The sequence below is a fragment of the Salvelinus namaycush genome, chromosome 35, assembly GCF_016432855.1.
Source record: "Salvelinus namaycush isolate Seneca chromosome 35, SaNama_1.0, whole genome shotgun sequence".
NCBI lineage: Eukaryota > Metazoa > Chordata > Actinopteri > Salmoniformes > Salmonidae > Salvelinus > Salvelinus namaycush.
This window is the reverse complement of record NC_052341.1, coordinates 9,787,380-10,046,908: the sequence shown is the minus strand read 5'-3', so window position 1 is coordinate 10,046,908 and position 259,529 is coordinate 9,787,380. Positions and strand designations below refer to the sequence as shown.

At 41.8% G+C, this 259,529-nt stretch overlaps 1 protein-coding gene and 1 non-coding gene across 3 annotated transcripts; one reads left to right on the top strand and one right to left on the bottom strand.

Moving 5' to 3' along the window:
* Positions 1–84,765: 84,765 nt before the first annotated feature.
* On the top strand, positions 84,766–201,896 carry LOC120029476 (KH domain-containing, RNA-binding, signal transduction-associated protein 2-like). Of its 2 annotated transcripts, none has more exons than XM_038974708.1 (9): positions 84,766–84,856; positions 104,846–104,973; positions 141,651–141,767; positions 168,398–168,544; positions 178,657–178,787; positions 184,001–184,199; positions 198,058–198,140; positions 199,567–199,631; positions 201,805–201,896. In XM_038974708.1, exons 1-9 carry the CDS (start codon positions 84,766–84,768, stop codon positions 201,894–201,896), a joined length of 1,053 nt encoding a protein of 350 aa, XP_038830636.1. The 2 variants fall into 2 exon arrangements, with proteins under 2 accessions (XP_038830636.1, XP_038830635.1); XM_038974707.1 differs by having other exon boundaries at positions 184,001–184,203; positions 198,026–198,140.
* trnav-uac lies at positions 89,188–89,257 on the bottom strand. Its single transcript has one exon. It is a non-coding gene; the product is annotated as a tRNA-Val (tRNA).
* Positions 201,897–259,529: the final 57,633 nt, after the last annotated feature.

Sequence of the window (259,529 nt, the reverse complement as noted above, 5' to 3'; positions counted from 1 at the left end):
TTCAATTATAACGTTTTTGCATTCAAAAGTTAGGGTCACATGTCACAACCGCATATCGTAACTGCGGTAAAAATGATTTTTTTGTCTCTCAAGAGTTTCTCTTGTGACCCCATTTTCAAGTCAGACCCCTGGTTTTGGGAAACACTGAAATAGAATAGTAAACAAGTATTTTTGCATCATACTCGTCATATACAGTACCAGTCAAAAGTCGATAAAAACCTACTCATTCAATTGTTATTCTTTATTTTTACTATTTAATACATTGTAGAATAATAGTGAAGATATTAAAACAAAGAAATAACACATATGGAATCATGTAGTAACCAAAAAAGTGATAAACAAATGAAAATATATTTTATATTTTCAATTCTTTAAAGTAGCCACCCCTTGACTTTATGACAGCTTTGCACACTCTTGGCATTCTCTCAACCAGCTTCATGAGGTAGTCACCTGGAATGCATTTAAATTAACAGGTGTGCATTGTTAAAAGTAAATTTGTGGAATTTCTTTCCTTCTTAATGTGTTTGAGACAATCAGTTGTGTTGTGACAAGATAGGCTTGATATACAGAAGATGGTCTTTTACCAAATAGGGCTAAGTCCATATGATGGCAAGAACAGCTCAAATAAGCAAAGAGAAACGTCAGTCCATCGTTACTTTTAGACATGAAGGTCAGTCAATCCGGAAAATTTCAAGAGCCTACGAAAGTTTCTTCAAGTGCAGTCGCAAAAACCATCAAGCGCTATGATGAAACTGGCTCTCATGAGGACCGCCACAGGAAAGGAAGACCCAGGGTTACCTCTGCTGCAGAGAATACCTATATTAGAGATAACTGCACCTCAGATTGCAGCCCAAATAAATGCTTCACAGAGTTCAAATAACAGACACATCTCAACGTCAACTGTTCAGAGGAGACTGCGTGAATCAGGCCTTCATGGTCAAATTGCTGCAAAGAAACCACTACTAAAGGACACCAATAATAAGAAGAGACTTACTTGGGCCAAGAAACACAAGCAATGGACATTCGACTGGTGGATATCTGTCATTTGGTCTGATGAGTCCAAATGTGTGATTTTTAGTTCCAACCGCCGTGAGACACAGAGCAGGTGAACGGATGATGTCCGCATTTGTGATTCCCATCGTGAAACATGGAGGAGGAGGTATGATGGTGTGGGGGTGCTTTGCTGGCGACACTGTCTGTGATTTAATTACAATTCAAGGCACACTTAACCAGCATGGCTACCACATAGTTTGATGTTTTCACTATTATTCTATAACTTGAATGGGTAGGTGTGTCCAAACTTTTGACTGGTCATGTATGTAAGTGATAATCAACTAGGGACTATGCATTCTATGGAAAATAATGAACGACATAGAAGGTGTGTTTGACCTTCCACGGAGTTGCGTTATTTTCCAAAGAACGCATTGAGCCGAGTTGATTATCCCTTTTATACCGTGTCTATAATTTAACACATTTGCCACTAGAAATGTGTTCATTTGCTGGAAGAAATGTGTTCAACATCCACTGAAGTAGCTAGCAAGTTTAGTAGATAGCTACAGTAGTTGCCGTGGTAACCAAACAAACAGACTTGCTAGTTTAGCTAACCAAACCATCAGTCCTAACAATACCAATACTGTTTTCTATTCAACTTTTGCTTTCAAAAGCAGCTCAAACAAAACATGTAAAAATTAAACATTGAATTCAACCGTGCAAATATACTGTGCATTATAGGGAAATAATGCACACTTTAGAATGCCCTTCAAGCCAATCAGAAAAGAGTATTCAACAATGCCATAGTATAATGTCTGATATATACACACGTCTGATCAAATGCAGACCTGTGCAACTCCTAGTTTGGGAAACTCTGATTTAAGCAATAACGCCCAAAGGGGTGTGGCATGTTGGCCATATACCACAAACCCCTTAGGTATACCACGAACCCTGAGGTGTCTTGTTACTATTATAAAGTGGTTAGTTACAAACAAAAATAGAACAGTAAACAAGTATTTTTGCATCAAACCCGACATATATTGTCTGATATACACTAATCAAATCCAGTTTCAGCCAATCAGCATCCAGGACCCAAACTACCCAGTTTATAATAGTTTATGACTACCATATACTGTATGTACTTTCCCTTGCTCTTAGATCAATCATCCAGAACATCCAACATATCTTTATAATCACCCCTGCCATTCCTATCAAATAAACCGACAATATCCCTTAAAGCTGTGCCTCCTCTCCTCCTGTGTTATTTTCGATACACCACCACAATAGCCCACTCCCAAACCACCTGCAAATTCACCACCAGATTATTTTAACTGCAGTCAATACAAGTCACCACAACCCTGATTAGTTTTTACACCTGTGTTATTTCATACATGCAGCTAACTTTTCTCTTTCATTCAGTTTCTTTCGCACTGTTTTTGGTTGCTTTATGTGATGCAATAGATTGAAAATGAACTGCTTTTCTGAACTTATAAAGTAGGCCTACTTCAATGACAGTATCTGGCCATTGGAGGGCATCATATGCAAAGAAATTGTATTGGTGAAACAAAGCGCTTACCATCATTGGATTCAGTACCATAACAAAATACAAACAAATAACCCAATATAGAGACAATCTAAATGCAATGCAATTTCCTGGCGCAGCAGCTGGGTAATTCTGAGGTGGGTGTATGTTTAATTTCCTCTTTCAATCTATCTACCAGTAGCTATGAATTTTACACTGAGTGACAGGTTGAATATTGAATATTCATCATGTCGTTTACCATTAACATGTTGGATGCTTCATTTACAGCAAATGTAATAACATGGCATTAGCAAGAGTTTGAAGGGAATTCCTCATGAGATATACTAAACTCAATCAAATGTTGTAGGCCTACTTTGCACATTAAAGTGTGGCCTATTTGAATTGTGTTTCAAATAACATGAGAACATGAAATCCCAAGTTCATCCATATCTGAGAAACATAAGACTATCATTTGATAGATATTGATGTGGCAGTGAATGTTTAGGCCTGGTCATTTCCACGTAAAAAGACCTGTGAGCACCAACATGTAAATTTCATAGGAGTATGTCAATTTGGGTGTCACATGCAAGCAAAGAGTCTATTTAAAAAAAAAAAAGTGGAATATCCAAAGGCATTTATTTCCTGTCAAACAGGAAAACGTCTACCAGGAAAAAGTCTTAAAAGTTACTCGAAATACATCAAAACACAATGTTGAAGTCAAGACCCCTGCCAACTAACATCAACACTTATATGTCGTTTTTTGATAAAATGTTCTGCCTTCTGTAAACATTGCCTTGTGCCTTGAAATTCCGTTAGTGTTTTTACTGATATCAATTTCGTTTTTGAATTATGAAAGGATTAAAACTAGAAATTCCATTACTGAATTTCCTCCCAAAAAACAGTAACAGAATTTCTTCAATTGAATTGGCTTCAATGGGAAATCATAGTAGTCACACACCACAGTTGGATTTACTGTAGAGTTCAGTGCAGTACACAGAGCACACCAGAGTTGAGTACACTATAATTTACTGTATTGTACTGTACTATATTCTACTTTACTGTACTCTCCTGAACTCTAATCTAGGTGTTCTGTGCTATGCTGTACTGTACTCTACTGAGATATACTGTGCTTTACTTTGACGACCAAACTTGTGAAACATATACGTCTATGACTGGTTCAGATTTAGTCCGGTCCAGACCAACCAAATTGGGTCTTGTTTGGGGGCAGAGAGCATTCAAATAATAGCCCATGTGTAGAATAATACTCAAATATGCAAAGGAGGATATTGAATATTTATACCTTTGCGTACATAATTAGGATATACCACCATGAAGGGAATAACATTTCATATGCATAATTAGGCACTTACGTATGTGTAGTGCAGATGAGGGACCAGTGATGAAATTCCGTTACCGGGTGTAAATCAACTTCACTTACTGTAGTTCAATAACCAAAATGGATCAAAAAGTCAATGTGTCATGTCATAGCTGACACCCCGTTCCTTCTGCAGACATCGTTGAATTTTAATTCGGAGCAGATATTTAATAATTTCACACCACCCTTGATAAGAAAGACATGGGGCAAGGACCACAAAGCCCCAACTATCAATGTTCCAATTATGGTTAGCCCAAGCTACAATCTAGTGGGTTTTCTGATAATCTCCCTCTCGGAAGACATGAAAAGATAAGGTTTCCCTGGGAAGAACCCTCCCTAGACGCAAAGGATTCTACAAATATTTAAGAGTTTGGGGAAAATGTCGACACATAAAAAACTGAGGGCGATTTTACAAAAATTCTGTTACCAAACTTAGCATCTGCACAGTTCTTCCAGTAAATGTGTTTTGTAGACTGTTCAATGTAAATTGTTAAACTTAGTCCTTGTGCATAGAGTTCCACGGTTTGTTAAAGTTTGAAATCAATGGTTTTTATTTGGCATACATTCTCAGCGCAATTCCGTTACCATAGAGTTGTGCACCTACAGAACAAAGACTATAAGAAAAAATACCACATTGACAAATTATTCTCTGTGATTTTCGGTTGGGTCGAATGTGGAAAACGGCCTAGAAAGACAGAATAGTGTACAACTCTTTCTAACATAAAAATGGTGTTGTTTTTGACCCACTTATGAATCCCGCAGTGTAATCTCGTTATTCTTTCTGAAATAATGTACAGTAAGTTTATCTCTGACTTTGCTTTTGCTTTGATCCATATTCCCTATCAGATGTGTTCTTAGAAGATGTTCTCAAGTTTACACTAGTCTGACTCCATGCCTCCGGATCAACCAGGACAAAATACGAATTGAGGCAACACTCAATGGGGCGGTGGTTCATTATAAAACATTAAGACACCATGGAGACAGAGATTTGTTTACAAAGGAATACAAAATAATTGATTGTGTGTTGTGCGTCTATGCTAAAATGAAGATTTTTATTTAAAACATTTACATTCACCTAGACACAGCCTACTTATGGGGTACCAAAGTAATACATGCTTATCACAGTTCCTGTCACTTTTGGCCAATAGAAGACATCCAAGGTAGGACAAAAATAAACATATTTGGGTGATTGAATGATCCCATTAAAAAAACGTTTCCTTGAGAGTTGTCTAAGTATGATACAAGCAGAATAGTTCTGCTGCAGGACTTATGTTTATTTCCAGAAGATGTGGCCGTAATCTATTCACATTTTCTGGCAATACGGCTGCAATTACAGTCCAATATAATTGTTGGACAGTGCTTTAGGGCATTTCAATTTCAATCTCTTACTAGCCAAGATCAAATGTAAAATTATGGATCTGAGATTCATGTATATTTGATCAAAAGCTGTATGAGCTGACAAGTCTTAAAAATCCTGCCTCTAAGCGTTTATCACACTGCAGAAAAAAATCCTTGTGAATGTTTTTTATGCTATAAAAAGATACCTTTTAATGAAACAATGAATAAGAATTATCTAAAGGACCTTTTGTTTCAAATCCAGCATTTCTTCTTTACTTCTGATCAAAACAGATACATTTTATTTCAAATCTTATCAATATGATGAAACGTGTGCAGCAGAACATCAACGAATGCAGTACACATTCAAAACAAAATTTGCATATTACTTTCAACTTCCCAATTATATCACCATACACAGAAAATGCAAACATGAATGCATAATGCACATGCTGCCAATCCATTGTAATAGTTGTTCTGACTGAGTAACCTACAGTTAAACAGTTTCAAGTTGGGAGATAAACAGTGACTCACAAAAGTTCTCAGCCTTCCCTGGCAAGACATCAGACTGTAATTTAAACAGTAACTCAAAGAGATGATGGTTATGATATGGCAGCCCCTGAAGGGATAGAGGTAGGTACGTTATCACAAAAACACTGTGCTTAGCTCTTCCACCACCGCAGGCCATGCTTTCAGTGAGATTACTGATAACCTACAGCAGTCTGGGGCCCGCTCTCTCTGCTTACATATGCACCTTTATTTTCCCCATGATCTGGCCAGGTGGAACAACAATGAAAGCCTTTATTTATTTATATTCTTTATTTTGGCTCTGCACAGCTGCCATGACCTGGGGACCAGTAACAGCAGTGGTTGATATCACAGTCTGGAGAACGGGTGCCAAGTGCCTTGAAGACCGTAGCTAGGGAGAGATAGGCATCAGTTATTAGGGGGGTGCCGATGGGTGGCTGACAGGAGAGAGACAGGAGCAGACATCAGTCACCAAGGCTGTGGGGATGGGTGGCCAAGAGGGGAGACATACAGCAGTAGACATCAGTCACCAAGGCTGTGGGGATGGGTGACCAAGAGGGGAGACATACAGCAGCAGACATCAGTCACCAAGGCTGTGGGGATGGGTGGCCAAGAGGGGAGACATACAGCAGCAGACATCAGTCACCAAGGCTGTGGGGATGGGTGACCAAGAGGGGAGACATACAGCAGCAGACATCAGTCACCAAGGCTGTGGGGATGGGGGGCCAAGAGGGGAGACATACAGCAGCAGACATCAGTCACCAAGGCTGTGGGGATGGGTGACCAAGAGGGGAGACATACAGCAGCAGACATCAGTCACCAAGGCTGTGGGGATGGGTGACCAAGAGGGGAGACATACAGCAGCAGACATCAGTCACCAAGGCTGTGGGGATGGGTGACCAAGAGGGGAGACATACAGCAGCAGACATCAGTCACCAAGGCTGTGGGGATGGGTGACCAAGAGGGGAGACATACAGCAGCAGACATCAGTCACCAAGGCTGTGGGGATGGGTGGCCAAGAGGGGAGACATACAGGAGCAGACATCAGTCACCAAGGCTGTGGGGATGGGTGACCAAGAGGGGAGACATACAGCAGTAGACATCAGTCACCAAGGCTGTGGGGATGGGTGGCCAAGAGGGGAGACATACAGCAGCAGACATCAGTCACCAAGGCTGTGGGGATGGGTGGCCAAGAGGGGAGACATACAGCAGTAGACATCAGTCACCAAGGCTGTGGGGATGGGTGACCAAGAGGGGAGACATACAGCAGCAGACATCAGTCACCAAGGCTGTGGGGATGGGTGACCAAGAGGGGAGACATACAGCAGCAGACATCAGTCACCAAGGCTGTGGGGATGGGTGACCAAGAGGGGAGACATACAGCAGCAGACATCAGTCACCAAGGCTGTGGGGATGGGTGACCAAGAGGGGAGACATACAGCAGCAGACATCAGTCACCAAGGCTGTGGGGATGGGTGACCAAGAGGGGAGACATACAGCAGCAGACATCAGTCACCAACACACAAAGTTTGTTGTAGGCCTATTTTATTTTCCCTCTACATTTGGTCCTTGAAGTGAATGGGTATAGAATAATAATTGCAATGTCAGAACAGTTGATGAAAGCAGCTTTGTTCAGAGTATGCTGGCTGTCTTTACTAACCTTTAGGTGAAACCTTACAAATGCTCCCAAAGCTGGGTCTTTCAAGTGCCCATTTCCAGAGGTGACACTTTTTGCACGGAATATAAATGCCATCTGACATACAATATTTTCATTATTCAAATAAAAATCAAATAATTGTATTTTTCAAATGCTCTGAATACAACAGGTGTAGACTTTACCATGAAATGCTTACTTTCAAGCCCTTTCCCAACAATGCAGAGTTAAAAAGTAATAAAAGTTTACAAAATAAAGGAAATAGTAACACAATAAAATAACAATAACGAGGCTATATACAAGGAGTACCAATACCGAGTTAATGTGCAGGGGTACGAGGTAGTTGAAGTGATTGAGGTACTTTATGTAATAGGTACAGGTTGGGTTAAAAGTGACTAGGCAATCAGGATAGATAATAAATAGAGTAGCAGCCACGTATGTGAAGAGTGTGAAAGTGCGTCTGTGTGTGTGTGGCGTCAATACGCATGTGTGTGTGCATTGTGTGTGTGAGCATATGTAGTGTGTGTGTGTGTGTGTGTGTGTGTGTGTGTGGGTAGAGTCCAGTGAGTGTGCAGAACCAGTGCAAGAGAGTCAGTTAAAAAAAGGGGTCAATGTAAATATTCCAGGTAGCTACTGTTCAGTAGTCTTATGGCTTGGGGTTATAAGCTGTTCAGGAGCCTTTTGGTCCCAGACTTGGTCCCGCTAGCCATGCGGGATCAGAGAGAACAGTCTATGACTTGGGTGGCTGGAGTCTTTGACAATTTTTAGGGCCTTCCTCTGACACCGCCTGGTATAGAGGTCCTGGATGGCAGGGAGCTCGGCCCCAGTGATGTACTGGTCCAGTACGCACTACCCTCTGTAGCGTCTTGCGGTCCAATGCCAAGCAGTTGTCACACCAAGTGGAGATGCATCCAGTCAAGATGCTCTCAGTGGTGCAGCTGTAGAACCTTTTGAGGATCTGAGATCCCATGCCAAATATTTTCAGTCTCCTGAGGGGGAAGATGCGTTGTTGTGCCCTCTTCACTGTGTTGGTGTGTTTGGACCATGATAGGTTCTTAGTGATGTGGACACCGAGGAACTTAAAGCTCTCGACCTGCTCCACTACAGCCCTGTCGATGTGAATTTACATTTACTGTAGTCCACGATCAGCTCCTTTGTTTTGCTGACGTTGAGGGGGAGGTTGTTGTCCTGGCACCACACTGCCAGGTCCCTGACCTCCTTCCTATAGGCTTTCTCATCGTCATCGGTGACCAGACCTACCCCCGTTGTGTCATCTAAAACGTAATGGTGTTTGGAGTTAGTTATTAGTGTCCCGCTCCTTGAAAGTGGCAGCTCTAGACTTGTGCTCAGTGCGGATGTTGCCTGTAATCCATGTTTTCTGGTTGGGATATGTATGTACGGTCACTGTGGGGACGAAATATTAATGAAGCCAGTGACTGATGTGTTAAATTCCTCAAAGCCATCGGATGAATCCCAGAACATTTTCCAGTCTGTGCTAGCGAAACAGTCCTGTAGCTTAGCATCCGCTTCATCTGACCACTTCCATACTGAGCACTTCACTGGTACTTCCTGTTTTGAGTTTATGATTGTAAGCAGGAATCAGGAGAATAGAGTTATGGTCAGATTTGCCAAATGGAGGGCGAGGGAGAGCTTTGTATGAGTTTGTGTGTGTGGAGTAAAAGTGATCAAGTTTTTTTGCCTCTAGTTGCACAGGTGACATTCTGGCAGAAATGAGGTAAAACAGATTTCAGTGTTCATGCATTAAAATCACCGGCCAGTAGGAGCGTCGCCTCTGGGTGAGCATTTTCTAGTTTGCTTATGGCCCTATACAGCTCGTTGAGTAAGGTCTTAGTGCCAGCATTGGTTTTTGGTGGTAAATAGCCATTTACGAAATATAGATGAAAATTATCTTGGTAAATAGTATGGTCTACAGCTTATCATGAGGTATTCTAACTCAGGCGAGCAGAACCTCGAGACTTCCTTAATATTAGAGATTGTGCACCAGCTGTTGTTGACAAAGTGACACACACCACCCTCCTTCAGTTTCCCCCGACACTGCCTTTCTGTCCTGCTGATGTATAGAAAAAACTGCTAGATATGCAGTGTATTTATATTTCTCCTGTCCTTATTCAGCCATGTCCCGGAGAAACATTACAGTTCTTTAGATCACGTTGATATGATAGTCTTTAACGAAGCTCGTCCAGTTTATTCTCCAGTGATTGCACATTCGCCATTAGAACAGAGGGTAGAGGCAGTATATCAACTTGCAGACGGAATTTTGTCAAGTATCCCGCATGCCGGCCTCTATAACGGCGCCTCTTCCTTCTTCGAGTGTCAGTGATTTGGGCCGGGTCCAGGATGAGCAGTACAGTATGTCCTTCGCTGCTGACTCATTGAAGTATAAATCCTCATCCAAGTTGAAGTTAGTGATTGTTGTTCTGATGTCCAGAAGCTGTTTTCGGTCATAGGAAACGATGGCAGAAACATTATGTATCCAAAAAGTTAAGATCAGCACAAAAAAACAGGCAAAATAGAGTTGGTTAGGAGCCCGTAAAACGGCTGCTATTCCCTCCAGCTCCATTCTCCCACTTATGAATCAAGTCTGAAGCAATGTCACACTCCCATGTGATTTTTTTTGGCAAAATATAGAGTGCAAAGCTTTTTTTCTGCAAAAGAGACACTATTTCCACTCCATCGCCACAAAATATACCCAGCTTCAGCTGATTAAAGATTGACTGAGTAGAGTTTTGTGCAAATGTGTGGAGAAACAAGAATAGCAGTCAGCAAGACGATATGCAGTGATGGTGATGCAAACTAGGTCAGTCTACTGTACTTACAAATAATATGATAATTTAAGGGATACTTCCATTCAAACCAACGTGCATATGGCTTATCCAGGAATCAAACCCGGATGTTTGATGTTAGTTTGATGTAGTAAAACAACAGATATAAGAACTACCTCATATGATGCGTAAAAGAGCAGGTACTGGTCCACAAAAAATACACTAAAGCGGTGAAGAGCCAAAGGTTGTTGGCTACTGAAAGTGAAATGTGTTGCCTTGCCAACAACAAACCATCCAAATGGCCACCTGAGTAACTGTAGAATTGCTCATTATTTAAGTTTAGCACTACCTTCCTCAAAACAAAATAGGCTGTCATTGGCTATAGACAGGATCAATGAAAACAGAGAGAACAGCAATGGCTTTGAGAGAGAACACAGTCTATAGATCTGACCCATCTGGTTGCCGTAGAGCAATGTCATCCAATTAGTCATAAAAGAGAGTGAGACAACAATCTCCAAAAGAAGAAAACAACGCTTAACAAGGGCAGACATTAGCATAAACCCAATGTGAACCTAATCCCAAACTGATTAAGGAAATAAAATCCTGGAGCAAGTGTGTTATCATTCTGATGGATTTGCTCTTGTGGAATAAAGTTCCCCTTTCCTGGTGGACCTTAAGTGGAATGGTGTTTATATAGTGCTTCAGTTGACACCTGGAGTACAGTATGGATAGACATTGTGATATGTGACAGGGATAGAAATTTGTAACTTCATTTGTGTGAAGTTTCTGCCACTGTTCAACTAGGGATGAAAACTATGGATTCATAAATTATGTTAATGTAACCTTCCAAATATGAGTTTGAAAATACGCTGTGTACAAAACATTACGAACACCTGCTCTTTCCATGACATAGACTGACCAGGTGAATCCAGGTGAAAGCTATAATCCCTTATTGATGTCACTCATGTTAAATCCACTTCAATCAGTGTAGATGAAGGGGAGGAGACAGGTTAAAGAAGGATGTTTAAACTGTGAGACAATTGAGACATGGATTGTGTATGTGTGCCATTCAGAGGGTGAATGGGCCTTTGAATGGGGTATGGTAGTAGGTGCCAGACACACCGCTTTGTGTGTCAAGAACTGCAACGCTGCTTGGTTTTTCATGCTCAACGGTTTCCCATGTGTATCAAGAATGGTCCACCAACCAAAGGACATCCAGCCAACTTGACACAGCTATGTAGTCGACATGGGCCAGCATCCCTGTGGAACGCTTTCGACACGTTATAGAGTCCATGCCCCAATGAATTGAGGCTGTTCTGAGGGCAAAAGGGGGTGCAAGTCAAATGAAATGTTATTAGTCACATGCGCCGAATACAACAGGTGTTACAGTGAAATGCTTACTAATCAACAGTGCAGTTTAAAAAAAATACGGATAAAAATTAGAGATAAAAGTAACAAGTAAGTCAATATTAGAAAGGTGTTCCCAATGTTTTGTACACTGAGTGGATACTCAAAATTATCACTATGCTTTGTTGTGATTAATCTTTATCTGTTCTATTACAGTCAATGAAGGAGGTCAGGTCAAGGGAGAAACACAAACACACAATTCAGTATAACCATGTTTGCCAGAAAGTAGAAATGAGTACTGAATCAGTCATGAAACCAGTTATATAGCGAGACTACATATCCAAGGCTACGTATCCAAGGCTACATATCCAAAAGGCAGGCCTTTCTTCTAACTGATAAATGGACATGTTAACCTACCACACACCTTAATTATTGGACACACAGGAATACAGAGGCCAACTTGATATTGATTTCATGTTTTATGTCTCCTTCCTTATAGTCTCTTCTACATTAACCCCTCCCATTGGAGAAACCTCCTTGGGCTGATGTTAAACACCTTCCTCTTGGAGAAATCCCCTTGCGCTGATGTTAAACCAATGAACAGTATTTAAGGCTACCGCAGAGACCGCAAGAAGTCTGATTGAATGATTGAAATTAAATAGTTACAGACCATCGGTTACACATTTTGCTTCAGACATGGATTAAGCTGCCATGAGGGGAACTAAGGGTAATGACTGGCCTGTGCACCTGACATGAAGGAATGATGAGGCTGTCTGGGCTCATGTGTAGGATTTGTTTCCTTTGCTCCCAGAGTTATTGTAATAACTCAATCATTAGCTAGATATAGACACAGATACATTTGTGTCATTCAGCAGATGCTCTTATCCAGAGCAACTTACAGGAGCAATTAGAGTTAGGTGCCTTGCTCAAGGGCACATCGACAGATGTTTCACCTAGTCAGCTCGAGGATTCGAACAAGCGACCTTTCGCTTAAAAGCTCTTAACCGCTAGGATACCTTTGATGTTTGTTTTCAATTAACAACCTGATATACTGTATCAGTTATTAATTACTGACATGTATTGTTCAATCATTTAGAAGATGGATGAAAGGACTGATGGGAGGAGCTGATTTATTTAAAGTTGCTTTATTGAGGTTCATTTTTTTTCTGCAGGTTGTTATTATTACAAAAACCATATTAATCATGACATTTACATAAAACAATAAACAAGTTGAGCACTTCCGGGTTGGAGTGAGCACTTCCAGGTTGGAGCGAGTAGTCGCATTTCGCTTCGCTCCACAGGTAGTATTACATTTCATTTCATTTCATTACAGTACAACGGTTTGATTTGTCTGATCTTAGCTAGCTACATAGCCGTCTTTGTATCAAAGATAATTGTGTAGTTTAGAGTAATTATCGAGGTTAGCTAGCCAGCTATTTTCGCACTTCTAACGTAGTCAACACTGCTAGCTAGCCAGCTAGCCAACTTCTACCGAAGTTGCTATTCTACTGAATAGCAGCACTGTAGAAACTATTACATTACAACGGAACGACTTGATTAGTGTAGTGTTAGCTAGCTACATAGTTGTCTTTGCTGTCTTTGTATCTAAGATAATTGTGTAGTTTAGAGTAACTATCGAGGTTAGCTAGCCAGCTATTCTCGTCCGCCGCGCCACCGTTCTCCTACCTAGTCAACACTGCTAGCTAGCCAGCTAGCCAACTTCTACCGAATAGCAGCACTGTAGAAACTATTACACTACAACGGAACGACTTGATTAGTGTAGTGTTAGCTAAGTACATAGTTGTCTTTGCTGTCTTTGTATCTAAGATAATTGTGTAGTTTAGAGTAATTATCGAGGTTACCTAGCCAGTTATCAAGGTTACCTAGCCAGCTACACTTTCAAACAAAGTCAACAACGCAGCCACTGCTAGCTAGCCTACTTCACCAGTCAGCAGTACTGTATCATTTTAATCATTTTAGTCAATAAGATTTTTGCAACGTAAGCTTAACTTTCTGAACATTCGAGACGTGTAGTCCACTTGTCATTCCAATCTCCTTTGCATTAGCGTAGCCTCTTCTGTAGCCTGTCAACTATGTGTCTGTCTATCCCTGTTCTCTCCTCTCTGCATAGACCATACAAACGCTTCACACCGCGTGGCCGCGGCCACCCTAACCTGGTGGTCCCAGCGCGCACGACCCACGTGGAGTTCCAGGTCTCCGGCAGCCTCTGGAACTGCCGATCTGCGGCCAACAAGGCAGAGTTCATCTCAGCCTATGCTTCCCTCCAGTCCCTCGACTTCTTGGCACTGACGGAAACATGGATTACCACAGATAACACTGCTACTCCTACTGCTCTCTCCTCGTCTGCCCACGTGTTCTCGCACACCCCGAGAGCTTCTGGTCAGCGGGGTGGTGGCACTGGGATCCTCATCTCTCCCAAGTGGTCATTCTCTCTTTCTCCCCTTACCCATCTGTCTATCGCCTCCTTTGAATTCCATGCTGTCACAGTTACCAGCCCTTTCAAGCTTAACATCCTTATCATTTATCGCCCTCCAGGTTCCCTTGGAGAGTTCATCAATGAGCTTGATGCCTTGATAAGCTCCTTTCCTGAGGACGGCTCACCTCTCACAGTTCTGGGTGACTTTAACCTCCCCACGTCTACCTTTGACTCATTCCTCTCTGCCTCCTTCTTTCCACTCCTCTCCTCTTTTGACCTCACCCTCTCACCTTCCCCCCCTACTCACAAGGCAGGCAATACGCTTGACCTCATCTTTACTAGATGCTGTTCTTCCACTAACCTCATTGCAACTCCCCTCCTAGTCTCCGACCACTACCTTGTATCCTTTTCCCTCTCGCTCTCATCCAACACTTCCCACACTGCCCCTACTCGGATGGTATCGCGCCGTCCCAACCTTCGCTCTCTCTCCCCCGCTACTCTCTCCTCTTCCATCCTATCATCTCTTCCCTCTGCTCAAACCTTCTCCAACCTATCTCCTGATTCTGCCTCCTCAACCCTCCTCTCCTCCCTTTCTGCATACTTTGACTCTCTATGTCCCCTATCCTCCAGGCCGGCTCGGTCCTCCCCTCCTGCTCCGTGGCTCGACGACTCATTGCGAGCTCACAGAACAGGGCTCCGGGCAGCCGAGCGGAAATGGAGGAAAACTCGCCTCCCTGCGGACCTGGCATCCTTTCACTCCCTCCTCTCTACATTTTCCTCTTCTGTCTCTGCTGCTAAAGCCACTTTTTACCACTCTAAATTCCAAGCATCTGCCTCTAACACTAGGAAGCTCTTTGCCACCTTCTCCTCCCTCCTGAATCCTCCTCCCCCTCCCCCCCCCCCCTCCTCCCTCTCTGCAGATGACTTCGTCAACCATTTTGAAAAGAAGGTCGACGACATCCGATCCTCGTTTGCTAAGTCAAACGACACCGCTGGTTCTGCTCACACTGCCCTACCCTGTGCTCTGACCTCTTTCTCCCCTCTCTCTCCAGATGAAATCTCGCGTCTTGTGACGGCCGGCCGCCCAACAACCTGCCCGCTTGACCCCATCCCCTCCTCTCTTCTCCAGACCATTTCCGGAGACCTTCTCCCTTACCTCACCTCGCTCATCAACTCATCCTTGACCGCTGGCTACGTCCCTTCCGTCTTCAAGAGAGCGAGAGTTGCACCCCTCCTGAAAAACCTACACTCGATCCCTCCGATGTCAACAACTACAGACCAGTATCCCTTCTTTCTTTTCTCTCCAAAACTCTTGAACGTGCCGTCCTTGGCCAGCTCTCCTGCTATCTCTCTCAGAATGACCTTCTTGATCCAAATCAGTCAGGTTTCAAGACTAGTCATTCAACTGAGACTGCTCTTCTCTGTGTCACGGAGGCGCTCCGCACTGCTAAAGCTAACTCTCTCTCCTCTGCTCTCATCCTTCTAGACCTATCGGCTGCCTTTGATACTGTGAACCATCAGATCCTCCTCTCCACCCTCTCCGAGTTGGGCATCTCCGGCGCGGCCCACGCTTGGATTGCGTCCTACCTGACAGGTCGCTCCTACCAGGTGGCGTGGCGAGAATCTGTCTCCGCACCACGTGCTCTCACCACTGGTGTCCCCCAGGGCTCTGTTCTAGGCCCTCTCCTATTCTCGCTATACACCAAGTCACTTGACTCTGTCATATCCTCACATGGTCTCTCCTATCATTGCTATGCAGACGACACACAATTAATCTTCTCCTTTCCCCCTTCTGATAACCAGGTGGCGAATCGCATCTCTGCATGTCTGGCAGACATATCAGTGTGGATGACGGATCACCACCTCAAGCTGAACCTCGGCAAGACGGAGCTGCTCTTCCTCCCGGGGAAGGACTGCTCGTTCCATGATCTCACCATCACGGTTGACAACTCCATTGTGTCCTCCTCCCAGAGCGCTAAGAACCTTGGCGTGATCCTGGACAACACCCTGTCGTTCTCAACTAACATCAAGGCGGTGACCCGTTCCTGTAGGTTCATGCTCTACAACATTCGCAGAGTACGACCCTGCCTCACACAGGAAGCGGCGCAGGTCCTAATCCAGGCACTTGTCATCTCCCGTCTGGATTACTGCAACTCGCTGTTGGCTGGGCTCCCTGCCTGTGCCATTAAACCCCTACAACTCATCCAGAACGCCGCAGCCCGTCTGGTGTTCAACCTTCCCAAGTTCTCTCACGTCACCCCGCTCCTCCGCTCTCTCCACTGGCTTCCAGTTGAAGCTCGCATCCGCTACAAGACCATGGTGCTTGCCTACGGAGCTGCGAGGGGAACGGCACCTCCGTACCTTCAGGCTCTGATCAGGCCCTACACCCAAACAAGGGCACTGCGTTCATCCACCTCTGGCCTGCTCGCCTCCCTACCTCTGAGGAAGTACAGTTCCCGCTCAGCCCAGTCAAAACTGTTCGCTGCTCTGGCACCCCAATGGTGGAACAAACTCCCTCACGACGCCAGGTCAGCGGAGTCAATCACCACCTTCCGGAGACACCTGAAACCCCACCTCTTTAAGGAATACCTAGGATAGGATAAAGTAATCCTTCTAACCCCCCCCCCCCCTTAAAAGAGTTAGATGCACTATTGTAAAGTGGTTGTTCCACTGGATATCATAAGGTGAATGCACCAATTTGTAAGTCGCTCTGGATAAGAGCGTCTGCTAAATGACTTAAATGTAAATGTAAATGTAAGTTTAAAACTCTTGTTCTCTCAAACTGACCAAGATATTATCAAATATATTTATGATAAAATGCCTCAAATGTTGGAAAACACTAACAGATAAATATTTCTCTGGTCCTTTGAATTCTCTTGTCAACAAATGACAGAAATTGTGCTCCATTTGTCAATCTGACACTGTGTTTCACAATAAGACTTAATAAGATTGTGCCGTAATGGATGGCGGCCATTTTGCGAGCTCCTATAGAACGTTTATCTGAACTTTATTTTCATCAAATGTATCCGCTATAATTTCTTATAACCGACAACAACTTTTAAACATCAGATCGGCAGTTACTTACCTCAATTCCAAATTCCACTCATCTGTCCTGGGCATTTTATGGAATTCCGACCCAAAGTTTGGGATATTCAAGAGAAAAAGCCGTCGTTACAGAGGCAGGAGAGGAGGAGGCCTGGCGAGATTAAGGCGAAGAGAAAACCGGCCACCTCTTCCCTCCATTCTATTGGTCAATGGTCACTTGATAATAAGATGGATGACCTCCGATTACGGATTTGCTCCAAAGGGGCCCTTTTAACTGCAATATTCTCTGGTTGTCTGAAACATGGCTTTCAGACAAGATACCCCCATGGCTATCCAACTTGACTGTTGTATACATTTCATCTCAGGACAAGAAATATAACAAGCTGGCACTTAACGAACTTCATGAGGATATAAACAAGCAGAAAACGTACACCGGGAGACTGACTTTGTCACGCCCTGATCTGTTTCACCTGTCTTTGTGATTGTCTCCACCCCCCTCCAGGTGTTGCCCATCTTCCCCATCATCCCCTGTGTATTTATAACTGTGGTTTCGGTCTGTCTGTTGCCAGTTCGTCTTGTTTATTCAAGCCTACCAGTGTTTTGTGTCTCAGCTCCTGCTTTTTCCAGTTTCTCTTTTCTCGTCCTCCTGGGCTTCTGACCCTGTACCCGCCGCCTGACCACTCTGCCTGAGCCTGCCTGTCGTTCTGTACCTTTGCACCACCTCTGGATTACTGACCTCTGCCTGACCTGAGCCTGGCTGCCGTCCTGTACCTTGGCCTCTACTCTGTATTATCGACCCCTGCCTGCCTTGACTTGTCGTTTGCCTGCCCCTGTTGTTACAATAAACATTGTTACTTCACACAGTCTGCACTTGGGTCTTACCTTGGTACCTGATAGACTTACTTGTTACCGGCGATTTTAAGACACGTGATGCCCAACTGCTATCAACACGTCTCCTTTGACACTAAGGGCAATACATTTCTAGACCACCCATCAAACAAACAAAAGGGCAATATAGGAATAAGGTGGAATCATACTACACAGGCTCCGACGTGGCGCTACAGAGGGTGGTGCGGACAGCCCAGCACGCTGGGCCGAGCTCCCTGCCATCCAGGACTTCTATATCAGGACCCGAAAATCGGTAGACTCCAGCTATCCAAGCCATAGACTCTTTTCTCTGCTTCCGCACGGCAAGCGGTACCGACCCATCAAGTCTGACACCTACAGGATCCTGAACGGCTTCTGTCCCCAAGCCATAAGACTGCTAAATAGCTAACAGAATGGCTACACAGACTATCTGAGTTGACCCTTGTTTTTCATTTGTATTTTTGCACTGTCTCTATTCACACTAACAGGACTCTACACACTCACAGGACTCTACAGTACACACTCACGCACACTGACACTACAAAACACACATAACATGCTCAAACATTTATTTTGACTCTACACACATGCAGACACACTCACATACAATCATAATATAAACTTCTGCTACTCTGATTATCTTATCTATCTTGATGCCTAGTCACCTAATCCCTATACATACAGGACATTTGGAAAGTATTCAGACCACTTGACTTTTTCCACATTTCGTCTACAATGGATAGAAAAAAACAAATCCTGATCAATTCACACACAATACCCCATAATGACATCCCAATACCCCATAATGACAAAGCAAAAACAGGTTTAGAGAAATTTTAGCAAATGTATTATGAGTAAAAAACTGAAATATCACATTTACATAAGTATTCAGACCCTTTACTCTGGCAGCGATTACAGCCTCAAGTCTTCTTGGGTACAAGCTTGGCACACATGTATTTAGGGAATTTCTCCCATTCTTCTCAGCAGATCCTACTGTATCAAGCTCTGTCAGGTTGGATGGGGAGCGGGGCTGCACAGCTATTTTCAGGTCTCAATAGAGATGCTCGATCCGGTTCAAGTCCGGGCTCTAGCTGGGCCACTCAAGGGCATTCAGAGACTTGTCCCGAAGCCACTCCTGTGTTTTCTTGGCTGTGTGTTTAGGGTCGTTGTCCTGTTGGAAGGTGAACCTTTGCCCCAGTCTGAGGTCCTGAGCCATCTGGAGCAGGTTTTCATTGAGGATCTCTCTGTACTTTGCTCAGTTCATCTTTCCCTCAATCCTGACTATCTCCCAGTCCATGCTGCTGAAAGATATCCCCACAGCATGATGCTGCCACCACCATGCGTCACAGTAGGGATTGTGACAGGTTTCTTCCAGATGAGATGCTTGGCATTCAGGCTAAAGAGTTCAATGTTGGTTTCATCAGACCAGAGAATCTTGTTTCTCATGGTCTGAGTCTTTAGGTGCCTTTTGGCAAACTCCAAGGGGGCTGTTATGCACCTTTTACTGAGGAGTGGCTTCCATCTGGGCACTCTACCATAAAGGCCTGATTTGTGGAGTGCTGCAGAGATGGTTGTCCATCTGGAAGTTTCTCCAATCTTCACAGAGGAACTCTGGAGCTCTGTCAGAGTGACCATCAGGTTCTTGGTCACCTCCCTGACCAAGACCCTTCTCCCCTGATTGCTCAGTTTGGCCGTGAGGCTAGCTCTAGGAAGAGTCTTGGTGATTCCATGCTTCTTCCATTTAAGAATGATGGAGGCCACTGTTTTCTTGGGGACTTTTAATGCTGTAGAAATGTTTTAGTACCCGTACCCAGATCTGTGCCTCAACACAATCCATTCTCAGAGCTCTACAGACAATTCCTTTGACCATGGCTTGGTTTTTGACATGAACTGTCAACTGTGGGACCTTATATAGACAGGTGGGTGCCTTTCCAAATCATGTCCAATCAATTGAATTTACCACATGTGGACTCCAATCAAGTTGTAGAAACATCTCAAGGATGATCAATGGAAACAGGATGCACTTGATCTCAATTTCGAGTCTCATAGCAAAGGGTCTGACTACTTATGGAACAGCGCTATTTCTGTATTTCTGTTTTTTATTTTTAAAACATTTGCAAAAATTTCTAACAAACTGTTTTTGTTTTGTCATTATTTGTATTTTTGTATTTGTGTTTATTATGGATCCCCATTAGATGCTGCCAAAGCAGCAGCTACTCTTCCTGGGGTCCAGCAAAATTAAGGCAGATTATACAATTTAAAAACATTACAATATACTCACAGATTTCATCACACAATGTGTGCCCTCAGGCCCCTACTCCACCACTACCACATATCTACAGTAATAAATCGATGTGTATAGAGTGTATGTTACCGTGTGTGTGTGTATGCATGCGTCTGTGCCTATATTTGTGTTGCTTCACGGTCCCCGATGTTCCATAAGGTGTTTTTTTCTTCTGTTTTTTAAATCAAATTTTACTGCATCAGTTAGTTGATGTGGAATACAGTTCCATGTAGTCATGGCTCTATGTAGTACTGTGTGCCTCCCGAAGTCTGTTCTGGACTTGGGGACTGTGAAGAGACCTCTTGTGGCATGTCTTGTGGGGTATGCATGGGTGTCCGAGCTTTGTGCCAGTAGTTTAGACAGACAGCTAGGTGCATTCAACATGTCATACCTCTCATAAATAAAAGTAGTCATGAAGTCAATCTCTCCTACACTTTCAGCCAGGAGAGATTGACATGCATATGTTTAATATTAGCTCTCTATGTACATCCAAGGGCCAGCCGTGCTGCCCTGTTCTGAGCTAATTGCAATTTTCCTAAGTCCTTTTTTGTGGCACCTGACCACACGACTGAACAGTAGTCAAGGTGGGACCTGCCTTGTTGATAGTGTTGTTAAAAAGGCAGAGCATCACTTTATTATAGACAGACTTCTCCCCATTTTAGCTAGTTCTGCATCGATATGTTTTGACCATGACAGTTTACAATCTAGGGTTACTCCAAGCAGTTTAGTCATCTCAACTTGCTCTATTTCCACATTGTTTATTACAATATTTAGTTGAGGTTTAGCGTATAGTGAGTGTTTTGTTCCAAATACAATGCTTTTAGTTGTAGAAATATTTAGGGCTAACTTATTCCTTGCCACACACTCTGAAACTAACTTCAGCTCTTTGTTGAGTGTTGCAGTCATTTCAGTCGCTGTAGTAGCTGACATGTATAGTGTTGAGTCATCTGCAAACATAGACACTCTGGCTTTACTCAAAGTCGTTAGTAAAAATTGAAAAAAGCAACGGGCCTAAACAGCTATCCTGGGGAATTCCAGATTCTAATTGGATTATATTTGAATGGCTTCCATTAAAGAACACACTCTGTGTTCTGTTAGACAAGTAACTCTTTATCCACATTATAGCAGGGGGGGGAAAGCGATAACACATCCATTTTTCCAGCAGCAGATTATGATCGATAATGTCAAAAGCTGCACTGAAGTCTAACAAGACAGCCCCCACAATCATTTTATCAATTTCTCTCAGCCAATCATCAGTCATTTGTGTAAGTGCTGTGCTTGTTGAGTGTACTTCCCTATAAGCATGCTGAAATTCTGTTGTCAATTTGTTTACTGTGAAATAGCATTGTATCTGGTCAAACACCGTTTTTGCAGAAGTTTACAAAGGGCTGGTAACAGGCTGGTTGGTCAGCCTTTTGAGCCAGTAAAGGGGGCTTTACTATTCTTGGGTAGCGGAATGACTTTAGCTTCCCTCCAGGCCTGAGGGCACACGCTCTTCAGTAGGCTTAAATTGAAGATGTGGCAAATAGGAGTGGCAATATCGTCTGCTATTATCCTCAGTAATTTTCCATCCAGATTGTCAGACCCTGGTGGCTTGTCATTGTTGATAGAAAACACATTTTTTATCACCTCTTCAACACTGACTTTACGGAATTCAAAAGTACAATTCTTGTCTTTCATAATTTGGTCCGATATACTTGGATGTATAGTGTCAGCTTTTGTTGCTGGCACGTCATCCCTAAGTTTGCTTATCTTGCCAATGAAAAAGTCATTAAAGTAGTTTTCAATATTTTGTGATGAATGAGTCATCTGATTCAATGAATGAAGAAGCCTAGTTGGCTTTTTTCCCCAAAATTTCATTTAACGTGCCCCAAAGTTTTTTACTATCATTCTTCATATAATTTATCTATTTTTCATAGTGTAGTTTATTTTGTATTTTTATTTAGTTTATTCTCATGATTTCGTAATTTGCAGTACATTTGCCAATCAGTTGGGCTGCCAGACTTAATTGCCATACCTTTTGCCTCATCCCTCTCAACCATACACTTTTTTTCAATTCCTCATCAATCCAAGGAGATTTAACAGTTTTTACAGTCATTTTCTTAATGGGTACGTGCTTATTAGTAACTGGAATAAGTAGTTTCATAAATGCATCAAGTGCAGCGTCTGGTTGCTCCTCATTACACACCACAGACTAGAAAATATTCTTTACATTATCAACATATGAATCACAACAAAACGTATTGTATGACCTCTTATATACTATATTAGGCCCAACATTTGGAACTTTGGTTTTCCTAGATATGGCTATTATATTGTGATCACTACATCCTATGGATTTGGATACTGCTTTAAAGCAAATATCTGCAGCGTTAGTAAAGATGTGGTCAATACATGTTGATGATTTAATTCATGTGCTGTTTGTAACTACCCTGGTAGGTTGGCTGACAACCTGATCCAGGTTGCAGGCACTGGTTACAGTTAGAAGTTTTTTCCTGAGTGGGCAGCTTGATAATTGCCAGACAATATTTAAATCACCCAGAAAATATACTTCTCTGTTGATATCACATACATTATCAAGCATTTCACACATATTATCCAGATACTGACTGTTAGCACTTGGTGGTCTATAGCAGCTTCCCACAAGAATGGGCTTTAGGAGAGGCAGATGAACCTGTAGCCATAATACTTCAACAGTATTTAACATTAGATCGTCTCTAAGCTTTACAGGAATGTGGTTCTGAATATAGACCGCAACACCGCCTCTGTTGGCGTTTCTGTCTTTTTGGTAGATGTTATAACCATGTATTGCTACCACTGTATCAAAGGTATTATCTAAGTGAGTTTCAGAGATAGTCAGAATTTGAATGTAATCTGTTACAAGCAAATAATTGACTTCATGGACCTTGTTTCTTAGGCTATATGTTAATATGGGTTATTTTTAGCACTTTTCTGGGTTGGTTGATTGTTTTAATTCTTTACTGGGAAGCTTATCAGAGGTAGACTTACTCATGTTATTTACATTGAAGCTGATAGTGCAGGGTGAGCTGCATAAAGTGGTCTTCCTACTATTGCACACCACCTCAGTGCTAACAGTGTAACTCTGGTTTATAGGCTCATGATTGCTGCTTACAATAGCTGTAGGATAAACAGATGTATTCAGTGCAATTAAGGGTACATAAATTAAATTACTTACATTGTGTTTGCCAATGCCCCTAAGATCATGTACATTTGATGTAGCATTATGACAACTCATTGTCACAATGGTAGGGATCAACTGAGCTGGTCTAGGATCATTTACCAGTCATTGTTTCAACACAGCCTTGAAATGTGTGGACAGAGTCCAGGAGCCAAGATGATTTGGATGGACTCCGTCATTCCTGTAGAGTATCTTCTGTTTCCAGAAGGTGTCAAAGTTATCAATAAAAGTGACTCCAGCAGAGCTACAGTAGTCTTTTAGCCAGATGTGTAATGCAAGCAGTCTGCCGAATCTTTCACACCCGCGGCCCAACGTTGGTACTGGACCTGAAATTATTGGCTGTTTTTTGGAGTCTTTTAATGCCAAAATCAGTTATTTAAAATCCATTTTCAAATGTTCCGAGCTAGCCCTCCTGACGTCATTCGATCCCACAAGGACTACGACAGTGTCAGCTCCTGGCATCTGTGGTAGAACAGTCGGAAGCAGCCTTATTATGTCCTGTACTCGTGCTCCTGGGTAGCACAGGGTTTTTGCCTTGGGGGCTGAGATGTTTCTCACCATAGAGCTGCCTATGATGACAGCTGGTGATGTTGAATGGGCCGGTCTCTCAGGCAGCCTCACGGTCTGGTGAGGCTGGGAGCTCCGAGGATCTGAACCCGAGGTAGATGCCACCGGAGAGGGAAACAGAGCCGAGGATGTAGATGCAGGTACCTCCAGATCCGATCTTGATTAGGAAGCCACCAAGGACGAAGGCGCCGGAACCTCTGGATCCAGGGCGGCAAAGCTGTTTCTGGTCTGTGTCAGTTCCGGGCTCAACATCTCCATGGAGACCACCGTTGCAAGAGGACGCCTTCTTCAACTTCCACGGCAAGTGATGTACCTCCATGGCTGGTTGGTTGGGTCGAGATGAGCTCCATTCTCCAGAGAAGGGAGAGACCCCTTCAGGGATGGAACCCTGCCTTGCACCGGCCAGTCAGCTGTGGAGAGCCGACACGGCGGCGACACTTCCACCAGACCAGAGCGGCGTCTGGCTACTGGGGTGGAAGAAAAATAAAAAGTAGGTGGGCGTGGATTCCCCAGTAGGTTATGTAGGTTTGCTACTTGCTTCCTAAGAGTAGCTATTTCGCTCCTGTAGTCCTCCGCAAGCAAGCAGTTGCTACATTGAAAGTCAGTGCGGTCCACATTGTCCCGGAACAAAGAAAAGTAAACACAGCTCCTGCAACGCTGGAAACGTTCAATAGCGGCCTCTATTTGAGACGGCCGAGCCAGCTAGGCTACCTGGGCTTTCGCGTCTCTCCCACTATACGGAATCTGTCAGGATCTCGGGACAGATAGCAGCGCTCACAGCAATTTAGCCGAACAAAGACGCAGGATTCAAAATAAAATAAAAGTATATAAAAACACTGTCAGCTTTAGTTCAGGTTTCAGCGTTCGACAGGTTTCAGCGTTCGACAGGTTTCAGTTTCGGCGTTCGACAGCGTTCAACAACAACGCTGGGGTATTGTGTGTAGATTGATGAGGAAAAACATTTATTTAATCCATTTAAGAATAAGGCTGCAATGTAACAACATTTGGAAAAAGTCAAAGGGTGTGAATACTTTCCGAAGGCACTATGTCTACCTTTATCACTTCTGAATCCCTGCAGATTATAAATATGGGATTGGAACTGACCCTGTATATAGCTTCTTACTTCTCGTGTTTTTCTTATTTCTTTATTTCTTGTGTTTTTGTTCTACCTTATGTTATTTTTAGTGCTACATTGGTATTGATTACTGCATTGTTGGATTTGAAGCTTGCAAGAAAGGCATTTCACTGTATTTGTGCACATGACATTATAACTTGAAACTTGAAACTTATTTAAAGTCTATGTCCCCCCCACACTAACAAATATAGATTAAGCTGTTATTGTGTTAGTGTCTACCACAGAACCTCTCTTCACTGCTGCCCACGCCATTCACTCTGTGGTGAACTTCTGGTGCAGAGAGACCTCTGCAGACTCAGGGAAACCTTTACCTTAAAGTGGAAAGAAAGTGAGGGTTGGTCACACATGCAAACAGATTTGATTCTTACTGTAGGGTTCCGTATGGCGTACCGTTGCAGGCCTATTCAGATATAACATTCACTTCCATTGAAGTGAAACATAAGCCAGCCTGACACTATTGTCGAAACACATTGTTATGGAAGTTAAAAACAACCTACTGCACTGATAATAAGGGTGCGAGATCATTTTGCCCATGGGGAGAAATACTTTAGGAGCTAGGCTACTTCTAAAGCAACCATAAAAACATTTCCTAATTCAAAGCCTGGAGAAAGGAACGGCACTGTAGCTGTGGACAGTGAAAGCATTTGACGAAGAAGAAAAAACATCTCAGAAAGCGCAGACAGAGCAGACGTTCTTCCCATTTCCCAGAGGACACAGTAACAAACACTGGCCCCGCTGAACCTTTTATAGACATTATCTCATTATCAGCCCACTGCAGCCCCATTCTGCTCAGTCACCTCTGTCTACCGCGCGCCAATTAAAAATGATTGGCAATGGCAATGTCAAAACGTCACAGTGTTTGCATTCTTTTAACATGGTCACGCACAAGCTGTTTGTGTTAACGTGCAACTCCATGTAAAAAAAAAAGATCCAATGTAACGTTGCTGTGGCGATGCACAACAACAGGTGTCTTAAGGTAGTTGGGATGAAATAATGAGCACTGCTTGAAAACAGCACACCATGAAGAATATATTAGCTGGATTCATCTCCTGTCTCTGTGTCCGAGGTTCCATTGCTACATAAGAAAATTGGTGTAAAAGTCCAAGACTATAAGTGACATTTTGAGGACAGGGGAAAAAACAGCAGTGTTGCCACAACAAAATGCATTACTTGCAGGATGCATGATCCAACAACGATGGGACTCTGCTGTCGTGTGAGACAGATTCTTATTCAATTTTAGCATAGATTCGATACTGTTAGTCTTTCTCAGAGATCCTATGTTAAATAGAGCTTTGTCAGGTAGAAGTAGGAACCAGACATACAATGGTACATCAATTTGTCTCTTGTATCAGTAGATGATCTATTTGTTCTCCAGTTTCCCAGAGCCTCCAGACATTCTGTTCCTCCAAGACGAGCTGCTAATTAACTATTTAAATGACAAAATTGCTTTAATTAATGGAAGCTATTAAAGAGAGGAGAATGTAACCCAGCCTCATTAACTATTCATTTAACTATTCCTATTGTGACATGTCTGTAATTGACAGCGCATTAGTTTCAAATGCCTCTCAATATCAAATCTGACACTGAACTGTGTTCGCATATGAGTTTTTGGTTATAGAATAATTCGATGTCCTAATGCAAAGACCTGCCACATCCATCACGTCACACTGTCTGGCAAGAGGAGGAGTACCAGAGTGTCTGGCACTTTGCTAATTAAATTGCCAAGAGTAAAGTGGGCCCAATTATGTGGTAGGGAAAACTTTCAGCTCATAATCGATCTGATCCACCATTCATTAACCAGACCCAGCAATTAAGAAGTTAATAGTCCAGTCTCAGGATTATCCTTAATTGGCAATCAAAACGATCATCAATAGCAGCAATTTATCAAAGCCTACTTTCACATATCAAAGCATAGAAATATTCCATTCAATATTAAGATAATTGTGACTATGATAACCATGTGGCTTTGTGAATGATTACAAAGTGCTTCCGATTAGGCTTACATTACCTTGCTCCACGTGGAAGAGGATGAGTCTGTCCGGGGTTACTTTCAGGGTGGACTCTTCATGGCCAATAAAGGATAGCGCACCACTCAGGTTGTCTGCATACCCACCAGACCCTTTTTTACCAGAGACAAGAGAAGACAAATGAAACTTCGATCAACATTAACTTTTTAGATTAATTTAGTTCAATTATGGCATGAAAGAGGATAGGTTAGAGGAACTCTAACATGATATGTAAAACAGAGCTAACAAGATCAAGGTGTATAACTTCGTAGTCAAACAGTTTTTTTTATTATTATTATTTTTTATTTCACCTCTATTTAACCAGGTAAGCTAGTTGAGAACAAGTTCTCATTTACAACTGCGACCCGGCCAAGATAAAGCAAAGCAGTGCGACAGAAACAACAACACAGAGTTACATGGAATAAACAAGCGTACAGTCAACACAATAGAAAAAAAGGAAAGTCTATATACAGTGTGTGCAAATGGCATGAGGAGGTAAGGCAATAAATTGGCCATAGTAGCAAAGTAATCAAATCAAATCAAATGTATTTATATAGCCCTTCTTACATCAGCTGATATCTCAAAGTGCTGTACAGAAACCCAGCCTAAAACCCCAAACAGCAAGCAATGCAGGTGTAGAAGCACGGAGCACGGAGAAGCAATTACAATTTAGCAGATTAACACTGGAGTGATAGATGAGCAGATGATGATGAGCAGATGATGGTGTGTAAGTAGTGATACTGGTGTGTAAAAGAGCAGCAAAGTAAATAACAACAATATGGGGATGAGGTAGGTAGATTGGGTGGGCTATTTCCAGATGGACTATGTAAAGCTGCAACGATCGGTTAGCTGCTCAGATAGCTGATGTTTAAAGTTAGTGAGGGAAATGTAAGTCTCCAGCTTCAGCGATTTTTGCAATTTGTTCAAGTCAATGGCAGCAGAGAACTGGAAGGAAAGGAGACCAAAGAGGTGTTGGCTTTGGGGATGACCAGTGAGATATACTGGCTGGAGCGCATGCTACAGGTGGGTGTTGTTATCGTGACCAGTGAGCTGAGATAAGGCGGAGCTTTACCTAGTATAGACTTGTAGAAGACCTGGAGCCAGTGGGTCTGGCGATGAATATGTAGCGAGGGCCAGCCGACTAGAGCATACAGGTCGCAGTGGTGGGTGGTATAAGGCGCTTTGGTAACAAAACGGATGGCATTGTGATAGACTACATCCAATTTGCTGAGTAGAGTATTGGAAGCTATTTTGTAGATGACATCGCCGAAGTCGAGGATTGGTAGGATAGTCAGTTTTACTCGGGTAAGTTTGGTGGCGTGAGTGAAGGATGCTTTGTTGCGAAATAGAATGCCGATTCTTGATTTGAATTTGAATTGGAGATGTTTGATATGAGTCTGGAAGGAGAGTTTACAGTCTAGCCAGACACCTAGGTATTTGTAGTTGTCCACATATTCTAGGTCAGAACCGTCCAGAGTAGTGATGCTAGTCGGGCGGGCGGGTGCGGGCAGCGAACGGTTGAAAAGCATGCATTTGGTTTTGATAGCGTTTAAGAGCAGTTGGAGGCCACGGAAGGAGTATTGTATGGCATTGAAGCTCGTTTGCAGGTTAGTTAACACAGTGTCCAAAGAAGGGCCAGATGTATACAGAATGGTGTCGTCTGCGTAGAGGTGGATCAGGGAATAACCCGCAGCAAGAGCGACATCGTTGATATATACAGAGAAAAGAGTTGGCCCGAGAATTGAACCCTGTGGTACCCCCATAGAGACTGCAAGAAATCCGAACAACAGGCCCTCCGATTTTACACACTGAACTCTATCTGCGAAGTAGTTGGTGAACCAGGAGAGGCAGTCATTTGAGAAACCAAGGCTATTGAGTCTGCCAATAAGAATACGGTGATTGACAGAGTCAAAAGCCTTGGCCAGGTTGATGAAGACGGCTGCACAGTACTGTCTTTTATCGATGGCAGTTATGATATCGTTTAGTACCTTGAGCGTGGCTGAGGTGCATCCGTTACCAGCTCGGAAACCGGATTGCATAGCGGGAAAGGTACGGTAGAATTCGAAATGGTCAGTGATCTGTTAATTAACTTGGCTTTCAAAGACTTTAGAAAGGCAGGGCAGGATGGATATAGGTCTGTAACAGTTTGGGTCTAGAGTGTCACCCCCTTTGAAGAGGGGGATGAACGCGGCAGCTTTCCAATCTTTAGGGATCTTGGACGAAATGAAAGAGAGGTTGAACAGACTGGTAATAGGGGTTGCAACAATTGCAGCGGATAATTTCAGAAAGAGAGGGTCCAGATTGTCTAGCCCAGCTGATTTGTACGGGTCCAGGTTTTGCATCTCTTTCAGACCATCTGCGATCTGGATTTGGTTGAAGGAGAAGCTGGGAGGCTCGGGCAAGTAGCTGCGAGGGGTGCGGAGCTGTTGGCCGGGGTTGGGGTAGCCAGGAGGAAAGCATGGCCAGCCGTAGAGAAATGCTTATTGAAATGTTCGATTATCATGGATTTATCGGTGGTGACCGTGTCGCCTAGCCTCAGTGCAGTGGGCAGCTGGGAGGAGGTGCTCTTGTTCTCCATGGACTTTAGAGTGTCCCAACTTTTTGGGGAGTTAGAGCTACAGGAGGTACAAACTTGAACAAACTTTTTTTTGACTGTCCATACAGTATATGCATTTGAACAGTTGGGATAAAGAAAGTGAGCCAAACCCAACTGTCAAATTAAATCAATTAGTAAAGTAGAGCTCTCACACCAAATAATAGGCCTTATTACTGAGTGTTCGCCAATACAATAAACAGCTACTTACTGATGATTGGAGAATCTCCTGCTCTGCCCACCATTTTGTTTCTTATTCCTCCAGTGGAAGTTGCACATCAAACATTACCAGAACAGTCTACAGCAAAGGGCTCCAACAGTATCAACATTACCAGAACAGTCTACAGCAACGGCTCCAACAGTATCAACATTACCAGAACAGTCTACAGCAACGGCTCCAACAGTATCAACATTACCAGAACAGTCTACAGCAACGGCTCCAACAGTATCAACATTACCAGAACCGTCTACAGCAACGGCTCCAACAGTATCAACATTACCAGAACAGTCTACAGCAACGGCTCCAACAGTATCAACATTACCAGAACAGTCTACAGCAACGGCTCCAACAGTATCAACAATACCAGAACAGTCTACAGCAACGGCTCCAACAGTATCAACATTACCAGAACAGTCTACAGCAACGGCTCCAACAGTATCAACATTACCAGAACAGTCTACAGCAACGGCTCCAACAGTATCAACATTACTAGAACAGTCTACAGCAACGGCTCCAACAGTATCAACATTACCATAACAGTCTACAGCAACGGCTCCAACAGTATCAACATTACCATAACAGTCTACAGCAACGGCTCCAACAGTATCAACATTACTAGAACAGTCTACAGCAACGGCTCCAACAGTATCAACATTACTAGAACAGTCTACAGCAACGGCTCCAACAGTATCAACATTACCAGAACAGTCTACAGCAACGGCTCCAACAGTATCAACATTACCAGAACAGTCTACAGCAACGGCTCCAACAGTATCAACATTACCAGAACAGTCTACAGCAACGGCTCCAACAGTATCAACATTACCATAACAGTCTACAGCAACGGCTCCAACAGTATCAACATTACCAGAACAGTCTACAGCAAGGGCTCCAACAGTATCAACATTACCAGAACAGTCTACAGCAACGGCTCCAACAGTATCAACATTACCAGAACAGTCTACAGCAACGGCTCCAACAGTATCAACATTACCAGAACAGTCTACAGCAACGGCTCCAACAGTATCAACATTACCAGAACAGTCTACAGCAAAGGGCTCCAACAGTATCAACATTACCAGAACAGTCTACAGCAACGGCTCCAACAGTATCAACATTACCAGAACAGTCTACAGCAACGGCTCCAACAGTATCAACATTACCTTAACAGTCTACAGCAATGGCTCCAACAGTATCAACATTACCAGAAGAGTCTACAGCAACGGCTCCAACAGTATCAACATTACCAGAACAGTCTACAGCAACGGCTCCAACAGTATCAACAATACCAGAACAGTCTACAGCAACGGCTCCAACAGTATCAACATTACCAGAACAGTTTACAGCAACGGCTCCAACAGTATCAACATTACCATAACAGTCTACAGCAACGGCTCCAACAGTATCAACATTACCAGAACAGTCTACAGCAACGGCTCCAACAGTATCAACATTACCAGAACAGTTTACAGCAACGGCTCCAACAGTATCAACATTACCATAACAGTCTACAGCAACGGCTCCAACAGTATCAACATTACCAGAACAGTCTACAGCAACGGCTCCAACAGTATCAACATTACCAGAACAGTCTACAGCAAAGGGCTCCAACAGTATCAACATTACCAGAACAGTCTACAGCAACGGCTCCAACAGTATCAACATTACCATAACAGTCTACAGCAACGGCTCCAACAGTATCAACATTACCAGAACAGTCTACAGCAACGGCTCCAACAGTATCAACATTACTAGAACAGTCTACAGCAACGGCTCCAACAGTATCAACATTACCAGAAGAGTCTACAGCAACGGCTCCAACAGTATCAACATTACCAGAAGAGTCTACAGCAACGGCTCCAACAGTATCAACATTACCAGAACAGTCTACAGCAACGGCTCCAACAGTATCAACATTACCATAACAGTCTACAGCAACGGCTCCAACAGTATCAACATTACCAGAACAGTCTACAGCAAAGGGCTCCAACAGTATCAACATTACCAGAACAGTCTACAGCAACGGCTCCAACAGTATCAACAATACCAGAACAGTCTACAGCAACGGCTCCAACAGTATCAACATTACCAGAACAGTCTACAGCAATGGCTCCAACAGTATCAACATTACCATAACAGTCTACAGCAACGGCTCCAACAGTATCAACATTATCATAACAGTCTACAGCAACGGCTCCAACAGTATCAACATTACCTTAACAGTCTACAGCAATGGCTCCAACAGTATCAACATTACTAGAACAGTCTACAGCAACGGCTCCAACAGTATCAACATTACCAGAACAGTCTACAGCAACGGCTCCAACAGTATCAACATTACCAGAACAGTCTACAGCAACGGCTCCAACAGTATCAACATTACCAGAACAGTCTACAGCAACGGCTCCAACAGTATCAACATTACCATAACAGTCTACAGCAACGGCTCCAACAGTATCAACATTACCAGAACAGTCTACAGCAACGGCTCCAACAGTATCAACATTACCAGAACAGTCTACAGCAACGGCTCCAACAGTATCAACATTACTAGAACAGTCTACAGCAACGGCTCCAACAGTATCAACATTACCAGAACAGTCTACAGCAACGGCTCCAACAGTATCAACATTACCAGAACAGTCTACAGCAACGGCTCCAACAGTATCAACATTACCAGAACAGTCTACAGCAACGGCTCCAACAGTATCAACATTACCAGAACAGTCTACAGCAACGGCTCCAACAGTATCAACATTACCAGAACAGTCTACAGCAACGGCTCCAACAGTATCAACATTATCAGAACAGTCTACAGCAACGGCTCCAACAGTATCAACATTACTAGAACAGTCTACAGCAAAGGGCTCCAACAGTATCAACATTACCATAACAGTCTACAGCAACGGCTCCAACAGTATCAACATTACCAGAACAGTCTACAGCAACGGCTCCAACAGTATCAACATTACCAGAACAGTCTACAGCAACGGCTCCAACAGTATCAACATTACCAGAACAGTCTACAGCAATGGCTCCAACAGTATCAACATTACCAGAACAGTCTACAGCAACGGCTCCAACAGTATCAACATTACCAGAACAGTCTACAGCAAAGGGCTCCAACAGTATCAACATTACCAGAACAGTCTACAGCAAAGGGCTCCAACAGTATCAACATTACCAGAACAGTCTACAGCAACGGCTCCAACAGTATCAACATTACCAGAACAGTCTACAGCAACGGCTCCAACAGTATCAACATTACCAGAACAGTCTACAGCAATGGCTCCAACAGTATCAACATTACCAGAACAGTCTACAGCAATGGATCCAACAGTATCAACATTACCAGAACAGTCTACAGCAACAGCTCCAACAGTATCATGGCCCCTACATGGAGAAGGAGTAATATGCTTAGGTGCTAATACAACACATAGTGTAAATCTATTTGTGGAAACCCTGTGGGGAAAAAAATTATCAACACAAAGAAAGAATGTGGTTGACACTATCGTACATTTTGTTAGCACCTCAATTTCTCCAAACTTAACATTGTCCTTTCACAAAAAGATAAATAACATTGACTATTCTGGTTCTGTACAGGCACAGGGAACGGCAATACTTCGTTGTTTCCAACAAATATGCAATGGAATTTCAGTTCTGACAAGAAAAATGTTTGCTATAAGTGAGCATTTCCAGAAATACTGCCTTACCAAAACTGCAATTCAGAAAGCCTTCCTTTATAAGTCCTATCATCATCTGCATCTTACATCCCTTCTAGTGAGAATTTCTCCTTTGCCAAGATAATCCATCCACCTGAAATGTGTGGCATATCAAGAAGCTGATTAAACATCATGATCATTACACAGGTGCATCTTGTGCTGGGGACAATAAAAGGCCACTTTAAAATGTGCAGTTTTGTCACACAACACAATGCCACAGTTGTCTTAAGTTTTGAGGGAGTTTGTAATTGGCAAACTGTCCACCAGAGCTGTTGCCAGACAATTTGAAATTAATGTTTTTCTCTCTACCATAAGCCACCTCCAATGCAGCTGATGAAACTGTGGGTTTGCACAACCAAAGATTTTCTGCAAAAACTGTCAGAAACCATCTCAGTGAAGCTCATCTGCATGCTGGTCATCCTCACCAAGGTCTTGACATGACTGCAGTTTGGTGTCGTAACCGACCAGTGGGCAAATGCTCACCTTCGATAGCCACTGGCACGCTGGAGAAGTGTCCTGTTGATGGCATTGTGTGGGCGAGCCGTTTGCTGATGTCAACGTTTTTAACAGAGTGCCACATGGTGGTGGTGGGCTTATGGTATGGGCAGGCATAAGCTACGGACAACGAACACAATTGCATTTTATCGATGGCAATTTGAATGCACAGAGATACCGTGATGAGATCCTGAGGCCCATTGTCGTGCCATTCATCCGGTGCCATTCATCAGCTGCCATCACCTCATTTCAGGATGATAATGCACGGCCCCAAGGATCTGTACACAATTTCTGGAAGCTGAAAATGTCCCAGTTCTTCCATGGCCTGCATACTCACCAGTGATGTCACCCATTGAGCATATTTGGGAGACGTGTATGACAGCGAGTTCCAGTGTCCGGCAACTTCGCACAGACTTGTTCTCAACTCACAGAACTTGATCTCAACTGGCCAACCTGGTTAAGTAAAGGTGAAAATAAAAAAACAGACATTGAAGAGGAGTGGGACAACATTCCACAGGCCACAATCAACAGCCTGATCAACTCTATGCGAAGGGGATGTGCCGCGCTGCATGAGGCAAACGGTGGTCACACTAGATACTGACTAGTTTTCTGATCCACGCCTCTAAAAATAGTTATCTGTGACCAACCGATGCATATCTGTGTTCCCAGTGATGTGAAATCCATAGATTAGGGCCTAATTCATTTTCTTATATGATCTGTAACTGTTCTCCACCAGTCAGTGGAGAAGGTGGAAAGTTTTAAGTTCCTGGGTATGCTCATCAATGACAAACTGAAATGGTCCACCCACACGGACACTGTAGTGAAGAAGGCTCAATAGCGCCTCTTCAACCTCAGGAGGCTGAAGAAATTTGGCTTGTCACCCAAAACCCTGACAAACTTTTACAGATGCACAATCGAGAACATCCTGTCGGGCTGTATCACAGCCTGGTATGGCAACTGCACCTCCCTCAACCGCAAGGCAGTCCAGAGGGTGGTGTGGTCACAACGCATCACAACGCATCAACTACCTGCCGTCCATGACACCTACACCACCCGATGTCACAGGAAGGCCATAAAGATCATCAAGGACAACAACCACCCGAGCCACTGCCTATTCACACCGCTATCATCCAGAAGGCGAGGTCAGTACAGGTGCATCAAAGCTGGGATTGAGAGATTGAGAAACAGCTTCTATCTCAAGGTCATCAGACTGCTAAACAGCAATCACTAACTCAGAGAGGCTGCTGCCTACATTGAGACCCAATCACTGGACATTTTAATAAATGGATCACTAGTCACTTTAAACAATGGCACTTTAAATAATGCCACTTTAATAATGTTTACATATCTTACATTACTCATATCACATGTATATTCTGTATTCTATACCATCTACTGCACCTTGCCTATGCCGCTCGGCCATCGCTCATCCATATACTTATATGTACATATTCTCCTTCACTCCTTTAGATTTGTGTGGTAGTTGTTGGGGAATTGTTAGATTACTTGTTAGATATTACTGCACTGTTGGAACTAGAAGCACAAGCATTTCGCTACACTCACATTAACATCTGCTAACCATGTGTATGTGACCAACAACATTTGAATAGATTTGATGTTGCGTTTATATTTTTGTTCAGTGTTGTTTCCTCTGGTTTTAACGGTCCTATCACTCCTCTATCTTAGACATATAGGCTGTGAGACCTGGTTAGAACCTGTTCTCATTAATATTATTTTTCTCAGGAAGTGGAGCCAATTACCCCTTATCTATTTTGTCTGTAAACAGCTCTTTGAGTAGACAAAGTATATAAAGAATGTTTGATTGTAAAATCTTTAAGATCCTTTCCAGTATATCCTGGAGATTATTCTGCAGATTCATCCTGAGAGTGATTTTCCTTTCAATTGCTCAAATAAATATTTTATTGCTGATAAATGAGTGGCATCAAGTCTATTGTCTATACAAAATTGGCAAAATGTAGCAAAAAAAGAAACGGCCCTTTTTCAGGACCCTGTCTTTCAAAGATAATTCGTAAAACTCCAAATAACTTCACAGACCTTCATTGTAAAGGGTTTAAACACTGTTTCCCATGCTTTTTCAATGAACCATAAACAATGAATGAACATGCACCTGTGGAACGGTCATTAAGACACTAACAGCTTACTGTTCTTTTCCTATGTTGTTGCCTTACAACCTGGAATTAAAATAGAATTAAAATGGAATTAAAATAGATTAGGCAATTAAGGTCACAGTTATGAAATCTTAGGACATTAAAGAGGACTTCTACTGACTGAGGGCTTGTAGGCCTGTTGTAAGGCAGGTCCTCACCAGACATCACCGGCAACAGCGCCGCCTATGGGCACAAACCCACCGTCGCTGGACCAGACAGGACTGGCAAAAAGTGCTCTTCACTGAAAAGTGTGCTATACACCGGCAGGAAACCATCCAACTTGAAGGAGCTGGAGCAGTTTTGCCTTGAAGAATGGGCAAAAAAATCCCAGTGGCTAGATGTGCCAAGTTTATAGAGACATACCCCAAGAGACTTGCAGCTGCAATTGCTGCAAAAGGTGGCTCTACAAAGTACTGAATGTGGTGGGGTGAACAGTTATGCACGGTCAAGTTTTCTGTTTTTTTTGTCTTATTTCTTGTTTTTTCACAAGAAAAAATATTTTGCATCTTCAAAGTGGTAGGCATGTTGTGTAAATCAAATGATACAAACCCCCCAAAAATCTATTTTAATTCCAGGTTGTAAGGCAACAAAATAGGAAAAGTGCCAAGTGGGTTGAATACTTTCGTAAGGCACTGAAGCACCATAAGGAAATGCTCTGACTTTGATCAGTGTAGTTGACCCTGGCAAAACCAACACCTGCCACTACTTTAGGGTTTTCTCTTTCTTTGTTCCAATGAACCTTAAATACTCAAGACAGACGGTATTGTATGTATGACATTGCAAATGTACGGGAAAGTGATATAGGTCAAGCGCGAAACAAAACAAATAACATCCAAACAAATGTCAGGATCAAACAAATGTGAAGTGGGTTACAACCACTTTGAAAGGAATATTTGTTAGGACCAGTTGGGGGAGAATCACTTGTCAGTGTCCTGATGGCAGACATCAATCAAATGTGACAGATGGCTGATTGCTCCATTAAATCACTACTGATGGCTGGATCTGGCTCATCGGCTCAGGTGAAAACAACATCTCAGAAAGTGTTTGGTGGGCTCTATTCTCAAACTCCTGTAACTGAAGAGGAGTTCTGTGGTAAATCTTTAAATATATATTAACAATCTGATGGAGCATGCAGACACTGGGACCCTCGGGGAAGATTGATGTCTTTATCTGACATGGTACTCTATGAATCAATACTACTTTTGAATCCCCACCAAGCCATTATTCTGGTTTTATTTGAGTATATATACAATTTGAATAATCTAATGTCTGGGGATCTTAGTAGCGACCTCTGCATTCTTAGAATGTTCTTTGAACATTACTAATGTTTCCTTGTGGTTTTAAATAAAGTTTTCTTAAAGTTAGACTCAGCGATATGACGTAGATGCAGAAAGTAAACAGCATAGTGGGTAAATTGCAGCAACAACTAAGAGCGTTGAAGCGTGAGGCTCAACTTCTCCACTGTTTTTGTGCCGAGGCTACCACGCAGTGAACAGCGTGAAGCAAACCTGTGCACGTGTGCTGATACTGTGTGTGAATGGGTGAGAGTGAATTCGTGCATCTCGCTCGTCTCAATATCTGCGGTGCTGCTCGTAGCAATGTAATTTCTCAGAGAATATGACTTCAAATAGAACCATGAGGAAACCTGCAGAAAATATTATGCTAAAGTACTGAAATTCTCACCAAAGAATGTTGATTATTTTTTTCTTTCTTTTCTTGAAGGGGTAGATCAGCTTTAATATTGCAGATTGATTTCATCAATGTAATTGTCTTCATCATTTCCAATCTCCCATATATTTTTGGGATAAATATATGTATTTATATACACTACTTCAAAAGTTTGGGGTCACTTAGAAATGTCCTTGTTTTTGAGGAATGGAGAGTAAGGTGGGAGGAAACGTGACACCATCCTGGGATGGGCTGAAAACCACTCTGTGACTGCACGGGAGTGGTGAAATGCCACGTTGTCCCATACAATTACAAACGTTGGCCGATTTTGCCTCACTGCAACCCTTTCCTCACCTGGCACAACCCTTTCCTCACCTGGCACAACCCTTTCCTCACCTGGCACAACCCTTCCATAGAGGTCATCCAGGAATGAATTGAGACACTCGGTGTTGTATGGCCCAATTAGCGGTTTGTGTAACAGCAATCCATCAGAGGATATTGCTGCACACATTGTGAAGTGGGCACCCCTCTGGCCCGGGACATCCACTGTGGCTCTTTTCCCAATCACATTCCTTCCTCGCCGCCGTGTTTTGGCCAAGTTGAAATCAGCCTCAACCACAAAGATGAATATGTGGGGTGTTTGCCTTGCTTCAATCTCCATGACTCTCTAAAATAAATACACAAGGCAACAGAAGAGTTAGGCTATTACAGTAGTTTACATTATACCTAAAAGCATGCCATTGTGTGCCTCAGCCCTGTTTGGTTTTGTTCAAAACCAGTTCTGTATTTTATAGTCATCTTACCTGGACATATTGATCCTGAGTTGCTTGACTCGTTCAGAGTTCCTCTCAAAAGGGACAGTGGACAACTGCTTCATCCTGACTTGATGTTGTTTCAGGACTCTAGAAATAGTTGTTATGCTTACATTGTGAATATTTCCAAATGTAATATTGTCTGCCAACACTCTGTCCTGAATCTCTGTGAGTTTTATGCCATTGTTTCTGGTGACCACATCAACACTTGCAGTTTCCTGCACAGCAGTGAACATCTTACCTCTCCCGCCTGTGGGAGGTAACCGTTGGGTCCTAAGCAGAAATGCAAAAACAATTACACACAAGTGGGTTTGGAGGCTTTGCTCAATTTACTTCTGTAATGTGCAGTTCAGTCAGATGCCCTTGCAGAATGCACATCTTACTGTTGTTTTCCGGAAATTTCTCACAATAGATACCACTGTTGAGCGTTGCAGATCTGGCTGCACTCTCAGACCAGCCTCTCTCGTTGATAGACCATGATTTATTACATGATCAATTATAGTAGCCCTAATCTCATCTGAGACTACAGCTCTTGATCTTCTTCTCAGTCTTCTTCCATCACGCGTACGTACTCCTCTCCCTCTCCCAGCCACTCTTCTTCCTCTGTCAGCCACTTCTCTATCTCTGGCTGGGTCCAAGTTTACATTACAGTACAGCATTATTCCTAAAATGTCCCCTTTTGTATAGATGGTAATGAAATTGAAAGACTAACACCTGGGTAGGTGTTCAGCTACAATGGGGAATCAGCTGTGGTTGGTCTGATTGTTTTGATAGTATTTAATTTTTTAGATTTGGAATATATTTCAATACGGATTTACTGTAGAAATGTAGCAAATTGCTGTCTTATTCAATTTTGTGTTATGTTAGATTTTGAACTTAAGTTTAACAGTTTTGAAAAGAGTATGTAAACATGTACAAATTTGCCTGTAGGTACATAGAGATTTCGTGGTGGTTGTGTCTGAGTGAGAAAATAATTCATGAAATTTGAAAGATATAGTCATTGTGATGTAGTCATTTTGTGCCAAAGCAATGAAAAATTACCCCCAGTTTAGCCCAATTATCCCCAGTTTAGAGTTTTGAAAAAGTGACCTAAGTATTGAGAAATGGGTCCTAACGATTGTAAAAAAACTGCAATATTTAATCATTTCTGCTCTCTGAATTCATATTCATTATATAAATAGGCCCTTTTAATTTTGTCTGGCTTGCCATTCAGGTCGCTAGGTGTATGCAAAACCAAAAGCAAATAGGTAAACTGTGATATGACTAAAGAGTTAATCAGGATGGTTTTTCCACAAATAGACAGTTATTTTCCTTTCCATGGTAGCAAGATCTTATCTATTTATGCTAACTTTCTATAAAAATGTATTGGAGCGAGATCATTTATTTCTTTTGGGATATGTATACCGAGTATGTCCACATCCCTGTCAGACCATTTTATTGGTAAACTACACAATAATGTAAAAGTACACTTAGCATAATTTGGTTGTAATCCAGAGAGGTTAGAAAAAGTATCTCGATCCACTATGTGGCTGTAGAGGGATTCTAATTGTGGATTTAAAATAAATCAGGAACCATCAGCGTACAATAAGACCTGGATTTCTAATCCCTTAATAATATTGTTGGATCTGATTTTAACAGCTAACATTTCAATGGCAATAATAAATAGATGTGCCGATAGTGGACAACCTTGTTTTACTCCTCTTGACAGTTTAAAATGTTCTTGAGATGTAGCCATTATACACCTAGGGTTACTATACATAACTTTAACCAATTTTATAAGAGATTCAGTCATACTTTATCAAAGGCCTTTTCAAAGTCAGCTATGAATACCTGGCCTGGTTTCCCAGATATTTCATAGTGTTCTATTGTTTCCAGTACTTATATTATCTCCAATGTATCGTCCATGTGAAAAACATGTCTGATTAGGATGAATAATTTCCAACAAAACATTTTAAATTCTATGTTGCTTCTTAATGTTCTCTGAACATTCTGGGAATGTGACTTTAATTAAAACCATGTGTAAACCTGTAGGAAACCTTATTCTGAAGTAAAGAAATTCCCACAGAAAGACGTTGTTTCAGGCATCAGCATGCTTTAGTTCGGCTGTCGTCCAGGTAGTCGAACCGAAGGAGTGTGCTCGCATGCTCCATAAAAAGAGGTTCGCTTGAAAAACAAAAAAAGTGTGGGAAAGTGGCAATATTACCCCGGTACAGTAGAGGGCGATGAGCTGGTATTAGCCATCTACGGCCAAACAAGGAAGTGACGACACACCCAAACAAGGAAGACGCGCGGGAGAATAAAAGTGTACAGAGAGACACTTGACTGAAATGCAAAGGATATGCGTGAAGAATTGGATAAAGTGGTTGGTGCACAATGACTGACTCGCATGGTAGATGGAGTGTGGAAGCCCACTCAATCCATTCTATTGGAAGAGTCTCTCCCTTCTCACGTTATATAAGATTCCCTTTAAGAGCCTTCGTGCTCAAACACATGCAGTGTGATGAATGTAAAGTATTTGTTCATGTGTCAAGTGTGTGTAGACGGGAGGAGTATTATATGCCAGCTGAGCCTAAATGCTGCAATTGTGGTGGTGAACATGCACCTGAATTTCTGAAGTGTCCTGTTAGGATGAAGGAGACGGAGGTGGTAATAGTAAGGCCTGTCCAGAATGTCTGCTATCCGGAGCCGTTGAGGAGAGTGAAGTTGAAGAAGAAATAAATGGTATTAAAAGTAGAGACACCAGATGATGTTACTTGTCAACAGATGGATCCTGACATGTTGCATGTTAAGAAGGTGGATTTTGTAGAGATTATTACTTGTCAACAGAGGATCCTGACATGTTACATGTTATGAAGGTGGACTTTGTAGAGATTATTCCTTGTCAACAGAGGATCCTGACATGTTGCATGTTAAGAAGGTGGACTTTGTAGAGATTATTACTTGTCAACAGAGGATCCTGACATGTTACATGTTAAGAAGGTGGACTTTGTAGAGATTATTCCTTGTCAACAGAGGATCCTGACATGTTACATGTTAAGAAGGTAGACTTTGTAGAGATTATTACTTGTCAACAGAGGATCCTGACATGTTACATGTTAAGAAGGTGGACTTTGTAGAGATTATTCCTTGTCAACAGAGGATCCTGACATGTTACATGTTAAGAAGGTGGACTTTGTAGAGATTATTCCTTGTCAGAGGATCCTGACATGTTACATGTTAAGAAGGTGGACTTTGTAGAGATTATTACTTGTCAACAGAGGATCCTGACATGTTACATGTTAAGAAGGTGGACTTTGTAGAGATTATTCCTTGTCAACAGAGGATCCTGACATGTTACATGTTAAGAAGGTGGACTTTGTAGAGATTATTACTTGTCAACAGAGGATCCTGACATGTTACATGTTAAGGTGGACTTTGTAGAGATTATTACTTTGGTTATCAACTGAACAGCGCAAACGGAGAGGACATCTGAAAAATAATCATAATTGTGAGTGCGGCTGAGCGCTTTTTGGGACTCTGGGACTTTTCTGCAGATGCATTACAAGGAATCCTGTCGATGAATGGCCTGTGTAGGGATTTGATTTGAATGTGACTGAACGAGTGGGATGGTTGTTTGATTTAATTAAATATTTTGTATTATCTTGCCCCCCCCCCCTTCCCGCAATGGAATATATTATTTTTGTTTCAATATCCTGTACAGTAGGTGGCGGCAATACACCAATAGGTGTAGTCTTCCAATAAAACTTTAAAAAGATGAAGAAGACACTTGACTGGCGAGAACATTTTATTTGTGAGAATTGCCCGGGACCAACTAGATTTGATGTGCCTAGTAACACATACAATTGGCGAAATACGGAGACAGAGAAGATGCCTGTTACAGGTTCACAATGGTGGATGAAGGGGCATACGGCCGAGAGAGCTATGGTGGAGTGTTTCTAGAGAGTTTTTTTAGGTCCAAATTGCTGCAGAAGAACCTGGATGTAACACCACCAGCTGTACTGCCACAACGCCAAGTCCTTCTGTTTTCTGGGAGATGCAGCTTTCCCCCTATATGAGAACCTCATGTGCCCTTATCCAGGTATGTTGATAATAGAATGTTGGAATCAATTTCACTTTTTCTGTTTCTAATTTCCCTTGTTAATGCGTACATGTGTGCACCTCTATATGAGAAGTGCCATTTTATCTAGGCTTTTGGAATATGGTTCCTGGAAAATTGTATGTTTTTGTTTCGCAAATATATATATATATATGACATTCTCTTGCTACCTCTCATTCACAGGTGTCCATCTGAATGAACCTGGGCGTACCTGGAACTACCACCACTCTCATTATCACAGTCAGAATGCATTCAGCATCATGGTTGCAAGGATGAGGATTCTTGATGGACACAGACTCAATTCTTTGTGTGCATTGTGAACCAGTAGAGTTTTAATCTTGTTAATACAATGAAACCTGATTCTATGATGTCTCAGTGTGCAGTAATTTACATTAGATTGAACTACAACACAAGTAGAAGAAAGCCCGTAGATTATGTGACACACAGCTGTTCTGTACGTTGTCAGCACTTGATATTCAAATAGAATGAATTGAAACACTTTGTATTGAGATGAAGAAATGCCAACAGAGCTTTCAGCACACAGCAATAAACATTTATTCTTCTGGGCTCTGAAATTAAACCACAATAGAAAAGTGTCTGCTGAGGACAGACGTAAACAAGTGACTATGGAATAAAATCTAAGTGTCAGAGTGTATTTACAAATATTTCTGAACAATATAAATATTTCTGACTAAAATCATTCTAAACAATAGTACAACAGATTCTGCCATGAACAGACATGTAAAATACAAAAGTGTTAAATATAAAGTGTCAACAGTGTAGACACAATTATTTATGAGCAATATAAATATTTTGGAACAATAGTAAAACAGTGTCTAATGTAAATAACAAAATTGTCTATGGAATATAATGAAAGTGTCTGACTTAATTTCACTGTGGTCCCAGGCGTTCGGTCCATGTACTCTTCTTGAAGTCATTTACGAACTCATGCAGCTGGTGATCGAAATCCTCCCAGAGTTTTGGCAGGAGTTCATCCAGGAAATCAGCTAGAGGTGCCAGGACCCTGTGGAGAGGATGAGAAGAGGGGGGGAATTAGGAGTGTCTGGAGAGCAGTGTGCATGGTGAGGAGGAATAAGGACAACAGAAGAGAGGAAAGGGGATCAGAGTAAAGTCTGGAATTATTTTTATTTATTTACCTCTGGGATGAGCTGGTGGCTTGGTGCCTGACATTCTCCAGATGTTGAGATATGTCTTCAATCATTTGCAAGGCCTTTGTGAGCACTGACAAACTGAAATGGTCCACTTACACAGACAGTGTGTCAGGAGACTGAAGAAATTTGGCTTGGCACCTAAAACCCTCAAACTTTTACAGATGCACAATTGAGAGCATCCTGTCGGGCTGCATCACAGCCTGGTACGGCAACTGCACCACCTACAACCACAGGGCTCTCCAGAGGGTGGTGCAGTCTGCCCAACGCATCATCGGGGGCAAACTACTTGCCCTCCAGGACACCTACAGCACCCAATGTCACAGGAAGGCCAAAAAGATCATCAAGGACAACAACCACCCGAGCCACTGCCTGTTCATCCCGGTATCATCCAGAAGGCGAGGTCAGTACAGGTGCATCAAAGCTGGGATAGAGAGACTGAAAACAGCTTCTACTGTATCTCAAGGCCATCAGATTGTTAAATAGCCATCACTAACACATTAGAGGCTGCTGCCCTATACATAGACTTGAAATCACTGGCCACTTTAATAACTGTAACACGAGTCACTTTAATAATAATGTTTACATATTTTGCACTACTCATCTCATATGTATATATTGTATTATGTACTATTTTACTGTATCTTAGTTTATGCCGCTCTGACATTGCTCGTCCAAATATTTACATATTCACAATTCCATTCCTTACTTTAGATTGTGTGTATTGTTAGATATTACTTGTTAGATATTACTGCACTGTTGGAGCTAGAAACACAAGCATTTCTCTACATCCGCAATAACATCTGCTACAAATTTGTATGTGACAAATAACATTTTATTTTGATTTGATGTGTCAAGGGCTGAGTCTGCAGCTCTTTTCTCCCGTCTTCTCACACCATTGCTACTACTGCTGCAGCTCTGTGGCATTGGTGAGGAACAAGCCAGTGGAGTAGGTCTTGGAGGTGGGCCCAGGATAGAGCTCCCAGGTCTTGCACGGAGATTGTTTTTAATTCTGCACTGCAGCTCAGTGCTGGAGATGGGCTGGGGTCCGATCACCAGTCAGAACTGGGGACAGAGGTAGTGCTTTGAGCCGGTGTACAGGTCATTTTTGGGTACAGAGAACAAAACCAGGTACTGTCTCCATTCATTGGTGTTTATGCCCTGAAAATAAAAAAGTAGAGGGCTATTTAGTACAGATCCAAAACATCAATGAACATCAAATATCATTAACTGAGACTATAAGAGATGATATAATGTTGTAAACATTTGAGTGGAGTTGAGTAGGCTTGGCCTGGCCTAGCTACTCAACTCTGTTCAATTGTTTGCAACATTTTGACTAGCTGGACCTTTCTACTAAACTTTGACTTTGGTGTTACCAATGTGGGAAGCTTATGATTTTCTTTCTATTACTAAATTAAATTTGATCAAAAGTTGTAAAGATCTTGAGTTTGTTGGCTTGCTTTCCCTGCGCGATTATGCTGCTGGGCCAGCTAACCACTTGCCAGCCAAGTAGCTAGCGCTAGCTATTGTTAGCAAAACATGGCTGCTCTTTTCAATGACTACAATAAAAAATACAACAATGTACCCCATCCTTTAGTGAAGATGGCATGTTGCTTTCAGTTCTTGAAGAACTTGTTGCGAACCCTACCCCACTTTTTCGATCAAGTGGTTGGGTCAGACTCCAGCATCTCCGCAATCTCCCTCCATGAATTGGCATTTACATGCTGGTCTTTATATAATGCATGGCTAGAATCGTACTGGTGAAGGTACTTTTATACCTCATCGGTCAATCGACGCTCTAAGCTGCCGTTCGCCATGTTGAATCCACACTGAGTTTCGGGCTGAATTGACAAGAAGCAGAAACTAGAGTCACCCCTACAGTTGACCAATCATGTATGAAGGGTGTTGACTTCAGCTTCCGAACTTCGGCTGGCCCTTGAGAGAAATGGTGTTACCGAACACCTGACAAAACCCTAACCGAACTTCAAAACGAATATATGCACAAATTGTACCGACCTGTTTCGTTTGGGAAGCATGCAGCCGCCTTTAACGTTCTTAGAACTATTTGAGAACATTCCCAATGTCAAACCAGTTGGAGAACATTCCTAGAGCATTACCACGAATGAAATTAAATGTAACCATGTTTAATATTTTAGGAAATGTACTGTTTAAGTAAAGAAATACCAAGAATATTATGTTTTTTGTCAAGTTCCTTAAATGTGCTGAAAGTGTTCCAAAGTCAAGCAACTATCCTGCACCATTCCCAAAAAGTTTTGGCAATGTTGTATGCAAAAGAACCAAAGGACAACAATGCTTTCACCAAGCTCTAAGAAACATATGGTTCTCAGAACGTTAATGTGCTAGCTGGGTGAGGTCCAAATGTTACTGATACAATTTCCCTGAAAGAAAGATTGCTTAATGGGCCCTGAAAGCCACAGCTAATTACCATTGTAGTTTAATACAGCCACGGAGCATTCTAATGGCCTTGCCGACTTCTGTCAGCAGCACACACCTCGCTGTGTGCTGTCATCTCCACTCTACCGATGTTATATATGGACCAGGGTCAATTCGTCTGGGCAAAGGGTCTCTGCATAATCGCCCTAAATGAAGGCAGAGAGTAATTGAGTTTCAAGGACTCTGTATTAAAACACATAGAGAGCCAATGCCATGGACTTGAACACCAGGACACCATTAATAACGAAGCAGAGGGTGAGGCAGCGAGAAAGGAAAGGCTGTAGCTCAGCCAACTGTCACTTAGCACCTCCAGACAGTGCACTATTTTTACTGCTTCTTCCCACCAGGCTTTGGGTTGTTGGAGTTAATCCCCGCCATGGCTCCAGTTCCTCTTCCCTTCAGCTCTGCTCATTGGGAGTAAATGTGACAACTAGGGGTTTCTGAGGTGTTAGCCATGTCCTGGCTCTGCTAATAAGAGAGCCTCTCATCCAATCACAGGCCCAGTCTGAGACTGATGGTGGCTGTTGTCTTGCAAGCCCCAGAAGCTCATGTTGGTCACCCAATCAGTTATAAGACCTCACTGTTACAGTCTGGCTGATGTTAACAATTAGTTGTAAGACCTCACTGTTACAGTCTGGCTGAATAACAAGCAGTTATAACACCCCACTGTTACAGTCTGGCTGAATAACAAGTAGTTATTACACCCCACTGTTACAGTCTGGCTGAATAACAAGTAGTTATTACACCTCACTGTTACAGTCTGGCTGAATAACAAGTAGTTATAACACCCCACAGTTACAGTCTGGCTGAATAACAAGTAGTTATAACACCCCACTGTTACAGTCTGGCTGAATAACAAGTAGTTATTACACCCCACTGTTACAGTCTGGCTAAATAACAAGTAGTTATAACACCCCACAGTTACAGTCTGGCTGAATAACAAGTAGTTATTACACCCCACAGTTACAGTCTGGCTGAATAACAAGTAGTTATAACACCCCACAGTTACAGTCTGGCTGAATAACAAGTAGTTATTACACCCCACTGTTACAGTCTGGCTGAAAAACAAGTAGTTATTACACCCCACAGTTACAGTCTGGCTGAATAACAAGTAGTTATAACACCCCACAGTTACAGTCTGGCTGAATAACAATCAGTTATAACACCCCACAGTTACAGTCTGGCTGAATAACAAGTAGTTATTACACCCCACTGTTACAGTCTGGCTGAATAACAAGTAGTTATTACACCCCACTGTTACAGTCTGGCTGAATAACAAGTAGTTATTACACCCCACTGTTACAGTCTGGCTGAAAAACAAGTAGTTATTACACCCCACAGTTACAGTCTGGCTGAATAACAAGTAGTTATAACACCCCACAGTTACAGTCTGGCTGAATAACAAGTAGTTATTACACCCCACTGTTACAGTCTGGCTGAATAACAAGTAGTTATTACACCCCACTGTTACAGTCTGGCTGAATAACAAGTAGTTATTACACCCCACTGTTACAGTCTGGCTGAAAAACAAGTAGTTATTACACCCCACAGTTACAGTCTGGCTGAATAACAAGTAGTTATAACACCCCACAGTTACAGTCTGGCTGAATAACAAGTAGTTATTACACCCCACTGTTACAGTCTGGCTAAATAACAAGTAGTTATAACACCCCACTGTTACAGTCTGGCTGAATAACAAGTAGTTATTACACCCCACAGTTACAGTCTGGCTGAATAACAAGTAGTTATAACACCCCACTATTACAGTCTGGCTGAATAACAAGTAGTTATTACACCCCACTGTTACAGTCTGGCTGAATAACAAGTAGTTATAACACCCCACTGTTACAGTCTGGCTGAATAACAAGTAGTTATTACACCCCACTGTTACAGTCTGGCTGAATAACAAGTAGTTATTACACCCCACTGTTACAGTCTGGCTGAATAATAATCAGTTCTTCAGTTCTCACATGGTGAAGATCATGAGAATAAAGCTGAATTAGGAGGAAAACATCAATACATGTCAATTGATTATCAATAAATCTTTGCCTTAGTATTATATCTGCTGAATCAATAATGTCAATCTGCAGCACCCCCAGTGGACTGAGTTTTTTCATATATATTCTCCTCAATGTTAGTTTATAAACCCCAGGCTATGTATATCTCCAACCTCTCAACACACTCACAATTTCCCAATAGAGTCTAGTGCTTCCACCGTGTCATGCTGCCAGAATGACTTTACAGATAACTGCAGACCCTGAGAAATGGTGAGAAAGGGAAAAGGAAAATTGCAAGGTAGTGAGTCTCTGACCAGACAATTCTAACATCAAACTTTACAACCAGGCTCTTCCGATCTCCTTTGGGGAGGAAGATATTAATTCAGCATTAAACTAAGGCTTTGACTGGGTTGTGTTGCAGGTGTATTCCTATCCTACTGTTTAGACACATTTACACACTCACACACAAGACCAAAAACATTGCACAACCACTTTATCTCATATTGTCAGCTTAGAATTCAGGAACATCTCGGATTTCTACTGTACTTGCAGATTTGCTTAAGACCGTTACATTCCCAGCTTCATCTTTCTCCCCCCCTTCTCTGTTCTCCCATTTCTCATGCACTAAAAAGCGTATCATTCATTGTCTAATGTCAATGGAGTTGTTTAACAATGACTCCATTTTGCAGCGAGTGTTGCTGAATTTCTTGGCGCTGACATGTCACTCAGTGAGAGTGTGGTAATCCTTCTCCAGGATTACCACACCGTAACTGTCAGATAATCTATCACAGAGTCCACTGCTGCGTCGTTCGCATTCAGCTTGCCTCACAGATTGCTTATCCTACTGTGTCAACTGGTCTTGTCCCTTGGCAGTGTGCAGTGACGGAGCAGCTGTCTCCATAGGGGGGAGTTCATTTAAAAGGATTTCTGGGTGGTTGTTACACATTTCTTCAGCGATCAGCTGCATGGCAGGAATAATACCTCAGTGATGTTGTTTTGAGTTACCGCTGTTACTTTGTCATCTTTAGAAGGGTGAAAAGCCTAAATTAAGGTGAGTACAACTCATCAGAAAGGCTATATCTGGTCTGGCTTTCTTTACAAAACATGAGGAACACCTGCTCTTTTCATGACATAGACTGACCAGGTGAATCTAGTTGAAAGCTATGATCCCTTATTGATGTCACTTGTTAAATCCAATCAGTGTAGATGAAGGGGAGAAGACAGGTGTCACGCCCTGACCGTAGATTGCTTTGTATGTTTCTATTTTTAGTTTGGTCAGGGTGTGATGTGGGTGGGTATTCTATGTTGTAGGTCTAGGTTTTCTGTTTCTATGTGTTTGGCCTGGTATGGTTCTCAATCAGAGGCAGCTGTCTATCCTAAGCCATACTTAGGTAGCCTGTTTTCCCACTTGTGTTTGTGGGTGGTTATTTTCTGGTTAGTGTTTGTTGCACCTGTCAGAACTGTTCGTTGGTCGTTTTGTTGTTTTTGTTTGTGTATTCATTTTGATTAAAAGTATTATGGATACGTACCACGCTGGTCCTCCTCTCCTTCTCCCGACGACTTTCGTTACAACAGGTTAAATAAGGATTTTAAGCTTTGAGACAATTGAGACATGGATTGTATATTTGTGCCATTCAGAGGGTGAATGGGAAAGACAAAACATGTAAGTGCCTTTGAACAGGGTACAGTAGTAGTTACGGTAGTAGGTGCGTGTAGAGTACATGCCCCAACGAATTGAGGTGGTTCTAAGGGCAAAAGTGGGTGAACTCAATATTAGGAAGGTGTTCCTAATGTTTTGTTCACTCAGTGTATATGTCAAAGCCAAGGTATTAAAAAATGAATGGAGATTCTTCTTACCATTGAGAGTTGAAGAGCTCCTTCACTCCAACAGCATACTGCATGGCCTTCTCCCATTCTTTTCTCTCCCTTTCTGTCACCAGGGTCAAACTGGGCACAGACATCATTTCAATGTCTACTTTTAATTTACACTGAACAAAATATAAACGCAACATGCAGCAATTCTAAAGCTTTAACTGAGTCACAGTTCATATAAGGAAATCAGTCAATTGAAATAAATTATATAGGCCCTAATCATTGGATTTCACATGACTGGGAATACAGATATGCATCTGTTAGTCACAGATACTGTACCTTAAAAAAAAGGTAGGGGCGTGGATTAAAAAAACAGTCAGTATCTGGTGTGACCACCATTTCCCTCATGCAGCGCAACACAGTATTGTCCCACTCCTCTTCAATGGCTATGCAAAGTTGCTGGATATTGGCGGGAACAGGAACACAATGTCGTACACGTCAATCCAGAGCATCCCAATGCTCAGTGGGTGACATATCTGGTGAGTATGCAGGCCATGGAAGAACTGGTACATTTTCAGCTTCCAGGAATTGTGTACAGATCCTTGCGACATGGGGCTGTGCATTATGCTGAAACATGAGGTGATGGCGGCGGATGTATGGCACGACAATGGGCCTCAGGATCTCATCATGGTGCCTCTGTGCATTCAAATTGCCATCGATAAAATGCAATTGTATTCGTGGTCCGTAGCTCATGCCTGCCCATAGCATAACCCCACTGTGACCATGGGGCAGTCTGTTCACAACATTTTATTTTTCATTTAACCTTTATTTAACTAGGCAAGTCAGTCTTATTTACAATGACGGCCTACCAAAAGGCAAAAGGACTCCTGCGGGGACGGGACTGGGATTACAAAATAAAAATATAAGACAAAACACACGTCACGACAAGCGAGATACCACAACACTACATTAAGAGAGACCTAAGACAACACAGGATGGTAGCAACACAACATGGCAGCAGCACAACATGGTAGCAGCACAAAATATGGTACAAACATTATTGGGCACAGACAACAGCACAAAGGGCAAGAAGGTAGAGACAACAATACATCATGCGAAGCAGCCACAACTGTCAGTAAGAGTGCCCATGATTGAGTCTTTGAATGAAGAAACTGTCCAGTTTGAGTGTTTGTTGCAGCTCGTTCCAGTCGCTAGCTGCAGCGAACTGAAAAGAGGAGCAACCCAGGGATGTGTGTGCTTTGGGGACCTTCAACAGAATGTGACTGGCAGAACAGGTGTTGTAAGTGGAGGATGAGAGCTGTTGACATCAGCAAACCGCTCGCCCACACAAAGCCATACACGCTGTCTGCCATCTGCCCGGTACAGTGGAAACCGGGATTCATCCATGAAGAGCACATTTCTCCAGCGTGCCAGTGGCCATCTAAGGTGAGCATTTGCCCAATGAAGTCGGTTTCGACGCCGAACTGCAGTCAGGTCAAGACCCTGGTGAGGGAGACGAGCATGCAGATAAGCTTTACTGAAACTGTTTCTGACAGTTTGTGCAGAAATTCTTCAGTTGTGCAAACCCATAGTTTCATCAGCTGTTCAGGCGGCTGGTATCAGACAATCCCGCAGGTCAAGAAGACAGATGTGGAGGTCCTGGACTGGCATGGTTACACGTGGTCTTCGGTTGTGAGGCTGGTTGGATATACCCCCAAATTCTCTAAAACGACTTTGGAGGCGGCTTATGGTAGAGAAATTAAAATTTAATTATTCTCTGACAAAATCTCTGGTGGACATTCCTGCAGTCAGCATGCCAATTGCACACTCCCTCAAAACTTGAGATATCTGTGGCTTTGGGTTGTATGACAAAACTGCGCATTTTAGAGTGGCCTTTTATTATCCCCAGCACAAGGTGCAACTGTGTATTGACCATGCTGTTTAATTAGCTTCTTGATATGCCACACCTGTCAGGTGGATGGATTATATTGGCAAATTTGAGAGAAATAAGCTTTTTGTGTGTATGGAAAATGTATTTTATTTCAGCACATGAAACATGGGACCAACACTTAACATGTTGTGTTTATATTTTTGTTAAGTATAATTTTGGTTGAGTTGACAACTAACGTCAATTCAACAAAACATTTCAACATGACATTGGATTTAAGGTAAAAGAAATCCAATCAGTTTTCAACATTGATTCAACGTCATCACATACAGTATACATTTTTGGTTGCAATGACATGGAAACAATGTTGGTTCAATCAGTTTTGCCCAGTGGGGTGTAGTTGGGACTGACATCTTTCAGCAAAGATGTTTACACCTCTGTCTGTCAACATGATGTGGTCGGTCTGAGTAAATTCCCATGGCAACAAGCACAGAGGATAAGCTAGAAACATTTTAAATGACCGTTTAGGTTTTTTAAGCATTAGACATGTTACATGTGTTAGCATTATTCAATTATTGGAGCACGCCCCCATCCACATCGACAGGGCCACAGTGGAGAAGGTGAAAAGCTTTAAGTTCCTCGGTGTACACATCCCTGACAATCTGAAATGGTCCTCCCACACAGACAGTGTGGTGAAGAAGGTGCAACAGCTCCTCTTCAAACTCAGGAGGCTGAAGAAATCCGGTTCGGCCCCTAAGACCCTCACAAACTTTTACAGACGGTCCGTTGAGAACATCCTATCAGGCTGTATTACCACCTGGTACGGCAACTGCACCGTCCTCAACCGCAGGGCTCTCCAGAGGATGGTGCGGTCAGCCCAATGCATCACCGGGAGTACACTACCTGCCCTTCAGGACATCTACAGCACCCGGTGTCTCAGGAAGGCCAAGAAGATCATCCAGGACCTCAGCCAACCGAGCCACGATCTGTTCACCCTGCTATCATCCAGAAGGCGAGGTCAGTACAAGTGCATCAAAGCAGGGACCGAGACACTGAAAAACAGCTTCTTTCTCAAGGCCATCAGATTGTTAAATAGTCATCACTAGCCGGCCTCCATCCAGTACCATGCCCTGAACTTAGTTACTGTCACTAGCCGGCTACCACCCATTTACTTATCCCTGCACCTTAGAGGCTGCTGCCATATGTACATAGACATGGAACACCTGTCACTTTAATAATGTTTAGATACTGCTTTATCCATTTTAAATGTATATACTGTATTTTAGTCCAGTCTATTCTATTCAATTATTGCTGTACATATACTATTCTATCCACGTATTCTTCAGATAGAATATATATTCTATCACTGTACTGTCCAAATTGCCTATATGTCCCATCACATACTGTATATGCAGTATGTACCAGTCAAAAGTTTGGACACACCTACTCATTCAAGAGTTTTTCTTTATTTTTTTTACTATTTTCTACATTGTAGAATAATAGTGAAGACATCAAACTATGAAATAACATATATGGAATCATGTAGTGACCAAAAAAAGTGTTAAACAAATCAAAATATATTTTAGATTTTACATTCTTTAAAGTAGCCACCCTTTGCCTGAATGACAGCTTTGCACACTCTTCGCATTCTCTTAACCTGTTGAGGACAGAGGGCGCTGTTTTCACTTTGGGGGAAAAACGTGCCCAATTTAAATGGCCTCGTACTCAATTCTTGCTCGTACAATATGCATATTATTATTACTATTGGATAGAAAACACTCTCTAGTCTCTAAAACCGTTTGAATTATATCTGTGAGTAAAACAGAACTCATTTTGCAGCAAACTTCCTGACAGGAAGTGGAAAATCTGAAATCGATGCTCTGTTCTAGGGCCTGCCTATAAATGTCCTTGATATTTATTAGTATACTTGCACTTCATACGTCTTCCACTAGATGTCGACAGGCAGTGAGAGAAGAAATGGAGTGTATAACTTGACCAGTTTCCTGTTTTCTGGAGCGCGCGAGAAGGGACCTGGTATTGCCTTCTGAAAAGCTGTCGTTATAGACGACTAATATCTCCGGCTTTGATTTTATTTGATAAATGTGACAATATCATCGTAAAGTATGTTTTGTCAATATAGTTTTATTAGATTATTGAAATTTATTCGGGACGTTAGGCGTGTTGCGTTGTGTGCCTTTGTTCAGGAAGGAGAGCTTCGCGCTACTTTGCTAGCTTTCCGTGCTAATTGACTGGAGAAGAGGACATTCTAAAACCAAACAACGATTGTTCTGGACAAAGGACCCCTTGTACAACATTCTGATGGAAGATCATCAAAAGTAGGACCCATTTTATAATGTTATTTCATATATCTGTCGTACATGTGTACTAGTAGTTTGCGGCCAGGTTTTGGGCACGCTCTCGCCATAACGTAAACTGCATATCGTAATGAAGTTATTTTTAGAATTCTAACACGGCGATTGCATTAAGAACTAGTAGATCTATCATTTCCTATACAACATGTATTTTTTTGTCATGTTTATGAATAGCTATTTGGTCAGAATAGGTGAGAGTCTAATAGAAATATCCGCACATTCTGGGAAAAAGATGCTACGTTAGCATAATGGATAACCACTGATTTCACCTCTAAATATGCACATTTTCGAACAAAACATAAGTGTATGTATAACCTGATGTTATAGGACTGTCATCTGAGGAAGGTTTATGAAGGTTAGTGAAAATTAATATCTTTTGCTGGTTTATTCGCTAACGCTAACGTGCCTATTGCTATCGCTAACGTGCCTTGATGAATGAATGCGGTTGTGTGTTTGGCTATTGTAGTAAGCTAATATAATGCTATATTGTGTTTTCGCTGTAAAACACTTAAAAAATCGGAAATATTGGCTGGATTCACAAGATGTTTGTCTTTAATTTGCTGTACACCATCGATTTTTCAGAAATGTTTTATGATGAGTATTTAGGTATTTGACGTTGGTGTCTGTAATTACTCTGGCTGCTTCGGTGCCATTTCTGACGGTAGCTGTGATGGTAGCTGCAATGTAAAACTGATTTATACCTCATTACCACATAAGGCTTACGTTATGTCGACCGAGTGCCCAAAACCTGGGCGCAAAACTACTAGTACACAGTTCGACAGATATATGAAATAGCATCATAAAATGTTTCTTACTTTTGGTGATCTTCCATCAGAATGTTGGACAAGGGGTCCTTTGTCCAGAACAGTCGTTGTTTGGATTTAGAACATCGTTTTTCCCTCTTGAATTAGCAAGCACACTGGCTAAGTGGCTCGAAGCTCTCCTTTCTGAACAAAGGCACACAACGCAACACGCCTAACGTCCCGAAAAAAATTCAATAATCTAATAAAACTATATTGAAAAAACATACTTTACGATGATATTGTGACATGTATCAAATAAAATCAAAGCCGGAGATAGTAGTCGCCCATAACGACGGCTTTTCAGAAGGCAATTCCAGGTCCATCTGCGCGCTCTCCAGAAAACAGGAAATTGATGACTCGTCATGCCAAGATGATATATTCCACCTCAGACCAAGATAAACACTTCATGTTTTCTCTCACTTCATCTTGACATCTAGGGGAAGGTGTATGACGTGCATGTATACTCATACATATCATGCCCATTTATATGCAGGCCCTTGAACAGAGCATAATTTTCAGACTTTCCACTTCCTGGTCAGAAAGTGTGCTGCCAAATGAGTTCTGTTTTACTCACAGACAAAATTCAAACGGTTTTAGAAACTAGAGAGTGTTTTCTATCCAATAGTAATAATAATATGCATATTGTACGAGCAAGAATAGAGTACGAGGCCGTTTAAATTGGGCACGTTTTTCCCCCATAGTGTAAATAGCGCCCTCTATCCTCATCAGGTTAACACTGGGGCCCCTCAGGGGTGTGTACTTAGTCCCCTCCTGTATTCCTTGTTCACCCATGACTGCGAGGCCAAACACGACTCCAACACCATCATTAAGTTTGCTGACGACACAACAGTGTCTGATCACCGACAACGACGAGACAGCCTATAGGGAGGAGGTTAGAGAACTGGCAGTGTGGTGCCAAGACAACAACCTCTCCCTCAACGTGAGCAGGACTAAGGAGCTGATCGTGGGCAACAGGAAAAGGCGGGCCGAATAGGCCCCCATTAACATCGACGCGGCTGTAGTGGAGTGGGTCGAGAGTTTCAAGTTGCTTGGTGTTCACATCACCAACAAACTATCATGGTCCAAACATACCAAGACAGTCATGAAGAGTGCACAACAAAATCTTTTCCCCCTCAGGAGACTGAAAAGATTTGACATGGGTCTCCAGATCCTCAAAAGGTTCTACTGCTGCACCATCAAGAGCATCCCGACCGGTTGCATCACCGCCTGGTATGGCAACTACTCAGCATCTGACCGTTAGGCGCTACAGAGGGTAGTGCGAACGGCCCAGTACATCACTGGGGCCAAGCTTCCTGCCATCCAGGACCTATATAATAGGCGGTGTCAGAGGAAAGTCCATAAAATTGATAGAGACTCCAGTCACCCAAGTTATAGACTGTTTTCTCTGCTTCCGCATGGCAAGCGGTACCGGAGCGCCAAGTCTAGGTCCAAAAGGCTCCTTAAACTTCTTACGGCTGAGATCCCGTTAACGGGATCAATATGACAACAGCCAGTGAAAGTGCAAGGCGCCAAATTCAAACAACAGAAATCTCATAATTAAAATCAGGCAAAGGGTGGCTACTTTGAGGCCTACATCCTCAAACATACAAGTATTTTACACCATTTTAAAGATAAACTTGTTGTTAACTTCTTATGGCTGGGGGCATTATTGAATAGCTTGGATGAATAAGGTGCCCAGAGTAAACCTGAGAAAAAATCCAACCAGGAAGTGGGAAATCTGAGGTTTGTAGGTTTTCAAGTCTTTGCCTATCCAATATACAGTGTTTATGGGGTCATATTGCACTTCCTAAGGCTTCCACTAGATGTCAACAGTCTTTAGAACCTTGTTTCAGGCTTCTACTGTGAAGGGGGAGAGAATAAGAGCTGATTGAGTAAGCGGTCTGGCAGAATGCCATGAGCTCAGTCAGGCGGGCGCCCGTGAGAGGTAGCTGCGTTCCTTTTCCTTTCTAAAGAAATTCTCCGGTTGAAACATTATTGAAGATTTATGTTAAAAACATCCTAAAGATTGATTCTATACATCGTTTGACATGTTTCTACAAACTGTAATGGAATTTTTTTACTTTTCGAAAAATACAAAAAGTGTTCATAATATTAAAAAGGGAGAAAAGCAAGATCCATCCACACATTAAAATGATGCTGAAGAACAGTAAGTAAAAGATCTGGTCCATTTCTCAGGTCCAAGTCAACAACAAGGTTCAGATGGGACAGAGGCGCAGGCCAGACGAAAAGCGCCATTTGTGAACTAAACGCACGAACAAAAAGGAGGTGTTTGGACATAAATTATGGACTTTATCGAACAAAACAAACATTTATTGTGGAACTGGGATTCCTGGGTGTGCATTCTGATGAAGATCATCAAAGGTAAGTGAATATTTATAATGCTATTTCTGACTTCTGTTGACTCCACGTATCTGTATGGCTTGTTTTGGTCTCTGAGCTCTGTACTCAGATTATAGCATGGTGTGCTTTTTCGGTAAAGCTTTTTTGAAATCTGACACAGCGGTTGCATTAAGGAGACGTTTATCTAAAGTTCCATGCATAACACTTATATGTTTTATCAATGCTTATTATGAGTATTTCCGTTAAATTGATGTGGCTCTCTGCAAAATCACCGGATGTTTTGGAAGCAAAATATTACTGAACATAATGCGCCAATGTAAACTGAGAATTTTGGATATAAATATGAACTTTCTCGAACAAAACATACATGTATTGTGTAACATGAAGTCCTATGAGTGTCATCTGATGAAGATGATCAAAGGTTAGTGATTAATTTTATCTATATTTCTGCTTTTTGTGACTCCTCTCTTTATGCTGGAAAAATGGCTGTGTTATTCTGTGATAGGTACTGACCTAACATAATCAGATGGTGTGCTTTCATCATAAAGCCTTTTTGAAATTGGACACTGTGGTGGGATTAAGGTCTTTGCTCAAGGGCACAAAGACAGATATTTCACATATTCTGCCCAGGGATTCAAACCTGCAACCTTTCAATTACTGGCCCAACACTCGTAACCACTGGGCTACCTGCCACACACTATATACCTATCAGTGAGATCCTGAGATGATGTTGCTCTGACACATACTGTCAACCAGAATGCAAATATATATTTTTTTATGGGCCTAATTATAAATACGTAATTTAAAACCTGTTTGGGCTGAAGGGGCAGTATTGAGTAGCCAGATAAAAGGTGCCCATTTCAAACGGCCTCGTACTCAATTCTTGCTCGTACAATATGCATATTATTATTACTATTGGATAGAAAACACTCTCTAGTTTCTAAAACCGTTTGAATTATATCTGTGAGTCAAACAGAACTCATTTGGCACAAACTTCCTGACCAGGAAGTGGAAAGTCTGAAATTGGGGCTCTGTTCTACTTCCTGCCTATAAATGGGCATGATACGTAAGAGTATACGTGCACTTCATAGACCTTCCCCTGGATGTCAAGAGGCGGTGAGAGAGGAAATTTAGTGTTTATCTTGGTCTGAAGTGGAATACAGGCTCTTTGTATGACGTGTCTGCCCATTTCCTGTTTAGCTTCTGTTTAGCTGCCGTTATAGGCGACTAATATCTCCGGCTTTGATTTTATTTGATACATGTGACCATATCATCGTAAAGTATGTTTTTTCAATATAGTTTCATCAGATTATTGAACATTTTTCGGGAGTTTTGCCGTGTTCCGTTCTCTTCCGTTTGTTGACATGGAGAGCTTTGTGCCACTTGGCAAGCGCGCTTGCTAATTCAAGAGGGAAAATGAACGTTCTAAATCCAAACAACGATTGTTCTTGACAAAGGACACCTTGTCCAACATTCTGATGGAAGATCACCAAAAGTAAGAAACATTTTAGGATGCTATTTCATATATCTGTCGTGCATGTGAACTAGTCGTCGGCGCCCAACATTTGGGTACTCAGCTATACCGAAGCTGGATGTCGTAATGAAGTTATTTTTTAGAATTCTAACACTGCGATTTCATTAAGAACTAATGGATCTATCATTTCCTATACAACATGTATTTTTTTGTTATGTTTATGAATAGCTATTTGGTCAGAATATGTGTGTCAGAAAACGTGTCAGAAAAATATAGTTGCTGTTTAGACGTTGTGGAAAAAGTAGCTAAGTTAGCACAATGTGTAACCACTGATTTCAGCTCTAAATATGCACATTTTCGAACAAAACATAAGTGTATGTATAACCTGATGTTATAGGACTGTCATCTGATGAAGAATATCAAGGTTAGTCAAAAAATATATATCTTTTACTGGTTTGTTACGATCGCTAACTTTTGCTACTGGGAAATGGCTTGTCTTTCTGGCTATTGTGGTAAGCTAATATAACGCTATATTGTGTTTTCGCTGTAAAACACTTAATAAATCGGAAATATTGGCTGGAATCACAAGATGCCTGTCTTTCATTTGCTGTACACTATGTATTTTTCAGAAATGTTTTATGATGAGTATTTAGGTATTTGACGTTGGTGTCTGTAATTATTATGGCTGCTTTCGGTGCAATTTCTGATTGTAGCTGCAATGTAAACTATGATTTATACCTGAAATATGCACATTTTTCGAACAAAACATAGATTTATTGTATAACATGTTATAAGACTGTCATCTGATGAAGTTGTTTGTTGGTTAGTTTGGTTGGTTCTTGGTTAGTTAGGTTGGCTTTGTGCATGCTACCTGTGCTGTGAAAAATGTCTGTCCTTTTTTTGTATTTGGTGGTGAGCTAACATAAATATATGTGCTGTTTTCGCTGTAAAACATTTTAAAAATCGGACATGTTGGCTGGATTCACAAGATGTGTACCTTTCATTTGCTGTATTGGACTTGTTAATGTGTGAAAGTTAAATATTTAAAAAAAATATCTTTTGAATTTTGCGCCCTGCACTTGAAGTGGCTGTTGTCATAAGTGTACCGGCACCGCCCTGCAGCCATAAGAAGTTAAATGTTAAAAATGATTTACCTTTTAATGTGGCATGAACACAACCAGTCATGATATTTTCATCTGAATGTCAAACAAATCACTTCAAAAAGTAGGCTACCTGTGCATGTTCGTTCCAGCGTCCAAACTGCATGTATACTGTATATATGAAAGGAAATAGAAGTCTGTTACAAAACACCTAAAGTGTGTCTAATGACATTCAGCATTTGCCATTGATTAGGTCTACATTAACTATTAGGTCTACATTAACTATTAGGTCTACATTAATTAGGCCTACATGAATTATGTCTACATTAATTAGGCCTCCATTTATTAGGCCTTCAGTAATTAGTTCTACATTGATTAGGACTACATTAATTAGGTCTACATTGATTAGGCCTACATTAATTAGGTCTACGTTGATTAGGCCTACATCAATTAGGTCTACATTCATTAGGCCTACATTAATTGATGCGTCTTGCTTAGAAATGTACCTTTTCTGCAGCCTGAAAAGTCGGGGACAACTGAAATGGGGCTGAAACTGTCACCCTAACACACACTGTCAATTTACTAGTCTAGACTATAATATGTATTACCATGAACTTCTAATAGGCCTACCGGTAGCCAGTGATGTAGTGGTAAAACAATAGGTGGGTAAACTCTGAATTTCAGTCGCTGTAAAAATATCTTAGGCTCCCTGTACTTTCAATGCATTTTTCTGAAAAAGGTGAGTACTTGCGTTTACCCTCCACTAGACCTACACCACTGCCTGTAGCCTACCCTCTCAGCTGAGGCAATTTTACATACATGAACACACCCAGAACAGGTAGCCTACAGTACATTCAATATAATACATGAGTACTACACCCTAGCTTATGAGTTGTCCATAATTCATGAGTTAATGCTTGGGTTTTCACAGATCATGTGACATAAAACACTACCTTTATTTCCTTACATTTTGACATTTATGACAATGTTATTTGTAATTATTAACAAATTAATTAGAATTTTGAAAATAAACCCTGTATGATTCCTGGATCTTTGAGATCTTGGTTGTCTGGTGATATTGTTGACCATCATCAGCTGATCCATAAAATAAAATAAATATTGATAGGAAATAATAAAGCTAAATAAACTGTCTTCTACTTCTGGCCACGGATGACATGGAGAACACCAGCAGCCTACCCGCGCCAAACTGAAAGCAATGAGCGCTCTAAACAGCTGACTGACAAAAGCCAACAACGATAAATCAACAGATGAATCTAATGCATTGGAATGAAGGCTATTTTTATCAAGGATGCATGGCAAACAAATGACGGAAATTAGGAAGTAACAAGGAAAATCTATGCTTAAAGCTGCAATACATAACTTTTTGGGTGAACTGACCAAAAGCACATAGAAATTTGAGTTATAGATCTGCCACTTTCATTGAAAGCAAATATAAGAAGCAGTAGATCTGGTCTATGGTGCACTATTTCTATGCTTCCCATTCTTAAGTTTAGTTTTTTGCGTCTTTTACTTTCCATGTTGTACACGAGCTTCAAACAGCTGAAAATACAATATTTTTGGTTATGGAAAATATATTTCACAGCAGTTTAGATAATACAATGATTCTCTACACTATGCTTGCTTGTTTTGCCACATAAACTGAAATTAGGCAAACTATTAGAATTTTAGCAACCAGGAAACGGAGGAGGGATTTCTGCATAGTGCACCTTTAAAAGAGCTCAGCTGAGGCCAAAAATCAGCATTACTGAGTGGACAGCTCCACCACAAATAAATAAATTGTAAAAAACCATGACGGAGCGGTGGGGGTGTTGGTTTCATTTGGAAGCTTCTATTTTCATATTTACCATTGTAAAACATATTTACCACTACAATTTAAACAAATAGGAGAATGGTTCAATTAGCATTATTTAGAACCCCCCCAAAGTTAGACTTTTGTTACATTTAAGGGAGCTAACATCTCATTCAGGGGAGTTGAGCCCCCCCCCCTCCCCCGTAATTCGCACCTTGCTGTCGTCCATTATATTAAGTCAACATTTCCCTCAGACGTATCCTGGTTATGTACCGATACCGTGTCTTAATTTGATCATCCTGTTGTTGCAGGAATTTTCCTGCACAGCAGGAAATGCAAGCTTGTAGTGTATTCAAGGTTTAAAAAGGCTTCTAAAGTTTGTAATTTCCACTTTAAAATGCCAGACTTAATTTGCCCAATATTGAGAAATGTATCAAATGTCCATAAATTATAATCCACATAATAATTCAAAATTCCTGTTTCTACAGGAATTGTTTTCCTGCTGTGAGAAACTGAGTCAAATGAAGAAACGGCATCTGAGGCATCACAGCCCATTTAAGCATACCAGCAAGCCTGGCTCACAAGACTGGCAGGTAACCTTGACCTGCCTGTTATGTGCAGTAACACTATCCATAAGATCTGAGCCACATCTGAGCTTAAATCCATACCTGCTGTGTGAATGCCATGAGTCTGACACCTTCCCCTGATACAAAACCGCGAAAGGCCGTCATTCATCCAAAGTGCAAATCCATCTCTTTCAATCTAATATTTATCAGCCTTTCTCTGGGTATTTCCACTGATATAGCTGACATGACATTCCTATGGACGACGAGGAGGAAAGCAAAACAGCCCATTTCTTTGTGATAATGCGGAGGAGGATGTTGAGAAACTTTTATGGGGGATGGAATTGATTGTAATCGTGATGTCTATTTTCATCATTAGCCAGAAAATTAGGGTTATATTTCTTCAGTGTTTAGCCACTTGCTGCACCTACCAATTTAGCAACATCTATCTTTATATTGTATTGAAACTATGAACAGAAGTGCATGTTTCTAGAGCCACACTTGTAACCAATGAGGCCAAAGCTGTGCTTTTTTTATTGCTCTCCTACATCTCTCGTTTTCTCTTGCTGACACTGTTTTCATTTCCGGCAATGGAGGGAATGTGAATCTCACACTCTAGAGAGAGACTAACATTCCAGTAGTTTTACTAAGCTGATGCATACTGTACATTCTCAACGGTTCTCAACATAGCAACGGTCTTAATGCTCTGTTTTGTCCCATGTGTAATGTAATGGGAGACGGGAGAACATCATTAGCCCTATTGAGAATATTAAATATTAAAATGGTTATTCATGTAATTTTTCTCTGTCAGGCCGGGTGCACTCTAGATAACAGGAAAGAACACAGGGTCACTGAAGCTTGATCACTGCATTGATCATGCCCTGATAAATGTTTAATTCCAAGCTGTTAAATAGATCTGCCAGTGAGTGCAAAGCAGAGCAGGACCAAGGTCTTTCAGGATGGTGACGTGTCCAAGATCATCTCAGACATTTGGCCACTGTGTCTTTTGAAGCTTCACCGTGTTTTTTAGGTTTCATCAAATATTTGTCCGTATCTTATCTATAATTGTCAGGGTAACAGAGTACCACAATATGAGTCATAATACCCATAAAACCTAGCGGTCAAACAAGGAAATGGTTCCAATAATCTTTACACCATGAATTTATCCCATATGGGATCTTTGAAACACTTAAAACAAAGGCTGTACTTAGTGTAGGCTTACCCTGTAAATCTCTCTACGACAAGGTGACTTTTATCAATATATTTGCCTGTATTTACCCCCCAAAAATGAAATGCTAATTATCTGCTAATGTGGCTAACATAAATTACTATAAATGCCATGACGATCTGGACGAGACTGCCTAATCGAGGCAAAGGTAAGAATCTCTGGATTAACTATCTAATGTTAGCTACATTTAGCAATTAATAAATTGGCTACATTTCTTTAATTTGACAATTCTGTGAACTGTCTTGTGCAAGTTTCAAATTGACACAATAACTGATAGTAAAGGTGTCAGCTGTGAGATGATGTGCAGGAGCTTGCAGGTAGTTTTTAATACTAATTAGCATTTTCGAATGCTAATCGAGCATTTTCGTCCCACCAGGGTAAGCCTACACGAAACACAGACCTTATTTTAATTCTTTCAAAAACCACCTATGTGAAAAATGAATGGTGAAAAAACGATTGGAACCATTTCCCTGTTTGACCGCTAGGTTTGTTGGTTATTATGACACCTCCACTGTGGGGCTCTATGCAAGGCAAAACAAGCACACTTTGAGAATATAAATCCATGCTGAAAAAAGGGGTAAACTAGGATGGTTGGAATCTTATTGTTATAAACACACAGTTCTTGCTGGGTGAATTGTCAGGCAAGGTATTAATTCAATGAAATGTTAGAAACAGGAGACAAAAATACTTTTATTTTTGTCTGGGTTTGCCTAACTTCAGGGACTCAGAAGATTAGATTCTTTACAGTGGCTATTCAGAAGACATGTATGGTTATGTTTCAAAGAGTAATTTTCGCAGAGGGGACTAATGAGATAAAATAATCGTGTGTGTATCTCGCTGCAGCTGAGCAGACTTCACCAGAGTAAATGAGAAGAATCTGTATACCGAACAATTCATTATGAAGCCAGTCGTATTTTGAACAAAGTACATGGTACAGATTTAGGATCTTCATTTGATCAGTTTCTCACAGCAGGAAAATAATCCTGAAAGAACAGGAAATGTGAATTATAATGTGGATTATAATGAATGGACATTTTTGTAAGGGTTGATACATTTTTTGTTAGGGCTAACAAAGTCAGAAATGTTGAAGTGGAAATTACAAACTTTAGAAGCCTTTTTAAATCGTGAACATGACAAGTTTGCATGTCCTTTAAGATCCTATATCTGTATATATTATTTTAACACGATGCTCTGTCAGTCTTTTATAACAGGCCTTCATTAGTCTCTCTAGACATCTGCATTTTCTTCCAAAATGTTCAAATGCTCCGGACTAGGCCTTCATCTCTGTTGTGTTGCCCATCCATTTTCAAATAACAGCTTATTGAGTGAGGTATTAGTTGGCAGCATTACAAGATTACCAAGCAGCCAAGTGAGTACAAAGATGTCTCCCAACACATTCTACCTGGTAATAACCTCCTAGCTGTTAGACCAAATCCTTCTGTTTCTGAAATCAGAAACGAACACTATATTGTGGCCACTTTCATCACCTTCAGTGCTACATCAAATAATAGATCTACATTCTTCAAGGAGCAAGTCCTTACTGTGCCTGAGGAAATAATATAATCAAACATTCTCTTCACTTGACAGGATGGAGATTAAAATCAATATAAACCAGCCTCCATTGATTTCCCTTTGATTCCAGCTAAAATGAAATGTTCAAGGATGGCAATAATATTGTGCAGAGAAGTCACATGGTAGTCTTGAAGTCAATACAATTAAATGTTTGTAGGTTCACACTTTTAGCCAAGAGCTGAGATAAAAACTGCTTTCCGTAGAAAGTAGATCCTGTATAGCCATGTAGCTATTTTATTCATTGCGTTCATACCAAATCCATTCACAAGTAACTGGCCTTCAAGTTATCATTTTAAAGATGGAATCCATAATGGTGAAACTTCCACGTCTATTGGCGATATTTCAACAACAAAGTTATTGCAAACAACAAACAATGTTTTTCCCTCTGACATCTGACAACAAATTCCATTTTTTCATATCACATTGCGTGACACTCCTCACCTCTGCTCGTCAACAAAAGAAAAACAATAACAGCGGTGGTGGGGCGGACAGTGGCGCTGTTTCCCCTATAATGCAGATTCCATCTTTAATGTACTTTACTTTTATAGCAAAGTACGTTATTGAATTGCAACCGTAAAACAGGAGAGCTACCAAAAAATAGTATTCACACTGAAAATGGTGTCGTTGACAACCACATCAGTTCTATGCAAATTCATAAATATGTAATGACTCTTCACCTTTCAATCATGTGATGTATCAATAAATCACAAGGTCTAACTCTGGTCAATCAGTATGCCTGATCAACATGATTTATCTACACAGCTTTGCAAACATTTTCAGAAAATCATTGCCTGGCATTATACCTCTTCCAGGAAATGTTCTGACCTGGCACTTTGCACTTTCAGCAGCTCAGAGGAGTGAAGTGCTATATTTGGTTAGCAGAATAAAATCCATTTGTTACTGAGTGGAAAAGCAGCACAAAGGGTGTTAAAAGTGTGCCATAAACAAAGGTGGGATGTTTCTTAAGATGGTTAATTAACCTGGCATCAGGACAAAGAGGGAACAAAATCCACCATTTCATAGTGTTCTTCCAAACAAACCAAGGCTCCAGCCAGATCAATACTGTACCTAGCGTTCTGACTCTTCTAGGAGACTTAACTGACATGCATTGTTCAGCTGAGAGAAAGAGGAAAGAGAAAGAGGAAATAAGAGGAAATAAAAGGAAATAAGAGAAAATAAGAGGAAATAAGAGAAAGAGAACCTTTTCCGTCACGGCGCGGGCCTGTGATCCAGGGTCCAGCTCCACCTCTTGCCATTAGTGTTCAATACCACTCCATGACGTAAAATGAAAATTATTGGTCACGTTCATCAGGGGTCAGGCTCTCTCAGACCAAAGGAAAGAGTTGGTCAAAAGTTTGTCATGCAACCCCAACATAACTTGTTTTTGTTTTTGCCATTCCTTACTTCAGCCAAAGTGCAAATGTATTGATATTTGTGGAAGCGAAGTTGCATATTTTGAAACACTTTATTTTTCTCAACAGTGTATTGATAAAAAAGTTACAATGAGCTGCCCATGGCTGTGTAATATCACAATATCAGTTCTCTTCACTAAACCCAGAGGTCATTCAACCCTGCAGTCTTTCCTCCCAAAGTGAGATTGCATTAGTAGTCTATTGATTAGACTTTGCTCCTGAGTGCCGACTGCTTCAGTGTATACAATTATCGTTTGATGAAGTGCTGATTTTGCTCCAATGCCTTAAAGAGGATCTGGCATTTCACCCAATGTGGCAGTTAGCCATCACAAACGAGATGGGTCCTGACAAGCTGAGTGTGTTAATGAAGTGTCTTGTTGTGCTCCCTATGGTTCGGTGTAACCCAATGATTGCTCCAAACCTTTCAATGCCATCTGATTGTTAAGTCGACTCCTTAGAAGTACAAATGGAAATACAGTGGAACTTGAAAGAGTAGAGGACGTGTGTTACATACAGTACCACTTATCAAATGTCATGACGTCCTTCTAATATGAATACTACCATATTCTACCATTGGAAACTATATCAAAAAATGACATGGGAAAATATTCAGGCCCTCTGTGAAAAAATGCTTAAGATTCAAAGTTAAATAGGGTCAGTGGGTAAAGTGTTTTAAATGTGGCACTTGCTGAAATCCAAGAGACGCAGAACTTGAATTATTGATTAAAAAAAATCTCTAATCGGTCCAGAGCAGCTCCCTAACTAAAATGCATCTCAATATGAAATCGAGAGAATTCACTATCTCTAATGGAGTTTGCAAGCTACATATTTGTAATTGAAGGCTAATTAACTTGAAAGTTTATGTTAAACCAATGTACCAGACAAGATTGTAACACATTTGATCTCTGAAAAAAAAAAATGCTACTATAAGTTTGAAAATAGAACTATGATCATTGGAGATACAATTCAATTCCCAAGACACAGGGCCAAATCAGTCGCCACACCAGCAGCGCAGAGAGATCTACTTGGAGAATAACTGGGTGAGCTCTGAGTCTGAGCAGAGACAGAGCAGTGATTGTGCGAAGCTTACCAGCATCAAATGCCGGGTCATCTTCTAAGGCCCTAACTGCCAGAGCTACCAGCTCAACAGCATCCAATGTACTGCCCAGGGCCAGCTTAATGCAGGTGCTTACCGGGGCTGAAGACCCTAGGCCCAGGCCCATGGGGGCCCAAGAAGCATAAAAAACACAATTAAAATGCATATATACACCGCAGTGGTGGGCGCTGCCATTTAAGATGAGGGAGAACGATTCTTTTTTTTTATGAGCATGGCCTTATTTAGTATATTACAGCATATTGGATGACTGTCATTCATATTCTATTCCCCCAGCTCAATGTAACATCGATAGTGTTATGCGTCTGTGTGTAGCTGGTGTAGATGAGTCAGGCGCAGGACAGCAGATATGAGTAATGTACGCAATTTTACTCAACAATAATCACAATACACGTCAATAAATCCAAGGCCACAATAACGGACCGCAATACAATAAACAATTACTCACCATCAAACATGGGGGAACAGAGGGTTAAATAATGAACAAGTAATTGGGGGATTGAAACCAGGTGTGTAAGACAAGGAGAAAACAAATGGAAAATGAAAAGTGGATCGGCGATGGCTAGAAGGCCGGTGACGTCGACCGCCGAACGCCGCCCGAACAAGGAGAGGGACCGACTTCGGCGGAAGTCGTGACAGATAGGTTGAGGCTACTACATGATACTCAAATTTTCCATATACCCATTATGAGGTTGCTACAAACTAGCCTATCAATGAAAGTTTACAATGTAGATGCAGAAGTTGAGAGAAATTTTAGTAATCAAAGTGACAGACATTTACACATTCTATACCACCTTGCACATTCTTACCTGCATATAGCTGATCTAGGGTGTAATCATTAGTCGAACAGCTGCAAACAAGAGTTTCTATTGGACAAATTCAGGTGCGTTTCTCTCTGTTTCGTTCTGTTTGCTTCCGTTTAAGAAATGTTTTGAATACACCTCTGATAACATGCAAGCACAGTTCACTTCCATAGCAGCTACATACAAACAGCATGATCCCTTCGATCATTGGATAACTCCTTCTCACATCCACGCGTTCTCCTTCTCTCACTTTTTCCTTTCGTTTTTGGACTTCAGTGCACAACAGGCGAAAAAACTTTTCCAAACCAAACCTTCATATCATATACGCTAACCGCTGCACACAGCCTACATTGTTGTCACCATATTAGCTAACATCAAGTCAATATAGCTACTAGAACTAACGCGTTAGTAAACCCGCTACAATCATGCAGTACAGTGTATATTTGGCAAGCAGTTTAGCAGTTACACTGGTGGATGTATTAGTAAAACCAAAAGCTTACCTTGACTTGGAAAAGTTCCAGTGTTGGATAGCCATAGCCAGCTGGGTAACATAGCACCCCTCTCTGTTTGAGCCAGGTTTTTGAGTAGGCTAAACTAGCTAGCTTCATTCACTAGCTAAGTAAGTGAAAGTGAAAAGAAATATAGCTAGCTCTCTCTCTCTCTCTTGCTAGCTGTACCGTATGCTTTCAGTACTAGATTCCTTCTCTGACCCTTTGATTGGGTGGACAACATGTCAGTTCATAATGCAAGAGCTCTGATAGGTTGGTGGACATCCTCCGGAAGTTGTCATAATTACTGTGTAAATCTATGTGAGAACCACAATCCTCCTAGGTTTTGAATTCAAGTCAATGTACCCAGAGGAGAATGGAAACTAGCTGTCCTCCGGCTACACCATGGTGCTACCCTACAGAGTGATATTGAGGCTACTGTCAACCTTCATTGCAAAACAGTGTGTTTTAATCAATTATTTAGTGACGGAAATATATTTAGCATCGTTTTATCTAAAAGACTAACTTTAATGTTTCACTATTTTTATTTTCATGAAATTCACTGAGGAGGATGGCACTCCCCTTCCTCCTCTAAAGAGCATTCACTGATATACAGTAAATATTAGAAATATAGTATACATAGGCACCTAAAGGACTCTCAGACCACGCAATACAAGATTCTCTGGTCTGATGAAACCAAGATTGAACTCTTTGGCCTGAATGCCAATCCTCACGTCTGGAGGAAACCTGGCACCATCCCTAGGGTGAAGCATGGTGGTGGCAGCATCATGCTGTGGGGATGTTTTTCAGCGGCGGAGACTGGGAGACTTGTCAGGGTCAAGGGAAAGATGAATGGAGGAAAGTACAGAGAGATTCTTGATGAAAATCTGCTCCAAAGCGCTCAGGACCTCAGACTGGGGCGAAGGTTCACCTTCCAACAGGACAACGACCCTAAGCACACAGCCAAGACAATGCAGGAGTGGCTTCGGGACAAGTCTCTGAATGTCCTTGAGTGGCCCAGCCAGAGCCCAGACTTGAACCCAATCGAACATCTCTGGAGAGACCTGAAAATAGCTGTGCAGCGACACTCCCCATCCAACCTGACAGAGCATGAGAGGATCTGCAGAGAAGAATGGGAGAAACTCCCCAAATACAGGTGTGCTAGGCTTGTAGCGTCATACCCAAGAAGACTCAAGGCTGTAATTGCTGCCAAAGGTGCTTCAACAAAGTACTGAGTAAAGGGTCTTAATACATGATATATTTCAGTTTTAAATTTTTAATACATTTGCAAAAATTTCTAAAAACCTGTTTTTTATTTATCATTATGGGTTATTGTGTGTAGTTTGATGAGGGGAAAAAAGCTATTTAATCAATTTTAGAATAATGCTGAAACGTAACAAATATTTTTTTTAAATAAAAATAAAAACAAATTTCTTAATCCCACACTGGTACTGCCTCCTCTCTTCATAGTTAGAAAGCCTGCAGAAGCTGCAGACCCTATCCACAGATGCTTTAGCAATCTTATTAGGGGTGAGACTACTTCTGGCTTCATCTTCAAGTCTGACAAAACAAAACAAATCATTTTTTTTAAACTGACAGAAGAATGTCCTAATTAAATTGATTAGACCTAATAAATTGTGTATATTTTCACATACAGTATAGGCTACTGTAGTATTACATATTTCTGCTCAAGTCGTGCTTGTCTATGTTCTGATTACTAAATGGTACATTACTAGTTTTATCTATGTAGCCTACTGTACATACAGTATGGCTATTTTCAGGTGCACATCCTGTAGGTCTAACCTGCACCTGTAAGATTATCATCAGAATGCACTGGTATGGCATATTGTTATTGCCTACTGTCTTCACAATGAAACTATCACACTCACATTTCATCTGTTTGCAGGCACCCTTCAACAAATTAGTGCATATAACTATTTGTAGCTCTAGTTTCACTTTCACAAGAGACCAATATGCTTATTATGTACAGTAGGCTATCACATTCATATTTTTTTACCTCAAGTGGGCAAACGTGCTCAAGTAGGAGTTGTTGCTAACACAACAACCTGCGCTACAGAATACTATCTCAATCCAATGTACTGTATGAAAGGTGTTCAAAGTTCTGAAACTTTTGTCAGTTGCCTACTTGTTATTTTCTATACACTACGACTTCGTTTATCAATTGTTGCACGTAGAATCGCGAAAACCTTGGGAAATAGCCTTGTACTACAGCCAATATAGTCTTATGTTGGACTCTTTTTATCCTTCTTTAATTCATTAAAGATGTTGTATTTTATCATTTGTTGACTTTTGAACACTTGATGTAAAAAAAATGTTTTATGTTTGGGGTGGTATTTAACTTAATGTTTGTGTTATTGACTGTACTTTGTTTATCTTTGTGTTGTTGTTTTTGTCGCACTGCTATGCTTTATCTTGGCCAGGTCGCAGTTGTAAATGAGAACTTGTTCTCAACTGGCCTACCTGGTTAAATAAAGGTGCATTTTTTTTATTTTTATGTTTGTATTTCTTGTTTTTTTGGAAGGTGTTTGAGATTTTTTGAAGTTATGTCTTATATTGTACACTTCTTAAAAAATAAATAATAATTCATTAGAGATGTATTTTAAAATGTTAATTTTGAACACTTTATTTTTACAAATAAAAGCACGGTGGGGGAAGGGATGTAACAATGTTGAGGTGTGAGTATCAGGATAACTTAATGGCATGTCTCAGGCTGGATACATTGGCAGTCAGGATTTATGGTTCCCGTTATCCAACAGTCGGTGGAGAAACAAGCTTTTGAGTGTTCAGAGATAAACCACCTAAGTTCTTCAGACTGGCATGGAAGTGGCTAGAGTCTTTAGAGGTTTAAGGATAATTAGGAGTCTGAAACTAGGGTATTTGGTGCAATGTACTCACTTAATGGCCCTGAACAAAACCATTTAAATTGAAGGTTTACGGCGCATTTTCACTACGTGAGAAAAATACAGTGGGTGCATTTCATTTAGTTTGCCTGGCACTTCAGCTTGAAGGCAAACCCAGAGTTCACCAAACCCAGAGTTCACCAAATCCAGAGTTCACCAAATCCAGAGTTCACCAAATCAAACTTGACTTTAGGTTGACAGATTGGCCTGTTCTCGCAGATAATTTAGTTGGTTATAAAACAAATCAAGATTACATCAAATATTTCTAGCTTTTTCAATAATTACAGCTGTACAAAGGCCTACATAGGCTTCTCCCAAATGTTTGTTTAAAAATGATGACATTTAAAATAACCCTATTGAAAAGTTTATACAGAACTTACAATGGCTTTCTCTCCTTTTGAAATAGTGCCTTTAATGTCTCTGCGTTTTCAGTTCTGAGAGCATCCCTGGGACTGTGAAAGTAAGAGAAGTGCAAGCAAAGGCATTTTAAAGAGTCAAGTGTCCTACGTGTGTGGTAGCACAATCTCAGTGGGATATGATGAATAAAGGCTTCATATTTCTTCTGGTAGACCTTAGTTATTGATCTAAACCGTTCTGCATTTAAGATGCCATCTGGGGGATCAAACACTTAAGCTATGGATTCCTTACTTAGATGTGGTTCTTCTCACTAATGTGTTGAGTAACACAATCTGGTGTTGTTCACAGAGTGACAGTAGACTCATTTCCTACAACAAGTCTAGGTGGAAAATATACTTTAGACCTAGCAGCAAGTTTCTCCCAGTGAGTATTTGTCATTGTTGTTATTGTTGTATCCAAATACAATGTGATGTATGAGTAGCCCTCTGATACATGGCTCTAGCTGCTCCTTCCAACTCATTTGCACTTCAAAACAATTTGTATCTCAGAATCATTCGCACATTTTCTCAACAGAACGTCTCATGGTACCTGCATGCAATTCATTCTATTGCATTTTTTTTAGGAGTAATAAGACAAATAGTAAACTATTGATCTATGCTGTGTTGATGTTGTTAAAGTCATGATGTTGATCAGGCCATCTTTACATCCCTTAGTTTTCCACTTTTCATCATGCATGAGCTAGGAGGTTGCACACTCTTAGAAAAAAGGATTCCAAAGGGGTTCTTCGGCTCTCCCCATAGGAGAACCATGTTTGGTTCCAGGTAGAACCTTTTTTGGTTCCAGGTAGAACCCTGTTAGGTTCCACTTAGAATCCTCTGTGGAAAAGATGGCACCCATAAGGGTTCTACAGTACCTGGAACCAAAAGGATTCTACCTGGAACCATAAAGGGTTCTTCAAAGGATAGATCATTTTAGGATCTAGATAGCACATGTTTTTTGTAAGAGTGTAGTAGCTCAAGCTCACTATGTAATTTCATTGAATTCATTGTGTAAGAAACGGATGAGAATCATGAATCATTGTGTCAAGATGAAGATTACAAAGAAACTGCAAGTGAGAGATACAGCACAGTCAGTATGTGAAATTGTTGAACCTTCAATGCACAACATCTGTACCCAGGTCATTATGAAACATGTGAAGTAGAGATTAGATAGTGTTCACCTTTTGGATACTGTCCCTTGCCTCTATGTTGTTATACTGTATACTACACACTTTGTTTGATGATCAACATGATAAATGAACATCACGCTAGCCTTTTCTTCAGCTCTTCTTCAGAGTCATCGCAAACACACTGCTTCTTGAAAGGATAACAACTTCTTGAAAGGGCCATACCACTATTTTTCAATGTTCCCATTGCTTTTCATTTCCTGGAAATGTTCATTGGAGTGCTTTTTAAACTTTTTCTTAACACGTATGTTTCATGTGGAGATGAGTAGAGATGTTCGGCCTTCTTACCCTAGAAGGACAGATAGTGGATAAACTATGACTGTTTACGCTGTAGAAGTCAGCGAAGATCATACATTTCAGGGAACCAAGTGGCCAAATACATGAAACAACCTGTCATACCTGATTTCATGGCAGCACTAACAACACATGATTGAGTTATATGCTTTAAATTTGATTTAAAGTGTCACAAATCACATTCTAACAGCTGCATTCATATACACTATATATACAAAAGTATGTGGACACCCCTTCAAATTACTGGGTTGGGCTATTTCAGCCACACCCCCGTTGCTGACAGATGTATAAAATTGTGCACACAGCCATGCAATCTCCATAGACAAACATTGGCATTAGAATGGCCTTACTGAAGAGCTCAGTAACTTTCAACGTGGCACCGTCACAGGATGCCACCTTTCCAACAAGTCAGTCTGTCATATTTTTGCCTTGCTAGAGCTTCCCCGGTCAACTGAAAGTGCTGTTATTGTAACGTCTCAGAGAAACAAGGGCTCAGCCTCAAAGTGGTAGGCCACACAAGCTCACAGAACGGGACTGGCGAGTGCTGAAGCACGTAGCATGTAAAAATCTCCTGTCCTCGGTTGCAAGACTAACTACCAAGTTCCAAACTGGAAGCACTAGAAGCAACTAGAAGCAGCGTCAGCACAAGAACTGTTCATCGAGAGCTTCTTGAAATGGGTTTCCATGGCCGAGCAGCCGCACACAAGCCTAAGATCACCATGCGCAATGCCAGGAGTCGGCTGGAGTGGTGTAAAGCTCACTACCCGCCCCAATGCATAGAGCCAACTGTAAAGTTTGGTGGAGGAGTAATAACGGTCTAAGCCTGTTTTTCATGGTTCGGGTTAGGCCAGTGAAGGGAAATCTTAATGCTACAGCATACAATTACATTCTAGATGATTCTGTGCATTCAACTTTGTGGCAACAATTTGGGGAAGGCCCTTTCCTGTTTCAGCATGACAGTACCCCATGCACAAAGCAAGGTCCATACAGAAATGGTTTGTGGAGGTCAGTGTGGAAGAACTTGACTGGCCTGCACAAAGCCCAACCCCATCAAACACCTTTGGGATGAATTGGAACGCCGACTGCAAGCCAGGCCTAGTCGCCCAACATCAGTGCCTGACTTCACTAATGCTCTTGTGACTGAATGGAAGCAAATCCCCACAGCAATGTTCCAACATTTAGTGGAATGCCTTCCCAGAAGAGTGGAGGCTATTATAGCAGCAAGCGGGGACCAACTCCATATTAATGCCCAGGATATTGGAATGAGATGTTCGACTAGCAGGTGTCCCAATATTTTTGGTCATGTAGTATACTTCTCCCAAATGGAGGCACAGTTTAACTTAGTTTTACTGACAAAAAATACATCTTGATTTTATTTTTCATTCTCTGATGCTTTATCCACCAATAAACTGGGTAACGCACTGAGCTCATTCCATCTACCACTAATCTGTCAGTTATATTAGACAACATATGGGCTGGGTTTTAAACAGAGTGTTTGTATATCAGCATCCAACTGGTTTGCACACAGAAAATGTGAAAAACAATTATGCTTTAGGAAAAAATGCCTTATCAAATTCCCTTGCAAGGCAAGGTGTTACCTTTCATTCTCATAGCTGTTTATTTTTTTCGTTGCTTCAAAGGAGAAAACAATTTAACACAAAACAAGATACACAGCTTTTGAACAAGGAAATAGGATATGGGAAATGTTTATGCCCTTGAATTTTTTGCCATAAATGGATGGACCATGGTCCATTGTAATTGCTGATATGCAATGTAGCACTCTGAAGTACAATTTTTAAAAATTTCAATTACCTCTGTGAGGTCTAATATCTTATTATTTTCACATTTTCTGTCTTACCGGAGGCAATTATTAAATTCACTTTTACCAGGTAGCTAGCACTGAAAATAATTGCGGGTCACAAAGGGCATTGGCTTGTCTGAATCCTGCAAGGCTGCACTCCAAGTAGAGCTGGTGGTGTTGCCACTTTGAGCCAACAGCAATAGCAGGGATTATTAGCTCAAGCCTGTACTCTGAACCAGCCTTGATTCAGAGGTATAGCCCTGAATCTTGACCATGTTGCTGTGATTCACAGCACTATATAATGTAGGCTACTTCCATAAAAACAGCAGCAGAGACAGTGCGGAGCTTGATCCGTATACTGAAGTCTGTTACATTTCATATCATGGTGTAGCAAAGACATTTATTTCAATGCAATGATTGTGTTCCAAAACATTAGCCATTGGTAGCTTACTCTGGATACGTATTGTACAATGCTGTTGATACAACACCTTAGATCACTCCAGAAACCACCTCAATGATTTAGTCAAATCAAATCAAATAGCATTTGTCATATGCTTTGTAAACAACAGGTGTAGACTAACAGTGAAATGTTGACAGGCCCTTCCCAACAATGCAAAGAGGAAAATAGAAATAATAGAACAATAATAATAAGGAATAAATACACATTGAGTAATGATAACTTGGCTATATACACAGGGTACCAGTACAGAGTCAATGATAACTTGGCTATATACACAGGGTACCAGTACAGAGTCAATGATAACTTGGCTATATACACAGGGTACCAGTACAGAGTCAATGATAACTTGGCTATACACACAGGGTACCAGTACAGAGTCAATGATAACTTGGCTATATACACAGGGTACCAGTACAGAGTCAATGATAACTTGGCTATATACACAGGGTACCAGTACAGAGTCAATGATAACTTGGCTATATATACAGGGTACCAGTACAGAGTCAATGATAACCTGGCTATATACACAGGGTACCAGTCCAGAGTCAATGCTATCTTGGCTATATACACAGGGTACCAGTACAGAGTCAATGATAGCTTGGGGTACGAGGTAATTGAGGTAGACATGTACAAATAGGTAGGGATAAAGTGACTATGCAACAGGATAGATAATAAATAGTAGCGTATGTGATGAATCAAAAGATTAAGTGCATTTCTCTTGCTAGTGTTTTTCAATTACATTTAAAAAAATGTTTTAACCTTTAATTTAACTAGGCAAGTCAGTTAAGAACAAATTCTTATTTACAATGATGGCCTACCAAAAGGCAAATGCCTCCTGCGGGGACGGGGGCTGGGAGTAAAAATAAATTAAATAAATTAAATATAAATATACGACAAAACACATCACGACAAGAGAGACAACACAAAACTACATAAAGAGAAACCTGAGACAACATAGCAAGGCAGCAACGCATGACAACACAGCATGGCAGCAACACATGACAACACAGCATGGTAGCAACACAACATGACAACAACATGGTAGTAACACAACATGGTAGCAGCACAAAACATGGTACAAACATTATTGGGCACAGACAACAGCACAACGGGCAAAAAGGTAGAGACAACAATACAACACGCAAAGCAGCCACACCTGTCAGTAAGAGTGTCTATGATTGAGTCTTTGAATGAAGAGATTGAGATAAAACTGTCCAGTTTGAGTGTTTGTTGCAGCTCGTTCCAGTCGCTAGCTGCAGTGAACTGAAAAGAGGAGCGAGCCAGGGATGTGTGTGCTTTGGGGACCTTTAACAGAATGTGACTGGTTGAACGGGTGTTGTATGTGGAGGATGAAGGCTGCAGTAGATATCTCAGATAGAGGGGAGTGAGGCCTAAGAGGGTTTTATAAATAAGCATCAACCAGTGGGTCTTGCGACAGGTATACAGAGATGACCCGTTTACAGAGGAGTATAGAGTGCAGTGATGTGTCCTATAAGGAGCATTGATGGCAAATCTGATGGCCGAATGGAAAATAACATCTAGCCGCTTGAGAGCACCCTTACCTGCTGATCTTTAAATTATGTCTCTGTAATCTAGCATGGGTAGGATTTCAGTCTGAATCTGGGTTAGTTTGGCAGCTGGGGTGAAAGAGGAGCGATTACGATAGAAGAAACCAAGACTAGATTTGATATGCAGCTTTGATATGTGCTGAGAGAAGGACAGTGTACCATCTAGCCATACTCCGAAGTACTTGTATGAGGTGACTACCACAAGCTCTAAACCCTCAGAGGTAGTAATCACACCTGTGGGGAGAGGTGCATTCTTCTTACCAAAACACATGACCTTTGTTTTAGAGGTGTTCAGAACAAGGTTAAGGGTAGAGAAAGCTTGTTGGACACTAAGCAAGCTTTGTTTTAGAGCATTTAACACACATTCCGGGGAGGGGTCAGCTGAGTTTATGACTGTATAATTTGCATATAAATGGATGAGAGAGCTTCCTACTGCCTGAGCTATGTTGTTGATGTAAATTGAGAAGAGTTTGGGGCCTAGGATTGCACCTTGGGGTACTCCCTTGATGACAGGCAGTGGATGAGACAGCAGATTTTCTGACTTTATACACTGCACTCTTTGAGAGAGGTAGTTAGCAAACCAGGCCAAAGACCACTCAGATACACCAATACTCCTTAGCTGGCCCACAAGAATGAAATGGTCTACCGTATCAAAAGCTTTGGCCATGTCAATAAACATTGCAGCACAATATTGCTTAGAATCAAGGGCAGTGGTGGGTCTTGCGACAGGTATACAGAGATGACCAGTTTACAGAGGAGTATAGAGTGCAGTGATGTGTCCTATAAGGAGCAGGGAGCTTTCTCTACCCCTTCGCATTGAGGACCTTTAAGGTTGCAGTGACACATCCATAACCTGAGCGGAAAGCAGATTGCATACCAGAGAGAATACTATAGACATCAAGAAAGCCAGTCAGTTGATTATTGACAGGTTTTTCCAACACTGTTGATTAACATGGTAAATAAAAATAGGCCTATAACAGTTAGGATCAGCTTGATCTCCCCCTTTAAATAAAGGACGAACCATGGCTCCCTTCCAAGCAATGGAAACCTCCCTAGAAGGTTACAGGTTATTAAGGTTGGAGATAGGCTTGGCGATGATAAAGGCAGCAACCTTAAAGAAGAAAGGGTCTAAACCATCTGACAAGATAGTTTTTTTGGGGTCAAATTTCAGGAGCTCCTTTAACACCTCGGACTCAGTGACTGCCTGCAAGAAGAAACTTTGTAGCGGGGCAGGGGAAAAGAGGGAGAAGCATCAGGGATAGTCACATTAGAAGGGGTGGGACATGAGGAAATGTTGGACGGGCAAGGAGGCATGGCTGAGTCAAATAGGAACCCTGACTTAATGAAGTGGTGATTAAAGAGCTCAGCCATGTGCTTCTTGTCAGTAACAACCACATCAACTTTAAAGGGACATGGGCAGCTGTGAGGAGGAGGGTTTATTCTCCAGGTCTTTAACCGTTTTCCAGAACTTTTTGGGGTTAGACCCACAGAGAGAGAACTGCTCCTTAAAGTAACTACCTTTGACATTCCGGATAGCCTGAGTGCACTTTAGAAAAAATGTGTTTGAAAAAAAGAGCAACCATACAGTAACAAATAAGGTTAAAGTGATTGTATGACCGTTGTAGAAAGTGAGAAGTTCTTAGAAAAATGGGTCCCAAAAGGGTTCATCCCCATAGATGCGGCGCAGAGGTCAATGGAACTCGACCCAGACAATGGAAATGCATGGGGGAAAGTTGACGAATCTCCTCATTGCCCCCCAGCAAAATGAGCCTACATTTAGATTACTGTTTATATGTATATTTCACACTATTTTGAGGTAAAAATTGATGTCAATCCCAATACATGTTCTTGTCATTGTCACTAATCAACTGTATTGCAGTTAAAAATGACTTTGATTACCCTACCACCACCGATTTCTGTATGCTAGTTATACTACTAGCTTATACTGGACAAACGGTAGTCAGCATTTAGCAGTCACATCTTCTAGACCTGAAAAGGAACAACTTCTAAATGTTATGAAAACAGCTAAATATATCCAAATAGGACTTAGTAACCACATTGTGGATCTGTTACAATACATCAGTCATGACGGAGTTGACGAATATCCACTTTGTTAGATCAGATTTGTTGAATGGGCGCCAATCCAGCGTCCTTCTTTTATCCCCCACGGTCTGCGTTCCATTGACCTCTTTACCGCATCTATAGGAGAACCCTTTTTGATTCCATGGTAGAACCTTTTTGGTTCCATGTAGAACTCTGTGGAAAGGGTCCTACATGGAACCCAAAAGGGTTCTACGTGGAACCAAAAGGGTTCCACCTGGAACGAAAAAGGGTTATTCAAAAGGTTCTCCTATGGGGACAGCTGAAGAACTCTTTTAAGTTCTAGATAGCACCTTTTTTTCTAAGAGTGTAGGAGAGCCATTTGGTCCCAAATTGACCATACCTTAATATTACCTTCCCTTCACTGTCCAATTCTAGTTAATAATTCATACACAGGGATATTGGATTTCCACATTCTGGGTCCCTGCTAAAATAACAAATTCATCATCTCCTTTTCTGTTCCATTCACACTAGGTTTTGGACACATATATAAGTTTGCACCAGGTTGCACCTAACTAGTGAGAGCATTATGACTTTACAGAGGTTCAAATTATACTGCCAGATCTCATTATAACATGTCATTTTGTAGTGCTTGTAATCATTTGAAATTTCTTTGACATTTTTTAAAAGTGTGCCATTTTTTATTTGCAATAACAGTGGACTTTAATTTGAGGTGTTTTTTAAACAATATAATGAAAATACAAGAAGTGTTAAATCAGTTTATAATGTTCAGCTTATAGTAAAAAGAAAATCATTTGGATTGTGATTTAAAACATTCGCTGCTGACATGGTTCAGAGCTGTTAGTGCTGTAATTGCAGGCCACGAATGCATCAACTGCCTGTTTCTGAATCTTATGGACAATATAAATGCAAATCATCAATCAATGTGGACTGTCTGTCATGTTAGGACTCTGAATATGCAGTTTTATGTTTTGGCCACCAGAGAGCTGCAAGAATCCATCCATTTCATATCACTATGCAGGTGTGGCAAACTAAAACAGTACATAAATGCATTTTAGACTGTGGCAGTGTAAGTGATTTTTCACATACTTTCATGATCTTATTCTTGGAATAACATCAATTAAAAAGTGTTTTTAAAAATAAATTGTAACTTTAGTAAAGTATTTGCAATATGTCTACAACCTTCCTGCCTGCCTAACTTGGCTAACCTGCCTTTGAGCACACTACTGGAATTCTGAGATCATTTTTATACCTTGTAAAAGTTACACCATAGCACACCCTTTCAAGTATTGTGCTTTGAAAAAGGTGCACTCAAGGTACTGTCAGATCAAAGCTCAAATAAATTCTTCATTAATGGGTGTTTTTCCTTCTCAGATATGGTTGTTATAGTCCCTTTTGCTCTACTTGACCCTTTCCTCTAGTCTGTGCATTCTTAATGGCCCATTGCAGTCAAAAACATTTCCTGTGGTTTATATATACTTCCAGACTATGAGGTTGGAATAATACTGTGAAATTGTGAAAATGATGATAATGCCTTTTTAGTGTAAGTAAGAGCTGTTTGAAAGGACCTCCTACATTTTTCCTCTGTTTTGGTGGGATGGAGTTCTGGCCTGGCAGTAAATTAGTTAATAGACCAATAAGACAGGAGGTTCCAAGCCTCTCTGTCAACAACAGATCATTTTCAGTTTTCCCCTCCCACTCAGACAACTCTCACAGTCCTAGCAAAATTCTTACTTGAGAAATTGTTCTTTGCTAAGAAGATGGTGTTTTTGTTTCTTTTTTGACCATTTGAATTGAAAACAATCACAGTAAGGTACTTAATTGTTACCCAGAAACAGCTGCATTGGACCTTTTAATAAATGTTGGTTCTGTTATTCATATGGTCATACATGTTTAAAAAATGGAACATTATATCCCTCCTAACATATATCGTACCACTCTGTCTTTGGACTATACAACCAAGCAGATATTACACAGGGGAACCAATCAGAGAAAAGTTATTGCAGGTATTTTGCTGATATGGTTCATTACGATAAGTAGCCTATACTAGAGAACAGTGAAGTTTGAAATGTAATACTTTTGCTAATATTGGTGATTGTTCATGGAACAATAGATGGCTACAACCATCAAACTAGTAGTAGTAGTTTAAAGGATAATACAAAAACATGGTGTCCCACATTAATGTTATGAACTTATCGTTCTATTTATCGTTATCACATCAATTCAGGCAATTTATTACGATATGGATTTCTGTCCTTATCGCCCAGCTCTAATCAGTACAATCTCAGCAGTCATATCACAAAATATTCCTTTATGAAAGATGCTGACCATTATTCCTAACTTCCTGAGAATATTAATTCCCTCAATCCCACCTGTGGATAATTCTTAGAAATCACCAAATTGGCAATTTGTCTCCCTCCTTTGATTATCCTATCCACCAAACATAGAACATCAACCTATGTCAGAAAGCATACAGCTTACAGTTTATACCGAAAAATAAAGATCAGTTGGGAAAAAACAATCACCATTTTGACACTGCATTGAAATACTGTTATCATTATAATAACAATGCAGGTTGTTACAGTATTTGTTATACCCAGGAGCATGCAAACTACACAACAAATCGACTTGGTCTTGTTGTGCAAATACACATGATAACACTCACACTCTACACACACACGTACACATGGATTTTGTATTGTAGATGTGTGGTAGTAGGACACACACTTAATGTGTTGTGAAAAGTGTTATGAAATGTAATGTCATGTAATATTTTTTATTGAATATAACTGGACCCCAGGAAGAGTAGCTGCTACGTAGGCAGTAGCATATGAGGATCCTTAATAAATACAAAATGTCAGAATCTGCTCTATCTGTAAATGGTCGCTCCGTGTAGCCATACGCTTTGTAGTAAGCTCTCCCTAAGCTATGAGATCACACAACCTTTGTGTTTTAGTGAGGATGTCTTTGTCCTTGGGTTATAGAACGTTCTCTCTTCCTCTCAGCCTCCCAGAAAGAGCACATCACGTCAAGAAACCAAATCCAATACGACTGAGCCCATCTTGTAATGGACATTGGTATAAGCTGCTGTTTATGTGGCCTTGAGGAGGACAAGGATAGCTGTTAAAAGACTAATGCTTCTACCATTTAGAATGTCTATAAGTGTATCCTTTAAGAGGCTGTAGCAGTATGTAGAATGTTTCATACTAGAAGGGTATTATTATATAAACTATATGATAGGTGATTATGCTCAGCTACGTTCATGACACGCAGGTCTATAATCCATTCAATCATTAATAAAATGAGCTGGATTTATACAGTTACTTAAGTGTGTGTGTGTGTGTGTGTGTGTGCGTGCGTGCGTGCGTGCGCGTGCGCACCTGCATGCGTGTGACCCTTCTGTAGGTTTGTTGTCACCACATTCTAATCCAACTTGGCAAGTAGAAGCTCGCAACAAATCCATTGATTAGTATTCATAGGCATACCAAAATAAGCTCACTCAAACCACAAGGCAGGCTTGAGGGAACATTACATGCAACATTATTTTTCACATGTCCTTTCCTAGACTCTTAGAAAAGAAGGTGCTATCTAGAACCTAAATGGGTTCTTCAGCTGTCCCCATAGGATAACCCCTTGAAGAACCCTTTTGGTTCCAGGTAGTATAACACTTTTGGGTTCCATGTAGAACTAAAAAAGGGTTCTCCTATAGGGACAGCAGTAGAACCCTTTAGGAACCCTTTTATCTAAGAGTGTACGGATTGACAAAACATTTTCACCCAAGTGTGTGCAGTCTTTGTCCAGCATGTCCCGAGAATTGATGATGTTTTCACATATGACATGGAGATAAAAACACACCTCTACTCACTTAATGTTTCATTGTGTTGGAACAAAGCAAAAGTCCATGTTAAATTGTGACAATCAACTGTAATGGCTCATTTATTTTGTGTAAATTAATTTTAGGAATGCCTTGAGATGTTTGATCTGTACCATCTAATTTATTTCCATTTCAAACCAATTTGTGTAAGACAGGTATTGCCTTAAAGAAATTCAACCTAATTCCATTTTGGCCATGCATTTCTCACCTGCCACAGATGTATTGTCAAAATACTTTTTGTCTAGTAAAGGGAATAGAGTTGTGACAATACATGGACACTAATGCACGGTAGACTAAGACCTTGCATTTCATTCATATTAACAGGTTTATTGTGTTGCCTATCTAACTTCACCGTATTTATGTCCCGTGTAGATCAGTTGTAGAGCATGGCACTCGCAACGCTAGGGTTGTGGGTTCGATTCCCACGGAGACCAGTATGGATAAATATGAAAATGTATGCACTCTGGAAAACGTAAGTCACTCTGGATAAGGGCGTCTGCTAATTGACTAAAATGTGTCTGCTTGTTTCCACACGTGAGAAATTTTCAGCACCAAGGACAGCGGCTGACGGAAAAATATTCGCTGTAGCCTACTACAACAGCGCATTATCATAACAGTGTTGAGATTTGTTGTTTGCGAATAGTCTGTCTCATATGACCAATCGTGTTTCAGAGGGGCGGGGAACGCCACGCAGTCTCTCTGTAGCTAAGGTGGCTGATTCTCCAGGAGGGAGTGGGATGTGGAGAGATGTGTTTATAGCTCTGAATTTCAGTTCTCAGTCAAGCATCACGTGTAATTGAAGAGATTCCTTACGGATTTTCTTGCGGTAGCCTACCTATAAAGAGAATTACCAAGTAGAAGAGAGACGCGCATTCCGACCCTCATCACTTTTGTCGTCTCACCTGCACAAGCGGTGAACAGGAGAGGTACCTTATCATGGATCAGGAGAAATGCTTACCGGAGCTGATGGCCGAGAAAGATACGCTGGACTCCTCATTTGTTCATGCAATGCGTCTGCTTGCCGAAGGTAACGTGTCATTGTTTTGGCCGGTCTTTATCGCTACAATTATCAATGTGTTGTAGATTATTTTATTGGTTTTGTCTACCAGTCCATTGTGTCCACAGGCATCACATACAGTATGTTGGGAGATGAAGGGGTGGATACCTGTACTGATTAGCTACTGCGTATATATTACGCACGAGACTGAAAAGTGTGGATTTACTGATTCAATTGAACCAAAGGTGTGTTAAAATACATTAAAACGAGCTATATAACTTATCTATTCAAAGATTCCTTGTTGGTGTTGGTAGTGCCATCCAAGAGAAAATACAAGACACTTTAATCATAGCTTGTGTTACTGGATTTGTAAGGGAGACAGATAGTCAGAGAAACTTTCCCCAATAAAATTCAGCCTCGACCTCAACTCAATTTTACTAAATAGTAGGCTACAAATGTTTCCCCCAAAATTGTCATGCTTGTCACTTCATGTCAGACTATCATCAGCGACCCTCAGATGAAGATAAGACAGGGAATGGTGCGTACACACACGCACACACACGTACGCGCACGTACACACACACACCAATATTTAGAGATTTGACTGTGTGAATTACAGGTCAGGGTGTTCTTACACCTTGAAAGGGGTGTGGGTTTGTGTTCCTACACAAAGCAAATATGACCTTGGTGATTCCTTTATAGTGGGGCTTTGCCATCCTACATTCCCATCTCTGAGACCTGAAATAGCCTAAATATTGCCCCCAAACCATACCCTCGAAGCCAAGCTTTTATGGTTCAGTGGTGATGACTGTGAACTTTGGGAGCACAAATGATCTGTTTTAAACTAAATGGAATCAAAGAACATCTACAGAAATATATCGGGAGAGCTTCAGGACTGTATTTTGCTGAGTGGTTTTGACTTCAGTGAAACCTGGCAAGAGGCCAACAATAAAACTATTCAGCTTGTTCAGCTCTTTAAAGGTGCACTATGCAGAAATCTCTCTGCCATTCCCTGGTTTCTAAAATTCGAATAGTTTGCATAAATTCATTTTATTTGACAAAACAAACAACTATAGTGTAGAGAATTACTGTACCATCTAAACCACTGTGAAATACACTACCGTTCAAAAGTTTGGGGTCACTTAGAAATGTCCCTGTTTTTGGAAGAAAAGACCATTTTTTGTTCAAAAATAACATCAAATTGATCAGAAATACAGTGTAGACATTGTTAATGTTGTAAATGACTATTGTAGCTGGAAACGGCAGATTTTTTATTGAATATCTACATAGGCATACAGAGACCTATTATCAGCAACCATCAGTCCTGTGTTCCAATGGCACGTTGTGTTAGCTAATCCAAGTTTATAATTTTAAAAGGATAATTGATCATTAGAAAACCCTTTTGCAATTATGTTAGCACAGCTGAAAACTGTTGTTCTGATTAAAGAAGCAATAAAACTGGCCTTCTTTAGACTAGTTGAGTATCTGGAGCATCAGCATTTGTGGGTTCGATTACAGGCTCATAATGGCCAGAAACAAATAACTTTCTTCTGAAACTCGTCAGTCTATTCTTGTTCTGAGAAATGAAGGCTATTTCATGCAAGAAATTGCCAAGAAACTGAAGATGTTGTACAACGCTGTGTACTTCTCCCTTCACAGAACAGCGTAAACTGGCTCTAACCAGAATAGAAAGAGGAGTGGGAGGCCCAGGTGCAGAACTGAGCAAGAGAACAAGTACATTAGAGTGTCTAGTTTGAGTAACAGACGCCTCACAAGTCATCAACTGGCAGCTTCATGAAATAGTACTCGCAAAACACCAGTCTCAACGTCAACGGTGAAGAGGCAACTCCGGGATGCCGGTCTTAATTTTTAAGTAACCCCAAACTTTTGAATGGTAGTGTATATTTTCCATAACCAAACTAATTGTATTTTCAGCTGTTTGAAGCTGGAGTACAAAACCAAAAGTAAAAGACGCAAAAACAAAACTTAAGCACGGAAGCATAGAAATAACGCACATAGAACAGATCTTCCGCTTTGTATACCTGCTTTCAATGAGAATGACAGATCTACAACTGACATTTCTATGTGAATTTGTCAGGTCGCCCCAAAAAGTTACATATTGCAGCTTTAATCAGACAAAAAAGTTGATTTAATTCAGAAGACCTCTAAGCCATGTGTCATTACTGGCTTTAAAAAAGGTTATGCCTCAGTTAACCATGGTACAAACGTGCTATTACCTCCACTGCTACCACTGTACCAGCAAGCTGCCGCTGCTATAACTGTACCACACCGTAACCACAGCTGCCAATACGACTGAAATTATACCAATGATATCACCTATACTGTCACAGATCCCTCCAGAACTTTCATTATGCACACCTGTCCCCTATTCCCACTGATTAGTACTTGTATAAGTGTGCCCTTTGGTTTCCATTGGGCTGTTGATTGTTGTTCCAATGTCCGTTGGTATGTGTGAGTACCTGTGCTGTGTGTTTTGGACTTTCGTGCCCTTGTGGATTGCGCAGATGATTACGGGTCTCGTCCCGTGTGTTAATCATTGTGCGCGTGTGTTATTTATTCGAGGTACTCCTCGCTCTTTTGTTTGGGTTTCAACCCTGTGTTTTGTATACGTGTTTATTTGGTCTTCGTCCCCGTGCCTTTACACGGCACGCCGTAATTTGGGTGCAATAAAAAAAAACATTACGCATTCCTGCGTCTGTCTCCCGACCATTCATACCAACGTGACATATAGCTCTTCAGTTATGTTTTCCTTACATTTGTGTAGTTTATGCATTACGAGTATGTGTACATCATGTACATCATTGCACTTTTTGTTTTAAATGCATCCCTAGTCGGAATAATCTATGGGAATTTGTATATTAGACTAGCTATTACTAATGTCTGAAGGGAAGAAAATAGTCCATATGTGTGTGTAAATTCCTCCTTCCCATTAACTGGTAGAAATAATTAGCCGGTGATAATCTACATGGTTGATCGAGATGATATCTCTTCCCATGTTGAAGTAATTGAAGGATTTCCACAAGGGTTCTAATCAGTAATTTTCATGGAGGCACCAGTGAAATTAATTAAATTGGCAATTGACATTTGTCTTAAGGTGCATGTGATAAGTGTATATGTCTTCATAATGTTTTAAAAGTTTTACTCAAAGGGATGTAGACATTTAGGGCTATTTGCTCGTGGATTTGTTGCAAAGAGCACTGGGTTGGTTTTGTTGTGCGTGTCAGGTAGTGGTAGATACTAGTGTCCTACAGATGAGAATGCTGTTGGTTATCTGCCATGTATGTAGGACGTCTTTTCACCTGGACTAGTTTTTTATCAATGCTCACCAGTATTCTTCAGTATAGTCATAGATCTTGTGTGGTATGCTTGTACTGTATCTGCAACGGCCAGAGCCTTTGAGAAAATAAGCACTCACATTGAGAGAGCCAGTGTGCATTGTCAATTTCACATTCTCAGGCAAGAGGTCGCCTACCTCTCACTGAAGCAGTAAGTGTTTCTATGTTCTTAGCAGAGGACCTGGGGATAGTGTGGCGAGTTATAGTGTATTGAGTTCACAGGAGGCTGGTGAGGGGGGGAGGGCTCTTAATAATGTCTGGAATGGAGTGAATGGAGGGGTATCAAACACTTGGAAACCTTGGTGCATTTACAGTGGTTGGCTGGCCTGGCATTCAACCCTTTGTGCCCCTATAGACGATGACAAACATAGTGAACCTCAATTACTTAAGGTGTATTATAAACTGGGTGGGTTGAGCCCTGAATGCTGATTGGCTGACAGCCGTGGTATATCAGACCGTATACCACAGGTATGACAAATTTTATTTGTACTGCTCTATTTACGTTGGTACCCAATTTTTAATAGCAAGAAGGTGCCTTGGGGGTTTGTGATATATGGCCAATATACCACAGCTAAGGGCTGTGTCCAGTCATTCCTCGTTGTGCCGTGCTTAAGAACAGTCCTGAGCCATGGTATATTGGCCATATACCATACCTCCTCGGGCAATAATGCTTAAATGTAGGATAGTAAAAGTAATGATATGAATAACACTGTAGAGGTCAAAAGGGGATCTTGCTATGGTTCACGACACACTACTGGCATTTCTGTGAATTAATAATACCAAGTTAGTATTATATACTGCATATTAGCATGTACTGTGTGTAGTTCTACACTCTTATACATGTTTACAGTTATATGCATCATGCCAGGAGCTGCCATTCCCTCTAGTTTGGTGGTCATTGTTTCAAAGAGGTGTGGGAAAAGGTATCATGGAATTCTTACATTTCAGTAATTTAGCAGACACTCCTATCCAGAGCGACTTACATTTTCGTACTGCCCCCTATATTGGTCCCCCATGGGAATCGAACCCAAAACCCTGGCATTGTAAGTGCCATGCTCTACCAACTGAGCCACACAGAACAACAAATTAAAGTACATACAATGAATTTGGAAAGTATTCAGACTTTTTCCACATTGTTACGTTACAGCCTTTTTCAAAAATGGATAAAAAAATGGTCATCAATCTACACACAATACCCCATAATGACTAAGCAAAAACAGGTTTTTATACATTTTTGCAAATGTATAAAAAAAAGAAGGAAATATCACATTTACATAAGTATTAAGACCCTTTACTCAGTACTTTGTTGAAGCACCTTTGGCAGTGATTACAGCCTTGAGTCTTCTTGGATATGACGTTACAAGCTTGTATTTGGGGAGTTTCTCCCATTCTTCTCTGCAGATCCTCTCAATCTCTGTCAGGTTGGATGGGGAGTGTTGCTACACAGTTAATTTCAGGTCTCTCCAGAGATGTTCGATCGGGTTCAAGTCCGGGCTCTGGCTGGGCCACTCAAGGACATTCAGAAACTTGTCCTGAAGCCACTCCTGCATTGTCTTGGCTGTGTCTTAGGGTCATTGTCCTGTTGGAAGGTGAACCTTGGCCACAATCTGAGGTCCTGAGCGCTTTGGAGCAGATTTATCAAGGACCTCTCTGTACTTTGCTATGTTAATCTTTGCCTCGATCCTGACTAGTCTCCCAGTCCCTGCCATTGAAAAACATCCCCCACAGCATGATGCTGCCACCACCATGCTTCACCGTAGGGATGGTGCCAGCTTTCCTCCAGACGTGATGCTTGGCATTCAGACCAAAGAGTTCAATCTTGGTTTCATCAGACCAGAGAATCTTGTTTCTCATGGTATGAGAATCCTTTAGGTGCCTTTCGGCAAACTCCAAGTGGGTTGTCATGTGCCTTTTACTGAGGAGTTGCTTCCATCTGGTCACTCTACCATAAAGACCCTGATTGGTGGAGTGCTGCAGAGATGGTTGTCCTTCTAGAAGGTTCTCCCATCTCCACAGAGAAACTCTAGAGCTCTGACAGACTGACCAGTGGGTTATTGGTCACCTCCCTGACCAAGGCCCTTCTCCCCCGAATTCTCATTTTGGCCAAGTGGCCAGCTCTAGGAAGTGTCTTGATGGTTCCAAACTTTTTCCATTTAAGAATGATAGAGGCCACTGTGTTCTTGGGGACCTTCAATGCTGCAGACATTTGTGGTACCCTTCCCAGATCAGTGCCTCCATACAATCCTGTCTCAGAGCTCTACGGACAATTCCTTCGACCTCATGGCTTGATTTTGGTCTGACAAGCACTGTCAACTGTGGGACCTTATATAGACAGGTGTGTGCCTTTCCAAATCAAGTCCAATCAATAGAATTGACCACAGGTGCACTCCAATTAAGTTGTAGAAACATCTCAAGGATGATCAATGGAAACAGGATGCACCTAATCACAATTTCAAGTCTCATTTTCGCTTTGTCATTATGGGGTATTGTGTGTAGATTGATTAGGAAAAATGTAAGGCTGTAACATAACAATATGTGGAAAAAGGGAAGGGGTCTGAATACTTTCTGAATGCATTGAAGACCTTTATAGTAACTACCATATAGGAAATGAGACAGGATCATTGTGAAATATGTCATTACAAACACTTTGATGTTTCATCTGACTCATGACATCAAGGCATGTAATGGCAGAGAGAAATAGAGAACCGCACCTTCAGAAAAATGGAGAACAGTCTGAAAGTGATGGATATTGTTGCTAATTTTGGATGTGCATTTCTCAGGATTAGGCATATTAACCAAAAATCATTGGCATCCTGTCATCTGAGTGTTAGTATTCTGCATTTCTGGGTGACTATTTTGTTTCAGGGAAAATGAAGGTGCAGCTTACCATTAGCCAATAATTATTCGACAACATTTGTATCAGTTGAGGTATTAGCTGAATAATTCGCTGTGATATTATCACCAGTCAATTGAAAGTGATAGCCAAGGAAAATATTGTAAGATACACCTCTAATGTTAAAGAGCACACATCATCTTTACATAAAAAATAAATAAAATGGCATTATGGGTTTTGAACATAGACTCATGTTCTTGTCACGACTTTAGTATGCTAGTGTTTCAAATCGTAGTCTACTTCTATCTGAGCTGTATGCGCAGTAAACACTGTAGTATGAGAAGTTGTATTGCGCAAGCATGCTCATTTCCTCTGATCTGTAGCTAACTGCTTCTGTAAGAGTACTGTACCTGGAGACAGTTGTAAGAGTACTGTACCTGGAGACAGTTGTAAGAGTACTGTACCTGGAGACAGTTGTAAGAGTACTGTACCTGGAGACAGTTGTAAGAGTACTGTACCTGGAGACAGTTGTAAGAGTACTGTACCTGGAGACAGTTGTAAGAGTACTGTACCTGGAGACAGTTGTAAGAGTACTGTACCTGGAGACAGTTGTAAGAGTACTGTACCTGGAGACAGTTGTAAGAGTACTGTACCTGGAGACAGTTGTTGCTGCTCCATTTGGTCGACAATATATTATGGATTCAACAGGTGACAAAGAGTCATGATAGTCTGTTAAATATTCTGTATTTTGTTTAATTTAGTTTATATGTGCAGTGAAGATTAATCATTATGTCCAGTGATACAATCCAGAAATTTCATAATGCAGCATATTTTAGCAAACCATGAAGAATAATGATCATGTTTTGGGCCAAATTCATTTTCAGGTCCATGATTGTATAGAATGAGTCAGTGGCACAATTACAATCACCCCCCCCCCCCCCCCCCCCCCCAAAAAAAACTATGTGAGCTGTGAGTCACACCAGCATCATGTTGCCAATGGAAATGGTTAATGAGTGTCATTTGCAACTATAGGCTAGATGAAAATGAGATGAATAAGAATCCTCAGTAGTTGATTCACATTTGTACAACCACAGATAATGTCGGGGAATCACAACACCTGCCTCTATAAAAGCAACAACAGCAACGCCCCAGACAGACCCAGCCATCGTTGTCGTCATAAGATGTCTTGAGACATACATTTGAGACATCTTGAGACGTTTTGAGACAAAGACTTGAAGATGTTTCTTAAGTTGTCTCAAGATGTCTTCACAAATATGTTAACCTTTTACTGCAGTGGGCTAAGTCAAGGTCAAACAGTGTTTCTTGGTAGACTTAAACAAATCCACTTTGAAACAAAAGTATACACCTCACACACATGGTTATGGGCTTAAAAGAAGAAGACACATCAGATATAGAGTTAAAATGTATTACATTGAGTTTGCATCCCAATATTACACTTTATATACATCACAGAAGACTGAAATATAACAAAACCGTTTAACATTGAAACACAGGATTTTCAGGAGGTTTTTGGAAATTATTTTTTATTAATGATGAAATTATGGAAAATATTAGTAACGTTCTACCCAAGTGTCCACTAGAGGGCGATTTGGTAATTTGACTGCAAGAAAGGTCTACAAGGAGACTTAGCGAAAATACGTTTCCACAAGCAGTACCACAGATATTGAGATGAGCGAGTGGCAAGACTTTGTTCTCACACAGTCCCACACGGTATCTGCGCATGTGCACAAATGCGCGTCACACTCTTTCAGCATGGTTGCCAGGGCACTAAAACAGAGGAGAAGTTGAGCCTTGTGATTCAAAGCTCTTAGTTTTTCTGGAAATTGACCCACTGTGATGTTTACTTTCTGCATCTACGTCATATCGCTGAGTCTACCTTTAAGACCTGTCTCAAGCCATGGTGAGGGTTCCCTTCTTTTCCAGTTCCTCTTTGGCACTAGTGAGAGACCTTGAGCCACAATTACTCCACAATTACTGTAACTCTAGGCAGGTAAAAACTGTTAAAATGTTGTATTTAGACTAGAGAATCAGTCAATTACCATTTCTCCCTCATATAAATACAAGGTGTGCAATCCCCGACCTAACTGGGAATTTGAAATTTGACCATTGGTTGTATAGCCTGCAGATATGGAGAATACGTTTGGCCTTTACTTTGAACATAAAAAAAAGTATAACATTTGTAAATGGTCTCCATGGATTGAAGTAATAATTTGGAAATGGCACATGCTTAAGGGCAGTTGAGCTGTCTGCTTATATTTTTATCTTGCAAATTTGACCGACCACGTATCGATCCCAGGTCATTCACTCAAAACCGCATTAGCTTACTCTTATCCCACTGGGAGCTAGCACAAGATTTCAGGTCTTAGGTAAGGTCAGGGTTTTTTTCTGGATCAAAATGGGGCTTAGGTGGTGGGCATGGGGGGGTTGTGGCTAATGATGTGGTTGCCGACCAAACATTTTAGAGGCCCTCCTGTTGGCCGAGTGACAAAATATTGCTTTTTTAAAGCTAATTTCCTGCAATTCAATACATTTTGCCACCTTGCTGAGATAAAATTGAGAAAAAATTGCAGTTTTAAAGCAAATTTCCTGCAATTCTACACATTTTGCCATGGCTTATGTTGTCTGAGTTACTCAAACATTAAAACAAAATCAATGGGGGACCCAGGCCATGACAAAAGCAATCCTTAGATTCTCTATGACTGTCTACCTTTTATTTTGGTGATTTTTTGTTCATAGATGATATTATTAAAAAGATATATAGGTCCATTATCCTTTCTACATACTTTATGTATTAGTCTTTAAAAAAAAATCTGTTTGGACATAGGTGGCCCGAAAAAACACTTAGGCGGCCCAAAACCTTTCTGTGCAGAAAAAACCCTGAATGTTACTTTTCAGCAGGACTGTTGTGGTGACCATATTACCGCCACACTGGTATGAAGGCAGTGAAATTCCATGTGACTGTTAAGTCACGGTAATTAAACTTCTCCAAGCTCTGATGCTGCTGATGGTCATTAGTAGCCTACCAAACTTGCAAACCCTCTAATCATGCTGACATCAATGCAAAAGTAATCGAAAATCGAATCAAACGCTGAGAGCCCATGAGCTCATGTTGCACAATATTTCTATAGGCTATGCAATTCCGAGAGAAAACAGAGTGATTGCCTCTATTAAAAAGAGGAGCCCATGAGTTTTCTATAGGCTAGGCCTACTATATTTATTTCTCAACTTTCCTAATATTAAGCACATTGCTTATCTTTACAACAGGAGTATAGCCTACCTGGCTGGCATGAAAATGAACCACAGGGAAAAGCATCCTCCATTCACTATTTAAGTGGATAGATGACATGTCTTTTTTCCCCCTGCCCCTGCTTCGAGACAGGTGCATGATAATGGTCCATTCTAAATCAAAACAAATCTCACATATATATTATTCAGTATATATAAAGACAAGATTAAATCAAGAACAGTGTGATGGATGACAATATTAGCCTATCACTTGTGAATTATATATTTATCCCTTGTGAATGATGCCCAGCATAAGGCAAGAAACAATGTATTTTTTGTGTGACTTTTTTAAATCATAGTTGCACATCTCATGTAGCCTTGCCTATAGGTATATATATGTTTTGATAAGGTTTGTAACTAAAGTGGCCAAATAACTTCTTAAAAATGGGTGTAGAGCCTAACTGGCATACATAAGCAGCGCATGAGTTTCAAGTTTGGGGAAGATCATTTTCACCATAAAAATGCACCTTTATAATAAAAGCATTACATGCATAATTGTATTTGCAGTAACTTATGATAATGTTGTTTACCCTCTAATGGAAAACTGCCGTGTGCGCATTTCTGCACTTATGTGAAGAAATAGCCTATCAAATTTTAAGCTCAATGTTGTGATCAGTTTGTAGCCTCATAGTGTATATATATTTTTTTTATGTAGTGGTTGTATTAATTTGTAACATTTGTTTCTCGCACAGAATAGAATAGATCAACTTTTGTACAATGGGGGATAGTAGATTGACATAGGCTAGCACTTTTGCTGTTCTTTAGACCTACTCATCTTGTTGGCTGGCGAAAAGGATGCGCGCAGTTGCGTCCCTGAAGTGTCTATCTTCACTTGTAGCCTGTGAGAAAGACCCAATCACGTGATGGAGAGCCATATGAGTGAGAGGTGCTTCAGGGCACGCAGCACACAGGGAGACTTGAACAACGGCCACTGGCCGCAAAAGGCATGGATTTTTTGGGTGTGCATTACGGCCACACAAAGGGGATTCCGCCAGGAAATTCGAGGCATTATCAAGTGCTTGTCAAATTGTGAATGAGAGACTGATGAAGTGTGTACAGCCTGCCTTTCAACCAACTTTTTAAAATCATCATTAGAGTTGCATCATTCTGCCTTTGAATGTATTAAAAATCAAAACATATAGGCCAACGTTTGTAGAACAACTAAAGTTTGATTAATAACACTAAATTAAGCATATAGGAGTACCTATTTATTTGTTAACTGCTCAACATAGAATAGCCGCATGTGCTCACTCCCTCAAATCGTTTGGAGAAAATATCCTTTCTATTTTATTCAGCTTTGTTCAATTGTATTCTTCATACTATAAAATAATATAAAAGATGCCATGGAATTCTAACCAAATCTTGTCTGCTAAATGAACAAGTGTAGCCTACAACTCAGAGTATGCTATTCTGCTCTTCTGAAATAGATTACATTTTCTTCATGTCATGTTTCTTTAGAAATGTCTAAAATAAATAATGATTGCTGAAATTACGTGACAGCGCTACTCATCACGCAGGTGTAGTTCATCGAACCACCTCCGCTACACCACCTTACCTGAAAATATAGTATAGTAGATATTGGATATTGTCCATTGAAGCATGTCTCATGTTACACATAGTGTTGCACCTGTTGACGTGTGTAGCCTGTTGTTGAGGAAAAGTTGTTTTTGTCCAGAGCTAAATATTGGAGGTAAGTGTTTCTGTTGTATTCTTCTCTGCTACATGATAATGGTTGTACCAGATATTCATCAGGCCAGGAAGATGGATGTGTTCCTGCGCTGTTAAATAAATTATACAGCCATAATGATAGAAGCAGGCACACTGAAATCACACAGGAAATCTGATCAATGATGATGACAAACTCCCTGGATGTCCTTCCTACAGAAAGTAAAACACTTCATCGAGTCACTGTCTCTTGATATACAATACATGTACTGTATGATATATGAATGAATGGGAGGTGAATGGGAGGTAAATGAGACAATACTACCTCTACCTCTCCAATTCTTCAGAAAAGTTGTTTAGACCAAGATCCCCAAGCAAAGCATACTGTCTGAAATAATTCAATACATTGATTATGCCTCAAAGGCAATCTGTATCATGCCGTCACACAGTAGATGTACTCTTAGAAAGAAGGGTTGCAAAAGGGTTCTTCGGCTGTCCCCATAGGGGAACCCTTTGGTTCCAGGGAAAACCGTTATTGGTTCCACGTAGAACCCTTTTGGGTTCCATGTAGAACCCTCTGTGGAAATGGTCCTACATGGGACCCAAAAGGGTTCTACCTGGAACCCTATTAGATAGCACCTTTTTTTCAAAGAGTGTAGAACATTTTAACGTCGATATGTGAAGTTGCTGAAGTCATTTCACAGCAACTGAAAGCCTGAGTATGTGGATTTGAGGTTAACAATAGTGTTTGCTGAAAGCAGTGACTGAGTGTGCAGACTACACAATTAGGATAATTATTCATTTTGAGAGATTCTTTATCCTCTGGAAATCTAATAAACGGGAGACCACAATGGACATGTTCACAATTAGATTTTTCCGATAGGAAAAATAGGAGCATATGCATAACCATGGTAGCAATTGAAAGGGAACAATTGGAAGATTATGGAAAATTCTCAGAACAAAGGTGAGGACGCAACAGTTGAAACAAGACCGAATTTAAACATTACACTAAATCTTATGTGCATTTTACTGTACTTTCTGCAGCCATTTGTCGATAACGAAATCTGTAAATACTCTGGATATATTCAGTAACATTACAAGAATATTCATCCAAAATTTGGGGCAGACACAACAATTACAAGGGCTTGAGCGAGTGGTCTAACAGTAAACATAAGCTCATTCTGTTCAGAACAATCCAGAACAATCCTGTGTATGATCATTGTAACTGTGCATAAAACATAGTTATCATGAACATTGATTCTGTAAAATACATTAGTTTTATAATATGGAAATGTGAAGTGCACATTTGGGCTAAACGGGTGTGTAGTATGCATGTGAGTTTAAAGGGCTACAGTACTTAGGGAAAGCCAATTGTGTAACGGCAGTCTAGCTCTTCCTCCTCGGACGAGGAGAGGAGAGAAGGATCGGAGGACCAATGTGCAGCGTGGTAATTTTCCATGAATTTAATAAACACAAAGACAAGATACTGACAAACTAATACAAAACAACAAACGACCGTGAAGCTACAAACGAAAGTGCAATACACAAGCTACTAACGTTAGACATAGACACGATACAAAATAACAAACACACTAACCGTCACAGTCCTGTGTGGCACAAACACTGACACAGGAAACAACCACCCACAATCCCCAACACAAAACAAGCCACCTATATATGATTCTCAATCAGGGACAACGATTGACAGCTGTCTCTGATTGAGAACCATATTAGGCTGAACACAGAAACAGACGAACTAGACACACAACATAGAATTCCCACCCAGCTCACGTCCTGACCAACACTAAACAAGCAAAACACATAAGAACTCTGGTCAGGACGTTACAAATTGGCTTGTCCCAGTAGTGACCCAGTAGAGTTGTAGTGACATGTTTTGGAGATTTAGAGATATCTATTATTTTGAAAGCTAGAAAGTAAACAAAAGTATTTCATATGTTGTATAAATTTATAAAACAAAGAAGGCTATTTTTTTTCACTAGTATAATGTCTGTCCCTCAGTTTTATGTCATTGGTGTTACCACCTTGAAAATCAGGAAGTACAAAGATATACAAGAACATTTGTCTACTCCCGCTCCTCCTCTCTGGCGCTCGTTGTCGCCAGTTTACTCATTATTACGCACACCTGTCACCATCGTTACGCGCACCTGCGCCTTATGAGACTCACCTGGACTCCATCACCTTCCTGATTACCTCCCCTATATCTGTCACTCCCTTTGGTTCTTTCCTCAGACGTTATTGTTTCTGTTTCTGTGTTTCATGTCTGTACACTGCTTGTGTTTGTTTTGTTCCATGTTAGTTTATTTATTATTACAGTCACTCCCCGTACTTGCTTCCCGACTCTTAGCGTACATGTTACAAGCTTGAACATTTCCTCCAGTGGCAAACTGTTATGGGGGAGTGGTCTTTATTGAATACAATTATTAGCTAATCACACCCTGTTAGTATGTCATAGATTTGAGGATTCCATTGATAATTTGTTGCGTCTAAACTCACTCAAGTTTCATTGGTGATACTCAATTTAAATGAAGGGAAAAAACATTGTGAACAAAATTATTAATCATATCACTTAAATAATAGATTTTTAAAGGGTTAATGACATTATATTTGAGCATCTGTGACCTCCATTTAAGAAAATCCTAAATTACCTCATGTGTCATTGGTGTTACCATCATTGGTGTTACCATCATTGGTGTTACCATCATTTGTTACCATCATTGGTGTTACCATCATTGGTGTTACCATCATTGGTGTTACCATCATTGGTGTTACTACTACTGGTGGCACAATGTTATCATAATGGTAAAAATAATTAAAAGTCATTACGCGGACATATTTAGATGTACCCAATTATACTTTTTTTTAAATTGCCATGCCCAAATGCCACCGCAATTCAATAACGACCCGTAGACAATGTTGTCCTAATGGTACTGCATATATCCCGCACAATAACTTAGCACGTAAATCTGACTGACTAACATAATTCATTGCGGCAAATTGGGTTCATGAAACACCTGAATAATGAGCTAATAAAACCCCAGAATATTCCTAATTGCAATTCAGAAAGTCAGTTCAGATTTATTTTGATATAACAGACGCTTTTATCCAAAGCGGCTTGCAGTCATGAGTGCAAAATGTTTTTCACATGGGTGGCCCTTGGAAACAAACCCACCGTCCTGGTATTGCATGCGCCATGCGCTAGCAACTGAGCCGTAAAGGACCACACAGGACCATCATTGGTCAACAACAGCTCCTTTTGCCAAATTTATGCAAGGCTGTTTCATACGCACAGAGTGGGATCATACTTGTAAATAATGGCATCCTAATGGTGCTGCATATCTACCCCACCCAACAGCTTAGCACCTACATCTGATTGACAAACATAAGTAATGCTGGATGACTCTTTTTCATTACATTTTAATGTTATTGAATTCTAATTTGGATAGATTGTTATTGCCTGTAGATCAAAAGAGTCCGGTGGACATAGTATATCAATGTTTGATTTCTAACTTCAGTCTATTTAATTTCTGTCATAAATGTGAATACATGGTTTGGATGAAATGTCAGTTCTGTTTTGTTGAATGGTTAAATGGTGTTGCAGAAGGCTCACGGTGGTTCATTTAGCTGCTGGTGGAGTTGTGAAACCAGGAAATTAAAGTGTGGCTGTAACCTCACATCTGGCAGGGGTACCACCTGGGATGGTGCTGGGCTGCAGGCTACGTCTCGGTAATACATAAGGCTCAGTAACGCAGAGCCCACAGTAGAGATGTCTGCTGTGCAACACAGCAGGTTGTAAGCTTAAATCCCTTAGCATGGTCATTTACCTCCAGGAGCATGACAGCTCCATGTTTCCCTCTCATCACTCCCTCAGTGAAGCCCAAGGCAATAGTTCAATGAAGGAATTGCATTAAGATAAAGAAAACAATTAGCTCTTGTAGGAGAGAGTACAATGTAATGCTTAAAGTGGTATATGATATTATATGATTTGTTGCTGTTCTTTGTCATACTTATTTTTTAAATAAATGTAACTAGGCAAGTCAGTTAAGAACAAATTCTTACTTACAATGACAACCTACCGGAGAACAGTGGGTTAACTGCCTTGTTCAGGGGCAGAACGACAGATGTTTACCTTGTCAGCTCGGGGATTTGATCCAGCAACACTTTCGGTTACTGGCCCAACGCTCTAACCGCTAGGCTATATTTATATTTATTTAAGTGTTGTGATGTATTCATATCAGAGCAGGTATTATTTACAATTAAATCCGATCTAATATTGGCACTTACTTTAAATGGTATATAATCTATGCTTATAAATCTGCATACCTCTACCTACTTGCAAGGTAAATAAAATGGCCTGTTTAATGATAATGCTTTTTGTAAGACAATGGACATATCAGGAGTTATATCTGAATAGGGGGGATGGAGGGAGGAAGGGAGAGAGAGAGGTAACGCACACATAAGACACATTTTCCACCCACAATAATGTCAAATGAATTATGCAGTATCTTGTTAATGTTGTACAAAACTATTGCACGCACAGGTACAGTAAATCACTCAAGTCACCTTATTGGGGTCACTGAGTTTCCTTTCACTGTATACTTTGGCATATTCATTTTGACCATGAATTGCTTCACTTTTGGTTTGGTTCTATGTTTTAGTGTGGATTCTGTTGTGAGAGAATAACAACGTATGCGTCAAATTGGCTGACTGCTGTTTGACTTGTTCTGGCTGTGTTTGATGCATTGAGGCTGGTCGGATACCATTCCCTTGGGGTCAACTACATCGATTCAGTAACATGCACAAAGACGTAGCACCATAATAAGAAATGACCTCCAATAGGTAGGAGGCATCAGAAGGAAGATAGAACACTTTAATATGCAGCACAGTGGAACAGTAAGGTGAACCCTGTCGTCTGAAAGAGATATTAGGTTATACATATTCATGATGGGGAAAGAGACGCTTAGTCAGACACTCACACACATGCCAAATGAGTCAGTTTTCCCAGTGAACATAGTTAGGATGCTTCAAGTGAGAAGAACTGTCAAACACACAACGTGTATCCCTTCTGACTGGTTACAGATTAGTGTGTCCAACTGTCAAGCACTGTTTTCTAATGCACATGTCAGTACTATGTCCTCAGTTCTAAATTCTAATTGTTAAGAGGAAAATGGTAGATTGGAAACTGAGTAACTATCTGGCCTTTTGTCTGGTTTGGTGATTGGTCTTATTATCAACAAAGATTGTCATGTTAATGCAGAATTTTTTTCACATTTGACACATGTAACTGCTGCATATGACCTTGTTTTACAAAAATATCAGTGCAAGGCTTATTTGTTTGTTGCTTTCACATTGTGCTTTAAAAAAGGAATAGATAGGCTACAATACTGTACATTCAGAACTAATCCATGTTAGCACAATATATTATGATTGATATCGCAATGGTTGTTGGTGAAGTTGTTTTCTATAAAATCATTATGACTCAAGAGAGTGGGTGTCCTTGTATTTATCGTTGTTAAATTCATGAGCTCTTATTCAATGTTTGTTCAATTCAATGGCTCATATTCAATGTTTGTTCAATTCAATGGCTCTTATTCAATGTTTGTTCAATTCAATGGCTCATATTCAATGGTTGTTCAATTCAATGGCTCATATTCAATGGTTGTTCAATTCAATGGCTCATATTCAATGGATGTTCAATTCAATGGCTCATTGGCAGTTAAAAGCTGTCTTTTTTTTTGGTGACTAACTTTTTATTTAGATTTGTAATTTTTCTTTTTCAGAGGGGATTACAGGTACATATCCTCCCTCTCCACCTGGAAATCATGCTTTCCACCCCACATATCCCCCCCTTCCCATCCCAACCAGCAAGAGAACTCAAACCTTTCCAACTTCTGTATTCACAAAGAGCCGCAGCAGGGTATATAGATCGTCCTTGCCCTCTTGCCGTCTAAGCATGCTTTTTCAAAGATTTCAATAGTTTGATTTCTGTGTGACACCTTCCTGCTAGCGGGCTGGGGTCACCTGGCTACTTTACTGCATCCTCCGGAGAAGGCAGGTGTCACCTAGCCAGCCACAGAATACGCAGTCAGCAGATGTTAGGGATTAAAGGGACTAGAGAGGTCTTGGAGGAGTTCATCTGGGCGGTCAGTAAGGAGTCTGAGGGGTACAGAGTGGCAGGTGTATGAGTAAGCGTTCCGATTTCACTTAGCAGTGGGTTGCTACATTCAAATCACTATTCTCCCTGTTCAAGGCTTTTCAACTAGGCCTCTGTACGTGTGTGCAAGTGGAGAGGAGGGGATTTAAAAACAATTAAAATAAATCTGGATACCTGAGGACAATTTCATTTTTGTGGAAAGGATCCTATGTGAGTCCCTGGCACAATAAAACTTTCACAGTGTTTAGAAATAATGCTATGGACAAGTCTCACTCCAAAGTAGGAAAGATCTCTAAACCCTATTCAGTTTGATATCCAAAGGCAGTTTATAATTGTGGTGTTTGCTGGAGCCTCAACACTCCTACAACTTGACAGTAGCTTCACTGAATCAAATTCACAACATCATTATTAAGTGGCGTTTTCAAAGCGGCATCCACTGGAAGTGTCTCATTTTGAGTTCAGTTTAGCTCCTTTATGTGAGACTCAGTTGAAAGAAATGAGATTATGGGAACAAGACAGCACCGGCAGTGTGTTCCAATCCAAAGAATCTCAAAGGGATTCTGTCATGTTTGAAAGAACTATGCAGTTCAATCTGCTGAAAACCTCCCTGAATCAAGCAAGTTACTGGGACTTTTCTGTCAGTCTGGGAAACTCACTATATGCAATGTCGGATAAATGCGTTCAACTAAATCCTAAGTATTACCTACTTTAAATCCACCCTGAATCTAGCCCTTGGTATCTAGATGTAAAGCAACGTCAGTATTTTTCAGAGGGCATTGATGACTGTAAAGAATCAAGGACTGAGGCCAAATGTAAGGATCATTAAGCCAAGATGTTTACTATGCAGGGAAGACATCAAGGAAACCCAACTTCCTTGGGACCAGTAGCTGGAAACAAATTGAACCATAATGAGTTGATTACTTTACAGCCAGACTCTTGAAATTCCATGTGGTTCCTTCTTCACACAGGGAACTGCATAGCCTGAACTAGAGCCAACATTCCAGACTTTGTAAGCTTAGCTTGGCTGTCTCTATGGAGACACAATGTACAACACTCCCCAAAATACTGTTACACTCGCTAACAGTTACGGCCACAAGAGGCGCAATTCAATCAAACTTGTTTTGCAGTATGTATGCAGTACCGTGCCCCATGGTCAAACAAAATTACAGTTTGAGAACACAACTAGACACAGGTACTTCTACTTTGTGTGTGTGCTGTGGGCACAGGTAGATTGTGAACATTGGTACGGCATAGCATGAGAGAGGCATTGACTGAATCCACCCCACATGGTCATGCAGTACGTGCTCCAGTATGTATTCCTCTCATGACCATTGTTGTTCCCTTACAATCTGGTAGCCTAGTGGTTAAGAGCACTGGACAAGTAACCAAAAAGTTGCTGGTTTGAATCCCAGAGCAGACTAGTTGAAAATATCTGTCACTGTGCCTTGAACAAGGTGCTTAACCCTAATTGCTACTGTAAGTCACCCTGGATAAGCGTGTCTGCTAAATGACTAAGCAATACGCTATTTTACATTGCTTTCACTATTCATTCTTACATGGATATCATAACTATCATCCTACACAAAGGCTTAAGGCCTGAATGGAATGTAGAATGGGAGCAGCTTTCTGTTGGAGATTCCTGGAGTTCATTGAAATGGAACAAAGCCTTTCAGGTTTGTCTGTAACTGAGACAAACGCAGCAACACATACACAACCAGCCAACAGCCTCCTGCTGTGAAGCCCTGCCAACAGAATGCACTTTACCCTCATCTTACTCACAGCTTTGTTTGTCATAATGGTGTATAAATAGATGGAGCTGAATCGCTCTAGATCAGAACTGTTGGAGGAAATGAGGGGGAGGGGGGGCTCTCCAAGTGAGAGATCACCTCCACCCCCTGCTGCCTGTCTTCCTATCTCTCCCATGCCCAGGTCTCTCTAGTATTGTTCTACAAGAGTGGCACAGGTTCATAATTCTTAATTCTGCAGAGCATTAATTTGCCAGTGACAGAGGGGGATCCCCAGAGAGGACAGGTGACAGCTTCATTTCCAGCTCCTTAATGTTTCCTGGATGTATGCCTTTCAGTCAACTCTCCCAAGTGCTATAAATACAAATATCATTGTTCGGCACAGTGGTTCTCCAACTCATGACTGTTTCGTATGCTTAACCTGACAGCTCATGTCAACTACTCCTCTCACCATTCAGGCACTATAAATAACTTTGATGATGATGATCAGCCTCAAGTTATGCTTAGGGACTGAATTATCCTGGTTACGCTGTAACAGACCTGGCTTCATATCATTTTACAAATACATTAACTGCATTAGATTGAGCCTGCCTGGCACACTACTTACCTGGAACACTATTGAGCTTGTCTGGCACATTAAAAGTGCTATCTAAAACCCTTTGAAGAATCCTTTTTGTTTCCAGGTAGAACCCATTTGGTTTACATGTAGAATCTTTTCCACAGAGGGTTCAACATGGAACTCAAAAGGGTTCTCCTATGGGGAGAGATGAAAAACAATTGTTTCTAAGAGTGTAGAACCAATGAAACAGTACAATAAGAAAACAAATAAGCTAGCATATGAAACCGGATCTTCTCTGTCAATGACAAGGATGTTGAGGAACCTTTCTGTTGAAGTTCTGTTTGCATATCTAATCAATTATTCTTGAATACCTTTTCCTACAGAAATTGAAAAGTATGAGGGGGATGAGTTGAGAAAAGACGGTGACGTCAAGAAATACCTTGATGTCATCAGTAACAAAAACATCAAGCTCTCGGAAAGAGTACTCATCCCAGTTCAACAGTACCCAAAGGTAAGACAACCACACCTGCACTGTTTTGTTTCATCTTTTTATTTATTCATCAAATTAAAACAGCCAACAAAAAAGGAATACCAATGCTTTAAAGAAACACCAAATGCATATTTGTTAGAAACTCTATACAACATCAACATGGGGTCTTGGCAGTGCAAAGACACAGATGGAATTGGGACCATATTGGCCATCTTGAGGGCTAAGAATAAATAATTACTGATGCCATGTTGTGGTCCCTACATCTGTGCATCTGGCTGTGCTGTGGGATTGACTGGCCAGTGTGTGTGTGTGTGTGTGTGTGTGTGTGTGTGTGTGTGTGTGTGTGTGTGTTGATGATCACATTGCAGTCTTCTGTCAGGAGGAGTGGGACAGTGTGGGGAAAGCTCCAGGGTCTGATCCACCGTGTCTAGCCGCAGATGGTGGGTGTGTTAGGCACGGCGAGAGGAGCATATGATTGCAGCTGACTCATATGGGATCAGGGTGGGTCCTGCCTGCATCCTCCTCGCTGTCTCTGTGCTGGAAAATAGAGCTCACTGACTGGGAGACATGCTGAGGCTATTCATTCATGAGTCATCATCATGTTTGTTTGTCGCTTATTGTGTGCTCACCCACAGCCATTATTAGTATGCCACTGAAAGGCATCTCTTCAGAGATAATGTTGAGAATTTATGTATCTGAGTCAGGGCCGGCTCTAGCCTTTTGGGAGCCCTAAGCAAAATTTGGCTGTGGGGCCCAAACACCAAGTAGGCAAAATAAATGTGTGGACCCCTTTTGACTGAAAATGCATGTTTTAAAGTACCTTTCCTACAATTCTACACATTTTGCCATGCTTGGTGTGGGAAAATGTTGCAATTTTAAAGCATGTTTTCTGACCGCTTATGTCGCTTATGGGCTTATGCCCCGATTAAAGTTATGGTTTTAACCCCTTGACATGCATTTATTGTGTATTCAGCTGTACATTTATTGGGTAGAAGAATGTCTGTGCTATGGTCTTTCAGAAACACTCAAACCTTAGTGTTAATTGGGAAACAAAGTAGAAGGAAAGTCAAACCCTGAAAATTGTGATGGCAGTCTGAAGTAAATAGGGATTTTTTTATTTAAAAAAAATAAAAATATTGTTCTATTTTAAAATAAAATCTTTGTTCTGATGTGCCACTTTGAGTCTCTGACAAAGAGATATCAGTGTAGTTACAAAGCGCCATGATGTTTAAAACATTACAATCCCACCCTATTTTTCATCTGTAGATCAGCTCACCGGAATTTGCTGAAATAAGGCCATACAGATGTAGGATCTTAATTCGATCACTCTTTTGTTGCTGACATGTAGTGCATTTGAGTTTTTTTTTCATTTTATTTATTTTTTATATATTTTTTTTAGGGGTGGATCAGCTTAATATTGCGGAAAGAATGTTGCTTCCAATGTAATTGTCTGCATCATTTCCAATCCCCCATATTTTTGGGGGTAAATATATATATCCATACACGTATGCATACATATACACATATATACATACACATACCTATATAGACATACATACTTTTTTAAAGAGTATACCTTTATTATTATTCCCCTCAAACCCTACCACCGATCCCCCAATTGGAGTAAACTGATAAACATTTCCGTTTTACCTTCAATTTATACATCTTATACACATTTTACAGACACAGTCTACTTTATAATAGTTCTCTCTTGTTTGTTCTTAGTCCTTCCTCTATTTCTGTTGTCCATCCAGTTTGATTTCCACTTGTAACTGTGCTATTTCACAAAAGCTCCGCACCTATACACATTTCACAGATCCCGTATGCCCTACATTGTTTATCTTGTTATTAGTCCCACCCTTCAGCTCCACTCAACCCTTCCCATCTATCTTCCAACATCATCCATTTCGGATTTTTATTTGCCATATATTTTTCAACTGTGCTGTGATGCTTCACAAAATATTTGAATCTTCCTATTCTCATAGCTTCCACGGATTGTAAATTAAAAATAAACATTTTTGCTAAAATAATTATTATATTATTGATTGATTGACTATGGCTTTTCAAATCCCCCAGTATTGCTATCTGTAGCGTTAGTTCTACGCAAATGTTGCAATTCTTCAACCATTCCTGGACCTGTGACCAAAAACGAGCTACATACGGACAATACCAAAATAAATGATCTAATGACTCTGCCTCCTCACAGCAGAATCTGCAGAGCTGGGAAGATTGTATCCCCCATATATATAACATTCTATTAGTTGCAAGAATTTTGTACAATAATTTAAATTGAAAAATTCGAAGTTTTGAATCCGGCGTTGTTTTGCGTATCAATTCATAAACCATGTGCCATGGAATGGGTACATCGAAAATCTCTTCCCAACTATTTTGCAATTTATATGGCACAGCTGTCAGTTTTTTGGTCCTTAAATTAAATTGGTATATGTTTTTATTTATCACACTTTTCTTTAACCATTTATGTTCTCTAATATAGGGCCGACATACAAGTTCCTTACTTTTATCCCCTTCCACCTGCCTCTTCCATTTTTGTGGTAATGCTGCAATTAATTGGTTGTAATTTTGGGTAGAGCAGACATTTCCATATGTCTGTGTTAGCTGCATGTGTGACATTACTCCACCAGTCCTATTTATGATATCATTCACAAAAATTATACCTTTTTTAAACATTTCTTTGATAAATACAGTTTTTTTATCAATTACTATATTTGAATTTAACCACAATATTTGTTGTACTATTTGTTCCGTCCTTTCAGGTGGATTAAACTGAAATTGCAACCAACTTTCTAAGGCTTGCTTAAAAAATAAAGATATTTTGGAGATTATTTCCTTTTCAAGCAACCGAAAGTGAGCAGGTGTAATCTGAATAAAGGGAAAAAGGCCCTTCTTGAACATAGGATGAGACATTCGTACCAATCTACTAGAGAACCAGTTTGGATTTAAGTATAACTTTTGTATGACTGATGCCTTTAGTGAGAAGTCTAATGCTTTAATATTTAATAATTTCTGCCCTCCGAATTCATATTCGTTATATAAATAGGCCCTTTTAATTTTATCTGGCTTGCCGTTCCAAATAAAATTGAATATTTTTTGTTCATATAATTTAAAAAGCAGGTCACTAGGTGTAGGCAAAACCATAAGCAAATAGGTAAACTGTGATATGATTAAAGAGTTAATCAGGGTGATTTTCCCACAAATAGACAGGTATTTTCCTTTCCATGGTAGCAAGATCTTATCTATTTTTGCTAACTTTCTATAAAAATTTATTGGAGTGAGATCATTTCTTTCTTTTGGGATTTGTATACCGAGTATGTCCACATCTCCGTCAGACCATTTAATTGGTAAACTACATGGCAATGTAAAATGTGTATTTTTTAGTGATCCAATACGTAATATGGTACATTTATCATAATTTGGTTTTAATCCAGAGAGGATAGCAAATGTATCTAGATCCTCTAAGAGGCCGTGGAGAGACTCTAGTTGTAAAAGAAAACATGAATCATCAGCGTACAATGACACCTTAGTTTTTAGGCCCTGGATTTCTAATCCCTTAATATTAATGTTTGATCTAATTTTAACAGCTAACATTTCGATGGCAATAATAAATAGATATGCCGATAGTGGACAACCTTGTTTTACTCCTCTAGATAGTTTAAAACTTTCTGAGATGTAGCCATTATTTACTATTTTACACCTAGGGTTATTATACATAATTTTAACCCATTTTATAAGAGATTCCCCAAAATTGAAATATTCTAGGCATTTATATATAAACTCCAGTCGTACTTTATCAAAAGCCTTTTCAAAATCAGCTATGAAAACCAGGCCTGGTGTCCCCGATATTTCATAGTGTTCTATTGTTTCCAGTACTTGCCTTATATTATCTCCAATGTATCGTCCATGTAAAAAACCTGTCTGATTAGGATGAATAATATCTGACAAAACTTTTTTTATTCTATGCGCCAAGCATTTTGCTAGGATTTTTGCATCACAACACTGAAGTGTAAGAGGTCTCCAATTTTTTAAATGGACTGGATCTTTATATATACCACTTGGGTCCTGTTTCAGTAATAATGATATCACACCTTCTTGTTGCGTGTCTGATAATCTATCATTTATATAGGAGTGGTTAAAACAAGCTAATAATGGTCCTTTGAGTATATAAAAAAAAAATGGTATACTTCCACTGGTATGCCATCCAGTCCTGGAGTTTTCCCATCCTTAAAGGCCCCAATTGCATCAAGTAGTTCCTCCTCTGTAATTAGGCCTTCACATGAGTCTTTCTGTACAGATGTTAATTTTACATTATTATTAGGAAAAAAATCCATACAATTAGTTTCAGTTAGTGGAGATGGAGGAGCCTGAAACGAAAACATATTCTTAAAGTACTTTACTTCCTCTTTCAAAATATCATTTGGTGAATCATGCGTGACTCCATCATTTGTAACAAGTTTTAATACGTTTTTTTTGGTAGCATTTCTATATTGAAGATTGAAAAAGAATTTGGTGCATTTTTCCCCATATTCCATCCAGTTCGCTTTATTTTTATAATACACTGCTCAAAAAAATAAAGGGAACACTTAAACAACACAATGTAACTCCAAGTCAATCACACTTCTGTGAAATCAAACTGTCCACTTAGGAAGCAACACTGATTGACAATAAATTTCACATGCTGTTGTGCAAATGGAATAGACAAAAGGTGGAAATTATAGGCAATTAGCAAGACACCCCCAATAAAGGACTGGTTCTGCAGGTGGTGACCACAGACCACTTCTCAGTTCCTATGCTTCCTGGCTGATGTTTTGGTCACTTTTGAATGCTGGCGGTGCTTTCACTCTAGTGGTAGCATGAGACGGAGTCTACAACCCACACAAGTGGCTCAGGTAGTGCAGCTCATCCAGGATGGCACATCAATGCGAGCTGTGGCAAGAAGGTTTGCTGTGTCTGTCAGCGTAGTGTCCAGAGCATGGAGGCGCTACCAGGAGACAGGCCAGTACATCAGGAGACGTGGAGGAGGCCGTAGGAGGGCAACAACCCAGCAGCAGGACCGCTACCTCCGCCTTTGTGCAAGGAGGAGCACTGCCAGAGTCCTGCAAAATGACCTCCAGCAGGCCACAAATGTGCATGTGTCAGCATATGGTCTCACAAGGGGTCTGAGGATCTCATCTCGGTACCTAATGGCAGTCAGGCTACCTCTGGCGAGCACATGGAGGGCTGTGCGGCCCCACAAAGAAATGCCACCCCACACCATGACTGACCCACCGCCAAACCGGTCATGCTGGAGGATGTTGCAGGCAGCAGAACGTTCTCCACGGCGTCTCCAGACTCTGTTACGTCTGTCACAGGTGCTCATGTGCTCAGTGTGAACCTGCTTTCATCTGTGAAGAGCACAGGGTGCCAGTGGCGAATTTGCCAATCTTGGTGTTCTCTGGCAAATGCCAAACGTCCTGCACGGTGTTGGGCTGTAAGCACAACCCCCACCTGTGGACGTCGGGCCCTCATACCACCCTCATGGAGTCTGTTTCTGACCGTTTGAGCAGACACATGCACATTTGTGGCCTGCTGGAGGTCATTTTGCAGTGCTCTGGCAGTGCTCCACCTGCTCCTCCTTGCACAAAGGCGGAGGTAGCGGTCCTGCTGCTGGGTTGTTGCCCTCCTACGGCCTCCTCCACGTCTCCTGATGTACTGGCCTGTCTCCTGGTAGCGCCTCCATGCTCTGGACACTACGCTGACAGACACAGCAAACCTTCTTGCCACAGCTCGCATTGATGTGCCATCCTGGATGAGCTGCACTACCTGAGCCACTTGTGTGGGTTGTAGACTCCGTCTCATGCTACCACTAGAGTGAAAGCACCGCCAGCATTCAAAAGTGACCAAAACATCAGCCAGGAAGCATAGGAACTGAGAAGTGGTCTGTGGTCACCACCTGCAGAACCAGTCCTTTATTGGGGGTGTCTTGCTAATTGCCTATAATTTCCACCTTTTGTCTATTCCATTTGCACAACAGCATGTGAAATTTATTGTCAATCAGTGTTGCTTCCTAAGTGGACAGTTTGATTTCACAAAAGTGTGATTGACTTGGAGTTACATTGTGTTGTTTAAGTGTTCCCTTTATTTTTTTGAGCAGTGTATATTACTGGATCTTTCTTGAATAAGTTCCTCCATTTCTTTTTGTTTTTCCTCTAACTTATTCTGTGCCTCTATGGTACCGTTTTTATTGTTATCTAACTGTACTGTTAGTCCTTCAATTTCCTTTGTTAATATGGACTCTTTTGATCTAAATTGCTTTTGTTTTATAGATGAGTACTGAATTGCATGGCCTCTAAAGGCACACTTAAGTGTCCCATACAATATGGGGATCTGCTGTACCTATGTTATGTCTAAAAAAAGACAGTTATAAATTCTTCTGTCCTAGTTCTAAACAATTTATCATCTAGTAGGCTTTGATTAAATTTCCAATATCCTCGCCCACGTGGAAATTCTGTAAGAGTAATATATATGCCAATTATGTGATGGTCCGACCGCATTCTGTCCCCTATCAAACACTTTTTAACTTTTGGTGCCAGAGAGAATGATATAAGAAAGTAGTCAAGGCGACTAGCTTGATTAAGCCTCCGCCATGTATATCTCACTAGGTCAGGGTATTTAAGTCTCCATATATCCACTAATTCCAATATATCCATGACATTCCTGATTTCCTTAAGTGCCTGAGGGTGATAGTTTGTAGTGTGATTTCCTTTCCGGTCCATAGAGGTATTTAAGACCGTATTAAAATCTCCCACTATAATAATAGAGTCTAGTGTTGCTTGTAGAGTTGATACATTCTTATATATATTGTCAAAGAAGCTTGGATCATCATTATTCGGACCGTATAGGTTAATAAGCCATATATGTTTATTGTCCAATAACATATTTAAAATAATCCATCTACCTTGAGGATCTGTTTGGACAAGTTGCACATTTGGATCAAAGTTATTGTTAATTAAAACCATCACCCCTTTTGAATTTCTTTGCCCATGGGAGAAATATATTTCGCCCCCCCAGTTCTTTTTCCACAAAACTTCATCTAAAACTGTCGAATGGGTTTCCTGTAAACAATAGATATTATAATCCTTCTCTTTTAGCCAGGCAAATACTGATCGTCTTTTCTTATTATCTGCTAAGCCATTACAATTGTAACTGGCTATACTTATTTCACCACTTATCATAATGAGACACACCTTTCAATTATTTTTATCAAAATATATGTTTGTAAACGTCCTATTAAAAAGTAACATAATGATTGAGTGTCTATATAGTTGTACCATGACATTTGCATCTCCACTAAGCAAACCTCCAATTGGTCCCCACTATTCCACCCGCCAAAAGCCCCCATCTCGAGTTGGGTTGTCATCCCAATGCCCGGCAGACCACCCCCGACCCCCCGCATCCCACAGCCCCGGACCGACTGGGATCCATCCTTCGAAAAGTGCACACAGCGCCATCCACCGAACCGAAGCAGATCCATTGCCAAATGCATTTCCATCGCCCTCACCTCTATTTTTATTACATATTGCTGTGAATCATCCTCTATAGTCCCTAACATCTTTTACTTCTTCCTTCGCAACCGTTGTGGGATACACACATACACCCACACACATTCAGCCCTTACCCCCACACAACCATAAGCTCACCCTCTCAACAATTGCACCATCCCAGAGCCCAACTCAAGATAGGTCATGATTTACAAATGTACTTGCAGTTGCAGCTGCATGAGAAGGCCTGCAAGACCGCGCAAAAAATGAGCATAAATGTAGAGATTTATTTACCATTGTCACATCCTAGATGATGGAGGTCAAATGTACACCTTCTTCCTGAAACACCCACAATACGGTCATCCGTTTTGACCATGTTCCCAAGCATCTCCATGCAGTCCGACTTTGATTTCGTGCCACCAGGGCCACAATAATATACCCCCTCTCTGAATGTCCGAGTGTGACCCCCTCCCCATGGGTTACTGCAGCTAGTGTTGCCAGCACTGCCACTGCCTGGGTGGGGGCACCCCACCGGAATCCCCACCGGCTAGGTACAAGGTCCTCAAGGTTCTCATTAGCAGCTTTGAGAATTTCCTTGTTTATTATGCTCTCCCTTTAGGGGGCTTTGGCTTTGCAGGACCAACCCTGCCAAGCAGGCTCAGAATCTTGAGGGGGCAGTGCTGCTCTTGGTCTCTGACCTCATTTTGGCTGCATACAGACCGCTTACAGCATGCACATAAAACAGTTAGGGACTTCTCCTTAGTATCTGGGCCATTCATGTGGGTGTCTAGGGTATAGGGCCATGGACCGTACCATTAAAATAGGATAATAAATAATTAGATATAATTTATTTTAAAAATGTAGTTCCCCATGATAGGACAATAAATAAATAAGACGTATAATTCATTATAAAAGTATATCCATCATCTGAACAACATTGAAAGCCCTCTCATACCCGGCTCACAGCAATACATTGGCTCTGGGATATGCAACCATTTCATTACTCACTCACTCAACTTTCCAAACATAACAAATAAAATAAACACACACCACACCATCCACACATACTGCGCCTTCTGTTTACTTAGTTTTTATCTTTACTATGTAGAAATAGTGCTTGTGTTCAATTAGTTATATGTGAAGATTTATAGAAAAGCTATATTTTGTATTGTATTGTTACAATCAATAACCGGGCTTGAATTGTGTTTATTTTCCTCATCTATGAGAACTTTGTAATTTTTAAAATAACCATGGAGTAGTCTTTGTGTCTCTGAACAACTGGTTATCAATATATAGTTTATCAACGACGAGAGCTACTCGTTTCGCTTTTAATCTATTTTCTTTGAAAATTGGATACAGAACTTTGCGCCGTTCTGCAATTTCCTTCGGAAACTGATCATTCATGCCAATTTTGGTCCCAGCAAGTCTTTTACCCAGGCTTTTAACCATTATTTTATCTTTAAATGAAGCAAATTTGGCAACGATTGGGCGTTCGTACCTCTGCCCTCTCTGTCCGAGGCGGTGTACACGTTCAAGTTGGATCTTGTCGATAACTTCGCGTGGAATCTGAAGCGCTGCAAGAAGGAACTCTCTAACTACAGATTCAGGAACTTCTCCTTCTTTCTCTTGGATATTTGTAAGTACCAAATTCTCTCTCATGGATCTAGTTTGTATGTCCAGTAAGGCTTCCTTCAGAACGGTGTTCTCCTTTTTAATTTCATTCATTTCGGTTTCAATCTTATTGACTGTCCCTTTTAGCTTGTGTGTTTCCTTCTCCAATGCCGCAGCTTTTTCATCACTCATCTCTAGGCTTGCCTTCAACTCTTTTATATCCTTACTAACTAATTCAAGTATACCCAGTTTGTCATTTATCGATTTTAACAGATCGGTTTCGACCTTTACCATTCCCGGTGGTGAGAATATTAAATCAGTGTCTGTTGAAGAGTCACGTTTTCGTTTTTGAATCGGTTCCCCTGTCTTACTCTCCGTCATGTTTGGGTGTTGCTTGTTTTCGTAATATTTGTCGATAAATGTCTCTAGTCTTAGGATTTGTTTTGTGTTATTATCCAGATTGAAGGTTATCACCCACCAGATTATTTAGTGCTAATATTTTAGTCAAATTTAGCAGATATTTCGAATATTATGTTTTATCTTGAGGTGCTCTACATAACTTCGTTCAGTCCGCCATTACCTTTACGTTACCTTTACGTCCGCCGTCTTGTGTCTAGTGCATTTGAGTTTTAATAGGGCTTCTAAAGTTTGTAATTTTCACATTTTTAATGTCAGACTTGATTTGCCCTAATAATTATGACATAATAATTCACATTTCATGTTGCTGCAGGATTATTTTAAAATGTACTCAAATTAAGATCCTACATGTGTATTATTTTGTGAAATTCATAGATTTGTGTCATGGCAACTGTACATGCTGCACAATATCAATATTCTAGCTTTTTTAATTTATCCTTTGTTTAACTACGCAAGTCAGTTAAGAACAAATTTTTATTTACAATGATGGCCTACACCAGCCAAACCCGGACGACACTGGGCCAATTGTGCACCGCCCTACGGGACACCCAATCACAGCCGTTTGTAATACAGCCAGGATTTGAACCAGGGTGTCTATAGTGACACCTCAAGAACTGAGATGCAGTTCCTTAGACCACTGTGCCTCTCAGGAACCCTTACATCAGCTTACATCCGCTTACATCAATGCACTTTCTACAGATACTAAGCAGTACATTTTTACAGTTGAAAATAGTAAGCATTATAGTTAAGTAGTTACTGATCTTGATACATGCTTTTACTCTTCCAATATAGAATGAAGGAAGAGGGGCTCAATGGTCACAGATTGGAAATATAATTGATGCTATGAAACATTTTGACCATATCTTTGAAGGACACCAAGACCAAACGCCTTTCCTTTCATACTTTTCTTTGTCTGCCACCTGTGACCTGTGACTAAGGGGCCCTCATTCAACCAACTTCTGGGAACTACTGTAGCTGCTGGCAACCAAGATCTTAACCGACTGAAATGAGATTGAGAGTTTGCATTGTGGGTTATCATTCTGTTGCATGTCTTGAAGGTAACTGTACTGAGAATTTTAAATGTAACATTTATTTAACTAGGCAAGTCAATGATTGATGTTTGCAAGACTTTTCCCTAAATTGAACGAAGTCTGCATGGTGATTAAGGAGGAATAAATTACAACTTGTCCTTTATCATGTTGTATTTATCAAATGATAACAAAAAAAATCTAAATTGTATATCAACCCATTTTAGTTACCACAAGTCATTGAGAGATCTGTTGCCCTAAGCGTATGCACCTGGGCCCAGTTTTTGAAAAGTTATTTATCTGGATTTCGCCTATCGGATAGGGTTAAATGCATAGAAATCAGTGGTGGTAAGAGCCGTTTAAGATGAGGTAGGACCATTTTATTGTTTTCATGAGCATGGCCTTATTTCTATTTCATTCATATTCCATTCACCCAGTTCAATGTAACAGTCAGAGGTTTAGGCTTCATGATACTCAAATTTTCCCTATACCCAGCATGAGGATGCTACAACCTAGCCTACAATTAAAGGTTACAACATAGGTGTACAAGGTCAAGAGAAACATTCAATACCACCTTACACACTCTTTCCTGCATCTAGCTGATCTAGGACGTGAGGCCTGATCACCGACAACGATGAGACAGCCTATAGGGAGAAGATCAGAGACCTGGCAGTGTGGTGCCAGGACAACAACCTCTCCCTCAACGTGATCAAGACAAAGGAGCTGATCGTGGACTACAGGAAAAGGAGGGCCGAACACGCCCCCATTCACATCGACGGGGCTGTAGTTCAGCGGGTCAAAAGTTCTAAGTTCCCTGGTGTCCACATCACCAACAAACTATCATGCTCCAAACACACTAAGACATTTGTGAAGAGGGCACGACAATGCCTATTCGTCGTCAGGAGATTTGGCATGGGTCCCCAGATCCTCAAAGTTCTACAGCTGCACCATCGAGAGCATCCTGGCCGGTTGCATCACCGCCTGGTATGGTAACTGCTTGGCTTCCAACAGTAAGACGCTACAGAGGGTAGTGCGTATCGCCCAATACATCACTGCGGCCAAGCTTCCTGCCACCAAAGATCTATATAGGAATCAGTGTCAGAGAAAGGCCTAAAAAATGGTCAAAGACTCCAGTCACCCAAGTCATTGACTGTTCTCTCTGCTACTGGATGGCAAGCGGTACCAGAGCACCAAATATAGGTCCAAAAGGCTCCTTAACAGGATCTACCCCCTACCTCCATGTACAAATTTCCTTGACTAACCTGCACCCCTGCACATTGACTCAGTACCGGTACCCCCTGTATATATCCTCGTTATTGTTAATTTATTGTGAAACTTTTTATTTTATTTTTTTATTTTGTTTATTTAGTCAATATTTTCTTAACTCTATTTCTTGAACAACATTGTTGGATAACGTTAGGATGCATATGCCGGGTCAAAATGATCCGACAATGTAATATCTGTGCTTTATTTATAAAATATTATCCATCTTGTGGAACATAATTATTTTGCGTGATGATTTGGACCTTTCAATAATTATTCTATTGTTTTAAAGTTTTTAGTCGCTATTCAACAGTTTGATACATATTTCAATGATAACATATTATGAAATGTAATAACAGCCATTGAAAATATTATCTTACAATAAATCTTACAATCAAAGTTTCACATTCAACCTTTTAGTGTGAAGAACAAAATAAAATCACCTGAAGCATGTTTTATAATATTTCAAAACATTCATTTGAAAATCCAATGATCATCAATATAAACGACAACACTAACCATTGTGAATTTACAAAACATGAGAACTAAAAGGCACAAAGTGTGCATGTGTGTGATGCTTACTTATGCTGTCTTAGTCCATGCATTTGTTACAAACCACAAGCATGTGACTGTGCTCTTTGCAGACGGGTGTGTTGCACTGAGAACACCAGCAGCTGACTTTTCTATCCTTTTCACTTTGGCAGAGCTGGCACCTCTTCCTCTTCTGTCCCTGGCTGCTCTGAGGGGTGGTGGCATGGCTCTCTTTCATCACCCCACATCTTTCCATCTCTTCTTCTGTGGAGATGGGAGAATCTTCCAGAAGGACAACCATCTCTGCCGCACTCTAACAATCAGGCCTTTATGGTAGAGTGGCCAGACGAAAGCCACTCCTCAGTAAAAGGCACGTGACAACCCGCTTGGAGTTTGCCAAAAGGCACCTAAATTACTCTTAGACCACGAGAAACAAGATTCTCTGGTCTGATGAAACCAAGATTGAACTCTTTGGACGGAATGCCAAGCGTCACGTCTGGAGGAAAGCTGCTCATCCACTGTGACGCAGTGGATGACATGGTGGCCTTATACATTGGATTCTGCAGTGGATCCAAAAATAGCACCCGTGTGGAGACATCCCACCTTTTCTTCATGCCGGCGAGGAGGGTTAAACCAATGAAGGCCTTGAGTTCCTCTTTGTTGACCTCTCTCCACTCTGTCCCTTTTGCTGTCGCTATTCTCCGTCCTTCTAAATATGAACACTTTAGGACCTCCTCAATGATGATGTCACTAACGAACAGCTCCCAGACTACTTTTGGTGACACAACTGTTGACCCCGGCACAGGCCCTGGGCAGCTCCTCAGAATGTTATGGCTTCTACCCCTGCCTTTAGTGTGTGTGTGTGTGTGTGTGGGGGGGGGGGGGGGGGGGGTCACTCTAAGACCCTTTTTACTCCCTCTCCATCTGTAGAATCATCTGGGACAGCTGGACTGCCAGGTGCATCCACAACTCCAACTTCACTCACAGACACATCGTCTGTGTCATCTGAATTGGATACCTCAGAGTTAGAGGCACCAACGGCTTCCTCATCCAGCATCTGTAAAACCATTTTGGTTGTATATCAGGCAGAATTCTTATGAGCATCCTTATGAAACTCCTTTTACTCAATGAGTTAAAAAGGAGAAATGAAAACGGTGATTAATAAACATTAAAAACAAAATATTTAATAAATATGTTATTCATTACTTTGATTTTATTGTTGCAGTGCAGTGAATTCCATAGGAAATACATACCAGTCATATTTGACCCACATATCAAACTTGGGGTAGTGATGCAAAAACTATTTTTACTTAAAAAATCTGAAATTAAAAAACAAAACTAGGATGTTAGAACATTAAAGACACATTATTTAAGAATTCCTGGAATATTAGATGATACAAATTTTTGAGGTGATCAATACAGCAGAACAATATTAGGATGGGTCATTTTGACCAGCATATGCATCCTAGGGTTAAGGGCTTGTAAGTAAGCATTTCACAGTAATTGTATTCGGCACATGTGACAAGTCAATTTTGATTTGATTTGATTTTGATCATTAGTCCAACAGTTGCAAACGAACGTTACTATTGGAAAAATTCCATTATTTTCATGTTCCGTTTACTTCCGTTTAAGACATTATTTTCAACAGAATCTGCAGAATGAATACACCCCTGATCACGCGTCAACACAGTTACTTTCATAGCAGCCACGTTGTATTCCTTCTCGCATCTATGCACTCTCCTTGTCTTACAAGCATTGTAATTTTGAATTCCGTAAAGTGAGTGTGGAAGGGGTGAAAAAAGTATTGTTGTCTATTAACAATGACAAGCCACCGGGGTCTAACAACTTGGATGGAAAATTCATGAGGATAATAGCGGACGATATTGCCACTCCTATTTGCCATATTTTCAATTTAAGCCTTCTAGAAAGTGTGTGGCCCCAGGCTTGGAGGGAAGCAAAAGTCATTCCGCTACCTAAGAATAGTAAAGCCCCCTTTACTGGCTCAAATAGCCGACAAATCAGACTGTTACCAACCCTTAGTAAACTTTTGAAAAAAATGGTGTTTGATCAGATACAATCCTATTTTACAGTCAACAAATTGACAACAGACTTTCAGCACGCTTATAGTGAAGGACAGCACTTACACAAATTACTGATGATTGGCTGAGATAAATTGATAATAAAAAGATTGTGGGTGGCTGTTTTGTTAGACTTCACTGCGGCTTTGACATTATCGATCATAGTCTGCTGCTGGAAAAACATATGTGCTATTGTGGATAGAGAGTTACCTGCCTAACAGAACACAGAGGGTGTTCTTTAATGGAAGCCTCTCCAACGAGGCAGGTCCTACAGGTCCTAGTTTTGTCGCACCTGGACTACTGTTCAGTCTTGTGGTCAGGTGCTACAGAAAGGGACTTAGGAAAATTGCAATTGACTCAGAACAGAGCAGCACGGCTGGCCCTTGGATGTTCACAGAGAGCTAATATGCACGTCAAATGGCTACCCGGACTATTTGCATTGTGTTCCCCCCCCCCCCCCCCAACCCCTCTTTTACGCTGCTTCTACTCTCTGTTTATCATATATGCACAGTCACTTTAACTATACATTCATGTACATATGTACATACTACCTCAATTGGCCCGACCAACCAGTGCTCCCGCACATTGGCTAACTGGGCTATCTGCATTGTGTCCCGCCACCCGCCAACCCCTCTTTACGCTACTGCTTCATCATATATGCATAGTCACTGTAATCATATCTACATGTACATACTACCTCAATCAGCCTGACTAACCGGTGTCTGTATGTAGCCTCGCTACTTTTATAGCCTCGCTACTGTATGTAGCCTCGCTACTGTTATTTTTCACTGTCTTTTTACTGTTGTTTTTATTTCTTTACTTACCTATTGTTCACCTAATACCTTTTTTGCACTATTGGTTAGAGCCTGTAAGTAAGCATTTCACTGTAAGGTCTACACCTTTTGTATTCGGCGCACGTAACAAATAAACTTTGATTTGATTTGATCCCTCCTGGCTCAAAGTGGAGCAGAGATTGACTTCATCACTACTTGTATTTGTGAGAGGTATTAACATTTTGAATGTCTGTTTGAACTACTGCCGCACACCCATGCATACCCCACAAGACATGCCACCAGAGGTCTCTTCACAGTCCCCAAGTCCAGAACAGACTATGGGAGGCACACAGTACTACATAGAGCAATGACTACATGGAACTCTATTCCACATCAAGTAACTGATTTTTTTAAACGGATAAAAATACACCTTATGGACTGTGAAGCAACACAAACATAGGCACAGACACATGCATACACACACACACACAATAACATATGCACTATACACACACGTACAAATGGATTTTGTATTGTAGATATGTGGTAATGGTAGAGTAGGGGCCTGAGGGAACACAGTGTGTTGTGAACTCTGTGTATGTATTGTAATGTTTTAAAAATGGTATAACTGCAATAATTTTGCTGGACCCCAGGAAGAGTAGCTGCTGCCTTGGTAGCAGCTAATGGCGATCCATAATAAATACAAATACAAATACCTTTTCCCTTCGCTTGTGGACTTCAATGTACAACACATCAGCTGTATGTGACCAGGCAAAAAAAACTTTCCAAGCCAAATCATATCAATACGGCTACACACAGCCCACATTGTTGTCACCACATTAGCTAAAGTAACATCATAGTCAACATAGGTAATAGAAGTAACACTTTAGTAAACCCACTACAATCATGCAGTAATGTTACAGTGTAGAGTCAGTAAACAGTTAAGCAGTTTAGCACTTACACAGGTGGGCCACGGTGGCAATAAATTAATAAAAACAAAATCTTACCTTGACTTGACTTGAGTTCCAGTGTTGTGTTGGATAGTCATAGCCAGCTAGCATAGCATCCCTCTGTTTGAGCAGGATTGTAACGGCAGTCTACTTCGTCCTCCTCCTCAGACGAGGAGAGGCGAGAAGGATCAGAGGACCAATGTGCAGCGTGGTAATTGGACATAATGAATTTAATAGACAAAACAAAAACACTATACAAACTGACAAAACACACTAACCGTCACAGTCCTTGCTGGTGCAGACAAAACACAAAGACAGGAAACAACCACCCACAATCCCCAACACAAAACAAGCCACCTATATATGATTCTCAATCAGGGACAACGATTGACAGCTGTCTCTGATTGAGAACCATATCAGGCTGAACATAGAAACAGACGAACTAGACACACAACATAGAATTCCCACCCAGCTCACGTCCTGACCAACACTAAACAAGCAAAACACATAAGAACTCTGGTCAGGACGTTACAAGGATGTTTGAGTAGGCTAAACTAGCTAGCTGCATTTGCTAGCTATGTAAGTGAAACTGAAAGTGAAAAACATTACGAAATCTCTCTTTCTCTCTATTTCTCTCTTGCTTCGCCGTCATTTTATTTTGTTCAAAACTGTTGTCTTCCTCTCTATTTGAGTCAACTACTCACCCCATGTTATGCACTGCAGTGCTAGCTAGCTGTAGCTGATGCTGCAAGAGCTCTGTAAGGTTGGAGGACATCCTCCGGAACTTGTCATTATTTCTTTTTAAGTCTATTGAAGGGGGTGAGAAGCATGGGCATCCTAGGTTTTGTATTGAAGTCAGTGTTCCTTAGAGGGAGACGGAAGTTAGCTGTCCTCCAGCTACACCATGGTGCTACCCTACAGAGTGCTGTTGAGGCTACTGTAGACCTTCATTGCAAAATAGTGTGTTTTAATCAAATATTTGGTCAAATCTGATAACATTTATAATAGTTTTATCTAAAAAGGATAACTTTAAATGTTTTACAATTTTCTTTTAATGAAATTCACTGAGGAGGATGGTCCTCCACTGGTCCTCCACTGATGGAAATAGCATCAATAGTATGGACAAATCATTGACTTCAATTGGGACTCCTGTTCTAGTTGTTCTATTTCTATGCATTTAATCATGTACGATGGGCAAAATCCGTAAAGATAACTTTTGAAAAACTAGGCCCAGGTGATTTATGTTCAATTATACTGACTAACTGGAGCCAAAAATGATATTCCAAAACCATTGCCTCAATAATGTCAAAACCACATAGTGTATCTCATTTAATATTGGAACACTTTCTGGGCCTGTCTGGGATAGATAGTAGTAGTGTTAGCATCTGGCTCATCTGTATTAGACACGGTGTCCTGCTATCCAAATCACTAGACCAGCTATTCAATTACCACACAGTTCACCTCTCTAATAGGGGAAACATTTATCAGTCTAAAGAATGGGAATATCATGCAGTAATAAAATGCTTTCTGGAGGAAAAGCATTGTCGTGTCGATAGTCTTGACAATTAAAGTTGCTGGTGAAATATATTGAAATGTTTGGCTTAGGTTTTGAATAACCTGAAAACGTGCAGGGTCTAAATTAATCTGTTCAATCAGATCTGTGGAGTTGACAGTTGGGGCAGCTCACTAGGAGAGCTGTGTACTATCTTGACAGGGTGGCTCCTGCAGAGAAGAGGTAACACTGTAGGACAGACCTGGCTCAGTGCTGCTGCTGGGGTCATGCCCTCTTCTAAATAATTGGTGCCGCGAGACAGACAGGTGCTGAGGTGAAGAGGGGGAGGGCGAGACCCAGAGACAGCCAAGTGACCATCAAACACACACACACACACACACACACACACACACACACACACACACACACACACACACACACACACACACACACACATGCATGCAAGAACACACACACATGCAGACACGCATACACACACACGGTAAGGTGTATTTTTGCTGCATCGTAAGTGTCATCTTTTGACACACTCAACAGCTGCTGGTTAATATTGTCCCTTCTTGCTTCCATCCTTGTGATAGTGCTTGAGTATTCATTGGAACGCTTTAAGGAGAGGCTTGACTGCAAATACTGTTATTAAAGAGCATGATTGGGGATCTATTTAAACATAATGCGAATACAGTAGATGGTTAAGGGGCCTTTTCGAAGTTACTTAGAATGTAATTGGTCAATGTATACAACATATGAATGGCCTTTTACACCATGGGTTGATTTGCTTGGTGTGAAATCATGACTTAGTATAGATGCAGTTTTCCTCATCTTCGGGTTGATCATCTGTGAAAAAGTACATTTTGGCTTGCTCAGGATCTCTCTGTATTTAAACGAGTCTCAAATCTCTAAGAGCGGGAGCCAAGCTGCCCTGTCTCTCAGGAAGTGTAAAATAGAGCTGGCTCTGGAGCAGGCTCTCTGGTTCTGCAGTCGGGGACTCAGGCAGAGCTCCAGTTGCATGGGGCCACTTCCTTTGATGTCCTCATTAAAGTAGGTTGATTTTAATTTCTGCATTTGCATAAAGTAGTGCAGGCTGTTCCTGTTTGGGACCCCATCTGAGATGTGCCAAACTGATCAGCTCCCCCACACAGTACTGTATTTCTAGACAGCTGTTTCCACTGAGACATCTTGACTAATTAAAGTAAAAAAGTCAGCTCTTTAGTTTTGTCCTTTCATTCATATTATATTACATAAAGGTGAAAAACACAGCTTTAACTTAAAGCATGTATACTCTTCACAAGCCATATAATACTGTAGCTGTACAGATGTAGGATCTTAATTTGACCTACATTGTCACAGAAAAATTATCCTGCAGCAACAGATTTAGTCCATAATGTTGTTTGATCGGTTTTTAGGCTATTACATTGACAAAAGTAGACTACATGAAAAGTGCAATACTGTTCATTTAACAGTGTGTTAGTGTGGGTTTTCAGTGAATTCATGTAAGTCACAAAGCTCATACTCATTTCCTGCAACAAAAGAGCGATCAAATTAAGATCCGACACCTGTACATTGGAATCTCTGGAAAATAAGTTGGGGTCAGATAGGCAAGACATTGATGAGCTGTTCACTAAATACCAGACTGTCTCGAGTTACAGTAGAAAAGGAAATCCTTTTGAGAATTATAAGTATTCCAATCATCTTGGCCAATGCAGCGGATTTACACTCAGAATGAGATAATACAGAATGAACTGCCTGTCCTTACCTCACTCTAAAGTAATCTAAACAGAAGCCCAAAGGAGGAATATGAAAAGCCATTCAATACTATACAGTAGCACAATAACAAATGACTGCCTTCCATTCACCGACCACATTAGAAGATCAGATGTGACTTCTTTGTTAACATCCCTCTTTAGCAGCAGGTAGTGTAAGGCTACTATTGAATGTTTTTTTGCAGCAGTCTATTTTTCTAAGAATCCCCAAGAAGAATTCTAAGAATTTCTAAGAATTTTTGGTATGCCACTACCAGACTCTGCTGGCTACCACTAGAAGAGATGGTCCCTGCTGACACAGGCTCCTAAGGCCTCAGAGGCCTTCAAGCAGAGATATAAGTCAAGGTGAAAGATTTCCCTTAGAGCAGAGATATAAGCTTTCCCTTAGACTGAAACTGGGGCTGAGAAACAAATGGGGCGCACAAACAACTATCTAGTAATTTCAAGAGAGGGTTTCATTGAAAACACTCATATTACGGTTGGAGATTTAAGAATGTGTAAGGGGCGTGGGGGAAAATCTATCAATCACTGGAGAAGTTCTTAAATATCTCAGTATTTTATATTTTTTTGTTTTATTGTATCGTGGTTATCTCAATCCAGGGAAATTAATCTGCTTTGTCACAGTCAGTCATCAGATTATCTGTGTGGGAGATAATTATCTATTTCACTTGCTTTGGCAATGTAAACATATGTTTCCCATGCCAATAAAGCCCCTTTGAATTGAATTGATTATGGGGAATCACATTTTATGAACTAATTGCCATACTGTTATCTGTGCCTTGATTGGTCGAGTGATCGAGTGATATAGCGTCTGGACTATTTGAATTTATAAAGATTATTATGATACTGCAAGACACCACCACAGATGGAATTTGAGAGAGATTTTAGAACATGTTATCTTTGGCAGTAGGTGTGGCATCAAAGAGAACTGGGTGCCATCTATCACAATGGCTGCATGTAGAGATGCAGGCCAATTCTGATATTTTTTCCACTAATTGGTCTTTTGAACAATCACATCAGATCTTTTCACTGATCTGATATGTAAAAAGAACATTTAGTGAAAAAAATATCAGAATTGGGCAGCCTGTCTAAACGCAGCCATAGTTTCATCAGCTGTGTCGTGTTGAAAGAATTGTTCAAACATTCCCCATTACTTATTTTGTTCATGTTAGAATGCATACACCACCCTGATGGATACAGTAACATACAGTGCCTTCAGAAATTATTCACACCTTTTTACTTTTTACACATTTCATTTTGTTACAGGCTGAATTGAGATGTTGTGTCACTGGCCTGCAAACAATACCCCATAATGTCAAAGTGGAATTATGTTCTTAGACATATTTACTGATTAATTAAAGATGAAAAGCTGAAATGTCTTGATTCGAAAAGCATTCAAGCCCTTTGTTATGTCAAGCCTGAATAAGTTCTGGAGTAAAAACGTGCTTAACAAGTCACATAATAAGTTACATGGACTCATTCTGTGTGCAATAACAGTGTTTAACATGATTTTTGAATGACTACCTCATCTCCGTACTCCACACACACAATTATCTGTAACATCCCTCAGTCGAGCAGTGAATTTCAAACACAGATTCAACCACAAAGACCAAAGAGGTTTTCCAAAACCTCACAAAAAAGGTGAGGTTTTGGAAAACCTCCTTGGTCTTTGTGGCTGAATCTGTAGGTAAAAATAAAACAGCAGACATTGAATATCCCTCTGAGCATGGTGAAGTTGTAGATTACACTTGGTAAATCAATACAGCAGGTCACTACAATGATACAAGCGTCCTTCCTAACTCAGTTGCTGGAGAGTGTCACGCCCTGGCCTTAGTTATCTTTGTTCTCTTTATTATTTTGGTTAGGTCAGGGTGTGACGAGGGTGGTTTGTGTGTTTTTGTCTCGTCTTGGGTGATTGTTTCCTGTGTCAGTGTTTGTGCCACACGGGACTGTTTCGGTTTGTTCACATTTATTGTTTTTGTATTTGTATTTGTGTTCATGTTCAGTTTTCTATATTAAAACATGGACACCTACCACGCTGCGTATTGGTCTGATCCTTGCTACACCTCTTCAGAGGAAGAAGAGGAAGACAGCCGTGACAGAGAGGAAGGAAACCGCTTAGGGATTTCACCATGAGGCCAATGGTGACTTTAAAACAGTTTAAGAGTTTAATGGCTGTAATAGGAAAAAACTGAGGATGGATCAACAACATTGTAGTTACTCCACAATTCCAACATAAATGAGAGTGAGAAGAAGGAGGCCTGTACAGAATACAAATATTCCAAAACATGCATCTTGTTTGCAATAAGGCACTAAAGTAAAACTGCCAAAAATGTGGAAAATTAATTACATTTATGTCCTGAATAGAAAGTGTTATGTTTGGGGAAAATCCAACACAGCAAATCACTGAGTACCAATTTTCATATTTTCAAGCATGGTGTTGGCTGCATCATGTTATGGGTATGCTTGTCGTTGGCAAGGATTTGGGAGTTTGTTAGCATAAAAATAAATGGAATAGAGCTAAGCCCAGGCCAAATCCTAGAGGAAAACCTGGTTCAGTCTGCATACCAACAGACACTGGGAGATAAATGCACCTCTCAGCAAGACAATAACCTAAAACACAAGGCCAAAAATACACTGGAGTTGCTTACCAAGAAAACATTGAATGTTCCGGAGTGGCGTAGTTACAGTTTTGACTTAAGAGGGCCTGAAAACCTATGGCAAGACTTGAAAATGGCTGTCTAGCAACGATCAACATCGAACTTGACAGAGCTTGAAGAATTTTTAAAAGAATAATGTACAAATATTGTACTATCCAGGTGTGTAAAGCTCTTAGGGACTTACCCAGAAAGACTCACAGCTGTAACCGCTGCCAAAGGTGATTCTGTTGTTGTCAACAACAATTACTGTACTGTGGAAGAGTTGTCTAACAACAATTACTGTACTGCGGAAGTGTTGTCTCACAATAATTACTGTACTGCAGAAGAGTTATCTAACAACAGTTGCTGTGGAAGAGTATGGAACTATGGAAGAGTTGTCTAACAACAATAACAATTGTTGTACTGTGGAAGAATTGTCTAACAACAAATAATGTACTGCTGAAGAGTTATCTAACAACAATTGCTATACTGAGGAAGTTGAGATTGTTCATATCTCATCACTTCTCAGATTACTGTGAATGTTTTGAAAACAATCAATAGCTGTGGAAAGAGAGATTTAGCTTGTGTTGTATTGACCTTTATTGCATCACCATCAAACCAATTGTTTTCAGAGACCTTCCACATGATTGGCCAAGCTATCAGATACACAGCGTGATCAACCAAAAGCCTTTGTAGCTAACGTAGTATGTTATTTCTTTCCCCAACCTTCCTGCACAACAGCGAGAAACGATTATAATGTCAGTGTTTGACGGTCAACCTTCAGCGCGTGAACGGACCAAAATCATCAAATGAAGCACTTTTCTGTTCTACGAGTGACATCAGTCTGGGTCTTTGAGAGAAATGAATTACCACGTTAGCTACCCCTGATTGATTCACTGAAATCTATAAGCATATGGACAGCGCTCCCTGAAGATGATGAAAAAACACACCCATTTTACAAGCTGCGTCAGGCATAACAGGCTTGTTTGACTTCTTTGCTGATGCTGCACCTTCCACTAATAAAGCCGCTCTAACTTTCTCATGACATGTGCAGTCTTTTTACAGGTCCCCAAGAGGCAATCCGTCCCATTTGTGAAGTGCTTTTTATTTGTCTTTTCTCTCCAGCCCAGATGGGAGGATGAAGCTTAGGCTTTAATGCTGCAATGCAACAAACAGTCACCACGTACAGATGCTCGGGGCTCTGTCTACACCGCATACCTTTGCCATGATAATCAACAGCTCACTGGGCTTAATTGACATTTTGAATGCTGATTATTTATTTCTATCATTGCTTGAATTTAGTTTGTTTTTATTTCCCTTCGCTGTCTTAATGAGATTTAATTGATTCACATCAAATACCCCCGAGGCTTGGAATAGATTTTCAGGTGCTCTGCTCTCCACGAAACGGTTGATTCTTTATTGTTTTCTGCAGACAGGGTTTTGGTTTGGAAGAGCACACAAATCTTGTATGTCAAACCTAGTATGACGTAATATGCATGAAATAATGTATTCATCAAATGTAGATAAATGCAGGAAAACCACTGACAAGCAACATGTATTTCTATTTCCTCCTTGTTTCAAAATTGTAATAAAAACCGGACTGGTTCGAGACCTGAATGCTGATTGTCTGAAAGTCGTGGTATATCAGACTGTATACCACGGGTATGACAAAACATGTATTTCTACTCTTCTACTTTACTGGTAACCACTTTATAATAGCAACAAGGCACCTTGGGGGTTTGTGGTATATGGCCAATATACAGCGGCCATATACCACACCCCGTCTGGCCTTATTGCTTAAATAAACCTGTGGAGTTTTACTGTCATCCTGTATGCAGTTTGATCACAGCAAGATCCCGCTATTCACCTACAGATTCAAGATTCATCCATGTGAATTAGTTCATTAATCTCATCACGCCTGGATAACTGCAGCCAAAACAGTAACGAAAGTCTCAACATACACAATGCTGCAGACTGTGTCCACACTAACCACACAGCTACCTATACAATGACATCTTACCTGCACTGTTTAAACTCCATTTAGTATGTTACTCAGTTAGGACGTTGACACGGTTAGCCTCATTGTCATACACGTTGCATATACTTCTCCATGTCTGTTCGGCTGGTTTATAATTGGCTTAAAAGTGCATATTCCTGATAAGAAACATTCCAGCATAGAGAATTATAATTATACTGCAGATTAAAAGCTGTAAAACCTGCAATATTAACAAACTGTAGTAGTGATGAAAAATGTAACGTGTATTATCTCAAAATTGCATTAACTGTTGGCCATGTGTCATGACTTGACTTTAACATTAATCTGATGACTGTTATTTATCTAATCAACTAACTATGTTTAATTGTTACCCGATTAAAGTAATCATGTAACAATTAACTCATCAGGATCTGGGGCACCACGAGAACGGTTCTTTAAAGAGTTACCATCTCCGGAATTAAACTCTATAAGGTCTTTACCTATCACATCATATAAACAATCAACTAATTAATCATAACCTCATAACCTCGTATCATATCATCATTCTGAACAGTCGTAACCTCCTTGCATGTTAAAAAAACCCAGAGCCTTACTTATGATTCAATACTAGACAAATTGGTTGAATTATTCATGTACTAGCTAATTAATGGTAACACAGGATAAACAAGCCGGGTCGATAGTTCCCAGTGGGGTGATGAGAGTAGCATAATGCAATGACTTGAGCAGAGTAGGATAGTCCTACTTAAATTCGCTTTCGAAGATACTTTACTTATGACAGCTAATCAGCCGTACTAGTGATTGTCCGGTAGGTGAGTTTAATGTATCTACCTCGTGTTGATATTCAAAGTTCAGACCACTTTAAACATGCAGCTGCAGCTTGATGTCTCTCTGGTCTGCTATTTTAGTTTCTTACCCATCATTTATACAGTTTGCAGGAAAGGGGCGGACACGCTCTCTTACCTCACTCGGGGGCATGATTTGTCAGTTGTACAAAGTAATGTAAAACAATTATCTCTTATAGTTTCTCAAATCACATCCATCTCTTAACAAAAACACTTTCATAATTTTTCTTGTTACATGCCCCATGCATAGTATGGAAACTTTGTACATGTAGTGGGTATACTTTCCAAGGTACAGTATTTTCTTTATAACATTGTTAATGACATCACAAAATAACAAACAAAATGGCACTAATTTTCAATAGATGGCCTCTGACCATTCCCCACATTTTAGGTTATAAATATTGTTCCAGTAGTTGCTTTTGAACGTGTTAGAGTTTCAGCGGGAAAAAAGTCTGTTGAGACAAAGCACATTCCTTTGGTGAATTTGGAGAGAGAGACCTGCATCTTCTCCCCTTGATTTACAACAAGACGTGAGTTGTTAATCCCCCCTAGTTCTCCCTCCTGATTGAAGTTATTCATTGCAAACCTGATCTGACCTATTTGAATTCTCGTGGACAGTCATGACACATGATAAACAAAAACCCCAGCTTCTTGCCCTTGAAGTATTCCCAGTCATGTGTTTTTGGCTTTTAAGTTGCCTTTAAAGTGGCTACATCCATTTTTGGACATAAATGAATGATGATTCTTGAAGACTACAGTACAACTGCCTCACTGCTTAGTTCAATGGTTGTACCCCATGAGAACTCAAAATGTAAACTTGTTTTACTCCAATGTTTGTAAACAATGTAAATGTAAACACTGTATATCCTCAAAACCCGGTTAAAACTATACATTTTATATCATGGATGGTCAGTCCATGCATCCATATCCCTGTCTATGAATTTAAGAGTGTTTACATTTCTCCAGGCCCATCCCTCAGCCTTATACCAAAACAAAGGCAGGGTGACCGCTTTGGCATTTTTTTCAATTAAAGATTCTATCTTTAAAATACATAAACCTGCAATATAAACAAATGTGGTAGTAGTGATAAAAATGTAACATATATATTATCTCAAAATTGCATTACCTGTGTGCCCTGATAAGCAAAACCCCAGCTTCTTGCCCTTAAAGTATTCCGAGTCATTTGTTTGGCTTAAAGAGCCTTTGAGGTTTTTTCCAAAGGAAAAGTCTCCCTCCAGGTACACATGCAATGACATTTGGTCCTGTGAGCCTCACCCATTCAGGCTTATCAGTCTTCAGTTCTTGTGACCTTTACATAGCGGTGTATCTGCGCTTTGCACATAGAATAATCCCATTGTATTGCCAAAGAAATCCATTGTCCCAAAGGAGGACCGACCTTGTTGAAAGGTGTTAAACATAGATAAGGCCCTGAATAGGACCTTACAACACATTGTAGGAAAAGTTAAGTGGATGTAAGATGGTATCTTCGGTTTTGCTTTGGAAACCTGCTGAGACAGACCTGTTGGTTACTTTGTTGTACACAAAGCTGTTTATGAGATAGTATACACAAGTAGTGATACTATGTTTTTGCTTGCTGCAGAGAGGCTTCAGGCATAAATTGTTTTCCTCTGAGAGCAAAGCAGAGGTCTTGAGTGTTTGCTTCTTCCTCCTAGCTTGTAGTTAGCTCAGTTGAACATCTGCCTCCGGCAGAAAACTTGTACGCCCCCAAACATTCTGATCTAAGGAGAAGGGTTGCACTGCAGAGTGTAATCTTTTGACACTGCATAGGATGAATCATTAGTAGTAGCCAGGCAGTTCTTTCTGGATACGAACAGTCAAAGAACTAGGGCTGCAAAGCTACTGGTAATCTACCAAAGTTTTCAAATAAAATCTATGGCAATCCATTGTAACTTTGCTAATTTATACTTGAATAACTTATTTTTTTATTCATATAAAGTGTTCATGTATTATATCTGTGTCCATATTGTTCAATGGTGTATAGTAGATAGACCATATGGGTCAAGAGAAAATAGCCTAATTCATGACAAAAGCATCTAATCAACAATGGCATTATGTTCAATTAACTGACTTTTGTCACAACTGCCACCAGTTTGACCACAAAACATTGACAACCAGTACATATTGACATAGTAAAATAAATACAAGTTTGTAAAAAAATATATAAAAGGATATTTCATGGTGAAACTGTAATGAACACGAGGGGAGACAGAGATCTGGTTTCAAGCGCAGGGAGCAGAAGGTGTTTATTGCGAAGGACCACAGGTGGAGGCAGGTAGCTGGGTCCAGGGGCAGGCAGAAGGTCATACCCAGGGGGTCCAAAAGGGCAACAGTGGTGTGAGCTGGAAAGTGGGCTGGGAAGTGAGCTGCGTTCAGGGGATCTACGTGTTTGAGGGTGTGAGTTGGAAGCAGACGTTACAGAAACCCTCATATTTAACAGCAATGGTATTCAGTAAGTTGATGGTTTGTATTTAACATAATGTTTTACAGCTTTGTCATTCCATTTTTTTAAATAAAATGTATCTTATTCAATTATTTCTTATGATCCACCATACAGTGGGCCAGAGATCATTACAGAGACCTGTGATAATCTGAAGTACCCAAAGGGCCACTAGATGTCTTGTGATAGATTACATAAAATCATTGAAAGAAAATTCTGGTAGTTTACTGGTAAACTTTGAAGGTTTCCAGTAATATACCCTCCCTTTGGAACCCTACAAAGAACCAGCAAATATACGCAAATGTTGAGATTTCATCATCGTGTTTTTTTATTTCTCCTTCAGAAAAACGTGTGACTGACTGCTGATCTTAGAGAGCGTAAGACTGTCACGCTTGACTCTGTTTCACGGTCCAGATTAATTTAGTCCAGTCAGACCGGGAGGCAGCAGCATTCACTGTGGGGTTGTTGAGTCTCATCTGTAGGGATAATGGCTTTAATAACCTGTCAGCTATTCTCCTTCACAGGAAGCAGTCCTAATGTCCTGTTTGTTTACACAATATCTGTGCTGCTGGCCCCCTGTGCCAAGGCTCCATGACTATATCTGTGCTGCTGGCCCCCTGTACCAAGGGTGTCTATATCTGTGCTGATGGCCCCCTGTATGTTAATGCAACAGATTCATCACAAACTTGTTCCTGCTGTGGCTGTGTCTTTACATCCCTGTTTCATTGGGGAATAATGTGAGAAAACGTAGCATCCACTGAATGTTAAACCACACACACACACATAATCCCCATGATTGGTTCGTTTTTTCCATATTTTTTCCAAGTTCAGGATGAAAACAAATACAGTACATTTCATCCATTCCCCAAACCCAAGACATTTCTTCCTGAAGGATCATTAGCCCTGTAGTCTCAGCCATCTCTTTCTGGCCTCCACTTAGCAGAGTGCCTCTCTCTCTCTCTCTCTCTCTCTCTCTCTCTCTGAACAGTAAACCTTACACTCACAAAAGTTCTTAAGGAATAGAGACATTCCAAATGTCATATTATGGCTATGTACGGTGGTGTAACGATGTGCAAAGTATCTCTCTCTCTCTCTCTCTCTCTCTCTCTCTCTCTCTCTCTCTCTCTCTCTCTCTCTCTCTCTCTCTCTCTCTCTCTCTCTCTCTCTCTCTCTCTCTCTCTCTCTCTCTCTCTCTCTCTCTCTCTCTCTCTCTCTCTCTCTCTCTCTCTCTCTCTCTCTCTCTCTCTCTCTCTCTCTCTCTCTCTGCCAGTGTCTAAGCTCTGTGGAACTAATGCCGCTGTCCACTGACGCCCAGTCATCCCTCAACCATTAAAGTGCAGGCAGGCAGACAGACCTCCGCCTCAGGCTATAATCCCCCTATCAGGCCAGAACTGGGTTCACCCAATAGCACAGCTGGCTAAACAAGCAGGGACTTTCTGACTGTCTCAGACCATCTGCAGATCTCATTTGGCCTCACAACACTGGAGTGGGGGGCTAGGGTGCAGTGCACAAACACACACCTGAAATCCATCAAAGAGGAACTCCTTTTTTGAGGTGTAATCCTACATTAGGATTACACCTCCAATTGTCTGCTGGTATGCTGTGTGAAATGATGTTGTTTATGTGTATTGTAGCCTAAGTGTGTCGTAGTCTGACTCTTCTCTTTGCTCTCCAACTGAGCGTAATGACAGTTTTAGCTGTCTTTAAGGAGCGTAATGACAGTTTTAGCTGTCTTTAAGGAGCGTAATGACCGTTTTAGCTGTATTTAAGGAGCGTAATGACAGTTTTAACTGTCTTTAACTTCTCTGCGCTACAGATCCCTTTTACAGGATCATTTTCCTGTTGTAGTCTGACTCTCCTCTTTGCTCTCCAACTGAGCGTAATGACAGTTTTAGCTGTCTTTAAGGAGCGTAATGACAGTTTTAACTGTATTTAAAAACACATCCTTCAGCTGAGCATAAAGACAGTTTTAGCTGTCTTTAAGGAGCGTAATGACAGTTTTAGCTGTCTTTAAGGAGCGTAATGACAGTTTTAACTGTCTTTAAGGAGCGTAATGACCGTTTTAGCTGTCTTTAAAAGAGCCTCCTCCAAGGACAGTACTCTCTAATGTTACTCTAATGTTGCCTTGATCTGTCAAGTGCTTCATAGGATTTCCATTTTTTATTGTTGTTTCTTAAAGATGGAATTTGCAGTAGGGGGAAACAGCGCCACTGGCTGCCCCACCCCTGTTATTATTGTCTTTGTTGCCGAGCTGAGGAGTGCCACGAAAGCATGGTAAAAAAAAATTGAGGGGAAAAAACTGTGTTCTTTGTTTACAGTAATGTTTTTGTTATTGTAATACCGCAAACGGATTAAAATTATACTCCAGTCTCCTTTTCACCTCATTTAACACCTGTTTTACTTAACAAAAGGCACATCTCAATAGGTGGTTCAGGTAAGTCATGACATGGTAGTGGGGGGATGGGCCTTTCCTATTGTGTTCTCTATTGCTCCTCTATTGTTCTTCAGGCAAAGGGGAAGGCCGGTGACATCACAGATTCCCATCAGACCAAATCCTTGAATGCCCCACCCCATTAAGTTTGCAGTTGTGTCTAAAAAACTATAGTTTGATCAAAACATATTTTTGGGGGGCCTTTAGTGTGTGTACTTTACTGTATTTATACTTGTGATATTTCTTTTCAAACAGTAAAAGTTCAAAAATTGCTGGAGGACAATTCCAGCTTTAAGAAGAGGCCTATTTCAAACCTTTGCTTCTTGAATAGGCAAAGAGGATTCTGAATATCAATGACTCCTTCGTTACATTACCATCAGCATTGCAGTGAATTCACTGTTCAACAATATAGTAAGATTAACCACTATATTGTTGTAATACGAGGTAAACATCTCTTTTGCTAAAGGATAATGCCATTTTAAACATCAACCAATTCACAGGCGAGATGCCGCCACATGTTAAGTGAAAAAAATGGGGGGGAAATTGTTGACGGGCGTCTTCTGCTCTAAACAATTTGTAGTCTACACAGAAAGCATCATTTGCATTAATCCAGCTGTAAACATGGGCGATGAACAACAACATGGGACAGCTATTCAGAGAGCAGCAAATGCACTAAAGGCAAGGACAGCAATTTACTGCAGTGAGCTAAACCAGAGTGTTTCTTGGTAGTGTTAAACAAATCTACTTTGGAACAAAAGTATACACCTCACACATGGTTATATTACACTGTAAATGCATCACAGAAAAGTGAAATATAACAAAACTTTTTGACATAGAAACACTGGAATTTCTGCGTAAAAATAAAATAAAACCTTTATTAATTACGAAATTATGAAAAATATGAATACCATTCCACCCATTAGACCACTAGGCCATTTGACTGCAGGAAAGAGAATAATGCATTTCAAATAGTCCAAGTGTGAAGCACTGAAGTCGGAAGACAAATGTGCTGTGCGAGAGGCTCAATAGATTACAGCCATGTAAACTTCCTTTGTGAGCTGCATGACAAGACAGTCATTTGCAGCCGTTTCCGTTCAGTGTGACATTCAGTGGGAAGGTTGCCACAGTGTTTATTGAGGACGTTTCACCTTTTGTTTTATTGAAATCTCAGGGCTCGTCTCTAAGGAGATGTGCTCTAGCTAGTAGTGATTGTCTCGGTTATGTCACTGATTATTTTCTTCATATTTCAAGTGTGTTTAAAGGTCACGTCAGTGACTTCTCACAAAGAACATCTGTTGATGTGAGAGCATACATCTCAATCCAGGATCTATGGGCAATTTTAAACTTGCAACATGACACTTGAAATATTCACATTTGTGTTAGATGAAGAGCATGCAGACATTCTACTGGTTAAATTACAAAACTAAATGTAAGTGGTGTATTAGCAAGGAGACATAGGATTGTCAATCAAAACATTTTGGATGAATGAAGATGAAGATGAAGATGGGGGGGGGGGGTTCTCCCATAGGCACCAATGCGATAGCAGCTGGATCTGGTCTGCTTGGTTCATTGACTGTATGTGAAAAAAAAAAAATTAGGGACTGGGATGTCTCGCTTCCTCTTCAGTCTGTGGTTTAACCATGTTTTTAGTAAATGGATTATAATAGATTTGACAGAAAATGGGCCTGATTCGAGTTGAGTGGTCAAACTGGTTTGCAGCGTACCGTCTGTAAAAACATTTAGAAGAAGAAGAAATGTCACTCACTTCAAGAAAACATATGCCCTCGGAGCAAGGGAGTAGTTCTCTGTCACAGAGACTCATGTGTAAAAAGTAATTTACTCACACATCCACAGGTACTCAGATTCACAGGAGCATGACTGACCTGAGCTGTACACTCTTAGAAATTAAGGTGCTGTCTAGAACCTAAAAGGGTTCTTCGGATGTCTCCATAGGAGAACCCTTTGAGAACACTTTTTTGTTCCATGTAGAACTCTTTTGCGTTCCATATAGAACCCTTGCCACAGAGGGTTCCACTTAGAACCAAAAAAGGTTCTACCGGGGACTAAAAAGGGCTATCCTATGGGGACACCCGAGGAACCCCTTTGGAACCCTTTTTTCAGAGAGTGTAGATGCAACACATCCTGATTGCCTAGTCAACTTTACCCCTACCCACATGTACATACTCTATTGCCTCAACGACCTCAACGACCTCAACTACCTCCTGCACATTGACTCGGTTCCGGTACTCCTTGTATATAGCCTCGATATTGTTTTGATTGCGTTAGAATTTCCTTTTTATTTAGCAAATATTTGTCTTACTTTTTTAACCCTGCATTGTTGGAAATGGGCTCGTAATAAGCATCTAACCACTAGGCTACCTGGAGCGTTGGACTCCTAACCAAAATGATGGCAAGATCAAATCCCCGAACTGACAAGGTAAAAATCTGTTGTTCTGCCCCTGAACAAGGCAGTTAACCCACTGTTCCTAGGCTGTCATTGAAAATAAGAATGTGTTCTTAACTGACTTGCCTAGTTAAATAAAAATAAACATTTAACTGTAAAGCCACCATAATTTGTGATGAATGGCCATCAAGCCCTTAATAAAAACTAAGTCTGAAATTGATTTGATTTGATTTTCCCTTACAAAAAAAGTATCAACCCATACAAAAATGTCCACCTACAATTATAATCCACATAATAATTATTGTCCTGTTGCTGCAAGATTATTAACTTTCTGTAGCAAACCGTCTCAAATTAAGATTCTACATCTGTATGTTGTCTCATGTAAAGTCAGTGGCGCTGCATGCTATTGGGCAGGTCTGTCTGTACGTTGATTCTGCTGCTACTATTGGATAGAGCGCACTCAATGCAGCTGTTTCTCCGTGCATGGCCATTCCCCCTAGGCGTTACCATCCCGTGCTAGTGGGCAAGTGGGCATGACTGAGCATGATTGAAATCAAAACCCAACCCTCAAATATCCAATGATTTAGGAACGTCAGATATTTGCTTAAATCTCGCAAATCTCTGTTTTGGAAGAAACTGACTTTATGCCCAAAATTAATCTATTTACACTTTGTAGTAAATTCTGGCACTAGAATCAATGTTTCTGACTAACATCGATGCCACATAGGCCATTTTCAACCAGATAAGTTGTTTTTTTGGTTCAGCTCCTCTTTAAAGGAGCTCAGTCCAACTGCTGTGTCCCTATTACTTGGTATTTATAATTTTGAACACAGGATTTGAACACAGGATTTGAACACAGGATTTGAACACAGGATTTGTAACGAGTCAGTACTAGAAAGTGGACATAATACTTGTTTTTGTTCATCTGCATCAACAAACCTCACATCCTTTGTGCATAAAATCATAGTCATACTCTTGATATAAACACAATCTTCCCATTATTTTTTTAGATTAGTGCCTGCGTAATTTCCATAAGTAAAAAAAACAAAAAATCCCCATACAAATTTGCTGCTTTAGCAACACACCCAGTTTCTAACATCCTCAGCCTTATCGGTGTTGGGGCTGCAGGGGATGGCTTGCATCATTTCAAACCTCATTTAACACTGAACCATGCCCCCTTCTAAAGCCGAAATTGCCCACCACGGAGCCTAAGAGTGGCTCCAGACATTCATTAGCGTAATGAGAACAGGCCACTGTTCTGCTGCCGCCCAGTGAGCTACTTCTCACTGTAGTTGTGGCGACCATCTGCTCCAGGGCTCCCAGCCAGCTGTAGGATATTCCTGTCAAAGCAGCCCCAGAGAAGACAGAATACCCACTGAATACCCAATGCTGAACTCAATCACCTCAGAAAGAAGAGATGGATGGAGGTAGAGTGGAGCTCTGTTGGCGATGTATGTTGGACTTCTCCGAACCGAATCCTTTTGCTTTTCATGTGGTCCTTCATGATGTCAGAGATAAGATAAGCTGAGTACGCAGTCATGTGCCACTTCGGTATCCGCCAGTTTGCAGCTGCAATACAGAAAACAGTTGACCATGGCTCCTAGTGGCTGAATAGGCTATAGAGCCTCAGTGGAGGGGGAGGGGGGTCCTTGTGTAATGTTATGAATAGGTTATAGTAATTTGTGAGGCCAGGGCAGGAGATGTCTAGATGGGTAGTTGACCAACTGTTCAGCTCTGGAGGAGGTTGAGTTATCAGCTGGTCACAACAAACATTTGAAGGTCAAGTCATTCATTTGAAAATGTTGGCGGAGTGGTCGAGAAATGAGAACAACGGGAGAGACCTCAACAGGATTTTTGGGGATGGCAGTTGTAAATCTAAATGACTTAATAACCCATGGGGTGTTTCAAATTGGTGTTCTGATTGTGGTTTTATTGAATGAATAGTCCGAGAATAATTACTTTTCCATTAGCAAATGACTCAACTAAATTACTTCTATTATGATGTTGAGGGTCACCATTGTGGTCACTGCCAATCTCCAACAGTGACAAAGAAAAAAGACAGTTACAGTAATATCCTGAGGGCTAGTTTTTTGTCCAACAGCAAGTCTACAGTCTGTGAGATGAGTTCTGTTAGCCAGTGCCTGAAGGCAGGCGTTTGATAGTTCCTCATCTGGATAGTGATTCCTTGATTTCCCAATGGGAAGTAAATCATTATTTCTCACTTTCCTGGCTCTGACCTCTGGATCATTCCCAGGAATTGTATTGGCTGGTGCATGTGTTTTATTTCCTCTCCGTACAACATTGATGACCCTGAGCAATAATAAGACATGACTGACTAAGCCTCAGCGGTTTAACTAAGGGATGGAGCTGCTAACTGTCTGTGTCTCAAATATTACCCATATTTCATATATAGTGCACTACCCTATGGACCCTGGTCAAAACTAGTGCACTATAAAGGGAATGAGGTGCCATTTGGGACACAAAGGCTGTTATACCTCAGATGAGATTAATTCTTGACGCACAGATCCCTTTAGCGGGATCATTTTCGTAACCAACCGCTGAATTGCAGAGCGCCAAATACAAAACAAATTGCTAAATATATTTATAATCATGAAATCACAAGTGCAATATAGCAAAACACAGCTTAGCTTGTTGTTAATCCACCTGTCGTGTCAGATTTTGAAAATATGCTTTACAGCGAAAGCAATCCAAGCGTTTGTGAGTTTATCGATCACTAGACAACACATTAAGCACACCTAGCAGCCATGTAGATTGGTCATGAAAGCCAGAAAAGCAATAAAATGAATCGCTTACCTTTGATGATCTTCGGATGTTTGCACTCACGAAACTCCCAGTTACACAATAAATGTTCCTTTTGTTCGATAAAGATTTTTTTAATATAAAAAAAACTCCATTTGTTTGGCGTGTTATGTTCAGTGTTCCACAGCCTTAGGCAAGTCATCAAGGCTTGACGAAAATTCCATATAGTATCCGTAAAGGTCGTAGAAACATGTCAAACGTTTTTAATAATCAATCCTCAGGTTGTTTTTAACATCAATAATCGATAATATTTCAACCGGACAGTAAACTATTCAATACTGGAGAGAAAGAAAATGTCGAGCAACGAGTGTCTCGCGCAACAACTAATGGAGGGACATCCGTGTATCCACTGACGCGTTTTGATAAATCTCGCTCATTTTTCAAAATAAAAGCTTGAAACTATGTCTAAAGACTGTTCACACCCTGAGGAAGCCACAGGAAAGGGAATCTGGTTGATATCCCTTTAAATGGACGAAAAGCAGGCAATGGAACAGTGATTTTTCAAAATAGAAGTCAATTCCGGGTTGGATTTCCTCAGGTTTTCGCCTGCAAAATCAGTTCTGTTATACTCACAGACAATATTTTGACAGTTTTGGAAACTTTAGAGTGTTTTCTATCCTACTCTGTCAATTATATGCATATTTTAGCATCTGGACCTGAGAAATACAATGGGCTTACAATGGGAACGTTATTTTTCCAAACATAAAAATTCTGCCCCCTAGCTTCAAGAGGTTTAAGACCCATTCACATGGGTATTGTGCAGCACACATGGCTGAACATTGTTTAATTGTTGCAGTTTTTTCCATGTCTTTTTTTGTTTCATTCAGCAATTGTTAAAAAACTTCTTCGGGATCGGTGTCCCTTCCACGGGACGGTTGAGCTAACGTAGGCTAATGCGATTAGCATGAGGTTGAAAGTAACAAGAATTTTTCCCAGGACATAGACATATCTGATATAGGCAGAAAGCTTATATTCTTGTTAATCTAACTGCAGTGTCCAATTTACAGTTGCTATTACAGTGAAAGAATTCCATGCTATTGTTTGAGGAGAGTGCACAATTTTGAACGTGAAAAGTTATTCATAAACAAATTTGGCTCATTTGGGCAGTCTTGATACAAAATTTAGACAGCAATGCAATGGTTCATTGGATCAGTCTAAAACGTTGCACATACACTGATGCCATCTAAATTGCACCTGGGCTGGAATAATACAGTATGGCCTTTCTCTTGCATTTCAAACATGATGGTACAAAAAAAATACAAAAGAACAGTTGGTTTTTTCTTTGTATTATCTTTTACCAGATCTATTGTGTTATATTCTACTACATTCCTTTCACATTTCCATAAACTTCAACGTGTTTCCTTTCAAATGGTACCAAGAATATGCATATCCTTGCATCAGGGCCTGAGCTACAGGCAGTTAGATTTGGGTATGTCATTTTAGGCGAAAATTGAAAAAAGGGGCTAATCCTCAAGAGGTTTTTTAAAAAAGGTTGATTGTTAGCCAACTGTAATCTATATTTTTCTCTAATCTTTTTTTCCCTTGCAGTATGTAACCTAATTTCCATTTACTTCGGTATATAATAGGTATATAATTGAAAACTGTCAAGGAAGCTGTTTTAGAAACATTGCTTTTCCTCTCCTCTGTTGCAGTTTAATTTTGTTGGGAAGCTGTTGGGTCCACGGGGCAATTCCATGAAAAGATTACAAGAAGAAACAGGAGCAAAGATGTCCATCCTCGGAAAAGGCTCCATGAGGGACAAAGGAAAGGTATGATGACAACACCTCCTTGGAATGTAGTCACTGACTGTCTGTATGTTTTCACCTTCAATTAAATACCTACTGTATGATGTATAAAAGCTTTTTTGTTTTGTTTTTACCTTTATTTTGACAGGGAGTCATGTTAAGACCAATGTCTCTTTTTCAACTAAGCCATGCAGAATACAAAAATACAGGCATCAAGTACAAATACGAAATGCAATAAACAAATAGGAAAAACAAAGAAAAAAGAAAAGAAAAACAAAACACAATCATATAAAACAAACATATTCCAAACATGTATTACATTTCTGCTATTTTCTCATGGTCAAAAAGGGTAAGAACGAACATCTTTGACCTCCCGAGTGGCGTAGTGGTCTAGAGATTCTGGTTCGAGTCCAGGCTCTGTCACAGCCGGCCGTGATTCGGAGACCCATGGGGCAGTGCACAATTGGCCCAGCGTCGTCCAGGTTAGGAGAGGGTTTGGCCGGCAGGGATGTCCTTGCCCATAGTTCTCTAGTGACTCCTGTGGCGGGCCAGGCACATGCACACTGACTGGTCGCCAGGTGTACGGTGTTTCCTCCAACACGTTGGTGTGGCTGGCTTCCGGGTTAAGCGGGCATTGTGTCAAGAAGCAGTGCGGCTTGGTTGGGTTGTGTTTCGGAGAACACGGGGCTCTCGACCTTCGCCTCTCCTGAGGCCGTACGGGAGGTGCAGCGATGAGACAAGACTGTAACTACCAATTGGATACCACAAAAATTGGGGAGTAAAAGGGGGGTAAAAAAACAAAAACATCTTTAGAATTTTCTGAATGAGGTTCAATGACATTCATTACATACAGTATATCCCGGTATTTTGTCAAATGCTAGCCTGATGCACAAAATGTTTAATTGAAAGGTCAACCTTAAATGCATTCAAATACAAAAAGAGGAAAGTAACTGTGGCACAGTATGTCTGTATGTTAACGCTACTATAGCCAAGATAAATGTAATAGGGCTTTACGTATAGATAGCATTTTGCTTCCCAGCCAGGCTATTCATTCTCACTGACTCGTGGTCCCCTGAAACCAGCCTCATCTGAGGATCAACACCGGCCCAGAGAACAAAGTCAAAGGTCTGGGTGGTCCAAGTAGCTCACTCAGGACATTACTGGAGCTTCAGTAGGTCCCAGTGTACTGCTGCTGTATAATGTTACACAGCTATTGTTAGACCTGGACACACGAATACACACATCTATAGAAGATGATAAAATACCTACTGATCTGTACAACCTCAGTGATGGAAAAGGAGAACTATGTTCTCTAACACCCTACATACACAGTAGACACTTTCATTCTGGTAGCTGTCAGAGTTATTGAGCAAAAACGTCTTTCTACTGAGTATTGAACCTGTAAACGTTTTACATTTAGTGAATGTTGCCCCCTTATATACTAGCATTTGGTATTTAGAGAATGTATAATAGTCAAACGCATTTTATGAGAGGTTGCCTTCATTTAGATGTCTGTTATTTGAGACATACTGTACAAGCGCGTCATAGAGTTATCTCCTGTATTTGTTACGTTTCACATTTTCTTACGTCTTGTGTAGACGACCGTCTGTATCACCATGGATATGCACACAGTAAACATGCCTATAAAACAATACACCCGTTGTTACTATTTTCAGTGGTGAACAATTGACATTGTAGCAAGGCAATGATGATGCCTTTGAGTAAACATGTTTTGCTCTTTTTGGAACTAAATCAAATGTCCCTTCTTTGTGAGCACAACATTGCAATAACCTTGCAGACACGTTTACAATTGACTTTATATGAAGTGAGCGTGAATAGAAAGTCTGAGGGAAGGAGGTGAATTGGATTGCGAAAAGCTCACATCTGATATGCTCATATTGCAATGTAAACATTCTTGCAACATATTTTTTTCACATCAACTCCAACAATAGGATCATGTATGAATACCCTGATGATTATCTTGGACTTGATCCATCGTTTTGACCACAATCGAAATTGACAGCCTTGATCTGCATTTTTTGGGTGGTTTTTCCATGGCAGGGCTCAGGAAAGCTTGCCATGCAGTAGTTCACCCTAAAATGTCAACATACACAATGTTTACTGTTCTTGAGACTTGATTTGAACACTGATTTATGTATTCAAAGGAGATGCTGCTCCCTTGCATTAATTCTAAACAGTTTGACATCTCTCCGACTCAAGTCTGCATTGATGCATGCGAAGAGTAGATCGTTAAAGATAACATCAAGGCATAACATCTCCACATTCATCAGTCCCTGTGTATAAACATGTTGGTTTTGCTTGGTTGTAAGATCATTTCAGCTCCACAACAGAACTTCACAGACATTTTTATTTCATATTTAATTTGATTATTGAGGCTGCACTTGCATATTTTTGCATATATTACCCAGAACAGATCCAGTATCAATTGGTATGTCTCCAGATCAGTTTATTTTTGAAAACTTCATACCGTGTGTACAACAGAGGTGTACTGATTCTCAAGGTGAATATTTGAGCATGCATATATTTGCATAAATAATTATCTTGGGGAATTTCAGATAATCCAGCTGACCCTTGTTTGAGTCATGTAATACAAACTAATTTGATTTCAACAGAGACCACTGTGTTGTTATGTCTGAGGAATATGCAGTCTGACTGAGTAAGTATTTTCAAATGGATACAGAAAACTTGAAAATATCAGCTACAATAGTTTTCTTGAATATGTTTCACAACTGTTTCAGGCAAAGTAAATCCAACAGTGAACCAATAGAATCATGAGGGCCCTATTTTGATTGAGTCAATATAAATGGTTCATTCTATAAACTAGGGTACCAGTGAGGATTTTCTACACTGGACAACTTGTTACAGCTGTTGATAAGTCATTGATAATAATCTTGAAATATTTTTCACGTCATTACATTAAGATATAACGGGGATCATAGCTTTATTCAGTCAAATTCACGAGTAGATTTAAAACATACAGTGCATTTGGAAAGTTTTCTGACACCTTTACTTTTTCCACATTTTGTTACTTTACAGCCTTATTCTAAAATTGATGGAATTTTATTTTTGTTCCCCTTGTCAATATACACACAATACCCCATAATGATAAAGCAAAAATAGGAACATTTTGCAAATGTATAAAAAATATCAAACTTAAATATGACACATTTTTCAGACCCTTTACTCAGTACTTTGTTGAAGCACTTTTAGCAGTAATTAGAGCCTTGAGTGTAATCCACAAGCTTGGCACACCTGTATTTGGGGAGTTTCTCCCATTCTGCTGTGCAGATTCTCTCAAGCTCTGATGTTGGATGGGGAGCGTCGCTGCACAGCTATTTTCAGGTCTCTCCAGAGATGTTCGATCGGGTTCAAGTCCGGGCTCTGGCTGGGCCACTCAAGGACATTCAGAGACTTGTCCCCGAAGCCACTCCTGCATTGTCTTAGTTGTGTGCTTAGGATTGTCCTGCTTGAAGGTAAATTTTCACACCAGTCTGTCCTGAGAGCTCTGGAGCAGGTTTTCATCAAGGATCTCTCTGTACTTTGCTCAGTTCATCTTTCCCTAGATCCTGACTAGTCTCCCAGTCCCTGCCGTTGAAAAACATCCCCACAGCATGATGCTGCCACCACCATGCTTCACCGTAGGGATGGTGCCAAGTGTCCTCCAGACGTGACGCTTGGCATTCAAGCCAAACAGTTCAATCTTGGTTTCATCAGACCAGAGAATCTTGTTTCTCATGGTCTGAGAGTCCTTTAGGTGCATTTTGGCAAACTCCAAGCGGTCTGTCATGTGCCTTTTACTGAGGAGTGGCTTCCGTCTGGCCACTCTACCATAACGCCCTGATTGATGGAGTGCTACAGAGATGGTTGTCCTTCTGGAAGGTTCTCCCATCTCAACATAGGAACTCTGAAGCTCTGTCAGAGTGACCATTGAGTTCTTGGTCACCTCCCTGACCGAGGCTCTTCTCCCCTGATTGCTCAGTTTGTCCGGGCAGCCAGTTGTAGGAAGAGTCTTTGTGGTTCCAAACTTCTTCCATTTAACCCTTGTGTGGTGTTCATGTTTTTGTTATTCACCCAATGTTCACAGGTCTGATGGACCCACAATATTTTTGTGTTTTTAAAACAATACAGCCATAACTATTTAATTAAAAATACTTAATACTTAGATGTTGACTTATCAATTACTAGCAATATAGGCAGCGTACATGGTGATTATTTGCCATTTACCTCTGCTAGATCACATTTATCAATAAAAGCACAATTTGTTTTTGTTAAATAAAATGTGATTTTTGTAACAAAAATGTGTTTTTTGTGTGTTTTTTTCACCTTTATTTAACCAGGTAGGCTAGCTGAGAACAAAATCTAATTTGCAACTGCGACCTGGCCAAGATAAAGCATAGCAATTCAACACATACAACAACACAGAGTTACACATGGAATAAACAAAACATAGTCAATAATACAGTAGAACAAAAGAAAACAAAAAGTCTATAAACAGTGAGTGCAAATGAGGTAAGATAAGGGAGTTAAGGCAATAAATAGGCCATTGTGGTGAAGTAATTACAATATAGCAATTAAACACTGGAATGGTAGGTGCAGAAGATGGATGTGCAAGTAGAGATACTGGGGTGCAAAGGAGCAAGATAAATAAATAAATACATTAAGGGGATGAGGTAGGTAGATAGATGGGCTGTTTACAGATGGGCTATGTACAGGTGCAGTGATCTGTGAGCTGCTCTGACAGCTGGTGCTTAAAGTTAGTGAGGGAGATATGAGTCTCCAGCTTCAGAGATGTTTGCAGTTCGTTCCAGTCATTGGCAGCAGAGAACTGGAAGGAAAGACGACCAAACGAGGAATTGGCTTTGGGGGTGACCAGTAAGATATACCTGCTGGAGCGCATACTACGAGTGGGTGCTGCTATGGTGACCAGTGAGCTGAGATAAGGCGGGGCTTTACCTAGCAGAGACTTGTAGATAACCTGTAGCCAGTGGGTATGAAGCGAGAGCCAACCAACGAGAGCGTACAGGTCGCAATGGTGGGTAGTGTATGGGGCTTTGGTGACAAAACGGATGGCACTGTGATAGACTGCATCCAGTTTGTTGAGTAGAGTGTTGGAGGCTATTTCATAGATGACATCACCGAAGTCGAGGATCGGTAGGAAAGTCAGTTTTACTTGGGTATGTTTGGCAGCATGAGTGAAGTATGCTTTGTTGCAATATAGGAAGCCAATTCTAGATTTCATTTTGGATTGGAGATGCTTAATGTGAGTCTGGAAGGAGAGTTTACAGTCTAACCAGACACCTAGGTGTTTGTAATTGTCCACGTATTCTAAGTCAGAGCCATCCAGAGTAGTGATGCTGGACAGGCGAGCAGGTGCGGGCAGTGATCGGTTGAAGAGCATGCATTTAGTTTTACTTGCGTTTAAGAGCAGTTGAAGGCCACGGAAGGAGAGTTGTATGGCATTGAAGCTCGTCTGGAGGTTAGTTAAACCTGTTTAGGACAGGCGTTCCGCTAGCGGAACTCCTCCCACATTCCACTGAAAAGGCAGAGCGGGAAATTCAAAAAAAATTTTTTTTTTGAAATATTTAACTTTCACACATTAACAAGTCCAATACAGCATTTGAAAGATAAACATCTTGTGAATCCAGCCAACATGTCCGATTTTTTAAATGTATTACAGCAAAAACACCACGTATATTTATGTTAGCTCACCACCAAATACAAAAGAGGACAGACATTTTTCACAGCACCGGTAGCATGCAGGTAGCATGCACAAAGCCAACCTAACTAACCTAGAACCAACCTAACTAACCTAGAAACAACTCCCTCAGATGACAGTCCTATAACATGTTACACAATAAATCTATGTTTTGTTCAAAAAATGTGCATATTTGAGCTATAAATCAGTTTTACATTACTGCTACCATCATAGCTACAGTCAGAAATAGCACGGGAGTAGCCAGAGTAAATACAGACACCAACGTCAACTACCTAATTACTCATCATAAAACATTTCAGAGAAATATATGGTGGATAGCAAATGAAAGACAAAGATCTAGTGAATACAGCCAATATTTCCGATTTTGAAGTGTTTTACAGCGAAAACACAATATATCGTTATATTAGCTTACTACAATAGCTATCACACAACAGCATTGATTCAAGGGAAACGGTAGCGATAGCACAGTTCGACAGATATATGAAATAGCATCCCAAATTGGGTCCTTATCTTTGTTGATCTTCCATCAGAATGTTGTACAAGGGGTCCTTTGTTCAGAACCGTCTTTGTTTGGATCCAGAACGAACTATTTCCCTCTTGAATTAGCAAGCACACTGGCCGTGCGGCGCTAACCTCTCCTTCTTGAACAAATTCCTCCAACGCATCACGTCTAAAGTCCCGAATAAATTTCAATAATATAATTAAACTATATTGAAAAAACATACTTTAGGATGATATTGTGACATGTATCAAATAAAATCGAAGCCGGAGATCATATTCACCTATAACGACGGTTTTCCAGGAGGCGATTCCAGGTCCAACTTCGCGCCTTCCAAAAAAAAATAATGGCGGACCTCTCACTCCAAGAGGTTGTATTCAATCCCAGAACGAGATAATCAAGTCATTTCTGCTCTCACTTCCGCATGACACCCAGGGGAAGGTGTATGACGTGTTTCTACAGTCATAAGTGACATGCCCTTTTATAGACAAGCTCTTGAAGAGAGACCTCGCTTTTGGAAATCTCACTTCCGGATAGGAAATGGGCTGTAAAAAGAGTTCTGTTTCACTTAGAGAAATAATTAGAACGGTTTTAGAAACTAGAGAGAGTGTTTTCTATCCAATATTAATAATAATATGCATATTGTACGAGCAAGAATTGAGTACGAGGCCGTTTAAATTGGATACGATTTTCCCCAAAAGTGAAAACAGCACCCCTGTCCTTAAGAGGTTTTAACACAGTGTCCAAAGAGGGGCCAGAAGTATACAGAATGGTGTCGTCTGCGTAGAGGTGTACCAGAGAATCACCAGCAGCAAGAGCAACATCATTGATGTATACAGAGAAGAGAGTCGGCCCGAGGATTGAACCCTGTGGCACCCCCATAGAGACTGCCAGAGGTCCGGACAACAGGCCCTCCGATTTGACACACTGAACTCTATCAGAGAAGTAGTTGGTAAACCAGACGAGGCAATCATTTGAGAAACCAAGGCTGTCGAGTCTGCCAATAAGAATGTGGTGATTGACAGAGTCAAAAGCCTTGGCCAGGTCGATGAATACGGCTGCACAGTAATGTCTCTTATCGATGGCGGTTATGATGTCGTTTAGGACCTTGAGCGTGGCTGAGGTGCACCCATGACCAGCTCTGAAACCAGATTGCATAGCGGAGAAGGTACGGTGGGATTTGAAATGGTCGGTAATCTGTTTGTTAACTTGGCTTTCGAAGACCTTAGAAAGACAGGGTAGGATAGATATAGGTATGTAGCAGTTTGGGTCTAGAGTGTCACCCCCTTTGAAGAGGGGGATGACCGCAGCTTTCCAATCTTTGGGAATCTCAGACGATACTAAAGAGAGGTTGAACAGGCTAGTAATAGGGGTTGCAACAATTTTGGCAGATAATTTTAGAAAGAGAGGGTCCAGGTTGTCTAGCCCGGCTGATTTGTAGGGGTCCAGATTTTGCAGCTCTTTCAGAACATCAGCTATCTGGATTTGGGTGAAGGAGAAATGGTGGGGGCTTTGCCGGGTTGCTGTGGAGGGTGCCGGGTAGTTGACTGGGGTAGGGTTAGCCAGGTGGAAAGCATGGCCAGCCGTAGAGAAATGCTTATTGCAATTCTCAATTATATTTAATTTATCGGTGGTGACAGTGTTTCCTAGCCTCAGAGCAGTGGGTAGCTGGGAGAAGGTGCTCTTATTCTCCATGGACTTTACAGTGTCCCAGAACTTTTTTGAGTTAGTACTACAGGATGCAAATTTCTGTTTGAAAAAGCTAGCCTTAGCTTTCCTAACTGCCTGTGTATATTTGTTCCTAACTTCCCTGAAAATAACCAAGACATGGGTGGAATACGTTAATATGTTAATCTTGAACAAATATAAATGAATCAATGTTTTCATCAGTATTGACATTTTTTGCTTTGAACTGAACCAATTGGCTGGACAAATTTTACATACAGTATTTTATAGAAATTATAAATTAGCCCGATTGAACACAAATTAAGGCCGGTCCACAAACCACATGAGGGACAGAGTTTTACTTTGTGTTTGATGCAAATGTATTTCTTGCACTTGATGCATGTGTATTGTGTCTTCCTGTCCTTCTTGGGTCCACACACATCGCAGCGCTTCTTGTTGCTACTGGCTGCAATCTAGAATGATGATAACATTTAGTTCAGAAATTTTACTAACATCTCACTCACTCACATATATAATTACAGCAGGCCAAGATAGGAGAGTCAGACACACACATACATGCAACAACATCACACACACTTACTTCCGGTATTGGAGTTGTTGGTTCTGTGGGTCGGGCAGATGGGGCACCAGCATCCTCCTCCTAAATCCTCCTCACGATGGCTGCAGAAGCTGGGGTCCTTGGGTATGTTGCCACCTTTGGATTAGAGGTCTTACCAATGCCTTGCCCAGCTCCTCGAGGAAGAGCCGTCTCGTCTGTAACTTTCCTCTGTTCCAATCTGGGTTCTACGCCGTTCTGAAGACAAATGAATTGTATGCCGAGATGTCAAAGATGTTGAAGAATATCACAAGTGGCCAGTGTAGGGTTCTTCTTTTGCAGCTGTAGCCAGTCACCAGCTTGTCTAAAATTTCCACCACTCCTTTTGTGGCATTGTAATCCATTATGATTTCTGGTTTTTGATGTTCCTGGCCACAGATTCTCCCATCCCTATGCAGCGTACTCACGAATACCACATTTTTGCCTTTCTTTGGCATGTAGGACACTAGGGACGTGTCAGCCGTGAACACAAACTTAGAGGAATTGATAGGCCCGTGTATACAACAACTGAGCTGGGAGCTCTGGCTTGTTTTTTTTGTACTGTTCCTACCATTCCAGAGACATTGTTGCATGGAAAAGTTCTCTGCCAATTTCTGCATCCCGAAGAGATTCTGTGGATTCCCCATTGGATCTAAAAACACCAGTAAGGATAAGAACCCCAAAGTGAGTTTGGTCCATCTCCTTCCATCTCTCTCGAAAAACACACCTCCCCTCCAAATTAGTGCAGTCCAGAATGATGTTCTGGATGGTGTCTGGGATGAACAGTTCAAAAGAAGACTTTATATCCTGCACATGAGCAATCGCCATCTGCGTCGGCTCTGGTTGCATCCTTATCACATTGGCAGCCATGCGGGATGGCTCATTCCTTGGGAAAGAAGACCACTCAATTTCACCATTTTCGACATCCATATTTCTCCTCCTGCAGGCTACTGATGAGCTGGTTGCTGACGGGCTGGTCCTGGGGCTGGATGAGGGTTAATCTCATCCTCTTCTTCCAACTCACTGTCAGACTTCGAATTGACAGAGACATGATCCTCATTTTTGGAAAATTCTTCATCTTTCAAAATGGAAGACGCTCCTTTCACACTAGCTTCTCTCTCTGCAAAAATTATTTCGAAGGCCCTCAAAGCAGAGATTATTTTTGCCATACTGATTGATTGTGGTAAGGAGCCACACATGCAAAGCTATTTATTTGTTTTGTCCCTCCACCAATTTGCACCTGGCTGGGCTAGAGTGTGGGAAAATAGATTATTTTCTACAATGTATCGAAATAATGTACCGAAACAATGTATTGTAATAACATTGTGCAGGTTCCCACACTACAAAGGGTAAAGAGTGCGAGGAAAGTGGGAGATGGGTTATTGGTGCTATTTTGAAACAGCAGGCCCAGGGAGGAGGAAGACAGAGTGAAGGCACATAGCAAACCTTTTTGTTTCATTTTTACTTGTTTTCACCTACACACACACTTTTCCACACTTTTATTACTGCCGGGTCCAGTGGACCTGAACACCAGATATGTAAAATAAATGTGTAGTGGGGTGCACAGTGTGCACTCAATTAAAATGTGTTATTTTACATGTTCTTCACAGAAAATTAGCCAAGGCCAATGAGTCTCAGGTTGAATAAATAATTCATTGTTTCATTTTCCTTTTAGTAAACATTGAAAATGGGTCCCACAGACCCGAACAACACATAAGGGTTAAGAATGATGGAGGCCACTGTGTTCTCGGGGACCTTCAATGCTGCAGAAATGTTTTGGTAACCTTCCCCAGATCTGTGCCTCGACACAATCTTGTCTCGGAGCTCTACGGACAATTTCTTCGACCTCATGGCTTGGTTTTTACTCTGAAATGCACTGTCAACTGTGGGACCTTATAATGACAGGTGTGTGCCTTTCCAAATCATGTCCAATCAATTGAATTGACCACAAATGGACTCCAATCAAGTTGTAGAAACATCTCAAGGATGATCAATGGAAACAGGATTCACCTGAGCTCAATTTCGAGTCTCATAGCAAAAGGTCTGAAAACTTATGTAAAGAAGGTATTTATTTTTAATTTTTTATAAATCTGCTCAAATTTAAAATTTAAATAAAACAGTTTTCACTCAGTTATTATGGGGTATAGATTGATGAGGGAATTTTTTTTTTAAATCCATTTTAGAATACGGCTGTAACGTAACAAAATGTGGAAAAAGTCAAGGGATCTGAATACCTTCCGAATGCACTGTATGTTTAAACCTTTCTCATGGTGGTTGTCTTGATGGATCCAAAATCACATTACATAGAGCATTACTTTTCTGTTCTTGCATTTATGGCAGTGTAAGTTGTCATTATATCATATACTAATAATTAATCAGTTAAATTAGACATTGAACTTGAATTTCAGAAAGGTTGTGTAACTACGTAACATTTCAAACCAATTTCATGGGCACACAAATCCAAAATAATGTATGCATTGCAAAATTGAGTGCTTCTAACCAAAAGAGTCACCTTACCTTGATACTTAAAACTTAATTCGATACTGTCATTAATGTGGTTTTTCAATAATTATGCATAACACATGTTGGATGCACATTTGGTGTCCAGCTGATTAGTTACGCCCTGATATTTTCACACTTCATCATCTGATCCAGGAAGGAATTCTCAGAATGACAGTCAAGTGGTGAACAGCTGAGATACAACAACAGCCCAAGTGCTGGAAAAAAATGTGTTTGTGAGGCATGTCCAGAATATTTTGGAGTCTCATTAGTTATGCCGGTGAAGACAGTTGTGCCTGGTAGTTGTGCTCGGGTCAGCTTTTTGTTCACCCCCACCTGCCTACAATGTCTAGTAAACCATCCTAATAATCCATCCTCAATCGCCTGTCACGTTCTGACCTTAGTTTCTTTTTTATGTCTTTATTTTAGTTGGTCAGGGCGTGAGTTGGGGTGGGCATTCTATGTTGTTTTTCTATGTTTTGTTCTGTTGTTATATTTCTATGTGTTTGGCCTAGTATGGTTCTCAATCAGAGGCAGGTGTCAGTCGTTGTCTCTGATTGGGAGCCATATTTAGGTAGCCTGTTTTCTATTGTGTTTTGTGGGTGATTGTTTCCTGTGTTCGTACCATACGGTACTGTTTCGGTTTTCATTTATTCTCTTGTTCTTTTGTATTTTGTATTCATTCTCGATTAAATAATATTATGGATACGTACCACGCTGCATTTTGGTCCTCCTCTCCTTCCACCAACGAAAGCCGTTACATCGCCAGACTATACAGTGCATTCGGAAAGCATTCAGACCCCTTCACTTTTTTTCACATTTTCTTACGTAACAACCTTATTCTAAAATGTTTATTTTTTTAACTCATCAATCTACACACAATACCCCATAGTGACAAAGCGAAAACAGGTTTTTAGAAATGTTAGCAAATTTATAAAACAGAAATAAAACAGAAATACCTTTTTTACATAAGTATTCAGACCCATTGCTATGAGACTTGAATTTGAGCTCAGGTGCATCCTGTTTTCATTGATCATCCTTGAGATGTTTCTACAACTTGATTGGAGCCCACCTGTGGTCAATTCTATTGATTGGACATGATTTGGAAAGGCACACACCTCTCTATGTAAGGTTGACAGTGCAGTTGACAGAACATGTCAGAGCAAAAACCAAGTCATGAGTTCAACATTGAAGGCCCCCAAGAACACAGTGGCCTCCATCATTCTTAAATGGAAGAAGTTTGGAACCATCAAGACTCTTCCTAGAGCTGTCCGTCAGGCCAAATTGAGCAATCGGGGAGAAGGGCCTTGGTCAGGGAGGTGACCAAGAACCCGCTGGTCCCTCTGACAGAGCTCCAGAGTTCCTCTGTGGAGATGGGAGAACCTTCCAGAAGGACAATCATCTCTGCAGCACTCCACCAATCAGGGCTTTATGGTAGAGTGGCCAGACGGAAGCCACTCCTCAGTAAAAGGCACATGACAGCCCACTTTGAATTTGTCAAAAGGCACCTAATGGACTCTCAGACCATGAGAAACAAGATTCTCTGGTCTGATGAAACCAAGATTGAATTGTTTGGCCTTAACTCCAAGCGTCACGTCTGGAGGAAACCTGGCATCATCCCTACTGTGAAGCATGGTTGTGGCAGCATTGTGCTGTGGGGATGTTTTTCAGCGGCAGGGACTGGGAGACTGGTCAGGATCTAGGGAAAGATGAACGGAGCAAAGTACAGAGAGATCCTTGATGAAAACCTGCTCAAGGAGTTCAGACTGGGATGACCCTAAGCACACAGACAAGACAAACTAGGAGTGGCTTCGGGACAAGTCTCTGAATGTCCTTGAGTTGCACAGCCAAAGCCCGGACTTGCATCCGATTGAACATCTCTGGAGAGACCTGAAAATATCTGTGCAGTGTCCCTCCCCATCCAACCTGACAGAGCTTGGGAGGATCTGCAGAGAAGAATGGAAGCGACTCCCCAAATACAGGTGTGCCAAGCTCATAGGGTCATTCACAAAAAATTATATATATATTTTTTTGCTTTGTCATGATGGGGTATTGTGTGTAGATTTATGAGGGGAAAAAACAACTTAACCAATTTTAGAATAAGGCTGTAACGTAACAAAATGTGTAAATGCCCGCACCCAATCCTAACCCGATAATATATAAAAATGTGCTATAGTCTACGGTCAAAGATAGAAAATGAGCTATAGACTACTGTCAAAGACGGCAGAACAATTTTTTGAGAGGGGGTGCAGGATTTGTTTTGCCTGATTTAGATATGTTTCTGCTTATAATTTCCAACATTTTGATAGGCTATTTGTTAGTCAACTTGTCTATAATTAGATAGATGTAGCTTCTCTTCTGTCATATGTTGCCCTAGAAGATTAAATAAACCCTTCCTCAACAGAATAATGTCATAGATTGATAGAATGAATGCTTCAATCTAGTTGACATCTGTAAAGTTTTCGCTGTCATCTTTCGCGAAGCAAAGACTTTTATGGACGGGGAGAAAATACAATAATGCAATTTATTTTATTTTTTTAACTGGAAAGATTTTATGTGCAAAATGTCCAAGTGACATCAGATTGACCGGTTCTAAGGTAAAAGAAAGCTGTGGAAACAACCCAAAGTATTTGTGATAAGATTTCAGTTCGGATTCGATCCATATTAGATGCGGTTGAAGTACTATCAGTTTTTATGATGCTTTTATGTCGAAGACTGCACCTCTAAAGATGGTATCTAACTGAGCATTGCATTCTCTCAATATGCAGAAAGAGAGAAATCATATTTCTCCACTCCTGTTCCCAAGACCAAAGTTTGCCTACATTTGGTGTATTGTTTTACTGCAAGAAATGCTTAATTCTACAGGAGTTATTATTAAGGCTGTGAGAGCTTATAAACCTACAGTCAGACTCCATATTTGTTTCCACTTAACACATCTAAACAGTAGGCTACAGTTAGTTCCCTTGACCTGCCATAGGCCTATTTAAAGTACCGTCTTGTGACTGTCGAATATGTATATAGCGCCTCACAATCATCACACATCACATAGCCTGCTATCCTCCTCTTTTACCACTTCACCAAATCCCTTCTCTTTATTTTCAACTCTCCTTTAACCACTTTTGTTTTATTGAATTCAACTTCGACAATGTCATTTTTTCCCTCTGTGGATTGACGTGAACTTTTTCTGCCCCTTCCCAAAAGCATTACTTGGCAATTAGCTGTGTAGGCTATTTGTTGTGCATACAGTTAAGCCCTAAAGCTTAGGCTTATGCACTAATACCAAACCTCAATGTAGCCGATAGATATAAATTGCACAATAATTATCCATTTAAGGATTTTTAAGGTATTGTTTTCTCTTTATTCAACCAGCCACACAATATTTAATGACCCTAAATCCGTACACCCCGCGGATATAACCCAGGGGACAGCGGGTTATGATTCGACCCGCACATCACTAGTGCCTGGATCCATGTTGGATCTAATATCCCTAGCGAATTTGTGTTGATCATCTGTTGTTGTCTGCTTGATTAATAGCAGGATCTTGATAGATTTAACAGAGAAAGCATCAAGGTAATGAGTTCATGTTTTCATATGTTTTTGTACAATTGAGTAGGATAGACTATTGCGCAACACCCAACACTCTTCCTATTAATTATTCTGGATATAATGACAACAAATTACATAGCCTAGTGGTCTTATTCACAACATGATCAGGTAATGATATAACATGACAAATACATTTTGTTTTCCATGTTACACATGCAATTTTAGACAATACAAGGGGCTTGAAGTAGATTACTTGATCTTGAATTTGGAGCTCAGAAATTCAAGTACTGGAATAGGCCTACCTTGAAAATCTAATATTTCTTAAATTTGGTGCTTGAAAAGACCTTGTAATTATTGCAACCAATTTGTAAGTTATCCTGCTCCCTTATAATTATCTGTGATTTCATTTTTGATCTGTTTTTGTGAGAAACGTGCCACTTTAGTTTGTTTCCTGTCACTTCATTTGAAGAATGGCGTTTTGCTACTCTGTTGCAGTGAATCCACATGCGGTTATTATGAGGAAGACATCTGTTGGCTTCAACTTGGCTTTCCATGCAAATCCTTCCATTAAAAAAGGAACCCATTTTTTGCTCACTTTCTCATTATAAAAACAGTGATGGTGAGATTCAAATAGTGAGATTAATGCTGCTGCTATTCCTGGCTTTATTATGTGTGCCTGCGTCAGCCACATAGGCTACAGAAAAATCTGCATCCATCCAATCTATTTAGTCAGACAATGTTCACATTATTCTCTCATATTGTAGAATGTAATAATAATTTGAAAATCAACGCATTGGAAAAGCCCAAAAAAATGCATCATTATTAAAGTGATAATGGCCTACTTTTTTGACACTTGTTGCATGCTTTTTGAGGTGGAGGGGTTTTATATTAGGCTCTATATCTACAATTATATAAATGACACAATTGTATAACATTGAGGTCCTTGAAAAGTAAAATTAAGTGCTTGAAAAAGTCCTTGAAAGTCCTTGAATTTGACTTGTCAATGTCAGTATGAACCCTGCTTAAAGGATGTTGTTGTATAGGTGGAATTATGGGCCAGTTTGCATGTATTCACTTTAATTCCTCTAAGTACATGTGGAACTGCATGAAAATACTTTTTATTTTTGATTCAAACCATTTTGAAATGTCACACATTGGCCTCATTATTTATAGAAAGACCCAAATCTGCAACAACCTGCAGATACAGAATCTCGTTTTTTCCCTCTGGGGTAAATACCACTTACTGGGATGATAGTGTGTGTCCCTGCAGTATCTACAGTATCTACCGTATCTCTATTTCTAGTACTTCTCTGGTAACATGAGACAAGCTTATGCTAATTCTAAAGGGAGGAAATCAAAACAGCATGACAATGTACCCTATCTCAAAACCTATGGGCAGCCCCACAAACAGCTATTCATGCTTTGTGCTAATAATAATGACTGCACGCCAGGGGATTCTAGGGTGTCTTGTTTGGTTTTGACGAATATTCTGCAATGAAAGCCATTTTTAATTCCAAACAAGTTGCATTATTTATGCTTAAAGTCTTAGGGAAGCATTTTGAAATGCTACTCTCCGAGGCTGACTAATTGGATGTGTGTAGCGTAGATATTTAGAGGTCAGCTGTCGGCCCACATGTTATATCTACAGTTGAAGTCGGAAGTTTACATACACTTAGGTTGGAGTCATTAAACTCGTTTTTCAACCACTCCACAAATGTCTTGTTAACAAACTATAGTTTTGGCAAGTCGGTTAGGACATCTACTTTGTGCATGACCCAAGTAATTTTTCCAACAATTGTTTACAGACAGATTATTTCACTTATAATTCACTGTATCACAAATCCAGTGGTTCAGAAGTTTACATACACTAAGTTGACTGTGCCTTTAAACAGCTTGGAAAATTCCAGAAAATTATGTCATGGCTTTAGAAGCTTCTGATAGGCTAATTGACATCATTTGAGTCAATTGGAGGTGTACCTGTGGATGTATTTCAAGGCCGATCTTCAAACTCAGTGCCTCTTTGCTTGACATCATGGGAAAATCAAAAGAAATCAGCCAAGACCTAAGAAAAATAATTGTAGACCTCCACAAGTCTGGTTCATCCTTGGGAGCAATTTTCAAATGCCTGAAGGTACCACGTTCATCTGTACAAACAATAGTACGCAAGTATAAACACCATGGGACCACACAGCCGTCATACCGCTCATGAAGGAGACGCGTTCTGTCTCCTAGAGATGAACGTACTTTGGTGTGAAAAGTGCAAATCAATCCCAGAACAACAGCAAAGGACCTTGTGAAGATTCTGGAGGAAACAGGTACAAAAGTATCTATATCCACAGTAAAACGAGTCCTATATCGACATAGCCTGAAAGGCCGCTCAGCAAGGAAGAAGCCACTGCTCCAAAACCGCCATAAAAAAGCCAGACTACTGTTTGCAACTGCACATGGGGACAAAGATTGTACTTTCTGGAAAAATGTCCTCTGGTCTGATGAAACAAAAATAGAACTGTTTGGCCATAATGACCATCGTTATGTTTTGGAGGAAAAAGGGGGATGCTTGCAAGCCAAAGAACACCATCCCAACCGTGAAGCATCGGGGTGGCAGCATCATGTTGTGGGGGTACTTTGCTGCAGGAGGGACTAGTGCACTTCACAAAATAGATGGCATCATGAAGAAAGAAAATTATGTGGATATATTGAAGCAACATCTCAAGACATCAGTCAGGAAGTTAAAGCTTGGTTGCAAATGGATCTTCCAAATGGACAATGACCCCAAGCATACTTCCAAAGTTGTGGCAAAATGGCTTAAGGACAACAAAGTCAAGGTATTGGAGTGGCCATCGCAAAGCCCTGACCTCAATCCTATAGAAAATCTGTGGGCAGATCTGAAAAATCGTGTGCGAGCAAAGAGGCCTACACTCCTGACTCAGTTTCACCAGCTCTGTCAGGAGGAATAGGCCAAAATTCACCCAACTTATTGTGGGAAGCTTGTGGAAGGCTACCCGAAACGTTTGCCCCATGTTAAACAATTTAAAGGCAATGCTACCAAATACTAATTGAGTGCATGTAAACTTCTGACCCACTGGGAATGTGATGAATGAAATAAAAGCTGAAATAAATCATTCTCTCTACTTTTATTCTGACATTTCACATTCTTAAAAGAAAGTGGTGATCCTAACTGACCTAAGACAGGGAATTTTTACTCGGATGAAATGTCAGGAATTGTTAAACTGAGTTTAAATATATTTGGCTAAGGTGTATGTAAATTTCCGACATCAACCGTATGTATGAAGTCTTACTACAGTTGTAGGATCTTAGTTTGCTACAGCAGGAATATCATCCTGAGGCAACAGGAAATTTGAATTATTATGTGGATTATAATTAATTAACATTTTTGGAGTGTTTGATTTTAAAAAATTGTATGGGAAAATCAACACTGACATTTCAAAGTGGAAATATGAAACTTCAGAAGCCTTTTTATACCTCTAATACACTTCAAGTTCTCCAGCAACAGGTTAATCAAATTTAGATCCTGCATCTGTATTTTCCTTTATGTCATACTTTCCAATAAACTCCTCTCTCCTTTCAATGATTGTTTATAATGGTACGACAAGCATTTTCTATAATGAGCGAACAATACAAATTGTGTTCAAATCAAGAGCTCAATTAATTTGTTGTTTTAAGTTCATTGTTTTAGGTTAAGCATTGCATTTTCTTGTTTCCCAAGGTAAGCCACTTTTTTCTGATTTTTAATACATTCCAACTATAGTGAAACTCTTGAGTATTGTGTAAGGAAGTGATTCCAGAGTTTCATAACTATTCCTACAAGTAGTCACAGTGCCAGCTGGGGATCCTGAACGAAATGGGTCTCTGGCAAGTGGTACTTGAGTAGCTACTACTGAAACTGGATCATATAAGATTCTTTTGAACTAAGAAAAAAGAGTATTCACTCTATTGGTATGTGTTTCTATGAGCACAGTACAGTACAGTAGGCAACATCAAATGTAAATCTCTAAATTCCTCAGAAACATATGGCTTTTTTTTGATAAAGAAAATCCCTGGCTGTCAGATGAGAACTTGCAGTAGTATTTCCACAGTTCTCAGATATACTTTGACATTATGTTTGACTGAATGCTTGTCATATCAGTGCTACTGTATGCACCAGTTTAATTACACTCTTTTATGGTGCCATAATTGTAGCTATTAACCTAGCTGTCAATTGTTAATTTTTGTAACTTACTTGTGGAAGTTGATTATTTTGTAATCAAAATAATTGTGCAATTGTATAAGTGTAAGTGTATTTAATCAGTTTTAATAGTTACTTTAATTAGCTGGATTAATTCGTTACATTTATAAAATGTTAGAGGGTTGTCTTTTTATTTAGCTCATTCCTGTAATGTTGCATATCAGATCACCAGTTATCCATGTCATACAGTCATATTTGTTTGCGCCGTTGTCTACCTACAGTGCCTTGCAATAGTATTCACCCCCTTGGAATATTTCCTATTTTGTTGCATTACAACTTGTAATTTAAATAGATTTTTATTTGGATTTCATGTAATGGACATACACAAAGAAGTCCAAATTGATGAAGTGAAATGAAAAAAATAACTTGTTTAAAAAAAATCGAAATCGAAAAATTAAAACGGAAATGTCGCATATGTATTCACCCCCTTTGCTATGAAGCCCCTAAATAAGATCTGGTGCAAACAATTACCTTCAGAAGTCACATAATTAGTTAAATATAGTCCACCTGTGTGCAATCTAAGTGTCACATGATTTGTCACATTATTTGTCACATGATCTCAGGATATATACAACTGTTCTGAAAGGCCCCAGAGTCTGCAACACCACCAAGCAAGCGGCACCATGAAGACCAAGGAGCTCTCCAAACAGGTCAGGGACAAAGTTGTGGAGAAGTACAGATCAGGGTTGGGTTATAAAAAAAAAAATCGAAAACTTTGAACATCCCACGGAGCACCATTAAATCCATTATAAAAAAATGCAAAGAATATGGCACCACAACAAACCTGCCAAGAGAGGGCCATCCACCAAAACTCACGAACCAGGCAAGGAGGGCATTAATCAGAGAGGCAACAAAGAGACCAAAGATAACCCTGAAGGAGCTGCCAAGCTCCACAGCGGAGATTGGATTATCTGTCCATAGGACCACTAAGCCGTACACTCCACAAAGCTGGGCTTTACAGAAAAGTGGTCAGAAAAAAAGCCATTGCTTAAAGAAAAAATAAGCAAAAACTTTGGTGTTTGCCAAAAGGCATGTGGGAGACTCCCCAAACATATGGAAGAAGGTACTCTGGTTAGATGAGACCAACATTTAACTTTTTGGTCATCATGGAAAACGCTATGTATGGCGCAAACCCAACACCTCTCATCACCCAGAGAACACCATCCTCACAGTGAAGCATGGTGGTGGCAGCATCATGCTGTGGGTATGTTTATTATCAGCAAGGACTGGGAAACTGGTCAAAATTGAAGGAATGATGGATGGCGCTAATTACAGGGAAATTCTTGAGGGAAACCTGTTTCAGTCTTCTAGAGATTTGACTGGGACGGAGGTTCAATCTTCCAGCAGGACAATGACCCTAAGCATACTGCTAAAGCAACACACGAGTGGTTTAAGGGGAAACATTTAAATGTCTTGGAATTGCCTAGTTAAAGCCCAGACCTCAATCCAATTGAGAATCTGTGGTATGACTTAAAGATTGCAGTATACCAGCGGAACCCATCCAACTTGAAGGAGCTGGAGCAGTTTTGCATTGAAGAACTTTCAAAAATCCCAGTGGCTAGATGTGCCAAGCTTATAGAGACATACCCCAAGAGACTTGCAGCTGTAATTTCTGCAAAAGGTGGCTCTAAAAAGTATTGACTTTGCGGGGGTGAATAGTTTGCACGGTCAAGTTTTCAGTTTTTTTGTCTTATTTCTTGTTTCATGTTGTGTAAATCAAATGATACAACCCCCCAAAAAATCAATTTTAATTCCAGGTTGTAAGGCAACAAAATAGGAAAAATGCCAAAAATGCCAATACTTTTGCAAGCCACTACATGAGACCTATTCATTTTTGCCTTCAACTATCTTCAACTTCAGCTGCACTCAAGACCAGCCATATCCTTAAAGTCAAGACTTAAAAGCTCGCCCTGAAAACTTGTCATTTGTAAAAGGATTCTGCTGTACTCATATTGAACCACTTCAACAAAAAAAATGACATTCATGTTGAAAGACAGGCCCCAGCTTTTAAAACAACAGAGCATTTTGCTCATCGGATTGTCATAAAAGGAAAATTAAAGCTTTCAGACAAAATACAGAAAGATGTCACCCAGTTCTTCCTCCATTCACGAGAGGAATCACCTGAAAGGCTTTCAACTGTCTGTTTGAGCACAGACCTAGACCAACCACTTAAATGAAGACACATATTGACTCACTAATTGAAATGGTGATTACTGTACTTTGAACAAACAATGACCAATCTGAGAAAGGAGGTAGAATTTCGAACCATCCAGCATCCATTCTAATTAAATTCCCTTTCCTTGTACAATTCAAATTCCAGGTCAGTCTTTGAATTCAGAGATACAGTAATTAAATTCCTCTCAATTCCAATGTTAGGTACATTCCCAAAAAGTAATACTCAATTCAATATTTCCCCCCAAAATTTCACAAATTCCAATTTGATTGCAATTCATTCAGGCTTTCAGGCTTATCATGTCACTGTTCAGGCAGCTTACTGTAACATTAGAAATATGAGTTAAATGATTTAAAACAAATCCTGTAGTCCATGTTTGATACTAAGTGCATTCATTCTATTAATTGGGAAGTGTACGAATATTGAATTCCAAAGATGAAAGTTTTTACAATTTAAATTCCAATTCAAACAGTCTAATTCCAATTCCATAACTTGATGATTGTTGATATTCAAATGAAATTCAATGTGAATTCTCCACCTCATGAGTGAATTCTAGAATTGAATTGGAACTTCAAATTAATTTGGAATTGACCCCAACCCTGCTATCCATTTTAGTTGGAAAAATAAAGATTTTTCAGTGCCAATTGCCATTGTTGTTAGATGTACAGTTGAAGTCGGAAGTTTACATACACCTTAGCCAAATACATTTAAAGTCAGTTTTTCACAATTCCTGACATTTAATCCTAGTAAAAATCCCCAGTCAGATCAGTTAGATCACCACTTTATTTTAAGAATATTTAATGTCAGAATAATAGTAGAGAGAATTATTTATTTCAGCATGTATTTATTTCATCACATTCCCAGTGGGTCAGAAGTTAACATACACTCAATTAGTATTTGGTAGCATTGCCTTTAAATTGTTTAACTTGGGTCAAACACCTCGGGTAGCCTTCCACAAGCTTCCCACAATAAGTTGGGGGAATTTTGGCCCATTCCTCCTGACAGAGCTGGTGTAACTGAGTCAGGTTTGCAGGCCTCCTTGCTCACACGCTTTTTCAGTCATTTTGCCATTTTGCCACAACTTTGGAAGTATGCTTGGGCTCATTGTCCATTTGGAGACCCATTTGCAACCAAGCTTTAACTTCCTGACTGATGTCTTGAAATGTTGCTTCAATATATCCACATAATTTTCCTACCTCATGATGCCATCTATTTTGTGAAGTGCACCAGTCCCTCCTGCAGCAAAGCACCCCCACAACATGGTGCTGCCACTCCCGTGCTTCACGGTTGGGATGGTGTTCTTTGGCTTGCAAGCCTTCCCCTTTTTCCTCCAAAACATAACGATGGTCATCCTGGCCAAACAGTTTTATTTTTGTTTCATCAGACCAGAGGACATTTCTCCAAAAAGTATGATCTTTGTCCCCATGTGCAGTTGCAAACAGTAGTCTGGCTTTTTTATGGTGGTTTTGGAGCAGTGGCTTCTTCCTTGCTGAGCGGCCTTTCAGGCTATGTCGATATAGGACTCGTTTTACTGTGGATATAGATCGTTTTGAACCTGTTTCCTCCAGCGTCTTCACAAGGTCCTTTGCTGTTGTTCTGGGATTGATTTGCACTTTTCGCACCAAAGTACGTTCTTCTCTAGGAGACAGAACGCGTCTCCTTCCTGAGCGGTATGATGGCTGTGTGGTCCCATGGTGATTATACTTGCGTACTATTGTTTGTAAAGATGAACGTGGTACCTTCAGGCGTTTAGAAATTGCTCCCAATGATGAACCAGACTTGTGGAGGTCTACAATTTTTTTTCTTAGGTCTTGGCTGATTTCTTTAGATTTTCCCATAATGTCAAGCAAAAAGGCACTGAGTTTGAAGGTAGGCCTTGAAATACATCCACAGGTACACCTCCAATTGACTCAAATGATGTCAATTAGCCTGACAGAAGCTTCTAAAGCCATGACATCATTTTCTGGAATTTTCCAAGCTGTTTAAAGGCACAGTCAACTTAGTATATGTAAACTTCTGACCCACTAGAATTGGGATACAGTGAATTATAAGTGAAATAATCTGTCTGTAAACAATTTTTGGTAAAATGACTTGTGTCATGCACAAAGTAGATGTCCTAACTGACTTGCCAAACTATAGTTTGTTAACAAGAAATTTGTGGAGTGGTTGAAAAATGAGTTTTAATGACTCCAACCTAAGTGTATGTAAACTTCTGATATCAACTTTATGTTCTTTGCACATGATCTGTGGTGAAATAGTGTGTTATAGTGGTTTCAGATAGGCCTTTAGAGGCATTATTCTTTCTCATATGTGCTCTACCTGTGTCGAATACAGGTGATCATTTGAGGAGTTTATTATGTCATTGCCAACCCTACAGTAGCTCTATATTGATATTCTTTCTCATTAATGATACGTTTGCCCAACTGACTTAGCAGTAGAGACCTTCCCTTCAAGGAGGCTATGGGTTTCAAAAATATTGTGATTGCTCAAGTACATCCTCCACCTTGGAGCCAAATGAGGTTATCTATACCGTGTAACATATAGCCTGTCATGTTGTACGGTCTGGAGAAGAGGGCTGATGTGATAAGAGGAGTGCACCACACCACTAATCAAGCATCTGGGAGAATCCCTCACATCAAAGCATCTCCAGTGTTTGAATGTGTGCCAGAGCCAATGTAATCAACATAAGAAGGTAATGTTAAGAAGGTAATGCTGGCTGTCATAATTACCGGCTTTCTGATTTTTTTTTGTAGTGGCGACCTTCAGCAATCAGGCCACTTAGGAAATTTTACCTGGTGTGTTTGCATTGTTGCATATAATTGATTGACATTTGTTCTGAGTTAAAAACAAAAAAACAGCAACATGAAAATGGCCTGTTTTTTAAATTTTTTAAAAGAAAAATAGATAAATTACCTGTTTTTTGTATATAAACAACAAACTTGATATTTACATTTTCACATGTGGGTAGTTTTAAATGTGGAATGCCTGTCATTGGCCAAATGCACCACCAACCCTTCCTGTCCCTTCAAAAGAGAAGTTCATCCTTCTAACTTCATTCTATTAATCTACTATCTATTTGGTAATATATTAATAGCTATTAATTAATATATTAATGTCAACATAAAGTGATATTTCTCCATTTCTATTAAGATTCAAGATGTATAAGAGAGGGGTTGATGGGTTGTGACATGGCGGGAGCTCCACCTTACCCTCTGATAGGCTTGGTGGAATTTTGTTCGTGTTGCTTACAGGTATCCAATCCTGTCAGATCTCCACAAGTGTCTAGGGTGTTGGTTGTGTCGGACAGGGCCTGGGTATCACAGCTACTCACTCAGAGTCCAAAAAAAGTACTAGCTGTCAAATCCTTGCTTCCTCTGTCCTTATTTCTTAAGTCGCTTTGGATAAAAGTGTCTTCTAAATGGCTTATATTATTATTTTATTTTATTTATTCCTCACCTTCCTCTCAAAACTCATTGGGGTAGAGGATTGAAGGTTCCTCACCTCGTGCCTCCTCCTCCAATGTACTTTGAAAGAGAGGCGAGGAAACAAGGACAGAGGAAGCAAGGATTTGACAGCAAGTGGGTGGGTGGGTAAAATGCAATATAACCATAAAGAAAGCATGGTGATACAAAAGTCTGACTGCTTTTCTTTTTAAAGATGTTTGTGTGTGTGTGTGTGTGTGTGCGCGCGCATGTGTGTCTGAAAGCTTTAAATACCAAATGGGTTCAAATAGACTCCAGGGTTAATTGCTGCTCATTACTGTCATCTAGAGGAATTAAAGATGCTGCTACATACAATTCAATTGAATTAAATAGGCCTTTTTCTGAAACGTTGATAAGTACCCCCAGGACCGTTGTTTATATCCATGAAAGCACATCTCTGATTGTCAATACTGATTAGTTTTAGGTCTGCATGATATACAGTGTCATATATAGTTCCATGATATTCCCTATAATAAAATGTTATACACATGTTGGAATAAAAAACATGAGCTGGTGGACACCCAGAAAAATTATTTTGTGTGGAGCTGCTGACTAACGGTGAATAAACGATCAAAATAAAGAGAGTTTGGACACAACAATTCAATATAAAGAGAAATAATCTCCACAATATTATTTTTTATGGGCCTTTTCCTGTAATGATGACTCAATGGGGGACCGGTCCTCAGTGCTGAAATAGCGTCAGCATCTGCTGATTACATGAACAACGGGAACCTGATCAGTAATCCTAGATCAGCAATGCTACTCCGAAACACTTGGTGAATACAGACCTAGATCTTCCCTACATTTTAGGTGTGTGAGCAGGTACGTGGCAGGCAGGAGAAGGGTGCAGGGAGAGGAGTGCACTGCAGATTGTGTGTGTGTGTGTGTGTGTGTGTGTGTGTGTGTGTGTGTGTGTGTGTGTGTGTGTGTGTGTGTGTGTGTGTGTGTGTGTGTGTGTGTGTGTGTGTGTGTGTGCTGGCCTGGTCAGCCATGTGTACGTCGTCTCTCTGTAGCCTCGGGCCTTTTGCTCTTAATCTGAATCTCTCAGCTGCTTTTGCCTCTTCATTGTCACTTTGTTGAATGATGTAATTATCTGACTCCTCCATTCACCTCCTATTCTGAGCCCATGCCCTCAACAGACAGAATAGCAACCCCAGCAGAGCTACAGTACCCCGATTGTCTGAAATGACAACTCTTCAGAAATGACATTGTTAATATGAGCATCGTAGACTATGGTTAACAAGGGAGCTAGGATATATCAGTTATCTAACCATTTACAGTAACAGCAGTTCATTAATAGGTTGATAAACATTGTCATTGTTGTGATCTTATCTTAAATATAAATGGAAAAATATCACGATCTTGTAATTAAGATACTAATTAATAGCTTTTAATAGATTGCCTAATAGATAGTAGATACATAGAATGAGGTTAGGGTGAACTCCTATTTTGAAGGCACAGGAAGTGTTGCCTGTGCATTTGGCCAATGACAAGCATTCCACCAGTGGAGGCTGCTGAGGGGAGAACAGCTCATAATAATGGCTGGAATGGAGGAAATGGAATGGTATCAAACAAATCAAACGTCGTTTCCATTGACTCCATTCCAGCCATTATTATGAGCCGTCCTCCACTCAGTAGCCTCCAACGCATTCCACATTTAACCCATCCCACTTGTGAAAATCTAAATATGACATTTGTTTTTGTTGTTGCTTTGTTTATATCCAAAAAATTTGAACATAAAACAAGCAATTTCTCATTATATATATATATTTTTTTTTTAACTGTCCGTTTTCACGTTGCCGATTGCTCCGTTTTAACTCAGAAAACAATTGGTCAAAAAGTACATGGACCGTTAACACATAATTCAAGTTTGTAGTATCTTGTTTATAATGTAAACCAAAACCTTCAATATGATTCAGCCACAGCTTCATTGTGTAAATCCCAGTGGGTGGTTACAGCCTGACAGGCTGGCATGCAACCGGGACGTCTCACTCCCAACTTCCCCAATGCTTGAGGGAGGAAGTCAAGACATGCTGATGAGATTTAATTTATTAATAGGCAGCTGTGGGCTACAAATGATTCTTGTTAACCCTTCATGCTTCACTTGATATATCCATCATACCAACTGTACTGTGTGATATCACTTTCACTTTCTCCTTTCAGGCCCGACAATAATTCTTGACCTGATTTTTCCTTCTCTTTTTCTCCTCAGGAAGAAGAGTTGAGGAAAAGTGGAGAGGCCAAGTATGCCCATTTGAGTAACGATCTCCACGTTTTAATTGAAGCCTTCGCTCCTCCTGGAGAGGCCTATTCCCGCATGAGCCATGCCTTGGAGGAGATTAAGAAATTCCTAGTTCCAGTAAGTTCGTTTAAACCATTTAATTTACTCTAATTGTACATTGAGATGGGTCGGTGTACCTCTGCTCTCGTGGATTCCTCTACCGGGTCTTATTTGCACTTTCAGATGTAATTGAAAGTTGCTACAAGGTTAAGCAAGTGATTAAAACAGCTCCAGACAGACTGATTGAATGTTGGAAGGTCGACAATGACACATTTTGTTACAACCCCAAATGAAATCTCTCAAGAATGACAATGTAGTACTTTTTTTTCAAGTAACTTGCAATATTTTCTGGATGGTTGCTATATTACATTTTCTATATTGCAATGTAAATAAAGCTTTTGCTTTGCCCTGTACCCCCCCCCCCCCCCCCCCCCCCATCTACCTAACAAGTGAGTTAATGTATTCCACAATTAACAAGTGTGGTATAGAGCAACTTGCAAGTCTCTGCCGACTTTGAGCCTACAGCAGTTAGCAGTAATTAATGTGCATACTGTATAGGCATGCTGAGGCTGAGCTGTAAATATGAATAAAGCTTTGCAGTGTCTGCCAGTCCCTCAGGTAGAGAGGCTGGATGAGTCTCCTCATGGCATTCCTTGTGCCTCCCCCTTCCTGCCGTAGGTTTGACATCACAGAGTATATGCTTAGCTGGATATGTTTCAGCTTCGGCAGCTGCACTGATCAGGTCAAAGTACCCCCCAGCCCAGTCAAGACTATATTTCAAATCTCCATTCTGTTCATAATGGCCACCCGACTAGAATTGCAAGTAGAAGGACACTTGTGTCTACCCCTGAACAATGTTCCCTCTAAGCTGCAATGCAGAATTAATATCAGCCCGGGCAGAGAAGCACGAGATTGAACTTCATTCAACTTTCTAGAGTTTTCCCCGTTAGTTAATACTATCAATGATTCCCTTTACAGTAGGATTTGTGATCAAATCAACGCAATATTAGCCACTTTCAGTGCAACATACTAAAACAAAACAAACTATGCAAGACTTAGTATGCAAAACCATGCACAGATTTTGCTATAGGCAAAACACATCAGTAGGATTCTATTGCGTTGGCAGGCACGACTCAGGCCCATATGCCATAATCAATCAGAGTTGCAGTAGGCCTATATGTGACCTGGATCTGTGCCATTAACTTTGAACTGATATCCAATTGCGATCCAATTACAATCTTGTCTCATTGCTGCAACTCCCCAACGGGCTCAGGAGAGGCGAAGGTCGAGTGATGCTCTGAAACATGACCCGCCAAACCGAGCACCTTAACACCCGCCAGCTTAATCCGGAAGCAAGCTGCATGTAGGAAACACTGTTCAACTGACAACCGCAGTCAGCCTGCGGGTGCCCGGCCTGCCACAAGGAGTCGATAGAGCACAATGAGCCAAGTAAAGCCCCCCAGGTCAAACCCTCCCCTAACCTGTACAACGCTGGACCAATTGTGCACTGCCCTATGGGACTCGCGGTCACGGCCGGTTGTGACACAGCCTGGAATCGAACCCTGTAGTGACGCCTCAAGCACTGCCATGCAGTGCCTTAGACCGCTGCACCACTCGGGAGGCCGTCGGAACGTGCATTTCTAGACATCTTTGAAAAGCGACTCAGGTGAAAACCTTTTTTTTGTCTTAAAGGGACAGTGTTGTATTTTGAGACAGGCTTGATAAGCTAAGTATCCAATAGGCAGAGGGTAGCATAATTTGTCTGATTCTCTGTAATAATGGTAAGGGAATAGTTATACATTTTATTTTGTAAAGTTGTTTCTTGCATCAAACAACACAACAACATTTTCAGTCATCTCCTGGATAAACAGGTTAATGTCAAGCCCTGCATGTTTTTTTTCAGAAGTCTTACATTGAACACCACACATTGGCTGCTACTGTAGGCTGAACGATAGAACCGCTATTTCCACGTTAAAATGTTATGGGATGCATTTTCTCCATTGTTTTTGATGGTAGGCCACTCTGGTAGGCCTACATTATGATCAAATAGCCACAGGGCCTACTTAACCACTGTTAAAACTAACTTAAAGCGGGTACAGCCTCAGTGTTAACAGTAAACGTGCGCCAGAAGTTGCACAGAATTTTCACAATGTTCAAGTTTGCTCTCAGCAGACCTGAAATTTGCTCAGTGACAAATAGAAAATAGAGGTAACATTGCCCCTGAAGTATTACAGCTTTGGCTAGGTTAGAATGAAAATATATTTGGGGGATTTATTTTTTCCCAGTCTTTTATCTCCTACATAGAGACTTACAAGGTTCCAGAGCCTGATGATTAACTCGCCTAAATGCAACCTGGTTGGAGGAGGAGGATTTTTTTGTTCAAATTATGTATGGAGGAGGACCAAAGTAGCCAATCCAACGATTGGCATTTTCCTTGGCATGCCCACCCATCCTGTTATTCTCTGTATTCATCTGTCAGGTTAGAATCAATGGACTTCTTCCAAAACTTGCCTTGCAAGCAAACAAAATGTCATGGTAGTCAGACAATGTGTCATCTGGTCCAGAGGGTTTTCCCCAATAGGGGCATGCGGCATCTGTGAAAAGACCATTCACTGTGTGTGAGGAGTTGGGACGTGGACCACATACAGCCCCGTAGTACCAGGAGAGTAGTGATTCACATACTGTCCCCTAGTACCAGGAGAGTAGTGATTCACATACTGTCCCCTAGTACCAGGAGAGTTGTGATTCACATACTGCCCCCTAGTACCAGGAGAGTTGTGATTCACATACTGCCCCCTAGTACCAGGAGAGTAGTGATTCACATACTGCCCCCTAGTACCAGGAGAGTAGTGATTCACATACTGCCCCCTAGTACCAGGAGAGTAGTGATTCACATACTGCCCCCTAGTACCAGGAGAGTTGTGATTCACATACTGCCCCCTAGTACCAGGAGAGTAGTGATTCACATACTGCCCCCTAGTACCAGGAGAGTAGTGATTCACATACTGCCCCCTAGTACCAGGAAAGTAGTGATTCACATACTGCCCCCTAGTACCAGGAGAGTTGTGATTCACATACTGCCCCCCTAGTACCAGGAGAGTAGTGATTCACATACTGCCCCCTAGTACCAGGAGAGTAGTGATTCACATACTGCCCCCTAGTACCAGGAGAGTAGTGATTCACATACTGCCCCCTAGTACCAGGAGAGTAGTGATTCACATACTGCCCCCTAGTACCAGGAGAGTAGTGATTCACATACTGCCCCCTAGTACCAGGAAAGTAGTGATTCACATACTGCCCCCTAGTACCAGGAGAGTTGTGATTCACATACTGCCCCCTAGTACCAGGAGAGTAGTGATTCACATACTGCCCCCTAGTACCAGGAGAGTAGTGATTCACATACTGCCCCCTAGTACCAGGAGAGTAGTGATTCACATACTGCCCCCTAGTACCAGGAGAGTAGTGATTCACATACTGCCCCCTAGTACCAGGAGAGTAGTGATTCACATACTGCCCCCTAGTACCAGGAGAGTAGTGATTCACATACTGCCCCCTAGTACCAGGAGAGTAGTGATTCACATACTGCCCCCTAGTACCAGGAGAATAGTGATACATGCAGCACAATGTGTAGCATTAAAATATACTGAACAGAAATATAAACGCACAAATTTCAATGTTACAGTACATATAAGGAAATCAGTCAATTCAAATAACTGCATTAGGCCCTAATCTAGGGGCGCAGCCATGGGTGGGCTTGGGAGGGCATAAGCCCACCCATTGGGGAGCCTGGCCCAGCCAATTAGTTTTTTTTCCACAAACGGGCTTTATTACAGATGGAAATACTCCTCAGTTCAATCAGCTCTCCGGGAGGCTGGTCTCAGACGATCCCGCAGGTGAATAAGCCGGTGTGGAGGTCCTGGACGTACTGCCAAATTATCTAAACGACGTTGAAGGAGGCTTAAGGTAGATAAATGGACATTCAATTCTCTGGCAACAGCTCTGGTGGACATTCCTGCAGTCAGCATGCCAATTGCACGCTCCCTCAGAACTTCAGACATCTGTGGCATTTGTGTTGTGTTACAAAACTGCACATGTTAGTGTCCTTTAATTGTCCCCAACACAAGGTGCACCTGTGTAAAGATCATGCTGTTTAATCAGCTTCTTGATATGCCACACCAGTCAGGTGGATGGATTACCTTGGCAAAGGATAAATGCTCACGAACAGGGATGTAAACACATTTGTGCACAAAATGAAAAATCAGCTTTTTGTGTGTATGGAACATTTTTGGGATCATTTTTTTCAGCTCATGAAACATTGGACCAACACTTTACATGTTGCGTTTATATTTTTGTTCAGTACAACAGGTGTATCTGTACTGTCTCAGTCATCAACAGTATGGACCACAGAAGAGTTGTTAGGGAGGCGACTGGCAGTAGAGACGCTGTCGCTGGTTAACGCAGACCCCAATGACAGGGTGCTGTACACCACAACCCACCAACCCCCAATGTAAGAATGCTGAAATACTGTATTTCACTGCAATGTCTGATTCCCCTTCGTTTATACTGGAATATTACCCCCACTATTATCTAAAAGTGAAACAATGGATGAAAATTATTCTGAATGTTTTTAAATTATATTGTTTATCAGGTATTTTGGTTGTCATATTATAGTGGGGAATTGAGCCTCTTTTTTTCTGCCAGTGTTTCATTATCTTCTCTGGAAATAGGCTTAATCACAGTGTTTTCCCCAAGTTGTTGCCTCCTGGTTCAGTTGAGAGCATTTTGCCACCAGTTTTTATCCAGAGGCTAATTAGCCTGACCATCCAACAGCCTCTATAGTGATCCCATCTGGTTAGCTATTACATCTATTCATCGCCAAATACATTTATTTTCTGAACCAATTGAACCCCATCAAGTGTTGGCTATGGGCAAACTGGTGCAAATGCAATACAATTATTTCACTTGAAGCTATTCAAGACATTACTTGCTGTTTTGCAGAGCAAAGCATTTAGGAACAGACTTTGAATTTACTTCATTCACTCGCTAGAATACCGCCATTTTGATTACGTCTGTTTGTACACAAGTCACTGTCAATCAGGTAATGCAGACATTTTACATGAAATGTATCACTGTTTAAAAGGAAAGGCATGAATGAGTAAATCTCATTGACATCGCAAACTTGGTCTGTGGGACGATGTTAGTGTTTCCTTTTCAGCTTCCATAAGTGACTGAAAATCAAGTTATCTGAATTCTGTGCAGTCTCTCTGCTGTGTGCGCTGTTGTACACCCACCTACTATATAGAATACCATACCACCACCACAGGGCTCCTTTCTATACCACCCCCACCACAGGGCACCTTTCTATACCACCCCCACCACAGGGCACCTTTCTATACCACCCCCACCACAGGGCTCCTTTCCATACCACCACCACAGGGCTCCTTTCTATACCACCCCCACCACAGGGCTCCTTTCCATACCACCACCACCACCACCACCACCACAGGGCTCCTTTCTATACCACCCCCACCACAGGGCTCCTTTCTATACCACCCCCACCACAGGGCTCCTTTCCATACCACCACCACCACCACAGGGCTCCTTTCTATACCACCCCCACCACAGGGCTCCTTTCCATACCACCACCACCCCCACCACAGGGCTCCTTTCCATACCACCACCACCACAGGGCTCCTTTCCATACCACCACCACCACCACCACCACAGGGCTCCTTTCTATACCACCCCCACCACAGGGCTCCTTTCCATACCACCACCACCACCACAGGGCTCCTTTCCATACCACCACCACCACCACCACAGGGCTCCTTTCCATACCACCACCACCACCACCACCACCACAGGGCTCCTTTCCATACCACCCCCACCACAGGGCTCCTTTCCATACCACCACCACCACCACAGGGCTCCTTTCTATACCACCCCCACCACAGGGCTCCTTTCCATACCACCACCACCACCACAGGGCTCCTTTCCATACCACCACCACCACCACCACCACAGGGCTCCTTTCCATACCACCACGACCACAGGGCTCCTTTCCATACCACCACCACCACAGGGCTCCTTTCCATACCATCCCCACCACAGGGCTCCTTTCCATAACACCACCAAAGGGCTCCTTTCCATACCACCACCACCACAGGGCTCATTTCCATACCACCACCACAGGGCTCCTTTCCATACCACCAACACCACAGGGTTCCTTTCCATACCACCACCACCACAGGGCTCCTTTCCATACCACCACCACCACAGGGCTCCTTTCCATACCACCACCAAAGGGCTCCTTTCCATACCACCACCACCACAGGGCTCCTTTCCATACCACCCCACCACAGGGCTCCTTTCCATACCACCCCCACCACAGGGCTCCTTTCCATACCACCACCACCACAGGGCTCCTTTCCATACTACCACCACCACAGGGCTCCTTTCCATACCACCACCACCACAGGGCTCCTTTCCATACCACCCCCACCACAGGGCTCCTTTCCATACCACCACCACCACAGGGCTCCTTTCCATACCACCACCACCACAGGGCTCCTTTCCATACCACCACCACCACAGGGCTCCTTTCCATACCACCACCACCACAGGGCTCCTTTCCATACCACCACCACCACAGGTCTCCTTTCCATACCACCACCACAGGGCTCCTTTCCATACCACCACCACCACAGGGCTCCTTTCCATACCACCACCACCAAAGGGCTCCTTTCCATACCACCACCAAAGGGCTCCTTTCCATACTACCACCACCACAGGGCTCCTTTCCATACCACCACCACCACAGGGCTCCTTTCCATACCACCACCACAGGGCTCCTTTCCATACCACCACCACCAAAGGGCTCCTTTCCATACCACCACCACCACAGGGCTCCTTTCCATACCACCAGAATGAATAAATACATCATACATCACTCAAGATCTGCTTTTAAATTAGCCTACATCCAGGGTAGATGGGTCTTTAGGGAGAAGGAGACTGAGCCCCTACAGAAAACCTGTCTTGTCCCAGTTGCTTTAAGTGGTAATCATTCAGGTCTGTCTATGGCATCTGTTATGCTACATGTATGCCTCAACTGATACAAATTTGGAATATATGTATGTATTTATATACAGTGCCTTTGAAAAGTGTTCAGACCCCTTGACTTTTTCCACATTTTGTAATTTTTTCCCCCTCAGCAATCTACACACAATATCCCATAATGACAATGCAAAAACAGGTTTTTAGAAGTGTTTGCTCATTTATTTTGACTATTTTCTACATTGTAGAATAATCTGACATATCTGAAATATCAAATTTACATAACCTTTCTAGGACAGGCGTTCCGCTGGCGGAACCCCTTGACAACATTCCGCTGAAAAGGCAGCGCGGGAAATTCAAAAATATTTTTTTGAAATATGTAACTTTCACACATTAACAAGTCCAATACAGCAAATGAAAGATAAACATCTGGTTAATCTACCCATCGTGTCCGATTTCAAAAATGCTTTACAGCGAAAGCACAACATATGATTATGTTAGATCACCGCCAAGTCAAAAAAGCACACAGCCATTTTTCAAGCCAAAGATAGGAGTCACAAAAAGCAGAAATAGAGATAAAATTAATCACTAACCTTTGATGATCTTCATCAGATGACACTCATAGGACTTCATGTTACACAATACATATATGTTTTGTTCGTAAAGTTAATATTTATATCCAAAAACCTCAGTTTACATTGGCGCGATGTTCAGAAATGCCTCCAAAATATCCGGAGAAATTGCAGAGAGCCACGTCAAATAACATAAATACTCATCATAAACTTTGATGAAAGATACATGTTTTACATAGAATTAAAGATACACTTGTTCTTAATGCAACCGCTGTGTCAGATTTCAAAAAAACTTTACGGAAAAAGCAAACCATGCAATAATCTGAGACAGCACTCAGAAAGGAAAAACAATGATCCACCATGTTGGAGTTTTTGCTCGGACATGCACTGTCAACTGTGGGACCTTACATAGACAGGTGTGTGCCTTTCCAAATCATGTCCTATCAATTGAATTGACCACAGGTGGACTCCAAGTTGTAAAAACATCTCAAGGATGATCAATGGAAACAGGATGCATCTGAGCTCAATTTTGAGTCTCATAGCAAAGGGTCTGAATACTTACGTAAATAATGTATTTCTGTTTTTTATTTGTAAGACATTTGCAAAAATGTCTAAGTCTGCTTTCACTTTGTCATTATGGGGTATTGTGTGTAGTTTGCTAAGGCTTTTTTAAATCCATTTTAGAATATGCCTGTAACGTAACAAAATGTGGAAAAAGTCAAGGGGTCTGAATACTTTCTCGTAGGCACTGTATATACAGTACCAGTCCAAAGTTTGGACACCTACTCATTCAAAGGTTTTTCTTTATTTTTACTATTTTCTATATTGTAGAATAATAGTAAAGACATCAAAACTATGAAAGAACACATATGGAATCACGTAGTAACCAAATAAGTGTTAAACAAATCAAAATATATTTTATATTTGAGATTCTTCAAAGTAACCACCCTTTGCCTTGATGACAGCTTTACACACTCTTAGCATTCCCTCAACCAGCTTCACCTGGAATGCTTTTCCAACAGTCTTGAAGTGGTTCCCGCATATGCTGACCACTTGTTGGCTGCTTTTCTTTCACTCTGCAGTCCAACTCTTCCCAAACCGTCTCAATTGGGTTGAGGTCGGGTGATTGTGGAGGCCAGGTCATCTGATGCAGTACTCCATCACTCTCCTTCTTGGTCAAGTAGCCCTTACACAGCCTGGAGTTGTGTTGGGTCATTGTCCTGTTGAAAAACAAATGATAGCCCCAACGCAAACCAGATGTGATGGCGTATCGCTGCAGAATGCTGTGGTAGCCATGCTGATTAAGTGTGCTTTATATATAAATTATATATATATATATATATATATATATATATATATTATGAATCAATGGGGGTGCTTGTGAGCAATGCCTTTTTGTACCCTTTCTTGAAGTTACAGTAGATATGAAAATAATGCACCTTAATGATCTCATGCCATATGATGAGCATATAAGCTAGATGTTTGTGGTATAAAATACATTTGTTTATGCATGATATTGTAAGTTAAATAGATCAAATGTGTGTCATCCACATCAATCAGCAGATTAAGCCAAGTAGAGGTTAAATTCTGTGCTCAATGCCACCTCTCATATTTGTTTTAGCCAAGCTGTCTTTGCAAACAAGATGAGGATAAGTGGTTGGAGGAAATTAGGCCCATCTAATCCCGTTGACAAGATAATAAAATATCTTTGATCCAGTCTGTTATCTGGCCTGTGATTCAGATCCTTGTCATGTTCAATGATTGGCTTAGAAAAACATATACGAATCAAGACACAGCAATGCGATATTACCACGAGGACAATGTTATTGCCGCTTTCAATATGGCTTCCCATGCACTCCCAACCCTGTCTTAGTGCAACTGTAAGCTGTTTTCTCTGGTTCCTTACATGACTCTCTGAAAATACTGGGGAGGTGAAAACCATGTAGTGAAAACCCCACAGAGTTTTGAAACCCAGATGCCTAATAAAGTTGTTTTTACCCATCCAGCCCTTTTATATAATAGTAACAACAATAATAATTATTATATATAAATATAGATCAGTGGCCCACTTGAGGGAGGAAGAACAGAAGCCGGACATGATGTAGCTAACCAAGGCCATGGACCTTGGATGACTAATGGGGTAGATACATTAACTTATAAGGCATTAGCTATATGTTTATGCCTCATTGAAAGTGTTACTAAATTTCCACTCCATTTTTCAGTATGGATGTGTTTTGGAGGACAGTCTGGCGTTATCTTTTGAGACTGACTATGAATGCTGAAATGTATTTTATTTTTATTCTTTTTTTTTTAAATGTCCTTGCTTATCCCCTCATCTATGTTCTAACAACTGTCAGCATACTGAGACTTGTTCCTCTACACTACTCTGACTCAAACATCCTCTAAATTAATATTCAGTGTTAAACTAAATCATGAATTTCCTGTGCATATCAGGATAATTTTTTATTTAGAAGAGCTTTGCCGCAGTTGCGAGCATCTGTTGCGGTCCTAAGACAAATGTCCTCTTTTATTTAATGTGAGGCCTGTTGTATTCTGTTCCCACAGGACTACAATGATGAGATCAGACAGGAGCAGCTGAGGGAGCTCTCCTACTTGAACGGAGGATCAGAAGACACCAGCAGAGGGAGGACTGTACGTGGGCGGGGCTTACGACTGGCTTCCACCACAAACACACGGTACGTATTTAGATTTCTACCATTTGCCAAGATGAGCCATGTTGATTATGATCCGCTGGTTTGTTGGTCTCCATCCCAACTCATTAATGGTCATTGATTGGGCTTGTGTGTGTGTGTGTGTGTGTGTGTGTGTGTGTGTGTGTGTGTGTGTGTGTGTGTGTGCATTTGTGTGTGGGTGTGCATTTGTGTGTGGGTGTGCATGTGCATGTGTGTAGTTTTGTTTGGTATCCGTGTGAACTTTAACTGCGATCATAATCAAAATGTGATCTTGGCTTCATTGCGTTTAATACTCATACCCCGTTTGATGAATGATTCGTCATTTGTTTCAAGCACATATAGTTAATTATTCATGATGTAACGTTTTCATAATTAATGTCATATTTTATATCTCAGACATGACATACCTCATAATTCATATTTTATACATCTACCCCGACCATGTCTCCAGTGTGACAGTTTCTCAAGGATTTTGAGTGTACGGTGATGACTTGTACGATTCTACCTCAGCTGGTAATGAAGCTTAAACACAGCCCCTCTTCTCATATGATTCTGATTCTGCCCATTTAGAATCACCACCATGTCCCTCCCCTGATTCACTCCTTATGCCTCCTCGATAAGCCATTACTGTAAATCTCCATGAGAAATATGCACCGGTAATGTGGCTGTGATTCTCCTTGGAGTCTTTGTATTTTCCGATCATAAAGGACTGCTAGCTTAAGTGAAGGATCTGCAGTGCCAGAAGACTGTATCTTCTGCCTCCTCCGTCTTGTTAGTGTTAAAACGTCTGGATATTCTCCAGATGTAGAAAGCTTTATGACCTTAAGTCCACCCTGGACTCCCTGTGGTGCTCCTCTGGCCCTTCTAGGCAGTAAAGAAGAAAGCACCTCAGCATCTTTCTCCCAACACCCTAATTTCAGCTCAGACACACCAGTGCCCATTTGCGAGTTGTGTGCACAGTCAAATAGCTGTTAGTGAACCCTAAACATTATAGCATCCCTTGCTGGGATAAGCACAGGGAGTCAGAGGGTCATTTCCCTGCCAGGACGCAGGTTGACGTTCTGGAGGCAGAACTGAGCAATTTCCGCCAGATGGACTAGCTACCAAGTCAAAATTGGCTAAATCGTTAAAAAACATAATCTAAACAAAAATGTGCTTTTTGGTCTTAATTTAAGGTTGGGGTTAGGCATTAGGGTTACCAGTGTGGCTAATGTTAGGGTTAAGTTTAGGGTTAGGTATAAAATCAGATTTTATAAATTTGTGGCTGTGCCTGCTATTGACTGCACTGCAGAGCTGCCTCCAGTACATGAGTCATCCCAATAAATGCCAACCTGCTGCCAGGGCTGCTTCGGTATATGAGACAGGTGGACATGAGGATTCTCTACAAATGCAGGTAGAACCGGTTTCCCAGGTCATTGGAATAACAGTGCAGTGTCCGAATGAATGGCTTGTCTGGGAGAAAAGTGATATGATGACTGTTCTGCTTCAAACATCATTATGACTGTATCTGTCCAAGCAGAAAATGTTATGCTTCTCTTCCACTTTACAACACTTAAGCTTGTGACCACCACCAGCTGAGGCAGTCTGTATAATATCTGCCCACATTACAAACAAGTGTTGAAATCAGCTACCATTACACTTTTGCACATAGTTGTTTGAAATCAAAAAAGCAGCGTTTCATTTCCACGTTGGATAACGAATATTTTCAAGATGCAATCAATACCATAGTGATGTTTTTAACGTATGTTGTTCAACATACAGTACTCAGAGTATGCTACGATATAAATGTCCTTAACTCACAAGGGACAATATCAATGTTCGATATTGTCACGATCGTGTGGAGGAGAGACGGACCAAAACGCAGCATGTGGAAAATAAGCCATCTTCTTTTATTTATGAAGAAGGCAAAACGAAACAAAACACTTACAAACTAACAAAACAACAAACGACCGTGAAGCTAATAAACGTAGTGCACACACACAGGCTACAAACGTTCAGACATAGACAATTCCCCACCACAAACTAAAGCCTATGGCTACCCTAAATATGGCTCCCAATCAGAGACAACAGAAACCAGCTGTCTCTAATTGGGAACCCATTCAGGCAACCATAGACTTTCCTAGAAAACTACACCCAACATAGACACAGCTAGACAACTATACTAAACATAAACCCAACTACTCTAAATAAACCCCCTAAACCTTACAATCACCCTGGACACTACAAAACCCACATAAATACCCATGTCACACCCTGACCTAACTAAAATAATAAAGAAAACAAAGAATACTAAGGCCAGGGCGTGACATAGCCCCCCCCTTAAGGTGCGAACTCCGGGCGCACCAGCACAAAGTCTAGGGGAGGGTCTGGGTGGGCATCTGACCACGGTGGTGGCTCAGGCTCAGGGCGAGGTCCCCACCCCACCATAGTCAATCCCAGCTTATATCTCCCCCTACAAATGACCACCCTCATATTACCCCCACTTAATCTTTTGGGTAACATCGACACAAGGGGCAGCACCGGGATAGAGGAATAGCTCAGGACAAAGGGATAGCTCAGGACAGAGAGGTAGGTCAGGATAGAGAGATAGCTCAGGATAGAGAGGTAGCTCAGGATAGAGGGGCAACTCCGGACTGAAAGGCAGCTCCGGACAGAGAGACAGCTCTGGACTGAGGGGCAGTTCTGGATAAATAGCCGCTCTGGGCTGAGGGACAGCTCATGACTGGCTGACGGCTCTGGACGCTCATGGCTGGCTGACGGCTCTGGACGCTCATGGCTGGCTGACGGCTCTGGACGCTCATGGCTGGCTGACGGCTCTGGACGCTCATGGCTGGCTGACGGCTCTGGACTCTCATGGCTGGCTGACGGCTCTGGACGCTCATGGCTGGCTGACGGCTCTGGACGCTCATGGCTGGCTGACGGCTCTGGACGCTCATGGCTGGCTGACGGCTCTGGACGCTCATGGCTGGCTGACGGCTCTGGACGCTCATGGCTGGCTGACGGCTCTGGCAGATCCTGTCCGGTTGGCGGCCCTGGCAGATCCTGTCCGGTTGGCGGCTCTGGCAGATCCTGTCCGGTTGGCGGCTCTGGCAGATCCTGTCTGGTTGGCGGCTCTGGCAGATCCTGTCTGGTTGGCGGCTCTGGCAGATCCTGTCTGGTTGGCGGCTCTGGCAGATCCTGTCTGGTTGGCGGCTCTGGCAGATCCTGACTGACGACTGGCTCTAGCGGCTCCTGACTGACTATCGGCTCTGACGGCTCGGGACAGACGGGCGGCTCTAATGGCTCGGGACAGACGGATGGCTCAGACGGCGCTGGGGAGACGGATGGCTCAGATGGCGCTGGGGAGACGGATGGCTCAGATGGCGCTGAGGAGACGGATGGCTCAGATGGCGCTGCGGAGACGGATGGCTCAGATGGCGCTGAGGAGACGGATGGCTCAGACTGATCCTGTCTGGCGGAAGGCTTTAGCGGCTCCTGTCTGGCGGAAGGCTCTAGCGGCTCCTGTCTGGCGGAAGGCTCTGTAGGCTCATGGCAGACGGGCGGCTTTGCAGGCTCATGGCAGACGGGCGGCTTTGAAGGCTCAATACAGACGGGCAGTTCAGTCACCGTTGGGCAGACGGCAGACTCTGGCCGGCTGAGACGCACTGTAGGCCTGGTGCGTGGTGCCGGAACTGGAGGTACCGGGCTAAGGACACGCACCTTCAGGCTAGTGCGGGGAACAACAACAGGGCACACTGAGTTCTCAAGGCGCACTATATGCCTGGTGCGTGGTACCGGACTGAGGGCACGCACCTCAGGACGAGTGCGGGGAGAAATAACAGTGTGTACAGGACTCAGGAGACGCACAGGTGGCTTAGTGCGTGGTGCCGGAACTGGAGGCACTGGGCTGGAGACACGCACCATAGGGAGAGTGCGTGGAAGAGGAACAGGGCTCTGAAAACGCACTGGAAGCCTGGTGCGTGGTGTAGGCACTGGTGGTACTAGGCTGGGGCGAGGAGGTGGCGCCGGAAATACCGGACCGTGCAGGCGTATTGGCTCCCTTGAGCACCGAGCCTGCCCAACCTTACCTGGCTGAATGCTCCCCGTCGCCCGACCAGTGCGGGGAGGTGGAATAACCCGCACCGGTCTATGTAGGCGAACCGGGGACACCATGCGTAAGGCTGGTGCCATGTAAGCCGGCCCAAGAAGACGTACTGGTGGCCAGATATGTAGGGCCGGCTTCATGACATTTGGCTCAATGCCCAATCTAGCCCTACCAGTGCGGGGAGGTGGAATAACCCGCACTGGGCTATGCACCCGTACAGGAGACACCGTGCGCTCTACTGCGTAACACGGCGTCTGCCCGTACTCCCGCTCTCCACAGTTAGCCTGGGAAGTGGGCGCAGGTCTCCTACCTGCCCTTGACCCACTACCTCTTAGCCCCCCCCCAAGAAATTTTTGGGTAGTACTCACGGGCTTTTCAGGCTTCCAGCCACGTCTCCTTGCTGCCTCCTCATATCTCCGCCTCTCTGCCTTCGCTGCCTCCAGCTCAGCTTTAGGGCGGCGATATTCTCCTGGTTGAGCCCATGGTCCCTTACCATCCAATATTTCCTCCCATGTCCATGAGTCCTGGTTACTTTGCCGCTGTTGTTGGTTCCGCTCATGCTGCTTGATCCAATGTTGGTGGGGAATTCTGTCACGATCGTGTGGAGGAGAGACGGACCAAAACGCAGCATGTGGAAAATAAGCCATCTTCCTTTTATTATAGAAGAAGGCAAGACGAAACAAAACACTTACAAACTAACAAAACAATAAACGACCGTGAAGCTATAAACGTAGTGCACACACACATGCTACAAACGTTCCACATAGACAATTCCCCACCCCAAACTAAAGCCTATGGCTACCCTAAATATGGCTCCCAATCAGAGACAACAGAAACCAGCTGTCTCTAATTGGGAACCCATTCAGGCAACCATAGACTTTCCTAGAAAACTACACCCAACATAGACACAGCTAGACAACTATACTAAACATAAACCCAACTACTCTAAATAAACCCCCTAAACCTTACAATCACCCTGGACACTACAAAACCCACATAAATACCCATGTCACACCCTGACCTAACTAAAATAATAAAGAAAACAAAGAATACTAAGGCCAGGGCGTGACAGATATGGCCAGACTAAGTTATATCATGCTGTGATCTCATCAATGTTTTGTTTTTTAAACAGGGCACGGGGAGGTGCGGCCCCACCACCTCCACCAGTCAGGGGGGCAGCTGTACCCAGGGGAACAGTGGGTAAGCGGAGTGTCCTGCCACAATCCACATTAACGAGAGGAGTACCCGCTCCCAGGGCCAGGGGAACACCAGGGAACCCCGGATACAGACCCCCACTGTTACCCATCACACACGAATCATACGACGACTACGTAAGTCTGACTCACTTTGCCCCACTTGTAATGTTTAATGTTGAATAAGTACAGTGCCTTCAGAAAGTATTGATAGCCCTTGACTTTTTCCACGTTGTTCATTTACAAAGTGAAATTAAAATGGATTTAATGTAAAATTGTCAACAACAACAACAAACAAATATTAATGGAAAATAAAACACTACCATATCTTTATTAGATAAGTATTCAACCCCTTGAGTCAATACATGTTAGAATCACCTTTGGCAATGACTACAGCTGTGAGTCTCTCTGGGTAAGTCTCTAAGAGCTTTCCACACCTGGATTGTGCAACGTTGCCCATTATTCTTTTCAAAATTCTTCAAGCTCTGTCAAATAGTTTGTTGATCATTGCTAGACGACCATTTTCAGGTCTTGCCATAGATTTTCAAGATTTATATCAAAACCTTAACTCGGCCACTCAGGAACATTCCCTGTCTTCTTGGTAAGCAACTCCAGTGTAGATTTGGCCTTGTGTTTTAGGTTATTGTCCAACTGAAAGGTGAATTCCTCTCCCAGTGTCTGGTGAAAAGCAGACTGAATCAAGTGTTCCTCAATGATTTTGCTTGTGCTTAGCTCTATTCCGTTTATTTTTATCCCCAAAAAACCTCCCTAGTCCTTGCCTATGACAAACATACCCATAACATGATTCAGCCACCACCATGCTTGAAAATATTACCAGTGATGTGTTGTGTTGGACATGCCCCAAACATATGATTAAAGGTTCATTTCTTTGACACTTTTTTTGCAGTATTACTGTAGTGCCTTTTTGCAAACAGAATGCATGTTCTGTAATATTTTATGCTTTTCAAGCTTCCTTCTTTTCACTCAATCATTTATGTTAGTATTGTGGGGTAATACAATGTTGTTGATCCATCCTCAGTTATCTCCTATCACAGCCGTTAAACTCTGTGACTGTTTAAAAATCCCCATTGGCCTTATGGTGAAATCCCTGTGCGGTTTCCTTCATCTCCGGCAACTGAGTTAGGAAGGACCCCTGTATCTTTGTAGTGACTGGGTGTGTTGATACACCATCCAAAGTGTATTTAATATGCTCACCATGCTCATAGGGATTTTCAATTTCATAAGTGCCCTTCTTTGCGAACAATTGGAAAACCTCCCTTGTCTTTCTGCTTGAATCTGTGCTTGAAATTCACTGCTCGACTGAGGTTATGGTTTTTCATGTTCGCTAGCTGCAGATATTCATAGGCTATACATTACCTCATTTTCCTATTAGTTGACAGGTTAGCTGTCATGTTAGGGTAGTAGATGCCTGCACAGTGGAGCTCATATGATGAGTTGGATATTTGTTTACATAGCCAGCTAACAAGTTGCTTGTTTTGCCCTGTTTCTACCGATGCAATTTATTTGGAAACGATCCCAGTTTCGTAACTAATCAGCTAACATTGGCAAACTCTGTAGTTAGTCTATCAGGCAAAAAAAACGAGTTGATTAGTGGAGAGAGGGAGAGATAGAGAGTGTGTGTTTGGAATGGGAGGTGTGTAACTGTATCACACAATTTATTATGGAAACCCCTTATTAGAAAGAGAGTATGTGTACAGTATGTTTGAGAAAAAGAAATAGAGGAAGGAAGAGAGAGACCGTGTGAGAGGAGAGAGAGATTATGTTCCTGACTACAATTGTATCATATTTGTTGCTCCTCTCCATCTGTTCCTCTGTTCCTCTAGGTCAGTGAAAGAGAGGGAAGTGGTGTCCATCTGTTCCTCTAGGTCAGTGAAAGAGAGGGAAGTGGTGTCCATCTGTTCCTCTAGGTCAGTGAAAGAGAGGGAAGTGGTGTCCATCTGTTCCTCTAGGTCAGTGAAAGAGAAGGAAGTGATGTCCATCTGTTACTATGTTCCTCTAGTTCAGTGAAAGAGAAGGAAGTGATGTCCATCTGTTCCTCTAGTTCAGTGAAAGAGAAGGAAGTGATGTCCATCTGTTTCTCTAGGTCAGTGAAAGAGAAGGAAGTGATGTCCATCTGTACTCTGTTCCTCTAGGTCAGTGAAAGAGAAGGAAGTGATGTGGAGAGTCACAGCTCAGCAACAAAAGGCAGGGAGGAAGAGGAGTTAGAGATGATTGGAGGGATAGAGAGGTTGTGTGAGGAGAGGGGAGAGGGAGAGGATGAGGAGAGTGGAGGTAGAGAGGAAGAGGAGAGTGAAGAGGAGGGAGAGGAGAGAGGATAAGGAGAGGAGTTTGGAGGTAGAGAGGAAGAGGAGAGTGAAGGAGAGGAGAGTGGAGATAGAGGAGGGAGAGGAACATGAGGAGCAGGAAGAGGAGGATGAAGTGGAGGGAGAGGACGAAGCAGAGGTAGAGGAGGAAGAAGAGGGAGGGGAAGAGGGAGAGCACACATTCGAGAGGAGAGCATACGTTTCCATGTCCCACCATTCACCCTTGCAGCACACATACTGGGCCTAATGTGACACTGGCAGGGGTTTTAGAGTTGTTTTTAAAAGTGGTAGGAGCTTATGTCTGTTCCAGAGTTTGTAATGGATTAAAACAAGAAAATGGGCGGGGTTGACCATCTTGACCACTTGTGGAGTTATTACAATGTTGGAAACACAGGCAGCAAATGGGGAAAGTATGTGTTTTGGGGGATGTTCAACATTTCCATCATAAATGGGTACATTGTGTGGGGGAACCTGCAAAGGCCCCTTCCCAGAAACTGCAGGTGCTGGTCCCCGAAGGTATCCAAAATGCACCTTGTGCATTCACTTTGTGATATGGCTACATTGGCCGGAAGAGGGGAGACAGGAGTGTGGCACCAGGGTGTGGTCCGAGTTGTAACTCATTTGAAAGCAGGTGAAGTTTGAAGGCCGCAAGAGAGGGTGTGTGGTGTGCATCCGGAGTGGACGCAGGGCATAGTGTGTTCTGTGCCACTTTGCAGGATGGACCCGTGCTTCCAGTGTAGATATAGAGGTCTATAGAGCCTGTCTGCATTCCTGATTTCTCTAACCATTAGATTATCTGTGTAATAATGACATCAGCTCAGAATCACTTGTTTTTCAAACACGGTCCTGTTTTATCAATTGCTGTGCTGATCAACGGGCAGTTCATTACCTCTGTCAAATGTCTATGTAGCTTAAAGTTATGTGTGTATTTTTTATTGCAATAAAGATGATGACGCTACATAATACACATTTACAATAGGCTTCCATCTACAAAATACAGTACATACAGCCTAATGATATATACACTATTTTAATAGCAGGACACTGTAAAGTCCATTATCCCTGTGAAGAGTATGAATTAGGCTGCTTGAGAAGGTTTGAATCCTAAGCAACCTGCCTACACATTGTTGGAAGTACAATAGACCAACAAACATACTGTATTAGTTCAAAGCTGTGTGCTGGAAAATCTTGGTAGAGCGTGGGTGAAATACGCATTGTGGTGCTCATGAATTTCCTTTCTTTTTTGGCTTCAGACCAGTGCCTACTTCTCACTTCAAACATAGTTGTTTGTTTTAAATAGAATGAAACAACGATGAAGCATAGACTTTAAAGGGTAGACTTCAAAAAACACAGTTCATTCAACCCCATCCTTGCTGTGTGCAAGTTGTTTTTAGTTCATATAACTGAAATCACATTACCACTCGATGTACTTTATAAAATATAATGATAATGAGTACGTGGCCTACAGATGAAGAACAATTAAAAACATTTATATAAAATAAATCCCTCCGATTCCGGGACTTTCAAAGGTGAACGCTGAATTGTGACCTCATGAAAAAAGCTACATTTTTACCAGTCAATTTCCACCGAGCTTTGCCGCTATTCAAAGCCCTTGTGTGTGCTGGCAATTGGCAGATTAGCCTGTTTGCATGGGGAAATGCACAAGCACAGCCTCATTACCAAAACCGAATAGAGTTCTGACGGAGAGCCTGTGTATTTCTTGAGAGGCAAAAATCTGGACATTTTTCTCCCCAGTAATTGGGGGTTGGGAGCGACGATGGGAGCGCAGAGACGGATACCAGGGGATTAAAGAATGAAGGAGTTTGTCCTGAAAATGTTTTCCTCCTATTTTGCCCCCTATGAATCTCACCTTGCTCTATCCTCTACGCCAGTACTCAATTTTCTCTCAGAGTGTTCTTTCCAGAGTGTAGGCAGACCTCTCTCTCTGTAAGGTCGAGGTATTTTTTTTACCACTGAAGTATACATGATGCTGTGATGCGTTACACTACCTCCTTCTCCTTGGTGCGAGTGCAGATTATAGTCACGGTCATGAGGAATCAACAACAAGTGTCAGTGTTTTTTGTTGTTGCTGTCGCTGTCGCTACTTTCTTCTATTTGTCTTTGTGAAGACATACTGTATGTGCTGAATATTGAATATAGAGGTAGAACACAGAGCACGCTCCTCGTGGCATGACGGGAATTTCTCCAGAGGAAGCTAGGATTGATGGCCTCTGTCAAGTTGTCAGTCTCCCTCATGAAACTGATACTGTTAAAATGACCATGATCGCACCTGTTAGGGATAGTATTGATTCACAGCTGCAATGCATAGCTACAGAGAGATAAAGAGTTGTTGAATTTCAAGGTACTATTATTGCTCTTTATACCATGTCATTGTTGAATACTCGAAGGGCATTGTAGAGCATGCATTATTTCCCTATAACGCACAGTATATCGGCACGGTAGAATTCAATGGATATACTGTATATAGTTCATTCTTACAGTACATGTTTTGATTCAGCTGCTTTTTAAAGCAAAGGTCAAATTGAAAACATCATTGGTATTGTTGAAATCGATTTTCATAAAAGCAAGCTAGGACTGATGGTTTGGTTAGCTAACTAACAAGTATGTTTGGTTACCACGGCAACTACTGTAGCTATCTAGTAAACTTGCTAGCTCCTTTAGTGGTAATCAACTCGGGGCTCTATGCGTTCTGTGGAAGGTCAGTTCCACTCAGCTAGCGCTTCATCAACATGCCTGGTTAGTTTTCTCTGTTGAAAATACTGAATCTAGCGGAATCGAAGCTTGACACCCAGAAATGGGAGTCGACACCGGGAGTCGACGGGCAAGTAGATTAATACATTTTTTCTATGCCTGGCTAGTTTTGACAGCACAGATATGCCCTCATTGTTGTGCTTTGTATTTCAGTGCTTTTCTCGAGTTGCAGTCTATTTAATTGATCTGCATATGAATTGTTGTTTTTCTAACCTGTAGATTTATCGGGCTTATGCCGTAACAGAATATGAATAAACATTTACACATCCTATTTGTTTAAACAAATCCACTTGCTGAAATGTAGTTAATCATAGCTCTTCCGTGGATCCGCACAGCTGAAGCTGGGTTATTTTCCTGCTTTCACTGTCACCCACTCCCACTTTCAACCAAACAATAATATAAAATGACTAAATTGATCCTGCTATTTTGTGAATTCACTCACTTCAGAGCTAATGTGGTAGTTTGCTGTTTCATCAAGCTAATTTACTGTCTTGACAACTATTGCAGAACTGACAGTGGCCGAAATGAATTGTTTCTAAACAATTCAAGAGCATCACTAACGTTTTTGGTCAGTGTTATGATTAGGATTCCATGATTTGAGCTTCATAATAGACCCCTTGAGACCCAGACCCAGAACCACACCAGTACCAGTACACAACGAGACCTAGAGCAGACTTCTTGAGACCCAGACCAAACCATTTTCAATACTTATTTTCTGTATATATTTTTTTAATTCATTTGGCCAAATCAACTCCTGCTATTTGAAGTATTTGAAAGTATTTTCATATACTGTCTTATAAATATTGGTCCATTTTAAAATTGGGTTCAAATTCATGGAGTATTGAAATATTTATATTTGAAAATGCACTTGTCTGTGTATTTGAGTACTTTCAAATATACTGAACAAAAATATTAATGCAACATGCAACAATTTCAACGTTTTTACTGAGTTAAAGTTCATATCAGGAAATCAGTCAATTGAAAAATGAATTAGGCCCTAATCTATGGATTTCACATTACTGGGAAGGGCGCAGCCATGGGTGGGCCTGGGAGCCAAGCCCACCCACTGGCGAGCCAGGCCCAGCCAACAGAATTCGTTTTTCCCCATGAAATAACTTTATTACAGACAGAAATCCTCCTCAGTTTCATCAACTTTCTGGGTGACTGGTCTCAGACGATCCCGCAGGTGAAGAAGCCATAAGTGGAGGTCCTGAACTGGAATGGTTACACTTGGTCTGCGGTTGTAAGGCCGGTTGGACGTACTGCCAAATTCTCTAAAACAACGTTGAATGTGGTAGAGAAATGTATTTAATTCTCTGGATAGCTCTGGTGGACATTCCTGCAGTCAGCATGCCAATTGCACGCTCCCTCAAAGCTACAGGCATATTGTTGTGTGACTAAACAGCACATTTTAGAGTGGCCTTTTATTGTCCCCAGCACAAGGTGCACCTGTGTAATGATCATGCTGTTTAATCAGCTTCTTAATATGCCACACCTGTCAGGTAGATGGATTATCTTGCGTTCATATTTTTGTTCAGTATGCATGCCAATGCCTTTGCAAATGATTTCCTAAACCAATATTCAATTACTTGTACTTATCAAAGGAAAAACTATCCAAATAATTATTTTGAAATGTATGTGAAATTAATTGAAATACATAACTGTATTTGAACCCAGGTCTGATCCAGACCTAAACTAAGCTTAACACTTTTGACCAAGATCCTTAGCCAACACCCAAACCAAGACCACAAGTATAACCTACACTGAGTGTTCAAAACATTAAGAGCACCTTCCTAATATTGAGTTGCACCTGGATTCACCTGGTCAGTCTATGTCACGGAAAGAGCAGGTGTTCTTAATGTTTTGTACACTCACCATAGATTCATGTGTGCTTGTTAAACAAAATCTAAAACTCTGTCACTTATGGCAGACCACAAATAATATACCTGAAAGAAAACGGATGAAAGAAAATGTGTTGAGGGTCTCCTGAGTGGCGCAGAGGTCTAAGGCACTGCAGCGGTCTAAGGCACTGCAGCGGTAAAAGGCACTGCAGCGGTCTAAGGCACTGCAGCCCTGGGTTCGATCCCAGGCTGTCATAGCCGGCCGCACAATTGGTCCAGCATTGTCCGGGTCAGGGGAGAGTTTGGCCAGTTGGGACATCCATGTCCCATCACGCTCTAACAACTCCTTGTGGTGGGCTAGGCGCATGCAAGCTGACTTCGGTTGCCAGCTGGACAGTGTTTTCTCCGACATGTTGGTGTGGCTGGCTTCTAGTTTAAGCGAGCAGTGTGGCTTGGCAGGGTTGTGTTTCGGAGGACGCATGGCTCTTGACTTTTGCCTCTCCCGAGTCCGTAGGGGAGTTTCAGCGATGGAACAAGACTGTAACTACCAATTGGGGAGAGAAATGGGTAAAAGTACAATAAAATATAGAATTTCTTAAAACAGAGGCTACACAGACAGAGAATGATGCCAAAATGTGATTAAATGCAGGGCTTGGAGATGCTTTGAAGAAAATATATATTTATCCAGAACAGAATAGATACAGTACAGCACAAGGTCACACTGTGGAAGTGGTACAGATTCTTTGCTCGAAATCAAATCAAATAGTTGTTGTCAAATGCGACAAATTCCGTGAAATCTTTACTTACAAGCATTTCCAAACAATGCAGAGTTGAAAAGTAAGAAACATTTGCACAAAAAAAGGATATAATAAAACAATGAAATATCAATAAAGAGGGTACATACAAGGAGTACCAGTACCGAGTCAATGTGCAGGGGTACGAGGTGTTGAGGTTATTGAGGTAATATGTACATGTAGGTTGGGGTAAAAGTAACGGGGCAATCCAGATAGATAACAGAGTAGCAGCAGAGTGTGTGTGTGTGTGTGTGTGTGTGTGTGTGTGTGTGTGTGTGTGTGTGTGTGTGTGTGTGTGTGTGTGTGTGTGTGTGTGTGTGTGTGTGTGTGTGTGTGTGTGTGTGTGTGTGTGTGTGTGTGTGTGTGTGTGTGTCAGTGTAGTATGTGTGAGTGTGTGGGTAGAGTAGATTGAGTGTGCATAGAGCTAGTGCAAGAGAGTCAGGGATAAAGATAGGGGGTCAATGCAAATAGTCCAGGTAGCCATTTGCTGTTCATTAGTCTTATGGCTTGGGGTTAGAAGCTGTTCAAGAACCTTTTGGTCACAGAGCCTTTTGGCTCCTGTACCACAGTGTGGAGTGCAATAGAGATTGCATAATCTGTGGATCTGTTGAGGCGCAATATGATCTATTTAATGGTTTTCTAAGATACGTGAAATTCTAATAGTTGAACCAATGTGTGTATTTCTCAAATGTGGTGGCAGATATTGATGTAGCTCTTTTATGCACACTATGTTGTAAGCTCACTATTCTACATATGGAAAAATCAAGCTCGCCTTCTAGAAACACCATGCATGACAAAATGGAACAAAATATATTTTCTTGGGCTACCTAAGGATGGCATGCACATCTGGAGTAATTGCTTTTTAACAATAGGCTTGGTTACACTGCTGAGTTCCCATTTGTGAGATGAACTAATTATGGAAATGTGATTCTCCATGCACAACTCCCTGTTTAATAAAACACAGGTAAGACACACACCTCAGGTAGATTGTTTAATAACTTTATATACTGACTTAGAAGTAAGCGGAATACCCAAAAGCCTTGGTATCAGTTGTAATCCAAGGGATTCCTAACAGCCATAGAGTAGGAAAACTACAAAAGAAACCTAACAAATATACAAATGCAGCGTATTCCAATTTTTTTACGAGACCAGTTATGAGCCTATCTGGTTATGAGAACGGTCCTCTCTAAGGACCTTCATTCAGAAGGTGTTTTAGTCTTTGTTATGATGTTACTTTATATTACTAATTTGATTCAAAACTCTCTGAATAACAGCTTGTGAAGTACTCCCTTTTTGTGGGCTCTTTTTATGTCTTTCACAGGCTGCAATAAAAGTGAAATGCGTAAAGCGGAGTGTGTCGCTTGAATATGCATAGGAGTAAAATCAAGTCCATGCAGCCACAACAACTGGATTGCAGCAGAAAGACAAAGGAACCCACCACTCATTTCAGGGCTCTGCATTCAGAGGCAGCCCCGTGTGCAGATTAGTCACTGTCAGGGGACGCGCAGGTTGTCAATTGATAATGAAGCATAGAGCTGAAGGCCTTTATCTCCTAATTACAGTGAGCCAGGACTCTCCAGCCCATGTGTTAATACTTGATTTATTTCCTCCTGGCCTGTTCAATAGCACCAGCATTAATTGGTTTTCCAAATGAGTGTTGAAATATAAGGATCAGGTTTCATTAACAAGAGGGCGCGGCCGACCGCAGCACCCATTATGCATGGCGCCTTGTAAGACATGTTAAGGTCAGCGAGGTGAAAATCCCTGGCTTTGTAAACAAACATGTACTTTATAGATAAGTGATATTGACACAATAAACTGTAGCAGGACAGTAGCCAGTCAATGCTGCTAGAACGTATCTCATCTTTGAAATCCTATTGTGGCCTTAACCGCTCACTTATACGGCCACAGTTTCATTTTTTATTATGTTTTTTTCCATTGAAAGACTTCAACAATAGTTTGTTCAAACTAAAGAAGTATTATATTGTATACTGTTTGTATTGAGTGAAAATAATCTGTCACCAAAAAATACGACCTCAGCATGAGAATAATGTCTAGAGAATGTAGGGAAAATTACATTCCATCTTCTCACAACGCAGATACATGATAACCTTGAAATTGCGGTAATATGTAATTGCAGAATTGACATGATCCTGGACGTCTGTCTCCCCTGACTGGTTTACATGTCAGCGGCGGACAGTGCCGAGGCGATGTGGAGTATTCTGTCAGCCGGGTACGCTAACAAAACGGTCAATTAGTGAGCTAGGTAGGTCTCTGACCCTGTCATTATGGGAAAGACTCGTAGAGAGAGGAAGTGGCATAAGATCCCCTGAACAACTTAATCCCTGACACAATTCCTAACTTTAATTAAGTCAAATCCATGTTCATACTCTTATAAAGCCACACAAGAGCCCAAAGCAGAATTTAAATCGGCTTGAGCCAACAAAAGAGGCAGGCGGTATCTCAGTAGTCTGTAGCTTCATTTGGCAACTTTTCCCCTCTCTAGCATGGGTTTATAACAGTAATGGCAAAGCCAACAACACCAAATAGAGGATGTTATTTCATATTTATTACAAGCAGCTGTGAGGGAAGGGAATTATTTGATTTGTTTTATGATGACTGTCTCATAAGGCAGCTGTTGAGTATTCTAGCATGGAAGTCTTGGCAGAAATTGTGTTTCCATAACAATAAAGCAGACTTAGTCCACATTTGGTTGTGTTACAGCCTGAATTTAAGAAGGATTAAATACACACAATACCCCATAATGAAAAAATGAAACCATGTTTTTGGAAATGTTTGCTAATTTATTGAAAATTAAACAGAAATATCTCATTTATATAAGTATTCACACCCCTGAGTCAATACTTTGTAGAAGCACCTTTGGCAGCGATTACAGCTGTGTCTTTTCTGTGTAAGTCTCTAAGAGCTTTCCACATCTGGACTGTGCAACATTTGACCATTATGCTTTTCAAAATTCTTCAAGCTCTTGGTAAGCAACTCCAGTTTAGATTTGGCCTTGTGTTTTATGTTATTGTCCTGCTGAAAGGTGAATTCATCTCCAAGTGTATGTTGGAAAGCAGACTGAACCAGGTTTTCATCTAGGATTTTGCCTATGCTTAGCTCCATTACGTTTATTTTTTATCCTGAATAACTCCCCAGTCCTCAGCGATTACAAGCATACCCATAACATGATGCAGCCACCACTATGCTTGAAGATATGGAGAGTGGTACTCAGTAATGTGTTATTGGATTTTCCCCAAATGTAACACTTTGTATTCAGGACAAAAAGTGAATTGCTTTGCTATTATATTTTTGCAGTATTACTTTAGTGCCTTGTTGCAAACAGAATGCATGTTTTGGAATATTTTATTCTGTACAGGCTTCTTTTCTTTTCATTCTGACAATTATGTTAGTATTGTGGAGTAACTACAATGTTGTTGATCCATCCTCAATTTTCTCCTATCACAGCCATTAAACTCTGTAACTGTTTTAAAGTCACCATTGGCATCATCATGAAATCCCTGAGTGGTTTCCTTCCGATCCGGCAACTGAGTTAGGAAGGACACCTGTATCTTTGTAGTGACTGGCTGGCTGTATTGATACATCATCCAAAGTGTAATGAATAACTTCACCATGCTCAAAAAATACAGATGGCAGTGACAGCAGAGTGGATTAAACAGCAGTTTATGCTCAAAGGGATGTTCAGTCTCTGCTTTTTTCTTTTTTACCCATCTACCAATAGGTGCCCTTCTTTGTGAGGCATTGGAATACCTCCCTGGTCAACCCTGTGGTTGAATCTGTGTTTGAAATTCACTTCTCGACTGAGGGACCTCATTCAAAAAGCATGTTAATGTAACGGCTGTCTAATGCCTCCTCCTCGGATGAGGAGGAGGAGTAAGGGTCGGACCAAAATGCAGCGTTGAATGTAGACATAATGAATTTATTTGACAAGACGAACACTGACACGAACTACACTTGATAATTAACAAAATAACAAACCAACGACGTAGACTGACCTGAACATAAGAACTTACATATAGACACGAAGAACGCACGAACAGGAAAGACTAGCCAAACGAATGAACAAACGAAACAGTCCCGTGTGGTGCAACGGACACAGACACAGGAACAATCACCCACAAACAAACAGTGAGAACAGCCTACCTTAATATGGTTCTCAATCAGAGGAAACGTCAAACACCTGCCTCTAATTGAGAACCATATCAGGCAACACATTTAACCCAACATAGAAACACATAACATAGAATGCCCACCCCAACTCACGCCCTGACCAACTAAACACATACAAAAACAAGGAAAACAGGTCAGGAACGTGACAGTTAAAACCTATTATTGCACGAAGAGTGAGTTCATGCAATTTATTATGCAACTTGTTAAGCAAATATTTACTCCTGAACTTATTTAGGCTTGCCATAACAAAGGGATTGAATACTTATTGACTAAAGACATTTTCGCTTTTCATTTTTAATTTGTTTTTAAAGGAAATCGGAAAACATAATTCCACTTTGACATTATGGCGCATTGTGTGTAGGCCAGTGACACAAAAAAAAACGCAATTTAATCCATTTTAAATTCAGGCTGTAACACAACAAAATGTGGAAAAAGTCAAGGTGTGTGAACTTTCTGAATGCACTGTAGTTGGAGAGTATTGTTATTAATACATTTGGAGAAGATTATTGAAGAAGAGTATTGCAGGATTATAATTGCAGCAGCAAACCCTTGCTCTGATAGGTTATTACAACAGTCAGATGATGCTCATGACTTTCTATGATTCAACTTCGTACTGACAGTGACAAACATTTGCTGTGAATGAAAAGTGTTTATGATTATCAGTTGAATTTAAATACTTATATTTATAGTAGATCTATAACTACTGTAATAGATCCTCCAACTTCGATGAATATTGAAGCTATTAAATCGACCAAAAGGAAGAGAAAACAATTTTACTGTGATGGCAGACTATGTTTTGCGATGTCAGACTTTTCCAGTGTACAAGGATTAGAAGACCGGGGAGATTACAAAATGATGATGATTGACATAAATTAGGCACTTTGAACACCAAGCAAAAAGCTTTAAATAAGCAAGATCCAGCGATTAGAATGGCTTCATCTTCAGAAATGTGACAGAGGAGATAGCAGAGCCAAAAATACACATGGCAGTGACAGCAGAGAGGATTAAACAACAGCTTTGAAATAAAGAGAGTAGCTCAGCCTGGAGCCTGGGTCTGCTACAACAGACGTGTCATAATATGAACACTGACTGACTGCAGCCAGGCTCATTAAAGGAAGAGATAATGTATGCCTATTTTACGGTCTTCCCCAGTGTCTAGGTAGACTTTACGGTATACATTATCATATATATATTAGACCTAAAATAAGAGGACTGTTGCTGAAACAATAGCTCTCTGGGAATTGTGTGTGTTTTAGACAGTGGAGTCTGAAGAAAGTGTTTCACAATCATGACTCAAGGATGACAAGTGTTTCAACAACTACAGAAACAGAAAACTGAGAATAGACTGTGTTGTAGTATGGACTTTAACTAAATAGTAATGAAGGAAATAGCAGTAAATTCCTCCTTTTTGTATGAATTTTCAAAGCTGCCATCAAGGCAAAGGGTGGCTTCTTTGAAGAATCTCAAATATAAAATATATTTTGATTTGTTTAACACTTTTTGGGTTACTACATGACTATGGAAATATGTGTTATTTCATAATTTCATGTCTACACTATTATTCTACAATGTAGAAAACAGTAAAGAAAAAAGAAAAACCCTTGAATGAGTACAGTAGGTGTGTCCAAACGTTTGACTGTTACGATATATATATTTATTTATGTATTGTTATTTTTACTTCGGTATTACTGTGTACTTCATTGAGCGGCAGGTCTATAGAGAAGTTCCTTTATTTTCTGTGTTGATCATTACAATAGTCACTGATCAATAGTAAAGGTTGTATTTGTGTTGGATCACGGTCAGAGGAGAACATTGTCTGGTACACCCTGCTAGCAAGACAGCTTCCCTGCAAACCTTAATCAATAGTCTGTGTTAGACATGATTTAATGTTGTCACCCCTCCCATTCAGCGGCTCTATGTGTAACAGAGATCTTTTGCCAATGTAATTAAGCATTGATTTTTTTTAAATGTCCCAACCCTAAACAATTAGACTCCTGATAGGTTTGAAAAAAGCTGCTTGTACATAGTCAGAGTTTTCTTAGGTAACATGCTTTACTTTTTCTTTGACCCGCAGGGCTATGATGATGGATATGACGGTGAATATGATGACCAGAGTTATGATGCCTATGAGGAGAACTACAGCAATCAGTCAAAGAGGTGAGTTAGTGAACAGAAGGCATGCTTTGCTTACTTAAAGGCCCAGTGCAGTCAACATTCTGTTTCTCTTGTATTATATTGTACAACAACTGATGAAACTAACTCTGTAAAAGTGTGAAGAAAAGGGATCAGTGTTATTTCCTGATAGTTGCTGTTTGAAAATGCAATCTACACAGGACCTTCTAATCAGCAGGTTTGTATGGGTGGGTGTTTTGGCTTTCTATGGTGACATCAAATCAAAATGTATTGGTCGTGTACATATATTTTGCAGATGTTATCGTAGGTGTGTGCTTGTGTTTTTCTAGCACCAACAGTGCAGTAATACCTAACAATACAAAACAATACACACAAATCCACGAGGTAAATTAGTTAATAGACCAATAACAAAGAGTTCCAAACCTCTGCCAATAACAGCTAGTTTTCAGTTTTCCCCTCCCATCTCAGACCACTCCTAGGCAGTCCTTGCAAAATTCTTGCTTGAAAATGTGTTTTTTTTACAGTAAGGTATTAATTGTTACACAGAAATGATTTGATATTGATATAAAAACGGCTGATTTTTTCCTTTAAGCATTCCTCTTATTGCAAGGTCAAATTTATTTTGATTAAGTATGAAACTCAGTTGAATACACATGCACATACTGGGTACACAGACCATTCTCATTCATTTAGAACATTGTCCATTTCTCAGTCTTTGTCTATCCACTTCCCCAACATATTGATTTTTGTTCTTAGCTGGAGTATTTGCAATATTACTGTGAAACAACCTCTCCCCGAGGGCACTTTGTCTTATTCAGAAGGTTTTTGGTGAAGTTTGACAGTTTCAGATAAGCCCTTTTTAGCCCTTTTTAACTTATTGCATATTCATAGTGTTATACCTCTGTGTTTCCTTTATATTTTTTTTATATATCCATATACTGTACTTCACACATCGCTTCAAGTTAAATCTACAGCGCAACTCATTCATGGGGATTAAAGAATGAACACTATGTACAGTCTGTTTAATCAGAGGATATCTTTTCTTTTCTTTTTGAACTTTCGATTCCATCTGTAAATATTGGACTAACATAACCAGTATTTTTTATCAGCCCTATAGTATCAGCGCCCCATGTTTCCCTCTTCTAAATAACCGTACCATTTTTAATAGACAGCCAATCAGGATGGCAGTTAATCCAAAACGATTTTGGAATGCAGTATCTTGAGGTGGCATCGCTGCACGGTTTATTGTGAGGCTGCCATAAGAGGGTGGTGTAGTTGGTTGTGGTGTTATAATGACGACTCATCCTCTCTGAGACGTTCTCAACAAAATATAAACTCTACTGCATTAGTGACAGGCCCATTGCCCTTCGTAAAGAGCTTGACTAATGGAAGTTATTATCCTCCTCTTTATCTCAACATTGTTTTTGAATGATCTTTTTATCTATTTTAGCATTTCTGAATATTACGAATATGGCCATGGAACCAATGACGAAGCCTACAACAATTACGGTAAAAGCATAACGCATTTTACTTATTTTATTCATACTGTTCTAATGCCCTGAAATGATTGACACAAACCGACTCAATATCCCTGTGTTATTCCCAAAGCTTGAATATTGATGAGCTCTTTAAAACCAAGGCTATCATAGCCTCAATCCACCGCCATTATAAAACCTCTATAGCTTCTCCTTTCCTTAAAGAGGCAGTGCAGTCAAACTTGATTTTCACGTCGAAATAACACTCTGAAATTATAATAATGCTCTTTTAGTGTAAAAAAAATTGCTAGAATTTTAGTGTGTTCAGAGATTTTTGCCCACAGCATGACATCACAATCTGATCTGATTATTCTGACCAATGACTGGTCATCCTCATCTGTATATGTATCCTCCTACTTTTAAGGGGTAAGCGAGTAGGCTCTAGAATCTAGACGGTCCTATCCGCCAATCAGGGCTGTGTATGTACATACTGTATATTTAAATGTGTATCAACGCACACACACAACTGAGCATTTTCAATGGTAAAAGAAGGAAAATAAATGATAAAAATATGTTATTTTCATGAAATAAACACACACAGTGATTTATTACAAGTACAGTGAAGATTTCAAAATACAATTAAAAAGACTGCATGTGGGCTTTAAATTGGACTACCTGCCAGGCTTTGATGAAACACAGTCATGGCTCTGAGCCCTCACTAGAGAGTACTGGCAGCTCCTCCATCACTATCCATAGAGGAGATAATGTTTCACAGATGAGAGTTAAAGAAAGATGCCCTATAGTTTTGGCCTAGGCCTGGTCATTCAGGTCCAAGGACCAGCTTTTGTATGTATTGCCCATTGTACCTTTTGGCTAGCTAGCTAGCTACAGGCCAGGGTTTGATTGGAGATGAAGCACACCACAACGTGTGTCAGTGATTGCCCAGAGGCCTGACTGATGCCTATTGAAAAGATGGAGGTGGACGTTCCGACCAGCGTTCTGCTTTTTGAACATGTGCCCTCAATGTGGATTAGATTGGATACCGGACCAGGGATGCTGCTTCTCTTGGCTCTGAGCCCTCTGCTCTCCACTGAAGCTGGTTCTCTGAGCCCTCTGCTCTCCACTGAAACTGGTTTCCACAGTGGGTCTGCTACAGAATGGTCCTTCATTATCATCACCATGAATTGTGCGCCAGGGTGCTGAAGTGTGGACGCAACAAAAACCAAAAGGGCAATGATTTGATTTTCTGCTCCATCAATACTTTGTGCCATGTAACCAGCACTCTGCACAGCGAAGGACTGTGCTCTTTATATAATTCTAAAAAAGGAGCTACATCCTGAATGAGCCAGAGCTCAGTTTTCAGCCGACAGAGGACAGAACGCTCATGTCATTAATTTACTGTGCTGAGAGCAGTAGCCCCAGTGGTAATGGCAGCAGAAAACAAGGACCTGAGAATGCTCCCATGGACATGCATGCCCTTGTTTAGAACGATTAACGCCCGAGATATGACAAGGATTTTCTATAGTTTGAGTAGCCTGTATTAGCGTAACCCATTTCCAGCTCCCCCAGCAGCTGTAGCCCGATCCCATGTGACAACAAGTTGCATGGTATTGCCTTAAACGTGTAATAGTCTCATGTGACGCAGTATTGCCCGTAGAAAAATTATGACTTGGTCTTATTACTTGGTATGAAATGTGGATGAGGGCATACAGGAGTGTCTAGGGGCACACTGCTCTGTATTTTATGTTCTGCAAGCTTCATGGAGCCTTGATCCCCAGCACATGATGCATGATGACACCACAGCTGTTATGAAGACGCTAATTGATCATTAAAGGAGTATGACACTGCATACTCAACCATTCAAGTGGAAAGAACAGTGAGCACGAAGCGAAGCAAGTCTTTGGAGGGAATCATTGAGTTGGTCATTGACCAAGACCAGTTTCTACAGGGAAAATGTCAAAGCTGCTTTATTACTTACCTACAGATACACTTTAGTAAACAAAAATATCGGTCACAATTAAACACGTAGCAGATACAGCCAGTAGTAAACAAAACATTGCTCAGACCGGTTGGATTGAACCCTTAGTTTGTTTTGACCTACTGTAGTTTGTCTTTAGTGTACCAAAAAATGTTATAGTAGTTCCTTACTTTTACCTTGGTTTGGGTTCTTATCTTACTATATAATGTTGTCTGAACTCTACCTCTTGCAGAAGAGGAGTGGACTACAACCCGTCCGACACTCAAAGCCCCAACAGCAAGGCTCTCACGAGGGGGCTACAGAGAACATCCCTATGGTAGATATTGAAGGTGCTACACATCTGTGACCTCCGACATAAGACAACCTTACGATTGTTTTTTGTTTTTTGTTTTTTTTACATTCTCCTCCCTCAGGATTTGTCCACAAAGGAAGCACATAGCTACAGTAGATGACCCTTAACCTTTCACACAGTGTCTCTATGATTTTCTTGATAACATGGGCTCTTTTTTTAGAACAACGAGCAGAGAAAACAAAAGAGACACTTGTGTTTCAATAAGCTACATTGTAATGTTGTTCTTGGTTGTCCATAATTGTTTGTCCCTCAGAAAAGAAAAGCATGAAGTTGTCACAGAACTTGATGCTTCATGATACCCCTTAGTGAACTTTGATTTCATCAGGGTGACAATAGGATGCTACTATTGAGTGAAGTTAACCAAGTTTATAAATAATTTTTAAAATATTTGTTATGATGTTAGAATTTGATCTTGTAAAACTAATTTAAACTTTTTGTGTTGGGGTTGAAAGCAATCAGCTATGTTTGTAGCTTACTACAAGTGCTCTGTTCTGTGTTTAACTTGTATTTGTAAATAAAAACGTATATTAAAAAGACCATAAAGCACCATGTGTAAGCTTCTCTAAATAGGTGGCCATAAATTGGTAAATTTGTTTTTCCATAATTTGTTAATAAAGCTGAAACTTTTGGGTAAAAACAGAAACATTTGAAGTACTTGTTTCTAGCACTAAATGCCTGCTTGGTTTCAGGTCATTGCTAAAATGTTGTTTTTTTTAATACAGAAAGTCCACAAAAAATGACATTTCGAGACTTTCCCAGACTTGTCTTTCGTAATTTCTGTGCAACAGTATAGATAACATGCATTAACACGATAAAGAATCTTTTGTTAAATAATTTCAAAGTAAGATATAAATTGTTCCTTGAATCTTGGTTAGTCATATTAAATGTATAATGTTTAGACTAATAAATGGATTTTTAACCTATTTTCTAAGTTTGACCTTATTAAACACAAATTCTGATTGACTTGTTTGCACTAGCATGTCTCTGAGAATGATATGGCGATAAAAGAGGTAAGAAAGTCCCCCTATACTACCATAATATTGTCTAAATGCCTTCAACCTTTTCAACTTGGCTCATATACAGTACTCGACATACAGTATGTGAATATTGTAGATATTCACACTCGTATGCCATCACTGAGTGAATGAATGGGATGGACTCAGATTGCTGTGTCTTTTATCAGCAATCCATCAGTGTCTCTGCTATCTCTCTCTTTTCCATTTTTCTTATTCAACCTTAGAAAGCTGCATTTGTACTGTAATTTCCAGTGCTTTTAAATATCACCTCTGCTGAAGGCCGCTTAGAGATCTGAATTCTGAAGGCTTATTAAGCGAGTAGATCGTGGGACTCAAAGGATGACTTAACCTTAAGCAGGTAACCCTAATAATAACTATAATGTTGCGTTTGCCAATTATAAATGAATATAAAAGTTACTTACACTTAAAAAAGTAAACCTGTCTCTCCTAACCCCCAAATAAGAGCATAGACACTCTAAAACCACTAATTCATGTTAACTAGAGACTTCAAAAATGACTGATCAAAATGAAGAAAATAACACAACAATCCAATAAAGACACTAAAACTAATATTAATGTCTTAACAGCTAAACTTGAGCCATATAACCAGAAAACAAAACAATGCAATAGTTCTTCTGAAATCAAATTGTCATATTCCTATGGCTTTTGTCCTACCCTGAATTGGTTTACTTTTTTGACAGTAACATACTGTAGGCTTTACATCCTGTGTACAGTCCACAATGTTGCATCGCATGCAAACAGGAAGTAGTTCAAATAATTGGTATTTTCCATAGTCTGACACATTTGTATTTCATCATGTTTGATAATGTATGAAATGATTTGTCCAATCTTAATCACATTGTTTTCCCCCTACAGGTGTAACATATTGTGTGAACTGTTCAATAAGGGGAGTGTGAGAGGTAAGTTGAACCTCTTAAGACTAAAGTGCCCCATTTTTTTGTGCACTAGATTTACGGGTAATTACTGATTAGATGCTTACATGACTTATTTTATTAATTTCCCACTGTTTTGTAACTCAGAATACATAGTCCTTAGAAAAACAGCTCACCAGATCGACTCGTTTAAGACACAGACATCCCCAGATTTCCTCTCGAGAAGGCAAATGGAAATATATCACTTTTATAGCTGTACGATAAAGAATAAAATTAAATAATAATTTGAACCTAAAATAAGTAAAGAAGTAATTTTGTATGGAAGCCTGATTTAGACACAAAGCACAGTAGAGCCAAGAAAAAGCATCCATTTCACAGCACATCTCCCATTGTCGATAGAATTTAAATGGCCAAAATGTTTAGATGTTCACAAATTTCCCACATTTGGACATTCACTCATGTCATGATATTTTGAGTAAAGTAATAAAGGTGAAATATTTTGGTTAGATGTTCCTGAAACTATAATATGTCTATATATCGTTTCAAAGTATGACAAGGCTGATTCATTCACATGTCATGAATTAACTATGATATCATAATATTTCTATATGGTTTGTTTTACTTGTATTGTGTACTAGAGCATCTACATTGAAAAGTTTTTTTCTCAGACATAAATAAAGAATTCCAGGTGAAAGCCAAAGGTCGTAGCTTTCTAGGGAGGGGAAACACTACTACATTATTCAAATATTGCCTTCTTGCTAGATTGATGAATACAGCCGTTAATTCATTTTCTAAACTATCGTTATAAGGGAAGATATATAAAGTACATTGTATTCTGGCGTCCAGTAGTTGCATGAGTAGGCAATTTGCCATGATAAAGAGCTTTGAAGTTGTTTGGCAAGCATCCTATTTCAGTCCCCACTTCGCCCAAGGGAAGGGAATAGTTGTCTCTAGAATAAGCATGTTAGTTAGACAGAGAGCAAGCCTGAGAGACCTGCAACTTCTGTGTTGCTGCTCCGATTTCTTAAAAGGATTAATTTTACCATGATATTGAGTTCTGGGCAGTGCTACTTCAACACAACAAAAGGAGAAAGCAATTAATATGTACATTTCCAATAGTGCAAAGTAAACAGCGCTGAATACTAACGCTAGCTTGTTGTTCCTTGGAAGGGGACTGGTCCATCTGTCTATTATGTGATGGGGAAGCAGATTGTGACCCTGTTTGTTGTTCTGTGCACAATGCTTTGCAGGGATTTTCATCTTAATGCATTTGCTCACTGCATTGTGTACCTTTGGAAATATAGCAAAATACACACATTCAAAACATGACATTGTACATTAACATAAACTAATACACACACATTCAGAATATGAAAAGTTACATTAACATAACAAAATAAAAATTACACCTACCATAAACATTACCATAGTAATGACACCTCAATGACAATGTTCATTTTTAGCTACAACATTTTACAATTTGAATAAAACAAGATAGGTTGCTGTAATGATGCTTAGCAAACACAGGAATAGCTTGCTGTTGGACATTTGCAGTTTCTATTGCTAAGTACCATAGCATTCCCTTGACAAAAACCCTCAAATGGAGAAAATGTTTTTCCTTTCTTTTAAATGATAGACTTGGTTTAAAAATCAAGCAAGTAGAAGAACTGCATGTTTGAGTAACACAATACAATGAATCATATACTAAACAGAAATGCATAGCAGCAGATACATGCTCGAAGGTAAAGTCTGTGCTGAAGGATGGTCTTGTTGGATAGAATGTACAGATTAATTGCACACGAATGCCAGTCTTTGGGGAGTATCTCTGCTCTAATGGAACTGTGCCCTTCTACTGCAATGCTGAGAACGTCTGGGTAATTAACAGTTCAATAAAAAATGATGCATCCTTCTTCGCTATTTTAGCAAGGCAAATCTAATGGTAAAGTAAAATAGTAATATCTAGTTAGACCAGGGGTTTTCAAACTGGGGTCCGCAGACCCCTAGAGGTACTGCAAGGGGTCCACAAATGTTTATATTTTTAGCAAAAATATTTGTTGGGATTTTTTTATGTGAAAAAGTATTATTTCATGAATATCCCTAGCTGCATCAGAATGCCATCGTGGATACCATTTTATGTCTCTGCGTTCTCCAGTATGAAGGAAGTTAGTTAGTTTCACGAGCCAATGCCAGCTAGCGTTAGCACAATGACTGGAATTCTACATGAACACTTATCATGCCAGCTGTTCCTGTTCATTCGACTCTGGGAAGTAGATAAAGGGCAAGATCTCAGACTATCCCTTTAATGTGGAGGAAATTACAGTAATTGGAGCTAATTACAGTTTTGTTCTGTATAGAGAATTCTTTGGCGGGCCGTCTAAATGGTAATTTTCGGAATTAAAAAAAAATTCTGTGTCAACTTAAATGACCAAAACCAGATAGAAAGCATGCAGACATTATATTGAACTATATATATTTTTTGACAGTACCATCTTGAAAACTAACAATCCCCCCCAAAATTATGGGCATTCAGGGTATATACATGCCCATTGATTTTGTTATAAAGTTTGAGCAGAGGAACACAGCATTAGCCATGACAAAATGCATAGAATTGCAGGAAATTAGCTTTAAAACTGCAAAATGTTCTCTGTTCCATGTCAAACTGTAGAATTGCTGGAAATGAGCTTCAAAACTGCAAAATGTTCTCTACACCGCCAAGATACATTTTGAGCTACTGTAATAAACTATTTAGTTCATACTTCCTCTTCCAACTAACTGTCTACCAAATATCTTCATTTTAAAATGTTGTTTACTTCTACTTGCCATTATCATTCACCTTATGATAATATTGTTTTTTCCTAACATAATGATTGGGGATCCCTGGGTCTCCGGTTTGTCTGGGCGGGGTTCCTTGTCAAGAAAGGTTTGAAAATCCCTTAGTTTGAGAACACTGAACTAAGCATAGTAATTGTGGAAGATTTTTTTAGGTAACTTTTTTTATGGTAGCCTAACTGGTTGCCTATTTTAAAACAGGGTCCCATCGGTAATTAGTCTGGTAAATACGAGGCTACCCTCAATCTAGATTAGACCACAAACATAAACAATAGAGATGTAGGCATCTCTACCCTAAAAGAGCTGGGATAGAGTTATTCTCTGCCCTAAAACCACTGCATTAATATGCAGCTAAACTGCTCTCTGTTCACCATTCATTTCCTCATGATTGGCATCACTATCATCAAATCTCCCTTAAACAAAGAGATAAAAAAACAGAATGGTGTTTATCTATGTGAACGCAAGGTAATTATTGAGATTGACATTCCATCCGAATTAATTCCATGCTGTTAACCTCTACTTTTTTTCGGGGGGTTTCACGGTATTGAGGGACAGCTGGCTTGGCTTAAATCCCCTGCAGTTTAGAGCATGCCAGTGGATTTATTAACATCTGGTGACTCACATAATACACCCATAACACTTCCCATACCTTTCTGGAGTAGGATCCCATTATATGTCTTACCTGAGGTCATACAAGGAACATGAAGTATACATGTGTTAATCTTAAATGCCTTAAGGGCTGAGCTGGGATCTTTTTTACAATGTACAGGTAACTGACAAAAGAAAGGAAACACCTTTACATAAAGTGTCTTAATAAGGTGTTGAGCCACCATGCGCCAGAACAGCTTCAATGCACATTGGCATAGGTTCTACAAGTGTCTGGAACTCTATTGAAGGGACTCAACACCATTCTTCCATGAGAAATTCCATAATTTGGTGTTTTGTTGATGGTGGTGGAAAACCCTGTCTCAGGTGTTGCTCCGGAATCTCCCATAAGTGCTCAATTGGGTTGAGATCTGGTGACTGAGACGGCCATGGAATATGGTTTACATCGTTTTCATGCTCATCAAACCATTCAGTGACCACTCATGCCCTGTGGATGGGGGCATCGTCATCCTATTGGGGCATAGCCATGATAGCCAAAATAATGGCCTGCCCAGTAGTTTTATTCATGACCCTAAACATGATGGGATGTTAATTGCTTTATTAACTCATGAACCATACCTTTGTGGAAGCACCTGCTTTCCATCTACTTTGGCCTAGATCCAATCAGCTCAGGCATTAACCCGCTATAGCTGACACCCACATAGCTGGTGTTTTGGCAGTGTCGGAGGTGTAACTGCGTTAGAAATGTCAAATCGGTGAGCTGCTGCTCGTGTGGTCATTGTCACGAAGCCACACCCATCCCACTCGCGTTAGAAATTCAGAATGAGAAAGTGTAGGCTATATAGAAATAATGACACTCAAATGTAAAATCATTTAACGAAATAATGAGGATTTCTATCAGCCTAATTGAGGTGTAGATTAGGCTAGCCTACAGCTCAGTGTTCAAACTTGTAAAAAAGGCTGTATTAGATTTCTTTTAATTAGACTCTGTGCAGCCAATGGAATGTCTGCTTTAGGTATAATACTGGGTGCCGCTTGTGGATTTGACTGCTTTTATGCAGTTCCACCTCCGATACCACCAAAACAACCGCTATGTGGGTGTCGGCTAGTGCAGATCTGACAGAATCTATCCCTTTGTGTCCTCATTTACTGAGGTGTTAGTGTTTCCATTATTTTGGCCATTACCTGTAGATATAAAGAGATGCAGTGATAGTGGCCACTGGCCAGCTCAGATGCTTCCTGTCATTTATGTCTTTCTGAAGCAGCGCTGGCGTAGTGGGCAGACTGATCTTGATAAGGACTAGCCACTAAATAGATTTTTCATTAATTTCTGAATTAGATATTAGATAAACCTCCTGCAAACTATTCTCTATGTATTGATTGCAAAAGTACTGTACTTGCCATTCATTTAATACCAAACCTCATCTGCAGAGCTGATTATTACCATCTATCTGGTTTAAATGCGTATTACTGCAGGTGCGAAGGATCATGAATAATTTACTCTTGCGTAGACTTTGTTAAAGTATGTTGCAGTAGCTTCGGGCATGTGCTTGATGTAGAGGGCAAGGCAACGTAGCGCATTTGTGTCTTTATAGAGCATTACCTATAAAGTGATTAGATTACCTTAAATCCTTGTACATCAGTTCTCATTATTATGGAATAAATGAAATGCAATAAAATGCATTTTACCATTTTGCTTAGTTAACCCTTGGTCTCTAGTCTTGCTATTTATTATCACAAATGGATGTTCATTGAAATGTCAGTCCATTTTAACAAAATATTTAATAGACAACAGACTCTACTAATGACGACATTTAACCCTGAGTTGGGCTGAATACAACGTCTACGCTCCCTGTAAGCTGGGAGTGGATTGAGCCAAGAGAGGGATAGGACATATATTTTTGACCAGATAGGTTTGACATACAGTACTATACACAGGGCTTTGGGTCTGCTAAATAAAACTGACAGTCTGCTCTAATCAGGGTCACACAGGTAGAAACATTTTCATCTTGCAGTCACGCTTCTAGTAAAGCCTTGTCACAGCCACACTTCGAAAACCATTTCCTGAGCATCTAATTTGTCTTCTCTGTCGAGTGCCATGTTAGTCAATGAAGTAGCTACACACAGAACTGGATTACTAAAACCTTGAGGATAATTGCCTTTTTTTTGGCCAAGATAACACAGTTGTGTGAAAACATGGCTCAGAAAACACGCTCTCTTAATTTAAACAGTCCATAAAGAAACACTAAACTGTGCTATAAATGTCTTAATGTATCTGGGCTATAAGTTAAGATCCTTTATTATTTTCAGTATGATGCCAAATTCATAAAAGACAGTTGTGATTAATCTCAGGTTCCAGTAAAAAAAAAAATGCAAGAGATCAAACCGTTGTTTATAGAAAATATCACACCTCATCGAGTGTTAAAGGGATTCTAGTTGAACAGCACGGTTCCAGAGAAGTCTCTTACTGATCCTGTAATTGAATTCATGAGTGTTTTAACACGGCAGGATAAAAACAGCCCAATCAGCTGATGAGGAGCTGCAGCAGCTCCCAAGGAAGAGGAGGCTGCCACTGTCATCCATAAATTATGCCTTTGGTTGACTACATTCATAAGTCAATTAATGTTAGTTCAAGGGATTCGGGGAAATGCTCATTTGCTCATGCACCATAAGGGAATTCACCATTGCACATTTGCTCATTCACCATAAGGGAATTCACCATTGCACATTTGCTCATTCACCATAAGGCAATTCACCATCACACATTTGCTCATTCACCATGAGGGAATTCACCATTGCTCATTTGCTCATTCACCACAAGGGGATACATGAACACTATTCTGAAATAGCACTTGAAGTAGATCTCAGATCGCTGCATTTACAATAGCCTTGAGCACTTTGTCTCCCACATTTCCTTAGGTATGTCCCTTCTTTCTCTCTCTATTTCCTTTAATATTTCCATACCATTTACACGTCTGTTTCCTTTCCTGTTCTCAAAACTCTCAGTATGGAACACACAGTAAACTCTTCCCTGGGGACTGCAGAGTGCCTCCGCCTATCTGAAGTGCTGGGCACAACCAGAAATTAGCCTTGTGCAAATGAGCATGGTAAGTATCTGGAAGCTTTCCTGCACGCCTGCTGTAAAATTAATACATTTTGTCCTCAATACCTGTTACAAAGAAACCTTTCGACAAACTATAGGGGTTGGGTTGCCAAAGAATGGGCACAGCCTTTTGTTAATGAACCCTATCAGCCATTCGGAGAGGAAGCCAGTGCTTCTAGCTTTCTGCTCTGAACCATAACTTATATTTGTGCTGCAATCCAAAACCCGAAAAGTATGTGGGCTACAAAATATCTTTATAACACAAATAAAAGGCTGTATATGTCACAGCAGTTGTGTCTCCCAGCAATTAGGGGTTGAATAGGTACATATAAGAGTGGAAAACATAACCTACATACAATCAAATGCATATTCAGGTTTCAGTAAAAGGCTACTGATTCATCTGTTGTGAGTTCTTTGTTGATTTTGAAAAGCTTTTGAAACCGTTACATTTAGCCTGTAGAGAGGGATTTACTTCCTATCTTTTCACACTCTTGTAACATCAAACGATTTGCTGAAGGACAACTGCTGAAGGACAATTGGGCCACTTTGAAAGGCTTTTGAATAACTCCCTAAATATTATTTTTTTTCATGATGAATTGTGTTTGTATGTGTGTGGGGTTGGGGGGGGGGGGGGGGGGGCATTTGTAGATTGTAATCAAACAAACATTTAGTTTAATTCTTTCATCATACCCTCTGTCTGCAATTTTATCTTGATCAATTTGTCTTGATCAATTTGTCTTGTCAATTTTGGGGTATAAAATGGGTAAATCATGAATACCAAGTCTGGTCCACAGGCAACAAGACATGCTTGCCTAATGTTATGTTCTGTGACAGCAAAGCTTGAAATTGTCTTTGTGAACAGCTGGCCTCCTCTTTGCCCTTGACTTTGAAAGCCATCTTCTCCCTGAGCCTGAGCCACTTGGCTCTCAGCAGGTGCAGCCTGTTAGGAGTGCCCCAGACCAGATTTGCATGGGGGCTGTTTATTTGCCGTTATGACTAAGGAGTGATTTGTGTTGCTGGGCTGAAAGACGTCTGCCAGTGCCATTCGTGTAGCCTTTGCCAAAAGCCACTCTCAGATCCATTTTCATAACAAGCGTGTTGCCAGCTTGACACAAGCCAAGGGCTCAAATCCCCCAGCCTGCTATGAATGTTGGTGTACATTTCTTAAAGTCTGTGCCATTGTTCAGAGTCGTCTCACATACAGATTACCAATGAGTCATTACCAGAGCTGGATTCCCAAAGACAATAGCATTAGTCATTGTTCGGTTAAATGTGATGTATGCAATTGTCAGAGGCCGAGGTGCTTCAAGGCTTCTCAGATCACAATTGATTTTGTGTAGAAAATTATTGAATGCGCCTATAAATTGACCAATGTTGAATAATTGTACCGTGGTGCAATGCAATGAGTCACCAGGTCAGATATGGCATGTTAATTCCTTTAACGTCCCTCAAATGAATCTAATAATTATTGACTTTTCTGAGTGTGTGTAATGTTCAAATGGATCATTATCCCCCATTGGTAGTGGAAAGGAGTTAACAGCACAGGAGAGCAAAGAAGGAGTGTACTTTATGATTGAGGAGGAATTCTATTAATCCAAGCTGACAGAATCAAAACATTTGACAGTGATATACAATGACACCATCTGTTTGTAGCGCATTGGCACTGGCTTCTTTTCCCCACACAAACACAAACATGACATAATGCACTTGGCTTGGCAGAGTCAACCTGGGGATTTGGGAAGGAATCAAAGACACTTGCAAGTCTTTCAGTCCAAGACTAACCATTGACAGTAAAATAAGTAAACCCATGTTATATTCTGCATGATTATGTTAAAATGCTGTACAGTATATACCATAGTAACACTGCAGTTAACCCTTATTGTACTCAAATGCGCATATGAATGTTCTCCACCATTTTGGCATGCAGAGAGAGATTATTTGGAGCAGATGTAGGGGGTATTACCAGGGAAAGATTCACTCACACAAGTTAATAAGCAACACCAGTTGAGTTTTCAGCTGAGCGCATTACCCAGGCCATGCATGAAATGGTTTCATTTTCCATCACTGTTTGTTTTCCCTGATCATTTCCATGATAGAGAAAGAAAACGGAATTACTGTTGTTGAACCTATTGAGGTGTACAGCTCCCCAGTCCTGCCAGTTCACAAATGAGCTTGGCATCTGGGTCGATTGCATGGCAAGGATGGTGTCTGCATAGGCTCAGCACGCAAGGAAGTGTCTCATGCCAACCACTGCCAGTGACTGACTGTGTCACGCCTGCTCCCGCTCCCCTTTTCTGGCGCTCGAGGGCCATCATTACACACACCTGTCACCTCTGTTACGCACATCAGCGCTTCATTGGACTCACCTGGACTCCATCACTTATTGATTGCATCCCCTATATCTGTCTATTCCTCAGTTTCATCCCCGTGTCAGCATTAATGTAGTTTTTGTTCCCCCTGTCCCCCTTGTTGTGTTTCATGTTGGTTATTTATTGAATATTCACTCCCTGTATTTGCTTCTCGTCTCCCAGCGTCTGTCCTCACAGAATGCTGACACCACAACATCAGGGAGATTTTTGTTGGTGACGTCGAGTGCCACTCCCGAAGGAACCGGGGGTGCCTCAGCTGGCTCGTCAGGCTTCCATGCCTTAGCTGGCTCGAGAGGTTTTCTTGCCTCGGTTGGCTCGGCAGGCTCCCATCCCATGTCATTCCTCAGCCGGCTCGTCGAGCTCCCACGCCTCAGCCGGCTGGTTGGGCTCCCACGCCTCAGCCGGCTCGTCGAGCTCCCACGCCTCAGCCGGCTGGTTGGGCTCCCAAGCCTCAGCCGGCTCGTCGAGCTCCCACGCCTCAGCCGGCTGGTTGGGCTCCCACGCCTCAGCCGGCTGGTTAAGCTCCCACGCCTCAGCCGGCTGGTTGGGCTCCCACGCCTCAGCCGGCTGGTTGGGCTCCCACGCCTCAGCCGGCTGGTTGGGCTCCCACGCCTCAGCCGGCTGGTTGGGATCCCACGCCTCAGCCGGCTGGTTGGGCTCCCACGCCTCAGCCGGCTGGTTGGGCTCCCACGCCTCAGCCGGCTGGTTGGGCTCCCATGCCTCGGCTGGCCCAGCAGGCTCGCCTGGTGGCGCCCCTAGAGGGGGGGTACTGTCACGCCTGCTCCCGCTCCCCCTCTCTGGCGCTCGATGGCGCCAGGCGGCCCATCATTACCCACACCTGTCATCATCGTTACACACATCAGCGCTTCATTGGACTCACCTGGACTCCATCACTTATTGATTGCCTCCCCTATATCTGTCTATTCCTCAGTTTCATCCCCGTGTCAGCACTAATGTCGTTTTTGTTTCCCCTGTCCAGACGCTCCTTGTTTTGTTTCATGTCGGTTATTTACTAAATATTCACTCCCTGTACTTGCTTCTTGTCTCCCAGCGTCTGTCCTCACAGACTGGCTGACTGGCATGGGGAGGCGAGGGGGAGAAGGTAACGGGTGTCTAGACCAGACAGCAGTCAGTGAGCCTTTGCTCATCACCACAACTGTCTTATTTATTCAGGAACATCCACAAACTTACAGCACTCAGTAGTTGCAGTTTCAAATTGATTGCAGTTTCAAATTCAAATTGCAGAGAATAGCCACAAAGCCATGTTTTCTAACTTACCCAAAGACTACAATAACACCATCAAGAAGATTGTCAAGCTGTGTCTCTTGCCTGTTTTTCAGATGTGCAAATGGTTCTGTGGATGTGTAGCATGTTCCCTGTCCATGTCAACAAGTCAACTTGGCCAGGTGAATGCCTACACTTTATCATGCATGTATTTTATCATTGTGATTAAGTTAGCCATGTCATACTAGTTTGTTGTGTTTCCATACAAACCTTAATTTCCATTAAATTGCATGCTTATACTGTAGTTTTGATTGGATTTGACTTTGATACAAGACATCAGCTTTTGTTATTGCTGAAAAGTTGAGCAGAACTTATACTCTTCCCTTGAAGCAACATAAGAGGTTTTCCCAGTTCACCGGGGTTTTTTCCCCAGTTCACCGGGGTTTTTCCAGTTCACCAGGGTTTCACTCGTTCACCAGGGTTGTACTATAGTAAGTATACAGTAGTTTCACCAGTATCACCTCTCCTACCTTTTCCATCCCAGAGAGCAGATCATTGCTATAGACATGCTATGGTACCCAGGGGAAAGCACAGCCACACTTCCCCACTGCCCCTCACCCACAGCCACACTTCCCCACTGCCCCTCACCCACAGCCACACTTCCCCACTGCCCCTCACCCACAGGCGCACTGCACCCTTGATGTCAAACCCACATTGACAGAGAGTAGCCAGGGGTTGTAGAGAGATAGGGTCAAAGGGAATACTGTAGGGACTGGAGGGAGGCATACCAGCCATGATGCTCAACAGATAACTTTAAGGCTCATGTTGAAGCACAACAAGGACAAGAGTGTCATCTGCCAAAAAGAAGTGAGGAGGCTTTATTTGTATGTGCTAATTATATATGTCACTTATTTTCTCTGTTTCTAAAGCATGCTGTCTATAAATTCATTTTCTACACAAAAGCCCCCAAAAATGTATTACGGGCATGCAGAACTAATAGATGTTTACTCAACTGTAGCTCGACCTGAGATATTTCTTTCGTTCTCTTTCCCCTCACTACAGGCAGTGAAATATACGTGCTGTTTCTGTATTGTATTTCCTCTGCTGCCATTCTACTGTGTTGAACGAAGGGACAAACAGGACAAATCAATTCTACATTTGCTTTCACTTAAATGCTGACATTGTATGTAATGAGGTTCGTATGTGATGAGGTTCGTGTGTAATGAAGTTCGTAGGTAAACTAAAACTGTGCAGTTAAAAGTGTGCTGTGCCATTGTTCGATTTCAAAGCAGATATCAACACAATAGGTCAACATGTATAATTCAGCAAATGTTAGTGTATTTACATTAAAATCACTTTTTATCCTACAGAATTTGCCTCTGTATGTTTATTTGCAAAGAGCAATTGTTTTTGTTCTACAGTATGTATTGTTGTTGAAACTGATATCCTCATTGTACAAATACCGTTGACAAATACCGTTGACAAATACCAATGACATGGCCTCTTAATTGTCAACTCACTCTTGGCAACTATATGCAACAACAAAAAAATGCAATATATTGTCCTGCTTTTTACCAAACAGCAGCACAGCACAGCGACCTTGAATCCCGGACAGGCTAAGAGGTATTGTCATCTGGAGCCTGTTGTCATAAACAAATAGAGTGCCCCCTGGGTGTGTTCCAGCCAGGTCTGCTAATAAATGATGTGCTTGGTAGTGCCAACATGAGCGTGTTAATTCATTAGGAAAGTCGGGGCCTACCGCTGGCACCCAGGCCAGATGTCACAGGCACATTACTGTGGAGGCCTGTCAGGAAAGTCAAAATTGAGCAAACGACAGTGGCCAGCTACAGTATGGCACATTCCTCAGACTGCTCTCTCAGGGTGGGGGGTGTTTGGGATAATGAATGATGCTGTCTGGACATCTGCATATGCCAAGCCATGATTAAATGAGGTACTTTCATGAAAAAATAAAAAACATATGTTTTAGGCTTAGTTATAATGAAACACATCATTTATGGTCTTCATTTTCACAGTTTGTTGCAAAGTATATATATTTTGGTCTGTTAGTAGTAAATCTAGCTCTTTTGGCCCCTAGCGGTTCAACTACCAATGAAACCATGATGTAGAGGTCACCAACCTTTTCTGAGTCAAGATCACTGTCACAGTCACAAAGCAAGCCGAGATCTAACGCTCAGCTTTTGTTTTTAAACATGACTTACATTTTTTTACATTAATCTAATACAAATCAGGTTTGTGAAGGAGGCCTAATACATTATCACAGCATTTTGGCTACATGCCTGGCCTGCCAATATTGTTCCTCTCAGACCATATATTTCAAAACTCGAGCTTTGATAACAAAAGATCAGTTGTTGTAGCACTTGCAAGGCACAGCTGAGCATAAATTTTAATAATTAACTTTTTATTTTACTGGACTGATCTGCATCTGATTAATGGTAATGCTGGGAACTCTGGAATTCCAAATTGGATGACCATAAAAAAAAAGAAAATCGCAGTCGGGTCTCGTTTTTTTCCCCGAGTTCCCAGTTGTCTTCAACGGGCTGAAATCGGAAGTCAGAGATTTTTCGATTTCCCAGTTCCCAGTTGTTTTGAACACAGCATTAGTCTGAGCAAAGGGAGGGAGAGAGCAGCAGAGGGTCCGCCTCTCACGGTCCCTGCTCTCTCCTTCCGTTCCTCCTATGAGACTGACGATGTTGTTCCTATGACAAGAAAAAGTGAAATATTCCTTGATATTAAAATAGACACGATGAGCTGCTAATAATAATAAAAAGGCAGGGCTATCGATACACTTGGCTACTCATTCAATGCAGCTGCAGCTTGAGTGGAGGTAGGGAGAAGTGTGTTTTATGTTTTATAATAGTGTTGAATAGAATCAGTGTTGAATTAAAAATGTTGACAGTGCTAAATAAAAACAGTGTTAACAGTATTGAATAAAAACAGTGTTGACAGTGCTGAGTACTCCCTCATAAAAACTCCCTCATAAAAACAGCAGCTCTTCGCTGTATTCTTTGACAATCCCTCTCTGGTCAAGGTTTTAAAAGTTATCAAACTTTGCTGTGGCTGGGGTTGTGGAAGCTGTAGGCATGGTGATTTGAGCTATCCAATAGGCACACTTCATTTAGCTACAGGTCTCCCAGTCTGCCTGGTAGGTGGATTTGTCTTTTCAGACAAATGAAAAGGTTCAAAATGGGAACAATCTGCCTACCCGGTGTACATGGCTTCTGAATCAAGTGCACCTACCGCCAACAGCGCAACACAATTTTAAAAAAGGAAGGCAAGCCTTTATCACAGACTTTATCGTTGGATTTTCTACAGAAATGTTTGGTGACCGGTTGGTGACCACTGCTCTACATAATTTCAAGGGAGGGGTTCGATATAAATCCACTCCCTTCTATGTGCTGGGTGGAACCACATCAAGGCTTACTATGAAGCAGGTGACAGCACGCCTTATTTGGCAATGGTCTTGGTAAGTGGGATGTACCAATATATTTTGCATGATGCTTCCTTCACTAGACTACTGACGTTACACAAAATAAAAAAGGCAGTAAGGCACATTTCCGCATATGACCAAATTCACATTTTTGGCTTACCGTTTCATACACATGTTTTTACGAAGAAAATTAACATGTAGGCTATGAGGATTATACATATATATTTGTAGCTACATCCATTGTAACTAAGAAATAGATGACAATGGTGGTCATGAATTTTTTTGTTATGTTTTCCCCATCTACTATAACTGATTGGTGGTGCAGTCAGCTGCTAAAGCGGTTGGCTAATAGTTCCATGGTTGTGAGTTCTAATCCCACATGAGGCAGTTATCTTTATTGACAATATTCATCCCCTGCTCACACAATTCTAATTCTGAAAAGTGAAAGCATATCTGTAAGAGTGGTCGGCCTAGTATTAGTCTTAGAGTTTTATGCAGTACCCAAAACCAATCTGTGAGTTCATTTGACCATTGGAAAAAACAACAACTTCGTAAATACTGCAATGCGGTTTGGATTTCATTTTCAAGCTGATGATTGCACTTTTCTTCACAACACCGCAATAAATGTGAGTCCACATTTCAAAGAGTTTTTTTGCGCCCCATGGGGGATTCTAACTTACAGTACACCGCAACAGATTAAAGGAATTTGGAGCCATACCGCTCTAAACTAACTGTCCAGAGCTGTATTTTCTCGTGATACACATTATTTATTATCAGAGCGTGCCAGTGGACTTCTGGTAAATATGCTTTAGTGAGAAAGTGTTGGGATCACGTACAACTACGTTTAACCACCCCAAAAATGAATATTTATGTGCAATTTCCCCCACCCACAACTTCTCAAATTATTATTTTTTTTTTTTTACATTTGAAGGGGTTGGGCCACCTTAATTGGAGAGAACAGGCTGGTGGTAATGACTGGACAGAATGGGTGGAATGGTATCAAATACATTAAACACATGGCCGTTCTACCCTCAGCTTTAAAACAAGCAACACAGGGAGTGACGGTACAGCTGGCACGTAGGGGTTTTGACATGTTCTGTACTATAGTACTATAACAACGTTTTCCCTCTCCTGATGCAAGCAGAACAAATCATTCGGACTGTTTATTTCAATGTCTTCTGATTACAGTATTTAACCTTGCCAAGGACTATATCTTTTTTATGAAGATTAACACCTGAGCCTTGAAATAGTACCCGGAATTGTGGATAAGGAAAACTGATGCTATTCAACGTGTACAACTATAATACAGATCTGGATTCTAATTGCATAACAGAATCCCATTTCACTTAGGCTACACATTTTATAAGGAGAGATTCGCCCCATGAACCGCCAACTGTGGACATCTCCCATAAAGACATTCATAATTTAGACTTTTATTTGATATTGATATGTTCCCTCAATAAAAGCTGATTCACTCCGACTCTACATTTTACCTGCCTTCATATCTCTTGATCTAAATATTGAAAATGCAGAGAGAAAGTGGGTCAGAGAGCAGGCAGATATCCAGAAGAAATGTTCAATGATGCGAAACAGTGCAGGGCAGCAGTTGAAACACACAGCAGCAGTGAATTCCCCCTGCCTGGCAGAGACAGGTACCTGAGCAAACCCAGCTTTGTTTAAACAGTTGCTCACGCTTGATGAGCCAGAATGGAAGGGAGCGCTGATCATCACCAGTTGAAAAAGCGCTTCCCCAATGTAGAATTTGTAATGAAGTGGGTTTGCAGAGTATGCGGAGTACTTGACATGTTTTGATGACTTTTCGTCTCTTCTCGATGGCTGGCTGGGATCCAGGCGCGGGTGACATAATGTTGGGGTGTTACAAGGTGAGCTGACAGCTCAAAAGAAGTTCTGTGCTACTCTGGCTCTGTGCATCAGATGAAGGTTACCTTCTGCACAGGTCTTGCCCTTCTCTAGCTCACCAGGTCTATATTTCACAGAGCTGATTGATACTGAGTGTTGACATGTGGGCTATTTGTGCTATTACAGTATACAGCCAGGTCAAATGAGGAAACTTCTCAATGGGATTCTTCTGAGGTGATCTCAAGACATTCATGTAGTCTAAAAACATAGGCTTGTATTACTTATGGAAATCTACATAGGGCAATTGCAGAAAAAAACATTGGTCTATAATTTAGGTCACACAGAATGTACATACATTTTTAAGACAGTGCATAATAGATTGAGTATAGCACAATAGCTGTGCTTTCAAGTGCAATAACCATACTGTATAACATACAGTAGAACAGGGTTCACCAACTTGCGGCCCATGGGCCGAATATTGCCTGAAGGTGATTTTATTTGGCCCCCCAAGTTTTCTGAGCAACTTTTTTCATTGTTGGACATAAACAAGTGTAAAAGCACCTGCAAATCAGCTCCAAGTGATTTTAATTTTGGAAATATGTTCCAAAGTATTCTCACACATATTAGAGAGATATGTGAGATCGCATACAAATGTAGGCGTTTGAAATATTATGTTTTAGTCAAATATATCTGTCTGGGCTTCTTGCAGTCAATTTGCAGACTACAAATGATTTGTAATTATGTTCTGGCCCCCCGACCGTCCACTCAAGAAAAAAATAGTCCAGCGGCTGAATCTAGTTGCTGATCCCTGCAGTAGGCCATGTGAAGGCCTTGTTTATCTTTCAATTTCTGGGATAATTGGCTGATTTTGGTTTTCACCTCCGTACCACCATCCCCAAACTGACAACCCGGCTCAGCCTTGCATCATTTGCCAAGATGGCCCTTGCTGTATTTCCCCTGGGCAGTCTCTTTTTCAGCCCGCCGCACCTTCCATCTCGAACACACCAGGTCAAAACACGGCTCAGTGATGTTCACACCAGCTGGCCACAGGTACAGATATAATGAATCCTGAAAATACACACTCTTACAGAGATAGACTCCAGCCCAAAGTAATGTTCAGCAACAGAAAAATGTGTGCGAAATCAACTGGTATTGTTGGCATACTATCTGTATGTATTTGTGTTACTCATGCGTTATTCGCAGGCTACTACTATGTTTCTCCTGTGACGGTTATATATGGATGTTCTACCACAACCTGGGTAGACTACAGGAAATGTGAATAGGCAGCAGGTAGCCTAGTGGTTAAGACCAATAACTGAAAGGTTTATGGTTCGAATCCCCAAGCTGACTAGGTGAAAAACATGTAGATGTGCCCTTGAGCAAGGCACTTAACCCTAATTGCGACCGTAAGTTGCTCTGGATAAGAGTGTCTGCTAAATGTTAAAACTTTTATTAGAAACCCAACAGTATGTATTATCATGTACATTTAACTGGTGAGCATTCAAGAGCATGTAGTTGTCATATTACTCATGAGCCATGCCTCTCATTCACACTTCTGATATGAATAGGATTGAATAGGTCACAAAAGATCAATGAACTGATGGGCTATCACGTCCGCCGGTGAACAGAGATACAGTATGAATGTCAGAGGAGGTTGCTGAGCACGATACCGTTACACCCCACAGACAAGAGGAGCTCAAAACAAACTATGTTTCAGATGGTACATCCACCTTTGCAGTATCACATTGGCATTACTTTCCTGAAACGACAAAGTACAGTATATCTCAAACCAACAAATGCAGCCTAAATGCAGAATATTGACCACATACCTTGAAACCAAAAAGCTGTTCAACACAGTTACTTCTAATGGAAAGAGGGATATTATAAGTGTGTAAATCTCCACGTGGTTCCTTCCACAAGTCCTTACACCATGGAGGCACATGAGCAGGGAGAATATTTATTTAATGAGATTCACCACGGCTCTCACCAGCTGGTCATCATTACGGATTCCCTCTCATATGCCCTGTTGACATCCCATGCTCTGCTGCCCACCACAGCACTGCTCCAGTCACCCTTAGCTCACATTCTGCAATTTATCCATAAATTAAGACATGGTTTCAACTGAATTATTCCACAAGGAGAGCAAAAGACAAGAAGAACTAGCCTCAGATACAGTAGCTACAAACGCTGTGCAAGGCAGTTATTGAGCCGACTGCTGATGGTGTACAATGCAGCAAGCAATAAAGACATTTCCAATTCTACAGGGTGCACTTCAGCAACTTGTTATTGTACTAAATTATGACTAAGGCCAGGATTCAATCAGATCAGCAGTAACCCACGGTAGCCGACAAACGCATAGCTTATCATTGCTTTTGTTTAGGCGTGTCGGAAGTGTAACTGGTTGGAGCTGTCAAATCCCAAAACTGATCAGGTTGTTACACCTAGGCAGTGGCCGTGGCGACCCGTCATTCAGGTCACTTCTTGAGCCGTAACTGTTTTTTAGTTTTTTTTGCCTGTTATGCATGTTATTTTGGCGTTAATACGTGTCACATATCAGTTCGCAAACAATGCAAAAAAATGTATACAGTATATAAATGAGGTAATAAAGACGCATACAAACATGGTCTCTTTTGTGCTTTCTTCAGTAAGGCAGCTCTAAAATGCAGGTGTTTCAGCCTAGCTCAGTGCTTTCTGTGGTGGGGCAGTCAGGATAAAATACGGAGCATAGGGGTTGGTAATGTTCTCTAGTTGCACCGTGATTGGCTCTGTGTTCTGTCACTCATCACTGTACACTACGTCACCAAACAATCTACGGGGAGACCTCAAATTCAAGCCCCTTGGGTGCTGCCATAGAGTTACATTCAAAGTGCCCATCCAAGAAGCCTCAAGGTCATTGGCCACAGATAAAAAGACATCAAATCACGTTATATCTACAGTAGCTTTGATTGGACTGATCATGTCAACATCATACCTTCAAAATCTTAGCTAGCAAGCTAGCAGTCATCATCATGAATCAAGTCAACAATCCACTGGCAAATACTTTTCAATCCTTGTCATATGAGGAGAAATTATCGATAAAATGTATTGGTGCTCATAGGCCTTTGGACATAAACATTACACAACAAGTTGGAAGTTGCAAATTCAACAATGAGTGGTTTGGAAGGAATCAGTGGCTAACTGCAAGCATTGCAAAGCAATCACTACTCTGCTGTTCAGTGGAGTGGATGTGTGATCCAATGTGTGATCTGGGTTTAACGGTCTCTTTTCCAAGCTTATACGGATAAACATTCAACATTCACCATTCTGTCAATCCAGCATGACTTCAGCCGCTTTCAAAACATCTGGAAACTCATAACTGGGAAATCTCAGACATCAGTGAATTCAAGACAACTGGGAACTCAGAAAAAAAACTAGCTCTGACTGGGAAAATATGTTTTGAACGGCCATCCAACTCGGGATTCCATGCCAGAAACTCGGGCCTCTTTCTAGAGCTCCGACTTGAAGATCTCTAACGTCATGATTCAACCTTGTTTTTTCCAAGTTCCCAGTTGTCTTGAAAGCACCATCAATCCAGAGAATGACAGATTTTGATGACAAAGTTTGATGACAAAATTTGCCCACAAAGGACCGCCGCACCACCTTCCTGTTCAAGTGAGCACAACGCAACAAGGTGAGTCCAAAAATGTCTTGTATGCTGCTGCCCATGTTCTGCTCCCAAGTGGCACAGCGGTCTAAGGCACTGCATCTCAGTGCTAGAGGCATCACTACAGACCCTGGTTTGATTCCAGGCTGTATCACAACCGGCTGTGATTGGGAGTCCCATAGGGTGGTGCACAATTGGCCCAGCATCGTTAGGGTTTGGCCGAGGTAGGCCGTCATTGTTAATAAGAATTTGTTCTTAACTGACTTGCCTTGTTAAATAAAGATTAAATAAAATAATACATGATGTAATATGCCAGGGAGATATGTATACTATAGCTAATAAAGTAATACTAATTGTATGTTGTTTAGTAAGCTGTTAGTAGCCCATGTGCCTCACCCTAATAATTTGGTCCCTTTTCCACATGTAGCCTACAGCCTGTTTTAGAGAAATGTCATCATCAAACATTGTAAGAGCTTTCATTGTCTGCTTATATGCCCCCTTTATTTATCATATGGTTCTGACTTGGTGTACAGGGAGAACACTGTAAGAATGGCCCATGTTCTGAATTCTGTCGCTGTAAATTTAAAAAGGGCTGAACAAATAGTTATATTGACTACTTTCGTCCTAGCTCGCTCATTAATATCTTAATCAAAACTTTGGATTGCCTCATATTTGCTCGTCATCCCCTTATGCTATAGTTTGTACATCTCAATTGTCAGTAGAAACCACACGTTTAAGCAAGTCAGCCATACCAGCTATGTTTTTTAAATGTCAGTAAATGAGGCTGAATGAACTGTTTCGCTGCCAGACAAGGCTCTGCTGATAGCCAGGTGTAACAGTGGTAAGGTGTTGGGACTGCTGTTGGGACTCTGCTGTTGGGACAGCTTTATGTAGGCCCTGACAGTTTGTGGGAACCATTTGTCACCGTTATAGTCAAATTAATGTATTGTTTAGTGATGTGTTGTGTTGTTGCTTTGCTGGCATGCATAAAAAAATCTTTAGACAATCTAAAATCGCCACTGCACCTTGGGTTGTTAAGGTGACTGTATTACCGCTGCACCGACGGTCATGAGTCATGACAGCTGTCAAATTCCACATGACCGTTTAATCACGGTAATTAGGCTTCTCCAAGCTCTGATGCTGCTGATGGGAATTAGTAGCCTACCAAACTTGCAAACTGCCTGGTACTCAGCACTATATTGTCCCTCTAACCACTCTGATATCAATGCAAATGTTATCGAAAATCGAATCAAACATTTCATGATAGCCCATAGGCTATGCAATTGCGTGAGAAAACAGAGTGATGGCCTCTATTAAAAAGAGGATGATGCCATCAGCTTTCTATAGGCATACTGTATTTATTTATCAACTTTCCTAATATTAAGCACATTGCTTCTCTATTTAAAAGGAGTATAGCCTACCTGGTTGTCATGAAAATGAACCATGGGAAAAGCATTCAACTATTTAATTTCAAGAAGGCATGTATTTTTTTGAGCCAGGTGCATGATAATGGTCCATTCCAAATCAAAACAAATTTCACACGTATGTAATTTAGTATATGTAAAGACAAGATTAAATCAAGAATAGTGTGATGGGTGACAATATTAGCCTATCACTTGTGAATTATATATTATCCCTTGTGAATGATGCCCAGCATAAGGCAACTGTTTCTACTTTTTCTAATCATAGTCCCACACCTCATATAGCCTAGCCCATGGGCCTATATGTTTTGATAAGGTTTGTACTTGGATTAGCTGACACAACATGCCATTGGAACACAGGAGGGATGGTTGCTGATAATGGGCCTCTGTACAGTTATGTAGATACTCCATAAAAAATCTGCCGTTTCCAGATACAATAGTCATTTACAACATTAACAATATTTACACTGTATTTCTGATCAATTTGATGTTATTTTAATGGACAAGAAATGTACTTTTCTTTCAAAAACAAGGATATTTCTAAGTTACCTAAGTTAGTGTTCATATTTGACACATGATTACATCGTGCATGTGCATTTCTACAGTAATTATTATTCAACATGTCCTCACCTGGGATCTGAAGTCATAATCTCTTGGTTCACAGCATACCCATCTTCCTGCTTCTCTTCTTTTCTCGGAATGCCGTTTTCGGCCAACTAAACATTTTTAGTTCAGTTAACACTTTAACCAAAAAGTTGAGTAAACTGAAAACGGCTATGGAACCAGTTAATTAATAGTAATTAGTTTAAACAACTATAATTCTTTAACATTGCAACTCACCAGTCAGGCCTTGGTGTAACAGACTAGATTCCGAGACAGACACATCTGCGATAGAGAGATTTTTATTTCAACCCTCACAGTTGAAGAAAAGATGCACCATTGTTGGATTTGATCCAAGTCAAGTCTGTCATGCCAAGACGGATGTGTGAAACATCCCTTCCAAAGACGTTTTCACTTATTCAGTTGTTCTATTGCTTACTGACAAACTGGTAAAATCACACAGGTGACTACAGTAATATATATCTCTAGTGTCAAATACTAAGTTGTCTTACTGTAATGAATCAAAGTGATGTCTTCTCCTTTCAAAACAGGACACTAGCCAAGGGGGGAAGGATGTTGCCTAGATCTATGGTGACAAGATGGACACATTAGCAAGGACTCTATTGTGAATCTGTTTGTTAGATTCTTAACTTGCCTAGCCTTGTTGAAACATTCAGTGCCGATGTCAGGAGCTCAACTGCAATGAATATCATCAGGCGATGATCTCACATTTTCTGCATAACGATCATCTCCAGCAGCACATGTTTACAACTGAACCATGGAGGGAATTGCAGCCGGACAGTCTCACTTCACACACCCATACATAAACAGATGTAAGGTCTTAAGTTGATCACTCTTTTGTTACTGAGCACAGCAGGACATGCAAACTTGTAGTCTATTCAATGTTTAAAAAGGCTTCTGAAGTTCGTAATTTCCACTTTAAAATGCCAGACTTGATTTGCCCTAATGAAAAATGTATCAACCCTTTAAAAAAAATTCCATTAATTATAATCAACATAATAATTCAAATTTCCTGTTTCTGCAGGATTCTTTTCCTCCTGTAGCAAACTGTCTCAAAATAAAATCCTACATCTGTAGCAAGCAGTGTAATTTCCTTTCTTTCACTAACAGTAAATATGCTGCATGAGGATCATCTGTACACCCTGTCCATAGGCAATCAACATGGCAATGAGAACATTATTAATTTAGTGATTGACCCATTTCCAAATGGGATCATGTCCATTAGAGCGGACCATCAAACTGCCTTCTCTTTGATGTATGACTACACGAGACAAGAGACTGGCTGCACTAATGCACTAATCACACCGCAGCACATGCTGTAGATTTGAGCCTCAGATCGCTTAAGGCTGCTGCCATTGTATGTAAAGGCACAAAAGCAGCCATATGTTTCGAACGGAAAAGCTGAGGTTTCATCTGGAAGAAGAACCTTTAGTTAGTGGGGAAATTACTTGACATGTTCCCATTTGTATTTTTTAGATAGAGCTTCAAAGCTTTTACAGTACACCACACATGGTCCTGTAGTTCACACATAGTACATGCAAAACATTTTGGGACTTTATCAACAATGGACTAATGAAACAAATACCAAATGTTTTTAGGTGGAATTTTACTTTAATTGGTAATTCATTGTGGGGTCCAAGCAGTTTGGATACCTCCAATAAAATGCATTGAACCATAGCGACTATGTAGTTTCTACATTCACAACATGGAATGACTAGTTAACACTGGGCTTGATGACATTTGGGAAGCTGTTTGTGGAAATTTCAATTCATACTGTAATAGCCATGCATTTTGGAAATGTATTAAATCCAATAATTCATAGTGTCAATAAACTGTAAGGCTCCACATTCTACTTTCACATTCTTATTTCGCTTCAGAACCTTTTTCCTATTAACAGCCATGGCATTGGCAGTCCCCAGCCCCAGTCCACATATTACTGGATTATTACTTCCATTGCAGTGCTTTGTTTCTGGGCTAGAAATGCCCAGAGGGGTTAGTGCTATAAGCTGTTGAAGTCGATTACCAGCTTATATTGACCTCACCTTATCAATGTGGCAACCTCTGGAGCTGCATGTGCTTTGCTTTGTCTCCAGTGAAAACACTGCACCTCATTTTCTTCGGAAAGAACAAAAGATAAATGTGTGGGAACTACAAACAGAACAGAAGAACTGACATTTTCTAATGAGCATTTTTTTCCTCACCAGCATCCGTTCTCAGTCCTCGGACTTCAATGTAATATCCCTGCCAAAATTCCTGAGTGGTTTCAAAAGGCTAATAGGCTGTGAAAGAGAATATGTCGTGTTGACCGCCTGATTATTGGACAGACCCTATTTCCTCTCATGGGGTATTCTACAACAGTCACTTTACTATTGAAATAATCCCAGTCCATGCAATGTCCTAGTTGAAGGTTGCCAACGCCCTCCAAACCCTTCAGTACCAGCTGTTAAAATAGTGGAATCAGGCCAAAGTCCTCTCTATATATCTCTCCTTCCTACACCAGTGGGTTCCAGAAAAGTAAACCACCACCTACTGAGAGGTTCTAGAACAGTAAACCACCACCTACTGAGAGGTTCCAGAACAGTAAACCACCACCTACTGAGAGGTTCCAGAACAGTAAACCACCACCTACTGAGAGGTTCCAGAACAGTAAACCACCACCTACTGAGAGGTTCCAGAACAGTAAACCACCACCTACTGAGAGGTTCCAGAACAGTAAACCACCACCTACTGAGAGGTTCCAGAACAGTAAGCCACCACCTACTGAGAGGTACCAGAACAGTAAACCACCACCTACTGAGAGGTTCCAGAACAGTAAACCACCACCTACTGAAAGGTTCCAGAACAGTAAACCACCACCTACTGAGAGGTTCCAGAACAGTAAACCACCACCTACTGAGAGGTTCCAGAACAGTAAACCACCACCTACTGAGAGGTTCCAGAAGAGTAAACCACCACCTACTGAGAGGTTCCAGAAGAGTAAACCACCACCTACTGAGAGGTTCCAGAACAGTAAACCACCACCTACTGAGAAGTTCCAGAACAGTAAGCCACCACCTACTGAGAGGTTCCAGAACAGTAAACCACCACCTACTGAGAGGTTCCAGAACAGTAAACCACCACCTACTGAGAGGTTCCAGAACAGTAAACCACCACCTACTGAGAGGTTCCAGAACAGTAAGCCACCACCTACTGAGAGGTTCCAGAACAGTATGCCACCACCTACTGAGAGGTTCCAGAACAGAAAACCACCACCTACTGAGAGGTTCCAGAACAGTAAACCACCACCTACTGAGAGGTTCCAGAACAGTAAACCACCACCTACTGAGAGGTTCCAGAACAGTAAACCACCACCTACTGAGAGGTTCCAGAACAGTAAACCAACACCTACGGAGAGGTTCCAGAACAGTAAACCACCACCTACTGAGAGGTTCCAGAACAGTAAACCACCACCTACTGAGAGGTTCCAGAACAGTAAACCACCACCTACTGAGAGGTTCCAGAACAGTAAACCACCACCTACTGAGAGGTTCCAGAACAGTAAACCACCACCTACTGAGAGGTTCCAGAACAGTAAACCACCACCTACTGAGAGGTTCCAGAAGAGTAAACCACCACCTACTGAGAGGTTCCAGAACAGTAAACCACCACCTACTGAGAGGTTCCAGAACAGTAAACCCCCACCTACTGAGAGGTTCCAGAAAGGTAAGCCACCACCTACTGAGAGGTTCCAGAACAGTAAGCCACCACCTACTGAGAGGTTCCAGAACAGAAAACCACCACCTACTGAGAGGTTCCAGAACAGAAAACCACCACCTACTGAGAGGTTCCAGAACAGTAAACCACCACCTACTGAGAGGTTCCAGAACAGTAAACCACCATCTACTGAGAGGTTCCAGAACAGTAAACCACCACCTACTGAGAGGTTCCAGAACAGTAAACCACCACCTACTGAGAGGTTCCAGAACAGTAAGCCACCACCTACTGAGAGGTTCCAGAACAGTAAACCACCACCTACTGAGAGGTTCCAGAACAGTAAACCACCACCTACTGAGAGGTTCCAGAAGAGTAAACCACCACCTACTGAGAGGTTCCAGAACAGTAAACCACCACCTACTGAGAGGTTCCAGAAGAGTAAACCACCACCTACTGAGAGGTTCCAGAACAGTAAACCACCACCTACTGAGAGGTTCCAGAACAGTAAACCACCACCTACTGAGAGGTTCCAGAACAGTAAACCACCACCTACTGAGAGGTTCCAGAACAGTAAACCACCACCTACTGAGAGGTTCCAGAACAGTAAACCACCACCTACTGAGAGGTTCCAGAACAGTAAACCACCACCTACTGAGAGGTTCCAGAACAGTAAACCACCACCTACTGAGAGGTTCCAGAACAGTAAACCACCACCTACTGAGAGGTTCCAGAACAGTAAACCACCACCTACTGAGAGGTTCCAGAACAGTAAACCACCACCTACTGAGAGGTTCCAGAACAGTAAACCACCACCTACTGAGAGGTTCCATAACAGTAAGCCACCACCTACTGAGAGGTTCCAGAACAGTAAACCACCACCTACTGAGAGGTTCCAGAACAGTAAACCTCCACCTACTGAGAGGTTCCAGAACAGTAAACCACCACCTACTGAGAGGTTCCAGAACAGTAAACCACCACCTACTGAGAGGTTCCAGAACAGTAAACCACCACCTACTGAGAGGTTCCAGAACAGTAAACCACCACCTACTGAGAGGTTCCAGAACAGTAAACCACCACCTACTGAGAGGTTCCAGAACAGTAAACCACCACCTACTGAGAGGTTCCAGAACAGTAAACCACCCCCTACTGAGAGGTTCCAGAACAGTAAACCACCACCTACTGAGAGGTTCCAGAACAGTAAACCACCACCTACTGAGAGGTTCCAGAACAGTAAACCACCACCTACTGAGAGGTTCCAGAAGAGTAAACCACCACCTACTGAGAGGTTCCAGAACAGTAAACCACCACCTACTGAGAGGTTCCAGAACAGTAAACCACAACCTACTGAGAGGTTCCAGAACAGTAAACCACCACCTACTGAGAGGTTCCAGAACAGTAAACCACCACCTACTGAGAGGTTCCAGAACAGTAAACCACCACCTACTGAGAGGTTCCAGAACAGTAAAACACCACCTACTGAGAGGTTCCAGAACAGTAAGCCACCACCTACTGAGAGGTTCCAGAACAGTAAACCACCACCTACTGAGAGGTTCCAGAACAGTAAACCACCACCTACTGAGAAGTTCCAGAACAGTAAACCACCACCTACTGAGAGGTTCCAGAACAGTAAGCCACCACCTACTGAGAGGTTCCAGAACAGTAAACAACCACCTACTGAGAGGTTCCAGAACAGTAAACCACCACCTACTGAGAGGTTCCAGAACAGTAAACCACCACCTACTGAGAGGTTCCAGAACAGTAAACCACCACCTACTGAGAAATTCCAGAACAGTAAACCACCACCTACTGAGAGGTTCCAGAACAGTAAGCCACCACCTACTGAGAGGTTCCAGAACAGTAAACCACCACCTACTGAGAGGTTCCAGAACAGTAAACCACCACCTACTGAGAGGTTCCAGAACAGTAAACCACCACCTACTGAGAGGTTCCAGAAGAGTAAACCACCACCTACTGAGAGGTTCCAGAACAGTAAACCACCACCTACTGAGAGGTTCCAGAACAGTAAACCACAACCTACTGAGAGGTTCCAGAACAGTAAACCACCACCTACTGAGAGGTTCCAGAACAGTAAACCACCACCTACTGAGAGGTTCCAGAACAGTAAACCACCACCTACTGAGAGGTTCCAGAACAGTAAAACACCACCTACTGAGAGGTTCCAGAACAGTAAGCCACCACCTACTGAGAGGTTCCAGAACAGTAAACCACCACCTACTGAGAGGTTCCAGAACAGTAAACCACCACCTACTGAGAAGTTCCAGAACAGTAAACCACCACCTACTGAGAGGTTCCAGAACAGTAAGCCACCACCTACTGAGAGGTTCCAGAACAGTAAACAACCACCTACTGAGAGGTTCCAGAACAGTAAACCACCACCTACTGAGAGGTTCCAGAACAGTAAACCACCACCTACTGAGAGGTTCCAGAACAGTAAACCACCACCTACTGAGAAATTCCAGAACAGTAAACCACCACCTACTGAGAGGTTCCAGAACAGTAAGCCACCACCTACTGAGAGGTTCCAGAACAGTAAACCACCACCTACTGAGAGGTTCCAGAACAGTAAACCACCACCTACTGAGAGGTTCCAGAACAGTAAACCACCACCTACTGAGAGGTTCCAGAACAGTAAACCACCACCTACTGAGAGGTTCCAGAACAGTAAACCACCACCTACTGAGATGTTCCAGAACAGTAAGCCACCACCTACTGAGAGGTTCCAGAACAGTAAACCACCACCTACTGAGAGGTTCCAGAACAGTAAACCACCACCTACTGAGAGGTTCCAGAACAGTAAACCACCACCTACTGAGAGGTTCCAGAAGAGTAAACCACCACCTACTGAGAGGTTCCAGAACAGTAAACCACCACCTACTGAGAGGTTCCAGAACAGTAAACCACCACCTACTGAGAGGTTCCAGAACAGTAAACCACTACCTACTGAGAGGTTCCAGAACAGTAAGCCACCACCTACTGAGAGGTACCAGAACAGTAAACCACCACCTACTGAGAGGTTCCAGAACAGTAAACCACCACCTACTGAGAGGTTCCAGAACAGTAAACCACCACCTACTGAGAGGTTCCAGAACAGTAAACCACCACCTACTGAGAGGTTCCAGAACAGTAAACCACCACCTACTGAGAGGTTCCAGAAGAGTAAACCACCACCTACTGAGAGGTTCCAGAACAGTAAACCACCACCTACTGAGAGGTTCCAGAACCGTAAACCACCACCTACTGAGAAGTTCCAGAACAGTAAACCACCACCTACTGAGAGGTTCCAGAACAGTAAGCCACCACCTACTGAGAGGTTCTAGAACAGTAAACCACCACCTACTGAGGAGGTTCCAGAACAGTAAACCACCACCTACTGAGAGGTTCCAGAACAGTAAACCACCACCTACTGAGAGGTTCCAGAACAGTAAACCACCACCTACTGAGAGGTTCCAGAACAGTAAACCACCACCTACTGAGAGGTTCCAGAACAGTAAACCACCACCTACTGAGAGGTTCCAGAACAGTAAACCACCACCTACTGAGAGGTTCCAGAACAGTAAACCACCACCTACTGAGAGGTTCCAGAACAGTAAACCACCTCCTACTGAGAGGTTCCAGAACAGTAAACCACCACCTACTGAGAGGTTCCAGAACAGTAAACCACCACCTACTGAGAGGTTCCAGAAGAGTAAACCACCACCTACTGAGAGGTTCCAGAACAGTAAACCACCACCTACTGAGAGGTTCCAGAAGAGTAAACCACCACCTACTGAGAGGTTCCAGAACAGTAAACCACCACCTACTGAGAGGTTCCAGAACAGTAAACCACCACCTACTGAGAGGTTCCAGAACAGTAAACCACCACCTACTGAGAGGTTCCAGAACAGTAAACCACCACCTACTGAGAGGTTCCAGAACAGTAAGCCACCACCTACTGAGAGGTTCCAGAACAGTAAACCACCACCTACTGAGAGGTTCCAGAACAGTAAACCACCACCTACTGAGAAGTTCCAGAACAGTAAACCACCACCTACTGAGAGGTTCCAGAACAGTAAGCCACCACCTACTGAGAGGTTCCAGAACAGTAAACAACCACCTACTGAGAGGTTCCAGAACAGTAAACCACCACCTACTGAGAGGTTCCAGAACAGTAAACCACCACCTACTGAGAAGTTCCAGAACAGTAAACCACCACCTACTGAGAAATTCCAGAACAGTAAACCACCACCTACTGAGAGGTTCCAGAACAGTAAGCCACCACCTACTGAGAGGTTCCAGAACAGTAAACCACCACCTACTGAGAGGTTCCAGAACAGTAAACCACCACCTACTGAGAGGTTCCAGAACAGTAAACCACCACCTACTGAGAGGTTCCAGAACAGTAAACCACCACCTACTGAGAGGTTCCAGAACAGTAAACCACCACCTACTGAGATGTTCCAGAACAGTAAACCACCACCTACTGAGAGGTTCCAGAACAGTAAACCACCACCTACTGAGAGGTTCCAGAAGAGTAAACCACCACCTACTGAGAGGTTCCAGAACAGTAAACCACCACCTACTGAGAGGTTCCAGAACAGTAAACCACCACCTACTGAGAGGTTCCAGAACAGTAAACCACTACCTACTGAGAGGTTCCAGAACAGTAAGCCACCACCTACTGAGAGGTACCAGAACAGTAAACCACCACCTACTGAGAGGTTCCAGAACAGTAAACCACCACCTACTGAGAGGTTCCAGAACAGTAAACCACCACCTACTGAGAGGTTCCAGAACAGTAAACCACCACCTATTGAGAGGTTCCAGAACAGTAAACCACCACCTACTGAGAGGTTCCAGAAGAGTAAACCACCACCTACTGAGAGGTTCAAGAACAGTAAACCACCACCTACTGAGAGGTTCCAGAACCGTAAACCACCACCTACTGAGAAGTTCCAGAACAGTAAACCACCACCTACTGAGAGGTTCCAGAACAGTAAGCCACCACCTACTGAGAGGTTCTAGAATAGTAAACCACCACCTACTGAGGAGGTTCCAGAACAGTAAACCACCACCTACTGAGAGGTTCCAGAACAGTAAACCACCACCTACTGAGAGGTTCCAGAACAGTAAACCACCACCTACTGAGAGGTTCCAGAACAGTAAACCACCACCTACTGAGAGGTTCCAGAAAGGTAAGCCACCACCTACGGAGAGGTTCTAGAACAGTAAGCCACCACCTACTGAGAGGTTCCAGAACAGAAAACCACCACCTACTGAGAGGTTCCAGAACAGTAAACCACCACCTACTGAGAGGTTCCAGAACAGTAAACCACCATCTACTGAGAGGTTCCAGAACAGTAAACCACCACCTACTGAGAGGTTCCAGAACAGTAAACCACCACCTACTGAGAGGTTCCAGAACAGTAAGCCACCACCTACTGAGAGGTTCCAGAACAGTAAACCACCACCTACTGAGAGGTTCCAGAACAGTAAACCACCACCTACTGAGAGGTTCCAGAAGAGTAAACCACCACCTACTGAGAGGTTCCAGAACAGTAAACCACCACCTACTGAGAGGTTCCAGAACAGTAAACCACCACCTACTGAGAGGTTCCAGAACAGTAAACCACCACCTACTGAGAGGTTCCAGAACAGTAAACCACCACCTACTGAGAGGTTCCAGAAGAGTAAACCACCACCTACTGAGAGGTTCCAGAACAGTAAACCACCACCTACTGAGAGGTTCCAGAACAGTAAACCACCACCTACTGAGAGGTTCCAGAACAGTAAACCACCACCTACTGAGAGGTTCCAGAACATTAAACCACCACCTACTGAGAGGTTCCAGAACAGTAAACCACCACCTACTGAGAGGTTCCAGAACAGTAAACCACCACCTACTGAGAGGTTCCAGAACAGTAAGCCAGCACCTACTGAGAGGTTCCAGAACAGTAAACCACCACCTACTGAGAGGTTCCAGAACAGTAAACCACCTCCTACTGAGAGGTTCCAGAACAGTAAGCCACCACCTACTGAGAGGTTCCAGAACAGTAAACCACCACCTACTGAGAGGTTCCAGAACAGTAAACCACCACCTACTGAGAGGTTCCAGAACAGTAAACCACCACCTACTGAGAGGTTCCAGAACAGTAAACCACCACCTACTGAGAGGTTCCAGAACAGTAAACCACCACCTACTGAGAGGTTCCAGAACAGTAAACCACCACCTACTGAGAAGTTCCAGAACAGTAAACCACCACCTACTGAGAGGTTCCAGAACAGTAAGCCACCACCTACTGAGAGGTTCCAGAACAGTAAACCACCACCTACTGAGAGGTTCCAGAACAGTAAACCACCACCTACTGAGAGGTTCCAGAACAGTAAACCACCACCTACTGAGAGGTTCCAGAACAGTAAACCACCACCTACTGAGATGTTCCAGAACAGTACACCACCACCTACTGAGAGGTTCCAGAAGAGAAAACCACCACCTACTGAGAGGTTCCAGAACAGTAAACCACCACCTACTGAGAGGTTCCAGAAGAGTAAACCACCACCTACTGAGAGGTTCCAGAACAGTAAACCACCACCTACTGAGAAGTTCCAGAACAGTAAACCACCACCTACTGAGAGGTTCCAGAACAGTAAACCACCACCTACTGAGAGGTTCCAGAACAGTAAACCACCACCTACTGAGAGGTTCCAGAACAGTAAGCCACCACCTACTGAGAGGTTCCAGAACAGTAAACCACCACCTACTGAGAGGTTCCAGAACAGTAAACCACCACCTACTGAGAGGTTCCAGAAGAGTAAACCACCACCTACTGAGAGGTTCCAGAACAGTAAACCACCACCTACTGAGAGGTTCCAGAACAGTAAACCACCACCTACTGAGAGGTTCCAGAACAGTAAACCACCACCTACTGAGAGGTTCCAGAACAGTAAACCACCACCTACTGAGAGGTTCCAGAACAGTAAACCACCACCTACTGAGAGGTTCCAGAACAGTAAACCACCACCTACTGAGAGGTTCCAGAACAGTAAACCACCACCTACTGAGAGGTTCCAGAACATTAAACCACCACCTACTGAGAGGTTCCAGAACAGTAAACCACCACCTACTGAGAGGTTCCAGAACAGTAAACCACCACCTACTGAGTGGTTCCAGAACAGTAAGCCAGCACCTACTGAGAGGTTCCAGAACAGTAAACCACCACCTACTGAGAGGTTCCAGAACAGTAAACCACCACCTACTGAGAGGTTCCAGAACAGTAAACCACCACCTACTGAGAGGTTCCAGAACAGTAAACCACCACCTACTGAGAGGTTCCAGAACAGTAAACCACCACCTACTGAGAGGTTCCAGAACAGTAAACCACCACCTACTGAGAGGTTCCAGAACAGTAAACCACCACCTACTGAGAGGTTCCAGAACAGTAAACCACCTCCTACTGAGAGGTTCCAGAACAGTAAGCCACCACCTACTGAGAGGTTCCAGAACAGTAAACCACCACCTACTGAGAGGTTCCAGAACAGTAAACCACCACCTACTGAGAGGTTCCAGAACAGTAAACCACCACCTACTGAGAAGTTCCAGAACAGTAAACCACCACCTACTGAGAGGTTCCAGAACAGTAAGCCACCACCTACTGAGAGGTTCCAGAACAGTAAACCACCACCTACTGAGAGGTTCCAGAACAGTAAACCACCACCTACTGAGAGGTTCCAGAACAGTAAACCACCACCTACTGAGAGGTTCCAGAACAGTAAACCACCACCTACTGAGATGTTCCAGAACAGTACACCACCACCTACTGAGAGGTTCCAGAAGATAAAACCACCACCTACTGAGAGGTTCCAGAACATTAAACCACCACCTACTGAGAGGTTCCAGAACAGTAAACCACCACCTACTGAGAGGTTCCAGAACAGTAAACCACCACCTACTGAGAGGTTCCAGAACAGTAAACCACCACCTACTGAGAGGTTCCAGAACAGTAAACCACCACCTACTGAGATGTTCCAGAACAGTACACCACCACCTACTGAGAGGTTCCAGAAGATAAAACCACCACCTACTGAGAGGTTCCAGAACATTAAACCACCACCTACTGAGAGGTTCCAGAACAGTAAACCACCACCTACTGAGAGGTTCCAGAACAGTAAACCACCACCTACTGAGTGGTTCCAGAACAGTAAGCCAGCACCTACTGAGAGGTTCCAGAACAGTAAACCACCACCTACTGAGAGGTTCCAGAACAGTAAACCACCACCTACTGAGAGGTTCCAGAACAGTAAACCACCACCTACTGAGAGGTTCCAGAACAGTAAACCACCACCTACTGAGAGGTTCCAGAACAGTAAACCACCACCTACTGAGAGGTTCCAGAACAGTAAACCACCACCTACTGAGAGGTTCCAGAACAGTAAACCACCACCTACTGAGAGGTTCCAGAACAGTAAACCACCTCCTACTGAGAGGTTCCAGAACAGTAAGCCACCACCTACTGAGAGGTTCCAGAACAGTAAACCACCACCTACTGAGAGGTTCCAGAACAGTAAACCACCACCTACTGAGAGGTTCCAGAACAGTAAACCACCACCTACTGAGAAGTTCCAGAACAGTAAACCACCACCTACTGAGAGGTTCCAGAACAGTAAGCCACCACCTACTGAGAGGTTCCAGAACAGTAAACCACCACCTACTGAGAGGTTCCAGAACAGTAAACCACCACCTACTGAGAGGTTCCAGAACAGTAAACCACCACCTACTGAGAGGTTCCAGAACAGTAAACCACCACCTACTGAGATGTTCCAGAACAGTACACCACCACCTACTGAGAGGTTCCAGAAGATAAAACCACCACCTACTGAGAGGTTCCAGAACAGTAAACCACCACCTACTGAGAGGTTCCAGAAGAGTAAACCACCACCTACTGAGAGGTTCCAGAACAGTAAACCACCACCTACTGAGAGGTTCCAGAACAGTAAACCACCACCTACTGAGAGGTTCCAGAACAGTAAACCACCACCTACTGAGAGGTTCCAGAACAGTAAACCACCACCTACTGAGAGGTTCCAGAACAGTAAACCACAACCTACTGAGAGGTTCCAGAACAGTAAACCACCACCTACTGAGAGGTTCCAGAACAGTAAACCACCACCTACTGAGAGGTTCCAGAACAGTAAACCACCACCTACTGAGAGGTTCCAGAACAGTAAACCACCACCTACTGAGAGGTTCCAGAACAGTAAACCACCACCTACTGAGAGGTTCCAGAAGAGTAAACCACCACCTACTGAGAGGTTCCAGAACAGTAAACCACAACCTACTGAGAGGTTCCAGAACAGTAAACCACCACCTACTGAGAGGTTCCAGAACAGTAAACCACCACCTACTGAGAGGTTCCAGAACAGTAAGCCACCACCTACTGAGAGGTTCCAGTACAGTAAACCACCACCTACTGAGAGGTTCCAGAACAGTAAACAACCACCTACTGAGAGGTTCCAGAAGAGTAAACCACCACCTACTAAGAGGTTCCAGAACAGTAAACTACCACCTACTGAGAGGTTCTAGAACAGTAAACCACCACCTACTGGGAGGTTCCAGAACAGTAAACCACCACCTACAGAGAGGTTCCAGAACAGTAAGCCACCACCTACTGAGAGGTTCCAGAACAGTAAACCACCACCTACTGAGAGGTTCCAGAACAGTAAGCCACCACCTACTGAGAGGTTCTAGAACAGTAAACCACCACCTACTGAGAGGTTCTCGAACAGTAAACCACCACCTACTGAGAGGTTCCAGAACAGTAAACAACCACCTTCTGAGAGGTTCCAGAACAGTAAACCACCACCTACAGAGAGGTTCCAGAACAGTAAGCCACCACCTACTGAGAGGTTCCAGAACAGTAAGCCACCACCTACTGAGAGGTTCCAGAACAGTAAGCCACCACCTGCTGAGAGGTTCCAGAACAGTAAACCACCACCTACTGATAGGTTCCAGAACAGTAAACCACCACCTACTGAGAGGTTCCAGAACAGTAAACCACCACCTACTGAGAGGTTCCAGAACAGTAAACCACCACCTACTGAGAGGTTCCAGAACAGTAAACCACCACCTACTGAGAGGTTCCAGAACAGTAAACCACCACCTACTGAGAGGTTCCAGAAGAGTAAACCACCACCTACTGAGAGGTTCCAGAACAGTAAACCACCACCTACTGAGAGGTTCCAGAACAGTAAACCACCACCTACTGAGAGGTTCCAGAACAGTAAACCACCACCTACTGAGAGGTTCCAGAACAGTAAACCACCACCTACTGAGAGGTTCCAGAACAGTAAACCACCACCTACTGAGAGGTTCCAGAACAGTAAACCACCACCTACTGAGAGGTTCCAGAACAGTAAACCACCACCTACTGAGAGGTTCCAGAACAGGAAACCACCACCTACTGAGAGGTTCCAGAACAGTGAACCACCACCTACTGAGAGGTTCCAGAACAGTAAACCACCACCTACTGAGAGGTTCCAGAACAGTAAACCACCACCTACTGAGAGGTTCCAGAACAGTAAACCACCACCTACTGAGAGGTTCCAGAAGAGTAAACCACCACCTACTGAGAGGTTCCAGAAGAGTAAACCACCACCTACTGAGAGGTTCCAGAACAGTAAACCACCACCTACTGAGAGGTTCCAGAACAGTAAACCACCACCTACTGAGAGGTTCCAGAAGAGTAAACCACCACCTACTGAGAGGTTCCAGAACAGTAAACCACCACCTACTGAGAGGTTCCAGAACAGTAAACCACCACCTACTGAGAGGTTCCAGAACAGTAAACCACCACCTACTGAGAGGTTCCAGAACAGGAAACCACCACCTACTGAGAGGTTCCAGAACAGTGAACCACCACCTACTGAGAGGTTCCAGAACAGTAAACCACCACCTACTGAGAGGTTCCAGAACAGTAAACCACCACCTACTGAGAGGTTCCAGAACAGTAAACCACCACCTACTGAGAGGTTCCAGAAGAGTAAACCACCACCTACTGAGAGGTTCCAGAACAGTAAACCACCACCTACTGAGAGGTTCCAGAACAGTAAACCACCACCTACTGAGAGGTTCCAGAACAGTAAACCACCACCTACTGAGAGGTTCCAGAACAGTAAACCACCACCTACTGAGAGGTTCCAGAACAGTAAGCCACCACCTACTGAGAGGTTCCAGAACAGTAAACCACCACATACTGAGAGGTTCCAGAACAGTAAACCACCACCTACTGAGAGGTTCCAGAACAGTAAACCACCACCTACTGAGAGGTTCCAGAACAGTAAGCCACCACCTACTGAGAGGTTCCAGAACAGTAAACCACCACCCACTGAGAGGTTCCAAAACAGTAAACCACCACCTACTGAGAGGTTCCAGAACAGTAAGCCACCACCTACTGAGAGGTTCCAGAACAGTAAACCACCACCTAATGAGAGGTTCCAGAACAGTAAACCACCACCTACTGAGAGGTTCCAGAACAGTAAGCCACCACCTACTGAGAGGTTCCAGAACAGTAAACCACCACCTACTGAGAGGTTCCAGAACAGTAAACCACCACCTACTGAGAGGTTCCAGAACAGTAAGCCACCACCTACTGAGAGGTTCCAGAACAGTAAACCACCACCTACTGAGAGGTTCCAGAACAGTAAACCACCACCTACTGAGAAGTTCCAGAACAGTAAACCACCACCTACTGAGAGGTTCCAGAACAGTAAGCCACCACCTACTGAGAGGTTCCAGAACAGTAAACCACCACCTACTGAGAGGTTCCAGAACAGTAAACCACCACCTACTGAGAGGTTCCAGAACAGTAAGCCACCACGTACTGAGAGGTTCCAGAACAGTAAACCACCACCTACTGAGAGGTTCCAGAACAGTAAACCACCACCTACTGAGAGGTTCCAGAACAGTAAGCTACCACCTACTGAGAGGTTCCAGAACAGTAAACCACCACCTACTGAGAGGTTCCAGAACAGTAAACCACCACCTACTGAGAGGTTCCAGAACAGTAAACCACCACCTACTGAGAGGTTCCAGAACAGTAAACCACCACCTACTGAGAGGTTCCAGAACAGTAAACCACCACCTACTGAGAGGTTCCAGAAGAGTAAACCACCACCTACTGAGAGGTTCCAGAACAGTAAACCACAACCTACTGAGAGGTTCCAGAACAGTAAACCACCACCTACTGAGAGGTTCCAGAACAGTAAACCACCACCTACTGAGAGGTTCCAGAAAAGTAAGCCACCACCTACTGAGAGGTTCCAGTACAGTAAACCACCACCTACTGAGAGGTTCCAGAACAGTAAACAACCACCTACTGAGAGGTTCCAGAAGAGTAAACCACCACCTACTGAGAGGTTCCAGAACAGTAAACTACCACCTACTGAGAGGTTCTAGAACAGTAAACCACCACCTACTGGGAGGTTCCAGAACAGTAAACCACCACCTACAGAGAGGTTCCAGAACAGTAAGCCACCACCTACTGAGAGGTTCCAGAACAGTAAGCCACCACCTACTGAGAGGTTCCAAAACAGTAAGCCACCACCTACTGAGAGGTTCCAGAACAGTAAGCCACCACCTACTGAGAGGTTCTAGAACAGTAAACCACCACCTACTGAGAGGTTCTCGAACAGTAAACCACCACCTACTGAGAGGTTCCAGAACAGTAAACAACCACCTTCTGAGAGGTTCCAGAACAGTAAACCACCACCTACAGAGAGGTTCCAGAACAGTAAGCCACCACCTACTGAGAGTTTCCAGAACAGTAAGCCACCACCTACTGAGAGGTTCCAGAACAGTAAGCCACCACCTGCTGAGAGGTTCCAGAACAGTAAACCACCACCTACTGATAGGTTCCAGAACAGTAAACCACCACCTACTGAGAGGTTCCAGAACAGTAAACCACAACCTACTGAGAGGTTCCAGAACAGTAAACCACCACCTACTGAGAGGTTCCAGAACAGTAAACCACCACCTACTGAGAGGTTCCAGAACAGTAAACCACCACCTACTGAGAGGTTCCAGAAGAGTAAACCACCACCTACTGAGAGGTTCCAGAACAGTAAACCACCACCTACTGAGAGGTTCCAGAAGAGTAAACCACCACCTACTGAGAGGTTCCAGAACAGTAAACCACCACCTACTGAGAGGTTCCAGAACAGTAAACCACCACCTACTGAGAGGTTCCAGAACAGTAAACCACCACCTACTGAGAGGTTCCAGAACAGTAAACCACCACCTACTGAGAGGTTCCAGAACAGGAAACCACCACCTACTGAGAGGTTCCAGAACAGTGAACCACCACCTACTGAGAGGTTCCAGAACAGTAAACCACCACCTACTGAGAGGTTCCAGAACAGTAAACCACCACCTACTGAGAGGTTCCAGAACAGTAAACCACCACCTACTGAGAGGTTCCAGAAGAGTAAACCACCACCTACTGAGAGGTTCCAGAACAGTAAACCACCACTTACTGAGAGGTTCCAGAACAGTAAACCACCACCTACTGAGAGGTTCCAGAACAGTAAACCACCACCTACTGAGAGGTTCCAGAACAGTAAACCACCACCTACTGAGAGGTTCCAGAACAGTAAGCCACCACCTACTGAGAGGTTCCAGAACAGTAAACCACCACCTACTGAGAGGTTCCAGAACAGTAAACCACCACCTACTGAGAGGTTCCAGAACAGTAAGCCACCACCTACTGAGAGGTTCCAGAACAGTAAACCACCACCCACTGAGAGGTTCCAGAACAGTAAACCACCACCTACTGAGAGGTTCCAAAACAGTAAACCACCACCTACTGAGAGGTTCCAGAACAGTAAGCCACCACCTACTGAGAGGTTCCAGAACAGTAAACCACCACCTACTGAGAGGTTCCAGAACAGTAAACCACCACCTACTGAGAGGTTCCAGAACAGTAAGCCACCACCTACTGAGAGGTTCCAGAACAGTAAACCACCACCTACTGAGAGGTTCCAGAACAGTAAACCACCACCTACTGAGAGGTTCCAGAACAGTAAGCCACCACCTACTGAGAGGTTCCAGAACAGTAAACCACCACCTACTGAGAGGTTCCAGAACAGTAAACCACCACCTACTGAGAAGTTCCAGAACAGTAAACCACCACCTACTGAGAGGTTCCAGAACAGTAAGCCACCACCTACTGAGAGGTTCCAGAACAGTAAACCACCACCTACTGAGAGGTTCCAGAACAGTAAACCACCACCTACTGAGAGGTTCCAGAACAGTAAGCCATCACCTACTGAGAGGTTCCAGAACAGTAAACCACCACCTACTGAGAGGTTCCAGAACAGTAAACCACCACCTACTGAGAGGTTCCAGAAGGTTCCAGAACAGTAAGCCACCACCTACTGAGAGGTTCCAGAACAGTAAACCACCACCTACTGAGAGGTTCCAGAACAGTAAACCACCACCTACTGAGAGGTTCCAGAACAGTAAACCACCACCTACTGAGAGGTTCCAGAACAGGAAACCACCACCTACTGAGAGGTTCCAGAACAGTGAACCACCACCTACTGAGAGGTTCCAGAACAGTAAACCACCACCTACTGAGAGGTTCCAGAACAGTAAACCACCACCTACTGAGAGGTTCCAGAACAGTAAACCACCACCTACTGAGAGGTTCCAGAAGAGTAAACCACCACCTACTGAGAGGTTCCAGAACAGTAAACCACCACTTACTGAGAGGTTCCAGAACAGTAAACCACCACCTACTGAGAGGTTCCAGAACAGTAAACCACCACCTACTGAGAGGTTCCAGAACAGTAAACCACCACCTACTGAGAGGTTCCAGAACAGTAAGCCACCACCTACTGAGAGGTTCCAGAACAGTAAACCACCACCTACTGAGAGGTTCCAGAACAGTAAACCACCACCTACTGAGAGGTTCCAGAACAGTAAGCCACCACCTACTGAGAGGTTCCAGAACAGTAAACCACCACCCACTGAGAGGTTCCAGAACAGTAAACCACCACCTACTGAGAGGTTCCAAAACAGTAAACCACCACCTACTGAGAGGTTCCAGAACAGTAAGCCACCACCTACTGAGAGGTTCCAGAACAGTAAACCACCACCTACTGAGAGGTTCCAGAACAGTAAACCACCACCTACTGAGAGGTTCCAGAACAGTAAGCCACCACCTACTGAGAGGTTCCAGAACAGTAAACCACCACCTACTGAGAGGTTCCAGAACAGTAAACCACCACCTACTGAGAGGTTCCAGAACAGTAAGCCACCACCTACTGAGAGGTTCCAGAACAGTAAACCACCACCTACTGAGAGGTTCCAGAACAGTAAACCACCACCTACTGAGAAGTTCCAGAACAGTAAACCACCACCTACTGAGAGGTTCCAGAACAGTAAGCCACCACCTACTGAGAGGTTCCAGAACAGTAAACCACCACCTACTGAGAGGTTCCAGAACAGTAAACCACCACCTACTGAGAGGTTCCAGAACAGTAAGCCATCACCTACTGAGAGGTTCCAGAACAGTAAACCACCACCTACTGAGAGGTTCCAGAACAGTAAACCACCACCTACTGAGAGGTTCCAGAACAGTAAGCCACCACCTACTGAGAGGTTCCAGAACAGTAAACCACCACCTACTGAGAGGTTCCAGAACAGTAAACCACCACCTACTGAGAGGTTCCAGAACAGTAAACCACCACCTACTGAGAGGTTCCAGAACAGTAAGCCACCACCTACTGAGAGGTTCCAGAACAGTAAACCACCACCTACTGAGAGGTTCCAGAACAGTAAACCACCACCTACTGAGAGGTTCCAGAACAGTAAGCCACCACCTACTGAGAGGTTCCAGAACAGTAAACCACCACCTACTGAGAGGTTCCAGAACAGTAAACCACCACCTACTGAGAGGTTCCAGAACAGTAAACCACCACCTACTGAGAGGTTCCAGAACAGTAAACCACCACCTACTGAGAGGTTCCAGAACAGTAAACCACCACCTACTGAGAAGTTCCAGAACAGTAAACCACCACCTACTGAGAGGTTCCAGAACAGTAAGCCACCACCTACTGAGAGGTTCCAGAACAGTAAACCACCACCTACTGAGAGGTTCCAGAACAGTAAACCACCACCTACTGAGAGGTTCCAGAACAGTAAACCACCACCTACTGAGAGGTTCCAGAACAGTAAACCACCACCTACTGAGATGTTCCAGAACAGTACACCACCACCTACTGAGAGTTTCCAGAAGAGAAAACCACCACCTACTGAGAGGTTCCAGAACAGTAAACCACCACCTACTGAGAGGTTCCAGAAGAGTAAACCACCACCTACTGAGAGGTTCCAGAACAGTAAACCACCACCTACTGATAGGTTCCAGAATAGTAAACCACCACCTACTGAGACGTTCCAGAACAGTAAACCACCACCTACTGAGAGGTTCCAGAACAGTAAACCACCACCTACTGAGAGGTTCCAGAAAAGTAAACCACCACCTACTGAGAGGTTCCAGAACAGTAAACCACCACCTACTGAGAGGTTCCAGAACAGTAAACCACCACCTACTGAGAGGTTCCAGAACAGTAAACCACCACCTACTGAGAGGTTCCAGAACAGTAAACCACCACCTACTGAGAGGTTCCAGAACAGTAAACCACCACCTACTGAGAGGTTCCAGAACAGTAAACCACCACCTACTGAGAGGTTCCAGAAGAGTAAACCACCACCTACTGAGAGGTTCCAGAACAGTAAACCACCACCTACTGAGAGGTTCCAGAACAGTAAACCACCACCTACTGAGAGGTTCCAGAACAGTAAACCACCACCTACTGAGAGGTTCCAGAACAGTAAACCACCACCTACTGAGAGGTTCCAGAACAGTAAACCACCACCTACTGAGAGGTTCCAGAACAGTAAACTACCACCTACTGAGAGGTTCTAGAACAGTAAACCACCACCTACTGAGAGGTTCTAGAACAGTAAACCACCACCTACAGAGAGGTTCCAGAACAGTAAGCCACCACCTACTGAGAGGTTCCAGAACAGTGAGCCACCACCTACTGAAAGGTTCCAGAACAGTAAGCCACCACCTACTGAGAGGTTCTAGAACAGTAAACCACCACCTACTGAGAGGTTCCAGAACAGTAAACCACCACCTACTGAGATGTTCCAGAACAGTACACCACCACCTACTGAGAGGTTCCAGAAGAGAAAACCACCACCTACTGAGAGGTTCCAGAACAGTAAACCACCACCTACTGAGAGGTTCCAGAAGAGTAAACCACCACCTACTGAGAGGTTCCAGAACAGTAAACCACCACCTACTGAGAGGTTCCAGAAGAGTAAACCACCACCTACTGAGAGGTTCCAGAACAGTAAACCATCACCTACTGAAAGGTTCCAGAACAGTAAACCACCACCTACTGAGAGGTTCCAGAACAGTAAACCACCACCTACTGAGAGGTTCCAGAACAGTAAGCCACCACCTACTGAGAGGTTCCAGAACAGTAAACCACCACCTACTGAGAGGTTCCAGAACAGTAAACCACCACCTACTGAGAGGTTCCAGAACAGTAAACCACCACCTACTGAGAGGTTCCAGAACAGTAAACTACCACCTACTGAGAGGTTCTAGAACAGTAAACCACCACCTACTGAGAGGTTCCAGAACAGTGAGCCACCACCTACTGAAAGGTTCCAGAACCGTAAGCCACCACCTACTGAGAGGTTCTAGAACAGTAAACCACCACCTACTGAGAGGTTCTCGAACAGTAAACCACCACCTACTGAGAGGTTCCAGAACAGTAAACAACCACCTTCTGAGAGGTTCCAGAACAGTAAACCACCACCTACAGAGAGGTTCCAGAACAGTAAGCCACCACCTACTGAGAGGTTCCAGAACAGTAAACCACCACCTACTGATAGGTTCCAGAACAGTAAACCACCACCTACTGAGAGGTTCCAGAACAGTAAACCACCACCTACTGAGAGGTTCCAGAACAGTAAACCACCACCTACTGAGAGGTTCCAGAACAGTAAACCACCACCTACTGAGAGGTTCCAGAACAGTAAACCACCACCTACTGAGAGGTTCTAGAACAGTAAACCACCACCTACTGAGAGGTTCTAGAACAGTAAACCACCACCTACTGAGAGGTTCCAGAACAGTAAACCACCACCTACTGAGAGTTTCCAGAACAGTAAGCCACCACCTACTGAGAGGTTCCAGAACAGTAAACCACCACCTACTGAGAGGTTCCAGAACAGTAAGCCACCACCTACTGAGAGGTTCCAGAACCTTATGCCACCACCTATTGAGAGGTTCCAGAACAGTAAACCACCACCTACTGAGAGGTTCCAGAACCGTAAACCACCACCTACTGAGAGGTTCCAGAACAGTAAACTACCACCTACTGAGAGGTTCTAGAACAGTAAACCACCACCTACTGAGAGGTTCTAGAACAGTAAACCACCACCTACAGAGAGGTTCCAGAACAGTAAGCCACCACCTACTGAGAGGTTCCAGAACAGTGAGCCACCACCTACTGAAAGGTTCCAGAACAGTAAGCCACCACCTACTGAGAGGTTCTAGAACAGTAAACCACCACCTACTGAGAGGTTCCAGAACAGTAAACCACCACCTACTGAGATGTTCCAGAACAGTACACCACCACCTACTGAGAGGTTCCAGAAGAGAAAACCACCACCTACTGAGAGGTTCCAGAACAGTAAACCACCACCTACTGAGAGGTTCCAGAACAGTAAACCACCACCTACTGAGAGGTTCCAGAACAGTAAACCACCACCTACTGAGAGGTTCCAGAAGAGTAAACCACCACCTACTGAGAGGTTCCAGAACAGTAAACCATCACCTACTGAAAGGTTCCAGAACAGTAAACCACCACCTACTGAGAGGTTCCAGAACAGTAAACCACCACCTACTGAGAGGTTCCAGAACAGTAAGCCACCACCTACTGAGAGGTTCCAGAACAGTAAACCACCACCTACTGAGAGGTTCCAGAACAGTAAACCACCACCTACTGAGAGGTTCCAGAACAGTAAACCACCACCTACTGAGAGGTTCCAGAACAGTAAACTACCACCTACTGAGAGGTTCTAGAACAGTAAACCACCACCTACTGAGAGGTTCCAGAACAGTGAGCCACCACCTACTGAAAGGTTCCAGAACTGTAAGCCACCACCTACTGAGAGGTTCTAGAACAGTAAACCACCACCTACTGAGAGGTTCTCGAACAGTAAACCACCACCTACTGAGAGGTTCCAGAACAGTAAACAACCACCTTCTGAGAGGTTCCAGAACAGTAAACCACCACCTACAGAGAGGTTCCAGAACAGTAAGCCACCACCTACTGAGAGGTTCCAGAACAGTAAACCACCACCTACTGATAGGTTCCAGAACAGTAAACCACCACCTACTGAGAGGTTCCAGAACAGTAAACCACCACCTACTGAGAGGTTCCAGAACAGTAAACCACCACCTACTGAGAGGTTCCAGAACAGTAAACCACCACCTACTGAGAGGTTCTAGAACAGTAAACCACCACCTACTGAGAGGTTCTAGAACAGTAAACCACCACCTACTGAGAGGTTCCAGAACAGTAAACCACCACCTACTGAGAGTTTCCAGAACAGTAAGCCACCACCTACTGAGAGGTTCCAGAACAGTAAACCACCACCTACTGAGAGGTTCCAGAACAGTAAGCCACCACCTACTGAGAGGTTCCAGAACCTTATGCCACCACCTATTGAGAGGTTCCAGAACAGTAAACCACCACCTACTGAGAAGAACTATGTCATACAGACTTGGAAGAATCCTAGAGTTTGGTAAGGTTCATCTCTGGGGGACATACTTCTCTAATATTTTCCCATGTTCCTATAATGAATCAGTCACATGATAATTGCTGCTGGTCTCCCTGCAGTTTCCTTTCACTCTCAAAATATGACCAATTTCCCCGTCACCTAAATGAAATATATGACAGGATTTTTCATTCTTGAAGGAGACAAGAACACCAACGGAGAGGAATAATTGTGTTCCTCATGGGGCACTCCTAGTGTAATAATCTAGAGACTTCCATAAAACTTGGTTATGGGAAATAATTAACAAATTACATTCAACAAGGGAGGCCAAGCTCAATTGATTGGTAATATATTCTTGTTCAGTTCAGCAAGGATGGATTTGTCTTCCTGACATTGCTGAATGATTCTCCCACCCCGCAATGTCAAAAAGACAATTACTGCTATGAGTGAAATTAAGCTATGTGAGAGGTTACACTAATAGTCTACCAAGAGTTCTCTTCTTGTTTCAGTATTGCAGCGTTTGCAATACCCAAGAGCATTCTGGTATGAGATGTATTCTTACCAGGACTTAATATTCCCACTGGACACAGGTGTCACACACAGTTTTGATTCATATTTGAATCATGAATTTGGTGCTGAAGTGCAGTGCAATGAGCACAGGAACTGTGCTGGTTTTTCCACTGACCTGACCTACTGCAAATGATACAGTCAATAATAAAATGAGAATAAGTTCCGGGGATCCTCCAATGGGAGTCTGAAAGCATCAGAGACTGTTTTGTATTCTGATATTTGATGTTTGTTTTAAATTCCAATGTAGATGTTGGTTGAAGGCTGTACACGTGTACGAGGCATACCACAGCTCTGACATCAAACTGCACACAATCACACGACTAGGAAACACTGTGGGAACACTGTGAGAGGGAGGGTTTTCTTAACTTTTTATGGCTGCAGGGGCAGTATTGAGTAGCTCTGTTTAAGGTGCCCATTTCAAACGGCCTCGTACTCAATTCTTGCTCGTACAATATGCATATTATTGTTATTATTGGATAGAAAACACTCTCTAGTTTCTATAGCCGTTTGAATTATGTCTCTGAGTGGAACAGAACTCATTCTACAGCACTTTTCCTGATATGGAGTGAGATTTCAGAAATCTTGGCCCCTGCTCCCAGGTCAGTTCATAAGTCCCTGTGAAGGCTATGATGCTACAAACACTGCCTACGCCTTCCTCTAGATGTCAGTAAGAGGTGACAATTTGAATGGAGTCGATTGCGCAATCAGGGCCTGTATAAAACGCCAAAGACCGGATGTACCGTTCTTTTCCTGCTGCGCCTGACGCACGATGTACGTTGGACCTGCTCTCTTTCCAAGCTTGGGTTTAGCCAGTAATATTTCGCCGGTCATGTTTTTACTCGTTATAGGTGTTAAAGACATCATAAGGTAGTTAATTTAAACCGTTTTATAGCAATTTATATCCGTTTAGTGCGATTTTGAGGCAATTCTTGGTGATGCACTTTGAAGCGCCGGGCACGTTTCCAGTACCGGTCGAACGTTAGTGGGCATTTCGACGGACAAGAGGACATCTTTCGACCAAAAGAAGATTAGACCCAAGAAAGGATACATTGCCCAAGATTCTGATGGAAGATCACCTCTTAGTAAGAAATATTTAAGATGATAAATCGTTGTTCTGTCGAAAAATTTTAAACGCATATTCCGCCATTTTCTTTGGTATAGCTTCGCTTGGCGAACCCTGTATTGCACAGTAAGGATAATTTTAGAAATGTAATTCAGCGATTGCATTAAGAACTAATTTGTCTTTCGATAGCTGTCCAACTTATATTTTTTTAGTCAAGTTTATGAATAGTTAATCATGAGACAAGATCACTGTCAAATATGGCGCCCGACATTTTCAGGCTAGTTTTGCTAGTTTTGTCATTGTATAACCACGTTTTTTTGTGGCTAAATATGCACATTTTCGAACAAACTCTATATGTATGTTGTAATATGATGTTACAGGAGTGTCATCGGAAGAATTCTGAGAAGGTTAGTGAAAAAATTAATATATTTTGGCGATGATTACGTTATCGCTCTCTTTGGCTAGAATCAATGCTCTGGTAACGTTTGCACATGTGGTATGCTAATATAACGATTTATTGTGTTTTCGCTGTAAAACACTTAGAACATCTGAAATATTGTCTGAATTCACAAGATCTGTGTCTTTCCATTGCTGTGAGCTGTGTATTTTTAAGAAATGTTTTATGATTAGTAATTAGGTAATACACGTTGCTCTGTGTATTTATTCTAGTCGAGTTGTGATGGTGGGTGCAATTGTAAACTATGATTTATACCTGAAATATGCACATTTTTCTAACAAAACCTATCCTATACAATAAATATGTTATCAGACTGTCATCTGATGAGGTTTTTTCTTGGTTAGTGGCTATCAATATCTTTATTTGGCCGAATTGGTGATAGCTACTGGTGGAGAGAAAAAATGGTGGACAAAGAAAAATGGTGTCTTTTGCTAACGTGGTTAGCTAATAGATTTACATATTTTGTCTTCCCTGTAAAACATTTTAAAAATCTGAAATGGTGGCTTTATTCACAAGATCTGTATCTTTCATTTGGTGTCTTGGACTTGTGATTTAATGATATTTAGATGCTACTATTTAATTGTGACGCTATGCTAGCGATGCTAATCAGTGTGGGGGGGGTGGGGGATGTTGTCATAGGTGTACCGACCTCGGGCTTGCAGCCATAAGAGGTTTTAAGCCATGGAAGCTCCTCATCATAATTCTCTGTACTGAGTGCTGCTGGAGTCCCTTGTAGACAGGACAGAGAATGGCCGTCAGAAGTGATAAAGCCATGTTCCCCGAGGAATGGCACAGGGAGCTTCTGTATGAACCACAGGATAGAAATTGCCACTGCTGCTGTGTGAGGGTTGAAGGGGGCTTCTACTTTTCAACAGTATCTGTCCCTAAACAGAAATATAAATGTAGGAGAAGGAAAAACATGTTTTCTGTGATTCTGCCTCTGCGTTGCTTGCTCTTTGGGGTTTTAGGCTAGGTTTCTATCTGTAAAGCACATTGTATCTACTGCTGATGTAAAAATGGCTTTAAAAAATGAATGTGATTTATTTATGTTTTCATTCTAGACACATCAGAAAATATATCGTAGCCATAGCAGGGGACCCAGAGCAACTCAAGTAAGGTAAACAATAAACAAGTATTATCTAACGACTTAGTAACAGCCCTGGTCACTAACAACACTGGCATGGTTCACTCATGTATCTCACTCACAGTATTCTAATCATACTAGGGTGTCACGAACGTCGTAATCCTCCTCGTCTGAGGAGGAGCAAGGATCGGACCAAAGCGCAGCGTGGTTTGAATACATACTTGAATTTATTTAATGAAGACGAAACGAAGAACACTTTACAAACTAAACAAAACAACAAACCGACGAACGTGAAGCTATATAAACAATGTGCAAACATGCAACATAGACATAGACAATAACCCACGAACTACCCAATGAATATGGCTGCCTAAATATGGTTCCCAATCAGAGACAACGATAGACAGCTGTCTCTAATTGAGAACCAATCTAGGCAACCATAGACATACATACACCTAGACTAGACACTGCCCCATAAACATACAAAAAACCCTAGACAATACAAAACACATACATCCCCCATGTCACACCCTGACCTAACTAAAATAATAAAGAAAACAAAGATAACTACGGCCAGGGCGTGACATAGGGAGATGTTGAACAGACAGACTCCTGACTAAAAACAAACAACGTTTATGAGTAATGTGACTTATAAGACGAAAACAAAATCAAATCAATCAGCCTGCATAGGGGTTCCCATGTTAACTAGCTTAGTTTGGACTATTACTCCCATAGAGATCCTGTTATATTTACTAGAGGGGATATGTCATAAACCCTCAAAGTTCTATAATAGGCTCAAAATAGCAGCCATCTTGGTCAGGGAGAAATCCAAAACAAGTTTAATTGGAATGAATGGCCGTAGAGGAATATGGTATTCATTTCCTGCTTTTACTTATACAAGAAAATAAAAGTAAGGAATGTGATGTATCATACATTTTGTAATTGAATTATAATCAACCTAAACTATTGTCATATAATTATAAATGTAGTTCATACAGGTTTTATACACTGTTGAGTGCTATTATATGATAACAATCAAATCAAATATTTATTTTATCACATGGGCTGAATACAACTGGTGTTGACTACCTTAAAATGCTTGCTTATGAGCCCTTCCCTACAATGCATAGATTAAAAATAGAAATAAAATAGTAACATCAGGATAGATAATAATAAGGTATTTAATGTTGATATGTACATGAAGGCAGGGTAAAGTGACTAGGCATCAGGATAGATAATAATAAGGAATTTAAGGTAGATATGTACATGAAGGCAGGGTAAAGTGACTAGGCATCAGGATAGATAATAATAAGGAATTTAAGGTAGATATGTACATGAAGGCAGGGTAAAGTGACTAGGCATCAGGATAGATAATAATAAGGTATTTAAGGTAGGTATGTACATGAAGGCAGGGTAAAGCGACTAGGCATCAGGATAGATAATAACAAGGTATTTAAGGTAGGTATGTACATGAAGGCAGACCGTGGATCGTCGGAGGAGGAACCGGACCGTGGATCGTCGCCGGGGGCTCCGGACTGTGGATCGTCGCCGGAGGAACCGGACCGTAGATCGTTGCCGGAGGAACCGGACCGTGGATCGTCGCAGGGGGCTCCGTACCGTGGATCGTCGCCAGAGGAACCGGACCGTAGATCGTTGCCGGATGCTCCGGACTGGGAACCCTCGCAGGAGGCTCTGGACCGTAGACCGTCGCTGGAGGCTCTGGACCGCACACCGTCACTGGAGGCTCTGGACCGCAGACCATCGCTGGAGGCTCTGGACCGCCGACCGTCTCAGGAGGTTCCGGACCGTGGACAGTCTCAGGAGGTTCCGGACCGTGAACCGTCTCAGGAGGTTCCGGACTGTGGATCATCTCAAGAGGTTCCGGACTGTGGACCGTTGTATGAGGTTCCGGACTGTGGACCGTCGTTGGAGGTTCCGGACTGTGAAACTTCGCCGGAAGCTCTGGACTGGGAACTGTCGCCGGAAGCTCTGGACTGGGGACTGTCACCGGAAGCTCTGGACTGGGGGCTGTCGCCGGAAGCTCTGGACTGGGGGCTGTCGCCGGAAGCTCTGGACTGGGGGCTGTCGCCGGAAGCTCTGGACTGGGGGCTGTCGCCGGAAGCTCTGGACTGGGGGCTGTCGCCGGAAGCCCTGGACTGGGGGCTGTCGCCGGAAGCTCTGGACTGGGGGCTGTCGCCGGAAGCTCTGGACTGGGGGCTGTCGCCGGAAGCTCTGGACTGGGGGCTGTCGCCGGAAGCTCTGGACTGGGGGCTGTCGCCGGAAGCTCTGGACTGGGGACTGTCGCCGGAAGCTCTGGACTGGGGAGGCGCACTGGAGGCCTGATGCGTGGGGCCGGTACAGGTGGCACCGGGCTGGTGACACGCATCTCAGGGCGAGTGCGGGGAGGAGGCACAGGACGTACTGGACTGTGGTGACGCACTGGAGGTCTGGAGCGTAGAGCTGGCACAATGCGTCCTGGACAAATTACCACCTTTGCACGGCAAGTGCGGGAAGCTGGCACAGGACGCACTGGGCTGTGAAGGCGCACTGGGGATACAGCGCGTAGAGCCGGCGCAGGATATCTCGGACCGAGGAGGCGCACTGGAGACCAGGCGTGCTGAGCCGGCACAACCCGTCCTGGACATATACCCACTTTAGCACGACAAGTGCGAGGAGTTGGCACAGAACGCACCGGGCTGTGAATGCGCACTGGAGACACAGTGCGTATCACCGCAAAACATGGTGCCTGACCGGTCACACGCTCCCCACGGTGAGTATGGGGAGTTGGCTCTGGTTCCAAACCTGGCTCCGCCAACCACTCCGTGTGCCCCCTCCATTTTCTTTTGAGGCTGCCTCTCGGGCTTCCGTCGTGGCCGCGAACCCCGGTGTCGTCGTTGTTGTTCCCTTGCTGCCTCCGCCTGCTTCCATGGCAGGCTTCTGTCTCCTGCCATAATCTCTTCCCACGTCCAGGATGTCCTCCACTCCTGGCTTTCCTCTTGGACACGCTGCTTGGTCCGTTGTTGGTGGGATCTTCTGTCACGATCGCTATAAGGAGTGGACCGAGATGCAGTGTGGTATGTTTCCATCCTTTTATTTTGGAAGAGAAACTCAAGGAAAAAACAATAAAGCGAAAAAAACGAAACGTGAAGATCAAAGTAGTGCTCACAGGCAACTATACAAAGACAAGATCCCATAAGGCACAATGGGGAAATGGCTGCCTAAATATGATCCCCAATCAGAGACAACGATAAACAGCTGCCTGGTATTGGGAACAATACCAGGCCAACATAGATAATAAATCACCTCAATAACCCACCCTAGTCACTGTCATGCCCCAACCAACACAGAGAATAAACAGCTCTCTATGGTCAGGGCGTGACAGCATCAGGATAGATAATAAGGTATTTAAGGTAGATATGTACATGAAGGCAGGGTAAAGTGACTAGGCATCAGGATAGATAATAATAAGGTATTTGAGGTAGGTATGTACATGAAGGCAGGGTAAAGTGACTAGGCATCAGGATAGATAATAATAAGGTATTTAAGGTAGATATGTACATGAAGGCAGGGTAAAGTGACTAGGCATCAGGATAGATAATAATAAGGTATTTAAGGTAGATATGTACATGAAGGCAGGGTAAAGTGACTAGGCATCAGGATAGATAATAATAAGGTATTTGAGGTAGGTATGTACATGATGTTAGGGTAAAGTGACTAGGCATCAGGATAGATAATAATAAGGTATTTAAGGTAGATATGTACATGAAGGCAGGGTAAAGTGACTAGGCATCAGGATAGATAATAATAAGGTATTTAAGGAAGATATGTACATGAAGGCAGGGTAAAGTGACTAGGCATCAGGATAGATAATAATAAGGTATTTGAGGTAGATATGTACATGAAGGCAGGGTAAAGTGACTAGGCATCAGGATAGATAATAGTAAGGTATTTAAGGTAGATATGTACATGAAGGCAGGGTAAAGTGACTAGGCATCAGGATAGATAATAATAAGGTATTTGAGGTAGATATGTACATGAAGGCAGGGTAAAGTGACTAGGCATCAGGATAGATAATAATAAGGTATTTAAGGTAGATATGTACATGAAGGCAGGGTAAAGTGACTAGGCATCAGGATAGATAATAATAAGGTATTCAAGGAAGATATGTACATGAAGGCAGGGTAAAGTGACTAGGCATCAGGATAGATAATAGTAAGGTATTTAAGGAAGATATGTACATGAAGGCAGGGTAAAGTGACTAGGCATCAGGATAGATAATAATAAGGTATTTAAGGTAGATATGTACATGAAGGCAGGGTAAAGTGACTAGGCATCAGGATAGATAATAATAAGGTATTTGAGGTAGATATGTACATGAAGGCAGGGTAAAGCGACTAGGCATCAGGATAGATAATAATAAGGTATTTGAGGTAGATATGTACATGAAGGCAGGGTAAAGTGACTAGGCATCAGGATAGATAATAGTAAGGTATTTAAGGTAGATATGTACATGATGTTAGGGTAAAGTGACTAGGCATCAGGATAGATAATAATAAGGTATTTGAGGTAGATATGTACATGAAGGCAGGGTAAAGTGACTAGGCATCAGGATAGATAATAGTAAGGTATTTAAGGTAGATATGTACATGATGTTAGGGTAAAGCGACTAGGCATCAGGATAGATAATAATAAGAGTAAAATAAAGAACAGAGCAGCAGCAGCAAATGATGAGTGTAAAGTGTGAGTGTGTGTTTGTATATATAGTCAAGTGAGTGTGCAAGATAGAGTCAGTGCAGATAGTTTGGGTACCTTTAATTGACTATTTAGCAGTGGCTATTTTGCAGTCTTACGGCTTGGGGGTGGAACTTGAAGCTCTCGACCTGCTCCACAACAGCCACGTTGATGTGGATGGAGGCGTGCTCGCCCCTCTTTCTCTTATTGTAAAGGTTTTCTTCCAGGGGTAAAGGAGAGGACCAAAATGCAGCGTAGCCAGTGCTCAACATGTTTAATTAAACAATAACCATGAACACTTAACAAATAACAAAATAACAAACCGTGAAAACCGAGACAGTCCTATCTGGTGCAGAACAAACACAGAGACAGGAAACAAACACCCACAAAATCCCAACACAAAACAAGCCTCCTATATATGAGTCTCAATCAGAGACAACGACTACCATCTGTCTCTGATTGAGAACCCACACTAGGCTGACATAGAAACAGACAAACTAGACACACAACATAGAATTCCCACCCAGCTCACGTCCTGACCAACTAAACACATACAAAACAACAGAAAACAGGTCAGGAACGTGACAGAACCCCCCCCTCAAGGTGCGAACTCCGGGCGCACCCCTAAAACTCAAGGGGAGGGTCTGGGTGGGCATCTGTCCGCGGTGGCGGCTCCGGCGGTGGACGAGGGCACCACTCCACCATTGTCTTTGTCCACCTCCTTAGCGTCCCTTGAGTGGCGACCCTCGCCCCCGACCATGGTCCAGGAACCTTCACCAACTCCCCTCTACAATAGAGGAGACAACTCAGGACAGAGAGGTAGTTCAGGACAAAGAGGTAGCTCAGGACAGAGAGGTAGCCCAGGACAGAGAGGTAGCTCAGGCCAGAGGGACAACTCCGGACTAGTGGCAGCTCCGGACTGAGTGGCAGCTCCGGACTGAGTGGCAGCTCATGACTGGAGGGCAGCTCATGACTGGAGGGCAGCTCATGACTGGAGGGCAGCTCATGACTGAAGGGCAGCTCATGACTGGAGGGCAGCTCATGACTGAAGGGCAGCTCATGACTGAAGGGCAGCTCATGACTGGAGGGCAGCTCATGACTGGAGGGCAGCTCATGACTGGAGGGCAGCTCATGACTGGAGGGCAGCTCATGACTGTAGGGCAGCTCATGACTGGAGGGCAGCTCATGACTGGAGGGCAGCTCATGACTGGAGGGCAGCTCATGACTGTAGGGCAGCTCATGACTGTAGGGCAGCTCATGACTGTAGGGCAGCTCATGACTGTAGGGCAGCTCATGACTGGCTGGCGTCTCTGGCAGCTCCTGACTGGCTGGTGTCTCTGGCAGCTCCTGACTGGCTGGCGTCCTTGGCAGCTCCTGACTGGCTGGCGTCTCTGGCAGCTCCTGACTGGCTGGCGTCTCTGGCAGCTCCTGACTGGCTGGCGTCTCTGGCAGCTCCTGACTGGCTGGCGTCTCTGGCAGCTCCTGACTGGCTGGCGGCTCTGGCAGCTCCTGACTGGCTGGCGGCTCTGGCAGCTCCTGACTGGCTGGCGGCTCTAGCGGCTCCTGACTGACGGACGGCTCTAGCGGCTCCTGACTGACGGACGGCTCTAATGGCTCGGGACAGACGGGCGGCTCTAATGGCTCGGGACAGACGGGCGGCTCTAATGGCTCGTGGCAGACGGATGACTCAGATGGCGCTGGGCAGACGGACGGCTCAGACGGCGCTGGGCAGACGGACGGCTCAGACGGCGCTGGGCAGACGGACGGCTCAGACGGCGCTGGGCAGACGGACAGTTCAGACGGCGTTGGGCAGACGGGCAGTTCAGGCGCCGCTGGGCAGACGGGCAGTTCAGGCACCGCTGGGCAGACGGCAGACTCTGGCCGGCTGAGACGCACTATAGGCCTGATGCGTGGTGCCGGAACTGGAGGTACCGGGCTGAGGGCACGCACCTCAGGGCGAGTGCGGGGAGGAGGAACAGGGCTCTGGCGATGCACTGGAAGCCTGGTGCGTGGTGTAGGCACTGGTGGTACTGGGCTGGGGCGGGAAGGTGGCGCCGGATATACCGGACCGTGAAGGAGGACACGCGCTCTTGAGCACCGAGCCTCTCCAACCTTACCAGGTTGAATGGTCCCCGTAGCCCTGCCAGTGCGGCGAGGTGGAACAACCCGCACTGGGCTATGCAGGCGAACCGGGGACACCACCTGTAAGGCTGGTGCCATGTACGCCGGCCCGAGGAGACGTACTGGAGGCCAGATACGTTGGGCCGGCTTCATGACATCCAGCTCGATGCCCAACCTAGCCCTCCCAGTGCGGCAAGGTGGAATAGCCCGCACTGGGCTAAGCACGCGTACTGGGGACACCGTGCGCTTTACCGCATAACACGGTGTCTGACCAGTACGACGCCCTCTCACTCCACGGTAAGCCCGGGGAGTTGGCTCAGGTATCCAACCTGGCTTCGCCTCACTCCCCTTTAGCCCCCCCCCAATAAATTTTTGGGTGAGCCTCTCGGGCTTCCAGCCTCTCTTACGTGCTGCCTCCTCAATCCAGCGCTCCTGGGCTGTGGCTGCCTCCTCCTCCCAAGAGTGGCGATTCTCTCCCACCTTTGCCCAGGGTCCTTTTCCGTTTATGATTTCCTCCCATGACCATTCCTCCTGGTACCGCTGCTGCTGTTGCTGCTGCCCGTTGCCACGCTGCTTGGTCCGGGTTTGGTGGGTGTTTCTGTAAAGGTTTTCTTCCAGGGGTAAAGGAGAGGACCAAAATGCAGCGTAGCCAGTGCTCAACATGTTTAATTAAACAATAACCATGAACACTTAACAAATAACAAAATAACAAACCGTGAAAACCGAGACAGTCCTATCTGGTGCAGAACAAACACAGAGACAGGAAACAAACACCCACAAAATCCCAACACAAAACAAGCCTCCTATATATGAGTCTCAATCAGAGACAACGACTACCATCTGTCTCTGATTGAGAACCCACACTAGGCTGACATAGAAACAGACAAACTAGACACACAACATAGAATTCCCACCCAGCTCACGTCCTGACCAACTAAACACATACAAAACAACAGAAAACAGGTCAGGAACGTGACACTTATAGTCCACGATCAGTTCAT

Bases quoted from the DNA above. Each gene is read 5' to 3' on its own strand.
- LOC120029476 (XM_038974707.1), top strand. From the start codon at position 84,766: ATGGATCAGGAGAAATGCTTACCGGAGCTGATGGCCGAGAAAGATACG. The intron at 104,974-141,650 runs GTAAGACAACCA...CCTCTGTTGCAG, and splicing joins CAGTTCAACAGTACCCAAAG to TTTAATTTTGTTGGGAAGCT. The intron at 184,204-198,025 runs GTCTGACTCACT...GAGTTTTCTTAG, and splicing joins ATCATACGACGACTACGTAA to GTAACATGCTTTACTTTTTC.